This window comes from Psittacula echo, assembly GCF_963264785.1.
Source record: "Psittacula echo genome assembly, chromosome: 1".
In the NCBI taxonomy this organism is placed as follows: domain Eukaryota; kingdom Metazoa; phylum Chordata; class Aves; order Psittaciformes; family Psittacidae; genus Psittacula; species Psittacula echo.
The window spans coordinates 47274889-47563246 of record NC_137735.1 but is presented as its reverse complement, the minus strand read 5'-3'; the positions used below and the strand labels follow the sequence as shown (position 1 = coordinate 47563246).

At 40.5% G+C, this 288358-nt stretch overlaps 2 protein-coding genes across 4 annotated transcripts; both read right to left on the bottom strand.

Moving 5' to 3' along the window:
* Positions 1–131064: 131064 nt before the first annotated feature.
* Positions 131065–246316, bottom strand: DCHS2 (dachsous cadherin-related 2; the record flags this gene model as incomplete). The annotated part of the gene is given in 21 exon segments (XM_080631943.1): positions 131065–131231; positions 131234–133684; positions 136504–136642; positions 140329–140615; positions 142089–142219; positions 145089–145240; positions 146683–146894; positions 149540–149650; positions 155537–156394; positions 157662–157871; positions 158113–158247; positions 163012–163251; positions 164182–165022; positions 166107–166264; positions 171669–171768; positions 172233–172420; positions 173845–174864; positions 176010–176246; positions 190688–190919; positions 196762–196953; positions 244514–246316. Coding segments are annotated over 21 exon segments (9864 nt in total).
* A 20776-nt stretch (positions 246317–267092) lies between these two features.
* On the bottom strand, positions 267093–284257 carry PLRG1 (pleiotropic regulator 1). Of its 3 annotated transcripts, XR_013957667.1 has the most exons (17): positions 284164–284257; positions 282105–282211; positions 281753–281895; positions 280809–280862; positions 280237–280330; positions 279777–279867; positions 279482–279583; positions 276769–276861; positions 276252–276401; positions 276034–276135; positions 275435–275537; positions 274741–274849; positions 273078–273217; positions 271802–271995; positions 270752–270831; positions 269102–269161; positions 267093–267613 (listed from the first exon to the last, which is right to left on the bottom strand). XR_013957667.1 is itself a non-coding variant. In XM_080625579.1 (15 exons), exons 1-15 carry the CDS (start codon positions 284170–284172, stop codon positions 270772–270774), a joined length of 1551 nt encoding a protein of 516 aa, XP_080481705.1. In that variant the 5' UTR covers positions 284173–284257; the 3' UTR covers positions 270627–270771. The 3 variants fall into 3 exon arrangements, 2 of the variants coding, with proteins under 2 accessions (XP_080481705.1, XP_080481706.1); XM_080625579.1 differs by lacking the exons at positions 267093–267613; positions 269102–269161 and having other exon boundaries at positions 270627–270831; XM_080625580.1 differs by lacking the exons at positions 267093–267613; positions 269102–269161; positions 281753–281895 and having other exon boundaries at positions 270627–270831; positions 284164–284196.
* Positions 284258–288358: the final 4101 nt, after the last annotated feature.

The window sequence follows — 288358 nt, the reverse complement described above, 5'->3', positions numbered from 1 at the left end:
AAAAATTAAAACTTAAAACCACCACATAGTATGCAGTCCCATCCTCCATGAGTCAAAACCTATTGGCTGCACAGCCAGCTGGAGGAAAACATTGCTGCATCTTTTCAGAGACATGAGGGCCAATGTAGTTTTAAGGAATACAGAGGATTAACGCATTCTGGAGATCCCTGAAGAAAGTAAGCAAGCATTCATATGTCAGGATAGGACAATGGAGTTTTTTGTAAAGAAAATGTTAATGTATGCTTAAGCCCTTCCAAGGTATCGCACAGGTCACTATTACGTCATTGATGATTTACATTTTCTGCTCTGTATCATTTTATATTCCTGGCTTAGGAAAGCAAGCTAAAGCTAGATAAATGCTGGGTGTGCTCAGACAGTGTACATTCAGCTTCTAATAGCTTAATGACCACTTTCTTCTATCTCGTTTATCATTGTTATTGTGTCTGTTAACAAAAAACTGTTCAGCAGAATCACAGAAGAGACTGCCTAAAGTTTTATTATTGGATTTGTGAGAAAGAAAAGGATGGAACAGAGAGGAATAATTTTAAGAAGTGGGAATAAACAGAGGCTTTTAAATTTAATTCCTGGCTGTCATCATCCTAATTAGCAATGGGTCCATTTGATGTCTCAGTTCAGGGAGTGTGAATAGCACTGCTTTGTGTCTGTCATGGTGATCAATGTCTTTTTCAGTAAAAACCCAGTAACACATACAGAGTCATACGCTAAATCTGTAGAGTATGCAGTCCCAGAGCTATTCTGTGACATTGACCCACTTACATCAGTGGTGATGTCCTCTGTTGGGTTGCTGAAAAAGCAGACTGATAGGGGTTAACAGACGTTAGGGGCATCTGCTGAACCAGAATATTCAAGGAACTGGATAGAAACAATAACCCCATGAATATATATTAAATTAGTAATAGTTGTTTAACTTCTATTTCCTACCCATTTTGGATTGTTCTCATCACAGAAACCAGCTTCTCTGCACATTCCACAATGCAGCAGGAACGGAGGTGCAATAAAATCACAGCTAAGTGCAGCATATTCATCATGTAATATCTCTGATCCTCTCCTGGAACTGGTAAGAGAAATGGAGCATATCCCATTAAATCAAAAATGTGGTTATGCTCCTATTACATGCACAATGAAAGGCAGATTTTAAAGCAAATCAGTAAATTCAGATTAATTTTAGTGGACTTTTTACCAGCCCAAAGTTGAAAATTGTGGCTTTGAGGAATCCGATATCTGCATTTTTATTTCACTTTTAAACAATTCCAAGAATCCCAGTGTTCATTTCTTATATTACAGCAATCTTTCTCAGGAGTATTTTCTCGTGCCATGCAAGCTACAAGGTGACTGGAGTTTCAGAAGTGGATGAAAGGGGGCTTTATCCACCTTTTTTCCTAAAGAAGGCTTTTCTTCAGCTGACCTTGTCTTGAAGAAATATTCAGCTCAGGATTGTTTGTGCTTGTAGAGCACAGCAATCATAATTTATGTGACAACTGACATTAAAATGCTATGCAATATCTTAATATTTTGCTTATTCACTAAATACATTAGTATATAGTTAAATACATAATTGAAAAGTTGCAAGGTCTAGTAGATAATTCTCTGAGAGACAATACAGGATACTGTACACCAATGAGCATTCACTTGATGAGAGTTTTTTGGTGTAGGTTTCATTTGAGAAACGTAGCGCTCAAACAATTGGCAAGTGATGCTGGATATTAGTTGCAGTAAGAAAAAGTTGCAGAATTATCATTTAGAAGGCATCACCAACACATTCTTCTCTTCTGGCATGACCTAGAAGTTACAGTAATTTATGATTCTTGTGAGACTTTCACACTCTGACACTGAATATAATTCCATGCAGTGTTAATGAAAGTCAGTGCTCATGAAGTTACATGGTTATGAAATTATGGAAATACTGAATTATTATTATGGAGTTATGGAATTAATAGCACTTAAGAATAGCATTCCACAAGCAAATAGCTGTAACACTCAGCTCTTACACATTTCAATGTATAGTTGGCATCCATACCCTCTGTTTTCAGAAATAAGTGAGGAATTGGGTAGTCAAGATTCCACCATCTCTCTATAGGAAAGCCAAATAAGATTTTGATTTAGGTGAGTCCTAGTGCAGTAAGCACTGCAGAGTACTGTCTCTCATTGGGTTTAAGGAAGGCTTGTGAATTGTGTTTTTTTTCATCACTCAAGGATAATTACTGAACTTTCTCTGCATGGCTGAAGATGATGTACACAAAAGGGTGTGGGTTTGGATGGGTAGCTAAGATCTTTACTGGTTTCTTTGCATATAAAGGATGCATGCATAGATTTCTATGTTACTGCTGTGTATTCAAACGCAGTGTGCCAGTAACTCTTCCTCAGAAAAGACACAGTTTGGCTTCCTGTACAATCTTTCTTAGGCTTTGACATGTGTGGTTTCACAGAACCGTGCCTAGGTGACACACTGAGGGGCAATATTTTTGTCTGCTTTTGGCAATGGACTTGCTGGAGCTTGGAGATGATGTTGCTGCTGGAGCAGCACTCTTCTGAGAATGGAGTTATGTTTGGTGTGCTGTGTTGTTTTCATCCTACTCTGTGTAGCATAAGCATGCTAATTGTAAGGTATGTGACTCTGGTTGAAGGTGAAGATAAGCCTTGCTGGTTGTTCTTTTTATTTCCTTGTTTGGAAGTAGGGGTGCTGTGTACAGCTGTCAATGGTTCCACTGATATATGCTCCAGTGCATAGTACGTACTCTGAAAGGTTCACTAGAGCTGAAATAAGCTCCTGAAGTTAGCTGCTGTGAACTTGAGGATCCTGCCCTTTCTGCTGCTGCTCAGCAGAGCTGAGTTGGCAGACTGGATGCACCTTTTTTTTTAAGACCAGTAACATTTGGCCTATCTTTGCAAATTATTGTGAAGAAACCCACACTTTAACACTGCAAGATAGTTGCTTCTTATTTTTACTTTGATCTTTGGTGAATTCCGTCACTGCGGCTTAGTCTCACTGTCACTTTTCATAGGGCTGAGGCAAAGTGTGATTTTTCTGTGCAGTCAGAGGAGTTCATGTGATTTACTTTTGCTTGTTATTTCACCAGTTCTACTTAATAAGTTAATCATGATTGAAAATTCAGCAATGAGACACATAGAATATCTTGTTCTCTGTTAAATAGTTCAGCAAATTCATTACTTGCCATCTCACTCAATGTTATGCAGTCCTCTTTTATCAGCTAGTCTTTTCTGTACCAACGCTGTAGATTAGGAAGCCTATTTCACATATGCCACAGCAGTGCTTCAGTTTCAGAAGCAAGAAAAGAAGTTCAGAAAGCCTTTCACATTTGATGCCTAAGAAAGGAAGCAGCCACTGTGTTGACTAACTCCAAACTATAAAGTTGTCGTTTGTAGAGGTTTATGCGATAAACTGTTTTCCTGTGAATTCAGTAGATGACTGTATAACTTCCAGACAGCTTTCCTAACTTTCATCATACATGTTTATAACTTTCTTTTTTTGACATGCTGAATTTTTATGTTAAACTCACCTGAAAAGTCTTGGTCTCAGACCAGTAAGGCAAGGTGGAAAGCAAGAGTGTCTTTAGAGCTTTACTGGGACTTAGTTGTGTTTTCCTTATGAGCCAGAGGATGATCTCTCAGTGTATAAAGGACAAAACAGTGTATAGTCTTAATTTCTGTTGCTGCTCCTTCATTGCAGCACAAACTCATTCCTGGACATTAACATTCTTCCCTCACTCTGCTCAGTGTTGTGGCTAATAACTATTTATGGAACAACCCAAGCTGAATCTTCTGCTTAACTGCTGGTGGCCTTAAAACGAAAGATATATCAGCAAGCTGATGATATCATTGCCTTTGTGCTGGTAAGTATAGTTAGCCATGTACTTTTATAGCTTGGTCAGGAACAGTTTAAAAACTATTTTGGCAGATCTCTGGGTGCCATTATGGACTTACTTAACTCCTTTTCCTGTTTTCAGACCATTTAGTTTTAAATCTCTTATGTGACATTTGTTAAACAGGATATCTGTATCTATAGTGTCAGGGACAAATGAAAATTAGAATAATGAGAGTAGGATAAAAAGTTCTATAATTTTCTGTTCATACATTTTTTTATTGTGGTAATGAAATGCTTAATAGAGTACTCTTCAGCTGGTGAAATGTATCTTGAGATGGTACAATTAGCTCATACTTTAAAAAACTAATTATAATAAAAGGATACATAGTTTTATGACTTGGTAGCAAATTGGCAATATCACCTGCATCCTTAGTGCAGCTAAAATAATGTAACTAATGAGATAATGCAGGATAACGTATGGGAGTAAATAATAAGGTGTTGGCCAGGTGAAGAAATGCTTGAAGTTAAATTGAAAATATAGGTATAGGTCTAATAGCATTACAGTTCTGACTCAGGCTCATGAAAGCATGGAAAGTGAGAGTTAAAGTTGCCTCTCTATGCTTAATATGCTCTGGTACTTTTCCAGCAAATATTTTGTTGTGTGAGCTCTCCTAGTGATTTTGGAACATAAGAAGCATTTTGGACCTCCATAGGGGTTTGACAGTGAATTTTTTCCCCATAGACTGTCTAGCAAGGACAAAAGTCCAGAGAACTGGGAGGGAGAAAAATCTTCAGTTCCATTTTTGGGCTGTTAAACGCAAATAACCTTTCTCTGCAGCCTACCCCCTCGTATTAGGGCATAGCTAAAATATTTTGTTTAAAAATTTGGATTGTGGTTAGAGTTTGAGCAGAAGATCTTCATTTCATGTCCCCAGAAAATGCTTTAGTTGCAGAGAAAGTTTTATCCACCCCTTCTGCATAGGCAGTTAGACAAACCTGTGGTCAAAGCTCTGCTCTTCCTGACCCACGTTAAAAGCTTTCCCCTGACACTGGTAAAATGGGAAGATGAACTCAAGCCTTCTCTATTGTACTGAGCTCTACTTCTCTACTGTACTGGCTGGTACCCTGGTGCTGAGCTATTCTGTCATGATAACATGAAAAATGTGGTTTCCTTCTCCTGTAGGACAAAAGCAACATTCACAGCTTTAAGAGCTGACATAAAATGGCCGGTTGGCACTTTATGTGATAATGGGATTGGAAGATGAAGATTTCAGTCTCAGCACTTACATGCTTCTTGCTTCTTGTGGTATCTGAGCCTCTTGTATATCCCAATGAACTAGTTTTCTAGTTGCCTGTTTTACAAATGAGAATGTGAAAGCAAAAAAATGTGATGCAGAGATGGAAGTTGATTCCTCTTTGTGAAAATACCTCATCCAGTACAATGCTCCCAGGATCTCTCTTCTTGTGGCTACAGACCTTCTGCATACAGCCAAAAGGGTTACTAATTCATCCAGTGTTTCCTTGAGGTTGTCATTTTGTTGCTGCATGCTTTATGTGCCCAGTTTTTCCATTGATATGAATACTAATAAAAGTAAAACCCCAATTCCTTCAGCTGAATCAAGAGTAATTGGTATAAACCAGTCTCTCTGGCATCACTGGCTGTTCTGTGGAGACCGGAGTTGATATCTCTTTAGTTCAGCTTTTAGCTGCACTCTGAAAACAAATTCTTTAATTTTCAATTTTCTTTTTCTTTTTAGGTTGAAACAAAATACCTCTATACTTACCACCAATAGCTCCCAAGACTTAGGGAAAATTAGCAAGGTTATAAAACCTACAGAGTGTGTGTGGTTTGCTGTTGCAGCTGCACTTTAAAGGAAAAGTAATATACTCAGTTGTCCTCCTTAGAAAAGCATCTATAAATTAGCACTCTTTGAAAAGTTCCTGATGCCTAACACAATTTTTATATATTACAGCCAAAATGTGGTCCTCCATATTTAACACTTCAATCAATTTAAGCTGTCTTGCCAAGATCCAATCTCTGCTCCAGTCCTTTCCTTCGTAACATTTTCTGACCTCATCTCTTTCTTCTAAGTGGCTGAGAAATGAGGTACCTTAGAAGTGCGGAGTCCCCACGGTGACCCAGTGCCTTTGCAAAAGTCTCTAAGACCAGCTGGCCATATGACAAAGGTGAGCCTGACCATCTCTGGGTGTACTGTATCCTGCCGGGTTCCCTCGTGGCCTGTGGGGCTGAAGACCATCATGCCTTCAGCAGCGAGGGGGTCATATCCTTCAAAGCGCCTTGGGATGGTTCGTGTTTTCATTGTGAGAGACTGCTAACATTTCTGTTTCTATCCACTTAACGCGCTGGAATAGCTGTTTATCCATCACCCTTCAGCTCAGTGGGGTTAAGGACATACTTCAAAAATGGAGCACATGATGCTTTTTTGCAGTACTAAGAAGAGGAGAAACTTAAATAAGAAGATTTGTGTTAACTCTGTAGCCAAGAGTCTTCCTTAAACACTTTCCTTCCATAATATCTGAGTCAAAATAACATTAATTCTGCTAAATCTTTGAGTTCTTGTTTTTTGTGTATTGACACTAAGATGAAGCAGTTGCAGTCCCCAGAGATGCATATGAGTGAGCTGACTGAAGCAGAGATGTGAGTTGTATTTTGTCCTTCCGTGCCCTGTCCTCTGCCTTTGTTAATCTGCATGTGCAAATTAAACTGAAATTAAAGTCCTAATTTGTCACCATGTTGTGGTGACAGCACACAGGATCAGAACACTTTACAAACACGTAGCACCACATTAACATCAGAAACAGATTCTTCCCCAGAGAGAAGAGAAGATTTTAAAGAATGCAGAAAAATACCACAGGGCTGTAATCCCTCTCACTGCGCAGAAAACAACTGATTGTTGTTGGAACACTTGGAAGGGGAGGTGGGTCCAATAATCTGCAGAACATATGTAGGATATGGCTTTTCCATTGTCAAGAGTGGAGATCAGAAAATTGAAATAAACAACATGGGGGGGAGGGGGAAGGAGGAAAAAAAAAAAAAGAAAAACAAACCAAAAAAAATGGAAAAAGAGAAAAAAAGATTCTGTATGGTAATAATTCAATGTGACTGCCTGGAGAAATGGGCTGCTCTGAGGGGCATCCTTCTAGGTGCAGATGATCTCTGCTAAAGAATTCTGCAGGCTCTGCCATTTTCCTGTGCTGTCTTTACTTGCCATTGCCTGGTTTTGCAGGGGAGTGAGCCAAGGCAGTTCTTGTCCCTTCATGAGATCTCAGAATCGGTGAGGGCCATTTGTGCAGACACTCTGCGGTCCTGATTTAGTAAAGCACTTACTTAAACACATACTTAGGGGATATGCTGAATTGGATGCTGCACTCCTCACTGACGCTCTCTGCATCTTCTGGCTCCCTGAGCGTTTGGCCCTGCTAGTGCTTTAGGATGCTCCTGTGCTGAGAGCTGGGCCCCCAGCCCTTTACAGCTTTGGAGGTGAGGCAGGCATGCTAGCATTGCTTCATCAGGTAGAATCTTTCCTCTGTTATTTTGTGGTGGGAGATGAGCTTGCTGTCCCCATGCTCACCCCAGCAGGTTGGAGCATAGTGTGGCATGTGGGGCCACACCACATTGTCCTGTCCTGCCAGCAGTTCACACAACATGGTCCTCAGCTCCACCGGCATGCTGCGCTCTACCTGCTGGTGGTCTCCAGGACCTGCACTGGTTTGCAGGAGGCTGCGACCCATCCCAATGTCTCCATTCCAGCACTGTCGCTCCCTGCCCAGAGTAACTTCGTGCCACAGAGGGTCTTCCACAGGGCTGTGCCTTCTTTTGGTGGCAGTGACAAAAGGGATGGGAAAATGCTTTATTTCAGTGGCTGTGGTTTAGAGACTTTTTTGCCTTAATGTGATTGCATTTGGGTAGATTGTCTTTCCCTTGAGAAGGGCAAGAATGAGATTTCAAAACCTTTGCAAACATGGCAATTTTAAAGGTTGCTGTCTGGATGAAGGCCTTAGACACCCCTTTTAAACTCCTAAATTCCCTGTCTTTAGGAGCACAAAAGTGATTTAAGACCCTATATCTGAGGGCTTTGGCAGGGGTAAGTTCCGGAGCTCCTAATTCACTTGTCTTTTAAATGAAGGTTTACTCCCTCAGGATCCTTTCAATATGTTACCCTCACTTCTGTATTCAGCTTCAGATGACATCATCTTCAGAAATGTTTGGATTCCCACAGAGGCTGGGTAAGAGGAATTTATTTATTCAGTTCTGCTTTGCTTTGTCAAAGAGACCCCAACCGGGAGAAGCCAGAGGGCCCCATTCTTTATGCTTCACTTAGCCCTAGAGGTGCTCCCGCCGGCAGTAGCGATGCTCTGCAGGGAAGTGCAAACTTGCCAAGCTTTACTTATCTCAACCCAGCATGAGATCCAGCACACTGATAGACGCACGGGTCTGACACGCTTTAGACACCAGCCGGGAGAGATGTATTGCCTAGCAGAAGCAGGACATGTACCCCCTGCATTGCATGTGATTTATGTGTCAGGTCAGCACCCCAGAAGGCTGCTTTGCTGAGATGGGTACTGGGGTGCCAGTCCTTGGAAGCCCTGTCCTTTACATAGCCACAGCTCCTTCATGCATGGGAGCAGAGCAAGATCAGAGCCTGTGGCCATGCTAAAGCCTCTTTGGAGACTGTACTGGCAGTCAAGGTGGAGTTACAGGGGTTCATGCAAGCTCATGAATCAATGGCTGGACTGTGGGTTCACCGTGCCACTGTACTTCTCAGTGTGATTCCCAGGTTTCCCCTAGGACAGCCCGAATTCATGCGGCTGGAGAAGCTGAGCTCAGAGGCTGACACTGTGGCCCACCCCAGCATCCCTTTACAACTGATACTTTAGGTGCCCATAAAGAAGCAGATAAGTAAGTCTTGAATTAACAGGGTTTTTGTGTTTGGACCTTTTCCACTTATGTTGAGGAACTTGGTATGGGGTGGTCTCAGGGCTTTGGCACCTCTGTTAAGATCAGGTGTCAATTTTGGATTTTTGATCAAGTAGTTCTGGGGCAGGGCAGACATACAGGTTTAGGTGCTGCAGCTGCACACTGTTTCCTCGCACAGTGCTGTCATTTGGAAAAAGGAGAGCAGACAGAAAACTATGTCTGAAACCACTCTGAAAATGAACATTTCTGCAAATTCACCTGCAAGCAGCAAACCCCAGCAAGGGCTGCATTTGAGGAATAAATATTTTTCCCTTAAGAGGCTTTAAAAGAAAATGCTCTCTTGAAAGAAAAGAAATCCTAGTTATTCAGCAGGGCATAGCGCAATGTACTCAGCAAAAATAAGAAAGAAAAGAATGAAAGTGTTAGCAGAGCCTTGATTATTGGTGACAGAGGGGCATTAGCCAAGTTATAATGGATTGTCAAACTAGGTTCGTGTTTGTATAACCTCCCAAGTTCCTTGCACTAAGTAAACATCTAACCATCTGGGATTGGAGAGAGGGGGATAACTTTTTGTTTAAAAAAAAAAATGTAAAAATCAGTTAAATTTATGTTTCTGTAACGGAAGAAGTGTTTAAAAGGAAAACATACCTTTCAGAGTGAAGCATGTGTTTTTGTTCTTTACAAGTGCTTGTTTGAGTTCATGTTTGTTAAATGGCTTGTAGTTATTAAATCATGGAGGTTTCCCTTGCTAGCATAAAAACAAGTGTGACTGGAAAATGTGTAGCAGGAAAATAAAACTGCCTTTCACTCATTTGGACTTCACTTGACTTGGTGAGATATTTGTAAACCCTGATTGACTTAAAAGCACATTTCTTTTGGAGAGAAGTACAATTAAGACAGAAATTTTCTAGGAATACACATAGAAGCTGCAGCAGTAACACCATGGCTTACTGTGTCTGCCAAAGGACACAGCCATTCCCAACTGGTGGTGCTTCCTGATGAGGGAAACACAAAACACTTGAGTTTGAAAGCAAGAACAGGTTGGAAAGCAGAGATGGATTTTCTATAGCAAATATAATTTCGTTTTCCAGCCTCCTCCTTGTATATATAAATTCAGTCATTTCTTATGGTTAACACCCCTTGGCTTTGATAGGCACAGTATGTACATCATTAAGATGATGCTGACCTCTTGCCAATGTACTTGTGTGTGAAAATAATTGTGCTGGTTTGTGCCACACTGGGACCTGTGTTGGTCAAAACCCCAGGGGAGTGAATGGATGTACATCAGCCAGCTTGAGGTGTCTTTGGGTCAGGTTGTAATTATGTCTGGCACTAATGAAAAAAGGAATGATACATCTGAGAGGAACTTTTGTGGCTTTGTCCTCCACTGCTCCACAAGGGAACACGAAACAGCACAATTATTTTCACATGCAAGGGCACTGCTGAGAGTACAGAGGCAAGAAAAGGAGGCAGGCACAAACACCAGGATAGAGATTTGGCTTTAGCCCTTCAGTCTCATCAAGGCCTTTTGAGGGCCAAGGGTGACCGTGAATGACTGCAGCATGGCTGGCAGAAATGTTTTACTGAAGATGATTATGCTGATGTCTGCAGATAATATCTTCTTGTGACTGTTGGTTTCATCCAGCTAGCCACCAAGAGATTTTCTTGGGTGTCACTATGCTACTGGATCCATGTAATTCTGAATGGAAAATCCCGCTGGTGGCAGGGTCCAAACATTTTGGTTTGCTATTGTGTATGTGGGCAGATTTACTAAGTTGCAAAATTCAGTACATCATAATCAGTTTCTGGGTCATTAAAGAGACTTGGCAAACTTTTGTTCTACTTGGTAATGTGTTTTCACTGAATCAAGTCAAATTGGAGAGAAAGCCTTGACTTCGAGTGTTCTGATTTATTTCCTCTGGTTTTGGAAGTTATCTTTGTTTTTGTTACACAGAGATAAAAGAAGATCCTGGTGGAACACTGCTCTCATAAAGCAAAAGAAGAAGAAACAAAACATGAAAAAGAAACATTGAAAAACACAGTATGTCAGTAATTTAATTCACATTTTAATTAAACTGCTTCATAAGAAATATATCCTATCTAATTCTGATCCACTAGTAAAAATTGTTTATTCAGCAAGGGTTAACTTTCTCTTGTGCACAAGGATCTAATTCATTTAAATCCCGAGTGAGTTTTGTAGCACACAAATGAAGTGTTATATGGTCTTGCTGGAGCTCTTGGCATTGGCTGAATTTTTCCCATCATAATGTTGACTTCTTAGACACATGCAAAGCCTGTCCACCTTGCTGTGGCTATGCCTGTGTGGCAGAAGGCAGCCTCAGTAAGGACCCTGATGTGGATGGGGCAGCTCAAGTCTCCCTGTAGTGGTCCTCTTAAAAGAGTTTGTGTCTGTAGGGGCTAATCCTACCCATTGGGGAGGATGGTGCATTTTGCTGAGTGGGTGTCCTTACCTGAAGCACTCTGTACTTTCTAAACTCCATGAGGAGTTTACAGCTCTTGCAGACCTGGGGACATTAAGAAAATGCTTGTGAAATTTAAACAAAAGTGAGCATCTTCACAGGCTCCAGGTGAGGTCTTTGGTGACTGCATGTTGCTTTTGGTAGCCACAAGTATATTAAGCCATGGAGTGTTTTAAAATTATGATGATCAAAACTGGTCTTGTACTTCTGCTGTATAGACTGTAGAGATCGAGAGGTAATATTGAGCCCAGGCCTGGTTTTTAACACACGGTTTCTGTAACCAAAGGTGCAAAGTTCATGTTTACATGGAGGATATTGAGTTTTACCCCTATATATGACATAATTACAGAAATGTAAGCAATTATGTAAAGATGTGTGTGCAGGTAGGCTTCCTGTTAGGAAAGTAGGTACTATTCATAAACTTCATCCCGTTGACTGAGAAGAGGAGAGACACTTCTACTTCATATACAAATGCTGGGCTTGTTTTCATTTACCAGAACTTCTTTGTACTCTTCCAGTGGAGTAAAGCAATTGTTGTATGGGTGGAAATATAAACTGCACATCAGAAAAGGCTTTTTTTACAATGTCAAATTAGCATATAAGAGACTCGGTGTGGATGAGGGTCAGACATCCTGTTTGCTTTTCCTCAACTTTTTCTTATCAGTGCTAAATCAGCTTGTTCTGAAACTTCACCAGCATAAGGACTGGAATTATAATCTGGTTTGGAGTATTCTTTTTTTTTGTAAGGGAGTGTTAGTCTTTCCAAAACAGAGAGATTTTTGGGAGGATGGTGGAGCAACACACGTGCTTGTCTCTATGACATTTTTTATTAATCTGCAACCAGGTATTTACAGTGGCTGTGTTTATCAAATATCTACTGGTTGGGAAATTTCTGCCTACGTGGTTGCCATACAGGCATGACAAGTCTTCAAAGATGATGTTAAAAAAAAAAGTTAACAAGTATCCTGGTTTGTGAGATCACTAGAAATACTTTTTTTTGGTCAAGTTTTCAGTTCCTAAAAGCCTACTTAAGAAAATGATTGCTATAAGTTAAATAATTCAGATTAAAAGGATAATTTTTCATGAGAGTTTTAGAGTGGGTCCCATGTTTATTACACAGCCATTTGAATACTCAATAAACTGAAATCAGTCTGAAAACCTATCCAGAAGCTTATTGGGGATTTAATTCTCAGTGGTAACCCTATGTACAGGAAGACAAAGGTAAATGAAAGGGAGTAAATCTTACATGTGATTTTGACCAGACAGTCCTGTGTTTACAGCTAAACACGCATCATAACTTTACTGTCATATGTTTTGTCTTCAGTATTAACTTGAAAGAGTATGAATCAGGCAGAGGTCAAAGACCAAGGTCATTTTCCTGACACAGAATATTTTACTGTAGGACTCATGGACTGCTTATCCTCAGCAGTATGACAGTGTTCTTATTGCCCTTAGGCTGTTGTGTTGTGAAAGGTTGCAGTGCAACATATGCCTCCTGCTTCCTGATTTCCTCATGGGGCAATCCAAAACAGCTTTTCCAAAAAGTCCCTGAGAATTTAAAATGCTCCCTTTTCATAGTCACAGTACTTGGAGATCACTGGTCATCTGTCTCCTTGGTAAACCACTATCCTTCCTCCATTATGGATAAATTATCAGTTTTTAACATAAAAATACTTTGTTACCTGGATTTTAGATTAGGCTGTGGGAAAGAAAAGGGGTGATGCTCTAGAGACAACAAAAAATAAGGAATAGAAAATACTTTGACTTCTGACATTATTCATATTATATGGCAATATTCACATATTTCAACGGTTTGCTGTACAGTGAAAATGAAGTCTCTGTTAAGTGGGCAAATGTTCTTGAGTTATGTAAAGTCAAAACCTGTTAGAAACAAAACCGGTAGCAAGCAGCCTGACAGTAAATTATACTGTTGATGGATGAGGAGGATGCATCTAGTTTTCTGTCTCCGAAAGCTAAACAATGCAAAGAGATATCCATGTAACTGCTTTCTCTGGAAATTATCGGTATTTCACAAAAATATGCTATTTTAGCCACTAAAGACTTGCCTAACCATAGGGTTATCATAGAATTATTCCTATTTTAATTTCAAGTTGTACCTTCTTCTGAAACAGATTTATATGTAGATGCATCTTATTGATTAGAGGTACTTACATCCAGATCCATCACTTTGGTGCTGTCCTGGGTTCAGCAGTAGCAGTCATTTTTTCTCCTTCTTAGCAGCTGTTGCAGCACTGTGTTTTTGACTTTCGGCCTGGGAACAAAGCTAATAACACCGATGTTTAGACTGACCAAGGACTTTGTGAGTCTCATGCTCTGCCAGGGAGGAGGAGAAGCTGGGAGGAACCAGGGACAGGACACCTGACCCAAACTAGCCAAAGAGGTATTCCATACCACAGCACGTCATGCCCAGGATGTAGAACGGAGAGTTACCCAGAAGGGCGAGATCGCTGCGGGGTGAGGGTGAGGTACCGGTTGGTGAGCGGTTGTATTCTCTTCCTTGTTATTTCCTTTATCATTATTATTATTGGTGGTAGCAGTAGTGGTTTGTGTTATACCTTAGTTATTAAACTGTTCTTATCTCAACCCGTGGGAGTTGCATTCTTTTGATTCTCCTCCCTGTCCCTCCAGGAGTGGGGGGAAGAAAGGTGGGGGGGGGAAGTAGACTGCGTGGTTCTAATTTACGGCCTGGGTGCTCTGCATCTCTACACCTGACTTGTAAGCTCCTAGCACTGGGAACAGAAAAAAGAAATGTGTCTTGGAGACCGAAGCTCCTTATCCAGTGAATAAGTAGAAATCGGTGTATAAAACCAGGATAAATTATTGCAAAATCTTGTCCATAAATGCCAGTAACGAAAATTGCAAATAACTATAAATACAAAATATGCAGTAGATGGAAAACAGAGATACTCTATAGGCATATCCAGAAGGCTTAGATTTTGGAGCAGACTTTGTTGGGAAGTAGCCGAATTGCTGTCATTGAGGTCTTTCCAGAAGAGATTAGACAGAATCTAGGAAGGGCAGTCTGGGCACATCAGACAGCAAAGCAGCACATACTTGATGGGATAAAATCACAGAAATATTGTGCTGAAGAGGATTTCAGAAAATTAACTACTTTGGTCCTGCTATGGACGTATTGACAGTTACAATAATGATTGAATCTAGTTATTTTTTGAACACATTGGTATTAGAAATGCATGATCAGTTCAAAATATTTGTGATGTATATGAAGCCAGACTTTGGTATTAGATTTCATTTTGAGCTAAAAGACTAATACACAGTGTGGATGTATCTTCTAGTGTTGGTAGACCCTTTGCTGTACCATGCAGTGTGACTTTTGGCGTCTCTAGATCAAGGAGAATGTTGAATTGCTGACCTATTATGTAAACAAGAAATATTAACATGCACGAAGAAAATTACCAAACTTAGGTCTACAAAAATATAATTGTAAGCTAGACTGTCCTCAGCTAATTGCTTATGGACAAGATGTCACGTTGCATCACTTTTGAAACTGGTGTATTTATTTTTTGGCTGTATGCTTCAGATGAGTTCCACATGTACTCCAGATTTAACAAATTCACCATTGGTATCTTATTATCACTTAAAATTACTTCACAGTTAGGTCAGATCCAGGGTTCTCATTTGTTTTTCGTTGCACGTATCACATTTTAATACAGAGTGTCTTGTGTATATCTCCCCTTCCCATTTTGCAGTTGTGAAACACCCTTGTGGTGAGGATACTTATTACATACATGGAAAAGTAAAGTTAGGAAACTATTTCATGCAATTTTAGCTTCATAACAGTATAATAGCTGGGACTAAGGAGAGCCAGCTCTGCGTGACTAGCCAGTTCTCCACTGCGGGCCATTTTTGAGAACATCTGACAGCATCGTTTTATAATATTTCACTTCTAAGTGGTCTGTCTTCATTATTCGTTGTTTCGAGGGATTCTGCCTTCCTTGAGTGCTATCGTCCCCTCCATCTCTCTTTTCTCTCTGCTGACAAGCTGGAAAGCAGTGTGAGAGGTAGCTCCTTCCAAGTCACAAGTTCCTGGTAGCGTGTGTGAGTCCAGGGGCAAGAAAAGAGGGTCCACAGGCTAGCACAGGCATTTCTGAGATGGAAATTGAAAGGCTTAGTCAAGTACTCTTCACTAAATCTGCTTTTTGACAGAGTATTTAACTTTCAGCTGAACATCTACCTCCAAGAAAACTCTCTGGAAATTGCCAGTATTTAAAAAAACCCAGAACTCCAAAGGACTGACAGAAAAAAAAAGAAAAAAGTTCTGATTTGAATATGTTCTTGTGTTGCATGATGGCTGTTGTAGTTAGGTTGCCGCATGACCCCATTGATGTCTCCAGCTGAAAGCCAGGACTGTGCTGTGGTCCTGCCTGTACACCCCCAAGACAGGCATTGATGAGGGGAGATGAGGTGCACCACAGGAGGAGAAGACTTCAGGGCATCCTTCCTCAGGGAGACCACAGGTTGGCCACAACTGTGCCATGAAGCCCTGGGAGATTTCCAGAGGTGAGTGGGGACCTCTCTCTTCCTTTCCATAAAGTTTACTCCAGTGGGTTTCTCTCTCTTTCAAAGATGCTAGCAAAATTGGAGACTCCCTCCATGCCCACTTGGAGACATCGTTTTTTGGCTCTGCTTGATAACATATGCTAGCCAGGCCTGATATATTTTAATAAACCAATTTAGCCCATGGGTTTTGTATGCTCATTTATTTCTTCTCTCTCTTTTTCTAAATGAAGAGGTGCTGCCTGCTCATTGTTTGGAATCAGAAAGGCTCTTTGAGGACAGATCAAGGGATTAAACTGACCAAGTTTATTTTGTTTGGTCATTAGGACTGTACGGATCATGACACAAAGGTGTATATTACTAATCCAAAAAGAGTGCTTTGTTGCAACGATTGCAACAACAGGAGTTGAGTAAGCTCTGCCAGATGTATTAGTGCATTCATATTTGTACAGTCTTATTTACAACAAGCCACTGTCACAGATAGATTACAGGGCTAGGTGGATGGCCGATCTGGCCCCAGAGGGCATTTTGCATCTCCATATGCTGTTAAAGCCCTCAGAAACCCAGGAACACTCCTGCATGCCTTGTATCAAGGGCATCCTGATGTAAAGGTCTGATGCCATATCTGCTTCAGTGTGCTTCAGCATGGTACTTGAGAACACCATCATGCCGCTGCCAGATTTGGAAGTTCTCATGGGAATACAGTTCACAGACATACCGTTTAGTTTAAATATAAAACATTATGGATGCTGGCTAAAAATATACAATTTTAACCAATGTATTACAGAGATTGTTGTGGAGATTTCCTGCCCTCAGTCTTTCATGAAATCCTTAAGGAAAATAAAAAGAAAGGTTTCCTCAGAGGAGTGATATGAGTTAAAAAACATCCTGCATTTCACCTATTCTTTAGTGGAACTTAATGTATGCATATTAAGAGAGGATATGGCATCATGGGGTATCTTAGAAGGCCAAACCCACAGTGAAAATCTTTTTCAGTACTAACGTGGACACGTGAATCTGGTCGCTCAATGGTTACTTACCAGTTCAGAAATAAGCATGGAAATTGTTTCCAGGTTCAAATTAGACAAAACAATATACACTCTGTGACACACTGAACCTCAATTTTATGGCAAGAACCTCCAGTTTCTTTGGCAGTTCAAAGCAGAGCTCTGCAGTGCACTGAAAACTTTGTGGCAGCTTCATAAGCATTCCCAAACTCTGGAATATACCGAGCAGTGAGCTATTTGATTACACATATTAAGTGTATTGAAATTGTTCCTTGTGTACTGCTTAAATGAGGGTTGATGTGGGGTTTTGGCATGGTGAAGATGGAAGGAGCTTGAGACAGAGAAGGGAGGATCTTCCTTTTACATTCAAGCCAGGACTTGGAAGAGGGTTTTGGGAATTTAATGCTTAGCTGCCTATGGCTTTCCTTGGGAGAAACATAAAATAATCATTAAACTTCCCCTACTTTTCCTATATCTGCTGTGTGCACTTGTTTTGTCTGCTGGGTGATGGAGGAACTTGGGCTATATTGGTTGTAGGAAGCATGGCAGGTGAGGGAGTGCTCTGCAGAAACCTTGGGTTGGCCCAGGCACATCCATTCTAGTCGGATGGAGCATTTCTGGGGACACTACAGCACGTAAGGTAAGACAGTCACTAAACCAGTTTCTGATCAGTCTTTACTGACATAGAGACTCAAAATGACAAATATATTGGAATCTGAAATCAATATCGGAATGTTTTTCCCTTCTCTTTTGGACCAAATGTGGGGTTTGGATGATTACTGCTGCATTGGCCAGTGCAATTCTAGAGCAAAGCAGCTTCACATTTGAGTAAACATTAGGACCTTCCTGTCGCATAACACAATGCCATAAATAGCTTAGCTGAACCCTTTAGATGCACGTTTTGGCATCTGTCACTGGAGAAAAGACTATTTCCAATATTAATATACTTTTTCACCCTGGTTAGAAATGAGGTCAAAAAAATCCCCTCTTTGCCCCTGTCAAATAAGGGAGAAACAAAGATAAAAGTAGTCCAAGTATTACCTCAAACTAAAGAATACTTTGCTTTGTTTTATATTAAGGCTATACTTTGTAAGGTAGACTGTGGGGAAGAAGGTAGTAAGGAGTAACTGTAGAAGTGCAAATGAATGCATTTGCAATGGAAGAGTGGCTGGATAACGTTCATCTCATAACAGTCCAAGATCTGGCAGAGGAAATTACAAGTCTGATAGGAAGGATTTTAAATAATCTATAAACTCAAAGGTAGCACTTTATCATTCTAGGATAATGTCCGTAACACCATCTGTAGAAGGAAGGGAAAAAATATCTGGGAAGGTTGTTAGTGTCACCTTAGTAGCATGCAAGGAATTGAAATGGAAGAGAACAGAGATAGAAAGGCAAATAGAAAATGGAAAAAATAAAAGCAACAGGAGTTTTTCAAAGTTGAATTGTACCAGGTTAGCTGATATTTCTCTATGACAAGATAATTCCTCTTCAAAGGAAGTGAAATGTAGAGATTTAATCTAGCAGGGCTTCAGTGCACTGAGCTGAGTGGGAGACTGAAATTACCTGAGGGAGATGAGGATTTGTAGGCAGACTGTCAAGTGGTAAGGAACAGGTTAAAGAAGAGGCTACAAAGCTGCTGCCTGAAAGGGCAAGGGTTGAGCTGGAGGAAGAGAGCCATGGCATTCCTCCTGCACCATCTGGAAAGTGTTCCAGCTTAATCTTGCCATTTGATAACTTTGTCACCAGAAGTAACAGCACAGTGAAAGCATGGGAATTGTTGTCTGCTGAAGGAAGGATTGAAATATCATCCTGGGGAAAAAGGATAGACCTTCTGGATAGCGGGGCAGAGATGAGACAAAATATAGCAATACAAAAGGCAAGGTGAAGAAGTTAAGACATTGGTACAAATTTCTTTGATAAGCCATCCTAATGTAACTTCTTAGGCTGATTAAAATTTGCTTATGTTATTAAACAGTCTTTAATTAGGTGATCCCAAGCTATTTCTTTTCCATAGTATGTCAACCAAGTTTCATGTAAAGACTCTATGTTGGCTAGAGCTACTCTAGAGGTGCATCAGGCAATTTGTTCTGGGGGATACCTGCTTTTCCTATTGCAGAAGTCAAAAGTATTGTCTGGATGAAGGGTAATGCGGACAGAGAATGGTTAATGCATATGAAGACTCTTGAATATCTACCTCAGGAACAAGAATCTATTTGCCTGTCGTGGCAACACTGCTTGACCCAAACTTTTCAATTTCAGGAAAAAAAATATTATGAGGATTTTTAAAAAATATTTATGAAATTTTGGAAAAAAATGAAATCAGTATTTGGGAATGTTTTGGCAAGAAAGCTTTGGCTGTTCTGTTGCTTGCTAAAAAGATTGTTTAAAAAAAATAATTCAAATTTCCAGATGTTTGGAGAGAGCTTCATAAAAAATGGTAAAAATATTTAAATATGAAAAACACAATAATCTATATGCATACGTGCTGGATCTATATTATATATTTATTACTTTTTAAATCTATAAAATACAATGATAAAATCTTACATGTTTTCAACTCTGCAGTCTCAGCTCTAGTACAGGAGGGATTTAGAAGATACTTGTTTATAAATTGTTGCTCAGGAAGTATTTTCAGATCAGCTTCTTTCTTCGTTGTTCTGCTTTAGATTATCGAGACCTACTTTGCAGTGACTACCACAAGTTAGTATTAGGCTGGGGAATGTGTTTCGAGAAATGGTGTGGTTTGGTGTGACTTGAGGAGCTGGGGGCGGGGGATGTAGGTTTGCTTGCTCTTGTGTTCAGGACATAGCAACAGGGAGAAACGAGATGTAGGACTTGGTTTTTTTTTTCTGTAATCACTGGTGACTCACTTAGTGAAAGTTTTTAGCTTGGGTCACTCTAATTAAACTCACAATTCCAAATTAATGTGTCAGCCTATGTGCGGCATATGTTTCTGAGGCCACAGTCAGCCAATTTATAGTGGCTTTGGGAATAGACACATAAGTTTCAGAAAACAGATTTAGGTGCTGAATGTCAGGCATCTAACTTTGAAGAGAAAAATATCCCTTTTAATGCTTTGCTTTAGTTTCTTGTTAATGTGATATCCCAAGTTGCAAACCAAGATTATCTTGAAGTTTTCCTTTGCCTTTTTCAAGGAAAAATTCTTGCTGGCTTCTAATCAGCAGAGCTTTGGACAGAGCAAGGGCTGAGAATAGAATGATTAAGTCTTGGTAGAAACCTCTCTTGCTTCTTCATGACTTCCAGAACTCCGTTCTAGGTTGCTCAGATGCACCTCCAGCACCAGTAATTGATCATCTGCTGACAGAGAGAGAGTAAAAAGCCATTAGCTTTGTAGGAGCTTTTCCCCCTTGAAATTCCGTTGCTGGTTGACTCTTTTGGAGAGATGATGTTGAAACGGAGAATAAATGCAGTTTCAACATTTTCATATTCTTCACAGTCACTGCCAGGAAAGTGCTCAACTCTTATGCAATAATCGCCTGGACTCTTTTCAGTGTTTGCTGTGGTCGTCACGGCACTGTAATGATCTGAGCTCCATATATCCCTGGTGCTGGATGCAATCCGCTCAGACAGTCTTCTCCCCATAGGGCTGAAACTTCAGAAGCAGTCTCTGAATTGTATTCTCAGAACCCACCCTCCATGGCAGATTGACCAGATGGATGGGGTGGCTATACGTACATATAGCATACATACAGCAGCATACCTACCCCTTAACTGCCCAGCCCGAGTACTGGGTGTGATTGAAAAGGTGAATTTTATAATTCACCTTTTAACCTTTTGGTCTCTGTTTTTGAAGGAAGGCTGCCTTATAATCTATTCCAAAAAGCTGCAGTGATTTTTCTCCTTTCCCCTTCCTGTATCAGATAGTTGTGTTACTGACTTTTCATTCCAGAAGGAGGTGGTGTTGTCTAATGGCTGGAATATTATAACCTTGTCAGCTTGTTTACAGCCCCTCTCTGCTACTGCCCATTTGACCTACAGCACTGGGGCTAAGCTATTTCTATATCATTTTTACTGTCTGTGAGAGAAGGTTAAAACCACCAACCTCATGGGATGTTGTAAAGATTTAATGGCTCAAAAGTACTTTGAAATGATCAGGTAAATGATAGCAAACCAGTGCCCAGACAGTTATTAGAGTTTTCTAAATCTCTTCTGACACAAGATGTCTGTCCACTTTGAATTGTCCCTTCTACATTTAGGTTTGGGTTTTGTTTTTTGTGTGGTTTTTTTTTTTTAGGAGTTAAAGTGTGCTAGTGTGGAGAAACAGGAATAGTTCGTGTAAGCAAAAAACCCCTGAAGATGGAAAGAAATAGTACTTATATGACACAGGAAGAGAATGATTCAGTAATTATTTCTTGGAAAGGAGCATTTGATAGGGAAAGTGGTTAAATTTAAAGGGCAGTCTCCATTACAAAATAATTTCTGAATAACTCGAAGTATTACCAATTTTTCTGCTATTTCAGCCCTATGAGGCAAAATGATCCCAATTACTCAGGCAACAGATTCTTCTTGTAATAAATCCAAGCAATGAAAAGCAAAATCACTTCTCCCTCATTGAAGGTGTACTTCCATCGCTCTTGCCTCTCTCTCTGACCTCAGGGTTGCTACATGGAGATTATAATGAGAATAAGAATGAAACTTGATCCATCTTTTGTCTTCAAACTTGTAGAATTGTGGTACCCAAAGGAGTCAGTACTTTGTGATTTATGAGTCCTCTACTTTGTCATGAAGAAATGTTAAACATCTTTCCTTAATATGTTAGGTATCACGTTATCCAAGTTTGGCTGCTGATTGCAACATGCTCACCCTTTATTCCCTAGAAGAGCAATACCCTTCTGTAACTTCCTACATTGCTATCAGCTTTGCCAGGCTATGCCTTATTTGTATAACTGCAAGTTTTTCCAGTTGTCTGGGTAATTGTGCCACCTGAGGGATATTACCCTGCTTTGTAGCCTGCGGATTCTTTTGAATCATTTCCTATGTTAATAAAATTTTTCATTTTTGTGTTTAAAAAAGGCTCCTCTGCATGGTATGTGCTTCTCTTCTCAGAGGGGTCCCGCACAGCCCTTGACTGCACTTCCATTAACACCAAGAAAAATTCCTCTTCTGCTTGAAAGGGAGTAAGTGGTAAAGTGCTAAAGTGCTGTTGGAGTGTGGGTGATAGCATCAAGCTGCACAGTATATTTAACAGATAATACTGAAAAATGAGGCAAACTTACAAAAAAAAAAAAAACAAAAACAAAAACAAACAAAACAAAACAAAACAAAAAAAAACCAACAAAAAAACCCCAAAACCCCAACAAAAACCAAAAAAGAGAAAGAAAGAAAGAAAGAAAAAAGAGAAAGACAACCCAAAATAATTTAAACTGAAACTTTCTTTCAGCCAATGACAGGACACCAAAGCCAGGAATCAAACAGGTCTGTGCTTTGTTCTGCCTTTTACCCTGAAATCACGTTCCACCCCAACTCAACATTTTAGCCAAGAAGCAAACCAACACATTTCTTAAGAGACAGGGAGTGAAGCTGCAAGTACTTCGTCTGTTTGACTGCAGGGATGATAGGTTACTTGGTTGCCTCAAGGTGCAAAGTTTTTAAGCATTATCTTTACTTTGTCAGCTTTAATTTATAATGCAAAACTGACTGGTAAAAAGAGGGTTTGCTGCTCCATCATGTCGCTGTAAACAAAAACTCATCAGGACAGTACTATACTACTGAATCACAACTTTGCTCTTCCAGGGTGGTTCATTTGAGTCTTATAATGAGAAAGAGACAAATAACTCCAAGGAGCATGGAAGTGGTAAGCTTCTCCTTGCTCCTTCATCTTGTGGAAACATACTTCTGAGTGCATGGTACGTGTCACTTTCTGCAGGAAGGTAAAAAGTCATCTAACTAGTGAGATGAGCTAAAGAGAGCGTATGGGCACTGTGCAGCTTCTCAGCCTGAGCACTGGAGGGAATGATGTGAGCTTGAGCCTTCACAGCGGATTTCTGCAGATTCCTCCTCAAATACAAATCCTACCAGTCAGAAACTGGAGGTCTAAAAAGTCTGCTTTATTTTGCTTACTTTAAATAAAGGGCCTGTTGCTTTTCAAGAGCATGATGTCTTGTCATCCCAGCATGGTAAAACATGCAGATACTTTTCTCTAGGGGATGTAAAAAACTGCAGTGACCCAAAAACCCTGAAGGTAATAAGTCCTCTGAAAATTAAAACATGAAAACAACAGAGTATTACAAATCTCCTTTTTTTTTTAATTGAAGAAAACTCTTTAGGAGCCAGAAGGTGCTGCAGTAGTACTGGAGGATTAGATTTCAGAAATAGAAGTTTTTACAAATTTACAGTAACTTTCAGCATGTGCTTTTGTGCCATTGGAACAGCCATTGATATATGTGTTCTGTTGAGCAGGGATAGGATTATACACATTCTTTAAATTAAGCACATCCTTAACTACTTAGTTAAATTAGGGACTTAGTGGGCTGGATGCAATGAGAAGTACCTCAGATCCAAGGGTGTGCAAACAAGCTGGAGAATTCTAATAAGAAACCTCAATTTAGATTGCAACAGATTAAAATTCCTCTGAAAAAAAGATATGCAAAGAACAAGTTAAAAAGCCAGTGTGGCTTCACAAGGGACTGCTCAAAAATATCTGAGATTAACAAATGAACTCTGGAAATGGAAAACAGAGGTGGCAGCTACACAAGAACATTCTCTAAGTTGCTGCTAGCAGGAAAAAATGAGATTTAAAATCCATAATGAGCTAGAGCTAGGCAAGGCAAAGCAAATCAAGGATGGGGAGGGACATTTACAAGTATTTTTAGTGGAATAATGGGCTAGTACGAAATAGCCTGATAATCACTGAGAGCAGAGTAAGCTAAAACCAACACCCCCCCCCATACACACATTACAGATACTCAAGTTCCTTTTCAAACTATGTTAGCAGGCACATAGGGGTTTCAGATCATAATTATATCTGATAAAGTATCTACTGATTAAAACAGAAGAAAGATGTCTCTAAGCCAAGACTCCTTAAAAATCGGTGAATAGAAGTGTGTGCATCTGGCAGTGTTGAGTGTACTTGTCCAGAACTATCTTCTCCTGGACTTCCCCCTTCCAGCTGTGCCCCTCTGTTTTGAAGCTTGTTGTATTCTACCTTTTAATCACACGAGCCCAGCAAGAAGCACCAGAAGGGCAGAGGAGACCAGGCTCCTGGAGACAGTGCATGTGCATGGTCTTGTTGCTTGCCAGCTGTGCCAAGCGCAGGCAAGCATCACTGGGCAAGCACAAGGTGAGCCTGGGGCAGGGCATCCCTCAGCATCTGCAAGCTGTACCTTTCCAGAGGTTTCAGAAGTTTTCCAGGCATTTTTTGAATAATTAATCCTCAGGCAGATTTGTAAGATGAGAAATTTCAGTTCAGGCAGTTGTAAGCATCTAAAGGCAAGGAATACAAAGAAGAATCAACTGAAGTCAGTAACGGGGCAGTGCCACCAGGCCTACCCATAACTTTGTGTTGGTGAGGCTGTAACGGCTTGCTGAGAGACATTTTCAGGAAAGAAGCTGCTTTAAAGAATTGTTCCGTAGCAAAACATAGAAATCGGCAGAAAGATTGTTGGATTCAAGTAGTACACATTAAAAAAAGGGGTTGAGTGGTATCAATCGGACAGATGTACATACTAGTTTTATGTTTATTTAAAGAAGCAAACAATAGCATCACTAATGCTTTCAGTGGCACCTGATCTGTAGCAACACCAGAAAATTTCTAAACCAATGAGTAAACAAGTTGCGAGCTCCATCTACATAATTTTGTTCCATTAAAATGGTAGAATCACTTAAGTGGGTGAAATACTAGCAAAACCCTCACATACTTTCCAGTCCCAAGTTACAGCGTATCCCTTGTAGCCCTGTTTGCAGTATTTTGTTCGCATGTGGAAAGATTTGTCTCCTTCTCTCTTCAATATATGTGTGCTCTATTTTCTAAAATTTAAAGTGATGTCTCTTAACATGAGATTATTTTTCACGTGAAAGACCAGTGTGCATCAGGTACTGTTAAATAATCGAGAGGTTTCCAGATCAAATTGACAACAGAATGCTTGTGCCTGCTTTGCAGTGGCAAGATCGATGTACCATATGGTAGCCATATTTCTTTATATGATGCCTTCTGCTACACCTTTATGTGTGTAGGCACCCAGGGTGATACATTGTTTACTGATATGTCAAAACTAGTATGAAGCTGGAAAATATTGATACACTTCTAACACTGTGTAACTTATCTATCTCTTAGATACAAGTAAATATTTCAGATATGTAAACTTAAGTAAACAGAGTTACCTTGTAAAATGCCAGTAAATGAGTGAAGTCTGATGCTCTCACCATGAATGTTAATAATAGGAAATGGATGCCTACCAATGTTCGAAGAGCCAGACAGAGCCAGGTTTATAAATGCAGTCTCTACTATGCCGTGAAGCATACTACTTTCCTGGGCTTTCTTTTCAGCATCATCACTCAGTCCTTGCAGGTGAGAAAATGGCAGAAAACAATTTAAGTAGTGTAGGAGTTCACAAATCTGCAGCTGACCGTTGGCAGCATGCAGTGGTGTGGCACAGCAGTGGGGACAGCAGCTCTCGGTCACTCTGCGTTTCAGTCTCGCCCTCCATCTAGTGCGGGTGATGGGTGTATTCAGCTCACATCCCATTACTAGGCAGTAAATGGCTTCTGCTTGTCTTCTGCAGCACTCAGTCATCTGTGTGAAATGCAGTTCCTGGAACCCATCAAACATAACCTTAGGTTTTATACATTGCTGAGAGGTTTATGAGACCATTTGTCTTGAACTGATGACCTGGTACAGAGTGTTTTCTCCAAAAATTAGACAGTATTTCCATAAATACAACTTCTGGTACGAATTTCTGTATTTTGCTATTTATTTGTTCCAGTGAATAATGGAAATAATTTGATATCTCATAAGTGGCACTAAGGAAAATTTCAGTGTCATGAATTAGGATTAATTTTGGGTTTGTTTCACTGAAAATGGTGCTAGCTGGGTTTTACAGACTGCGGATTGTAATTTGAGGCTTTTAGTAGAGTGTTTACACACTCTGTCTGTCTGCCTGTCTGTCTGTCTGTCTATCTATCTCCAGGAACCAAAGCAAAGCTCATTTTGTCATTGTCAATCCCCTTTACTTAATTCTTCATTTCACTTGGATCTGTCCAGGAGACTTCTGGGCTCTCCCCTTGCCATCATACCTAAAGGACTTCAGAAGTCTTATGTAGAATTTATTGAATAATTCCTGAGGGGCAGAGAAGTACAGTTTTCCCAATTATGATTAAGGAACTGAGAGGTTTATGTGGAAATAAATTTGATTCAGGTGCTAAATAGTTTCCAGAGTTGGTCTGAGTGGTTTTAGACTATTGGGACTGCCTGATACGCATGTTGAAAAGCATTGCAAGAAACCTGTATGGGTCTGTAGGTGCTAATGCGTTTTGAAATCCGATACTAAGAAACTCATCCGAGGGCCAAGGTTCAGCACTGCAAACGTTTTTTATTCTTACTTTAACATTTCAACAGACACTGTGATTATATTTGGATTTTTATGTTCTGCTCTTTTGGTTGGTTTTATTTTGCGCCGTCTTAAAAACTGTCAGCTTAGTAAGTAATTAATTCACTCAGCATGAGTGGATTTTACAGTGACATAAGTATCAACAAGGATTTTTCTGCCAAGACTGTGGTTGTTTTAGATGCTCTGTAACTCTCAGGGTGAACCTATCTGTTGCGGCAAACTGAAAAACTGGGTTTGTATGGAAGCATCTAGAAAGTTAGCTTTTTCAGTCATGCTGGGTATTTATAAAGTATATGTCACACAGAAAGACATATTTGTCTTTTGAGAACCATGAACGTGAGTTTATCAGCTTACTTGGTCACACGCTTGTAAGAAGAGTTTGACCTACAGGTTAATGATTTCATAGTTCCTATATGCTCATTGATAGTCCCTCAGGAAAGAGGTGACGTCTTGTACCCTAAGGTAAGAGTGCAGGACTTGCCTAGGAGTAACTGGAAGGTGCACCAGCTTAGAAATAAAGTAGTAATAATATAAAAAAATAAATAAATCAAGGTGATAACATGTTGTTATCCTTATGCTGTCCACATCTTGAGGGCAGTATAAAGAAGCAATCTAAACTGACACCAAACCTGGATGGTTTTTCATAGGAGGAAATGCATATAGTAAGTTTTTTGAGTTGAATTTCTCAGAAAAGAAATTCAATTAAATTCAATTCAAAAGAAAGCAGCACATGAAGATTCTGACATAGGTGTGTTTATTTTATTGATCCAGTTATAAGCATGGTGCAAAACTGTGCTAAAAAGCTGTAGCCGAAATAAATCCTGATATACCTTTCAGGTGCTTTGCTGCTTCCTAGAAAGACAGGACAAGGCCTGCATGGCTGAGTCTCCACAGCAGTGCAGTACGCCAGCACCCTGCTCTCCAACACTTCGAGGGTGTGCGGCCCATTCTGAGTGCAGGTTTCCACTGGCTGCCTGGCACAGCATGGCTAGCGCCCAGTGGGGCTCTGCATGTGGCAGCCAACGATCCCCGCTTCTGGGATTAGCACTGCTTTTTATCCAGGGGCTGGCTCATGGAAAATGCATGACTGGTCCCTCTGGAAGGCTGCCTCTCACAGGCAGGACCAATGGAGCTCATAGGGATGAAGATGCACGGTGTAGATATGTCAAAAGTTAAGGGATTCCTGAAAGCAGCCCAGTTTTCAACAATATGGATATTTATACAAGTAATACAAAACTCTTGGGCTTGCAAAAGCTACTTTTTGAATTAGCTTCATTCACTCTTTTTATTTGTATGCCTCAACAAATAGTTGTTATAAGTGAAGATGTTAACAGAGGTTCTCTGCTTTGCTGATTACAGATTTATGATTTTGAATATCTGTTACAATATTCTCCTGGTTTTCTATTTCTATTTCTGGCTTTTTTGGCTTAGCCCAGTCCAGTCAACTCAGCCTCTCGAGGTAACGCAGGAACTACAGAATATCACCTAACAGCAAGCAAAGAGCTATACAATACCACTGCTGATGATTTTAGCAAGTTTCCATCTCTGAATTCATCAGTCTTCTTGGAAGAAAAGCAACTTTGTCCTGAAAATAAAAGATATGTGTCCACAAAGGGCATAAAATCTTCCTAATATGGCCATTTTAATTTCATTTTTATATTTTTAATAAATGCTCACAGTGTAATAGAGAGTGAATTCCTGGATACTTCGGGCTATAAATGTCTTGGGCAGTCATTCCATGGCAGTGTTACAGAATGGGTTTTTATTAATTTAAAGCCATGCTGGGAAGCATGGGATGTTTACATGCTCAATTCAGATCTTCTGCCCACTTGGAGCCACTGTGTCCTCAGGATAACTTTTTGCCTTCCTGATGTTCCCATCCCTGTGCTGCCCTTCTGCAGGTTCTTCCCCAGACCTTGAGAAGGATGGATGGCTGTCCCCATGGCTGTGGCTGCTTCTGTCTTTCCTGCCTATGGCTGATCCTGGTCTCCAGTAATTGCTTTCAGAAAGGTGTAAGTTGAAAGTTTGTGTGTGTAATCAGGAAACCAAATAGACCAGGTGGAAACAGCCAACCTCAGTTATAATTCAAGCTGAATTTCTTTTACACAAAGAGTTTTTAAATTATGGAGCCATTTCCAAAGTCAGTAACAAAAAGCAGTGCATATCAGTTCAAGGGAAGATAGACAAATTTATGGAAAATGAGGAAATCTGAGATATAGACACTGGCTGGATTTGTGTGGTTGGGAATAGATGCTGAGATATCAATCTGTCTTTACTACTTAGTGTCACAAATGTAGGTTTAGAAGGACCGTTGCTTATGGCTCTGACATACCTATGCTTTAGTAGAAACCAATTGCTTCCATTATGCAGGAACAAAAAATGGAGTGATAAAATCTGACTGTATTGGAAACAAGCTTTCTGTATGAAACTTGTGGTTTGCTGTCCATTTTGTTAGACTTCATTCTGTCTCTACAGCAGGGATTTTTTGGCAGCTCTGGAGATTCTGCATTATGTTTGTACATGTTTTGCCATAGGGTATAACCTCATTTTGTTCCTAGTTTCGACACAAAGGATGGAATAAGTAAATATGAGTGTATTTAAAGTATACACTCACAGATGCGTACCAATATGTGTGCACACACACATATACATGTGTTTAGCAGTAGGCATTTGTGAAAACAGATGGTTCTGTGACACTGCAAGCATCCTACAGACTACCAACAGCAACTTCCTGGTGTGCATAAGCTTGAAGGTTTTTAAAGAGAATCTTCAGAGACTGGAGACAGTTAGATACCATTTTCTGGTATGTTGAGTGTCTGATTAGATTTCCTTCCTCGTTTATTTTAATGCAGCCTACCTTATTCTTTTCCTTTCAAGCCTTACTCTTAGGTGACTATTAATGAAGCAGGACCTCACTTGCTTTGGTCCATCTTTCTTAGGTAAGTTCAAAGCACTGAGGTTTTGGGTGTTTCGATCCACTTCAAGCCAGTCCTCCTGCTGCAAGGAGGACATGGGTGACATGACCCTGGCCAGCAGCAAGCACCACATGGTGCATATGGATGTTACGTTTGAACCCAGACCTCAGGCTTCACGTTGGATGTCAGTGTCATACCTTGAGAACAGAAGGGTTTATGTTAACAGATCTAACTTCAGATAAAGCCATATGCACACAGGATAGTCTGGAGCTCCATGTGGAGAACCAAAGGCACTGATATGTATTTGGAATTTTCATGCAAAATATTATGAAAATAACAAGAAGTATTTCTTGGGGTGACTGTGCATGAGAGTTGGAGAGCTGTTCTTGAGATAGTAAGCCTTTCCTTCCACAGCACCCTTTAAAGGAATGCTTACAAATACTCTTCAGGAATATATATTCAACATAGACCTGCATTTTATTTTTTTCTGTTAACCAGTTATGATTTTTTTTAAGGTAGAGATTATGAAGTCACATTGACAGATTTCTGAACATTGCAATAGCTTTTTTTTTCCATTCAAGACAGTAAAACATGTTACAAGTGCCTTTTTAGTGAAAGAGAAAGCAAGGCCTTCACATCCTGCAACATCTGCTGGGAACATAATCTAAATTGAAAACGTATGCTGTTCTTGTGGGGAGGGAGAGGTCTTTCAGTGACAGGAAGTATCCAAAAAAGTTAATGCTGAAATCAGTAAAAAAAAAATCATGCGTGACAGGAGGAGAATGAACACATAACCTTTCTTTTTTTTCGTGGGGGGGATAAGGCTGGGAGGATGGAGGTGGCCAAAGGCATGGGAGGAAGTGGGATTATCTCTGTATTGACAGAACGATTTATTTTTCTCTGGCAAAAATAGATCTCAGCACATATTCCCACTAGCCTTTTTTTATTTATAAAGATGCAAAACCTAATCTGTCGCCAAGACCCATTATCCCTGCAATTGAGTCAGACAGTATATCTTGCTTATTGAATACTGTGTGTTTTATGAGGACAGAAGGGAAAAGAGATGTTCACTCTTGTAACCTTATGCTGTTTATTAGCATAGTATATTTACCACCACTACCAAAATGAGAGAGCTCATATTTTAGCTGTAGCAAAACTAGGCAAATAAATAACATGTATTAAAAAATAATGAAATTGCCCTGTACCCTGCCACTTGTGAGGAGGTGGGACTGTTCTATGGTGAGGCGCATAGCTCTTCCGAAATGCTTGGTTTTGATGTGCTATGTGATTTGTCTTCACCTTCCCAGGTGGAAAGAGCACTGGTTGGATTGATTGTGCTTGTGCTAAGTTTGAAAACATTTCTTACATGTGCTTTATGTCTTGCCTGAGCTCAAGCATCTCTAAGTACTTCCAATCTCCTCATAAATACACCTTTGTATTCTGCCTAATATATAAACATCACGACCCATGTCTGAGAATGTTGGGAATTTTATTAGGTTCATAAAATTTTAGTTGCGGTCTAGCCCAATGGGTCCAAAATAAATAAACACAGAGAGCAAAAAGAGTAACAATTTCATACCTATTTCTTCTCCTCTCCCTTGAGAGTTTTGCTAGTACCAGTGAAGTACTTGCTGCACTGTTCTCTGTGCTTTGCTATCAAAGTATCTGCAAGCCAGGAAGCAAAAAGCAGATGCAGAGAGGAAAAGTGGGAGAAGTAACTGAAATGGGCCTGTTTGTACCTTTAAGTGATTTCCTTGGTCCCTTTCCACTGTAAGGACTGAGGAAAAAATGTGACTAGTTGCGGATGAGTTGTGACAGCCACAGAGTGAAGTTGCTTGGTTGGGACAGCTTCCTAAGCCTTGTGGTGGAGCATAAGCAGTATGGCAGAATGGAAACCTCACTCAGAGTACAGTGAGATCTAGCTCTTGGTTTTCAGTCTGCAGTGGCTCTTTCTATGGCTCTGGACAGAGAGACAGAGTTGCTCTTCCCTTAGCACACAGCTTATTTTACCTACAGCTAATCAATAATATCAATATAATATAATAATCTTTTGCCTAAGTTATCAATAATATCAACTTTTTTACCTGAGTTATGGGTGAGTGTTATCTTTGCTTCATTATACTCCATAGATATTTCAAGCATCAATCTCTCAGCAGAGCCAACCTGCTGAGGGCATACAAAGTCTGTGTGGAAAGATGTTGTTGTTGTGAGACAAGTCTAAGTGCCATGAAGCCATCGCACCCTTTAAACTGATTCTGTTGTGGTCCTTTGACCTGTCAGAAAAATACAGCCCAGCAGACCTTTTAAAACTGGGGAATCAGCTAGCCAAGTCTCACATGGGAATCAAATTAATGGCTTAGGGCAGTTGCAAAGCTAAATATATGCATTTTTGCATATCTGTAACAGTAGTATGAGAGCCAGAGATGATACTACTTTTGCAGGGAGAACTGGGAGGTAAAACTTTAAAGATCCAGGCCTAAAGAGCTTTTTGTTTGTTTATATGCACTGCAGTCACTCTGTTTCAAAGCTATTGGAAAATTATTTTTGGAATGTAGCAAGTGGCATAATACATGTTACAGATCCTATTCCTAGTTAGCTACGAAGCTTACACTGCATTTGAGGTGGGGATAGAGACAGCTTTTTATTGTTCAAGAATTTATACAAAGGAAAAGACTATTTTAGAGCAGATAACTGTAACTGAGCTACAATTACAAACCAAATAAGACCATGCTATTTTTTTCCCCCCTTTTTCTCAGCTCACAGCTACACAGCTGACACTTGGGTTTGGTTGGAAATTTCTCAGCAAATTAGAATTTTGTTGGAAAACTCCCAACAGCTTTCAGGGTCCAAGATACTAGGGCTATGAAAAGCCTTGGACTTGACAGCCCCTTGCAAGCCCAAAGATGAGCTTCTGTCAGGTACGGCCAGTGGTGGGAGCTGCCAGGCTCTTAACCCTGGGGGAGATGCATCTACAGGGAGGAAGGGGGATGTTTCCATTTGGGCTGAGGGATGATGAATCTTGCCATCCTGCTGGTCGACAACTCTTCTGGAAAAAAGTTGTACAGGACCAGTCTACAGACCAGCTCAAAGAGGGGGATGGATGGACGTGGAACCAAGATGAACGTAGGTGTCTTCCTTCAACAAGGTGTAGGTGTTGGTTAGTGCCTGTCTCACTGCTGTGCACTGGCTGATTTCCACTATCTCATACTCATCCTGCACCCAGGTTTGCATGGGGGGGATGCAGGGCAGAGGTATTGAGTGTGTGTCCTCCTGGGCTCTGTCAGGCATGTGGGTGAGCAGCAGCGAGCTTACTTCACCCTCAGCTCTGCTCCTGGCCAGGAGGAGGTGGAAAGGGAGGGCAAGCAGCCTCTCTTCCCCTCTGCAAACCAGGTGTCCGTGTGGGTCATCAAGGCTGTGACTGTGGGCCCCAGTGAGCTTGTCACCGTCGCTGAAACCTTTTGTATCTCCCTCCCTTTTTCCCCCCTCTTTTTATTATTTTTTGTAATGCAAGTGCAAAAACCCCAAATGACTAACGTTCCTTCCAAGGCAATAACCACAAAACAGAAAATCAAACCCACAGAAATGCTTTCTGTTAAAAATTACTCACATTTCATCAAGCTTTGCTTATACCAAGGTGACACAGCCAAACCCACTGACGGTTCAGCTATGTGGCCTGAGAAATGCAACTGCATTAACAAAGCTGCTCTCAGATGTAGAGCAACACTTTTCATCTTCGTTAAAATACCACACTGCTACTCAATTCCTTGCCTGTCAGCATCCCTTCTCAGTGTCCATTCTGCCTTCCCACTGGAAATTAGGCACATGCTGCCAAGATCCTTACAGTTGTATGAACTAAATGTTCACCCCAGAAATCCTTAGAGATGTGGGAAGAACTGCTGCTTTGCTCTTCCTTTTTCAGAAACCTAACTAAAATCTCACTATTGTGTGAGTTGCTTTTTTCTTTTATTAATAACACCATATTTCATTTCATCCTTCACAGCAACAGTTGCAGGCGGCTGCCCAATACTTGTACTCTTAAAAAGGGAAAACAATGCAGAAAGAGGATGTCCCCAGAGGGAGATCATGCCCTGCCCCAGCTGCTCACACATGCAAGACAGATTTTCTCAAGCACAACAACCATTTAGGAACATGGCTGCTGTTCACGCCCTTGGAAACACCCCTCTTTGCCTTGTAAGTATTTGGAAACTTGGCTTCCACTGCTGTAAGGGTAATTAGGGACTTTTCTGTTTTTGAGCACTGGCATTTCACCTGAATGAGTATATCAATGGTCAGTGATGTGACACATTCAGGGGTGGGACACACATATGTACCCCTATGGGGTAATGAAGTTTGAAGGGAAGGGCCAGTTTCTTCCACTATGTCCTGACTGCAGCTGGAGCTGAAAAGTCTCTGATGGGTGAAGAGTGACTTGCACAGAAAGTGAGCAGGATCTGGCAAGTGGTTTTGCTGTTCTATTTTCAGTAGTTTAGCAAAAAGCAGGCTTGGTAGTCCAGTAGAAAGCTAAGCAGTTAGACACTTGTTCAACATCTGTGTCCCTGGCATATCCTTCTTACTGAAATGGATAATATTTTAGAGCATATAGCTCAAGCGACAGCTGACAAAGGTAATGCTGAGATTATTAGTAACTGCTGCAAGGCTCAAACGAAAATAGTGGCTGGCCACAAAACCCAGAAAATTCTACAAATTCTGCAGATAAGTGGAGGTCACCAGGGTCTATGGGATGCTGGATGTGTGCCTTCAGGACTAGAGACCATATGGTGAGAGTCAGGAAGGTATAAGATGCATATCAGCTCAGCTCTTCCCTGTGGATGAGCCAGTGCTGAACATCTGGAAGCGGAGTGGGTACACAGCTTGGATGCTTTAATACAGTCCTCAGGATCAGCATGCGCCTGATGCTTCTGCATTTTCAGTCTCATCCTTGCCCCCAGCAGACAAAACAACTTGGAGATAATTGACTCTTCCAGTGGTGTAATGAAAGCAACATTCTTCCTTCACAGAAGTGTCTTTATAAAGCAGCCTCTAAAATAAAATGCTTACAGTTATGTCCTATCCCAAAATGTACTATAAACTCCATGAACTAAGCGGCGTATAAGGAGCAGGTTGGATGACTGTATTTTTGCCATTGAATACTTTATATCACCTGCTGTAGCTATGAGAAGAAACTCTAATGGACTGAAAGAAGTTGACCACAGGGTATATAACAAGGACCAAAGGATGTATTAGTGTTGAAAGCAGCAGACTGAGATTCAGGCGAAAGGCTCAGCTGGCGACGGGTCCACAGGCTTCCATTGTGCTTTAGCTCTCCACCTGTGAAACACGGAAGCAGTATGCAGGAGAGTGTACGGATAAGCATATCCTCACAACTTAAGGCTTAATTTAAGGTTTTGGTGAAACAAGCACTGGCATTTATCATAGTTCAAATGATAAAACCTGTCCAAGTAGCACACAGATGCTAAAACGACAGGTATAGTATTTTTGCATATGTAGAAATGTTTTACACCTGTAGGTAAACCACAAACCATCAATAGCTGTCATGTCCCTATCTCAACATGATGAAACTAGAAGTGTAGTTTATCACAGAAGAAACATGTCAAAACCATTGACTGATACTTAATTTTTTGTTTAGTTAGTGATTAGAATCATCAAACTATAGAAAAACACAGATTGGAAAGGATGTTTGGAGGTCGTCTGGTCCAACCCCACGATGAAATCAGAGCTGCCTTCACAATCAGGTGAGGTTGCCCAAGGCCTTGATTGGTGATTTATATCTTTGCAGGAGTGGGGTTGCTGCAGTGTCTCTGGACAATCTGTTCCTGTGTTCAGCTGCCCCATCCATGAAGAACCTTCTTCCTTCTTCCAAGAGACAGGTAAGAAAAGATCTACTTCCTGATTTCCAGAAAAGCTCAGTGTAAGTTGGGCACTTTACTCTTTAGGCACCTTAAAGTGCAGGTAGCTGTACACATACCTGGAGACAAAGGCTTGCTTTCCAAAGCTTGACCTGCTCTAGTCAACTGAGCAATTCCTGAAGGCTGGGAGCAGTATCTGTGCTGATTTTTTCAAATATTTGGTGAAGTTTTTCTTTCCGTTTGTGACTTTTTAATGAAAATTCAGTTCAGATTCATTAGCTGCTTGCTTTGAGGGTTGGGGTTTGGTTTTGGTCGTTTGGTTGGTGAGCTGTTTTTTCATTTGGGGTGGTGAGGTTTTTCTGATTGTGGTGTTTGGTCATAAAACTCACCTGATTTTGCTTTTAACACTGACCGGGGAAAAAAAATCACTTTCACTGTAAGGCCTCACCGTTCATAGACCTGTCACTCTGGCAGTTGTAGTCCTGTGAATAAATTTTTCTGGTAGGACAACATGTGGTGTAATATAGGAGATAGTATATAATAACCATTATAAAGAGGGTACTATGCGAGTAAAAGTAGTAGTTTGCTAGTTTGAGTAGCTGTTACTGACACCTTATTCCAACCTAGCTGTAGCAGGCTGAACAGAAATTGCAGGATCAGAAAATATTCGCATGAAAGACACAAATGAAATGTAACTATGAGCAAAATTTTAGTAGAATTAGTGTGAATGTTAAGTAGCAAATAAATGTTAATACTTATTTTGAATAAGAGCAGATAGTTATGAGCATATCCAGTTGCCTTGTATAGATTAAGATATTTTGTATTACTGCTGAGTATGGTAAAAGTTTGGTATGGCTCATAGATGGTGTTCTTCTGTTCTGAGATTCCTTCATTTTTATCCCTGTCTAGTAGTTTTCATCAGCCTTTCAAGGCAAGTTTCTATGATGTGGACAAAGGATGGCATATAATCTGAGATAAAGATTGATGGGTTTTTCTCCTCATTTGTAAGGGAATGGTGTGCAGTATCACTTTAATGTCTACAAATAGAAGCTCACTTTTACATAAATACAAAGTAATCTTGATAATTCATTGACAAACAGCATCAATTGCCGCTTCTGTCAGCATCAATCATCAGCAAGTTTCTGGATGCTACTTAAGCTGCAACAGCATGGAGGAAAGGAAAGTTTCTTGTGTCATTTTCATTGGCCTTCTATCACAAGTTATGAGTGCATTACTTTGAGGAACTTCATTATGTATAAGGCTGCCAGGTATTTTGGGACTTGATGATTTATGTTTTCTGAAAAATGTAGAGCTTTCAGACAGCTGGGGTGTTTGGAGCTGGAGGAGCTAATGTAGCAGAGAAGGCACTCATTTGGGGAGAAATTTGTGAGAGATATGGTCTGCACATGAAGAAGACAAGCTACTGGCAAAAGAATTTTAATATTATGGACAGCTATATAAAATACCAGATGTGGAGAAGTAGGTTGCCAAAAAAGCCAACAAGATCTCGGTGGGAAGCTTTTGGCATGTCAACTTTAATGATTGAGCAAGATGCCATGAGAAAGGGGAATTTTTTTTCAGGAATCAGAAAATTAGGGATGTGGTTGCTGAAAGCAAGAATTCCAGGAGAGAGAAGGAGGAGAGAAAATTTCAAATAGAGATGTACAATGCATTGCTGGAAAGCTTACACCTTAAAACATTTGAGTAAGGACATTCCAGTTTCGAAGTCATTGTGTTAAGGGTAATAACCTAAGCAAAAGAATCCTGAATAAATGGGAAGTAATTGTGTTGCTCCACTGCATGCTTCAATATTGCTGCCACAGCACAGTGGAGTCCCTGTGGGCAAGGTCTGGGTCAGGAGCTTCTCTTGTGAGCACTTGGTGCTCCTAACTGCTAGGAGTGAGGTAGATATCTCAGCTGTCAGCAGAAGACTGTGATAGCCCTTGTGTTTTACAGACAACTACATTCAGGCATCGCTAGAACAATCAGGATATCTTCTACCAGTGGCAGACCACTAAATGGACATCTTGGCTTATTCATAATTCTCACTAATGAAATACCATAGGAATATTTTTGCTGGGATAACCATGTTGGCTACAAAATGCTGCTTCTTTCTGGAATGAGAGTCCAGTTATTATTGGTATGTTTCTAATGTACTTAAGGCAGTCTCTTTTCCCACACTCTAATATTGCGGTTCTGCATTTTTGGTAGTAGCCAGTCAGATGTGTTATAATTATGAATCAGACATTGGTTTTAAGGCTTGCAGACCTCTCTCATAAAGCTTTAGTTTCCTTAGCCATTTGTAATATTCATACTTCCGTCACATTCGCAAGGTATCTAGACAGGGTACCACCAACTCCCAAGGCTGTGCCAGGCACAGCCCTGTATTATGTCTGCGGATAGTACTTAATTAAGCCCTAAGTAGGGCTTGACAAGTCATTGGCACATGATCCAAGTCTTTCTTATTTATCAGGGGTACAAGTGGTTTGTGGTCAGTCAAAAGTTGAAATTACTCTGGAAGAGCTTTCTTAAGCATTTTTCACATGCTTCTTTTACAATGAGACACTCCTCAGTCTTCAGAGAATGATTTATATCATCAGCGAATGACCAGGAGCAGTATGTAGCAGCCCCGCCGGTCTGACCAGGCTGCAATAGTTCAGTAATCTACAATGCAGTTACAGCAGGCGACTGCAAGTGGTTACGGGAAGGGAGCACTGGTGTGCCTCAGGTAGGGCTTCTGCTCAGTTGAAAACATATTCTCGTATTATGTTCAAATATCAGGTGCTTACATTTTCCAGGAGTTCATTCCAAGGGTGTATTATTGCCATTCATAACCCAGCATTCATTTCATTTTGACGTAGATTCAGGAGCTTGCATTAATTTATTGCATACTTAGGCCAATTTACCTTTTCTCAGTCTTCCCTTATGCCTAGGTTTTGTGCATGTTATCTCAGTAGTTCAGCTAGTTTTGATGTAGCCCAATGTTTATTCCATTTTAGATGCGGATACCAAGTGTCTCTGGAAATCTAGACCAGCTTTTATCATGTTTCACTTCTTAATGGCAATATCCCAGGACTTTGTCTGTACAAGAAACTATCCCTTTCCAGGTGCTGCAGTAGCCTTGTCATTTCCTTTGGAATATATTGGGTGCGGTAGCAATGCCAAAAGGAAGTCTGCGGAAAGATTACCATCCAAAAGGCATAATAAAAGTAGTTAACTTGGCGCCATCTGGGTGTAGAAGCATCTGCCAAAAACCATTTGCGGCATCTAAAAGGGGAAAAAACTTGGGCATTCATCTTGGAAAGATGTTGTCCACTGCGGATAGGACAGTGCTCTCTCAAGCATTTCATTTTGTTGATTTAGGTCAAAGGATATGCTGACTCGTCTGTTTTTGTTAAGGCCTTATAACCGCTGGTAAACACCGTTCAGTGGGTTTGGCTATATCTTCTGTAACACTGACAGGGCTTGGACCGTCTGATCCTGTTCTTTGAGTGTGAAGCACTGAGCTGAGTATGTTGGGACTCTAAACACAATAAGGAGCTGTATTTCTTTGCATAGTGGGGAGATGAACTTAGTGGTTCTCTTTCTTCCAGTGTTTTTGGCTCATTTTCTTTTGGCAGATATGGCAATGTCATTGGCGGATCTTACTGAACAGTAAATTTTTGAACCCATGGGAACAAAAATAGCACCCCATCTGTTCTGTAACATTGCACATTACTACAGGTCTTACTAGCATGTATGTTCATCCTTGAGTTCAAGTGACCCAGTCACTTGTTATTTGTTTTTAATCAGTTCTTTCTCACCTCTCATTTCTGACTGTCCCATGCCTCTCTTTAGGGACTTCCTTCTTGTTTCTCCATCTTCAAACCCAGGAGACTGCTTTCTGTCTATTTTTCGTCCTGCTCCAATCTCTCTGAGAGAACCTTAGCTTTTATTGCCCAACCTACTCCCCTCCATTCCTGCTGGAGTGAGCATCACCACTGTGGTCTCAAGACCTCAGTTCACTAAAGCTCTCCTCTATCTCCCTGGAGATGTCCTTCTTCCACTAGAAGTCTATCCCACTGTCACAATAGCAGAAAATGGAAGTGTGAGAGCTCACAAGGAGTTTTCATTGCTGTCAGCTAATAACTAACCAGGGCATGAGGCTCTCAATTGCGTATGTATTTCTCATTGATTTTCCTGGCAAAGAATTAATTCGTGTTTCAAAAAAAACCCCAAAACTGTAAAATTTCTTCCATTTCCTCCTGTCGATTTACCCTGTGCAGGAAGATGGGTAAGTTGTGAGTGTACACCATTTTGGCTGAGACTTCACAGCCAATAGCATTGCCAAAAGGCAAGAGCTGTCAATCAAAATGTGGGGATTCAAAAAATGAAAGTTGGTATTCATTGTTCTGTATTCTACTTGACCAAAGCAAGTGGTCTGGATTTGGGAAATTATCATGCCCCTTTAAGAAGGTCAGGCTTCAGTCTCATTTTAAAGCACTTAGAATTAAAAATCATTCCTGAAAACTTTGACTTAAGCTGCTGCTGTTATACAAAAGGCATCAAAAACTCACTTTACCCTCAGAACTGAAATTTTCTTCTACCTCCAAGCTCCAGACCTACATCCTGCACACTTTCTTCATATCCTTCTGTTAAGTACTTCTAGTTGGAATTCTTAATGAATAAGGGAGGTAGAAGTTAACCATATTTATGCATGTGTATGTTCTTATCCATACCCTTGATGAGGATTTACATGGCCCAGTACATACATGTATATTCTTGCTAATTATGCCTGTGTGAGCCTACAGCTTTTGTTGCAGAAACCAAGAGAGAGAAACATGAAATTACTGTAGCCAAGTAGGAAATGTAAGATATGGGAATTTCCCTAATGGTGTAAAACATATAGGAATATGATATTAGAAATCACAGGGAAAGCTACAAAATCTCAGCTAAGAGATCTTTTCCTTCTCCTTTTCTTTCTTTTCTTTCTTTTTTTTTTTTTTTTAATGAGGAAAAAAAGAAGGAATAAAAAGTTTGTAGTGACCCCTTTCCATTCCTGAAACTCATGCCCCTCATAGACCACAGAACTCTGCACCACAATAAGCAACTCTGAGTGCAGTATGCTGTAAGTAATTTAAAAGCTACTTTAAGAGAAGTGCATACTTTTCATGCTTTATACATTTCCAAAAACACCAGTCATTCATTTCTGTTTGCCTGTTCTGCACAATTAAAATTGAAAATTGAATGAGCAGAAAGGAATGAATTGAATAATTCTCCTTCTTTCTTTCCTTCTTTCTTTCCTTATTCCTTTTCTTGCTTCCTTCTTTCTTTCTTTCCTTCTTCTTTCCCTCGTTCTCTATCTCTTTCTCTCTTTGTCTCTCCCTTTCTTTCACTTTCCTTCCATTCTTCTGTCCCTTCTCCTGTCTTTGGTCTTTTCATCATAAATGAAACTGAAGATGTCACATCATTCTTATGCCCGGGACTAAATCTGTGCATGTGAACACATAGCTCAATGTTTGGCCAAGGCGGTCACTTGATAAACAATGAAATTTAACCATCTACATCATATGATATACATATCATATCATATACATATACATCATACACCTATGAAATACATGGATGTACATGGATGTTAGGCATGCAGACATAGGATGACTGGAGCTGTCATTTGAGGTTGTTGTCAGGTACCTCTTCCTGGCCTGCCCTGGGACTTTTCACGGAAAGACCTCAGGTGAAAAAGCTTGCCTTTGCTGGAAATCTTGGTGCTGTCCCTCAGGAAGGGATCTCAGGGTGCCTCTGAGCCCCTCTGCCCCTGTGCCTGTAGGCTCTGCGCCTCCCTTCACACCAGTTCATCCTCCATGACCCCAGCACAGTCCTGCTGAAGCTGGTCACCTAGGTCAGTGCCTCCCAGCTACTTCTGTTGGTGGCCCCATGACAGCAAGGACACTGTTGAACACATATGGTGGGAAGTACATGATATTCTTGGCAAGGCAGTTTGAGGAAAAAAGTTTTGTGTGGTCATGAAATCTCAGATGTGGATGGCCTTGAATACTTTTAGACAAGGAAGTGGCTAAGAAAGGCCATAACCATTCAATATGCTTTTATTTCAACCAAACTATTGAGTGTTGAAAACCTTTGAATGTGTGGGAGATCCTCTTGGTAGAGTGTAGCTGCATCATGACTCCTCATAAGAAACCCCCTGGGGACTGGAGATGTGATTAGTTTGCTGTCCGATACCCTTTGATTAGTATTTATGACCAAAATGAGGAGTCATTCTAAAGGAAAACACTTGGGTCTCATTTTGTCACAGTGACAGTTAGGCTTAGTATTTATTGTTGTCGAGGCGTTTGTATTTTCCATATGTTTTTCTCTTTAGCTCTAATGTTAAAGTTTCAAGGGGTCACTGAATTTGGCACACATGCTTTTTCATTTGACTGTGTCTTTGACTATCAGGGGTCAGTAAGCGTTTCTAACTCCTAAAATGGTTTAAAGAGGTACACGTAGGCTCAGATATTTATCTTCAAATATTTGTAACAACAATAATACCAAACAACCAGGAAATCCTTTTTGCATTATTCTTTTCTAGTTAAAGACTGGCTTTGCAGGAACCATGGTCTTCACCCCTGTAAAGAGAGGCAGTACTGGGAAAAGTCGGGTGCAGTTGGAGGTTTTCACCAAGAGGTGGTGCTAACAATTACCACAGTCGGGATAACATCCTTGTAAAATGTCTATAATCTATTTGAAACCAAAATAAAAGGTTTTATGTGGCTATGTGTGCTAGTGCAGTAGTACGGCGTCCTTCTATTTATGAGCTGTGTAATTATATGTTTAGTCCTTTTTCAGTGTAGGAAAGCCGCACTATAATGTGTAATTATAACCTTGGTAAGTGTAGCACCATTAAAGTTAGAACAAGTGGTGTGTGCAGCACAGAAATGATAGGGTGATGACAGAGTGACATGTTATGACCAGCACAGCATAATCAGAAGAGTCTTGTTCCTGCTATTAAAAAGGCTGTTCTCTGTACCAGCTAACTTTTGGTTCCCCAGGAGAAGTGAAATGATGCTCAGCCTCACGGAAGCACTGCTATGCCTGTAGCAGTGACATTTGCTTGACACTTGCCCAGAGGCTATTAAGGACCTAGAGGCGTCAGAGCGTTGGGGATGGCAGAGTCTCAGGAGATCCCGGCAGTCTGTGGGGGCAGCAGCACTGGCCATGACACAGGCAGACCTTGTTGGGGTGTCTGTCCTGGGGGAACTTGTTCAAACCAAGCCCTCCCCAAGCACTGAGCACCCACCTCAGTTTTGGCAGACAGGAGGATGTGCCAGCTGGAGGGCTGTATCAGCAAGTCCCTCCAGTGCACAAAAAGCCTTTTTCACAAGCTGTTTCAGGGCCTTTTTGGGGCTGCAGGTGCAGATGACAGACCCTCTTTGCCCCTCTGTTTTCCCAAAGGAAGGGGAAGTAGAGCAGTAGGTACTCATCAGTGCAGGAGGCTGCGGCATGTGGCATGGCAGGGTGGTGGGGAAGTGGCCTCACTAGGGAGGTGTCTAGGTGCCTTCCTATTGAAATAGATGGAGCTCCGTCTTCCTATAGATGGAGCCTTCCCAACAAAGTTTCCCATAGGTGGAAACAACCAGCAATCTTGTTGTGAAAAGCAGCCTGGGGGGGACACAAACTTTGCCCAAGAAAGCACAAACTTTGATCAACTTTTTTAATGTTGCTGTCAGTGGTGAATCCCAGGCTCATCTCTGAGCAGGGGAATTTACACTCCCCTGGTACCTGTGGGATGCTTTAGCCACATTGGAAGTGTGTACCAATTAGCATCATGGAGGAAATGAAAAATCTCAGTGTGGGTATATGGCATAAACTACACTACAAATTGAATTAAACTCCCTGAAAATCCTGCCAGAGAGGACAGCCTTTTACTGATTAAATCCCAGCCTTGCAAGCACTTTTATATAGGATTGCAGAAGAGAGCTTTAAAATGGTCCTTACGGCGTTTTTAACGGAGGCCAGTCCCAGGGCTGTTTCGGGGTAGCTGGTCCAGTGGTTGTTTTCACTTTGGCAGGAGTACATCGCTAATATGAAAGCTGTTGACAGTCTTCTCAGTGATGCTTTTTTTCCATGTTTGTGTTTTGTATTTTCTGGCTGAGTTAGCCCGTATCCTGTAAACTTTCTTATTGTGCTTCATACTCATTGCAATGACATCTACTGTGGAAGGGAGAGAGAAAGCTTATTAACCGCAGGCTCGCCTCCTGCTGACTGCAGTCGGAGACGGCCTGGGACAGCACTACCAGCAGATGTTTCTGCTTTATAGATCAATGGAAACTTTACAGAGATATTTCTCTCTTCAGTCCAAAAGCGAATGCCAGCAAGTCTGAGATTCAGTAACTTTGCTGGACACCAAGAATTTTATTTGGTTTATTATATTTTTTATACACACACAAACTAGCTACCAGAAAGTTGTCTTTAACATTGCTTTAAATGGCATGTCTTACAGGAATAAAGCTGCTATCCACTCACAGACAGCGGTCTTGCTGCCTTTGCCCGCACATGAAGTGTCAATGTAGGCTAGGGCCCAGCAGATGGGTACAGCACAAGACACAAGTCATCAGATGTCATTGTGGGGTGGTATTTTCTGGTGCTGAGTCTCCAGGGGCTCTGAGAAACAAATCCATATTTCAAAGGATAGAAAAGTGGTATTTTATTCAAACAAAGGGTTGGAAATGTATCTTTCTCTCTGCACATTACCTTCTTGTTCTCTCAAGGAGGGGCTGACTGGCGAAGAAGGGATATGGAGAGGAAGGGAAAGGGAATACTTGATCTATGCCCCCTCATGACTCCCCATGCATGGTAACAAATTACCCCTTTCTCATCACAGCACTCCTGTCTGCTATGGCTTCAGGTGCAGTTGCTCCCATGCTACAATTTCCCTCAGAGCAACTGCAAATAGGAAATAAATATTTTTGCTCTTTCAACCAAGAAAGGTCATCTATGGTTTCGGGTCACCCATGTGAAACCCTCATAATCCTCCAGGACTCCTTTTTCTCTCATACTTTGCTGTTTGTGCAAAAGAAAACAGGCAGCTGAAGGAGCTGCTTCACCTCTATGTGTGTGCGTGTTCGCTGCAAGAGTGGTGGCATCTGTAGGAAACAGACCTTCAAACATCCTGCTCTTGTGTGATAGAGGCAGAGAGCTTTTTGGCTCCACAAATGTCTGCAGGAAACCCTGAATTCAGGGACATGTCTTTCAGTGACAGAAACTTCAGCTATGTTGAAACCTCAACTAATGTTTCAGTGATGGAAACATTGAAAGTCCTGTCAAAAAAGACTTAAATTAGTGAGAGTATTTTTCTGTAGCAGCAAGTAACAAAATAGACTTCCAGTGATTGCCTGACATAAAGGAACTGGAGACTTCCTCTGACCGGATCAGGCCAGATCTGGAGATATTTAATGTTTCTTTAATGTTTAGGGATCTGCGCATTTGGTGGGATATCTGCATGAAGAAACAGCTGTGCGGTCTCTGAGCGTTGTCTTTTCTCAAAGGGCATCTCTCTTTTGAATGTACTGCAGCCTTCCCTTTAGGGAGAACAGAGAGAACCAAGCAGACCTCAGAAGTATGTGCACGGACTGCACAATAACAGAAGTTTCCTATAATTCAGTTGGCATTTCTGTGCTTGGTCAGAAAGTGCTGAAGGCCATGAAGTTTGAGAGAGCAGATTTCTTTTAGTGCCTGGCTTTTAAATGCCCACTATTGTGTAACACAGTGATCAGTTCAACCAGGTTGTCAGAGACTTGCAAATGCACAGTTCCCTACCTTGTCCTTTCCGAGCTAAAATTCATTGTACTAAGGCATTTAAAAAGGATATGAAAAGCTTATAATGTGATTGTTAATCAAAGTGACCATGATCATCCAACTTTCATCTGAGGTTCTGGTTATTCTTGTTCACAGAGAGGACAGCAGCTTCATGAGCACTGAGAAGAAGCAAAAGCATTCACTGCTGTGGGGAGCTCAGGCTGCTGCAGGTAGCCTTTCTGATCAAAAAAGCTGTAGACACACTCCTCATCTTGCTCCTGCAGAAGGTCTGGGTTAAGTACAGTTTCCCATATGGACAGATATCTACATCTTCATCTAATGCCAGTACATGGCAGCAGATTTCAGGATGCCCCATTGTGTTTTATATTTGTCTCCTCCTTATATATTTCTCCATGCACCAGCAAGTCCCTGACAACCCTGAGCTCACTTTCTTATAGCATCAGCAATCTCAATTTCTTGTTTCTTTTTTAAAAAAATATGTCTGCTGCTTGCAACCCATATGTCATCCTTGCTATTTCATAATTTAAAAGTACTACATGTAGATCTGATGACCTCTCTCCCTCCTTTGCCAATAGGTGCTTTATTACGTTGACAGATTCACTCACTGGCCGATTATGCTGGTATAAAGGTGGCCTGCAGCTGTGTGTCTGGGACTTCACTGCTTTCTCTTTCAAGCTCCAGATCACTGCTGCAGTCTGTGGTCAAGTACTTTTACATGATGAGTGCCACAGTGAGTACAGGTAGAGTGCAAAGCAGCCCTTGTTTAGTGTTGCTATCCCCTGCTAATCCTCTAGATTATTGCTCTAGAGGCTGTGTTTTTGACTATGATCTCTCTTCTATGTTTTTATTAGATATCCAAATATTCTCTCTTAATAACAAAAAATATCTCCGCTGTTCCCAGGGCAAGTTTGTCATGCTCTTTTCAGTAACGGTAGTGACATAATGTTCTTTCCAGCTATTACAAACCTCCAGTAGATGAAGACATAAAACCTTTGACACCCAAAAACCATAGTCAAGACCTTGTTCTCTGTTACAACATACTGACATTTTTATTAGCATCCATGAGACATAAACTTGTACTTTTAGAAGGATCTCACCAATACCCTTCATGGAAGAGTCTAAGGGCTTCTCAGCTTTTTACTCACCGTTTTAGTGGCTCAAGGCTGAAATTCTTCAGTGCAGTACTCTGATTAGCTACCTCAGGCATTTTAATACTGCCAGCATCTTATGGTGCTATCTGTACACACTTTCAAGTTCTCAGGCCAAGTAGCTGGATTAAGCATGAATTTCCTTTTCTCGTTCAGTATTTTGAGGGATGCTTGTCCTCCTTGCACCTGTCTCTGCCAGCGTTCCTAGAGTGCAATGGTCTTAGTGCTGGTACCTCTCTGGCCATTTTGCTGGATTCATTTTCTCCTAGGAACATTATTTCTGTTACATACAAAATGTATTTTCAATTTTTCAGCTTTAGGCCAACACTCTGTTTTTTTGGGTTTGGTTTGGGTTTTTTTCTGTCTTGTGCAAAGCCTCCATCCCTGTTATTTTCCTTCTGATTAAAACTTTATTTATGTAAACCTTTGCACACTTTTACACAGTCAAAACCATAATGCATTCATTCAAATCATCAAAACCATTTGACTTCCAATCCACATGGAGAAGAGGTGTCTTCTCCTTTGTTAAATGAGCACAAATGTGTGCTCCATTTGTGTAGTGGTACCTGCCAAAACCTCATATCAAGCACAGCAAAAATATTTGGCATCAACCACCTCTCCAAAGACTTTTCCCCTTGGAGGGTGAAATTCCATTTTTCCATGTTACATTCTTTCAATAATGTACATAAATGAAGCTTTTTAAGGTTTGGCTGCATTTCTCCCCTTCCGCTAAGACTATGCACTTACAGCTCCTTCTGCTCTCTCTCGGTTTCCATGCTTCTCCTTCCTCAATTTGGTAAGACCTACATTTTAGCCATTAACACCCCGTTTCCTGTGGGTTTCCTTGTAATGTTAATGTTACTCTTTCTGGCACTACTCTAATCTAGAGCTTGAACATTCCAAGGAAAGCTTATGATGGATCTGATCTCTTTTTCTAAATGCCAGCTGTCTGCTTGGTTTCTGTTATATACCACAGCAAAGGCATCTCCATGTACAGCTCCTAAGGGATTCAGGCTCTGTGGGCTTCTCTGACCCGAATTTCTTCACATGGGATCTGGGGCTTTCTGGAATGGCCAAAGCATCAAGAGCTTCAGTCTCAGAGTGTGCTGGGATCCCTAAGTGTCCTTCTGTGGGACTTCAGTCCCAAACTGACAGCTTAACAGTAGCTCAGCTATCTGAAAACACAGAGGCATTTGACAAAGCTACAGAGCTGCCAGACACATCTTAAAAAGAAAAGTATGAATTTCAGTACAGGACTGAGCATCTTTGACTGTGCTCCTGGCTCTATCAGTAGCCACCGTTCATCTTTGGATAGGACACTACCTTTACCATGGCTCTGCTGTCTTATCCATAAAATGAAGGCAACAGTTCTTTTTGTAAAGCACTCTGAGACTCAGCAGTAAAGGAGATGTGGCATTGCAGAGATAAGTCAACTGAAATGGCTGTGTTATTTTTGCTGAAGCCTAGAGTTTATCCAAAGCCTGAGCTAACCGAAGCAGTAGTTAGACAACAGGAGAAATAACTGGGTCGACAGCTATATTTATGAACAGCAGCAGGGTCATATTACTCACTGTGAATAATTTATCTGACAAGGACATATAGTTTGCATAATTTTCTCAAAACAATGCTCTGTAAATATTGCAGTCTGCTGAATAATTTGAGATGAGTCAATGGGATCTGGTTAAAATCCAACAACTTTTTGAATTATTGAATTCCTCACTACCAGACACTTACTTGAACAGCACCAGCTGCCAAACGAGTAGGTTCCCACTCACTCCAACTGGAAGTTCCCTTCTCAAAGTGGATTTGAGAACTGGCTCAATATAGTTGACAGAAACCTGGCCCTTCAAGGATCATGGGCTACTTGGCTGCTGTTGCAGACAGTACGCCACCAAGTCTTGCCTGTCACACTAAAACTTGTTTTGAAGAACATGGGCTTGTGGTAAAACCTTGCCTTTTGCTCTGCGTAACCGAGTGACTCTTGGACTGTGTTTTGTGCGATGTTAAAGCTCAAGCATTGCACAGTAACATTTGCTGACATGAACATTTCTGCTCACAATGGACTTCTGTGAGCAGCACAACAGTTCACCTTCATAGAGTATTATTTTAAATTTAACTTATCATCCTTGAAAACTTTAAAACTCTGTGTTTATTCACCCCTGGACCCTCACTGTCTTCTGGTTAAATAAACCTTTGTGGCACGAATAGTGCTCAATAGTATCCGTTTGAATGAAGAGCCTTAATAGTTTCTGAACGTTATTCTTCCATTCATAGTCAGAAAAAACTCCTGTATCTCATGGGGTTAATGACAACCACTCCCCTCTGTCAAATCTTCTCTTTCACCATTTGATTTCACAAGGCGAGCAGGGTCAGTGTACTGAATGGCTGTCTGGTTTCTGTAGGACCTGCTGGAAGTGTCTCAGAAGAGTGCACTCACACAAAGCCAGCTCTCCTACAGAGGCAGCTGTGTCACTGGGAGGCAGGACCTTGCTGAGGGCTGCTGCAAGACGTGGCTCTTGCAGTATTTTGTTTCTTTGGAAGCATCATGTTCCAATGAGAGCAACTGTCTTGTCCACCAAAAGTCCTCCTCATCATGATCAGACCTGTGTTGCGCTCCCTATGCAACAGATTTGAGCAGCTTTCACCTGTCTGGTTGAGCTGCATCGTGCAACCCTCAGAGCTTGGAGCAGGTCCGCCAAATCTTTTCCTTAACATTAATTTCATTATTATTATCTTCCTGCTTGCACTGCCCTTCCAGGCAGTGGGAGAGGCAGTGATACCGCACCTTCCTGGAGAAGGATAGGTTGAATTCTCATGCGTTCCCTTGGTTGAGGGAGTGGGGCCAAGCGGATATTGCAGAAGGAAAAAGAAGCATGGGATGAGGAGGAGACTGAACCTCTTGGGGAAGAAGCAAAGCAGTCAGATAGCAAGAAAAGAAAGGCTGAAAAAAAAGAAAGGAGAAATTAAGCTTTGGAAGAAGAGAGGTGGGGAAACAGCTTCTTAGATGAAACTAGCATTTACTAGGGTAAAGATTGCTTTTTCCTCAGATCTCCCACATGACCCTAGGCTTTAGCTTTGCTGCTCCAAATTTAGATTTTTCTACTATTTATTTTCAATCTCCAAAGTAAATAACAGGACATGGTGTATTATCTGGCATTTGGAGTTAGAGAAGACAAGACCCAGGGGCAATCACTTTTAATGTGCTGCCCCCTCACTTACTCAGACTCACAGTGAAAATGTGGGTATCCAGCCCTGCTGTGGGCATGAAATGCAGTGTCTAAATTCAGCACTGAAATTAGTGCACTTAAGTGAATGCTAACCATGTACCCAGACAAAAGGAATGCATTTGTTTGGTCAGTAAACAACTTTCTACGGGCATTAAAATAATTTGGTTTCTATTTTCTCCCTACTAGGCAGAGTTTATTTAGTCAGTATCAGGACTATCAAAGGCTATGCCATTTTGCTCCTTGTCATGCCCCGTGCTCTGTGTTGCTGGAGCTCTTAGCGGTGCTTCAGGACAGACACAGGCTCAGGGCATGAAAAACCTCAGCTGCACAGGGCATGAAAAACCTCAGCTGCACATGGTCACTGTTTTACTGGCATTGTAACACCCTCAGCAACCAACTCAGAAAGCTTAGAGCTGACTTTGCATTTTTTGGCCTTGATCTCTGGCACTGAAGTTAATTGGGATAATTCAGAGTTCACACCCATCTCCCCAAGGGGTTGATTTAAAAATACATGTAATGTGAGTTTTTAAAATAATTTCTTTTGATTGGAAGTATTTGGAAAAGTTCCTCTCCACTGGTTTTAAAAGGTGTCATTTTTTTATGAATGCTGAGACGTTGATTAATAAAATTCCGAAAGCATTAACTCAATTGAGTGGACTCCAACTTTTCCTTTCTTTATTATTATGATTCGTGAAAATAAATGCAATAAAATAGAAGTCCCAGCAGCTGTGTTAAACTGTATCCTCGGCAGTCTCCTTCCTGATAGCCCTACCATATGTTTTACGGTGCTAGACACAGGGCCATTTGCTCTTTTCTCGGGGGAAGGCCGAGCAAAGCCTTGGCTCAGCACCACAATCCTTTAGCTTGTGGCCCTGTATCTCAGGCACGTTGTACACTAGCCTGTACCCTGGGAAGGGGCTGGGTGGTTTAGTCTCCCTGCTTTTAAGACACCTTAGGAAGGAGCAGGTTTCTGTCTGGCTACCTCTGATTGCCCTCCAGCCTCCCAGGAGCAGCTTACAGGAGATGATGCTCGGGTCCATCCTCTTTACCACATGCCCTGGCATGGCCGTGGGGACTCATTTAGGAGGATGGCAGCTTCAGGCTCTGGCTCTACCCAGTGCCACCTCCCATGCAAGGATGGTCATGGCCACCCAACAATGGGAGACCCATCAGGGGAGATCTCCCTCCCTTGAGGCTGAGCTTCTGATTCTGCTCTTACCAGGTCTGCCATGAAATATGCCCTCTGAATGGAGGTAGAGAGGCTTCAAGCCTTTGTATTTAGGAGGGATGAGGGGGGTGAAGACTGGGGGAAGGCAGAGGCAGGGACTGCTTGGGCTCTCAGCTTCTGGCTGGCCTGCTGTGGAACAATTTATTGCCCTGGCTGCATTTGGGACGCAAACCGCTCAGAATAGCCATCCATCCTACGTGTCCAAGTGAGCTGCCACAGGAGATTCATCTGTAAGCCGACCTACCTTCTTCCTGAGGTTTCTTTCTCCTTTATACTGAAAAGGCTAATATATTGTTCAAATTAAAGCAGGCCTTGGGACCGAAGACAGAGCTGGTTATTGAGTGGAATGGACTGATGAGGAGTGGGTAATATATTTAAAGACTCTGTAGGAGCCACTAGGGATGATATAGTCTGATTTATTTGATTTAGCATAATTTATAGGACACTAGACTATGTTGTGATTGTTTGGGATTTTTATCAGGAAATTTGCATTCAATATTTAAGGATCTCTGGGCAGAAACACTCTCATTCTTATTATGTTGGCTTTAAACATATCATGTACCACGGAAGAATTTATAAGTATATAAAGGGTTTTAATAAATTCAGATGGCAAAAAAAAAAAAAGAGTTTGGAAACTAAGATCAGCAGGGGATGCGGATTCCTGCTTCACCCTCTCCCAAGAGCATGAGTGGACTTCATTAAAAAATAGGCAATGCCTATATCTGCATTAATTCTCCTTTTTTTGTCTTTAGAACAGAGCCAGCCTTGGTGGAATCACTGACATTCAGTGGCTTAGATGGTATAAATAAGCACTGAACCTCTCTGCTTGTGCCCACTAAAAAACACAGATCTGGTCTGTTGTGCACCTTCCTTTCTGAAATGGTCCTTGATATTAAGGCTGGAATTCTGCTTAGTGGAATAGATGATAGTCCAATCTTTTTTATGCTCTAAGCAAGATTTTTCCATCATAAAAAACTTGTGTTTTGTAAGTTAGTCCTCTCGTAATTTCATTCTCTTCAGAGACTGTCTCAAAATAGAGATACCTCAGGAGAAACCAGGGCTGTCAATAGAGTAGAAGTGGCTTCAACACAAGATTGGGTGTCAAAGCACACCATTAGGAGAGACTCAATCTTTTTGTCCTGAAAATTTTAACCTTTTCCATACAGAGAGCAGGAGAGGGGGGCCTTCCCCAGACTGTGCCCTGCTGAGGTACCTCATGATTCACCAAACAACTCAGGAGATGCCAAGATGTAATGTTCATGGAAGGCTCTTGATCTCAAACCTGTGACATGCCATGGTTCCAGCCACTCTGCTGGACCTTTCCATGAATTCACTTATTTGGAGGTTCCACATTTTTTGATGTTTGCATCCCATTAAAGCATAGCAGACTGCAGCCCTTGAGCCTCCAGCCTAAAGGTGTTCAGTTGAGAAAGTTGAATCCCTGGTGATCTGCAAACTGCAACACTATTTAAAACCTTTGTTGACAGTCAAGCACATTGAGTGTTTAAAGTTTTAATAGGCTTAAAGTTAATTCTGGAGTCCACCAACATCTGCATACATCCGTAATTTACGAGCGTCTCTTACTTGGTTGATTTAGTAAATTGTACCTAAGAGTGTTTTTGGAACTTTGGCAGCTCTATTTAGAGTTTCATGATTCATCTGTGCCTTTGCCAATTGCTTCGGTTCTTTTCTTTTTGCTTCATCCTTTTTTTCTTCACCCTTTTTCCCCATTGGAGAACACTCTTCAATACTTAATTCAGGGCTGGGGTTTGGAATGCACTTTATCACACACCTTTTCTGTGCCAAAACCCTTTACACACTCTGTTTAGGACAACTTTCCCCATACTAATGTACTTATTTGTGAAACGGTTTTTAAAGTTGGTGTAGATGGCAGAATGCAAAGCGTGATGGGCCAAGTTCACTTGTGAAGGGGGAGCTTTTCTCCTTTCTCACAGCTTACACCCCTGCCTCATGCAGGCAGGGCTCGTTCTCCTGAAACTTCTCCCTCTTGCAATGCCAGCAGCGCGGGAAGGGCAGCTGCGTGCCGTTTTGAGGAGACAAGTGATAGGCTGGGAGCTGTGGGAGTATCTGTGGATGGGAAGGGACGGGTGGGTGTGCACCATTAGTGGCAGGTCCCCAGGGTACCACTAGGTACCTGACTTCTAGCCAGGGATATTGCTTCGTCTGGGAGGGTCCCATCAAGAAAATAGAGGACAGCTGCCTGGAGGAGGCAGCCGGAGAGCATGGAGGCTTCCAAAAAACCGTCTTTGCCCTGGAGAGCCCTTAGGAGCTGGGTTGGGAGCTGCCAGGCCAGTTCATTGTAAATAGAAGAGTCAGTCTTCTTCGCGTGTATGAACCTTTTAGTTTCTGGCAGCTCTTGTCAAAATAATCCTGTGTTCCTCAAAACATGTGAGCTTTTTTGGGCTCTTGAGAAGGCTGAGTGCCTGACAAACTCAGCGCCTGTCTCTTCAGGCAGCTAGAGGTGGCGGGGGCACAACTGCGATGCTGGCTGCATTGGCGGCTCTCATAACTTCCCTTGTTATTTTTATTGTCTGAGCCTCCAGAGTGCTTTGATTAGGTTGGAATCTTAGCTTTCATATTTATTTATTTTTTCAAAAGCAAGTTCCTAGCCCTTGTGGCTGTGGAAAAAGTAGCTTGAAAACATGCGGTGTGCTTTGGATGTGCTAAAATCAGAACAGGAACAAAGAAAGCCCAGCTGGGACTGCAGGGATGGGGCATGTCTTTTATTAAACTCCGGATTTTCTGTCTTGCAGAAGCTTCAGTCTTGTTGAACTCAAGGTGTCCACGCCACGTGCTGCACTGCTGCTGCCTCACTGCCTCACAGAGGCATTTCACAGAGGCTGGGCTGGTGCAGGCAATGGTCATGCTGGGAACAACTGGTAGCAGAACAAAGAGTTAGAAAAGGAGTTGTTTGCATCTCATAACAAGTCAGCTTGCTTTCACTTCATGTTTCTACCCTAAACCTCATAATAGTGTACTTTCATTGTGTTAGCTTTTGATACCTACAACCTTCTTGTCACACCCTTGCAAGACCCAGTGCAACACTCTCGCTGCAGTTGGCAACTTGGAAAAATTTGCCTTTTTCACCTGAATTTGGCAGCATTAATCTGAAAGCATATTCCCTCTCCCTGAAAGGGAGCAGCTTTCAGCATGTCTCATGGCTGGGCAGTGAAGCAATTAACGTGCAACAGGACGTTCTGAGCTCTAATGAATGAAGGTCTAAGAGCTATGCTGTGAAGAAGTCAGATGCGAGGTATAGAGCCATTAATTGTCAATAGCTTGTGCTCTGCTATCATTCCTATAGCGACATAAGGATGGTTGATAATCTTGTACTTCTGCTGGTTGATTTTACTCAGGCAGATGGCTGACAAAAAGATTTAAACTGAAGTGAGACAGAGTAAGGGGTGGAAAGAGACACAAGGTAGAGCCACTCCCATCTCAAGAAAAAATTACTAACTCACAAACAGTTAATTTGAGCAGGTTTATATTTATCTGTCTGATATATACCTGTCTGACACATGTGGTTGATACAAAGAACTGGTGTCTGCTCTGTCAGTAGAAGTATTTTATTCTTATTAATAACTATTTGCTAACTCTGGCATCTGTAGTCTGCCAGGCACTGTGCAAAACCCAAGGAAAGCGTAGTGTCTCCCCAGAGAGCTTATGCTAATCTGTTCTATTGCAACAATATTTTTTTAAATGCTGTGTATAAATCATTCTTCTAGCAGTATGTAGTATAGAAGTTTACACTTCTCCATTCATGTTTTCATGGCAGACAGATTTGCCACAGTGAAAACACTATGCAGTTCAATCCAGCTATATTTTATGGAGTTTCTTCCAGGCAAACCATTGGAAACCATCGCTGCAGAGAGACCCTTAACACGCAGTTAACTTTGAAATCTGCCTAAGCATCATTAACTTTAATGGCCCTGAGCACATGCTTCCAGCTAAGCATATGCTGAAGTGCTCTCCAGAACGTAGACAGGATTAGGCCCATACAAACCGTTTTGGTGAAATGTGGTATAAATCTTCAGAGAGATCAAAAGCCCCAAGGATTCACCCTTCAATTCAGGCCCATTTTCCAGTCTGAGGTGTATTGAAATCCCCATTGACCCTGAAGGCCTTTAGCGAGGGTGGGCTGTGTTTTGCTGCATGGAGAAGTGCTGCGGTACTGCCCTGCATGTAGGGAAAATGACTCATAAGAGAGTAGATGAGATTGTGATGGCCAATAGTGTAAGATAAAGATTTTAAATAACAACAACCAAAAAAAGACCTTAATTGAGTCTGACTAGAACTAAATCTGTAGTTAAATAAAGGCATATAATGAAATGGAAGCAAGGAAAAAAAAACAACAGAAAAAGAAAATAAAGCAAAAAAAAATTTGTGTGCTAAATAAACTGTATCATCCAGTCTCCAGGGGAAAATAACTGAAAAAAAGATAGTCTTGGAATAACTTTAAAAATGGAATAATGCCTAATGAGGTCCTTAGGGGACTATTTACGTCGACTTCATGAACAGCTTGATTCAAAAGAGAGCTTTGCCCACATTCCGAATTGTGTTCAACTTAGTCTTATTTATTTAACACCTGAAGCTAGCTTGCATCCACTGTTGAAATGCTTATCAAGAAGCACTGGGGATACCTGGTGGTGCCCTTCTGACTTTTGGGGAAGGATAAACCAGCAGATCCATGATAGCACTTGCCTGATGGCAAAGGTCTTTTGGTTCTCTACTGGGTCACAGGCCCAAAATTACCCCATATGTTTGAACCTTTTGTGAGCCTCTGTGGAGTCAGAGGCAGAAAGCCTTCATAATGCAGAGAAATATCTGAGCTAGCCTTTTTCGCCGCAGGAGCACGATGTGGAAAAGGAGGTGCAAAGGACATGATGGGAAGGAGCAAATTTGAGCTCCTAGGTTGGATCACCCTAAATTTCTGAAGAGATACCCCTCACTGTAGGGATTTTTCTATTCCGCTAAAATCACAGAATCATTAGGGTTGGAAGAGACTTCTGGAGATCATTTAGTTCAACCCCAGCTAGGCCAAGGCAGGCCCAGTTAGAGCAGGCTACACAGGAACGCACCCAGATAGGCTTCAAATGTCTCCAGAGAAGGAGCCTCCACATAATTACAGGTAAGACCACTTGGAGAAAAAAAAATGTGCAAGGGCAACTGCATTAATTTCTTGTGAGTCTCTTTAGAGGCAGAAGGCTTCAACAATCAAAGTCCTAGAGTCCCCAAACAGCTACATTAGGAGTGTTCTTTGTTTCTAAGAAAGCTCAGTGAAAGTTGCCTCATTTCTCTTTTTAGAATGTACCATCATAAACATCTTCCAGTCATCAGATTTGGAAATCTTCCAAACATCAGGCAACCATGACATGGCTTTGTAGAGTGTTTTAACTTGTTTGACATGAAGAAGAGTCTGCTCAAACAGCTCTGTTTGTAAAATTATTTACTAAACAATCAAGAAAATAGTTTATTTAGAAGCAATAAATGACAAGATTGAGAACTGGAAACCAGTAAGAAAGAAGGGAGCAATAAAATACTAGGCACCCACATGGCTGTGGCTTGATATATCTTGTCTCAGCTTTTTTTTGATTTTCTCCAAAAGAAGTTGGCAATGACAATAGAAATGCTGTGAACAATGTAACAATGTGATGTACTTGTGCCAAAATGTAAATACAAAGGAAATTTTCTGAAATACTCTGTATCAAATTATCTGCAAGAACCAGAAAAAAAAAGAGTCATATTTTCAGTTCTTTAGAAACACAGAGAAAAATCACATGCAGAGCTTAAAATTTTATCTTTACATAGGTACAAATTCCTTATTAAAAATTTGATCCCAGTTAGAGAAGACCAAATGAATACTTTGGTGATGACGTGATGGATGGGGTACTTTAGTGATGTGTTTCATTATGATCCCAGTAAAATGAATAAAACAAAAAAAAAACTCCAAAACCTGGAACGCTTCACACATCTCTTTCTCAACAACTAAGGATATAACTGAGGATGTATTGACTTTTTAATGAATTTCAAGTTCCACAAATGGGAGCCTTTTAGGATCAAGATATTAGGTGAGCATACAATGTGATATTTTTATAAGGCTGCCAGATATAGTCTTAATGCAAGACGTTACAACCCACTCAGATGAACAATAACTCTGGATTAACACTGGCATAGAGAGCATGTAAGGAGGAGAAAACAGTCTCAAGCCAAAGGTCCACCCTATGTGCTTATATATGAAGCTCAAGAGGCATAAAGACCTTAATCTACCTTTCCTTTCCTAATGCAATCTGTTTGCACAATAAAACCAATGTCTCATTTATATTAAGTTTATTCCCAAGCTAATGTCTCTGGACTCATGGCTTAAGCAGACAGCATGCTGTCCCAGGAAGGCCCAGAGTCATAGCTGTTAAAACTGTTGAGTGCTTCATAAGTTAGGTGGGTGTACTAGACACTCATTTGAACAGACTGTTTTGTTTTCAGAGGGGGTTTGAAAGTTTTACTCTCTAGCATTGCTCCTTCTCTGGCCTATGGCCAAAGTACCAAGCCAGTGTGCAGGCAAAATTGTATTTCACATCAAGATCATGGGCCTTGGTCACTACTCACATATTCTCTTTTGATCTTGTAAGCATATATTGTCATACTGAAACAAATATTTACTGTTTGGTACACAATGCTTTGTAGTCCTCCTGTGGTCTTTGACAAAATTCACTTCACTGCTCATATTTTCCTAGCTGAAAGCTAGTTAAGGAAACAGATGGATGATTGCATGTGTGTGATGTTGAACTGTAGAGGAAAGTCAAACACTCTTTTTCTCCATGTAAATTTGATCTGAGATCAATGGGACTTTGCTTTTAGAAGGTTTTTTCCTAAGTTAACCCAGTGGCTTCCAGTGGGTCAACGACAAGAAGACAAACTAATCTGAAAAGAATATTCTGTTGGTTCTCTCTTCCACACCTAGTCCTTAGTTTTTTCACTGCGACTTTAGTTTTTTAATGGCTGCAATTGTATGAATAATACGCCTAAGTCAGTCCATAAGATTAAGAAAGCATTACACGTAAAGCCTGTACCTGAGTTATTTTTCTTAGTTTCTCAATTATGTTCAACACACTCCCACAGCAAAAGGATATCACAGTATGCTCTGATGGGCAAGTGTAGGAGGCTGTAAATTAAGTGAAATACATTTATTGGGATCCTCCAGTTTAACTTTATAAGAAAGCTGGCTGTCTCAAAATAACCCTCGCTGCCCTTTCTTTTGTTAAGGTCATATAGACAGGGCATCTGGCAGACTCGCGGTCCCAGTGCAAACAATAACATTAACCTTGACCAGCCCAAATACCAGCTGGATCACCTACTTATCTGTAGCAGAAGAAATCAAGCACAATCTCCTAGTTGCTGATAGTTTAAGAACTACATGAAATAGTTCTATTTTCAGTAAATATCAAGGCCAGGCGGAGTGCAAGGCCTCCAGTCCAACCACCCTTTGTGCTAATAAAAGCACATTATCTTTGTAAAGTAAGTCACTATTTCATTGTGAAAAAGGGCATGGCAGTCTGCCCCTAAATGAAAAACTAAAGCCAAATCCCATTTGTTGTGGGTTATTGCTATAATCTCCAACTGACAATGACTGCATTTTATGAATCAATGAACAAATAATAATTTAATTTACAGCATGTCCGGGTCTGTTAAACATCAAAGATGTAATTCATAAATAACATCAGCAATAATTCTGCTGTCAACCAAGGCCATTTCTGCTGCCAGTCCAGGCACAGACTCAGCACTTCAGCTGACAGCTGCTTGCATGCACCAGATAATGCTCAAGCATCTGTCTTTCAGCAAAATGGATGTTCCTCTTTCTGAGGGCAAGGGGACACCTCATTCCCTGCACGCCTGGGAGGAAAGTCTGCCTTCTCTTGGAGAGGGGCAGCCTCTGGAGGCACCTGCACTGTGTTGGTTTGAGGCTTCCAGGGCTTTGAGGTAATGTGGATGTCCCCCCAAGTCCCAGTGCTGTGCCGCTCCTCCTGCTTCACATGGGTGATTACTGGGCTCAGAGATGCTGTTTTTGCATGGCCGCTATAGTAGCCTTTCCACATGTGCCATTGGAGAGCATGCTTCACCGTCCCCAGGATCATCTCCTTGTGGCACAGGATGGACAACTCAGCCAGCAGCAACTGCCTTCTTCCAAGGCGCTGGAAAGCTGGAACACCCTTTTTTAGTTCTTCACCATTTTTGATGCCAAATGTGGCCCCTCTGAACCTAATTCTGTACAACAGCTGTCATGCAGAGTGTGGGAAGCTCAAGGAAATGCTGCGTGTAGATCCTGAGCTGAAGTTAAACTCTCCTTCCTTTCAGGGGACCATGGATCTAGAGAGAAAACTTCAGGATAACCTGCTTGTCCATCAGTGATTTGCACGCTTTTTCTACCTATGTCTCCTCACTTGGACATGTTCTATGCTTGCAGCCCATCGGCTTCAGTCCACCTTCTTCTCCCACTTGCTAGTTCTTGATGGACGTCCCCATCCTTCATCAATCTGAAACTGGTAAGGAGGTTATTGCTTGATTTTTGTTCTTCGTGTTCACGTCTTCTCCAGGGGGAAGAAAATAAAAGGCAACTGGGGAGCACAGGGGACAGAAAAAGACAGTGCTCAGTGTTACTGGGAAAAGTGTGGGAATGGAAGAACCCCTTCTGCTATCAGGGCAGGAGGCTGGGAGACCTTTGCCAACAAACTCTTCCACCACAGCAATGACTCCCAAGTGTCGTGGTCATCTGCAATTGGTGACAGAGATACATCCTGCTCTCAACTTGTCAGCATATAACAGCACTCATAAAGTTGCCTACACCCAAAGTGAATTGGCTCTGTACTGAAAATATCCCATTTTACAACTGGAGACACTGAATACAGGAAATAGGCTGTCAAAAAAGTAACAATCCAACTTATGGCTTGATTGAATGTTTTATCATCTTTAAAAGGCATGACAACTGGTGTGAACTTTTGTATCAGATATCAGAACTCCCTGCTCCAAATACTTCCATGTGACCGGGTTTGGTTAAACAAGGCACTCTTCCTGAATTTAATTAGATAGAAACACAATTTAAGGGCAAATACCACCCCTTCTCATTACCAAGGAAGATGGCCTGGAGCTTTGCTTTGTTCCCAAGAGTATTCCTAGGGCAGCTTTCTGGCTGAGAAAACAATGTGCTACATCCAGGAAAAATATGAAGGCTATATCTGTGCCTAGAAACTGTCACACTGGTATCTTTATAAATTGTACTGATACAGAAACAAAGTGCCTTAATTTAATTATGTGTGTTTTCCTTGGTTAGTGTAAGACGAGTTCTGGGAGGGGATCTGAGGACCTTTTTCCTATCAGACTGTCCTGAGAGGCAGAGACCTCAAAGCAGACCTTGTCTGCAGTGAGAGAGCTCTTCCCACATGCACTGCAGTCATGGCTTGGTTATTTTAGTAACAGCAACAAATTCTGGGTGAGGGAAGGTTATGATTGGGGTTGGGAAATCTATCTGAGAGGAAGACTTTATTCAACAATTTTCTTTCTCTTCCTTCTTTCTTTGTGGGTTCCCTGCAAGCAGGTGGGACCAACCTGGTCACCTGAGCACCGCTTTCTGGGCAGACTTGCATCCCAAGCCTCTTGGAGTACAAGTAGGACGTCCTCCTGCCACAAATCCACAGGAAGAAAGAGCTTGCCCTGGCTCGGAGCTGCTCCATTGGCCAGTGTAGGGGCAGGAGTGCAGGAGGCCCTGTGCTCCAGGGCTGGGAGCCTGTGGCGTCCTCACTGGGGAAAGAGATGAGGCTTTAGTACACAGATAATGATGGTTTCTAACCTTTCTGCAGATCACACAGGGGAGGAAGACTTTTGCAGCTGTGCATCTTAGTATAAGGTGCACCAAGTGCAGAAACACATTTTGAAAGAATACAAGCACTTTCATTTGTATTACCCACTAACAATCTGTCGTGGTTTAAGCCCAGGCTGTACATCAGAACCACGCAGTCTACTCCCCCCCCACCCCCCCAGAGGGATGGGGAGGAGAATAGAAAGAATGTAACTCCCATGGGTTGAGATAAGAACAGTCCAGTAACTAAGGTATAACACAAATCACTACTGCTACCACCAGTAATAATAATGATAAGAGAAATAACAAGGGAAGAGAATACGATACCGCCCGCCGGAAGTGAGCCCGACAGAAAAGAGGACGTGCCCTTCCGGGTAACTCCCAGTTACATCCCCGGGCATGACGTGCTGTGGTATGGAATACCTCTTTGGCTAGTTTGGGTCAGGTATCCTGTCCATGCTTCCTCCCGGCTTCTCCTCCTCCCTGGCAGAGCATGAGACTCACAAAGTCCTTGGTCAGGATAAACATTCTGATCAGCAACTGAAAACATCGGCTTTATCAGTATTATTCCCAGGCCGAAAGTCAAAACCACAGCGCTGCACCAGCTACTAAGAAGAAGAAAAACTGACTGCTGCTGCTGAACCCAGGACACAATCCAACCCCTTTGAATGTCTACAAGTATCCCGGAGTCTGTGGAGAGCTGGTGAACAGCTTGGTAAGAGCTTGCTGATCAAACCTGCTTGGTTGTGATCAGCCACATGGCATATTCCCATGACTGTGGGGTAAAAGCCCTGCACTCTCCTCAAATAGTCTCCAGAATTACCTCCTAGCTTGCAGCTTTAGCAAACACTCTTGCCTCAAGCATATCTCCTATATTTGTAAGTGAAAGGGAACACGGAAGGGACATGGAAGACAGGCTGTGAAAATAATCTGCATCCCTTTTTTAGAGAAGATGAGATGACAGCCTGCAAAGTTTGGGAGAGCTAATGCTGCTGGTGCACTTGAGTGGGAGACATCTGCAGTGAAGGTATGTATGAACTCAAAGCCACAGAAAAACATGTCTGGTGATGTTCTGAATGAAGCATATTGAGAAAGAGGTAGGACAGATCCCCACTATCATACTGAGCATCCTGGGAAATGGGAGTCCCAGGCACTGCAGGTGCAGGGTGGCAGGCACTGAACTCCCAGGCAGAGCTGAATCAAATGGCTGGAGAGAACTGGACAAGAAAACACGGGGCTGGAAGGGTAGCCATCAAATTCCTCTTACTCTTTCTCTGGCACTTGGTTCTTTCTGCAAAATGTTGACAATGTTCCTTAGACAGAAGGAGACTAGAAATGGAAAAAGTAAGAGGATAGGCCGTGGTTATGGCTTATTTTCTTTCCCCGACAGGGGAGTATTGTATAACGGAATTTTGCTTGAATATCAGTTTTATTCTTAAAATAGTTATTATTCTTCATACTGCATATGAAAAAAGAGCTATGTTTTGGGTCTAACATACTCGTTGATAACAGATGGCAAGTGACCTTTTAAAAAAGTAATAAATTAAAAAAGAATTTATTAAATCCATTCTAAATTAATTTATTTTAAACTAAATTAAAATTAAATAAAATGTAGAAGGAGATATGAAAAAAAACCTTTTTTGTGTGTACTGGGGCAAACCAAATATCTGTGGACCCAGGGACTCTGAGTACAAAACGCTTTTGTCTTCTTTCTGGTAAATGAACTAAACAAAGACAGGTGTATTTTGGAGACTGTGAACAGATTCTGATATTGGGTGTAATCTAACACTGCTGGATTGCCATGTTTCCTGGAGTCAGAATGATATCCACTGGCAAACTGAGTGTCTCTCTAAATGAGATGTGTCCACCACATGATGCTAATATAGGATCAAGAGTGGAAATGTATAATGTAACAACCATCCATGTGTCCTAGCGCTCCTGTATCAAAACAAGGCCACTGTGTTTCAAGAAACCTAAAAGCCTGAAAGAGATCTTGTAATTACAAGGCCTGTATGTCTAAAGCCAAAAAACCAAGGAGCAAAATTCCCAGATCAATCTTTCTTTTTTTTTCCCCCTACTTCGGTTTGGTTTTTTAACTTGCATTGGAGCAGAAATACTACCAAAAAGGCATCTCTCAAAGTGATTTCAATACTTCCTGCAGTCCCAAGAAAAGATATATAAACCTGAGAAACATGCTGGAGGAAGGGGACAAAGTAGCCTTGAAAAGCTGGTTATTCATGGGCAGGCTGTGTAGCAGGGGCAATGTGCTTCATTCTGTGCAAGACAAAATGTTTAAGCAGTCCTCTCTTCAAATATATCACCCACATAAAAGACAAGATGTTGCACCTAATTCAGTTTGCATTCATTCTATCCCAGTTGAAAAAACTTCTGGAAATTTAGTGTGAGAACAGTTTCCAAAAATAGGTAAGAAGTGAAGTATTTATGATGGAGATGGCAGCATCCATGGGAAAAGTCAGATGGCCACAGTACTCCTTCATCTTCTCTGTGCCCCAGAAAATTTTGTCTGGTTTTGCTGAGTTTCGAGTGAAAATGGAATTCTCTGGTATTATACGTTTTGTTTTCTTTGGGTCACCTTTCCCTGTATATTACCCCAGGAAAATAAACAAGTGCAAGGAGTTATAGCTTTGATTTTGAGGTGGCTATGTGTGAAATACACTGAGTTAGGAGGGCTATGCTAACCATATGTACTGTTTTATGTATGTTACATAGACAGATGACCATGAACAGGAAAATGCAATCAATCATGCCGGCAGTTTCTTCTCAGCCCTCCTCTCATGTGCCTGCACCAGAAACCATTGATATGCACACATATGTAAACAAAAGTTGGCATATTTCTATTGCTTTTGTATTTTTTCCGGATCCTTCTGTAATACAAGTATAACAATTGCCTGTCATTGTTTTAAGTGGCAATAATCCACTTGTAAGTGGAAAAACTACAACGCAAAAGGTTTTAATTTAAAATCCAACACAGAAAACAGATTATTGTTAAAAAAAACAAAGCTCTGTTATCCAAGAACCCTTTTTTAAATAATTTTCTTGATAAAGTTAGAGGCTAATAGCAGTGACCTTAAACCAAGTTTAATTAGGCACAGTTTGTGTAAACTTCCCTGAAAAGCTTTGCCAGGGTATTTTACTCTTCATCTGTGTGTCACTCTTTGCTAATGCTGTTGGCTATGCCACAGCCCATTTTGTGACGTGGAGCTCCAGGTGAAGTTGCCAGCTTTCCCTCCATAGTGAGATCGTGAAAAAAGGAAGATCCTGAGATATCCTGAAAAAGATACCTGCCTAAGGAAATCCAGAGGCTCTCACAGGAATAATCACCTATTTTAATGCTTTCAAAACAGAAGCTTTAAATGGATCTGCTTCAGCTCTCCCAAAGTCACTTTCTGATGCATCAATCACATATACAATGGTTCAACTAAACTGCACCAAACAAAAGCTATGGACAAATATCCTAAACCCCCTACTAGAATACAATGATCTTGAATCAAGTCTACTTGGCAAGCTTCAGAAATGTCTTGTCTTTCAGGCATTGTGAATGCAGCATTTGTGGAGCTGGTAAGCCATTCAGTGTGCTGGCACATCAGCATACAGATTCTGGAGGTTGAGAGCATCAGTGGAAGGTCAGTTACACAACCGGATGCCTTAAGCAGGGCTGCTAAGTGATTTAAACAAAACCAACAGCATGCCACATTAAAGAGTGAACTATTGTTCATGACAACTCTCTTCCATGGGGCAAAGAAATTAAAGTCTTCCTAGAAACCTCAAAAGAAAAGAAATCAGTGAGCTCCCTTGAAAGACCTCCCTCCTTAAAATTTATGTTACTGGTTTCTGGGGCCAGTTTGAGCTGCTCCACTATTATTAAATGACATTTTTTTACTGGCCACAGTTTCAACCCTTGGGTAGTTGAGGTTGTGCAGCCCTGGGAGTGTTAGCAAGGTAGGTGGTGAGATGCATTTGCCTGCAGGTTATGCACAGTTCTGTGCTGTTGGGGCACCTCTTTGTGAGCTCTTTCCCCTGCTGGCCCATCCACATGGACAACAAGCAGCACCATTGATTGCAGGTGCTTGGTGGCACCATCCTCTTCACTTGATGCATGCACCCACCACATGCATGCCTCTCCTAAACTGAGAGTCCTTTCTTCCTCATTTAGCTGGATTTTCATAAAACAGCCTGTGGCTAAAACAAAAAAGAATGGGCTTTGGGTGTAAAAAGCTAGAGTGCTGACTCCACACCATCTGGTGACTTAACTGCAACCATACAGCACAAGTCCTCTGAGGGAAGAGGTGACTAATAAGCTGCAGAGAGATCCTGAGCTGGTTAGGAAGTAACATTAGATTTCTGCTGTCTTCACTAGTTAATGTGATATGTAAATGAGTAACATATGATATGATTTGAAGCCCTTGCTGTCTGTAAGAAACATATGCCAGTGTAAGTTCTTTGGAGGGGGTGGTTTTCCTAATGAATATGCTCTTTGTTTGAGAATGGCAGTGGAGTCCCAGTTTTCTTCTATCATGTTGTGCAACTTGTCTAAAGCAGCACTTGCTCCAAGGGGTGGAAAATGTTTGAAATTTGAACAGGATTGGCTCTATTAGCCTGAATTTGTACTGTCACACCCTGGCTTCCACAACGCAAGAAATCCTAGCCCCTTCTTCAGCTGCTGGAAATGGACTTTACAGTGTATCTCAAGCCAATAAGAAATCCCTAAATCTGCTGATTTGCACCAAAGCTGAAGTTAGCATAGCAGACATTTGAAAGCAAATTTAAGACAGAAATTCCAGAGACACCATGAGTTGGATTTTCACACTGGACTGAGACACCCAGTCAAGGGGCTTTTTTTGTGACCCAGCTCAGTGTCTCTCAGCTCCTGTGGATTTCTGTGAAGACTAACAAACAGTCAGCATCTTTGCAAATCAGACCCATAGGAAGGTTCTGACTAGAAGCAAAGGACACTACTTTTAGGCATCAAGTTATCAAACCGCTTTATTTAAGCTTTCTGCTGTGTGGCTCATGTTGTTGCAGTGAGAGCTATTGAATACTCAATTAGCTGGGGAGGTTCTCATCGTCTTCCTGCTGACTCCCGATTTTAATGTCTTGTGTCTTCTATTTGTCCATGTGCGTGGCCTTCCTGTGTTTCTTTTATGTGAGGCCTCTGGGGAGGGGCTTTTATTGTCAAAACTGGTAGAAGGAAGAGAGAAATGCAAAGAGACAGAACACAGCCTCCAGTCACGTCTACCTGGAAGAGGATGGATTGAGTTTCATCCTGAATGAGCAAATTTTGAGGAAATCTCAAATTTTCTAGTATTTTCTCAGGCAACTTAATCCCTAATGTCATACTCAAGTAGTTAAGACACAGAATCATACCGCAAATCTTAGCAATCCAGTCAAAACAGCAGACATTTCTGATGATAAAACATTGCAAGAAGGTATTTCCCAGCCAGCTTTAGAGCAAGAATTCTTAGTAAGGATACCTTTGCAACACGATTAAAAGTAAATAAAATTAAAATAAAAATTAACTAAAATCACCCACTGCAGAAGAAGGAGTGGTTTCTACATCTTATATACATTTTTTTTGGTTTAGATTTATTTCATTCAGGTGTACTCCTGGGGAGTAATAACAGCACATCCATGGATTCTCATATTTTTTCAGTGTGCTGTGAAAACATCTGCTACTACTCATCAAACTCCTCTGTGGTTGGTTGTCCCCATTTTACAGGTTGAAGGAATTAAAGAGGCAGGTTTAAAGGACTTGCCCAAGACCACACAGAATCAGATGACAGAGTAGGTATTAGAATCATAATTTCCTGGCTCTATTTCCAATTACTTTGCGCCAAGGAAAGGTCTTTTTTCTAGCGTAACACCTTGGTTATTTGACTTTGCTCTTTCTCTCTCTTTTACTTTTGCTCTATCTCACCTAAAATGTAATTGAAAAAAAAATATCTCCCCTTTAGTGTGCAGCTTTGAATTTAATGTGTGGTGCCAAACAGGTCAAATAAATGTTGTCACCACTCCAGAAAGAACAGGGAGATTTTATTTAGCTGATGTGATGGCATAGGTGTCCTACAAAAACTCTTAGGTTTTTGACAGGGAGGTGACCTCTCAATCTCTGATTAAGCTCACTTGTGTTAATCAGGCTGAACTGCACAGCTTCCCAGGCAGGACAGGTGCAAAGCTGACAAAAACAGCACCCTGAAAAAATAGTATCCAGCTATGGATGTCATCCGAAACACCCACCTCAGTTCCTCATCTTTCTTTTCCTGTAGCTTTCCAGCCAAACATGCCTCTCTATCTGATTTTGGTGACAAATGTGATGGGGTAGGAAAAGGGTTACTGTGTCCTTCTAAATTAAGTCCACAAAGAAGTTATTTCTTTATGGCGCTCCTTTGTGCCATGAAGAAACCTTCTTTCCATACTTTAAAGGTGGTGGCACCTGATTTGTTATAAAGGCTGAAGGATTTGATATTAATGCATCCTCAAGATATATGTTTTTTGTTTGTTTGTTTGTCTAAAGTCAATAATCACTGCTTTTTTATAGATGTCTTTCACTACCTCTGAGGAGTAGTAGTTTTGGAGAAGTAGTTATCATCAGCTCTCAAGATCAGGTATTACTTTATTCTCATAGAATCACGGAATAGTTAGGGTTGGAAAGGACCTTAAGATCATCAAGTTCCAACCCCCCTGCCATGGGCAGGGACACCTCCCACTAAACCATGTCACCCCCCACTAAACCGTGTCACCCAAGGCTCTGTCCAACCTGGCCTTGAACACTGCCAGGGATGGAGCATTTACAAATTCCTTGGGCAACCAAATCCAGTACCTCAACACCCTTACAGTAAAGAACTTCCTCTTTATATCCAATCTAAACTTCCTCTGTTTAAGTTTTAACCCTTTATCCCTTGTCCTGTCACTGCAGTCCCTAACGAAGAGTCCCTCCCCAGCATCCTTGTAGACCCCTTTCAGATACTGGAAGGCTGCTATGAGGTCTCCACGCATCCTTCTCTTCTCCAGGCTGAACAGCCTCAACTTTTTCAACCTATCTTCATACGGGAGGTGCTCCAATCCCCTGATCATCCTCGTGGCCCTCCTCTGCACTTGTTCCAACAGTTCCGTGTCCTTTTATGTTGAGGACACCAGAACTGTACACAATACTCCAAGTGAGGTCTCACGAGAGCAGAGTAAAGGGGGAGTGCCTTGTTAGCTGGAACATCCAGTAATAACTAGAGACTCGTGAATTAGAAGTGACATGACACAGTCTTCTGGAAGTCACTGAAACTTCATTTGTGTGATGTTTTGTAATGCCATTTCAGCATTTTTCTCCTCGCAACAAACACAACAGTTCAGTTCTGGGTTGTGCTGGCAAACAGATGCAGATGGACAATAATCCAAACTAGCTGTGCCACAAAGCTCACATCCAGTGCCTGGATTATCAAGGGTCCGGCCTCAACCGTGCGGTCCAGCCTGTGCAGCACCACCACTGCCTCCTGACTGGGTTGGGTCATGCTAATGAAAAGGTGAGCAGGACTCCACTGTGCCTGGTACTTCTGCCATGAGACACTTGGAGATCTCCTGCTAGCATAGTCAATAGAGGTGCTTCTCAGCTGGTGTTGTGTCAGCCCGGCTCTGAAGTGATTGTGAGTGTGCCCACACTTGCGCTCACCCTTTCTATCCCCTCTGCATTTCATACTCTCATCATTCTCCATCTCCTCAGCATAAGTAGAATCCAGCCATCACAGGGAATATAACTCATGTCTGGAAACGTGTGTGGATTCAGTGCTGATTTTGACAGTGCGGTCCATTTACCTTAACAAAAACAGCTCAACAGAGCAGAGAAACACCCCTGTGGAGGCTGCAGAGATGACATCTCTTGCACTGGGTTAAGTATATTGTACACTTACAGCAGGATCTGGAAAGCTTTGATTGAGTAATTTGTAGGTTAAACATGTTAGCCCATTCTTAAGCTGCCTTAAACCCGGGTTACTGGTTTTCACTGAAATGATGAGCAGCGTTGCAATAGCTGAGTGGCTCAGCAGCACTCTTTCTCATCTGCCTCTGCAGTTGTTCTTGCATGGAAATAAATTTCTTATAGCGAAGAACTCCTTAGTGTTACATTATCTCTGACCACAAAGCTGGACTGCATCATTCTTGTGGAATACAGAAATACAGCATCAGAGACTTTTTAAATTTTAAGCTTCCCAGCAAATGATTACTTAAAAATAGTTTACTGACTCTTTAAAGAGTCATAAATACAGCATAATGGTCTGCTGCCCAAGGAAGTGTATGGGATGTTTCTTGGGGTGGTATTTTTAAACAAGCACTGAAAACGACTAACACCCACCAACATAATGACACCGCTCATGCACGGTATCTATGAGCAATTGCATGAGGACATTAGAACCTGTGTAAAAGATATGAATTGGTGCTTGTCACCATACTAACCTGCAAAGTTTGTGCATACTACTGCTCTTGGAAAAGTGACAAGAACGGGATACAAGAAATTATACAGATAGAGATTTGTCATTGCCACATCCAAACCAGCAGAGAAGTTGTCCATTAGTGATATACTGTAAGAAAAATACGTTTGGTATAACAGAATACATTAGCTCAGCAATACATGTTCAGCAGGAGAGAATTTCAGGTTTATATCTAAGTAAACAAATGGTTACTTATCTTGTGTTGTACCAGGTGGCATGGTGTGTGTCTTGTTCTGCTGCTGCTGTATCATAATCTCTGATACATGTATTAAATGAATGTGGATCAAGCTGTTTTGTTTTCTAATCATGTTTTTTAAGAGGAGTCACTGGGCATAATGGTCTGTTTATAGAATATTCTCAGGTTATATATTTGCCAGAGGTGTACACAGGCAGCAGCAGGGGTATAGTTTGTCTAGAAGCCAACTTTTCACTAAAGAAAAGCTTCATAAATCACTCCCCTGGACTGTCAGTGCTGTTAGCAGCTCCCTCTGGCACTATACAGCTGAAGGGGTTATGTTGAGCACAGCACTCCTCTGCAGCCAGAGGAGTCCGGCTTTCGTTTATTTTTCTTTCCTAATTACCTATAGTGAGGGAAAGCTGGTCCAAGCTGAGGAAACTTTATAAAACACATTGGATGATCAAAAAAACCGTGACAGGCCTCTTCCGTGCCTAACAACCAATTGTGCACAGTAGCCTGCGTCTCTGCTAGAGTCAGCTTGGCATCACTTACTCCTTCCTTAGCATCACGGTAATGAGCATTCCTTGCTGACTTAAAAAAAAAATCAGTGCTTTTGAAAAAGAAACAGTGTGGGTGTCTCGACCCTAAGCCATATAGCTAATGCAGACATATAGACAATGCACAGGAAAGCTTCCCAGTGTCAGATGAGAAGAACATGGGCTGTAAATTCTATGTCCTTAACTTATATCCACACAGATGGTTTTGATTACAGCAGATGTTGTGTGAAAATTAGCTTCAGCTTGTGGCTAAGTGGAGGAGCATTTGTAGAAAGGGGTTCAGGAGGTGAAGGTTATTTTTAAGACTCCCGTACATAAAACTAAATCTTTGTCTATAGCAAGGTGGCATAGTTGATTCAAGGTGCAGATTACATGCACAGAGGGGTAAGGAAAATATTTAGCTTTGCACAACCGCCTCGTAGTGCATTGCTTGTAGATGCGGCATTTCAAATAGCGCCTGCTTAATGTTCTTATCTGCTTCAACCCATTGCTATGCCAGTTGTTGTAGGGCATGAAGAGTTTCTCTGCTGAATATCAGGCAAGGAAATGAAATGAGACTAAAGTGCTCATCTTGCTTATCTTGGATGCTGCAGTTCTTTCCTCTGCCTCTGTGCAAAGGGAAGATAGTGTAGATTGGCCATTTCTCCTAGCTCTGGCGCAGAAAGCCAGGAGAGGTTCATCCCTTCAGGCACAGGTGATGGTAACATTTGCGCTCACTGATGTACAGGACTGCCCTCCCCATGTCCCCAGAGCTATAAGGCCTGATTTAGGTGCGTAAAGGTGCATACATGCTACAGGTGGTATTTCAAGGAGCTGGAGACACCAGGACTTTCCTTACCAGGCACCAGCTGTCAGAGGATCATATGCGTGTTTATGTCTGAGGGTGATGGCGGAAAACTGCCCCCACCACCTCAGCTGCCTTTACCTTTGCCCCCAGATACATCGATCACAGCTGGGATTCAGCCACCTCACCCAGCAAGATGACATGATTGCCCTTGGACTCTCCAGGGCAGGTGATCAGATTCAGAGACACAGCCATCCAAGCTGGCCACTGCTGAGTTTAGTTCTGCCTTTCCCAGAATATGCAGACAGAGCTATCTTCCATTTAATATTTGGTATATATAGACTTTTACAGACTCATTTTCCGTCTTTTGAAACTCCCCAGTTAGCCAGTTCAACTCCACTGTGCTTGAACATTTGCTTTCAATAAGAAAAAATGTTGATTAAATCAGTGGCCTGGCCAAATCTTGTAAGTTTTTTCTGGCAATACCTTTAATGAGTCCCATTTATTAATTTTTTCCCCCTACCTTACTTGTGTAACAAATTTCCAGATATTAACATCAAGAAAGGCAATATTTGGCCTGTCATATGAGAAAAGTAAAAACAAACCAGCACACTTCCTTTTGTAGTTCTGGATCTCATGCTCTCTTAATACCTATGAAAAGACCATTTTGCAAAGTATAAATTTGGAGCCAAGTGCTAAAGTATGCTGGTTTAGATATGATTATGTACAAGCATGTATGTGCTTATATATACACATGTATATTGTAATGTGTACATTGTAATCAAGTGACCACTGACCCATGCAATCTTTTTATTTTTGGCAGGTCTTTACACTTTCTTCCCCCCTCTTCTCTCTCTCTCAGGGATTGTTCTTTAATGTAATTTTGCTAAATTGATGTTCTCTTTGTAGTATTTAAAAAAAAAGAGCCATCATTTCTTAAGCATTCATATATTGTGAGTATATGTTTTGGCTTTGAACTAAAATGACATTTGATTCTGTTTTTTAAATATTATGGCTAGATAAATTAATTACACCAGAAAATCTAGAAGAAACAAAAAATTAAATATTAATAAACATCAGCTGCCACCTCAGTCTAAGCTCACCTATTATGCTTTAAAACCTTATTTTTTCAAGAGGACGTATAATTACAAGAAAGTGGAGGAAGAGACCATTACTGATGCAAATGCCAATGAAACTATCAGACTTAAGCATTTGTCCTGGAAGCATACAGTTCCCAGGGAAGGCAGAAGGGTGAGGGGGTCCCTCCTTGCCCTGCTGGGAGGAGGTCTCTGTGGTTAGCATCTCTGTGGGGCTCATGCTGGACACTGGGCGTGTTGCCCCAGAGGAGGAGGGGGCCACGCCGCGATATTGTGACAGTAAGAAGAGCAGCGTACATTGACCAACAGGCTCCACCTTGGCTCTGGTGGGACCACCCGCCATGCTGAGAAAGTGGTCAGGTTTCCACCACAGCTCTGTCCTTAACTTCCCAGGTAAAGCCAGCAGCAGCGTCAATTAGTTCCACTTCTGGTTCTGGTTTTGTGATATTTGCCTCTGTTAATGGAAACCGGACTCACACTATCAATTTATTTCTCATTCTGTGGGCCACCAGCTGGTAACGATACGATTTTTGTTTACTGCTGACCTTGGCTGGATGTGAAAGAGTGACTTAGATGTAAATGGCTCCATCTCCCATTCCCAGACCCTTGAGCCATTATTTCCTTCTGCCCTTTCAAGCAACACGCTGGTTCTAATAAAATCTACTGCCATCTCTTTGAATATTTATACGATTGAACCATTTAAAAAATCTATTCACATTAGTCTGGTTAGGCAAAAATAGCCCAAAGACAGCACCCACTGCCAACATTTTCTTTGGTTACTGCTACCGAAATTTCCCATTTCATTCTATGGCTGAACTGCAAGACAGTTATTCCGTATTAATAGTGAGTGTAGTGCCATTAAGACTGCCAAGTAACAGTATAGCCAATATAACTCCTACTAACTTTATAAAGACAAATATTAAAGTCATCACTTACTTTGTGGCTGAAACAGGGAAAAAATGCAGGAGCATACCAGATGAGTCTCAGACATTGCACCCTTCGGCACTTGCCCGAAATGCTGTGATGCTGAAAATGCCATCAGTTGCCAAATCCACCTGGTTACGGTGGATCCTGATATTCTGGCTACACAACAGATGTGTGGCTGTGTGTGCTGAAGCTGAAATGCTGTTGTGGGGAAACTGCCTGTGACCGAAGATATGTGAGGGTACATATTCTGGTCTTGTGTCTCCAGACTTTAGCTTATTCCTGTATCTAAAGCTACACTTCAAGCCATATCAGAACCACTTGCTTTTGTGGACTGGCCTATGGCAGTGTCATAGGTTATCCTGACCTTTTAAAATCATATTTCTCTTAAATTTTTCCCATCTGTAGGAAATGGACATTTGGAAAGCTCGTTCTAGTTGCCGATAAAACCAAACGTTGAATTGCAGTTTCCTACAGGACAGAAAGTCTCATGTTCAAGAGGCTCCAGGCAATGCAGTACTATGTGATGCTTAAAGAGGAGCAGGCAAGCTTTTCTCTGGAACTGGCTTCTGAGGTATGGGAGCTGGGCTCTGGGACTGACAGACAGTAGCTTATAGAGTAAGTTGGAGTACTACTCCCTGCTCCCCACTCCCAGATTCCCTAGAAAAGGATAGAAAATCTGTAGTGATTTTCTGGGTTTAGTGTGTCATTTTTCATTAAATATGCTGATGCTTTGGGTGCCCTCCTGAGAAGTGCACAGTACAACCTTTCTAGCAGGATGAATAACAGCCCATTTAACAGAAGGTGGTGCAGCAGCATATTCTGCTGTCTGCTTAGCCTTGGGAAAATGTATCTGCCTAGAAACATGGCCTGAGGCTGGGAGTTCAGGGCATGCAAACATCTTTCTGACACCAAGATGAACCTTTCCTTTATCAGTGTGCATTTTTCGCACATTCAAAGTAGCTCATCATTTCTCAGCTTAAAGAGTTTTCTGCATATTAATTGAAGAAAATGTCTTTTTTTCTCAATTATCTCATGATTAACTTTTACAAAGTGACCATCAGTGCATTGTTGTGTGTACTTTGGCACATACTTCCTTTAAGCTTCGGTAAAACTCACTCACACACATTAACAGTGTACACACAGGCACGAATCACTATTAATCCTTGCTCAGGGGAAGGAGTTTATAGGGTCCCAGCTGTACAGGACTTGATGCTAAGATACAAGGTCTTGATCTTATGGAGCCACCTGCAAGTTTCTGAACCCAAAGGGCTGCCTTTGCTCATCAAGGCAATAAAATATACTCTTGTTCTTCCCGGTGTGAGGGGTTTTGAGAATCACAGTCCCATATGATGTAATGGGTTGCAACACACAGAGTGCAATACTGTCTCCAGCTCCCCCACACCAAGCATGGTAAGTTCCTGCCTGCTGACTCCAAGTGAGCCAGGAGCTGGAAGGAGCCCCTGGGGGGAGAGGGATGGCGAGCTGCAGTGGTCTCCCAACAGTGTGGATGTTGTTGGTGCAAATACATAAAGCTTCCTTGTTTAACTGACAGTGGTTTAACTGGAAAAGGATTCAGACAGCCTGTCCATAAAATGTAGGGGTCTGTGGCTGGAGATAAAGAAGCCAGGTTTGGTCATCCTGCTTGCATGGCAGGATCTGGGGATAACATCCACAGCCACCTCAGCACAAGAGCACAGAGCCTGGAGCAGCACTGCTTAGATAGACAGCCTTCATTCCTCCAAATCCTCCAGTAGGAGGGCATAACCTGCTGGAAGTGGTCACTTCCATCCTTTTTGCTTTTCTCCTCTGTCGGCCCTGAGCAGCATCTTAATGCTTCTCTGATAGCACAAGCTGCCATAAAATTCTAAATGGATGACTGTAAAATTCCCTAGACATAAGGAAACTAATATCTGAATGTAGATTTCAGCCCAGTGGGCACTTTGCCCATATGAATGTCTCTGCAATACACTGATGCATTGGGCTGCTTTGCTTGGACAAGCAAGTATCTATGTTATACAACTGGTAAAATGGGATCCACAATTGTTTTTAAAACACATTCAATAACACGCTGTATTATGAAAAAGTAGCAGTCATATGAAATATCCAGCTCGCTGGTACTAAATTAATACTTCCACTAGACTTTAATAATATTCTAAGGGATGATAACCTCACAGATGCCTTTTCCAAACATTGATTATGAAAAAGCGAAGAACATGAAGGAATGGCCATAAATTGGCAACGACACTCATTAAACCTGTCTCAGAGCAGCTTCTCCATGTCCTGGGACAGGGCAGGTTGTCAGCAGGGAAGCAGCATGGGGGCTCTCTCCTCCCTATCTGTGGCCCAAGGATGGAGCCAGCTAAGATTCAGCAACTGCCTTCTCACTTGCCTACAAGCCCTGAAACAGGGGAAGCAGCACTGGCTCCGTGCACTCCCCATGTACCCTGCCAAAGGAGCCTCAAAGGGAAAATAAGTTTCTCACACAGAAAAGGGTCCAGTTGCAAATTATGCTGTGCATCGGGTGCAGAAATCTGGGAAGCTTTGTAACAGGCAGCCCTCTAGGGCAGGGCTGGTCCAGCTCACAAAGTCCCATTGTGCCCTAAGTGATGGAGCAGGGACAGGGCTGTGCTTCAGCTGATACAGGTCACCTCTCTGGAGTTATTCACTTTAGCTGGTTTTGAAAGATTCTGGAGCTGAAGGATAAGGCATTTTAAAATATAGACCATATATAAATATTTATGTGGAGCTATGTAAGGGGTACTATAAGAGGAATATTTTTTCAGTGAGCATTTGAAAATAAATCTGTGGTTTATGTAGTCTGCAACCCCCCATTATGTTAAATGTCTCAGAGTTTTTTGTATACAGTGACTTCTTCTAAGATAGGATATTAAAAAGAGACTAGTGACACAAATATACTATTCAAAGGAACACATTGTGATTAAAAAAATTCAGAACTCAACTTCCCTAGGTCAAGGAAAATAGTGATGTGCTTATAGTATATATTGTGCTGTTATTGCCACATCTGTAATGGAAAGTTCCTCTTTGTGAAATCCATTAAAGCCAAGCCCATTTGTTTAATGAGTCTTGCTTTCTGGGTCAGAGAAAGATGGGGAGAACTCTGCTCAGCAGAGAGCAATAACATTTCCACAGAGGCAGCAGTTTTTGTAGGGGGAGAAGAAATTAATTTTTAGATAACTGCATCCTTGAAAATGTATGTGTAGGTCATCATGGCCAAAGTAACCTTACAGTTACTTACACCCTAGGGGGAGTTGCTGAAAATACATACTGATAAAGCATTCAAGTAGAAAATGCTGTAGGATGACTTCAACCACCCATGTGGAAATCCTTCTCCATTTCAGAACAGTGAGTATAAAACCTTAGCACTTCAGCCTTTATCACATCCCGCAGTTCTTATTCAGAAAGAGAGGGAGTGGGGAGAGGGGAGATGAAGGAGAATGAAAAATGTGGAGAGAGCCACCAAGAGCTGAGCAGGGTTGGCAGTGGAAGTCACTGGAGGGTCTTCCTCTCTGTTGTCTCTAGTCAGTGTCTTTCTTAAGGAGAAGAGGTACCCTGTATGGATTCTGCTGGAGAAATTGGCTTTATGAATATCTGTAAGGATTCAGTTTGTTCCATAGGGTGATGTTGAAATAATGAGAGGATTCTGCAAGAATTTTCCTTGTGTAAAATATCACCAAAATTTATCTTATTTTGAGAATGCCACTGTTTTCCTTTTCCACTGTGGCTGGTGAGAAATGCTTGTGAAACTATGTGCTGATCAAGAGAGCTTCTCTTTCTCAATCCCTTTGTCAAAGCAAACAAAATAAAGTCTTAAGAGTGGGCTTTTCTTTTTCTTTTGCACAGACATCTCTGGTGGGCAGAACCTGTCTTGGATGCGAGACCATCCTTGGAGCTACCTGCAGGAGTAAGCATCCTACTGCTAGGCTGTGGTACACAGCTATGGGTGGCAAACCCATTCTGAGATGTGCAGTGAAACTGCTCTTTGCCCCTACTGCAAGGCTGCAATAATACTTCAAAAGCACTTTGGGGCACCTCTCCCTTGCCGGGAAAGCAAAACACAGGACTGAATGATAGAATGGATCTTGCAGAGAAGTTGTTCATTGTTCAATAATATCTCAACTGCAGTGGGTGCAATGATAGAGAAAAATGCCAGCTCTTTGGGATTTAGTAGTAGTTCTTCTATTGGTGCCGAATAGTATTGAGTCCTATCATGAACGTTTTCTGGCAAGCAACTCATTACCACAAAGCTAAGATTTCTAAGTGAATGCCTAAGTCACATAATAGTTTTCAGGATGATATCAGAAAGCAGAATCTACATCTGGCAGTGTTATTCTTGCACAGTAAAACTCTGCGAAGTGTTCGGTTAATGCACAAACCCCAACAAAGATGCATTCAGATGAAGGACTCATCTAAAAGCATTAAGTCAGACACACAGTGCCTGGGGATATGCTGGGAAATTATATTTACATTCCTTGACTGCCATTAATTTCAGAAATGTGTTATCCTCTTTTTACCCTTATGGTCACAACACTTCAGAAACAAGTGTGAAACAGCAGATGATTAAGTTTTGCCACTTAAATACTAAAACTCTAGTGTAAGTACTCATCGCTGGAAGGCTGGAAAAGACAGATGGAAGAGAAATACCTACAGAGAAATACATTTCTGCACATTAGATACAATAGAGCCTGAGGCTGGTGGAAATGGTTTGAGTCAGAGAACATGCTTTTTAGATCCCAGCACCTATCTCACTTGTGTCTGTGCAATGGGACTATAAACGACAGAGCTGTATGTAGGAGTCAGGGTGGTTTGGAGGCTTGTGAAAGAGTCTCCCACCTTTTTCTGTATTGCCACATGAGGAAGAAGAGGCTTAAATCTGGACAGCTTTGGCACAGGGTGATGAAGTTGAAGGCACAGCAGCAGAACTGTAGGTAGAGAGGTAAGTTTTTGCTCATGCACCATCGTGGATGGGGCAGACATGGAGACTGCCAGCATTACTGCTGACCCCGGGGAGAGAAGGCTCTCTGGCAGCCTTACCCATAATGCATCCCTCACGGCGACTTGAGACAGCGATTGAAGATGCAACCTACAGAATTAGGTGTTGCATGCTCCTTGCTGGTCCATCTTGAGATGTGTTAGACTGCCTAGAGCGTGACTGGCGTTCAGAGTTGCAAGAAGAAGAGAACAATAAGAAAAAGGCATATATGCCAATTAGTAATAAGGGCTGAACTGCTCTGATCCATAATTCAGTAAAGAACAGCGGTAAATGTATAGGCAAGCAACTGACTTCTAACATCTAAATGCTACAACCTAAAACTAAATACAAATTTGAAGCGATGGTTTGCACTTAATTTCTTTGTAAGTAACTGCTATAACATTTCTTAAAGGCCTTTTATATGACTGAATTTTATTTTAACTGTAATATATAAGGTAAGATTTAATGGCTGGCTTACAAGAACTAATAAGCATCTGAAGGAAGCTATCTTAAAATGTCAATATGAGCCTGGCTGAAAAGAAATGCCTTGTCTGTAGCCATCTGTTACATACTGGAGTTAAACAGACACACAAGTGCTTTTTCCTGGAAGCCATCTGCACAAATATTGATTGAGTAATTTCATAAAATTCCGATTTAGTAATTTACCAGTTGACGAGGTGATAGTGCACAGTGTAGGTCTGAGTTCCCTGGCATTTCTACTGCAGCTAAAACAACATTGATGTGCATTTCTTTCGCCACTAGCATTATTGCAAAAGGAGACACTGGAATCAAGTCCAACATAACCTATTGAGGGAGTCTGTAAAATACTTTCCTATTAACATCAGAATAAAAAATAATGTGGTATTCCAGAAAATTGAATGGCACTTACATTCCATAATCTTCATCAGATCAGCTTGCATGGGGTTTCGCTTTTCCTTCGCCTGGTTTGAGGCTGGTTTGTATTAATTCCATCCAGCTTTATTTTAATTAGTTTAAAATTCTAGGGACTCGAGATTATCACGGTGTTTAAAGGACTGGGTTTCAGCACCCGTCAGCAGTGGCTTTTTCATCCCCCAACTATTTAAGAATTGCAAACTTCTCCTCGTTTCAACTCCCTGCAGACACTGGCCCTGCTGTGGTGACTCATGCCTCTATGACCCCTGGCTGGCAGGCAGCTGCCTGCAGCAAACCGCCGCTGGGCTTTCAGCTGGAGCAGCAAACCACTGCTGGGGAAGCAGCCGCACAGCGTGCCCCCACCGCAATATGTCATTCCACCACCTCTCCCCAGACCCATGAGCCCTGTAGAATGGCTGCAGATAGCGTCCTTGCCCTGCCTCTTGCCATAGAAATTGCTGAACTATCCCACTGTGGATCCATGATATTTTCCATTCTCATCCCTTAGTGCCTTTCAGAAGTGCCACCTTTCTGAGGGGGCATTAAAGACAGTTTTCATTCCATCCTGTTGTCACTGATTCTTTCCTGATATCCACAAGATTTGACCAATTAGAAAATGGATCTAATCTAAGAGTATAGAATCATGGAATCATAGAAACATTTAGGTTGGAAAAGACCTTTAAGATCATTGAGTCCAACTGTAAACCTAACACTGCCACCACTACACCATGACCCTAAGACTAGAAGGTAATTTCTCTCTGCTGGGGTGGTGGGACCTGGGCAGCCCAGGGCACATGGGACTCTGGTCTGTGGTTGTACAGGGTGTTTGCAACCCAGGTAGAACCCTGCAACAACTTCTTAGGCATCAGCACACTTAAGGCTCTTTGACTCAGATTGTAGTGTTAGGAGATAGGGTCTGTCAGTCTCCCACCTCCAGTAGGCACCTCCACTCCTCCCATAGCAAAGGTAGAGGCTTAACCCTGGCAAGCAAGGATTTGTTTTGCATCGTGGCTTTCCTGGTTTGAATGCTTGGGGGTTACAGCTCTAAATACTGACAAAGAACATGTAAGACCTGGCAGGGACAAATCTTCCAATCAGTATGACTGGCCCCCTGGATCTATCCTGAGCGCATGTGATCATCTGTGCACATGGGAGCAGCCACCTGTGGTTTGTGAAACGCTGTTTCAGATACTGTTCCTCCCTTCGGTCCAACATGGGCTGAATCCCATGGGTCACTTCATCACTCATTTATAGACAGTCAGGATAAGAGCAAGGAGACTTGACAATGGGACAAGTAGCATCAGAGAGTTGTGAAGTCCCAAGAGGAGAAAATGTAGGGTAGATGTGACTATCTGTAAAAGCTTGCTACCAAGGGGAGTGAGAGAAACTTATCTCTGTGTCCATTGCAATCAGACACAAAAGGATGGGCTGTCACTTCAGCAGTGGTGACTTAAGAAAAGCATTTTACCAGAAAGGGTAGTGAGTCATGCAATAAATTGCTCAACAAAAGCAATTTTTCAGCCCTCAGCATCAGGGGATTTATAGAAAAGTTAGATGATCCATTAGGCATAGGTAATCCTGCCTAGGATGGGAAAGGGTCTCCAGATGCCCTTCCCAGCTCTCCACCCAGTGGACGCATGTATGTATGTAAGTATGTATGTAATCCCATTGCATCCGGGCCTGTCACCCTTCTTGCACAGGAATGGAAATGTCCATCCTTCTATTGCTGTTAATATAGCTGAATACACATTAAATGAATGCATATGAACATATATGTAGCATATATTTCACAGGCTGGTTATAAAACAGTCTTCTGACTTAGAGCTCCTAAATTGTTCACAAAGAAAACCTCTTAAAAGTATGAAGAGAAAAGAAAACTCACTCGCACATGCTATGGCTCATGCTATCGGCTAGAATAGCACTATTTTTTTAGATTTTAAGGAATAAGGCTCATTACGCTTATGTCACACCATGACTTTGTTTAATAGGAAATAAAATGATGTGAGGAGTAAAATGGGGGAAAAAAACCCTCAAACCCCAAAACAAAACACCCAAAGGATCAATTCAAGTGAAGACTTTGGCAGACATTTTCATTTTATGAATTATTCCAGTGCTGTGCTCATAGCCAAATCTTAGTTGACAGGAAGAAATCCAATCTGCTCTTTATACAAACACCAGAGGAAACTGGAATCTGACCTTGTCTCAGCCCTGTTTCACCATTTGCCTCCTGTGGGAATTTGGAATCAGCCCAGTGTTATCTGTCGAACAATGCTCCTGTGTCGGCTCCCTGGCCCAAGCATCTGAGCAGCGCTCCTTTGGGTAGCAGAGAATAGGGAGCTTATTTTGAGGAGATATGAGCTGTTCTGAAGACAAACATCCTTCCAAATTAAATTAACCGTTAGCCTAGAAATAGAACCGCACAGTCCTCAGCCGAAATGCAGCACTGGAGCCATTCATTCCCCACAAAGATCTCCTCCATGCTGCAGGGCATTTTCTTGGGATGAACCTGGAGTTCCAGTGGTCCACCAGCAGAACTGGGAGGAGGAGCGTTAAGGAGGAAATCTGAACTCATGGGGGTCCTGGGGAGCACACAAGGATGCAATGGGGAAGGGATGAGGTATCAGGATGAGGTATCAGGAGGAAGCTCAAAGTGGATTTGAGGTTCACCCACCTGGAGGGCTGTCAGGGAGCCATGTAAGGGCTGCATTGTTTTTCTAATTAACCACAATATGAAAGCAGAACCCTGGCTGCCAGGAGCAAAGCCTTCTAGGTCCTGCTTATCCCAGGAGCCCTATGCAGAGGCCAAATGTAGCTTTTCCAGACTTTCAGAGCACTTCTATGGCCAGAGTCCTATTTCCACTTCTAATTACTACATTATACAGCCCTTCAGGAAAAATATTTTCATCTCTCAGCCTTGGTGCTGCTCTAAATTTATATTACTGACAACTCTATTCGTATATATTGAAAATCAAAATTATAAGCATCTAAGGTTCAACAAGCCATGAGAAGGCAAATACTTCACTACATTGCTTGACTGTGAAATCATTTAGGTTGGAAAAGACCCTTAAGATCATCAAGTCATCAGTTGTTTCACATAAATTATTTTCAGTAAAATATTTATAAGTAAAAAATCACAACTTTGTTTTTTTTGGGTTAACAGATGGAGTGAAAGGTTCCATTTACCTGCCTTTGTAGGTTTCTTCAGGAACTCTCTGTAGACAGTCACATTGTGATAGCTTTTTCTTTAGCTGAAATTACAAGAGAAAAGAATACAGATACCTGTATCATCATCTTAAAAATTAATAAATGAGAAACCCAGCCCATTTCACAGCAATAATCTTAATATGTGATACGAGGCACACTGCCATTACACCTGACTGGTTAAACATTAGCAGCCACTTCTGACTGACTTTGCTGTTCAAGAGCAAGGAGCTCAAGGTGCAAGGCCCCAGGGGAGAAAGGTGACTCCAGCAGCCAAAGTACCCTGTGTTTTCCAGCAGCTCAGGGTAATCCTGGTTTTACGAGAAATGGTCTTTCAGGAAGTAGATGTCAGTCGGATTCAAAACTCATGGCATTTTGCTCACAGCTTGTCCTATGTAGCCTGTGGAAACTTCCAAGTTTCCGCATGCTCAGCAGGGCAGCTTTGGTCCCCAGCAGATGTTTGCAGCCCTCAAAGGATGAGCAATAGTGCACCATGGCAAATGCTGCCCCAGAACAGTGATTTTCGAGTCCTTTTTTTCAGTTTCCTTCACTGCTACCTCTCCCGCAGGAGGAAGCCTCTGAGGGGAAGATCACTGACTTACGAAAACCTCTTGGGCAAGGCTCAAGAAGTCCTATTCCCACTTGTATTAATGAAGTTATCAGTGGTCCCTCTGCCTCACAGACTCCTTCAGACACCTGGGATTTTACTGTGCATGGAAGATAAGCCCACAACAGCCACTTATGTGTACAGTGCCCCTCCAGCAAACCTTGCCTGGAACCCTGGGAGACATGTCTGTGGTGGAGTGTGATACCTGTCCCTTTGATCCAGTACATGTTTGCCACAGAGCAACCCACCTCTGATCAGACTTTTTACATGCAAGGGACGCTGAATCCACAAAGCAGTAGCTAAAGGCAATGCTCTAATAACTATCATAGCTGCCTTTTAACAGGGCTTAGGTCACCAGGGAACGTGGACTAATTTGCTGTAATTCATTTAATATGTTTAGTCTGAGCAACATAGTTTCAACCCAATAAATTTCTAAGAAATCACTCATCAGTGTTAACTGGGAGAGGGTTATGGCAGTGCCTGAGGTGTCCCCAGCCAGGGGGTGCAGAGCTTTGCTGGCTTCCCCCAGGCAGGGCACAGACTCCTTCAGGGCAGCTCCAGGGTGCTGTCCCCTGCCCTTGCTGATCTCAGAAATGCAGTCTTCACTGCCTTGTCTTTTTTTTTTTTAATTATTTATTATTTTTATTGTATTTATTTTTATAGACATATTTTTAATGGGTTTTTTGGGGTTTTGGGGTTTTGTTGGTTTGGTTTTTTTTTTTTTTTTTTATAATTAACAACTGGAACAATAAATAAGTCAGCAACTTCTGTGCAAATAGGCCAGATCAGTTCAGGTCTTGAAAACCCTGTACAAGGTTCACCTGAGTCATTGCACGACCCTTATATGACCACCTCATGAACCACACACCTATTTGCGCATGAGAGCTTGCTGCTTGTCACCTCCCTCTGAATGCTTCAAATATGAATGCTTCTGAATCCCTCTGAATGCTTCAAATATGGTTGTCGCTGCTTCTGGGTAACCAGAAAGGTTTGGACCCTGGGAGTGGGGAATTTCCTTCTGCAAAGACAGATGAGTTAAGACAGATACAAGATACCATACCCCTGTCTAATTTATTTTGAAGTATGTACATTCCTGAACAAGGATATTAGATGGCAAAAGCAATAAGAACTTAATAGCTCACAGATGATGTGCACACACACGCTTTGCAAACTCCAGCAGACAGCTGTAGCCCAGTTCCCAGCTTATGCCCCTCACTCTTTTCTTTCTTCAAATGTTGCTCAAAGTGTGTAAAAATGCTAAGTCTTACAGCCACTCCCTTCTCCCCTTAGCCTTGGCAACTTTGCAACATGAAATGAAACCCATCTGAAGTATCAGCAAAGCTTTTCTGTTTTTGTTAGGGGTTCTTTTAATTCTAAGTTTCAGATGCCTATTGACAGCAGATGCTCAAGTTAGAAGTCATCAATTGTCTTTATCAGTTAAATGAACTTACTGCTGGGTGGGATCAAAAATAGCCTATTATTATTTTCACATCTCTCACTTTGGTTACAGCATATAAAGCCAGACCCTATTTTTTGTGTCTCAGACACGCAAATTGTCAGCAATGATGTTATGACAGCCTGATCCAGAGTTTTGTCTGCACAGGGTTTACAGAATCAGAGTGATTTTGAAACATTTCTACTGCCTAAAAAAGCTACTTGAAACCTGATTTTACATGTGTTTATATCAGTTTGACATGGGCTTACCTCCACTGAACTCAGTGATGCCCTTTCATTAATTTCAGCCTTTCTGGGAGAGATCAGCTCAGCTCATTAGGTCTGCAGGCACATATGTAAACCTGACAGGCAGCATATAAGTGTACCAAAGCTCTTTTTTTTCCTGTTTTTCCATCCACAATTGTATTCAGAAAGTCTACAAGCAATCACTACCTTGTTCAAACATATGGCAGCAATGGCTAACTTGCTTGCAGATGCCTCCTAATATCTAACCAAGCACTACAGCTGCCTATTCTAGAGCAGGTTCCAAGGACATCCACCTAGCAGAGAGAAACCCCACCTTCCCATTCTCCAGAAGTCCCAGCGATTTCCCACAACTCCCTGAAACAGAGAGGGAGCATACACAAACCTTGTCCTGACTCTACTACTCCCGCAAGACCAGCACTGCTAACACAGAAACAGACAAGCTTCCTTTCCTCCCAACATGCTGGCTCTAATAATCACTTTAATTACAACTTTTTTTAACAAACATCTCTTATTCCACGTCCACAAAAGTAATAATATGTCGAAAAAATCCCAACTAAAATCTCGAAACTTAGTCCTAGTGACACCATTCAGACTGATAGAAGAAAGCATTTGAAAAAGCCCAAACAAAGCAACACCGAAAGTCATGATGCTATACGATGAAAACTGCAAAATACTGTCTCCAGACAAAAGTACTTAGTTTTTAAGAAAACAGCTGTGCCACGTGAGGTGCTGACTATCCTCAGCATCAGAGCAGGTTTCTCTGCCTTGGCCAAGTGTGAAGGTCCAGCTTCTCTCCAGGTCTGAGCAGTAAATGGTATTAAGCAAGGTGACTTCTGAGCAAGTGGAAATTTTGCTTGAGAGGGGACTGCAAGATTTGGGCCAAAGCTTCCATGGCCATTAGCAAATTGCTGTGAAACTGTGCTGTAGGCGAGTAGGAAATTAAAAAGCATTTGGGGTTTCTCACACGCTGATGAACACTGAACATACTACACAAACCCTGTTAAACCCTTCAGCAATGCCTATAAAAGGCCCAATCCTTTCTCTCACTTTCAGTAGACCTTTTCATCTTTGGCTTTGAGTCTTAAAAACCATCCCTGGTCCTGGCATCCCTTGCTGCCAACAGAACTCCAAGGAAAGAACTTCAAGGAGGATCCAAACTTCAGACACAGGTATGTACTTTTGTTCCGATTCGTCTTTTTCTTCATGTTCTTCCAGAAAGTACCTTGTGAAAGGACACCTGGAGTGTTTTCAGAGCAGACATTTCAAAACTTGGAAAAAGTGGACTTTATGCTCAGTGTTGAACAGTTAGAGGTGGAAAAGGTCTGTGCTGCAACATTTTGTAGTAGCCATATTCATTCTGTGTCTGGATATAATTACTTTTACGGGAAGAATATACATGGTTCACATGCTTTCAGCATCTTTGTAAGCTTTGTTCATAGTCTATAAACAAATACAAATCTCCCAACTGGGCTCTGTACATTTTCCTGGCAAAAATCAGAGATCAATATTCCCATTGCCTTCCTCCTTTCAACCAAAAGTATGTTTTGAAAGGGTGAGATTCACCATCCTCAGTGAGCATAAAAGTAAGCTTTTAAAAAGATTGCTGCTCTTTAAAAAAGTAGTATTTCTTAAAAACATGCATGAAATATTTTCCTGTGTTATTTCTTTTGATTTGGTATGTAATCTAGACACAAGCTGTATTTGTCAATCAATATAGAGACTATATAGGCTTAATAACACAGATCTGATTGCACAAGTCTAAGAAGGATGCTCCAGCATGGAAGGGAGCGAATAAATATGGGCTCACAGGTAGAGATTTTTTGGGTCAAAGCTTAAAGCAGCAGTGCCTGGAAATTTGATCAAGAAAAAGGGGTATCATCACCAACCTTGAAATGCAATAACAAGAATCTGACATCGTTGTGCAGTTCATTTTTCATTAAATTCCTCATTTCGTGAGTATCTGGCAGGCTGAAGAGAAACATGGGGATTCTAACCATGGTTTCCACTCATTTATTACGTGTCTTTGCTCAGGTGATGTCTAGAGCTGGATCATTTCTTATGTCCTCAAGAATGGGTGGATCTTACTTGTTGCCAGTAATAATAGGCGGATGGTTTTAGTAGCTCATAAAAATAAGGTCAGGCCTGGGAAGGAATGGTGAAGCAGCCTGACAAATCTTTTGAATAGCAAAATGAACATCAGTTCAAGTACCAGGGAAGTGGCTGTTCTAGATGCTAAAAATGCTGACTTTGTCTTTTATTTGACAGTGACATACATCCAAAATGTTTCCCTGAGACAAAAAAAAATAAAGCAAATTTTAGGCAGAATATTAGGAAAAAACTTCCTAACAGTGAGGTCTGCTACTCAGAAGCATATCCACCCCAGTGAAATGACAGAGGGAAGCCTAATTGCTTGAATCACTTAAAACTGAATTGGAAAAAACATGGGAAAATACACTCTGAATGAGGGACTACCTTCTACTGGCAGATCTCTGATTTCTGGCATTCTTCAAAAAGTCACCACCAGTGTCATTTTGGGAGGGATGGGAGTTCAGGTGCCAATGCTTCAAAACGCCAGATCTGTCACGTCTGAAAGTGGCCGGAAAGCACACAGGCCATGTTTGGTACAAGTGGACTCATCCTGATGTGATCTTGGAAATCTCTCTGAAGCTGAGACCAGCCCTTACACCTGGAAACTTGGCTAAGAGGCAGCATGCAGCATTCATCAGCGTCAACATGCACCACTTACCTCCACCTCAGGTGAGTACCATGTACATGGCATGACAGCACAAAGTTTGGAGCCTCGTGGTCAGAGTTGTTTGAGGATTGGGATGGCTTTTGCTTCTTTTGAAATCCAGGGGTTTTGGCTAAGCTTTGATTTGCTTATAGGCTTTTAAGTCTATCTGGACCTGAAGGACTTGTACAGGTCTTCACCTAATGCATCAGATGATGGCACCTTTCCTGAATTAAAACCTAATGCAGACTGGAGAACCCTCTATTGAAAATGCCCTGCTAGAGCTGCCCTGAACCTTGGACGATCCTGTGTCACCAGAGGGAGGAAGATTCCTGGCTAGCAAAAGGACAAGCTGCCCAGGAACACTGGAAATATGAGAAAGAGCAAAAACTACAAAGGTAATGTGCTTCCTGATGGAAAATTTGGGGTTGGGTGGAGATGCTCAGACTAGGAAGAAAGCACGGACCAACTGTGGGTACTGCCATGGCTGACCTACACAAGCCTGATAGAACAGGAGATGGTTACTGCTGAGGAAAGCAATAGAGCGAGGGAAAAAACCCACATCGAACAAGTCCAGAAACCCTACTGTTAATTTAAGAGAAAGCACTTAAAAACTATGACACCCAATCACATTATTCCTTTTACAGACAAGCTCTATAGCTCATGCAAACCTGGTCCTGCCTGTTCCCCTGCAGAATAAAAATAGGGAATGAGAAAGACAGACACATTCTATTCTGAAGGTTTCAATCAGTTTGGGGACTGACAATCAGTCTGGGGACTCAGCTAGTTTCCAATCTGCTAGTTAGTTCTCTGCACCGTCTCTGTGACCCATCACTGTCACCCCGAATAACGGCACCTTTAGACTGCAGAAAGTGCCTTGGGGTTTTCACTGGTGAAAATGAAGGAAGCACAAAAATATTTTCAATAAGTACTGAAACAAACTTCACATTGCACAGCTGCAGTGTAAGTGCTGTTCCCCAGAGACCCTCTAGAATTTGATTAAGGTATACGGAAACTTGACTCATATTTTATGAACATTCATTTTCATGATACATTTTTAAAGGGACAGCATATATTTCCATCATGTGGAAGAAATGAAGGCTGTTATTTTGACAGGAATAATGTGCTTCTAGCATGCAGCAGTTTTTGACAGCAGCTGAAGAAGCAGCACAGGAGCTGTGGCATTAGCTTCTGTGGGGACTCTCTGGTGGGAGAAGCACCATGAACCACGGTAGAAATTACAGTGATTTCAATTTTTATTTTTAAAAAGAAGAATAATTTGCAGGAGCAGAAGAGCTCTAAAGAGGGAGGACACGGTCTCCCAAGCCACCGTGGGATGTGGCTCCCAGGCTGGTGGACTGATCCTGCACCCCCTAGCAAAAGCCCATCTGAAAAGCTGTGATGCACTCTGGGACAGAAAATCGCATCCAACAGGGGTGTGGTCCCACCTGACTGCCCACAGAAAAGCCTATGGGCTGGCATCTCACCAGCATGGGGGGAAATTGATAAATGGGCAAACACATAAAAGCACATTGGGCTAATTAATAGCAACGGTGTGGAATGCTCAGCAGAGCACATGCTTCTTCAGGCCATACTGCTGTCTGTGAGAACCACCAGTTATGTGCCGCACTGGTCCCAGAAAGCAGGGAACATGCAAAAACTGCCTTCCTGTAGACTCTAACATTTCTGCAGGCTGTAACTGCAAACTCATAGGATGCTGCAGCAACAACAGGCTCTGCCCTGCTCCATACCTGAGACCCAGGGAAGTCAGGAGAGCTACCAGAGATTTACACCACTGGTGAATAAACCCCATTGTTTGCAGAAAGATAGTTATTCTCTGAAAGACACACTTTGCTAAAACATCATTATCGCAGTAGGAACTCTCTCCATCTGTTTTTATGTAAATAATTTCAAAGTGTATGATTTATGTAATGGATTTTGTTTGAATTAGTTTTCACCAGTGAAAGAAGGATAAAGATTTTCTTTTATATTACACAGCTGGTTTTACTTCTTCTTAGCATCCCATACTTTTATTATTTATATACAAATTCCTTTACTGCAAGAGATTTATTACTTATAGTAATCTTGCATGGTGTGAATTTCTTATAGCTCATTCATTTGGTCTTTCATGTGACTAGACTGGAGAGAGAATGAAAATGAGGACATCTAAATCTGGTAAATGTTACGGGGTGGTTTGTCAGGAGTCATGCCTGCTGTCTCTTTCACAGTATTCCAGCATCTTATGTGCATCACTCAAAGAATTAAATAACTAGTTAGTTCAAACACAGCAGCAGAACTGAATGATTTCATACATCAAAATCCCTCAGAGATGTTGAAAATTGTGAGGTTTAAGAGATGAAGACTGTTGTTGTTGCACAGCCAAACCCCTAAACCAACAGGTGCTAATGCAAATAATAAATAACTGCAGGAGCTGTTTTGGAAAATGCACTGATGCTGAACACAAAGTTGCATGGGTCTAACTGAGAGATTGTTTTGAGTACAGCAAAGTTTCGTTAGGCAACAGAAACAACAGCAAATTTGGCTTGATTTCCTGGGTCATTAGGGTCCAGAAGATAGGAGGAAAGGAATTATGTGTGCAACTATAATTTCGTCAATTTTGTCAATTTCAGAATGAAAGATTTTGGTGCTTTTGTTTTGAAGCAACATTACTTCTAGAACTGTTATTTGATTTAGAGAGCTCAACAACATTTTTGCTTCAGTCTTCATTGGTAAGTGCTCCAGCCACACCGCCCATGTCACAGAAGGCAAAGGCAGGGACTGGGAGGATGGAGAACTGTCCACTGTAGGAGAAGATCAGGTTTGAGACCATCTAAGGACCTGAAGGTGCACAAGCCCATGGGACCTGACAGAAGTCATACAAGTTCAACTTGCACCTACTGATGCTTTTCTGTATTACACTAAATTATTGCCCCTCCATCTATAGTGATACCCCCACAAGATTTTATTGCCTGCCTGAACAGTCTATTTGGTATATATCAAAATAATAGCACTTGTAAATTAAGTGTGTGAGGGGCAAAGGGGAAATGTTAAACAAGCGTTGCAGAGCTACAGCAGCAGGGCAGCACCATTTAAAGTGCTTTAGAGATTAAAGAGAGTAAGCAATTTCTAGATACTGCCTGCACTGTTCTCTTTACAAATAAGCAAGAGTAGTGAGACAAACAGCTAGAGAGAGGGTGGCATGACATAGAAAACTGATTTCATTTCAGTCCCAGATCTGGCTGCGCGGGGGATGGATTAAACAGCTTCAAAGAGTGAGGCTGAGGATGACAAACTGATGCTCTCTTGCATAAAGATGAAGCCCACAGAGTATCTCTGCTGGCATTTCACATGTAATGGCAAGGAGGGAATCCTCAACTCAATCCTTGGAAGCCTCCAGACTTTTTGCTGTGTATAACGTCATTGCAGGCCAAGATAAAAACATGTCTCCAAAAACCCTGTCCCTACAGTGTGGTCTGGGGAATAAGATATGGCAGCTTCATCCGATCCCACCCCTACATGTGGAGCACAGGGCCACTGAGCATCATAAGGTGTGCAGCTCCATTTCCACTTTGGTCTACCTCATTTCAGTCTCGGATTGTAAGTGAACAGATTAAACACTATTAACACAGTCCAGACAGAGTAAAAAGTACAGAGATGAGTAAAATACAAGCAATAGCAGAGACAAAGAAGAGATGTAGGAATTATTTCTGGGCAGTGTCTGTTACCTTTGTCTGCTAAAAAGCCTTGTCAGCTATACTGGTTTACTATATAGACACACTGTATGTACCTTCAGTTTTTAATGCTTTTTTCAAAAACATGAGTAGGCAATTATTGATACATTTTATCCTGATTAAAAAAAAAAACCAAAAAAACAAAAGATGGATTGCACTTTTTTCTTTTTTCCTTTTCTTTTTCTTTTTTTTTTTTTTTTTTAAGTGAAAGATGGATTTAAGCTTCCAGTTTCTTTTTGTTTCCTGTACTTGCAGCCTTTAAAAATTGAGTACTTTTACTCTAAAGCAGCCACTGGGGATCAGTGGATAAGCGCATAGGTGGATTTGCCTAAAGAGTTACTGCGCTGTTGCAAGAAGACAAGCATCAAGTTATGTTGGACATAAAACTAGGGAGGTAAGATGACTTTATTAACTTATGGTATATGTTTCATTATTGTATAACTCCCCTGCTTGTGGGGAAGATTTTTAATCTCAGCTTGTATCAGCTGCTGCAGCACAAAGGTGGAAGAAAAAATACACAGGACTCCTGAGGACTCCTTTGAGTTATAAATAAATCAGAGAGTGTCTGTTTTTTAAGAATTAATTTCGTTCCTTGTCTTTCCTCAGTATTGCCACAAGAAATTGTGTTTTTCTCAAACTGTTGTTTTATCCACCATTTGTAACAGTCCTTATAGGTCTGTTTCTATTCTACACACCAGTCATTAGCCATTGTCCGCACATATTTGATAGCTGGTACCCAAAATTTAGTCGGTCCTCACCAGTTGACTCCTCCACCCTCTAAATCATGTGATGTAGAGAGCTCCAAGCTCTAAACTAGAGGGCAGAACGAGCAAGATGCTCCTCAGAACAAGATGATAACTTCGAGTTCTAACCTTTGCAAACCCAAGAGCGAGGCAGCATGGGCTGGAGCACCATCTGCTGGCATCCTCTCTGCTGACTGCTTGCATCCAGGCGCCGCATGTTTCGGTTGCTCCCACACATCCCTGGGCACTACAGATTATTGCCCCTAAGGGACACGGTGGTCAGGGATCCTCTCTCCCACTTCCCCTGGGGGACACTGGCCATTGCAGCTGCAGGAAGGGGAAGGAGTGTCAGCTTCCCCCTCTGCCTAAGGTTGGTAGGAGCCCAGGGGACTGGAAGACCAAGGGTCCGGTCTTGCCACCATACTTCCCAGACATGCACCCACTGGGGATGCCTGGGGTGCACAGCTGGGTGCAGATACACACCCAAGGCACCTCTCACCTGACAGCCCCATAGGGCTGCACATCCCCTACATCCCCAAGACCATGACCCAAGCATGAGGAATCTCGCAGCCATTGCTGGATCTTGCTTCTGCTGGAGGTGAGCATCTCAGCAAAAACAGTCACTTGTTATAGTGTGATCGCTTCCCCAAACACAACATTTTTTGCTTTCTGGGTACCACTAACCTTGCCTGAGGCCATCTCTAAACAGAAGGGAATAGATTTTTGCAAGGTTGATTGGCTGCCAAGAAAATTAAATATGTTTATTTTTTTCTCAGCACGTTACCGTAAGTATTCTCCCTGTAAAGCATCCTTTCACTGTTTGTCTTCTTAGCTGTCAGAGGATATTCACATATGTTCCCTTTCCCCACAAGCTGCTGTAAGCTCAATTTGTGTACGGCTTTCTTGCCACAGGCATTCCACAGAGGACAGAAGGGCCAAGGCAGCTGTGGAGAAATCCTGGCTCACGTGGAGCATCTACAGGCACCAAAAGCAACTTTTTACATGGCCACATTTTACATTTAATAGTCACCAGATCAAATACACAAACACTGGAGAGAGTGCGGAGGAGAGATTAGTAAGAATGATCTCAAAAATCTGACCTCTGAGTAAAGGCCAAACAAATTGAGACTGCTCAGAACACCCTTGAGATGCAAAGACCAAGAAAGGGGAAAGTAACTATCCCATCATCCTGCAAGGAGAAGCAACATGTTCTCTCTGTCCCTAGGAATAGGCCAAGGTGTAGAGGGCTCAGCTTAACTTGAAAAAGGTTCCGATCAGACATTTTGGAGACCTTCCAATAGGACAGGTAGCACAGAACCGTTGTGCATAGAATCTCTATGGCCAGGACCAAGTAAGGCTTTTCTCAAGAATGAGGAAGGTATAGCTGACCTTGTTCCACTGTGCAGAGATAGATCTTGAAATCTTTTTCCAGCTGTGTAAGTCTTAGTTTCCTGAGAGCAAACTCATGTATCCCTGCCACAGTCTTTGAGGAGGAAACACATCTGTCCTCTCAGAGGCACAGCTTGGGTGTCTGGTGAACAAGAGAGAAGCTATGTATGAAGTTATGGAGCAGATGAAAGTGGATATCCAGAATTACAGGCTTCTTACATTACATGCAGAAATTATGCCCAAATTTTACTGTAGCCTCTTAAACATTTTTTCTCCCACTTTGGAGCTGAAGTTCAGTCTTCTCTAGCACAGTCTCATGAATAACGTTAATGAAGATCAGGCCAATGTCTAAGCATGCCCAGTGTCTCCTAACATCTTAGGGCCCAGTTTTATTATTATGCATTATTCCTGTACACATTCTCAACCTTCTAAACTAAGTCTGGTTAGAAAAGCTTAGGGGCTATTTTAGACTCCAACAGGCAGACAGAAAATTTGCCATGTTAACGTAGACAATAAGGACTCTTTGTCTGAGTAAAACTGAGAATTCCCATGATCAACGACTTGATGTAGGAGGAAGGGGAAAGCAAGGATATTTTTAAGGAAAGATAGCCGTCTGAATGCAGGACTAAGTTTCAAATGTTTGTGACTAGCATCAGCGCACTTAATAGAAATCATGCTAATATGCAAATGTTTTCAATTCAGCTACTATCTTCTCATATTTTGTTTGTTTATTTAGTCATGGTGTTAACAGTAAAAATATCCTTTCAGCACAGTGCCTTCAGGGATATTAAAGAAAGTTCCTTTATTATCTCAGGCAGCTCTTGATAATAGCATATGTGTTTTATATAGATGCAGCTGATCAGCAAAAGCATTCCCTCACAAGACATACAAATCCAGCATTTTTCATTTTGCACTCATGCAAATGGTCTAACAGAAAAAGAGGAAGAAAGACACAGGCCAGCAAGCTAGGAAAAATCCTACAGTCAAGCAATTCAAAGAGCCAAATACTCAAGCCTCTTTTAAATCAGGTCCTCCTAACTTGTCTTCTAGATGGCAGTATGTAACTCACACCAACTTATGCCCTCACCTGTTTGGATATAAGTCTAGCAGAAAACTGAATACTTCAGCTTTGGATTTCACTCTGCCTGCTGAATCTCATGTATCCTTCAAACATATCTCTGGCCGAGGGTTAAATTTTAGTTTGCATTTTAAAGCACATTTGGTGGTGAGTGAAAAACCCAGGGAGAAAAGAAACATTGCTATAACCACATTTTTAAAAACGTAGACTATTTGAAACTGCCCTGAATGCCATAGAAGTAGATTAACCCAGCCAGTGAAGTAGATGAATATGCTACATGAGGCTGATTTGCTCATACACTTCACATAATTCATTGTACAATGCTATCGATATGTGTAAGAAAAATAAATGGTAGGGAGTTTCTTTCAAGTCTATTACATACATCCATGTGTGGATGTATACAAGCAAAATGTGGATGAACTCAGTAATCACCAAGTTGGCAGCATGAGAAAGCTTCTTTGTTATGACTACTCAATTTAGGGACATTTTCTTCTGGATAAGGAAAGTCTCTGATGATGAATAATTTCTTGATTTTCTCATCAGGCTGTTTGTTATACATTTCAGTACTATTAAAGAAGACCAAGTTTTGTAAAAAGAAAATCACTCTATCTTACTATTATTTGTATCCTGCCAATATACAGGGTAGACAGCTGACCCCTGAGTGGACAAAAGCACTGAGTGTAAAATTTGTTACAGAAACTTATGCCTTGAGATAGCATTAGTCTCCTATTTGTCTGGCCTGAATCAACACTGCAATGAAAACAAATCAAAGTCTTTAGAGGCCACAAATTCTCTCTGCTGTGTTGATGAAACTTTTAATTACAAAATGAGTGAAGCTAGTTAAAACCACGTCGATTGCGCTGCCCTGACACAATTACAGTCATTGCAGGAACATACCTTTCTGCTAGCTCTCTCCCCTTTCTCTCAGGCTTACTGCTCCAAAAACGTGGAAGAACAGAATTTTGAAACTCCAGAAAACGCAATTTGCATCACTGTTTTTGTGATGCCATTGTTAATGGCCAAGATCAATAAACTGTTTAAGTGTGTTGGTATGCTTTGCTGGCTGCACACAAGTATGAAACAAATCCAGTTCCTGGTGTAGCCTTGTGAACTGGAGAAACTGAGTGTATTGGAAGAAATTCATATCCACTCACTGGAAAAGTGGGGAGTTTATCCCTGCAAGCAACACTTAGAAATTTGCTAGCTGTTGAATGAGATCAGTACATTAAATGGATCACATTCATTTTCGGTGTGATTATGTCATCCTCAGAAATACGTTGAGCTCTACATGTCTTAAATTCCAGATGTTACACTTGGTCCTGTAATTTTTCTGCATGATTTTGTAACAGCAGTGTCCATCGGTGAACTCAGCTTCAAGTATGCGAAAACTGTGAGTCTTAAATTCATAATTCACAAAAATAAAACATTGCAGAAATGTGAAATAAATATGTGCAAATAAAAATATCCCCTAAGAGGCGCTGCATAGATTTTAAGGGAGTTACACCAAAAAAGGTTTTTGGACAATTATTTGATACAAACAGTCATTAAATGCTAAAGTGACCCATACTTCTACATGAGTTCTCATAGAAATGTCTATTATGCTGTATTTCCATGCTGCACAGCCGAACAAAGAGAGATGACATGTAGTGTACTGTATTATACATTAGCAAAGCAAGACATTGGCTGTATTAGGCAAAGGGAAGGCAAAGCCGCAATTATTTTTCAGTCAGCTAAATCCATTTTTCTGTTTCTGAAATAAGACAGCAGGACAAGCCCTAAGAAGCCCAGGCACCTGATAAAATATGGTGCTGAGAATCTAATCCAATAACAATGGCCACATTTCTACAGGTATAACCGACAAGGCTCCCAACAAGACAAGGCTACACCAACAGTAGTAAATTAAGCAGTGCCAGAAAACACATTGTTGTTGTAGTCCCTACCTGTTCTCCTAAACAGTTTCTAGGCATGGTGGGGAAAGATTGCTATCTCCACATTGTGCTTGGTGGGCCTATATTTATCAGTATGTACTTTCCAAGGGATGTGTACTTCTTTCTTTAACTGCTCCCATAACTCTTTTTGTCACTGTAGCAAATAGTTTGATGAAAAAAAGCCTTAATCTAAAGAAAAGGATCTTCTTAGGGGTTCCTCCCCTGTACACTGCAGTCTTGTCTTGTGGATACACTTGGAACAGTGAAATTCTCTGAAATAAAGGACAGAGAGTTGGCATTCATCAGTGCATCCAGCACTCCCACCCTCTTCCCCATGGAACTTGTCAGCTTTCTTCAACAGGTTTTTACAGAAGCCGAGGAGTGAAAGATGCATGTTTTGATCCAACAGGAGCTGTGGCTGTGTCCACTTACCCCAGCAGCACTTGGCAGCCGTGTGTGAGGGGCCGAGAGTGGACAGAAATGCTGCAGCCGCTCCTGTGGTGAGCAGACAGTGCCTATTGCTATTGACGTATGTTTCTGGGATGAGTCAATGCCCTGGGAATGCGTTCCCCTTAGAGCCACTCAGGCTCCCGGGGTTCTGCTTGTACTGCCCTCTGCTAGGGAGTCAGAAGACAGCGGAGGCAGGAGTAGCTGTCGAGAGCTTCGCTATCTTCAGTGCAAGGCTAAGGACCGCAGCACCAGGATGAAACCACCTCCAATTGCTATATCTGATTACCTGCTTGCTCACACAAGTCACTCCAAGAAGTCAAAAGGCAGCACAATAAACACAGCCAAGAATCAGACCAAACACGATTGAGATCTCTCTAAGCCTTAGTCATACAAGTAGCTCACAAAAGAGTTTCTTGCAACTCCAGCCTTGTACCATCAGTGTTTGCTTTTGTTTTGCTCCCCCATGTACATTGGCTGTGAATGGCTTTGCATTTGCCCTTAAAACCAATCAGCACAAATTGAAGGTATCTCAGCCACTTGCTGAAGTCCAAACAACCATCTAAATTACATGGTGAGGGCTTAGCTATCTCTGCATCCCCAGCTGAGTTGTGCTATTCAGTCTTGGCACCTTCCCAAGCACAGAAACACTAAATTCAGCTGAAAGGCCCCATCAGGCTGAGAAAAAACCAAAACCACTACCCACTCTTGTCTGCATGGATTTGTCTTGCTGGCCTCCACTGGTTTCTTTTCATGTTTAATCACAGCTGTAAAGACTATCTGTTTATCTAGCTAAGAACTTAAGTAATAGACTGGATGTGCTTAATGATGTGGGTGTAGGTGTATTGCTCCGGACACTCTCTGTCAGATAGATGTTTGGCTTTCAGTAAAGCCTATTGGGCCACTGGGTTTTTTACAACCCAGACCCTGTTACACAACTAAACACAGAGTTAATGGCATTCAATGAAGGAAGCCAAGCTTTGCTGTTCCCACACTAGTCCCTGGTTGCACAGGACCCCCTTTCACTCCAGTGTTACAGGGCAGCAGCTGAATCTCCTTAAGCTTTGCTGGAGGCTGCCCATGGGAACAGCCTCTGAGCAGTGCTAGAGAGACCTCCAGGGAGCGCCAGTTTAGGGGGGACAGACAGAAGCCACCTGGACCTGTCCTCAGGGTATACTCAGCCTGAGCATCACAGCTGTGCGGTCAACCTCTGCCAAACCTCAGTGCTCTGTCCCCAGCGTGACGCTGCCAGTGAAGTAAAACCAGTCACATCACATAAAGTCCAGGAAAATCATGTAGGAATCAAATGCTGGGGGTTTATTCACCTTTAAAAGTAATTCAAGGTTAAGTCTCCTCAGTGTCCTTTTGTATCAGTCAGATATAATAGGCATTTTCCTAAGATCACCTTGATTTTTTCCTAGGAATTATGTATTTATAGATATATACGCCATATATATCTATCATATATATATGTCATATATATATATACATATTTTTCATATTTGATAGGCTGACAGCTATAAGTAGTTGAATTTAATTAAGGTACCCAAGTTCCTGGCTCTTCACATCTACACCTGTTTCATGCTTATTATGTTCTGGATATCTTCACAAGCCTCATTTGGGATTCTGCATGTCATAGTGCTCTTTCCCATGTTTCTCTGGTCCCACTGACAGTGCCTACACATTGAGGTTCATAGGACCTTTCTTCTTAGGAACACATGTAAATCCTGTTGATGGGTTTGGGTTTGGTTTTTTTCAAAGTCCATATTTCTGTGTTATCTGAAATTCATAACTGGTTTCAAATCTAAAATATCGTTTGAATGTGCAGTTTATTTCTACTGAATTAACAGTTTGCCACATCTGAAGGCCCTTGCAACCTCTGTTAAATCGTGGCTTACCTGAGACTCTGTTTTTCCAATGGTACTACACAGGAAAGAAGTACCCACTGCAGCTGGCAACTACATGAAGCTTGCTCTAGTATTTTTGTGGTGAATCTTGGGGCCAGCCCATCATGTAAATCCACACTCCTTTGTTGGTGCTGTTTTGTAGGAACCTGGTACCATTAGTGTCTTCCTAAGTCCAACAAAACAGCTCATCAGTGGGGAACCCACTGGCCCTGCTTTGCAAATGAAAGGCTCATCATGAAGTCTTTCAATATCAGCAGGCTATTTAAAAATGGAATTTGTGGCACTCTGCAAGAGACTTCTGTAATTTCAATTAGGCTTTCTTTGGAATGGGCTATCTGAGAAAAGAACAGTTTTGGAAAATAAAGGCTTTATCTACTTATTAGCAAGTCAATAAAAGCCATGAAGACTCCAAACTTCTGCTTTGGCTTTGTGTGCTTTAACAGGCCAAACAACCTAGCTTCATTTGAAACTGGTTTCAAATTACTTGCAGATGGCTGGATGTAGATGAAAGACTACATAAAGGTGTTCCTTATTCTATTCTCTACTCCCTAGACTATTGGGCTATGTGCTGACACTTGGATGCTTGTTTTACAATATCATTTGACATGTGGGATTTATGTGTCAAAATTTCATTTAAAGCCAAGAAAATGTCAACTAGCAAGTACAGAGAAGCAGCAAAAGACTGTGCTTTTCAAGACAGAAGTCAGCGAGTCAGACACTGCCAAGTCTTAACCCTGTACCAAGCACACACAGACAAGAATTTGACCCAACTGCCAGCAAACTAAGATTCCTTTGGTGTGTTCTGCTGAGATTCCATTACTGCCTTTATCATTAAGAAAATAATGTAATAAAATGAAACCTTTTCCCTGAATGCATTAATAAAGATAACTTGTTGGTCAAGCTCCAAAACCACTGGAGCCACATTTAATTTACTGTTTTTATGGATTTAGGATTTGGTTTGCTGCTATGTTCAGTCCACTGCAACAATATAATGGGAAATTGTAATGGCATGTTTAAAAGAAGGGGTTCATAATCTATCACTGAAGCTTTGAAATGTCTTGTGCAGACATCCACAATTAAATGCTGCCAAAAATGGGCATTTCATATGATTTCACCACAGCTCACCAAAAGCGAAAAGGGGAAAGATCCAAATAATCATCAATACAGCTTTTTGTGCTAGTCACCTTAAAACTGTTTGGGGAAGAGAGCTGCTAGAACAACTTTTAAGGGCTTGCAATACTACTCTGCTGGTCCTCATATTAACAGTGTCTGTGTGTTACTTCATAAGATATCAGATGGCATATCACTTTATTTCCAGTCAATAAAAATAATAATGAGTTGTGTGAATGTCTTTCTGATACTTCAGTTGCTCAGAAAGGTGCTGATCTTCTGTCTGTGCATAGTTCAGGTGGTGGAGGCTTTGCCATGACCAACGCATAAGGCACTGAGAAAACCAGAGCACCTGTGGAGCACAGGACCATGGGCTTATCACATCACTACAGGGATAAAGGTGGTATGAAAGCCCTGCATCCATCAATGTCCACGTGAGAGCCCTGCTTCTTAACAGGCTGACTCTGCAGCCCCTGTGTTGAGCAGAAACTGCTCCAGCAGCTGCAGTCACTTGGGCTTGCTGTTGCCTTGTGATACAGGAAAACCAGGAAATTGAGTATTGGCTTATTTGAAATGTCCCTTACCTGTAAAGGAGATCATTCTTCAGAGTGATGTATTAAGGCAAAACGCCAGTCTGAAGGATCAGACATAAATTGGCACAGCTTCAGCTCACAGGCAAAAGATGGGTTCAAGCTATCCTCCAAATGCCACTTGTGTTTCTCCTCCTTCCTCCCCAGGCACCCTGAACCTCTTTCTCGTGCTTGCGCTTTAGAAGATGACAGCAGGAGCTTGTTCTCTGCACTGCTGAGCAGTCCTCCATGATAACATGATGTGATCCAGCCCCGGCTGAAAACAAATAAAAGCTCCTGACAGAAAGTGAACAGGAATCCCACCTGATTCCTTTGGATTTGTTTTAAGATTGTAGATTTTGGTAAAGAGTGTCTGACAAATCCTGTCGAAGAGTCCTAGGAAATGTGCCCATCTCTTCACTTTTGAGCAAGGAAGGAAGGAATTTGCCATTTTAATTTTACCATCAGGATTGACTAAATCTTTGTAAGTCATGCTGGATAAAGGCATTCTTCAACCCAGGTGAAACCTTATTTAGAAAATTCATCTTGTACAGAGACTTGCTCTAGCTGCAGAATTAAACAAACACGGGTTTTATTTGTGTTGAGGAGTTTCCATTTGTGCAGCTTTTGCCAGGAGACTGAAGAGGCCTGTGATGTGTAATTTACTGCTCAGTGATTTTAGAGATGAATATTTGGATTCTCATTGATATTTGATTTTTATTGCTCATTTTGTTATGGGGAGGTTTCCACATGCTGCTTTACATAAACTTGGTCTGGTTTCTTGTTGTGTCCTCAGGATACAGCATGTCTTTCTTCACTAAGAGTTTAGAAACATGCTCTGGGTTTGGGTTTAATTATCTAATAACTCCTTGCTGAAGGTAAATTCTTTATTGTTGGGATTTCTGTCAGTGGTTTTGGGACTCCTCACCCTTGCAGACCTGACAAGCAAGGCTCCCCCCAGCAGCTGCAGCAGAAACTGGGCATGGGGAACTCTGCCCACATCCACACTTCTGCATGTCCTAAATCCTGAAACCTGCAGTTTTGCCAGCATGGGCCCACCATGACCAGTGAGCAATTGGTGAGACCCCAAACAGCCTGATCACACCAGCGCCCTTTCTTCCAGCTCACCTTTATCACTGCATGGATGCTGTGAGATCCACCTCAACCAAAGTGTCTTTTAGGAAGCGCTAATTGGTGAAAGTCCACAAAAAGTCCTGACAGACCTGAAGTAGGGCTCAGATCAAGTTTAGAAGGTTAAATCCAAACCACTAATCCTGACAGCAGGCAGCTGACCTACCAAGAAGCACTGGGACCTGGATGCCCCATTGACAAAGGCTGAGCATGGTCCTTCTGCCCACACCAGAAGCTGCCCCAATCCTTGAGGCTTAAGCCTGGTCAAGGCCCACTAACAAGACCCTCTTAGAGGGTCACTGCAGTAGGTATCCAAAGGCATGCCTAATAGGTGTTGTCAGAATAGGATTTTCACAAAATACAGCAGCAATGCTCATGACATTGGAGGACAGAGAGAGGGTGGACAGAGAGGGAGGTGATACTCCTTTTAGACAAAAGCCAAGTGGCTGTAACGCTCTAATGAATAAGCAAATCCACTTCACTTCCTCCTCCCCATGGAGGGCTTACAGCTCACCAGGTTCCCCTGACTGTTTCACATAGGTGCCTAATCAAACAAACCGTTCATGAAATAAGAGCTGACTGAGCAATATTTCAAATCCTGAAACTCTACGTACAATAGAAGTTGTTTTAAAATTACTTGCCAAATTAGCTCAAGCAAGCCAGAAGCACTAACTCATAGCCAAAGCACTCAGTGCAAGTTTGAAAGTTGAAATAAAACTTTCAAGGGCTCTTGAAAGAACAGGAGATGAGGGAAATGGCATTCACATTTATTACAGAAATGTAATTCATAATCCCAGCAGTGGGAACGCTAATGCCTTTTGATTGATTACTGTGGTTTCTTTGTGAAAGCAAAAAGATCTCAGGACCTCAGAACACTACAAAGGGCAAATGAATGCCCTGTAATCATGGCTATGATGCAGGAAAGCAGTCAGGTATATACCGAAACTGAAGTACCTGCTTAAGTGCCTTGCTGCATAAGGTTGTGTTTAAGTCGATGAGTTTTTTCCTGCAGCAACCTGTATCTTGCCTTGTTCTTGCATTCTGTTTCTGCTTCATTTGATTTTAAGAAGAATAGCTTTCCAGATATGGCTAAAAACATTTTAAAATATTTATCAGTAATGTTTCTTATCTGCCACTAATAAAGCATACAAGAACTGCCTTTGAAAATAAACACTGACTTCAGTATGTCTTCTAGCATTCCATATGAAAAGAGCGTGTCTTCCAACACACCTCTGAACACCCCTCTTGACACCAGATATTTTCACCCAGTAGTGACCTCCCTCACCTTCTTGCACATTGGCTTGTAGTGTGGAAAGGCTGTGGCAGGCAGAAATACTTGTCCTGTTCGGTGGGTATTCCACCACAGCATATGAACCATGTCCTGTTTGTTGCTCTGTTTATAGAAAGTGAGGTTTATTTCCTGTCTGACACACACAAATAGCACTGAAGGCCAAACAGACATCCAGAAAAGTCTGGGCTACAATGTAATTGCATTGCATCCCTCACTGATCCTCCTCATGAGTACCTGGTGCAGCACACATGGTTCTTTAGGCCATCATCCAGCAAAGCACTTTAAGCCCTCCCTTAAGTACATGATTAATCCCATGGATGTCTACAACAAATAATATGCTTCCTCTCACTGCCTCTGAAGTGGATAGGGAAGAGGAGAGATCAGATTTTATCAAATCCATGCATTTATATATGTATGTATATATATAAAATAGATAAAATAGTATTTTATGTCCACATGTTGGGCGGTTTATCATTGATAAATACTGGAATTCTTAGAAATGGGTAACTTGGCACTGAGCGTATTCCTCTCAGAGAACTAGATGTTCCCTAGACCTGAGGTTTTAAACTTACACCATCCTTCAGCCAGTCTTGTACAAGAAATACAGCAATTTTTAATTCGATGGGAAAATGCCTGAATGGGTTTTCCTTCAAGTTTCAAATATGGGAAGTATGTGCTATTGCTGTTTTGGAGGGAAGGACTTATAAGCACCTGCAACTAAAGTCTTCAAAAGCAAATGCCATGCAGAAATATAAACAGAGAGGTTTCAGTGTCATTTCACTGGGCATCAGCAGTAAAGCAAACTGTGACCAGTCAGATAAAACTATAAAGTTTGTATTAGTGTATCATGATTCCTGTAAATTTCTCCTATGAATAAGCATGTTTCAAATTATAGACTGGCAACTTATTTCTACTGGCTCCACTCTTGTCACTTCAGCTACACCTCCACCCTGGGGATCACAACAGGGGGTTATTGCCTGCATCTGACAGCTGCCCCCGGAATAATGATAAAAAAAAAAAAACCCAAACCAGAAAAAGGGGAGAAAAAAAGAGAGAAAGGAATATAATTGCTAAAACATGGGCTGTACTCAGAAATTGCCTTTTTTCCCCAAGTAATATACTTTGGAATCTCAAGTAAATGGAGTGTATAATTCTTTGTGAAATGGACACAGAATTAAAACAGAAACAAATATTCAGAAACACAAACTGGCACATGCACACATATGCATATACGTCTGTATTTCACGCAGTCACACACAGACACTATGATTCCTTTTATCCAGTTAATTGTATGTCTTCCCCTAATATCTTACTTTCTGTACTTTCAAAGCCTTATTTGTTAATTAAAAACACCTTTTTTTTTTTTTCTAATTTTTCTTTAACGACAAAGCCACAGCAGATTTGTGGTAGGCTTCTGGAGTGCAATTACTCAATTCCACAGCACCAGTCCCTTTTCTTTTTGGATGGTAGTCACAGACTCCAGATGCCAATGTACTGAGGCTGATTTTTTCCATCAGCAACATCTAGCTATTTGGCAGGCCGCTCTAGCATTTTTTCTGGCTGCCTCAGAGCGGTTAAATGGCAGTGCTCTGCATATATTGCCTGGGAAACTGATTTACCTGGGTGGTATTTTAATCAATGTTTTGACTTCTCCATGCATTTTATGCAAAGGATTCCTACTAATAAACATGTCTGATCATTAGATTTCCTCAAAGATACGCTCTTACTTGCAGTCAAAGTCCTGTGCTTAAATGTTCTTTTGCGATTCACAGGCTTTTGCGGTCACAAATCCAGGGTACAAGGATTCCTGCACCTCTGTATTGAGGGGCAGTGGAGGCCATGCAACTAATTCTCCTCAATTCACCAGCCAACCTGAGAGAGACAGAAGGGAAATTGTTGCAGACTGACCCCAATTTCAAATTGCATTTGTTTGTTTCATTGTCAGAATACTTCCCTTCTCAATGGCACTTCCAGTTGGCTAAAATATCCTACAAAATTTTTAGAAACTAATTTTCAGGTAAAAACCTATCAAAATTCTATTATTTTTTCCTAATTTGCTTATCAAATGTTGAAAAAATATGAGTGGCTTTTTCAGTTTTTCCTTCTTTTTATTCGGACCAGAAGCATTAATGGAAGCATTCAGGGAGTTTTACATGAATTTACAAGAAAATGTATTTGCCTTGAAGCTTCATGTTTTTTATCCATAACAAGTCATTAACTTCATATTATAGCAGAAAGCTGATATAAAAATAGAAGTTTGGTGTTAACTTAATATATATATATGTGTGTGTAAAACATCATAAATACATACATATACAACTATACGTACATGCAAGCTATGTTGAACTATAGTGCATCTACATGCTATGTAGAACCATTCTATGATTCTATCAGGTGCCCAACATCCATTGTTTACTTGAAAATATATAATGCCTGAGTTGAATGACATAAAATTGGACCTCAGTAGAGGCAAGTAAAGGGCACGGTTCAGTCAGAACAAGTGCAAGGCTGCAAGGAGAATAAAGGCTCTTTGGTGCTCATGTGGCACTAGATGGCCAGGACGGACTCTGGGACACTTAGGTTAGATACCAAGAAAAAAGGTCTCACAATGTAGCTAGTTAAACACTGTCCAAGCCTGCCTGTGGAGGGTGGAGATACTCAAGATCAGACCCAAGAAGTGCCTGTTGAAAAACGTTTGGGTCCAGTTAATGTTGTAGGATGACAGCCCAACCTCTCACAGCTCTGAGAACCTAGAATTCCAGGCTTGCTTTCCTGGAGGCCCTCACCTCTTTCACTGGAATTTGTTTCCCTTGCAAGTGAGAGACAACAGGCCATTGCTTACGTCCCCTATATCAAATCATCAGGCACTTACAATCAAAACATCAGGCACTTTCCAGGGAATGATGAACAGTGGTCTCTCCTCATATGAAGTCAACAATGTGCTGCTGTTCAGCTGAAACGCTGGATGTCTTTCCTGTGAGCTGAATCACAATGATTAAGCCTTCGGCTGGTTTGTATATTAAATCTTCCCATTGTAATTAGGGGTTCGGGAGGAGAGCTGTTTTCTTTGGAACAAGAAGGGTGTCATTTTCATTTTTTCCCTTCGGCGCTCCCTCCTTTTGGAAAAGACCCCCATGGAGCTGGAACGTGGATAATTTGGTTTTGCATCAGGAAAAGCACAGTGCATCCTCTGGAAGACAAGGCATTTCTGGTCTGCAGGGTACACGCTTCAGGTCAGGCAGGGAGCCGTGGGGCAATGGTGGCTCTCCCACTGCCCATGATGGGAAGCACTGTCCTTTTCACTGTCTGCACACTGCTCTGAGCATACAGCAGGCCTCCTATCCACCCCTGCAGAAGCAGGTATTTTTGTATATCTGTGCTGTGAGGGTGCAGAAAGTGCCAGGAAAAAGCACCAATAACCTGGTGGTAATGTGCTCTCAGACCCCTCTGCATGCCCCCAGAGTGACGGCACTGCTGGGTCGGCTTTACACTCTGATGGGCTTTTTCCACACGAGTAATAGGTTCTTCATGCCAGGACTTTTCCTCCTGTGCATTTTCCCTGCTATCCCAGGTGGTTTCAGGGCCTTGTGAAGGCTGTCAGGGCCTTCACAAGAACTGTTGCTACCTCCCCTAGAGCCGGTGACAAGCTACATGAATGAGCACAAGATCATTTTGTCTCATTCCTGTGCCTGGTGCCTTTCTCCTCCCCACTGCAAACCACAGCCTTACATGGAGCTAGGGAGTGGAGGTGAAGCATTAAAAGACATTCTGCTCTGTGACAGTGAAAAAAATATAGCAAGCAATCATAATTTGTGGAAAGTAGCAAACAATCATTTTTTGTAGGACTGAGTGCATCAGAATGACAAGCTTTCTCTGAAGCAAGATTTCATAACCATCCTTGACATGGCAGCATATGATGTCCATCTTCTCACCAACATACCACAGTAGGAAATAAGCTGATGACTGGAACAATCTGATTTTAAATAACAGAGGGCAGGTCCTCTTCAGTATGAGTTGAAAAATCTCCCTTTTGCCTTCATCGGTGATTTAATTGGATGCGTTGGACTGTGCTCAAGTGTCACCAAACCACCTGCCGGTTGGTGCCTCCCTGCTGCAGGTGGAGCCCATGAAGAAAGCTGACAGGGCTCCCGCTGGGTAAGAACAGGCTGCTCCCTCCATTTATCAGTTTCACAAGAAGTCTGCCAACAGCTATGGGTACCTGTGTGTTCCCGTAAATTTGTCTCTGCTACCAACTATGACTTCTCCTTATGGTGTGAAAAAAGCATCATTTTCTTCTCTAACAGCAGAATTTAAGAAACTCCATCCCTGTGTCAAATGCGATACTGCAAAATTCTATATCATTCATTAACAATAGTATAGCACTTGCAGCCTGACCTCCACAGCTGCTTATCAATCTCCATTTCTAGTTAACTCAGCTGGGTCTCCTCATTCTCCAGTGCCATTGGCTCAGTTGCATTGTCTTACAAAAGATAGATTTACAGTTGGAGACCCAAGGGCTAAACTGTGTAGGGTATGAGACCAAGACAAAGGTATGGAGGCCTAAAGAAGTAACAGTTTGATATCAGCTGTTACCTTGTGCTGGCATTCTTGAGTCATTCAGAAATGTAAATTGCACATTCACGTTCTGTTGACGTTGCTGCTTGCCCCATGAAATGTTTCTTCTTGGCCAGTGACAAGTCTGATTCTGGAACATAAATCCCAGTGCTGTTTTATCACCAAATGCTGCCACATGGAAGATAAAACTTGCTGCTCTCCCTGTTTTGCTGTCAGCCCTTTCTCCCCCAGCAGCTTGTCACATGCCATTCCCAGATTATACAGCTTTCACCTACCCAGTGGTGGATGCCTGGCTGCTGTGATTTTGCATGCTCACAACTGTAGGCCATGGGGAAGACTCAGTGCCATTTACCCCACTGATGCAGCTGATGATCACCCTGTTGCAAAGCCTGCTGGTGGGCCACCGGGAATAACAAGATCAAGGTCTTATGGTGAGCAGCAACACTGACAATGTGACACTGTCTAGTAATTTTCAAACTTGAGGCTACAGCTTCTTGTGTTCTTAGCCAGTAACTGTTGGACAACTGCCTTTGTACCAGCTCATCTCCGACACCGCAGGGCTTCTTCTTTCCAAGAGTGGCAGCACCAGAAAGGAAATAGGAAGAAATCAGAAAGAGCAGTGTGACAGGCTTTGCTTGAGGGTGGCAGTGCCTCATCCTTCACTTTTACTTCTTCATCTGTCACAGATATCAGTAGGCTACGGCTTCCCAGACTCCTGTGAGATCAAGCTCCAAACAGGAGAGACCAGCTGAAGGTCCTTAAGTGAGGGAGAGAAATCAATTAACATGATAAATGGGTTGTAGCAGCTGGAGGTGAAGATAAACAGCCAGTGAGCTCTCCTACAGCATGCAGCAACAGTCCATGTGAAGCAGCTGTAGTTGGGAGGGTGTTTTCAGCCACATGAAGTATCCACGGCAAGCAGAGACAATGTCCACCACCAGACAAGTGTGGTGCCAGGAGCATCTCCTGGCCGACTCACAAGCTTCTGAAAGCATGGCCTTGAGGAGGTTATACTGAAGAGAACATACTGAGTTTTGTGTACTTGCACAGCTGGATGCTTAGAAAGTAGTCAGAAAGAAAAAGTGGTGGTGAAGACTTTTTTCCCCTTTAGTAATTCTGCTGCTTTTCTGAAGATTTTTTAAAATCATTTTTATGAATGAAAGTGGGTAAAATTACAAAATAATAGCACTGAGCATATCACATCTTACGTGTTCAACATGAGAGGCTCCACAAGCACCAGATCTTCAGAAAGCATCAAGCAGTAATCTTCTGAAAATGAATCCTAAGTTATATTTAAGATACCTACATTTGGTATAAGCATACAAGAAATTTGACCCTAAAAACCCCAGTATATTTTCAAAAATGTTTCTATAACGCATTCAACTGTAATTTTGATGTAGCAATAATTAATCAGTGTAGTTCTGCTGGATATTTGTACATATAGTCATTGACAAAATTGTTACTTTCTTACCTTTCATTAAACTAATGTTAACATTCAATCACTTGCATAGAACAAGTTTAGTTAGTATTTCAGGTATGAAATAATATTTCAGCTTGTTTTTATACTACCCCTCCATGCTTATCTCCTGTACTTTCTGTCTAGCAGAAGATCTGATACACAGCACTGTTTCAGTATCAAGGAAAATATTACATCTGCAGTGGTTTTTCACTACTCAATGAGAAAAATAGGCCTTGCCAGATACGAATAGTGGCCATATGTTAGATCATGGAGTTTCAATGTGCTTGTTTAATTTGCAATCATACACAAACTTAACAGTAAACAACCTCAGCAAATAATGAGCATTTGATGTAGAACATTTTTTACTAGGGACAACAAGCATGAAAGTCAAGATGAATACATTGCTTTAATTTCATGGACAATGTGAATTAGAAACAGGCTGCATACATTCTGTTTTAACTTAGAGAATAAAACGTTTTCATTGTCTAAAAAACCAGATTTATTTTCAATCACACTCAAACCCTACCTTTTTCTCCCAGTGATTTCCCAAAAATTTTCACAAGCAGGGAGTAGCTGTCTTAAATATGGCCAATTAATTTTGTTACTTAATTGGATGTGAGACAGCAAACCAACTCTCTTGCTATTATTTGATAGCTACAGAAAAGATGCAATGGATCACCTCAGACAGCTCAGATCAATCTTTTTGTTTTTAACATGCATTTTGAAAACACAACTTAGCAAGTGATTGATGCGAGGAAAATTCACTACAGTCTCCTTCTGTCATATTGGCTAGAAATGTCTATATTTAACTCCTAACAGACTGATTTCAGTGTGCAGTTTCTCATATGCGCCAGTTCCAGCTCATATCTAAAGGTCCCTAAAGGACGGTACCGTGGGAATGACATTTCATGGCATTTTCAGAGATAAGAAAGAAGAAGGTAGAAGCCTCACTTACTCCTGCTGTCACATCTGACAGTTGAGTGACTTCAAGTCTCTTCTTGTCCCCCTGCTCCTCCCTCTCATGCAGGAGAGAGCAAGGAGCACCACCACGCTCCTTGCTTAGTGACTGCTCAGTGCCAGCCTAAGAAGCCTCTCTGTGCCCAACACTAAAGCAATTGCACCAGCAGATAAAATGAGAGTGCAAGAACAGATGCAAAATCCACTGAGATGAGCCAAATCAGCTCAAGCCTGCAAAGTAGCAACTACTTTCATAGAATAAGAAAGAAAAGTCTGCAGCATAAGTACCCACACAGATCTAAAACACTCATGGGAAAGAATACTACAGCTCAGTAAAGCCAGGGGAGAAAAGCCCACTGGGAAGAGTGCAGGAGAAGTGGGGAAGGGCCGCTCCAAAAGAAAAAACAAGCACAAGAATGAGAAGCAAATCCTGGAAAAAGAGGAAAAAAGACAAAGAACAGAGGGTGGGAAATAAATAAAGCCAGAAACATAGCAAGGATTATAAAACATTTTTATGTAAACATTAGTAAAGAGCTCATAAGACTGGTAAAATATTATTTATTAACTCACAGCCTGCGCATTTTATGGTGCCCGCCTGATTGGCAGGTGCACAAGCCCAGTTCTTTCAGAGAAAACTCACTTTTCAGGTGTGCTGCTGCATCTGGAGGAAGGTCTTCTGTAGTTGTCTTAATGTGGATTTTTGCCTACATCCACAGGCTGTGATTTTGCTCAGAATTCCCCCATTGGTTTGCCGATGACACCAAGCTGTGTGGTTCGGTTGATACGCTGGAGGGAAGGGATGCCATCCAGAGGGACCTGGACACGCTTGTGAGGTGGGCTGATGCCAACCTTATGAAGTTTAACCATGACAAGTGCAAGGTCCTACACCTGGGTCGGAGCAATGCCAGGCACAGCTACAGGTTGGGCAGAGAAGAGATTCAGAGCAGCCCTGTGGAGAAGGACTTGGGGGTGTTGGTCAATGAGAAAATGAACATGAGCTGGCAGTGTGCACTCGCAGTGCTCAAGTGCGCTGCCGATGTTCAAGGCCAGGTTGGATAGAGCCTTGGGTGACATGGTTTAGTGTGAGGTGTTCCTGCCCATGGCAGGGGGGTTGGAACTAGATGATCTTAAGGTCCTTTCCAATCCTAACTATTCTACGATTCTATAACACAAAACTACTATTGCTACCACAAATAGTAATAATGATAAGGGAAATAACAAGGGAAGAGAATACAACCGCTCACCACCCGCCACCCAATACCCAGCCCGACCCGAGCAGTGATCTAGCCCTTCTGGGTAACTGCCCCCAGTTTATATACTGGGCATGATGTGCTGTGGTATGGAATACCTCTTTGGCTAGTTTGGGTCAGGTGTCCTGTCTCTACTCCCTCCCGACTTCCCCTCCTCTGTGGCAGAGCATGAGACTCAGAAAGTCCTTGGTCAGAGTAAACATTACTGAGCAGCAACTAAAAACATCGGTGTTATCAGCACTGTTCCCAGGGTGAAAGTCAAAAACAAAGCACTGCACCAGCTGCTAAGAAGGAGAAAAATGACTGCTACTGCTGAACCCAGGACACATGTACAGATAGATAGACAGATGGCTGTGCAGTTTTCTCCAGGAGCTATTATATTATTTACTAACATTGTCCCACATGCAGTGAATTGAGCACAGCAGAGATTAATAGCTACTTAAACAAAACTGCACTTTGTGGTGAACTGGCTAATATCATGCCTCCTGCCTGAGAAGTGACATGTAAAGCATTGTATGAGTACAATAAAACCCCAAAGGCTAAATATGAAGTGGATAACATTTAATGATAAAAGATAAGTTGTTGAGTTATGTCTGACTGAACTAAATGCATTCTATTTCTGCTATAGTCCATTCTAGCAGGGGGATTACGCTATGGGACTACCGCAGGGCACTGATAATACCAGTTTAAAACAAGAACGTAGCTTTTGCAGTAAATGTAAACTAACTGACAGGAACTTCATTCACCTCTGCCCCCTCTGAGGGGCAGGGATTTTTCTTGGGCACCGACAGTTACTCTTTCATTTGCCTGGGTACATATCCTTGGCATGCATGATCAGATTTATTGGCTTCATCTATTCTTTCAAGGAAAGAATGAAATACCTTTCCTCACTTTATACTTTGCAATTGACCTAAACTTATGGTTCTGAATACGCTTTCCTCCATGCCCAAGGAACAATCTATCAGGCATTCTAAAGAAGTCTTGAGTGGGGCAGGTGGGAGGTGGGTGGTCAACCCCATGGCATGACCGGCCACAACAGCTGTACTTTCTCAGAGACCGGACATTTCTGCAAGGTTTCTTACACCACGCTGATGTGTACAACTCCTGCTTGTTTTTCACTAATGCTGTAGAAAATCCTTCTGAAAACACTCAATACCTTCCAGGCTTGCCTCCAATTTGCAAATGCTGTACACATCTGTGTGTTTGTCATCTGGAGGTGAGGGAAAGGCATTGCAAAGACCCCTTTGGCAATGTCAGGATGTTATTTATGCCACTTAACATGGGCTTCCCACAAATAAAGACACTAAGCCTTTAGCAGCGTAGCCACAGATGACTTCTTTCTGTAAAGTTTATGACTATAAAAAGCTTTAAAGTGTTTGTTAGTGTCTGCAGTGCATAAACTGCTGATCTAATGCTTTAGGTTTTAAATCAAGTTGACACGTGTATCAGTCTTAGTAATTCATTTGCGGTTGCACAGAAATATTCCCAAACATACACGTCACCCAAAACACTTCACTCTGAATGCCATGAAGAAAGAAAGGCCTTTTCCCAAACAGTGCAAAATTAAATGGTGAAATGTGTCACCCTTATCTTATGGAAACCAGAAGTTTAAAGGTATTAAAAGAGAGATTAGGGCAATTAATAGAAAACAAGTTAGCACAATGGCTCTCAAAGACAAATTGGCCCATACAGCTTGCAGCTTACCATGTGTCATGGCAGATGCCAGGCCCCTGGTGCACCATACTGTGCTGGTTTTGGTACTCTTCTCCCAGGCATCTGCTGTTGGCCACTGCTGGGGCAAGACATGGGATGGTTCCTATGATCTTCTTCACCTCCCTTAGGAACTGTGGATACAGCAAATCTTCCTGCAGCTGCCTCTGGAGCAAAGTTATGACACTCTGGGATGAGACCACCAAGGTGTTTGAGCTATGTTCTTGAGAACAAATGCCCTTTGCTCTTTCTTCTGGTGGTATGTGTTCCAGCTCCAGTACCATCACACAGTAAGATTGGTTTAAATGCGCACATGGGTGCAAAGAAAATGAGAGTCTTTGCAAAGTCAAATATTACCACAGCCCTTCCATTCTGGGACTATTGATGAATGTTTACGCTCACAGCACTGAGTCTTCATTAGCAGAAGCTGTCATTTTTTCATCTGAGATCACTTAGCTGAAGTGTTTTGCCAGTAAATTTCTGGCACCCTTCTTTGCAAGGAATGCCAGACAGCAAACTGCTCACTAGCTGCTGCATCTAGACTTTCAAAAAATTGACAATTCCATTTTGTTCATTTTCACAAAGACATTGATGAACCTGGCAGTTCCCTAAGAGATGCCTCTGTGCTCAAACTGAAGCCACATCTGAAGAAACAGCAAACTGGAGATGCAGTATTTCTTTTTGCTCTTCCTTCTTAATCTAAATACCTACAGTGTGAAGTGCCACATATTGGACTCTACCTTTCTCTCTCTGTGTATAATAAAAATGAAATGTATTTCCAAAGATGACATTTTTATTGTGAAATAAACTGCTGCTTTTTAAAATACTGTTTTAATTTCCTCTGCATTTTTCCAAACTCTTCTCAGCCTACCCAAACTAACTTTGAGTTTTCTAATGATGTCCATCATTAAAAAATAAATAAATCTGAGCACACATTGTTTAAATTACTAAAATCCACCAGGGCCTTTCTACAATCTCTGACTTGTTTCTTTTTTGAGGAAAATCTGGTTGAGAAGAGCTGGAGTGAGGAAGCAACTGAAAGGAGACAGTCAGTTTTGCAAATGGCGATTCAGAAGGCAGGAAAGATGGAGGTTTTGACGTGCTTCCTCAAGGCATCCACTCTATGCTTGCCTGATCCCTTCCAGGCCCTTGTACCTGAGCCATCACACAATGCAGTTGGGTGTGCCAGTCTGCAATGTCACAGCTGTGCTGGTGGCATGCAAACTGATATTCAACCTTTTAATGCAGCTGGGACTTGACTGATCAACATGATGGAAGACTGGGAATACCCTAACCCATCATCCAGAACTAAGAGCCAGCTGAAGGACTTCAGCCCAATGTTCTTGCCACATGGAGAAGGCAAGCAGCCACATGCTGTAATCCTAAACAACCTTATCAAGGGTCATATATCTAAATATCCTATTAGACTCCATGGCAAAAAACAAAGAATATGTAGAAATCTTGCAGATCAGTAGATGTGCGCTGAGATTTGAAAACTAGACCACTTGAATTAAACTGCCAAACTTCGTAAGCTGGGGCAGGGAGAAAACTTTAGCCTTAAAACTCTTTATTATCATATCTAAGCTCTTGCTCACATTTTTTATCAACTAGAGCAGATATACTCAAGAGGCAATATCATTCTCTGATGGGTCTTTACGTAGTTTTGCATAACAGATAGATGATTTTACTTGGCTTGCTTAATGCTCTGTTGACTAAAGAAGGGTGACATTCCTCTGGAAGAAATGCTTTTCCTCTAAAAACCATTTATTTGAGACAACCAAAATTCTTTGCGATTTGTCTGGTATTTTTTGGCCAAAAATAATTAAACCTTCAAACATTTCAGAACACTTCAGTTTTGGTTTGTTATTAACTTGAACTGGTTTGCTTCCTGCTTTACTAAGGACTTTTTAAAATAAAGAATACTTTTATTCAGCTCTCAGTTAAATCCATTCTTGGTGGTGGTGATGATTTTACAAAAACTTAATTCATTGAACCTTCTTCACCCTTTACTCCAGTTTTGGGGGTTGTCTACCAAAACCAAAAGCTTATTGTCTTAGCATGTCTGCCATTCAGGCAGTCAGGGATAACTATTGGTCCTTCTTACTGCGATTCAGAAATGCCTTCCCAGGGAGACTTGCTTCTGCAAAGCATTAACACTCCCTAATCCAGCTGATCAACAAGTGGAGAGCTCATAGGCAAAGTAGCAATGCTCAAAATGTTCAGGGAGCTTATGATCACTGCATGGCACTACGCTCCAAACCTAGGTGCACAATTTCCTAGTTTTTTCTAGAGTTGGGTCTATTTTTACCTATGTGAGAACTTGTGCCTAGAGGTTCTTTTATTTCATTAAATATCTCACAAAGGAAGTTGTACTTCTTAATGCCCTCTTGGCTCTACTTCTCATGCCAGAAGCAGCAGCCTCTCACTTGTGAAACGGGGTCATGCTGTTGCCTCCTTCTAGAGCTTCAGTGTTTTAAAGTCAGCAGTTACCTTGGAGGTAAAGGCCCTAATCAGCAGTTTAGAAGGTCAGGCTCATTCTCAGAAGGCCTTTCTCATCTAACCAAATCTGGATTTATTTGGTGCTCAGCAATAGAACTTCAGCAGAGGAAAATCAGTGTCATTTAACAATGCTGTTATCAGTCTCACTGTTCACTTCTAAACCCAACCCACATTCAACATATTGTTGAATAATGGCTGCCAGGAAAGGAGAGCTTGCACAGCAGTCACTGTTCGAAGTACAAACATTAAAAAGTCCCCACACCACCTAATATCTCCTTGATTTTAGATGCCATGCTGAAGGCTCAGTTCAGCTTTTTAGCCAGAGGATTGTACAGGGACCTGGAATTATTATTAATATTAGCACCATGATTCCCAGTGCATTCCTTGGATTGCAGAGTACTATGACAAATGCGGCCAGCATTGCACCAGGACAGAATGCCATACCAGAGCAGAAAGTATCTGTGCCCTTTTCGCTGTAACACATTCCCTGACTAGTTTTCATTCACCAGTCTCTAGGTTAACTGCAACTTATGTTTTCAGGCCATTGATAAAAGGCAGGAAATTGTATTGGTCCAAGATCTGATCTTGTTCATTTCCCTGATGAGGTCATATGGATTTTGCACTCTTTTTACATCAAAAGTAAAATATAGTGGGGAAAAAAGCCCCCAAATAAAACAGTAGGAACCTCACATCAGCACAACAATCATTAGCAAGTAAACCCACAGCCTTAGCACAGCTCTATCAAATTTAACTGGTAAATTCTCTTTTCCCTCACCTTAAGTCTGTCTCAGCCTTTGCAAACTGGCGTTATGTATTTTATTGCTGCTAAGTTCCCTCTTAAGTGACACCTCAGCCTTTCCAGCATTTTGTTCAGTTAGGCTGACAAGTGCATGGTGATTATCCAACTGCCTCCATTTAAACACTGACTTACTATTTACTTCTATATGAGTTCCCCAGGGTGTGCGAGACCACCACATTTAAAAACCAGCCCCTTCTCAGGTAGCTCATTACAAACTCCTATGATCTAATTATCGAGACCTGTGGCTTAACCTACTTGACTACTGAGTTAGTGGAAGGCATTTCAGCATCAACCAGCATAAAAGCATTGCCTGCTTGCCTATTCCACCTGTCATCTCCAGTATTTGCCTGAGAGGAACCTCAGTGCTAAATCCTTCTGCTTAGCTTTATCTGCTGTGGCTGACCCAGTGGGATTAACAGCTTGAGTCATTCAACAGCAAAGCCAGCTACAAACCCAAGAACCAAGCCCCAGATCCTCGTCTCCACACAGCCACAAGACAGCAAGACCTTTCTCCAACCATCCTGAGGAGGAGCTCACCAAGAACAAACTCAGCATGTCTGTCTAACTGACACTGACAGCAGCTGCAGCGAGAGGGCTAAGCCTGGGCTTCTTTCATAGAACTCGGGACAAAACAGTAAACATTCCATCTTCTCACAGGAAGCTTCTCTTCATGCTGCTATTGTTTTGTTCACCCAAGTTTGAGCGTACTGGATCAAAGGTTCATTTAAACCAGCAAATCTAGTTTTTCCAGAATACGTTCCCAGGCTCCAGCCAGTTGCGGCTGAAGGATTCCCTGAGCCAGAAGCAAAGTCTTTCTAGTAAGACCCCTGGGCTGACTTTTATTCCACAAACTTTAGCAGGAACTTTTTAAACTTTGCATACAAACACAAGCATATATATGTGGCACGTTTTTGTTGCTACAGATACACTAGTTTAGAGGAGACTATGTATCGTTGATAAGCAAAACGATTATTAGACTAGCTGCTTGATAGGGGCCAAATGGTTACATAAGCAAAATGAATACAATTAAAAGCCCATTTTTCTCACAACCACAGTCTTCTGAATCACTCATTGTTCAGGCTGAAGTTTTCCATGCCTAAAGAGAGGGGTTTTTTTCTTATCCCCTTAAAGTCAAAGCAAAAACCCTGCAACCATTTTTAGGTTATGGGAGAGTGATTCTAACCAAACTTTTTCCAGAAGAACTACAGTAAAAACAGATGAAATCTGAAACTTGGCCATGACTGAGTAATCAATGAAAATTAGTGCTCTTGCATGCTTTGAAATGAATTGGCTTTAATTTAGCAAAGTTGTGGCTTTTTAAAAACAGTGTGCCATATACTTACAGCTGAGATGCTGTCTACAGGTGGACATACTGAGGAGTCAGTGAGCACACATGCTGATTTCATAGAGATCCCTGTGTTGTTGCAGAACCTGCAGCTCACTGAAGTCACCCTGTATAAAAGTAATTCTTTTTTATGGGTATGATGTTAAAAAGATTATCATCCAGGGCTTGCTTTCATAAGATCTGAGCCAACCCAGCCCTTGAACTTCCTCTAACCTCCACCAGGTGTGAGAGGGCCCTGTGCATCCTCAGACTGAGGGAATAAGGTAGGAGAGGTAAAAAGGAAGGAATCAATAAACCAACAAGAAGGAATCAATAAACCAAGAGCACTACTGAGTCTGAAAGGATCAGCTTCTCACTCTTTCTTTCTGGGAAGAAAATCCTTGCAGTAGCTCACCTTTACACAGGAAGAGTCCTTTCTCAGAAAACCCAGTGTCAGGAACTTCCCTGAGATATAAACTGTGGCGATTAGGACACCTTAAGATATGCCTTACCTCATAACTCTTGCTTCTTGGACAAGTGCTTTGACTCATTTGCAGCCAGGGAACAGGATGACTCCCGGGTGAACAGGGGCAATTGGAGATTCCTGCTCTTCTCTGTGAAGTCTGTGGGACACTGGCAGTGGCTGGGTCATCTTCTGAGCCTGACCAGTTTCTTTAGGAAGTTAACAAAGTTAAACAGCTGACTGCTTCCTGCGACATTCCCAGAGGCACCCCTTGCCTCTGTAAAGAATTCACTGAGTAAAATTTAAACTAGGCAAGAACCTTATAAGGGCCAAATGTGTAGAAAACTGATAGGTCAGTGAACATGTCAAGCTACTTGAACTTCCCCCTCAGAGTTTCAGAGTGAATGTTTCCCTTAATAGTGGCCATATTTGATTATTTTTTGGTTGTTCTTGAAACAACACAAGAAATTATGCAAGATAACATCCAGCAAAGCAACAAACAAAACCCAGAGTTCTCCGGAAACATTTCCTTATGCCTAGGCACTACCTATTTGCACACCTTTACATGAATGAACAGTTCTCACAGTGTCTGAAAGGTTTCATTTCTGTCACTAACTTTCAAAGAAATTCTTACGAAGCAATTTCCGATGCGTCAATTTATAGCTCTTTAAAATAAGATTCCTCTTCTGGGAATCATTTCCTTGGATAACTAATTAAAAGAGCAAGCCTTTTTTTTTGGACAAATCTTATAAATGCTAGAATAAAGAAAGATAACACCATTCTGACTCATCGGAAATTGCTATTGTGCTTTTTTCCTATTTTAAGCTCTTTATAGCATTTGGGTGATGCATGACAGATTACTACCTTGAATTTATGTACCACCAGGAAACGCTGTTACTCAGCATGCAATGTTGAAACACAGAACTCTAGAAGTTATTTAGATGATTTACACTTATTGTACATGGTTTTCGTTTGGGTTTTTTTTTTCAGATGCTTATCTGTTCTTCTCATTTAATATATTTATCTATTTTGTCCTTCATCAAAGTATATAATGCCCTTTGAGAAAAGGAAGTGCCAAAAAGGTTGGCCATAGAAGATTATGCAAGAACATGATGCTAGAATCACTTTTAATATACAAAACACTATAATGGATGACCTGTGGCAGGGTTAGGTATGAAGAAAATAAATTTTCTTAAATTCTGTACAATGTTCGGTTTTCACTGCATTACAAGTTTCAACCCTTTCGCAAAGATGCAGCTACAACTAAATAAAACCTGTTAACATAAATCCAAAGATAAACAATCCATGACAATGCCTATTTCTTTCAAAATGAAGAATTACTTTCAATATTAATTTTAGCAGTACTCCAGATTGAAGTATAATAAGCATCTGAATCAAAATAAGCAACTTATGTGTTCTTTCCCAAACATAAAAAAAAAATATTTTAATGTTGGGTTAATCAACCTTTAATTGCCACTGTAGGAAGGACTGGAATATATGAAGCATCTCAGCTTAGACAAGTAAAAACCAAGTCAGACCCAAGGAGAGAGTCAGCTTTGAAATCCTTTGGCAATGTAATATAGTTGTTTCTGTTAGAAACCCTAAATTATCTTTTCTTTTATGGGCTCCCAATCCCACTAGTTGAGTTCCTAATTTTTGTCACTTGCCATTAAAAGACTTTGATCATGTGCTAAATGGTTTTACAGTAAATGGATAGGACTGCAAGTAGCAAGATACAGAATAAAGAATTCATCCTCAAGAGTCTCTTATTTTGATGGGTTGCCTTTGATCCCACAAAGACCGGATTACAACTTTAAAGTTCATCCTAGCAGTGGGTGGATCACATCAGGAACCGACCAGAGAACAAAGCACATTCCAAAGACAGAAATTGCAGAACCTGGCTTAAAAGTCCTAGCTGCAATTCAGGAACTTCACCAAAAAAAGAAACCTGAAAATTGTGCCAAGCCATCTGACAACCACAGAATTTGGGAGGGCATTCAGCTCACTTCCTTTTCTATCTGTTTGTCCAGCCTCCAGCTTTCCCCTTCAAGATCACCAGGTTTGTTCTTCAGCATAACAATATCAAAGTTATTTATTGCATTGTATTCTGTTCTGCCTGTACCTTGTGCAAATGACAGGAACTATTTAACATTTATGGGAATGTAGCAGAGAAAAGAACCTGGCCCTCCATTCCTTAGGGCAGCTTAAATATTGAGGATGCTTTTACAGTGTTAAAATACTTAAAAACTGAGGAATCGAAGATGAAAAAGTGAGAAAAACATTCAAAATGTCCACAATAAAATGAAGAGAAGGAAATAAAAGAAATTAAAGATTTGTTTTTCCTTCAGTGAAAGTCAGCAAGGAATTCTTGAAATTTTTCAAACTACATTTTGCTACATCTTCTAGATCTAAATGTGAATCTGCACAGGATTTAAGCACATGCTTCCAAAGGTATTTCAATCACTGGCAATTGCCATAGCTCCCACAGGAAGGCTACCTCTTTTCTTCTCATTTCTCTACATCTTCTACAGTGTCTTCATTGAAGTTGTTTCTGACTTACAAATTTGGTTTCTGAGCAGCAAGTTTTGCAAAAATCATAAAGCATTACGTTTATTGCAGAGGAAAGCATAAAATGATGTAATTTTCATGTTGTGAGCACCCTTCCATGCATCTAAGATAACTGCCCTGTGTCAGAATCCCACTGAAGCCCCAAGGGAGAATTGGAATCAACTGAATTATTCGAATCATAAAATCAACTAGGTTGGAAAAGACCTTTAAGATCATAAAGATCAATCCCTGATGTCTAAGTTACAGTTTTTATACTTACAGATATTGAAAAGCAGGAAACCTCATGGATAACGCCAAGAACTGGAAAACATGTTACAGACAAGAAAAAGGGTAGGACATTTCTCTCCTGCATCTCATCACATAAACTGGTCCCTGGCTTGAAAGCTGCTTGGGGAAGGGAATTGTTTGCATTCTGTTTGTATTGCAGCACTCTTGACTAGAAGCAATACCCATAGGAAAAAACAGTTAATTAAACCACCAACAATCCATTTGCAACAACAACAAAGCCTGTTGTGAAAATTCCTGGGAAAGAGACACTACTGTTGTATTTGGGGAATTTCCTCCAAAATTTCCACAGAAAACCATCCGGATTTTAGGCTCTAATACATAACATCCAGTGACTGATTCAGCCTTTGAGCCATAGATGACATTCTGCAGACTTTCAGCAACCAGGAACTTGGGATTCAGCTATGGCAGTTTCATTTTCACAGAGAACTGAGGCCCTAATCCCTGTGAGCAGGGTGCCACTATCCCCAAGTTGACTTTTCTCACCCCTAAGAAACTATGAATCTCCCCCTTGGAATTAGCCTGCTCCAGATAAAAGCTACCGATAAGCTTAATGAACCTCCTAGGCTGCAAACAGGAGACTTCGTTTCATTAAAAACCCAGGAAGAAATTCCTACCTGTCTATGGTTAAAAAGCAAATCTCTGTTTGTGGCTGATCACAAGATATTCCACTTTAAGAAGTGTGTCAAAATTTCTGCAAATCAATTTTAGAGGTTTCTAAATGCACTATTTATAAGTTCCTTTCCTCTCCCAAAATTCTTAACAGTAGGAATTGTAGCATTAATGGAGCTTGGCTTTACAGGCAGAGACAGAAATAGCAACAATAAAACTTTAAAACTTACTAAAATATTTTATGAATAAGTTGCTGTAGAATATCGGGCATCCACAGAGCACACGGTGGTGTCAAATACTCTAAAGGCCTTATTGCTGCTTCTTGGAGATGACCTACATAATTCACTAACAGCATCTTCACTCAGAAATAGTGCACCTTTCCAAATACATGCTGCAAAACCTTTTCAGACCATGTTCCAAAAATGTTACAATCTTTATATATCCCATATACATCTTTCTTATTTTTACATCTCTAAAATCAGTGAGATGATTCGGTAATGCAACATTTAATAAATAAATGTGCTTGCAGTCATTTTAATACAGCTCCCCAGCTTGAGTTCAATTCCCAAAACAATTTTTGGCAGGAAGAGATACCAGGGAAGGAGGGAGAGGAAAAAGAGGCAGGAAAACAGAGAAGGAAGGAGAGGTAGATTTGTGCAATTGGAAGCTTAAATTAAATGTGCCTGCTTTTGAATTTTCATAAAGTATTTATTATATGTGATCATCTCTATTATGTTTCAAAATATCTTGATGAAAATTCAAACAAAACATTTTGAAATTTTGAATCCCTGGGCAAAATCTGATACAACTCTATTGTTCCAAAATTCACATCAACAAACGGCAGTTCTAGATAGCCTAATGTATTAAGCAGAGCTCTGTGAGTTATGGTGTCTTTAAGAGTACTGAGGTCCTTGCCAGTACTCACGATTCTGGACACCACCATCTCAGCACATTCTCTTTTGTATTTGCATTCATGTTTTATGCAACTTCTTTGAATGATAGTATTTTCTTTCTCTGTGCAAATCAAGTCAAATTCTTTTTTCAAATACAACCTTGTGAAGTGCTATTAATTAAAAAGCGGTCAATACCTCTTTCTGGTTTGTACTACTGAAGAAACATAAAGAAGCTTCACCCTTTTTAGGAACAACAAGCATTACCCAGTTCATTAATAAGTGGAGGGAATGACAATGTTACTAAGGTCAGAAAAGACATAAGAGGATGAATATGGCTAAATTAACAGCAAGGGTATTCTGCATTCAAGAATCAAGTAAGAACTGGCTGCAAATGCTTCAGGTATACAAATGCTAAGTTGCAATAATTTTTGGTAGTAAAAAAATACTGGAATAACAATTTATTTCAAGATGCTGAAAAGTAAGTTCTGATGACAGCCACAAAAATTGCTCAGGGACTAGAGAAAATGACTCATGGTGTGACAGTAGAAAAGGTCAATATTTTTAGTAAGTAAAAAAAGAGATCAAAATAGATTTGGTTACAGTGAGCAATCATATTAGAAATTCAGGTGCTCCTTAATCTAGAGCAGAACAAGGTATTATATGAACCAACATCTGGACAATGAAGTTTGACAAATTCATATCGGAAATTAATCCATATTCCCTTTTACAAACTGATGAAGATCTCTTCCAGTTAGGCTTGTTTCTGTCACTGGCTCTATTGGAAAATATTACACAAGCCAGAAAAATCTATTTGTAAAAAACAATCCAGAAAAATCTGTTTTTATCAATGACCTTGTTCCAGGTCTGCTTTTCCCTTTTTAAAGGTCACCCTTTGCTCCTGCTCTAGCACTGCACTATTCATCTAACTGGCAATATGCTCTGCAATAAATGTATAATGTTGGAATTCTAGAATTAACTGTTATTTGGAATTGTGTCAATGCTTTTCTGAAACTCAAATACAAAAATTCCATTGAATTTATCTATGAAGTTATCTTCTCAAAGATTGCAGGATTTGGGCACATGACCTACCTACACTGAAACTCATGCACAATGTGATTGCATCTTTGCATAGTGATTTTTCTTCAAAGCTGATTCTAATCCAAGAGAAGTTATGTGAATCACTTTATTTTCCCCTTCTTTACTAAGGGGAACTCCATCACGATTTTCTAGTAGCATACTCTCCTCCCTTACTTGATGAAATAATTTAAATGTCATGCCATATCATGGGCATGTTAATTCCACACACGCATACTTTTTCAGTGTCTTAGGACAAGGACTATTTTCACTTTGTGTGTGGTCTGTCTTCCTTCCCTGCCCTTACTATTAGGTCTGTCTTGTCATTCATCCCATGGTCAACATCGCCACTAGCTTTACTGCAAATTAAGGTTAAAAATGCTTTCATTTGAGCCAGGAGAGTTTATTTTTAACCTCCATTACATTTTTCATGGGTCCCACTTCTTTCCTTCCTTTTTACAAGCAAAGAAGCCTTGTCAGTTAGTTGTAATTTTTTTAAAATCTATTCACTGAGTTTTTGCAATCCTTACACTTTGTCCCCTTTAAAACAGAAAAGCTCCTTACTGGACAGTCCATGCCCTGTTTTCTTTTATCTGGATAATCTTTGCTATCCAGGCAGTTCCAGCTAATGTTCACATCTTTGGCTTGATAAAATTCTAAACTTCCTCAGCATTCAGATTACTGTGTCCCAGTGTCTTCACCTCTATATTCATGAGTTTCCTCTTTGAAGTAAGTAATCCTAGCATTTAGCTTACATGATGCAGTAGGGAATATGATTAAAGCTATTTTGGGTAGTGTAGCTATGTCAGTGTGATGTTCCACTTGAGCTAATATACTTTGAATCTGTTAGCCAGAGCAAAGCATGTGGCAGTACAGCTTTAGATATTTAAATCAGCCCATTCAGAACTAATATGGTTCTCTTTGCTGGCTACATAATGTTGCATAGACATAGTTCTTAGTTACAGACCTATTTCTTCCTCTTATTGGAACTTTTTTAATTTAAACAAAACTAACTTTTGATTACAGATATAATCCTGTTTTCTACAAGGAAACATCCCAGCAATACAATCACAGAAAATTCTATGTGTATGTATATACCCGTGTCTAAACCAAACTTAGGGACAACAGCCAGCTCTGTAATCAACCAAACCTGAAAAGAGTTCTTTGTCTACCTTCTGTCAAAGTGACAGTAATCCAGATCAGCTTTATTTTTTGCTGTCCCTTCCCATTTTTCTACACATTAGTAATATATGGTGCTACCACATCACATTTTGCATTTAGTTCTGCTCTCCCTGGACAGCCCACATTTTTTTTGATAATTGTGTTCCAGTTGTAATTATTATGCTTGATTTCATATCCTGCATGAGCAGTTGAAGTTTCACTGTACTGCAAAGTATGGTGTTTGAGAAACAGAGGAACCTCAGTTGTGTCCAACCTCATTCGATATCAGATCTGACCTTTCATCACTCACTGCATCATCTACGTGATCACTATTCTTGGTGGTAACACTTCTTTCTTACCATAACAGACTTACAGAATAATTTAGGTCAGAAAGGACCTCTTGAAATCTGTAATGCTACCTCCTGCTCAAAGCCATGCAAGCTTCAAAGATATCAATTTGATCAGGGTACCGTTTAGTTTTGCAAACCTCCAAACCTTTGGTCCATTCACCTTGCCTCTGTGATTCCTTTCTCCCTTATCCCCTCCCCAACTCACCTGGTTCTTCTCTTCCATGTAATAGATCCAGGCTTGAGAAATTATATGTGTATTCCTTGACTTTCTCCACACTGTCTTCCCTGATTCTTTTCTACTTCTTGACAGACCGGCAGTACTCTACTGAAGGTCAACTAAGCTGCAAGGTCTTGAAGCTTCCATCTCTCATGAATATCCTTGATGGACTCTTAACAGACAGTTTCTTTTGTTGAGAGACCACAGGTGAGCAAAAGAAGATTTTTTTATTCCTCAGAGGTTGTTTCTCCATGTCAGGTCTTTAACATGTAACTGTCCTTGGCAGGCAGCACAACTCTGGTCTTCTGGACCAGCTGAGCCAACAAGTACTCAGTTCTTAACAGGCAGACCTCACTAACAGAGATCTGCTCCATGTCTGTATGTATCTTTGTTCTGCCTTTCAACTGCAGTTTATCCCATCTTCTCTGTCATAGACTTTCACGCATCACCCTCTTTGTTCACTGCTGAGACTCACAACATCTCTGCTTAGGAGACACACAGAGCAGATAAAGCACACACATTTCAGAAGCATGCAATCAGCAGTCACTGGAAGGACTGTGGCTCAGATTATTCATAATTTATTTTCCTTTTAGGAAAATACCGCCACATCTGTCTTATATATATATATATATATTTTTTTTTTTTTTTTTTTTTATTAAGCAGCACAGTGGATAATAGGTTCTGTGGTGTTCTACCACTCCCCACTCTTGCCACAAAGCATTGCTGATTCTGCCACAGGATACAATACTAGGCACTCTTGTTCATACATGTGAGCATTATCACTGCTATAAAAGAGAAGACCTGTAATAAAGGACTAGCAGCTTTACACACCCCAAAGCACTATCTAGTAGTCTTGACCATCACAAGATCTTCCTAAGCAGTTAATGTCTCAAGCAAGTGGATGAACTGGACAAGCTTTTTACTCAGTCTCATTTTTTAAAACTCAGTTATCGAGATGTCCTCTTTGCTTCACCATTTCATCTTTACACTACTTGCAGTAACCAAATTTCCTTGCTGCTTTTTGTTTCTATAGTATAAACATCACTACTTAGCTAAATTTAAGTCACAAAATACCTCATTTATTTAATGTTCATTTAACATTCATTTAATAGGAAACATTCACATCCTGTTCACACCTTAACTGATTAGGGATCAGAATCCCATATTTTCAGTTACTAAAACTAAGTTATGAGACATATATGAGGGATTGAAATGGTGGCCACTGGAACATTTTAGCTAGATATGGGAAAATCTGGAGGATATGTGAGTTCAAACATATCATTGATCAAGTACAACGTATGATATTCAGCAACAAAGTTATATGTAGTTTCCCGTAACTGTGCTGCCAGCAAACAGATTATGCCGCTGAAACTTACTCATTCTACCCAGTGAATGTGGGATCAGCCAGTGGCACAGGATGTTCCATTAGTGCGACAGAAGCCAAAATTCAAAGTGCAAAAGCTATATGATTGTGGAGTTAAGCTTAAAATTGAAAAAAACACATGCACACGCACCTGAGAAAAAACCCACAACCTCCCTCCCCAAACCCAAACAAACCCCCAAACCCCAACCACTCAACAAACCCCAAACCCTTCCTGGCTACCTTAATGTTAACAGTTATGAAGATCATTCTGAAATGAGTGCTACCCAGCACTTGACCTCAGGTGAAGTGCTTGCAAGACAAGTAGTGAAATCCCTGTCTGAAGGCATGATTACTCTATGCATTCAGTAAAAGCAGTAGCAAATCAAGCAGCAGACTGTAGTTTACATAAAAGTAGAACGAGGAAACAGTAAGTGACCTTTCCCTTACAGACCTTCTCAGACCTTTCTAAAAGTCACTCCAAAATAAGCATATAAAGCAATGCTTGCATCAATCACTGTGAAGCATAGAGGAACCTCCCCTCTAAATCCCACTTCCCCCACCACCCCATGCTGGTTCTACTCTCTTTTCCAGGCTCTTGATTTCCCTTCTTTTAATGCTCCTTCCTGCTGGTTTACAGCCCTGCACACTGGGGAGCCAGCTTTCTGCTGCCAGTGACTCTTGTTACAGTACCAGGGAGGCACACATGTTGTCCATTTCTTCCAGGTGCATATTTTATTCAAGCCCCACTGAAATAAGTGGAAGAAGTCTTGGGGTGTTGGATCAGAACCCGGTATTTTCAAACCTTTTGAAATTAAATGAACCCTACAGTTTGTTAAAAGGGAGATGCTGGAAATGAGTCCACACCCAGCTAGATGGGGCTTGAGACAGGAATTTCTGAGGTCAATGCAAGCAAGCTTGACTTGCTACTCATTTCTTCTGGTTCTGGCATCAGTAACACCATTTTAGAACTCTTTCAGATTACCCACTTGAAAGTTTTCAACGAAACACTGTAGGCATATATAAGCAACAGCAAGGCATTCCTCCTTGTTGGGATAGTGAGTGAATATCATCTGCCCCATCCATTCACAAATGCCACCTTTACATAATAGCTACTGTTGGCTGACCAGCTCTCACAATCAACAGCTCAACTTCTATTTCCTGAGTTTCTGGGAGCTTTTCATAGGCAATTAACATGCAGTTTTAGGGAAGGTGGCCAGGATTGTGCTAAATACGCTAAAAAGAAAGCTAAACATAAGGTTATATTCAAGCAGATAAAGTGACATGGATGTGGCTGACAGTTTTAATGCGGCTTTTAGTGTGGCAATCCTTTCTTTTTTGAACAGGATATTCAAGAAATCTGAGTTTTCTAATTATAATGAGATTTTCAGCTGAAGTTTTGAATACCATGGTGGATCACTTCAGTCCTTTACCATGACAGCTGCATTTTCAGGCATGTGGTCTGGCATCTGATGCTTCATTCAGGACAAGACTTGTTTGGGTCAGTCAAACATTTATACAATAATGAGGCAGCAATTTTTATTTTTGTGACCATCATCAGTTAAAGGATTTGGTATTTTCTACATTGCTCAAGTAACTCAAACCTGTCAGAAACAGAACCATTTTTCAATTCTACCCTACCCTTACGTCTCTCTGTATTCCTTACAGATGCTTTTCTATTACAGTACATTTTACACATTTTAGAAGAAAAGCATCTGACATTTTATGAGGAATAGCTCTAGCACCAATGTAAAGCACAGGTCTAAATAAGTAAGTTTTAGATCCTCCTTTTTCCTAAACTTTTAAAAAATGTTGTATGTACTTATGGTGGAATTTTCAAAGTCACAAAGGGGATCTAGATGCCAGACTCCAGCTCCTCTTACGAGATCTGAACATCCAAATCCATATACATAATGAATATACATTAGGGTTTGTATACTTGCTAGTGAACAGCTAGCAGAGCAACAGCTGTATAACACCCAAAAGTATACTCAATTTGATTCTGCAACACCTTAGTTATTTCAACCAGGTCATTTACAGGGAACTATGCCACATAACACCATAGTAAGTTGATTCTGTTGTGCCAGATACTAAGAGCAAGAAGCTGTAAAGCCATTTCATTTGCAAAGTAAGCCAAACACTAAATATAAACCTCCCACCAGGGTATATTCAATTACAAAGTGGCAACCGCCTCCTACTCCAATTAGCGTTTTTACAGGATTTTAAGGAACACCACCCTTCACTCTCAGCCAGCCAGTGCCAGTTCTCTCTCTGTAAGGATTCCTCTGTGTCCTTCACCCTCAGAGGGGTGGTTTTCAAAGAGCAATGTAGCCAGCATGCACTGGGAGGAGGTCTAATCCCAGTGGCCCTGCACACCTACGATGGCCAACTGGATTGCCAACTGACCTTTGACTCCACGAAGTGTAGAAGGCCATACAGGCACAATCATCAGTCTGATATTCTAGTAACATTATAGGCTTATAGGTGTCCCAAAGAGAAAAGTTAGACATAGTTCTTCAGGAAACTACATGCAGTTAAAGAAAACAAGTGAAATACAGCACAGAGAATCGATGGCAACCAAATGTAAATGATAATAGGAATATGGTGGTGCCATAGACTTAGCAGTGATGATTCATTTTTATCTAAAACTTCTTTAGGAACAGACAATTCCTGACTATAGATGAAGATAAAATACAAACTAATTTGGACTTGTGTAGGGAACTAGCATTTTTAGTATCATTCTAGGAAATAAGTATACATATTTTTATAATCTGTAAATTATGGATTCCCTGAAAATATAAAGGTTTTTCCTCTTTGTACAGGAATCTGCTTGAACATCAATTTAATGATTACTACTGGTAGATGGAATTTTTATATCCATTTGGTAGTGATTTACACCAGTGTTTTCAAGGCTGCCAACAAGCAAATCCAGAAGGCAGGCAGCCAAAATTCCAGAAGAGACAACTGTCTTTTATTTTATAGCTTATGCATTTTGAGCTTAATATGATTTTCCACTAACAAGTTCTGTACCTTCTCCAAAGTGCTAAAACTGGTGTGCAGCATTACAAAGTAACACAGCCTCTTCGAGGCAGGCTAATATTAAACTCGTGGTAAATTATAGAAGTTATACTGTTAGCTTAGGGAAAAAAAACATTAAGGTTAAAAAAACTACACGATTTATTGCAGACACTTGTTTAAATGGTCACATTTTTAAGCTTGACTATATATGAAATAACAATATATTGTCTAAGCATCCTTTCTCATTTGATACAGAATGAACAAATACATAAGAGACAAGGAAAAGATTTCTGTAACGCTTAAAAGGAGCACAAGGTATGCATTGGTTATGTCATGCGCTTGATAAATAGAATGCAAATAATATCTAATATTTTCAAAAAGACATTGAAGACAAGCTGCATTTGAAGGAGCAAAGAAGTTACAAAGAGAAACAGGGTTTTCTCACTTTTCAAGCAGAGCTATAGGAAGTGGGCACACATTAGCACGGTGAGTTCCAAATCTTGTGCTAATGTGATGACTGAATGCCTTCTAATGCTAATAGTATTTCATTTGCAACAGCAATATTAGTGAGGAAAATGTTACTTATCCATTAGCCTAGATTCTATGCATGAAATGAGGCCCTAGCTGCCACTTCACATCTATCACTGTGAATGACCAAACACAGTTTTCCTGTGTAAAGCATTTACTCTTCCACCAATCACCCATTGGAAAGATGACCCCTATCAGGACAGCTTGCATCATTGCTCCTCTGGGCAATAGCTACCACTTGACCATTAGCACCTGAAACTAAAATCAGATTAGCTAAGTTGTTGACTATATAGAAAAGGTAGTTCTGTATGCCATGTGTGCCTCCTGAAACTGTAACTGCACAGAACTGAGCACCACAAAGAACACCTCTCATTCTATTAGAAATTACTTTACAAGTTATGCCAACAGGCTGTAGACTGCATCATGTTAACAGATGGAGAATAATGTTCATTCTGAAACAATGGCCTTAAACTGATATTCCACATTCATATAAAAACTGAGAATGACTCCTCCTCTTTGCTTTCCTCTTCCTGGCATGGGGTTTTGTCTGACTATAAAACTTATCACACTGTCTCCTTTCTTAGTAATATTTGTCTATCCTGAAGAGTTTCTAACTTATGTCTTGTTCCATACTCCACGGCAGTAAAAAGAACAAATGTCAGCTTTAAAAGAAGCACTTTGGCAGAGCAGTATGGATCCTAACACGATAGGATAGTGCAGGTGTAGCCTTAGAAACAGGACCTTATTCAAAGACAGGTCATGAGCCCGCAGTCTGCAAATCTTGACGTGTATGACTGAGGAAATGACAAAAACCACTGCACACACGATGCTGATAGCACAGGATCACTCAGTCTAACAGCACTGTATGCTTTTCCTCCACCTGCTATGACCTGTATAATATACACCTCTGTACACATCCAACTTATAACAGATTCCCGGGCAACAATTAGACCCTTCCTTATAGACCAATTTTAATACATATGATGCAAAAGACTTTCATATACACTGAAGAGAAACAAGAGTTCCTTTAGATGCATTTTCTGTGTATTTTATTGATCTGATACAATATACAAGCATACACAGCAGTATAGGCATGTGCATGTGTCTGGATATACAAACATACACAAATTGCCATATGTATGATACATACAACAAACAAGGCCAGATTATCTGGTCTTGCAGAGATATGCCCAGCACAGGACCGAAACCAAGGGTAGAGGCATAGAGGCCCTTCAGAATTGTAACATTGTCTATTCCCACAGATGCCTGGGGACCAGGACAACTTCTGTAATAGGACAGACAGTAGGTTTCTATTTTAGATCTAGTAACAGAGAAAATGGCTGCTTTTACCTTTTATCTGTTTTCCAAGGGTGATCCATTATTATTCAGATACACATTACTTGCCAGCTTTACACCAGGAGATAAACAAAATATCCACAAAACTGCTAAGTGGGATTCCTCAGCACAAAGACAGCTTAGAAAACCCACTGGGGAGCCATGGCAGATGATGAAACTGTACCAAGCCGAACAGGCTGTTGTGACCCAGGGGCTGAGATGTGGAAAGCCTGGGCAAACACTTGAGAAAGAGCTCAGAAGGAATCCTCACTTTATTCTTTGCCCATCCCCAATCCTGCTGTACTTACACATGCCTCTAGTACCCTCTTCCAGTACCACCACAGAGGTGGTCATAACCCACCAGCATGCTAATAAGGTTTTTCCACAGAAAAGAATTGCTAGTAGTTATTGATATATTTTATAAGAAAAACAGTAAAATTGGTCAAGTTGGTTATCAGGCAACTGGCTGCGTGATTTACCACAGGTTTTTGGAGCTGAAAGAGGAGAAGCTTCATGGCCTCACAGTGAATTCTGGGAAGAACAAGATGGATAGTTACCAAGTTTGCAGCTATTTTATATTTTAACCTTTTCAGCTCATGAAAACAAAAATAATACTGTTGATATAGCTCTGACTGGCATATTTTGCTTTTTAAACAGTAACAAAATACATTTTAAGCCTTATTTTTTTTACCATAATCCACTGTCAGTTAATAACCTAGACCTGAATTTTTTCCTCTGTTGCAAGTTCATGGCTTCGATCGATAAGACACATTCCTATCATTTTCCCATCAGACATTACTGGAGAAGCAGTAGGTGTCTGCATGGTAAGTAAAGAGAGAGAAGGAGAAAAACTTGGAGTCATGGTTGGTGGAGGGTATCCAAGATAAGGGGAGTATGAGGGTATTTTTTAAACACTTGTCCTGATACTATATTTGGCATTCGTGGTGGCACTGTCCTTATGCCAGGCTGAGCTACTGATGTTATCAAGGGAGGAGGGAAAACAAGAGATGTCTTCTCCTTAGGAAAGCTATGAGTGTGCACGTCTTCATCTTTCAGTTTTGAAATATCATTAAACACTGACGCAAGATGTTGAAATCTGGGTTCCCAGCTGAGCACATAATCCCAGTTATAACCACTTCCAGGACTCTCATCACAGGTGCCAAGAGCTGCAAGTGAATCATACCCAGAGTCCTGCCTATCTGACATTAAGACATACTCTCTTGTGAGGTCTGTTATTATGTCTTTCTCTTTTATTCCAACTTTCTTATATGTTGGGGATGACATTTTACGTGCATAGGCTGTGTCACAGGCTTCTTCTCTGCCCCCTCTTTTAATGGCCTTCATGCTCTCCGTGCTTTGTATGGTAGCCACAACAGCTGCTTCTCCAGACTGACAGGAGAGCTGATCAGACTCTCTTGGGATCCCCGAGTCTGGTACCCGTGAGCCACACTCACTCAGTGCTGAGCCGTCACTCATTCTGCAAGGATGCTCATTGATCTGTTTGATTTCCTCATCCTCTGTTGTCTCTCCTCCAGCAGAACCATGGCCACTGGAGTCTGAATGCCTGCAGGGGACATTATCATCCTCTCCCTCTCCAATTCCTGCTAGGCTCAGCCATTCTGCTATGGCACCCATGGGAAGCATACTGCTCTCGGTACTATGGATTTTCTGGCAGTCCTTATCTTTGCAGGCTAAATTCACATCAGTAGCTGAGGAGCATGATGCTTCTTTTTTCACACAAGAGTTCAGCAGATCTTTCCGCTTACATCTCATAATAAGTGCAGACAGACTGACTGCAAGCAGTAGCAACACTATCAAGAAGGCCGAAATGCTAATGGTTAGGTTGTAGGCTGACACTACCGGGTAACTCTGAGGAGAATTGGAAACATTTACCAAAACAGTACATACTGTGAACTTGGACTCAGTTTTGGGGCTATGAGCTCTTACCAACAATTCCAGGGTATCATCATTCCTTTTGCTGCCATTTTTCTTCCTGTGAACAGTCTGAGTCAAATAAATATTACCACTGGTTTTATTCACTGAAAAGAATGGAGAAGTTTTTAGCAGAGAGTAAGTAACAACTCCATCCAGTCCACCATCACTGTCCAATGCTGTCACCCTGCCAAGCAACTGGCCTGCTTCGTTCTTCTCAGGGAGATTAAAGAAATACTGATCTTGTGTAAACACTGGGTCAAATTCATCCCTCCCCTCAATATCTACCTGAACTGTAATGGTAGCCAGTGAGTCACCTTTGTCTTTTGCTTGGATTATGAGACAGTACCTATTCTTACTTTCATAGTCAAACATTTGCTTTGTATGAATATCTCCTGTCAAAGGATCAATGAAGAACATATCATGGTCTCTGGGAGCTTCACGATGAGCCAAACACGATGACCGGATGGAGTAGGTAAGGTGTCCATAGGAGCCTTTATCAAAATCCAGTGCATTAACAGAGCACACAAAAGAAAAGGTAGGCAGATTTTCACTGACAGTGCAGCTCAGGCTGGGAAACAAAAACAGTGGGGTGTAATCATTGTCATCTAGGACACTAATAAGGACAACAGAAAAAGCCACATTTTTTACATCAGCTCCTCCATCTGTGGCTTGTATTATCAGAGTGAATTTTATGGTATCCTCATAATCCAGAGTTTTCATCAAATCCACTGATCCTGTTTTCCCATCTAAGCGAAAATGTCCCCTGTCATTTCCAGAGATGATAGTGTAAGTGACCTCTGCATTAGTGCCTGCATCGCAGTCATTTGCTGAGACTTCAGTGATGTGACTACCTACAGAGATGCTTTCTTTAATATGAATATGGTATTCTGGGCTGCTAAATACTGGAGGATTATCATTAACATCCAGGACAGTTATTAGCACAATAGCAGTTGAATTCAAGGAGGGTGTTCCATGATCAGAGGCAAGGAGGACCAAACGGTGAGAAGACGACATTTCCCTGTCAAGAACACTGATCAAAACAAGACTGCCAACAAGTTTGTAGGATGTTTCTGACTCCATGACACTTGTTTCCACAGTGAATAAATTCTTGTCATTGCCACCAATAATAGAGTATTCAACATACATGTTTTCATGTGTCCAGTCATTGTCAATGACTGAAAACATGAGGACACTTTCTCCAACTGAGGCATTCTCACTCACACTGAGATTGTACAGAACCTTTGTGAACTGAGGGGCATGGGTATTTACATCTTCTACATGCACTTCTACAGAGGTAACTGCACTCAGAGCCGGACTGCCACCATCTGTGGCTTCTATCAGGAGCTGAATAATGGAAATCTTTCCCAGTTGTGGCACTGGTCCCGTAGCAAACACTGAACCTGAAAATAAAACAAAATTAATAAAAGCCAACACTTCACACTCACCAAGGCAAGTAAATGTGATTCCAAAAGCTGCATCTATTTAATCATACTTGAAAATGACTCAACTATAATGTCTGCACACCCCAAAGTAATTCTCTTGCATTCAAAGAGTACTGGGTCAATGGCTCAATGTCTGGGTACAAAACAGTGATGAGTGGTGTCCCCCAGGGTGTCTGTATTGGGACCAGTACTGTTTAATATTTTCATCAGTGACAGGAACAGTGGGATCAGGTGCACCTCAGCAAGCTTGCCGATGACATAAAGCTATGTGGTGCAGTTGACACTCCCAAGGGACAGGATGCCATCCAGAGGGGCCTAGACAAACATAAGAAGTGGGCCCATGTGAACCTCATGAAGTTCAACAAGCCCAAGGTCCTGCATGTGTGTTGGGACAACCCCCCAGTATCAGTACAGGCTGTGGGATTGAGAGCATCCCTGTGGAAAAGGACTTGAGGGTACTGCTGGATGAAAAATGGATATGAGCTGACAATGTGCACTCACAGCCCAGAAAGCTGCATCATGAGAAGCATGGCCAGCGGGTCAAATGAGGTCAAGGAAGGTGATTCTACCCCTCTACTCCACTCTGGTGAGACCCCAACTGGAATACTGTGTCCAGCTCTGGAGTCCTCAGCACAGAAAATACTCATTGGATGTGGTCCAGATGAGGACCACAAAAATCATTAGAGGGCTGAAGCACCTCTCCTATGAAGTCAGGCTGAGACAGCTAGAGCTGTTCAGCCTGGAGAAGAGAAGGCTCTGGGGAGACTTTTGACGGAACACTGGAACAGGCTGCCCAGGGAGGTTGTGGAGTCTCCTTCTCTGGAGACATTCAAAACCCACCTGGACACATTCCTGTGTAACCTTATCTAGGTGCTCCTGCTCTGGCAGGGGGATTGGACTAGATGACCTTTTGAGGTCCCTTCCAATCTCTAACATACTGTGATACTGTGATACTGTGAGACTTTATAGCAGCCTCTCAATACTGAAGGGGGCTTACAAGCAAGATGGGGACAGACTTTGGCAAGACTTGTTACAATAGGACAAGAGGTAATGTTTTTAAACTACAAAAGGGTATTTTCATACTAGATATAAATAAGGAATCTTTTACAATGAGGGTGGTGAAAGAGTGGAACAGGTTGCCCACAGAACTTGTGAACATCACATTCGTGGAAACATTCAAGGTTAGATTGAATGGGGCTCTGAGCAACCTGATCTAGTTGAAGCTGTCCCTGCTTATTGCAGTGGGTTGCATTAGGCGATCTTTAAAAGTCCCTTCCAATCCAAGCTATTCAATGATTCTATGAATCATAGCTTATGCTATAAAGCCAAGTCCTACCCACAATGATGCAGTATCAAACACACATACTGCATTTAGATCAGCAAAAATTTCTCTTCCTAGTAACAGACTGAACATGCAGAATACATAAAATAAAAACTAAAACAAAGCTAAGGAAATAGGGGTTCCTTATTAGAAGCAGCTATGCTGTGCAAGTTCATTACTGAAGGTCATTAGTTCTTCTGTTTTACTTGCAGCCCAGTAAGAGCCTTATGGGCTTGTTTGTTATTTAGATAGGTTTGCCAATAAGTTATGTAAACATGTTTCATTCAAATTGCTTATCTGAACATGGGGGTTGGATGACCTTGAAGGGTCCCTTCCAACCCAAACCGTTAAATGACTCTGTGCTCATAAGCCATCTATTTCTACTTCACCCTTCACGGTGTATAGCTAAGCACCAGAGATGACAATTTTCTGATTGCAGTGGAAAACAGCCACTAGCAAAACATAAAGACAGGTTACAGAATAAAAAAAATGGGTAAAAAATAAAACTGTTTTAACTGGGTGAAACATTTGTATTTCAGTGTTTGCAGTCAACATCACTCAACAAACACCGCATTCAAAAATTCACCTCATGTAAACACGTAGGAAAAGCAAATAAGAGATAAGAACTTGCTCACTGAACGAACAGTTGCACATAATTTTTGCAGCATCTAGTAATCTCTGAGGCTGATATTCCCAAAAATCTTATGTTCATATACATATAAAGAGACACGCATTATTCCTTCTCCCAGAATGCTATGGTATTAGGCCAGAAAATTCAAACTGCTAAATCTCGTAACTATTGAAGAAAAAATTATGTACTTTGGAGAGAGTGTTCTCAATTTAGAAAAATTTTAAATTCCATTTAAGATTAGAAGATAACATAAGCTCTGTAAAGATGCAATATTAAAAACATACTGTCCAAGCAGTAGAGAAGCTCCATTATGTGTTAATATATAAGTTCATTAATATTATTAGTGATAATATATATAATATAATATTTATATATATATAAATATTATATAATAAATTAATAATATTATCTATATATAATATAATATTATTATTATAAAGTTATTAATATATAAGTTCAACTTACAGTGAAAAAATAGGAAGTATGAACTTAAATTGAATGTAATCTAATATATGAGCTGAAATGTTATGAATCAATGCAAAACATACAGCAACTTTTCTATCAAAGCGCATCAGAAGAATAACACCTACAGGATGTTGTGGCTGGTTGCCTTGTGCATGGTTCAGGGACAAACTGAGAACTCCAGCCTTCAATGCAATCAGTTCTTCAGTGATAATGGCAGATTTAGCCAAAACATATGGTGGATTTTTGCCTCCAAAGATTTCCAGAACACAAGTGATCACTGGCAACAGATGAGGAAGTACAATAGGACTGTTCAATTTACGTTGAAAAAGCCGAAGTAATAAACCATGCTTACAGACTCACCATTCTTGTGATCAATGGAAAATCCCTCAGAGGAAGAGAGGATTTTGTAGGAAATCACTCCATTTTGCTCCGAATCCTTATCCACAGCAGAGACTGTCAGAACAGTGGCATCCATAGAAATGAGCTCTGACAAGCTCACCTGACATATAAAGCAAAATTATAGTTTTGATAGAGTTTAATAAAAGATTTTGAACATAAAAAAAAAAAGAGCATTTTCTTTCACTTGGATCTCATTAGGAAAAAAAAGACAACAAAACAAACCCAAACACAGTTCTCAGGTTTGAAAAAAATTAATCTATCTGTTTTCTTCTGGGATAAAACTTGGAAAAGTTGAGATACTGAAAATGGTGCATACAATACAGCCAAATTTTATAGTAAACTTTAACCAGTAGTAAAATCCATCTAGTTCATTATGACAATGAGTTCAGAGAATCACTGAATCTCTTTTTTGAATAATAGGCTAATGGAAAGAATACCTACAATAGACTGGAACTAAAATTGGCTTTACTCCCTGCTTGTAGAATCACCTTGATTGTTGTACACAGAATACATCTGCAGTCACCATCCCTAGTACATGATTGACCATTACAAAAAACAACATGCATACCCTGAAAATTCCAGCAGATAAAAGCACTTAATCATCACTGGATTATTCCTAGAATTTAGTTTTTCAAAATGCTCCCTTTTTTTCTTCATATAATCTAAAAAAAACCAACAAAATCCTTTCCCTTCTTAAGAGTTTCCATTATTTGAAATCTAGATACTGTACTTTCGTGTCTGAAGTTTCCTTCCATTTTATAAATCCAGTTTCAAATGAACAGTATGATACAGCAGCTACCTTTGTCATAATTTCAAGTGTTAGTTTAAATAATTTTAACAGAGAAAGTCTATGTATATAATAGCCATAAACATATATGAAAGAATATATGAAAAGTATAAATATTAAAACACTTGAAAGGACAACAAAAGGGTAAAAATTACAGGATGATGAATAGGGAATTATACGTACCATCGACCAAAAAGAAGCAGTGTATCTTACCCCCCAAGCAACACATCAAAACATAAGGATTGTGGGGAGAGAAGCTCAGCTGTTTATGTTAGCATGGTCAATAGAGCTGCACTGTTTTGCATCAGTTAATAACCCTGCCTTCAATGTCTGCTCTGATCTACAGAAAAATTCCTAGCACTTGCACAAGCACGTACTTGTCTAAACTATTGTCCAAAATCAGACACAGATGGGGGTGAGGAAAACTCAAGGCAAGGTCTAAAAATCACTTGAGCAATAATAGTGCTTCTTTTTGGTTTTTTTTTCCAGAACTTAGACTTATGAGTTTAAGTGGGCAATTTACACAAATCCTGACAATTCAGGCACCTGAAAGTTTCACAGGTGCCTACAGTCTGCCCTATACTTAGATAAGTGACTAAACTGCTGTGCCTGCACATGCTCAGAGGTTGAAATTTCTTTACTAAGACAAATGTTTAGACTTATTTCTTGACTAAATCTGTCTGAGATTTATAAATGAAGCATTACTAAATCCACCACTTCTGTGGTGCCTCATATTTTTGGCTCTGAGCACATCTACCACACACAGAAAGCACCAAGTCAAGCAAGCAGCTCAGTTCACACAATCGCAGAACAGCTGAGGCTGGCAGGCACCTCTGGGGAGCATCTTTTCCAGCACTTACTCAGAGCAGGGTCATTAGAGCAGGGTGCCCACGACCATGTATAGTTGAGTTTTGAATACCTCCAGGGATGGAGAATCCACAAACTCTCTGGGCAACCTGTACCAGTGCTTAGTCACTGTCAGAGCTCAAGGGAAAGATAAAAGTTTTCCCAGATGTTTGAATGGAATATCCTGTACGTCCGTTTGTGTTCACTGCCTCTTGTCCTGCCACTGAACACCACACAGGAGAGTCTGGCTCTGTCTTCTTTACTCCCCCCACTAGTATCTACACACATTGGTAAGATCATCCCCGACCCTTCTATTTTCTAAGCTGAATTATCCATGTTCTAGACTCTCTAGGGCCTGAGCCTAAGCTGCAGGGCTTAGCTCCACACAAGTCCTAAGGAAACAACTCCTTTGGCAGCCTCACCTTTCCTATGGAGCCTAACTTCACCCGAGCTTCAGATTTTGTCTGTCTCCTATCCTTAACTGTAATTCCAAGCTGTTACATGTGCTGAGACTTAACCCAAGCCCCATAGCCTTAGGGCTGATGAAGTCAGGGCAAAATCCTTTTAGCAGCCTACCCTTCAGAGCTTTGTAGGATATCATGCTTGCTTCGGCAGCACCTATTCTAAAATTGGAATGACACAGATTAGCATGGTTCTTGTGCAAGGACAACACCCAAATTCATGAAGCATGTCATATATTTCATTTTTTCAGGGGTCTGGGGGTCCTTGTTGACAGCAGGCTCAGTATGAGTCAGCACTGTGCCCTGGCAGCCAAGGGCACAGTGCACCCTGCCAAACTGCACAAGCCAAACTGCACCCTGGGGTGCATCAAACACAGTATAACCAGCTGGTCAACAGACATGATTATCCCACTCTATTCAGTATTGGTGTGGCCTCACCTTAAATACTGTGTGCAGTTCTGGGCCCCACAGTATAAGGATGTGAAGCTGGTGAAAGGTCTGGAAGGCATGTCCTATGAGCAGCAGCTAAGGACTTTGGGCTTGTCTAGTTTGGAGACAAGGAGGATGAGGGGTGACCTCATCACTCTCTACAGCTTCCTGAGGAAGGCACATGGAGAGGGAGGTGCTGAATCTGTTTTGCCTGTGATCCACTGACAGGACGCGTGGGGATGGTTCAAAGTTGCACTAGGAGAAGCTGAGGCTGGACATTAGGAAGCATTTCTTTACCAAGAGGGTGGTCAAGCACTGTTATAGGCTTCCTAGAGAGGCAGTCAATGCCCCAAGCCTGCCAGTGTTTAAAAGGCATTTGGACAATGACCTTAACAACATGCTTTAATTTTTGGTCATCCCTGAATTGGTCAGGCAGCTGGACTAGATGATCGCTGTAGGTTCCTTCCAACTAAATATTCTATTCTGGTCTAGTCTATCCTTTTCCTATTCTATTCATGCTGCAATTCCCTTAATTGTCTTAGTGGCCCATAGTTGTCCATGTCACTAAATCAGATTTGTTTCAAAACAGTGTTGGACAACGACTTCTACAACAGTCTAGCATTTCAAATGCTTGTCCAGAAGTCTAAAAGCTGAGCCTTGTACCCTTCTCAGTCTAGTAGCCAATGCTGGGGAGGTCAAAACTCATATGCCTCACTCTTTGGATGAGTGCCATTGTGATGAGGCAGGGTTACATATTACAAACTATATGTGCATAATCTACCACGGGCATTTGCTACACCTCTGTGAAGCTGTCTAACTGAAATGGCAGAAATTCATGCCATAGTAATGGGGCCAGAATAAATGTACCAACTTGTTTACCATTGCCTCAGAAGAGGGAATTCTGAGCACCGGACCCTGTTCTCCAAACTGGTTTAAATTGTCTCTAGTAACTTCTAGTAATGAATGAGTGGTGATGGAGTACAGCTAGCATTCACACCACTTTCCTTCTGAAGTCAGAAACCACAAACATGAAAACTGAACAATTCCCTCAGTCCTTTTAGCAGAATTCCCAGGAAGGGGTTGGCGTTTCCCAGAAGAGCTCTGCTCTGTTTCTGCTCAGTAATAGTTTGCAGAGACCTTTCTCCTCAGTGTTCAAATGCATTTATAAGAAAACATAAACAAGACAAATATAAGCACTCCTACTATTTATCATCATATAAAGACAGACATCACATATTTGGTGTCCATTTGCCATGCTCCCACCTGATATGAATCCTGAGTGAACACTGGTGGGTTATCATTGACGTCCAAAACAAGGATGGTAAGTTCTGCTTCTGTTTGATGCACAGAATCTGAAACTATAATTCTCAGCTTATACACAGCAGTTTCTTCAAAATCTAATGGTTCCACCACTGTGATAACACCAGTGTGTTGATCCATGGCAAATTTCATTCCAGGACTATTATCATAAATAAAACCAAACTGAAGTGCTGGCCTCGAGTCCGCATCATTTGCTGACACCCGAGTCACTATAAAACCAGGTAGGGCATCTGAAACAACAATTTTCAGAGTAAGTCATAGCTAAAAGATGACGTTACAGTTTCTGAAGATTTTGCCAATTTTGTAATATTGAATCTTTGATATATGTAATCTTTCTGTATTAGCTTTTGGTGTATTTTGACTTTGTGTTTTAGAGTAACAGCAATATCCAGAAATGCTATGGAAACAGCAGTGGATTTCTTCAAATACATCTACTTTATCTCAATTTTAATTCAGGTCTTCTTCAGACTTTCGCAGATCCAGTGTAGCCATAACCAGCAACAGGCACTTGCATGGTCTTCCACAAGCATTTAGGTGATGTTAATTTATTGAACAGTGTTACAAACTTCCACAAGAATATTTAACTGGGGCCTCAGAGTCTCCTGGTCTGTGTAGAACCAGTGAATGCAATTCTTGAGCTTTTCCAAAGGAGAAAGCTGCCAGAGAGAAATGAGACCTCCAGTGAACCTATGTGGCACAAAAATTTTAGGAGCTCAAGGTATAGTCTTGGCTGAGAAACTGGATACAGACACCTTTTGTCGTGTGCCAAATTGACAGTACTAGGGATTGCAAACTGAACCTATTAGTGATCGTCTAAGAAACCCTGGAGCTAACAGAAACTGAACCATTTCTAATTTGAATGCCTGGGGCATTAAGCCTAAAACATGCTGTGCAATGTCCTACAGTGAGCATTCTTAAACAGAATACAAAAACCTGAATAAGTAGCCAATGGTTTAGAGTTGCCGTGCATCCATGACTCCCATACTTGTCATTACTTGTCATTGGGAGCTGAATTTAGGAAAGGCTAAAAAATATCAATAGAAAGATAGCCTTGATATCTTTTGTTAGCAGGAGTACTGGAATTTCAGCACCTAAATCTTTATAGAATTTCTGTGGTATATCTTAATGTATCACACGTATAATGCCTGTATTTAAAAATACTGGGCTTAAGACTCAAGGTCTGCAAAAGTTGAGCTACTGTCACACAACATACCAGATGTACGAGATGGGAACTCAGGAGGTGCTGGGTCCCCCTCTTTATGATCATCAACTGGATCAAGCTATATAACATTTTAATACTCCATTCAAATTTACAGAAATTATTTCTTTCATGACAATGAAGTTCAAAATGTCTAGTTTCTAGCAATGCTGGGTTTAACACCAAGTATTTTTATTGGAGAAAAGCAGAAACTGAAGACATCTGAAGAATATGACACAGAAGTCCAAAAAGAACAGATTACAGACATATTTTTGCAGAGTTTGTTTCCCTCTTTCTGAATTACCTATGGTTTTGTTCCAAACAATTCTTAAATACAATGTCTGAAGATTAAGAATAATGCCTCTGAGAACAAAAGCAGATATTTTGGTATCAATACGATCCATTATGCTTTTTACTACAGCTGCTTGGTTACACCAATCACTAAAAGCACTATCATCAGAGAAATCCCAGTCCTAACAAAACTTAGCTGTACTATCACCCTTACCTTCTGGGACCTCCACTTCACTTAGTGGTTGGAAAACTGGAGCATTGTCATTAACATCCAACACTTGTACCTGTACAATAGTTGTAGCAGAAAGTCTGGGGTTTCCTTTATCAGCAGCTTGCACAACCAACCTACAATTATAGGAAGCAGTAATTTTCACTACTGGTCAGAAATCACTGAATTATTCACTGATGCTATAAGCAGGGGAAAATTTACAAAACAAAAGGTTAGCCCTTTTTGCCTCTCATTGCAGCTCTTTAATTCCATCTTTCTGTGAGGTTGACTGTCTAGAGCTTTTTTTTTTTTCTTGCAGGAAAAATGTCCAGAAGATTATAGGTGGCAAGACCATGACAAAATAATACAAAGAAAAGAAAGTATTAATTTATATTCGTTTCACCCAATTTCATACCAAATGAAATAAACAAGCTATCAAGACCCCTTCAAATAAGACATATTTCTTCAGACTGTAATTCAGAGCAGGAATTGAAACTTTAGTACTAAATTGTCCTCTGGAGGAACCTGACTGTCATCATTACTTATAAAGGGACAAAAGGAATGTGAAAATTGGGTAACATGAAAACATGTAAAGTAATACTCAGCCAAAACGCCTGCAGAGATACAGAACAGTCCCCTTTTAAATTAAAAAATATAAGCAATAAAGTGAAAAAACAGGATACATACACCATTTGACAATTGCACAGTTCTCACTGATTTTAGTGGGACCACAATCTCACTGTCACATTGTGAGAGTTTGCCTGTACACTTCCATTTTACACCTGCATAAGGATGGGTTGTAGATTCTCTTAACAACCTTAAAATTTCCACAAACAGTGGAGCAAAAAAAGACGGTTAGTAATGACTGATAAATTTAGGTAAAAGGATGCTTACTCTCTGTGGGAACTATCCTCTGAACAGCAAAGAGAAAATGTGTATTGTAAGCAGGAATTTGTTGGAAGACCACTCTTCAGTATTAAAAATCATCCAGAAGGGAATTAAAAATTAAATCTAGCTCAACAGGCTCAATAAGTGGGCTAAACAAACCCCCAAACCAACCACCCAGCTATGCAAAAGGATATACAAGTCAGAGCTTGGCATCTTAATTAAGTATTTTGTGTACTAGCAAATGCCTGTATGTTGTATCACATTTTCTGTGTCTTTCTGCAAATATTCTGAATGCTTTGTATCTTCCTCTTTCCTCTAATTCAGTTTCTGTTTAAAGTGTCAAATAGATGTTACATCCTACATGTTCACAGGACAATACGGAATACCAAGGCAGTTACTTAAGTGGATTGCAGCACTTCCATTCCTGAATCACACTAGCTGTTGTTTGGTGTTTCCTCGTGGTTTCTGATGCCAACTGAACACATAACTCAAATTGCAGGCTACTATTCAAACAATGACCATGCATAAGTCCGTATAGAAAGTGTATTTTTTGTAGAATGAATATTGGTAAGGTATACATATGGAAATATTTTACTGAAAAAAATCACTTTCTAAGGTTTCGGGAAAAAACCCTCATAAAAACATCTCAGCCAAGGCATTAAAATTAAGGTTCTGTCAACACTTTCCTTATAACTCCTATATAAGGGACATAGAATTTATGGAGATGAAAATGTTCAATTTAGATAAAATAAACAACTCCTTGCAAGTCTGAAACATTTTTGTTTCATAACATTTTGAAATTAAACAGGAAAACGGTTTTGAAAGTTTCTGTTGCTGTTCACATTTCACCTAACAGTGTACAGATTAATAACAAATTAATAAAGAGAAGGAATATAAAGCTTAGAATTCCTTGAACAAACTGTCAATTTAAAAGGCTAGAATTCCAACCTAAACACTGAAATACATCAGGCACTCAGTTAAAGACAGATAGGAGAATTATTATGCTTACAAGTCCAATGTTTCACCAACAGTAAACATCCTTCCTTGAAAGATTTATTACAGGCATTCTTTTAAAGTACTGGTTACAAATAAAATTTATTACACTATTTAAATGACTAAAAATCAGAATGGATGCTTTTGAGTCAGTGAAAAACTGAAGAAATAAACTCCAAATGAAGTGTTCTGTATATCAAGTTAAAACAAAGTATTTCCTTTAGGACACTATTGTCAAATTACACTGATATTTAAAAAATCCCAACATATTCTGTTGAGCTTTTGATGTGGTTTTAGAAAAGTTATTCTGGTTCCTAAGAATTCCGATTGGATGTTTAAAACCTTGTGAGTCCAGAGGATAGGAAACCTTGCGAATACTTTAACTGATGCCACAACCACATGGAAAGAAAAAAAAGAAGGTAATTTCTACAGACACATACACAGAAATCTACTTTTTATATAAACTGCAGTAGATAAAAATATGAGTATGAATCCACATACTCATATTTTCTCTTCAAGGCATGATTTATTTGCTTCCTAATTCCAATTATGGCATGACCTGTACAGAAAAATTGCCATGTTCACTTGATCATATTTACTCAGAGTTTCTTGGAAACAGGAAAACCCCTAATACTTAGTACAAGACAGCTTCTAGATGGAAAGAGCTTTCAGAAGCATCTTTATCAGATTATGGAGAAGAAAGTTGGAACTATATTCTAATTAAAGAACAGAACATGTGTGTCTATTTATTGCATTCACTTTAACTGTTTTCCCTGTGTTTTTGCATATTTAAAAAAAAAGGTTCCAGACAGAGAATAGCTGTACAATTCTTAATCAACTAAAATCCAGTAACCGTGATCATTCCTATAGTGAATCATCACACTCACTTATATCAGTAACTGTTTCCATTGAGATTAAACAAGACCTTATTTCTTCCCCTAAATTTAAGAAGTATGCAAGAATTCATCATAGAAATGAGCAGCTTTAGTGCTGTTCTCAATGCTGTTTGGCTTGCACGCAGGATTTGTGGGTAACAGATATCAACAGAAAACTATAAAATATGTAACATAAGCAATCTCAAACTGAACCAAAAAATATATTTTTATAAGAACCTTGCATACAAACCTGTAAGACGAAGTGTTTTCATGATCTAGGACCGTATTAGTTGCTAAAATCCCTCGTGCTGAATCGATTAGAAATGCTGCATTTTCATTACCAGATAAAATTGAGTATTCAGTTTCTCCATTCAGCCCACTGTCAAGGTCAGTTGCAAATACCTGTTTGGGAGCAAAACTGAGATTTAATTCAAAATGGCAGAATGCAATTTCAGAAAGAAAACCCCTTTACTAAAGTCATGTATTTCTGGTTACTTTTGACTGCACAGATTTAAACAAATAATCATACTGGTCCCCAACATGAGTGTCATGTGAGGTCACAAAAATCTGCTCGTGATAGGAAGCACACGAATTTTTTCCCTGAGCAATCTGAAATTCAACTACGTAAAGCACTAGGGTTGAACATAATAATTGGAAACTGCTTATATTACTAACAAGCCCTTAAAGTATTACTGCTATACTAATAGAAAAAGGATAAAATAATTAGATGAAGTTTCCAGATACCTTTCATGGAATAGTTCATTAATTACTTTTTAAAATACAAACCAGAAAATGAAAAAAGGGCAGAGGCAAGCTACAAAACCAGCAGAATACGTAACATTCAGCAACAGTGAACAGGTTTCTCAAAGACTCCTCTGGCTGTTTGAAGAGCCGTCTTCACATTTTTCTGGTTGCTGAACAAGCATTATAATCAGCACAGGATCCAAACCATAGCAGAGGCAACAAGACAGACTGAATAAAGGAAATAGAATGTATTCTGTCATAAAATTTTGACTACACATCTGTGTTGACTGCTTTTTGATTTTTCTCCATTCCTGGACATATGTTTCTCTAAATACAATGTCCATCAGTTTCTAATCACTTCGCCCTGGAGGCATTTGTAGCTTTCCATTTATTTATTCTCTAGAGGAGGAATATCTTTAGTACCTAACATGACCCTCACTGTGACCTGACTTGCAATGCAAGAACATGAACTGAAGAAATAATGCGTTCTTCTAGTTCAACTGATGTCTTCTTTTGCTCTAACATGGCCAGCTGGAAACACTTTCAGAGAATAGATCCATTCAGAGGAAGAAATGTTTACACATTTAAATTGAGACAAGCTGCTCTTTAGGCATCAAGTTTTAAATTGAACACTTGGGCTGACTCTACTGTTCTGATGAGTTGAAAGTATTCTTTTTATTGCTATAGACCTTTCAGTAGATGCCTTAATGCAAGACCCAGCCTTATATTATAACCAGAACCACAGCTTTGAATGGTGTTTTTCAACTACTTGAAGAGAAAAACAGAAAATTAAAAACCAAAAAACCAAAAAAACACAACAACAACAACAAAAAATTTCAAGTCCAGCTGCACAACTATTAAGAAGATAAGAATTATATAAAAAATTATCTTTCAACTTAAATAAATCGAAATGTGGTCTAGAAAAAAAAAAATAATATTTTAGATATTTAATCAAAGTAGTAGCAACACCAAGAACCACACTTTCAGTTTTTAAGAGACAGTGATCCAGAACAGACTTATCAGGATTGTAATCATGAACAGATCAACCAAACTTCTTTTTAGCTACAGCACTGGGCTTGAGAAGGTGTATTTCCACTTACCTGTATGATGTCTGTTTTAGGACTTTGGCCTTCCCATACTGATGCTCTGTAATAGCTTTGCTCAAATTTAGGTACATTGTCATTCACATCTTGTATCAAAACTGTCACTCCACAGAGTGCTGAGTTTAAGCTATTTTCAGCCAAAACTGACAAATGTATTTTATTCTTAACTTCATAATCAAGAAACTTTGGCTCTTTTACTGTGATTGCACCTGGTTTATTAAAACAAAAAATAGAATAAAAAGGGAGATGTGATATATGTATTCAGGAAAAACCATGCACAAATGAAGTTATGGAGTACCTAACATATATGGTCTCCTTTACTGAACACATGACCAAATTTCAGCAAGCTCCCTTCCCACCATGTTGTTCTTCTTCTATGTAACATCACCCCACATGCTAATTACTGTACAAGTCTTGGATAGTGGATTTTTTGCTGAACAACTACCACATTGGCAATTTCCTAAAACAAAGCTGATTTACTTGTAGAGGAATAGACAGGAAGAAAGTGGCTGCATGATGTGTGCTTCTTGACATGTGACAGTGAGCCAGCTATGCCTCTTGAGTGATTCTTGTCCTTCATCTGAGAGTGGCTACATCCAACCCTCCATCTATATCCAAATTGGGCAACAGCTGTATCAATTTCCGCAATGTCTTTGAAAATCCATGGGCATTATTTTGATGTTCTAGGTAATACAGTAATGCACTCAAAATTCATCATTACCTCTAAACATCAAATATAGTTATTTGTATGTTAATTTCATTAGAATTGAAATTCAGGTTTGCATAGATTTTTCAATAATAATGCCATAAATATCTATATCCCAAGCTGTGATAGCAGAAGAACTCATCTACTGTGGCTCTCCAAGCTAGTGCTTTTTAGTTTTTGTTTTCTATGATAAGAAGCAATTATTGGCTACTCCTTATGGATCTGTCCAGTGTTCAAGAATTGCATCTTGAACATAAAGATTTCAAAGCTCTCAGGTACAACAAAGCTCTCCTCAGTATAACACTTAAAAATTATTTTATTCTATATACAGAAAAAGTAAAATAGACAGTGATAGAAGGAATACACTTCAAGATGACAGAGAGTAACTGGCAGATGATAGTGTAGAGTGGAGCAAATAACCAAGTTTGAGTTATACCACCTAGGAGGAACAAGTGAAAGAACCAGAGTTGCTCATTCTAGAGAAGTGCACATAAAAAAGAAACAGGGTAGCAGTCTCCAAATATCTAAAGACTAGGGGTTTTTTGTCTTTGTCTTACGTCTACTATTACTAGGTTAAGAAGTATTAAGTTTAAATAATTTCAACAAGCATTCAGATAAGTATGAATAAAAACTTTCCAACTGCTAAGACAGACTACTGAGGGGGTTTGCAGAATTTGTCTTTGGATCGCTTCCTACTATACTTTATATGATTCTACAATATAATGAATCCTCCTAGAATGGGAGAAAATCTCCAAAGTGCAGTTAATTAACATCAGTGCTTATAAAGATAAGTAGAGCAGACCTTTGGGTATTAAAAATACCTAACACAGAAACGGCATCAATATAGCTCAAAATATGTCTGCTGTAGAAACAATGGCTAGAGTTATTGGTGTCATAATTAATGCTTTTAAAATGTCCTGAAAGGCTGCACTTCAATTAACATTTTCTAAAAAACAAAAGAAAGAAACCAGAAGAAACCACAATGGCTCAAATTTCTCAAAAGAAGACTTATGACATGCACTGCTATAGAAATTCCGCTATTGTTTGTGAAGAGAGTGCTTCTGAGACTCTTAGATACATCATGTAACCACTTTTCAGCCTGGCTTGGTAAAAATAAAGGAAAATCCCATTTGAGAATCACTTTCTTGAGGATAAACTTATCTCAGTCTTTTAAGATTAATCTTAAAGATGTGCTTTAAAATTAATCTTTCTGACTTTATTTCAGTGAAAGAAAGACTTAGAGATCAAGTGTATGCACTTTAAGTGCCCTTCATCTAAACAAACCAAACCAATTTTAACTGTCCATCAGCATCAAACATGCTAGCTTTACAGGAGTAAAGCCACTTGATACCTGCAGACATCAGAATAATCAGAGACTAAAGCCTCCAGGAAGTCAGGGAGAAAGCCAATTGCTAAGAGTACAAACTATTTACACTATTTCTGAGGAAAACTGTTTACATTGTCTATGCAATCTCAGAAAGACTACAGCTATTCAGAAGGCAAATTCTTTTGTTGCAGATGTTTAGAAGATGAGAGGCAACCAGAGTAGCTATGCTCTCTTACATGCCTTAGATAAAAGCATGTAAATACACATGGGGAATGTGCTGCTCTCCTGCCATCCAAATTTCCTGACTGAAGAGCAGGTGAAGCAGATCTGCTGCAGAATGCAAATACAATTGCAAAAAAAGAAAGCACAAAATCGACTTTCAGACTTGTCAAGGTTTGCCTGAAACAAATAGCATCAAACTCAGCAAGGGTCCAATGCTTCTTATCTTAAGAGTGTTTTGAAGGATTATGTTTATTGAGTTTTTGGGCAGCTTGATGATGAGAAACAAAGTGGCATCTCAGCCTCGGATCACAAACCAGTAGTTTATCAACTCCCAGCATCTGGTGATCAATAGTTAATCAGAACTGAGTGTTTTAAACAGGTACACTGGTGTTCAACTTCTTTCCACATCGAGTTTACACTACTGCAGGTCTCTCCTGTAGTAAAACATTCCTGGTTTTACTAATGATTTATTCATTGTAACAGGACAGTTATACTCTTAAGGCATGTACCCCCTGCTCTTGCAGTAGGAGCTTGCTTTATTTTAGAGACTAAGCTACACACAGACACTTGAAGAAAAATATGCATTTATAAAAATGTACCTGTAATGGGGTGTATGGAAAATACGCTTTCCTTGTCACTGAAGATGCTGTATTTTATGCTTTCTCCTGTCAATTTGCGTTCATATGCTTTTATGGTTAGAAGCGATGTACCTATGAAAGCAATGCAACATTTTCATCATGTCCACTTTAGAAGGTTTTATTCTAATTTTGTATTACTGTGATTAATAGCAGGTGCACAGCCAAACATCTGTGTATTAGGTGAGATGGTTCTTCATGAATTAAAATAGTAGACAATAACAACAACTCTTCTATGAGTTTCAGGGCATTACAATTTCATAGACAGGGCACTGCCTATTCCTCCTTGCCCAGTAAATTACTCATCTGATCACAATTTCATCACCTGTCTAAATAAAATGATGAGTTTTAACTTCTCCTAACTGCAAAGATTTCCTAATTTTTCACACTACATGAATTATGACTTACCTGAGATCCTATGTATTCCTTTTATTCAGGTTATGCCATTTGTGGTCACTTAAATCCCACTTTTTCATTAATTCTTTTAAGAAAACTAGTCCTTTCTTCTTTTGTGCAGCATAGGAATGCATGATACCCCTGAATCACCATAAAAAGTTTATTTTCACTCATTTATGTGAATTCTATTGGGATTTCTAAACAATATTATAAATTAAATATTCTTTTCAATTAGCCATCTTTTAACAGAGGGAATCAAGAGATGAAACTACATGCATAATTATGTGTCAATTCAAGCAGAATCCAAATTCCATGAAAAGAGCGATAATTTAATATAGAATACAAGAGACATGAAATAAAAATCCTGTTTGAAATGGGATTAGAGGAAAAATGGGGAACAGAATACATTATCTTGTTTTAACAGAAATGCATCAAGTTTAAAAACCAAGATTTCCAAATAATTATTCCTTTCAAGTGAGTTACGAACTTTTTTAGCAGATATGACAACTTCTTTTAATGGATTTTAATTATGTAATTTAATTGTAATTGATTCCGTGCAACTGTGATGGAGTGAGGCTACTGTGCAACCTGAACTCTTCCAAACAGCATCACAGATAACTAGCTATTTTGTTATATTACAAAGGGCATGCTGTTCACGCTCAGTGTCCTGCATGTCAGAGGCAAGGACCTGTATCTTTAGTGTAAAAATGAGAGGGAGGAAACATTGCTGTTACAATTATCTATCTGCTATCCTTTCTTTTTTTTAGCATTGTTACTAATTTTTAAACACAGGAAATTTTGGTTTGTCACTTGCTCCCAAAATCTGACTATCAAAAGCAAAACCCTGCCACTTTTAACAGATGTAATTTTCTGTACTAGTCAGTATGTTTGTAAGCTATTTATAAAAATAAGTTCTGGAAGTAAAATAACCACACAATGGGTAAAGACTGCACTGTTGCTTTTTTTCTTTTTTTTTTTTAGGAACTAAAATAGGGAGTTGTAGGATGAATTTTCATTGCCAAGGAACTTTGATGTACTACAAGAGCCTGCAAGCACAATCATTCATAGCATCCTCAGAGCAGACTTTAAGATAAGAAAAAGGTTCAACTTTTGAAAAACATCACTATTTATCTTCTAATGCTTTCAACAGTCCTTCTGTTTGTTTGCTTGTGTGTTTAAGAACAAAACCTACCAGAAGTAAAGGAAGCAGCATCGTATCTTCTTGAATTCCTGTTTTTCAGGGTTTAGGTTAATAAACTGTTGCTTTAAGTCTTCAAACCCTAATCCTTTATGTTTCCTATTTTTCACATAGTTAAAATTGTTTACAATTCTTTTTGGCAGAGAACAAACTTCTCTGATTCTGATACTTTTCACAGAAAATTACTCCTTCAAATAGTGAATTTTATAGTTCATTGTCAAAAAAATATGACCCACCTGTGAGGTTTGTTGTGTTACCTATTGTAACACAAACAGGTCCCACACCAGTAAATAGCAAAAGGTAGTACCCATCTGATGAAGCTCACAATTTCAAATACACATGATTCAAATACTGCTTCAGGTAGAGGTCACAAAATATAACACTTAACCTGGAGAAAATTAAGACGAAAGTAGCTTTCTGGCTGTAAAGAAACAGCACGATGTGTATGAGATCAACACTGAAGCTAGTGCAAAGAAGGAGGTAGATCAGGATCATAGAAGAATGCAGAATGGCTTGAAACACTATGTAATTGACTTCTGAATTAGTTAAAAATGTTAAAGGAAGTGAAGAGTGATTTAAAATCTTTATCTTCAGGTTTTTTGGTTGTTTCCTTTTTTCAGTTCAATCACAGACAACCTAACTGCATTTGAAAGTACCTCAAACTGCTTTAAATAGCCTCACACCAACCTCTGCATTATGCCCACCTACTTGAAACTGAAGCATAGCAGCACAGACAGTATTTGCCTACCTGGCCAAGTACTGGCCATGGTGTTAGGCCATAACATATACACTAGAACTGAGCTAATGTATCACTATATCATTGTTTTCCTTCTCTCTTCAGTACCAATTATGGTAGTCTCTTTTCTCCTCCTCTGCCATCTAACCCCCTTTCATCCTTGTCATTATTTCTTGAAACCCCTTAATTGCTTATGAAAGGAAAAGCTAACTGAGCACAAAGAGTAAGAGATTAATTACAGAGAGGCTATATATTCGATATCTAATAGAAAAAAAATAGAGGAGTTAACAAGTTTTACTAGTGAATTTGTCTCCAGTGAAGCACAAGACCATTCAAGTAAAAGCTTGGAGAATAATAAAGGTTTCTTACCCTCTGGAGACTGCAGTGACTTGATTATTTATTGACTGGCTTCTAAGCACTTGTTGTACTGCAGTTTATAATATGTAAAGACATTAAATGTTCAATAATAAACAAAAAGTAGAAGAATGGGGTTTTCTGAAGGTCAAACTTGGAGGTCAAACACTTAAATTAAAATATGACCACAAGGACCAGCTCCTAAGGCACTCATGCAGTTGATGAGTTCAGACTAAATTAAGACCAGTTGACGAGTCCAGACTAAATTAAGACTAAGGACCCTTGGCTCTGGCTTTTGTTGATTATACTATTCAGATTTTTGATTATTTTAAAAATAAACTTTCTACTTTAACTCTATTAGTTAAGGTAGAAAAATAAAATTAGGAGAAAAAGTCACATTTATTAATACCAGGTCTACAAATAATCAGTGCACAATGTAAATCTCCCTGGACTAAATACACTGGTACCATTCATATTTATAGGGGTCCCAGGATCACATATATTCTATAAGCTAACTTCTATGAGAGTTTTAATTATAATCACACTTTTTCCCCTGAAATGTAAAATATTTGATGTTTATTTACGCTTATATAAATAAGAAAGTACTAAAAAAACAGCCAAAAAATTATTAGTGTTTAGTAAAATCTCTCATACTCTAAAAAGCATTTTATCTTCTTAACAAATAAACTTTTATTAAATAGACAAACTAATATTTTGGGATGAAACCTTCTTGTTTAGCTTGCAGCTTTGCTCAATTTCTTTTAATCAAAACATCTTAAATCAGGTATTATTTATATTTTCTACAGATTGAATGTGACAATATGTGCCTATGGCATTCTGATACCACAGTTCCTTGGGGCATCTTATAATTCCAGGGTGGATTCTCTAGCCTGACCTCAGATTTTATCTACACTTAGGAAAATTTAGGATCAGATCAGTTTATCTATTGCCATAAAGCCCTGATTTTAATTTTCTTTCTTTAAACCTAACAAAACCTATCTTCCCTCTTACTATTTTTCCTTAACTAGAACAAAATTTTAATGCAGGATTAATGCAGGTTAATCCCATCTCTCCTGAAAAGACTGAAACACCAGGACCTTGACTTTACTTTGCTGGGAAGCCTGACAAACAGGTTCTCAGGATATTTTCTGAACATACAAGCTGCTGCAGCAAGGGAGAGACAAAATTGAGAGCCTGGAGCTCACCGATGGAGCACCCTGGTTTCTCTGCTTCCCAGACATCTAGGATGGAGGGCCCCATACATCACCACAATTGACTCTCCATGGGTTTTATCAATGAAAAGGCAGAAGATGATAGATTTAACATACATTGCTGTGGCATCCAAACTGTAGCTTCTGGAAGCAGCAACTCCCCCAGGGCAGAATCTCATTTGCAAAGTGACACACAAGTGAACACTGTACAGGGCTGACTCTAGCAAAACAGGGCTTTGAGGCCTTGGGTTGTTGGTTATTTACACTCACAAAAAAAAAAAATCAGTTTTATGGTGTCAAAACTACCTGTAAATTGTGGTCAAATTAATGGAATAAAAGCAATTTTTTTTAAAATTGCAGGACAAATATGTTAAGGGATTTTCTTTTAATTTTGTTTCCGCATTTGTAATAGAAGCAATAAATGAAGCACACTAAAGAATTTATCCTGCAGGTTCCCTACTCAGAGGGTTCAGCATAGAGTGAAAGGGAAATAAATACTCCTCCGCCTAAGAAGACCTGAACCTACACCTTTCATATTTCAGTAGAGTGTTTTAACCACCCGTGTACTGCATGCTCTACTCTTCCCTGTTGGAAGCCTTCTGCTTTTTCCAAAATCCCACATTTTCTGACAAACAGGGAAAGAGCTAGAAGGATGCTCTAGTTCGGTGCTTTGATTGCTCACCGCAACTTTTTCAAGATAGCCTGAAAGCAAAATATTTCATCTATGGTTAAAAAAAAAAAAAAAAAGGTCATGGAATTAAAAAAAAAATCAAACCCCACCTTATTGCCTATTTTTGATGTGTTAATTGAAACATCAGTAATACTCACAGCATTATCTTTACCTTAAAATACACTGATGAAAATTAGGCTTTTAGTCCCAAACAGGCACAGAGGAAGGAATAGCTGAGTAACCACAGCAGTAATTACTGCAACAGCAGTCTTCACCTTTCATCCTTTTTTCTGTTTGTAATAATCTAAGAATATTGATTGGTTTTTCAAATTTATTAACATATTTCTTTTTTACGGGTTCCTAATCGAATATGTAGGTTATTAGTCAAGATCTAAGAATTCACTAGTCTCACAATAGCCTTAGGATATAAAAGAATATCGCTTTAGTTTTACTGAGGGAAATTTGAACTATAAAGAGGATAAATGACTTTTTCAAGGTCAGACTTATGAGGCAGTGTTTGAATCAAGAATACAGCGCAGGTCAGATCTCTAAATACTTCTGGTCAATTGTACAGTGGAATTTGTGGGCAGAAAAATGTGAAAGGGGCTCCTTTCTGCCTTTATTAGGATGAAGCAGGAAAAGGTACTTACCGTATATAACTGGCATGAGATACAACTACTAATAGTCTCAGAATGATAAAAAGTAGAGCAGTAATTCTTATTACTATATGGAGCAAAAATAAGTCTGTAAGCATCTTGTGATTGAAGCTGGTTTGTCTACAGGTAGCTTTCAACAGTGCAGACTCTACTTAGAGGTACACTGTAGAACCTGTCCAAGTTACAATGTTCCACAGCCTCCAAATTCCTCCTCCCTTCACCCCTCATATTCCCCATTCTCTTACTTTTGGAAAGTCCAGATTTTCAGTAAGGTTTTACAGTATCTCTGCGAGCTACTACCACTTATGAAGGGTTTTGCAAAACCATGAAATGTCATGTTGGAACTGGTAAACACCACTCATCTCATCTGAGCTTGTGTGCATTGAGAAGTGAAATGACAAGGTCACTAAAGTAATTTTGCTAAAAGAGTGAACCCACTGATGCTCAGGGCATCCCAGGCTGAGGAGTGGAAACGCACCACCTTTGACAAGGGAGCTTCTGTTTATTGTGAGCATTGCTGCTGTATGTGGGCAGCAAACTCAGGCGCTAAACAATGCCTCCAACTTCTTTTTCATGCTTGTGCACTGGAAAAGGGCAGACAGGTATTTGCTACATCCAAATTAACTTTTCCCCGCTGCTTCACAGGGAAAAGGCTTCCCTATACTATTCATTACAATTATGATTCCAAAATGAGGGGAGATGGGCAACTTCAAGAACACAAATTGGGATCTGATGCCCACCTGCTGCACTGTTCTCAGGCATGCTTGCTTCATACAGGCTATGGCTGAACGAAATCTCCTCCTTTTGTTCTTCTGTAAAGATAATGACCATAGCTGTGGCTGTTCGAGGTGAGACACCTTGATCCGAAGCCATCACTACCAGCTGGGTACTGAAGTCCTTGGAAGCCAAGGGCTCCTGAAGAATAATGTCACCGGTTTTCATGTCGATTTGAAATACGGTTTCTGCTATCATCAAACTAAAAACAACAGCTCCATTTGACCCCAGATCCATGTCTTCTGCTCTCACAGTGGCTACTGTCTCATTCACAGGGGTTTCAGCAGGCACAAAGGACCTGATAGGATTCTGCAAGAAAATGGGATCGTTGTCATTGACATCATCAACGTGCACCACAACACTGACAGTGGTGCTTCTTGGCAAATGTGTGCTACAGTCACTTGCCACAGCCCTAAATGTATACTGGGATTTGGTCTCCCGATCCAATGCCTTCATAGTAACTATAGACCCAGTTACACTGTCAATAGCAAATGCTCCAAAGGTGTCATCAATGAGGGAATATGTAACTTCACCATTCAGGCCATCATCTTCATCAGAAGCAGAGAGGTGCAGGATGGCTGAGCCTTCCTCTAGGTCTTCTCTCACGGAGATTTGATACTGGGTCTTTGCAAACAATGGGTTGTGGTCATTTTCATCCAAGACTGTTAGATAGAGCTGTGCAGTGGAGCTTCTTGAGGGACTCCCTAGGTCACGGCATTCAATTACAAGAGTGAAGCTGCTGACGTCTTCTCTGTCTAAGCTACGAGTGACAAGCAGTTTTCCTGAAGTGACATTTACTGTGAAGTATTCTCCAACATTTCCACCTTTCAAACACATTAAAAACAAACTGGTCACAAACAATTGCTTTTGAAAAAAGAATCCCTTGTGAACACTGCTATGTTAATTGCAATAACATGATGCAATTGCTCATACAGCTGGTGCGCTCATGTGCCTTTCACATTTTTTATTCCTCTTATATGAATTAAAACCTGCATTTCATTTAAATCAGTGGGTGGCAATGACAGCAAATACAGAATGTCATATCATTTTGCAGAATGGCTATTTTGCCAGATGCGTATCTTTTTATAAGGTGTGCTGCTTTGAGAAAAACCTCCTGCGACTACGCTGCCACATAAAGTGACCTCTTCCCAACCTTAGTTACAAATTCCAGAAACCTATAAAGCATTGCTGACAGTTGTAATTACTTGCTCTTTGTTCTCTTCTACAAACCTGTCTCTTGGAAGTGAATAGTTGTGCAAGATCTTGATTTGGGGGGCGTGGGAGAAGGAGGTAAATAGAAATAATAATATAAAATAAACTATATTTATTCAAGTATAAATAAATATAATAAAGCAGTCAACAGAAAAGTCAGGGTGTTTGGTAACAGTGAATGGCATACCTACTTTATAATACGTAGAAAGACAATTAAGGATCACAAAAGATTGTGAAATTAAACCCAAGAAAACATAAAGGAATTTATAACTGTTTCTTCAAAGAAAAATGTGTTGGCTATTACCACAGTAGCTATTTGCCTACATTTGAGATACTGTTGAGGGCCACAAACCAAAGTAAGTGCAGCAAACGTGTATTTGTGCAAAGATATTACAGGAGGCCTTGAATAGCTGTGGAGCTTACATTGGCACAGTAGACATGGGAAGAGCTTGACAATACGAAACCCAAGTATGACATTACTAATTGCTCGGTGAAAGCAGCTCTCATGAAATAAAACAGATAAAACTAATAAAATTAGATTATTGTACTCATTTGCAAGGACATATGACATTTAGAAATTCCACAACTATAACAAATGGACAAAATTATGCCCTCATGATTAATGACTCCTTCCAGCATTTGGTAGTCTTTTTGGTTTTCTTTTCTGTAGTATTTCAAATCCAGAAAGCAGACTGAAAGTATGCCTGGCAAGTGCTTATTAATGCTAACAAAGGGGTGAAGAATCTTTTTTTTCTTCCACATAAAATAAGCATATGGACAAGATGGGAGCTAGGGAGGCCTGGTAAAATCTGAATCTTGGATACTGCTGTTTATATACTTCCTGATTTATGCTAACAAAAATGATGGAGTATAACTTACCAATTATTTTGTATCTTAGAGCTCCATTATTGCCATCATCCATATCTACAGCCCGCATAATGTAAATGACAGAAGGCTCTTGATTCTCTGGAATACAAATCTCAGAGGTGGGTAGAAGAAATGTGGGAGAGTGATCGTTTTCATCCAGCACTGTGCAGATAACTGTTACTGTGCTCGAAAGCAATGGGTTTCCACTATCTCGAACCAAAACTAAGATAAATAAAAAGAAAGCAAATTTTATACAGTGGTTGCAGGTTCAGCAAGAGATGTTCCTTAATAATAGCAGATTAGGAGAGCTCTTTGTGCTATGCAAAAAGTGCTCTTCTGTACCTGAAAATCTTACCACTTCCATCTAATTCAGATGGCATGAAAAAGGGTAATGATGATAGTAACACCACACCCATCCTCACTTCTCATTTTAAAGGCACTCATAGACATTTCACACTGTTACCTTTAATATGGAAAACCTCCTGGGTTTCCCTGTCCAGTGATGCAGCTGTTACGAGTTCTCCACTGTCTGAGTTCATCTTGAAATTCTCATAATCAGGTCCTGGTAAGATTTCATATTGAAGCAGGGAATTCAATCCTTAAAAGCAGAATGGAAGTCTTAGTAGAACACAGCCACACATTCAGGCCTACAGATTTGTCTCTTTTTTTCTTCTCCTCCCAGGGAAATGGGTTAATGATGATCTTATTTTTAATACAGTAACTGCTTCTTCATTAGCACACAAGATACAAATTCAAAATCTGGTTCTTCAAAATCTTTGTCCAGATGCTGCTTTGTGCCTAGCTTTTCCAGCTACTCAAAGTGACCCCAACAACATTTCTAGGCACTCAGGGCACACCTTCCAACAAGCTGACATATTAACATGACACAAGAGAGCATAAACTTAGTGGAATCTATACATTTGTCTTCTGCTTTCCCAAAGTAGTTAGTTTATTTCTCAACAGGATGTCAGGCAGAGTATTGAGCTGCTCTGGTTCTCCACTTAACTTCACTCGGAGCCAACGCAAGTATTTCTATACAGTACAACACTGAATAGTATAAACATTCCGAAAAAACATCCACTTCTTGGCATGACCACCAGTTCTAAGCATTCATTATACTGAGCAGGCAGGTGTCTAAGCCCCACCAGGTCTCACAGGCTAGCCAGCTCCTAGCTGTCTTCAACAGAAAAGCCAATTTGGTGTGCTATGGGAATGTTCATCTCAGACCTTTTAGCCTGCTCCCACTTGTAGCGGTCTCTGAAATAATACTGCTTGGGTTTATAAAGTCATGCAGGATTTCCAGAAGGGAAGGCTTAAATAGTTCCTTCCGTCCAAGTTTTTCTGAATGCCAATTTCATTCATTTCTTAATCATACCTACCATTTGTACATAGCACAGGGATATTAGCTTTCCTGTCTTTCTCTAGGAAATAGGCTAAAACTGTACAGGCTTTTGAAAACCTCTCTTTCAAAGTTGCCTGAATTGAACAAGAAATATGATTCTACATTCTTACTTATTATGGTTATGAAATAATTTCTTTCATATTTCTTCTAGTTTCAACACCCTCCTGAGGAAAGTACAATGTCATCTCCATCACACTTAGGATATTATTAATTTTAGTGAGTTTAATCCTACATTATACTTGAAGGGCTTGTACTATTGTGCTTTTTATTTTTCTTTCAAATTTTTCTACGTTTCATTCAATCATTCTGTGTTTTCCCAACCAACAATCAGTCTTTTAGTAGGGCAGGGACAGTTGGTGCACCTGGAAAACTACACCACTTCTAGTCATGGGAAATGTGCTATTCAGTCAAACACTGTCTGCCTGTTCTCTGCTGCAGTCAAAACCAGGACAATCAGCGCTGGAATTGGTGGAGAAATACCAGCATGAGAGAAGAAACAGAGCCTACAGTTTTTAACATCCATGATTTCCTTTGTTTGTCTTTGAATAGCTTTGCTAAATAGTTGACAACACTACTCAAAATTTGATTAAGAGAATTACTACTGTAAATGCATTTGCACCTAAATGAAGTCAAGGGAAGGATATACTCATACAATACACAGCAGAAGGAAAAATGAGTTACAGAAATCCTTCCAGCTTTCCAGCAGGAAGGAGAAAAATCACAGCAGTAACGACAATCAAGGAGAATGTCTTGAAAGTTTCAGGTTACCAACTAACACTCCCTGATCTGCCCATACTGGATACCATTCAATTATTTTGATAAACATATTTACAACTCTGCCTGCATTTATCTATTCTTAATCACCAATATGCTACAGATGGGGGAAAAAAGGACACATGACATTGTAAAGCTGATATTAACTACTAGCCTTTGGTCTGCTGCAACTGAACTGCTTCCACCCAGCACCTTCACTGGCAGATTTCACAATGGCCATTATTTACAGACAGTGCCAAAAAACACATAGGTGCCATTCAAGTTGACTATTCACACGCCGCTGAAATTAAACTTTTAACCCTCCAAGGACACAGATATGTGACACCTTAATTAGATTTCTCTACCAAGCACTTACTGCCTTCTTTCTCATATTCAGCTGTTAGGAGCTTACACCTAGCAGCAGGAGAAAGCTGCACACCCTGCCCAAGAGAGGAGCATGACAACTCTATGCATTCATATAACACGGCACAACATCTGACAAGTCTGCACTTGATCCACCCTGTTGGTAAATGATTCAGTAATGCTAGTCACATTTGGGGGGCTAAAATTACACACTGAAATGAGAAACCAACAATTCTTATCCTGCATAACAAACTGGAAGAGGAGCTAAGCCCCTTCCTTGCAGGATCCCTTTCCTGCAGGCAAAATGGCAGGGTGGATGCACGGTGTCTGAGCAGCAGCCAGAGAAAAGCTTCAGCCCCTTTCCTGTTCCCTCGCCACAGCACCAGCAGCCTCTGTGCTCCCACAGCTTCTCAGAAGCAGCAGCTGTGGCATTACATTTTGCCAAGACCAGTGAAGAAGCAATGGGAGTAAGGTCTCCCCTGTCCCAAATCTAGGCTCAAGTCTCATAATACGAGTGTTGTTAAGAACATGCTAATCTATTAATCTGACCAAGACAAAATGTCTAGTGAATGGCAGCTTGCCCTGTCCCATAACTCTAAGTCAACAGTCCCTTTTAACGTTCTGAGACTTTCCTCCCAAGGTTCCAGACATAACTACTAAACCACAGAGGTCCACATCAGCTTAAAAGCAGACCTTGACAAATGCTAGTTCAGTCCATTCAGAGCTTCTGCAAAGACGTATCTCGAGACAACCCCCTGAACTATATTTAATACGCTGCAGGTATCTTTGTTTTCCCATGCATTTTTTTCCCCACCATTTACCTGTATTGCACAGCGATAGCACAAGGCTGATATTGTCAGTAAAAATGATTCCTCCCTGTGGTCAGTCAAGGAACATATGAAGTAAAAAACCCAGAAAGATCTGTGATAGCAGGAAAGTCATCCACCGAAACTATGCAAACATTACTGGGATGTGAACTGCAATTTAAAGAGCAAATAAAGTAAAAAATATGATGGAAAAAAAAATACAGACCACCATGAGAGGAGCCATCTCATTCAAAAATTCAGTTCCAAAAATATAAGAAAAGTGAGTAGCAATGTACTTATATGACACCTACCTAAATCCTATTTTCTTACCTTATGAGCATCACTTCAGCATTTGTTTAGAACTATGCGGTTACATGCACACGACAGGGGCCAAATCAGGCAAATGTGAACGAAAAAAGAGCCAACAGAAGGACTGTGGTTACTGAAAAATGTATTTAGAAAAAGGCAGGAAGGAGCCATCAGCCACAACAGTGCTGCACCCCAGAGCGTCTACGCAGGCAGGCGCACACTGTGCCACCCAGTACACTTGGAATGCCCTTCCTCTCCACCCAGCCAAGCCAGCCCTGCGACCTCCTCCTAGCGGCTGCCTAGATCTCCCTCTGCTGTATTTCCCATAGGATGTGCAATAAATAAATATAACGGACCGAGAAAGGAGGCAGAGGAAATAAAGCAAATTCCTACTTATTTTCTCTATTATCTTGCAAATTTTTACTTCAAACACTTTTTTTTTTTTTAATATATATATAGTGTGATCCACAAAAGAAAGAAAATACTTGGAAGAGCAAGGTCCAGAGGTAGACTGTAATGCTGCGCAGCTGTCACAAGGATTTTCATTGAAGAGCACTCCTCCCACATTCCCAATTTCCACATACTTTACATACTTGTGGGGAAACGTCTCTTCTGCACAGCACCTCCACTGAGCTCACATCAGCCTTTTGTAATCAATACATACTCTACATTAAAATGACAAATGTTACTGAATACAGAAAACTATTTTCCTAACAAGATCTGTTGTTTTACCTATTTCTTGGGTAGCACAACTGTAAACAATTATAAAGATGTGCAGAAAGTGAACACATAGCAAAAAGAAAGTAATTCACAGAGCTGAGACCACCTTTGGGCCCGCTGCAGCAGTACTGTAATATTTAATTATCTTTCCAGATTTTATCTTTCCTGCAAACCACAGACTCCATGTAACTGCTTCATGTTACACCAACTGTACGTGCCGTGCATGGTATTACTTAAGATAAGAGTCTCTCCAGCACATAGACTACCTGTAACATCATCTGCATTTTAGATATTTTGAAAGAGCAGGTAGTTGTAGAACTGGAGGGATTTTTTTCTTGCTTTGCAAAGACGCTCTCATGTTCAGCCATTACCTGTGATTCAAACAGCATATGAACCACCTCTTCTTACTCGTCTATTCTGCATATGTTTGAAAAGCAGTGCATTAACATTATTATGTATGTAAAATCCTATTTGAAATCCAGAGTGGTTCCACGATCCCCGGCACAGCGCAACTAGCTGGAAAATCTTGGATGACAGTGCCCCTCTCTGGTCAGAAAAGATTAGTGCATATTTGCGGGGTCTCTTACAAAACCTGAATTCGTCTCGCGAACCGTTTTATAACTACACAAAATGTTCTGATTGAGAGCAACAAAACGCTCAAATATTAACTTTAACTGAGCTGAGCATTGCTTGCTGATTTATAACCAGAGCACGCCGGCTACCTTCACATGAAAGGTATAGCACACTGAGTTACTCTGCATCAAGCAAGCGTGCATTTTATGTTTAATTTACCAGTCAGAGCTGAAACTACCCCAGTGTGCAAGTTAGAATACCCCCAAGACCTGAATAAAGGTTGAGGGTCTGAACCAAAAGCCATGTTTTGAGACTCAAAACTGATACATACCTTGGTTAAATCACAACAGCTGTATGCACAAGCAGAACAGGCAGCAAGATTTGATAGGTGTACTATGGTCCACAATGAAATTAATAGCAAAAGGACAGAAATTACCTGCATCTCTGTCCACAGCTTCCACCTTTATGACAAACTGCCCTGGATCCTGGTTTTCACGAACTGCAGTCTCGTAAAGTTGCTTCAGAAATATCGGGGTCTCATCATTAACATCAACAACAATGATGGTTAGAACTTGTGTGGCAGAAAGAGCTGGGCTGCCATCATCAAGAGCCATGACTGTCAAATTGTAGAACTCCTGAGTCTCACGGTCCAGAAATTGGGCTGTAGTTAAGAGTCCTATTATAAAGAAAGAAGTGATTTATAAAGTATTCTGAAGGTATTAAAAAAGTATTCTGATCCAGGTTAGGATCCCAGCTGTTCCAGCACTCACAGCTTCAATGGTAGCATCACTGTGCATGCCGTGCCACTGCAGCAAGGCTTCCAGACTTTGAAGTCAATCATTACATGTGATTAGGCTGACAATTTGCCCAGAAATGCTCATTTTGACGTCAAGGGAAACTCAGATTCATAGAACATTCAAGTGAAGATCAGAGATTCCTTTTTATTTAACTTTGGTCTCAACTTTTTAGCTTTAACTTACATATTTGTCTTCTTTAGCACGTAAGTTATGCAATTAGGAGCTGTACAAATCAGCGTCAGCTATATCCCCCTAATGTATTCAAAACCAGAGTAAGAACCAGAAAATACTGCATCCATTAGGGCGAGATCTGCATTTGCACGCAGATGGTATAATAGTTGCACAATTCATTCAGGAGTGAGAAAATTTCAGAGGGCTGATGAAATTCATCAGCTGCCACCAAGCATGTTCCACTACAGTGTAATGCACACTCCTTGATCTTGACTTTGCCTTTCCTTGTGTGTATGTATAGCAACATATGTGCGCATCATGCAAAAATGAGGATGAAGCATTTCACTGCACACACTTTCTTTCCACATTCCTTAATGTGCTATTTGGAAGATGCTCCAGTACATCTACAAAACACAGTAACAGTGTCATGTGGAAATTTTTGAGCTGAGCATCATCGAGCTTGACTACTGCACATAGTACTGCCATGCTTGTGTGGCTCTCTGCCCAAGGTTATCACCCCTGAGGACAGTAAGTACCATCAAAATGTGGTATTTCATGCACATTGCATTGTATGCACTCCCAAATATTACCATGAGAAGCACAAGACAAGAAACTCCAGAGAACAGAAGTTACAGTACCTGTGATTTTATCCAATACAAATGCTTTGTTTTCATTGCCTGAAACAATGTGATATGTAACTTGTCCATTTCTTCCCTCATCAGGATCCTTTGCAATTATGTGGTGCACAAGGAAGCCCACTTCCACATCCTCCATGACATAGGAAAGAGGTGAAGATGTAAAACCGGGACTGTTGTCATTGGTATCTAAAATAACAATTTTCACAGCCAGAGAATCAAGCCTGCGATCACTCAGGTTTATTGCCTGGTCTGTCGCAGACACTGTAAGGACTACAGAGTGAATAATCTCCCTGTCTATTGCAAAAGCTGTGGTCAAGGTGCCGTACAAAGGGTGAATATGAAATAGATTTTCATCCATGTTACTAATTTCTAAGGAATACTGTATTTTGCTGTTCAGAAAACTGCCATCTCCATCTTTTGCATTGAATGTGTAAACCAGAGTACCAATAGGTACATTTTCCTCTATGCCAATCACTACAAAGTCATCTTGAAAAAAAGGAGAATGATCATTCTGATCTTCTACATCAATACTTAGGAAAACAGTGTTATTCTGTGGAGGACTATTGTTATAATCCTTTATAATAACTTGCAAAAGGAAATGCGAAGCTGTTTCATAGTCAAGTTCCTTGGAAAGAAAAAGGTCTCCTGTCAAGCTGTCTATTTCAAAATGAACATCATCATCATCTCTAGCAATACTGAAATGCAGTTTCCCGTTGGCAGTTAGATGATTATCAGGCCACTTCAGAGCATTCAACACTTGCGCAGGTCTAAAATTTTCAGGTATGACAAGGTGCTTGAAATCTTGAGAGAAGGCAGATCTCCCATTGGGAAGTGGGATTACCTACAACAAAAGCACAAAGGCTGCAATACTTTCCCATTGTTATTACAAATAGTATAATTATTTCTTTTTCCTTAATAGTTTACTATTTGTGACTATATTTATCCTAAGTATGCCTCAAAGCCAGAAAACAAACTCGACATGCTCCACAGAAGTTCAAATTGTCCTTGGCCAGCCATTCCATAACTCTGTTTTTCATTCCTGCATTAAAAGAAGGAACAAGACTCTCTCACCCCCTGAATAACAGGGTCTGAAGACAAGATGACTTGAATATTGCTATCTCTGCCCCTACTCTGAAGCACTTCAGTTGCATTTGACAGAGGACAGCCTGAAAGGGATAGATGTGACAAAGAAAGCACGGTAGTTATGCAGTTTGCCAAACAGAGAGAGCTGGGGATTTTTGAGGGTTGTTTGTATCATTACAGGGTTTCACTCATTACAGATTGCTGCGGTGTTCCAAGTTAATGCTTTAAAATTAAAGAATCTCTTCCACTGTGGGAACTGCATTTGCTCTGTCTTGACTGAAGCTTTTTTTTTTCTTTTCCCAAGCTATCCAAAACTAACCAACTTTTGGGTGACATGAAAATAGCAGCCTCAGTGACATTCAACCTCTCATAAAGGAGTGCACAGGCATCCTGGACAAAGCAGCCTCACTACAGCTCAATGAACAGCAGGTGACTGGCTGTGGAAAGAGTACATGCTGGATTTCACACTCCCACGAAGAGCAGCCCTGTATAAACCAGCACAAAAGAATGAGCTATCCTTCTACCGGGTTACAGAGACAGAGTATTTTCCTTCTCTTTTCCAGTGTTCACAATGACCTCCTACTAAAGCACAAACATCATTTACTTGCAAGACAATCCAGAATGCTGTTGTGCATTCTTAACAAATCAAAATGAGTCAGCCCTCTCATTTTCTCCCTCAACAGAAAAATAGCTAAACTACCATGAGACAAGGTGCTTGTAATTTTTAACTTCTTCCTTTCTTCAGCTTTTTTCCCTAGCTTCTCCCCCCAAATTTTTGTTTTATTTTCAAAAAAACTAAGTATCTAACATAACTCTTCAATCTGTACAGCATAAATAAGTACCTGAACATAAACAGCAGCATGTCCTTGAAGCGAAGGCATCCCCTGGTCCGTGGCTGTGACCATCATTCTGTAGTCTGACCTCTCAGCATGTGACAGAGAGCGGGTTGTTCTTAACTCCCCACTGACAGCATCAATCTGGAAGTATCCTTTATCCTGTTCTAGGGGATAAAATGGGTATGAGTTACTGCAGATCTCTTCAGCTTGCCTCTATAGTGCTGAACACTGCAATTAACAGTAAGAAAGAGAAGGACACAGAGGAAAGGGAACCTGTTGCACTCATGGTAACTCTTTGTGGCTCATCTGGTTCACCTTTCTTCCTTCAAGTAAATAGTTATTATATAACACTCAGGATTTAGAGAGTTACAGAGAGAAACACTATGGAGTACTAAAGCAACTGTTCAGTTTTATACCATTGTTATTCATATCAGTGAGATCAGCAGCCACCTCAGGATTGGTACTCCGACTTCCAACATAAGTTGGCAGGCAGGGCCAGAATAAAAACTAAGTCTTAGTCTCTGCATTGGCATGAATGGTCAAGTAAGTAATACTGGGCATACAGCTGGCTCACGTCCCTCGTAGACTATGGGTCAGAAAAGAGCCCTAGCCACCTCTAAGACACCATAACTGCAAGGATGCCACCTGCCCTGCCTGTGCTCTGAACCGGGAGGTAACTGGTGGTAGCTAAAATCTTACAGTACATTGTTGCAGAGCAGCTTGCGAATTTCGGAAATTATGCTTACATCCTTCATCAAAGACTGGCTGCATGCTAATAACAAGCAACTTCTAATTAAAATTACTACTTGCAGGTACATCATATTATAGTTATGCTAGAGTTGCAAAGAAAAATTCTACCATAGAAGAGTAAATAGCTCTTTGTGACTTAGAATCATAGAATTGTTTAGGTTGGAACAGATCATTGAGTCCAACCTCAAACCTAACACTACCAAGTCTACCTTTAAACCATGTCCCAAAGTGCCACATCTACACGTCTTTTAAATGCCTCCAGGGATGGTGACTCAATCACTTCCCTGGGCAGCCTGTTCCAGTGCTTGACAACCCTTTACACAAAGAAATGTTTCTTAATATCCAATCTAAACCTCCCCTGGCAGAAATTGAGGCCATTTCCTCTCATCCTATCACTTGTTACTGGGGAAAGAGACTGACTCCCATCTCCCCCATTTTCAAGAAATGCAACACAAATTACTCTCCAATTTTTAGTGAAATGGGAAAGTATCTATTACCGGGTATACCTTACCAGAAACTGAGAAAATGGAATTTGTCATTACTACTTCTCTCTTAGAACACTATGCAAACACCCTTTTGTTATGTGGAGTTTTAATAAGGTGTGCTAGTGGGTTAAAGTCATGCAGCATAACAGCTGCAATTCTAATAAGCAGCTGTGGTAAAAATAAATTCAGTGCAGATGTAGTACACAAAACATCCATAAAGAACTTTATTTCCATAGGCACCTAAGTGAGCATGAAGCTGTTTATGTTCTCCAAATCTGCACATGCAAATTAGTTAGCTGCATATACAGATGTTGGTTTTTGTAGACAACCACCTCACCTGCAGCTGGAAAATATCTGCACCTGTACAATTCGAAAACAATACTGAGCATGCCAGCTACAAAACACGGGTTTCACAATCAACAAATAGGAGGGTTTTTTCAAATATTGTTCTGCTATTTTTGACTAACTATAGGTTCCTAATGCTCCATGAGTCCCTTCTGGGTTGACTCTTGCAGTCTGGAATGTAACAGGGAAATTGCTGACAAAGGAAATAATATGTAGACACAATCATATTGGATGAGACAGTCCGGCACTCTGCATTTTTCATGATAGTTTTGAAATATTAATGGTGCTATATTACTGTTTTCATAAATAGCTTTTGGTTACTTTCCTGGTTTGGGTCCCAACAGTATGTCTACATTCACAGATACGTTATTCTGTTCCATATAGAGTTTCACAGCACAAAATCCCAGCTAAGCAAAAGGCAGAGGAGATATGAAAAACAGAACACATAATGTGAATTGCATGCATAGAATTTTAACATTTTGCTAAAACTGATATTTAAAATAACCAACAGGGAGAACTAACAAGAACAAGAAAACAGTTCACAGATGACTATTCCCTTCATTTTTCTACCAAAATGAAGCTGCAGTTACCAAACTGAACCAAAAATAAAAAATAACTTAAAAACATAATAATCAGAGAACAAAAACATTCCCAGTATGCAATTGCAATCTGAGCATGAGGCTATGAGGATTCATCCTTGTTTCAGGAGTGACAAGGCTAGTCAGTACCTCTTAGCATAAAGACTAATACTTGTTTTGTTGTTTCATGTAGTAGAACAGAGCTAGAACTTCTAAATGGTTGAAGCTTATATGACAGCAAAAAGGAACGGTCAGAACCTACTTTTCTGAATAAAAGACAGCTGGTCAGGAATTACCAATAGTGTTATTTACCAGAGTCCACAACTCCATTAAAATTCTAATACTGCATGAAACAGTCAGTTTTGTGCATATTTTGGTGGCAACGAAAGTGACAGAAAAATCTGATAATGCTGGAACGAGATACTGCGTAAAACCAGAGCTCCTTGGGACTTCCACTGTGAAAGCATTTGCCGTTTTCTTCTTTTTTTTTGTCTGGCACTGCACTAAGGAGCTATGTCTCCCAAAGAGCTTGAACACCATGGGGCTGCTGCAGAAACACAGCCTTTTGCAAGTCTAGGAATGCTCTCTGCATGCTGCTTGCAAATCATCCTGGAGAATAAGTACTTGTCCACTGACATACGTTCAACACTTGTCAATTTTTGTGTGTTAGTAAGGCAAACAAGGCTTCTCCTAGCACTCTGGCAGTCAAGTACTAATGTATGAACAGAATTGGTCCAAATAAAACTGTAAAAGCCTCTACTTTGCCAGTGCCAGTCTTAACATACAAAGCAATAGTTTATGACACACTACAAATACAGAATGTTTTTTGTTATAAATGCTACAGTACAAGCTATTGAGAGTCATAACGAAGGCCAGACAAATCACTTTGCAATTGGCAGCGTCACTAAGGAATAATACGCATAGCTGGGATTCACCTCCCTCTGAATTCAGTTACTCTTTCAGTGATAACACAAAAGTGGAGGTATGGCCACTGATCATGCATTCCCATACACACGAATGTCTAAGGAGGATTTGGTTTAATTTTCTGGCAAGAGGGAGGGGCACTTTGAAGGAAACACTTTTTCTGTGAATGCTAAAATTCATCTGTTGTGGAAATCTCAGAGTTCTTTCACAGATTTTTTCCTTATGTCATTTGCTGGCATCAGTCATCAGCCCTCCTGCATAGCTTGATCTATTGCTGCTATCTTGGCATTTCTTTAAGGTCTCAAGAACATTAAGAATTACAGAGTGACTCTTACAAGCTTAACAGCTGACACTGATGCTCACAGCTCTTAGTCTTGTGGCAGTGCCTCAACTGTTGAAAAGAGCGCTGGGCTGCATGCAGTCCTCCAATTAACCTGCTGTCTCTGTGTTTAACAAATAAGGCTGTAAATCAGATCATATTTCTTCTTCATATATTAGTACTGAACAATGTCCCAGAACTTGAAAATACTATTTTAAATATAAACCAGGCAAGAACTTCACCATGAAACACAAGACCAGATGTTAAAGGCTGTGAGCCAACTCACAACAACAACAACAAAAATTAGTATCAGAGAAACTCAGCTGTTTCTGGATTTGTTTATCAGGAAAATATCTCATTCCAAGGCTGGGAGGGCTCTTCTAGTGGGGTTTTTTTGCTGCTGTTTTTATCCTTTTGTTCTTTCTAGAGACAGCATTTACAAGACCAGTCGTATTTTGTGTTGCTAGTCATTTTTATAATTTGAACTCTTACTTACTCCCCTCTGGGGCTCTACAGTGAAGCCAGTAAAAAACATCCAATGTGCTGTTTGAAGAAAGGGGATATAGTTAGATATACAGACAGGCAGAGACCCCTGAAGAACACTTCCCGTGTTGCCTGGCCACCATCCTTCAAACAAAGGATTGCACACTACTCATTCCCTTTTTCTTAAGGGGGATCATTTTGTGCAAAATATTGTTATTCACAATGCAGAAATGTGTAATTCTCTCCAGTTCTCTCTGGAAGAGGCAGTCACTTGTATCCAAATTAAGGGAATAATAGCACAGCCATAAACTGATCCTACAGTATTTTATTATCTAAATATTTTCAACTGCAAAATTTTCAATAGAGTTGTTAAATGTCTCAAATTTTAAGCATCTCGTGTTGGAAGACAGCAGAGTTAGCTCCCTGGCCCTTGTGGATTTGAATCTTAAAGTCCTTCCATTACTCCACAGAAGTCAAAAGGGTACATAAATATGCAGTATAACATAATCCATGGGATTCTTTTGGTAATTTCAGCCTTGGCAAGAAGAGACTACAGATACCCTTGCTCTTTAAGAGTGAGGAGTAATGTAGCTTTGCAGTATTTTGTTCTTTACCCTGCAGTGACAAATAACAGTAATGAGTTTAAACCAACTGAGCCCACAATTGAGCTCTGCCTACACGGAAAAGAACACTTGAGGAAATGCACTGAGTGGATGGAAATACTGGAAATGCTTTTTTGCTCTGATGAAACAGTATACTTTGTGAGCAAATTACCACAGACTACAAACACCAAGCCTAAAAGGTATTGATTACATTAAGCTGGTAAATAGAGCAGGTACCGAAATAAAATAAACAGTTCTGTTCTTGGCACCTCTTGCTGTCTTGAACCAATAGTGAAGCAGGGCAGAAGTAACAGACATGTTTTCCTCATTGGTTGCAGATGGAGATCTCTTGTGTAAAACTGTAGCAAGTGGTATGTGGCAAAACCAGAGATCACATCTATACCTCTTACCAGCATTAATGCCCCAGTCCCACTAATGTTCTAATTTAGGACTGCTCTGTTATCGATTCCACTGCACACAAAACTGGATACCACAGCTTACCTCAGAAGTGAACCAATATATGCAGCAATTACAGGGAAAACTATTGAGGAGAAGTGTTTTTAAGTGGCCACACTATGTCAGGCTAACACAGTGCTAAACAAAGGGTGAAACATGAGCTAAAAACCACAAGCCTCATTGTTTGCCCAGATTATCTGCTGATCCTTCCGATCCCTGTCTCAGACTGTCATGAACCATTCTTTTAGCAGGAAAATTGTCAATTGGTCATGGGAAAAGGGAGATTGTTTTTCCTTTAAGATGTTAACAACTGAAATACTAAACTGCACAGTACAAGATCATGGCCCTAATCTTTTCTAAGTGCTCTCTGGCCAGCTGGCAATCAAGCAATCAAACCCCAGGGAAGATGGAGCAGAGAGAAAAGGGAGAAAAGGTAACTGCTTGTACCTCTTTAAATACTTCGTGAGCCATATGATGTCCTGATTCCTATTTACAGAGCCACATTTATTCAAACAGACACAAAACAGACATAGCATCCTGTATGTATACATGGCACCTCTAAAACTCCAGTTTTAAAACTCTACTTCAATGTACCTTTTCTTATGGATAACACTTTAAATTCTTACCTGACCCTATTGAATATAACACAACACCGCTGTTTCCAGAATCAGGGTCTTTTGCGAAGACAGTGGTAATAAGTGTTCCTGGTGGCTGACCTTCCAAAACCTGTCATCAAGCAGTTTATAAATAATTTGGAAATACACACGGATAACAGTGAGTCTTAAAATAAATTCCTTGCCATAACACAAGAGTTTAGCTGTTGCTCTGTTTTCCATTTCATTAATATTTACAGTAATACAAAGAGCATTTCAGGAAGTGGTTAAATAACACAGCTCTAGCAATCTACAGTCTGCATATATTGCTAATTCAAAAGCCTTTAGTTCAGCAGACTCAGAGGTCAGAAATTAAAATTCTAACGCACACCTAAATAAAATTACATGTATATATCCGCTACATCTAACAGTATCAAATCTTTTGTAATCATTTTGTAATCATTAATTCATATTTTGAAATTTCCAAATATATCCGAATCTCAATGCAGGATTTCTGTTTCAGAGCACGGGGGATTTGGGCTCCTGCCACAGGGTGGTGCTCGGAGCAAGGCAGCGCATCCCGCCTGCAACACCCACCTTCAGGCGCAGCCCCTGTCCCAGCGCCGTCTGAGGGAAGAAGGGACTGTTGTCGTTGAGGTCCCTCACGGTGATGTATACGGCTGCTGTGGCACTGAGCCGCGGTGACCCGTGGTCGGTCACTAGCACGGTCAGCTGGTGGTGAGCTTGTTTTTCACGATCCAGTGCAACCCAGTTTATGATTTCACCTGATGAACAAACAAAATGAAGAAGAAAGGGAGTTGGGTATTTACTATATGCTAGCAGTCATCTTACTACGTGCAATTACATACTTAAGTTAACATGAAACAATGATAAATGTCTTCTGATATATCTTACTGCTGCCATTAAAACCTCAGCATTCCAAGCTCCATTCCACAGAAGCATCCTGTCAGTCAGTTTGCCCTTCTACTTTAGCACCATATTACTTTCTTTACTGCACAGTGGATGCCCCGGAGCAAAGGTATAAAACAGTACAAAACACCATGCTGACCTTCCAAAGAAATTCATCTGGCCTTTTTTCACCACACTTCAGGGCAGACCATATATCAGCACAGGGTTTTAACTGCTGACAAATGGCCTTTATTATGCCCCCAGGTTAGGAAGCTGTAAACACAATGTCTCTATACTAATCAGGAACCCTTATGACTCCTATATGTTCTAGAAAACCCAGTGAAAAAATCTGACCCAAACATCTTTCCATTTGCTCAGCCATCCTCAATATAGCTGTAGATTTGTGGTTGACCACAGTCCTTCACACAGATAACCATGTATTATTTTAAGATCTTTCAGATTAACTCCTAGTACTCTATTTGCCTTTAAGCTTCCATAAACATACTCAACAGGAACTTGCTTTGAAAGGGCAATTTTATTTTGAGATTCATACGGAGAAATTCTGGGAAAGCCTATTCCCCCCCCAAGGACAGGACATCTGCGAACAGGAATTTTAAATGGCATATCTTTGCTTGCTATGCATCATTTTGCTAAACAGGATTATTTACAGTGCCGGTGTTCCTTACAGGATTCCCTTCCTTTGGGCTCTCCATGCTGTGGTCAGTGGTGTTGAGCCATATGGACATAGTACCTATTACTAAGACATTTGGGATTCACTGCAGGGTACACCCTGTGCTCTGAAAAAATTTTCTCAGTCAATTTGATTTCTGCGGTGCCATGTACAACATGAACTTGGCTTTGAGGTAACTTATAGAACTTTCTGCAACTTTTAAATCACTGTAACTGTCAAATGTCACAGTTACCATTACAGTTATTTATGGCTGATTTGTACTTTTCAACTGTACTTGATCACAGGCAATTAAGTTCCTCATAAGAACTACTAAAGCTGTAACTCAAAACTCCTTCTTTTAATTTGTTACAGTCAAACACTAAAACTTACGACCAAGTCACCAGAATGGAGTAATGAAAAAATCAAATCCTAAGGGTTAGTTCATTACTCATGAACATGTATTAGATTTATTTCATTCCCCAAATTGTGAAGCTCTGAGTTAGGATATTCACACACCAACCCAAGAGATTCACAGCAGTTCCTGAAAGCTTTACACTTTACTTCAATTCCCTTAGGGAAGACTGCTTTCCAAAAGCATTATTAAGCAGATCACAAATCATAAAATGCTACCTGTGTTGGAATTCATCTTGAAATACTTTCCATCAGATACAAGGAAGTAGGAAAGTTGTCCATTTCTTCCCGAGTCTTTGTCAACAGCTGTAATGGTGCCAACCACACCCCTAGGAACTGGATTTTCCTCCATTTCAAAGAAGTAGCTCTCACGCGTAAACACAGGAGGATTATCGTTTTCATCCAGGACATTAACCATTACCGATGTACTTGCATTTTGCCTGAGGTTTTCATCCTCAGAGGTGCTCACCAGGGCTCTAAAACTTAGTATCTGTGTACATTCATAGTTCAAATGTTTCCGAAGATAAAGCCAACCAGTATCAGAGTTGATTCCAAATGCAATAGAATCTGTGCTAGGCTCTAACGAATATGTCAGCTTGGAGGTAACACTGTGTAGATCAAGTGAGTGGGCTTTAACCTGAAGGATTCTGGCACCTGGAGAGGTAGCTTCACTGATTTCTACTTGATATACCAAGTTTTGAAAAACCAAAGTAGGGCCCATCTTCTGCTCTTCAATAATCACTGTCAACATCAGGAAAGAAGTCAGAGGAGGACTTCCACAGTCTTCAGCTGCTATATGCAGAGTATATTCCTGCTGCTTATCTGCAAACACTGTCCTGGTGAGGTTTACCACTCCAAGGCTTGGATCAATGCTAAATGGATTTGACTGCTTGCCTGAAATACTATATTTGATAGCCCCATTTAAGCCACTGTCTTTGTCTTCTGCATGAGCAATGTAGACAGCAGTGCCAGGAGGCTGGGTATTTGAAATAGTTACCTTATCAGATCTGGTAAGAAATACTGGGTGGTTGTCATTAATATCAATTACAGATATGTTGACCTGGGTGCTACTGTAGACAGGGGAGTTACCCAGCTGTGACTGAACGGTGAGCACTGCAACAGACTGAGTTTCATGGTCGAGCTGTTTTTGGGTGCGGATGACACCAAAATGGGGGTCAATAGAGAATCTTCCATGTGGATCACCAGAGGAAATTCTGTAAGAAACCACTTCTAAAGAATCTAGAAAGAGAAATAACAACAAAAAAAGTAAAAAAAAAAAAAAAAGAAAGAGATAACATTAATATTGGTAAGAACATCTGTAAAGAATGCATGATGTTAAATTCAGTGGAATAAATACAAGTTACACAGATGTTTAACTTCTTTGGCCTTTTTATGTTTCCTTCTTCCTGTTGCTGGAGCTCTTCAGTGAAATATGACTGTATATAGTTTGTCCATTTATGTAGCATTTGATTTTCATCTCATTGGTATGATAAAACTCTATAGAGAAAATAGTATGATAGCCTCTTGGTTTTCTCCGATCTAAAATATAGAAAGTAACCCATTAGTCTTATGGGATTAATTTCACTACACACTTCACTATAGGACTATAGGAAGGAATGAAACAGCTGGCAGTTCTCTGAGCAAACTTAATTTTACTGAACTTACTGTTCATGGAAAACCATTGCTATTACCCTTATACATCAGATACTACCTAAAGCAAAAGCTGTTTAAAGGTTCAGGCTTATTACCAAGGCCTCTCTGCAGATGCTACCTCACCCTGAGGACAGTGGTCAATGCACTGTCCTTCCAAAAAGAAGAAAATTAGTGAGAAGGACCTGACTAATCAAACTTACATAAAACCTCTGCCTCTACCACCTTACATGTATAGATCCATCATTAAGTTGGTATGTGGACTTATGGTTCCCACTGTTCTGCACAGGAAACAAACATATATGGCTGTCAGGATTCTCTGAAACTTCTGAATACTTTCTAATCATGAGTATTGCTCTGAGATTTTTCTTGCATGGCTAATGATTTAACAGAAGCCACACCATCATACAGATCCTTCCTGACACTTTCACAACACGCTCCCAGTCTCCCCACTTGCAATTATAGAAATCCAACTGGAAGAAAATGGAGGCAGTTGCCAATCACCATGAACCACCAAGGAGAGTACCATGAATCTCAATCTGTTCAAAAGGGCCTCCTGATACAGCAGCAATTACACCAGTTGCTGTAAATATCAACAGTAAATATTATTTAATGCTTCACAGCCTGAATGAATAACATGAAAGTCTAAAAAAAATTATCTGCAGGTATTTACAGTTAATGGTCACAGAAAAAAATGAACTTCAATGTAATCTCTGACTGAGCGTGCAACTTACTTGGAGGCTCTCTGGCCTTTACAGTGCCAACTGAGCTGTCTTCAGGTGCATCTTCAGGAACAGAAAACGCATACCGGGATCTCTCAAATATGGCAGGGGCCAAAGTAGTCTGAAGGACGTTTACTGTGATGTCTGCATTGGTGGCAGAGGGAAGGCCACCCCCATCCCGTGCAGAAACAGCCAGGAAGAGCACAGAACGTGTCAGGTGGCCAAGAGCTGAGGTCAGGTAAACAGTTCCTGAAAGCACACAGAAATAAAAGAGCAATGAAATAAGTTAAAATTCAGCAGGCTGACAAAAGTTTCAACATGAACCTCTACCCTTAGAGAAGGCCAGACAATGGGCACTTTTTGTACGGCTTCTGGGAAGCAATCACTTGCTGTCTGATCACAAGTTTCTCATAAAATACCCTTAATAGTGAATCCTAACGTCTGTCGAATTTGCAAGCTGCTAACAATTACATTTTATATAAACTATAAGAGATAAGTAATTATTTGAAAATACAATGCTCTGTCCAGAAATACAGCACTTTGGATGTCCCTTCCTCAAGATAAATACATTTTTTCATCCTTTAACTGCAATGAATGAGACTAGCTGTCTCCAAGTACATTCTCTTCTGACTGCTAAAATAAGTCTTCAGTAATATTAGATAATTATGCCCAATTTTCAAATACTGTCCATATAACTCCAGAAACCCACATCTATTATTACCTAAGATGGTAGTATGAGTAGAAAGAATGAACATGGCAGGAATCCTGCCTGTCCCATTCTTCTTCTACGAGTAAAAATTGCATGAACTTCAAAGAAAGCTTTGAGTGAAGACTTTTGAGTGAAGACTTCAGCCTCAGCAATGAGAATTATATTCAAACCACAGGTCTCTATGGGATGTTCATAACAGTCCACAACAATTATCTAAAACTGATACTTGTTAATTGTTCTGTGACAGTCATTCACTGTCCTTTGCAAGCAAATTAAGGATTTATAAATGAAGATACAAACCCACAAATAAATCATTAGCCTTCATAGCACTACAAAAGGTCTGGTCCAGGTGAAGTAAACATAACTAGTTATGAATTTAGGGGTAAACACTAGGTCAAAGGGCAATACAGCAGATCACAGTATGTTTGTTATTTCATAAATGGTATAACTAAATTATAATCTAAATTATAAATTAATTTATAATTAAGTATTACAAATTATAACATGAGGCACACAGCTGAAGACCAGGTGTTTACAGCCAGGTAAAAGACGGAATAAGGAAATGTAATTATGCCCTAGAGAGCATTAATATTGGTTTATCTTATCCATTCCAGCATCTTCCCTATCACTCACCAGAAGGAAGAACACTTGCACATTATTTGAGGTGGGAAAAATCCATCAATATTCTTTGGTGGTCATAAATTTTGCAGTACAAAGAACTATTTGTAAAGTAAGGTTTTGAACACGAAAATTAAGATCAGTGGTGACCAAATGTAAGAAAATTCTCAGCAATGACTGAGTTTAACTGAATACACACTAAATACTAAAATTGCAGTATGCTAAGTAGTAAAATCACAGTAAACTCAAGTGGTTCAATAGAGACAATTTCTACATACCAACAGGTATTTTTAAGAAATCACCTAGTCTTTTTCCTACAGTTCATACAGTTTTGCAGACACTGGTGAAGACACAAAACTTCTAGCAGCTCAGTAAAACCCAACCTTTAAACTTTGAACTACCTTTGTAATTTCCTGGCTCCTGAGACAGGTTTAGTAGGAATGCTGTTTGGTATTCAAGTCAGACATTTTATTGTCCTATTTGTCAGACAGGGTAAAAATTTGATTTAACTCAAAAGTACCTTAGGAGAATCAGTGCATTATTCAACTACAATACATCTTCTCAAAATTTTGGTGAAGCCACAACACTAATTTGCTACAATACATTCTTAAGCAGGATAATGGAGAATATATAAAATCCTTATAAATATTCAAATATGCATGTGGCATACTTTCCAATTACACTGCCAGGACATTATGATAACAAACTGTGTCTTGACATCCTTAAAATGCATTCAAAGGGTCTTCTGGATGAAGGAAGAATACTTTCCACTAACAACAAATGTCTCATTCCAGTGTGACAAACCACAGTAAAAAAACAACAGAGCTACAGATGGATGCAGAATTCATTGCTGATCCAGCTCCTATGCCAATAACTGATGCACTTCCAAGACTCAACCTTATTTTGGCCTTTTTTTAATATTTTATTTTTTGTCTTTTGATGATTGGGTTTTACAGTTAGTTAGACATATACTTTGGCATTTCCTGAGGTAATCTGGGCAACAGTAGCTTGAAGTAAAAAGGGTTTTAACATTTTCTTTTCCAGAGGTTAAACATATAAACATGGAATTCAAACACTGTTGCTGTCAAATCAAGTGAAACCAATCAAATGGATTGTATTTTACTAACTTGACTAATTGGGCATTTTTCTATTAACAAGGCAAAAAATATCTCATTCCCATTTTGGATACTTCAAGATGTGAAGAGTGGGAAATCTTCTACGGAAAAGCATCATGTTGGAATTCTTACTCTCAAAGCAGTTAACTAACAACTTCAGAATACCCCTTAGCAAAGAGGGGAGCAAATAGTGCTCCATTCCAGGAACCCTGATGACCTGGTGGAACAGACGTATTTCAGAATCAAGATTCCTTCTCTGCTCATCTAGACATATTACAGCACAGCCCATGCCAGATCAGCTAAGAAAGGAGACACGGAAAAAACTGGTAAAAGATTCATTCTTTTTCTGTGTCCTAGGGAGGAAAGGGAATAGTCAAGTACATCTCACCAACTCAGCCCTCTCTTGCATGATCAGGGATGCCCTAAGAACAGTGGCAGATGCCAGTAAAAAGTACCTGTCTTCCATATGGTTCTTTCCAGCCTCAAAACTGTAGTAGGCAGGAGATTTTATAACCCAGTTTGACTTTTAATTATATATATCCTGTTTCTTTCAGCATTTGTAGGACTGCGCACTAGCTTTGTATCTGGCAATATATAACCTATACAGACATTTGAGACACCTCTACCGTATGCTGAGGAACATGACACATTAGGCTCTATTATGGCACTATATGACAGGAAAGAAGCTGTAGAACTAAGCAGCATCTGGGATCCCACTTTCTACGTGGTTAGGTAAAAATGTCAGACTATGACTAAAATGAACAGCCATGACTGCTTGGGTCCAAAGTAGCTGCCAGTATACCTCAGAGCAGGCTGGCTAGGTCTATTTGATCTGCTGAAGTACAGTGTAGGAGACCCCCAGTACTACATTGCAAAGGCAGGAACAGAGGGCTAACCGCAAGAAGCATGGGGCAGGAACTAGCTGTGCAAGTCACACACTTGGTGTGCAAAAACTTGAGGTATGCCTTGCTAAATAAAAGGCTGAAGATGAGTCACAGTTTTTCTTTCTTTCCTGTTCTGTAATTAAGAAAATACAGTGTCTTATTATTGTTATTACCATGGTCATTTGCAGCCTGCAATCTGTGGCTTCAGGAAATTTAAATGACAATTAGGTTGCTGTGGTACAGAATATATTCTTCCATTATGAACAACAGTTCATACAACAGTTTCTAGAAATGCTGACAATGTAAAGGGAATAATGAGATGGCTCCTCTGTGAGGAACGTTTTACCAAGACCAAAGCTCTCAGCAGGAGACCACACAGACACAAGCGTGGTTCCACTTTAAGAAGTCACTGTGTGAAAAATGCCACTTCCTTTCTTATAGCTTGTCTCCCCATATATATATATATGGACAGTCTTATCTGCTGCCTTTAATAACATTTAATTCCCTTTTTCAAAATCTATGGTTTATATTACTGCAGTGCCTTGAAGATGTAATTTCAAGTAATTTCTCATTGCGCACAAGAGAGCTGGAATCACTTGTGCTTCACAGGTGAACAATCATATAATTACATACCAGACAAAGCATTAACATCCAGCCTCATTTGCACCTTGGCAATCTCATTTTCTTGACTAGATCTGCATTCGTATAACTAACTGCAGATTCCAATCTTTACAAATAAAAAACATGACACAGAGACTGCCCATCATGATTCACATACACATTTTAGATCGAATCTGCAATGCTTGTTGAAACTGCCACTGCAGGCCTTGCTCCAGGGCAGGTTAGCTCAGCACAGCCATGCTGGAATTTACAGATGTTTTGCTGCAGAACAATCTGTGCTCACTGGCTAGCATAAATCATTACAACGGTTTCAGGGATTCAGTGTACGGTGAGAGCTAGTACTAATAAAGGGCAAAATCATTACTGCCTAATCTTTGATCTCCTTCATGCTTTCTCACTCACTGTTACATGCTACTGTACTAACTTCCAAGAAGCTCTTGCTCTCCACTTTGTACCTATTAACAATGAAAGATAAAACAAGCCAATGCTTGTGCAGAACATGCAAACGCATTAGTGAAAGACAGGATTCTGCAGCACCTGCCATCTCCCGGTAATTCTGATGGGATTTGTTGTTCTTATTTTTGTGGAAATGCACCCTACTCCACAGGTGGGTCAGCTGCTAAGGGCTGTTTCTCAAGAGTTACGAACAGGAGACAGGTGTACACATCTAATGATTCTCTTAAAATATATATCTGATCATCTTCATGATCTTGTGTTCAGTCCTACCATTACAACGGCATCTATCACCAAAGTAGGTTCACTCACCAAAAGCACTTTTTGTACAGCAGACATAATGCTGGTTATCTCAATAGGATTTCTGCACATAACCTCTAGCTGACCAATTTGAAAACCTGTTTTTCCACAGGGTCCTCATGTAAGCAAAGCAAAAACCAGACCTACATTTATAGCTATTTGTAGGTAAACAAAACGTTTTCCACTAGTCAAGCACTGCAGAGGCAAAGATAAAAATCAGGACACACTAACTTCAGGACACTGGATTGCATAGAAATGTGTTCTTGCTTAAAAAGCTTCCAATATTTTCTCATTGTTCATGAAATAAGAAGGCAATTCAGAACAAAGCAAGAAGAACAAAATCAGCAACTATCAACAGTGTCCCCTAAGACCACGAAACTGAACACCCTAACAACTTTAAATAACATCAGTGTTTCTTCACCAAATATCTTAGGATGGGTCAGCTGACATGACCTGACACAGCTCAGACAGTAAGCAGATGGCAAAAGGTAGGCACAGTTCATCACCGCAATTCACCTTCAAAGCTGGCCGCTGGACCTGCTGTTTAATACTGCATATCTGAGAGCTGCATGCAGTTAGGAGGTGTAGACTTTGCATGAACATTAAAACCAGCATTGTTCTAGGGAAGAAACGACAGTGTTTCTACTTGACATATCTGACTCATTGCCTACACTCTAATCTTAGGTTGCCATGTAGGTTCCTGTTTTAGCTATTTACCCGTATTTAAAATGCACCTTTTTAAGTGAAGTTGCATTCTTGAAGGTAACCATAACAACACTCTGCCAAATGCACTGTTTGAAGGGCTGATTTAATAACTGTCAGGGGAAAGGAAAGAATTAATGAGGAATTACGTTCTTATTTACAGTCTAGCTGCTGTAATACACACAGCTTCAGCTCATAACAAAAAGCTTTAAAAAGCTTAATCTTGATGGCATAAACACTGTTTTGCATTTCAGTGAATAAGAGGACCATTTCAAGTCCAAAAGTATTCGGCATTTGAATGTTTTTCTAGTAATTTAATGATTCAACTGGTATCGATCTCTTGTCTACATTTGTATTTTACAAAAGCCTCATACCTTGCACCAGGGATGCTTTTGATAGTGGCCCATCGCTAGCAGATTTCTCTGCTAAACTCAGTTTTCATCTTAGAAAAGGAAACATAAATAAAAGAGCTTAGTGTCTATAATCAATACTATATAAAGATATCGTATTTAAGCACAAGACTTTGCTTAGCATATGAAAGTCTGTTCGAGAGTAATTCATCCAAATCTCACCAGGTTGGTAATCTGCAATATAAGGAACCAGTACCTGGATCTGTAAGCTAATGTACAATTTTAACACTCCGCTCTCTACTGTTAGAACATTTTTTATTATTTTAAATACTACAGGTTAGAGATAACTTTTGTGAGCGAAGAAATATTCATCAACACACAAAATATTAATTTCTAATTAAGGCAACTCCATTATTCACAAGCAGAATATCCACCTGAGCATCAGCCTCTCATGTTGAATGGTTTTGTATTATCATAGAATCATAGATGGTTAGGGTTGGAAAGGACCTTAAGGTCATCAAGTTCCAGCCCCCCTGCCATGGGCAGGGACACCTCACACTAAACCAGGTCACCAAAGGCCTCATCCAACCTGTCCTTGAACACCGCCAGGGATGGAGCATTCACAACTTCCCTGGGCAACCCCTTCCAGTGCCTCAGCACCCTAACAGTAGAGAACTTCTTCCTTATATCTAATCCAAACTTCCCTTGGTTTAGTTTATACCCATTACCCAAGACTAGGTTGGACACGGCTTTGAGCAACCTGCCTGCCTTTGGCAGAGAGATTGGGACTAGGTGGTCTTTAAGGTCCCTTCCAACCCAGACCCTTTTATCAACTCAACTGGGTCTTCCTGGTCACCACAACAATTGTTAAACTGAGGGATTTCAGTTTCTCGCTTACTTTGTAAACCTATTGCTTCATTTCCTTTATTTTTAACATTCAAGACAAATTAAATATTTTGCTTGATCCTCTTCCTCCCATTTTAAATTTCAACATAAAATCACCTCAGACTCTGAATGAATTTGTATTTGCTACATATCCTTCAGAATACTGTCAAATCTAACAGCTTCCCAAAAACTAATTTTCCACAGTACATATTTAAAGAAACCTGGAGATGCTGAACCAACTGATTGTCATACTAATCCATTGTTGTCTCATTATTTCAGCCTACCATAAAACTCACAGGACAGGACTAGGGTTTGGTGGAGTTTTTTTGCTTAGTAGAATGCTAATGTTAGTACAACAGAGGTTTTATGGCTCACCATAGGACATCAAAATTAAAACTTAATACAGAAAAAACAAGTATTACTTTGATGTAGCTTCCTCTATATTGCCTATTACATGTTTAAATAATTCTTCCCTAACAAAAAAAAAACAACACACCACCCAAAATGCTAATTTGTCAGTAAAGCAGCATATAACCAAAGAAACATAATTTGTGTTTCCTTTTGTTTTGTTTCCTTTAATCTGACATAATAGTAATGCAGAGCATGTTTGCTGTCTGACTGCATACAAAGAGAATGCTTCCACATAAAACATGAGTTTCAAAAAATCCCCCACCAAAAATCAAAGCATGCACCAATAAGTGGGCATGACTCTGGTCTGCTGAACTGCTGTATTTTCAAAGACAAAGGCAGAGCTTTCATTACACAATCTACACTGCCGCAGCATCCCACTAGGTCACCTTTGCTTGCTTAGCTTATTGAAGTTTTCCCAAAACATCTTTTTAACCAAGGACCTTTTCAATCAAGCTGCCAGCCTGCAGATCCAAAAATAGCTCAGTGCACAATTCAACTGCCAATGTAACTGGAAATGCTGTTTCTTTGAAGGCACAGTACCAAAAGATGCACGTTTCCAGCACAGATACAGAATGAAGCCTAATATAAGACCAGCAAGATATATTTGCTGTTCTTATATTAAGAGCATCACAAAACAGATGCTCATCTTAATCCTCATGAATTGATCTTCTGCCACTCCCTATTACATTCATTTTAACAGTCCAACAGTGTGAAGGCATTTTGCCAAGGCTGTCTGCTCTCTTTGTGTGACCTGCCGCTTTATTCTTTTCTTTATGTTAACTGAGAACATGAAGTACATTAAATACATCTGTATTTGAGACTCATATAGTCTCCATCCAAGGAAAGTGTTGATTGTCTGAACTTTACTGTACAAACCTCACATTACTCGTCTCCTACAAAAGGGGAGGTTTGGGCATTTTTTTTTTTTTGCTTGTTTCCATTTTTCTTGTTAGCAGCCCACATCATCTGTGCAATGCCAAAGGAGTTCACTCTCTGTCTCATCTGGTGTGTTCCTGTGTTCCTGAGATCTGACATTGACTATAAGAAAAGGGGGTGAGCTAGAGTATTTTTGTAAATAATTTGCACTGTATCATGTACAATGAAACTCAAGTACACGTGTCACCACACTATTGTATGGTTGAGTTTTTGGCACATAGCTTGTAGGAATTCTTCTCTTTGTAGGTGGTCAATTCTATTGGATTTTCTTCATAAAAGGAAAAGGAGATGCATACATTAAGAGCTGGCACTATGGGTGTTTTTTCATGCTGTTCCCCTACACAACTTACTTTCAGGGCCAAAATCTGCACTCCAGCACTTAATACAGCAAATTTTGTGTGCTTCAAGGAGAACATTCTGTTTCCTGTATTCTTTATGTTAGGTTTTTCATTAGATGAGATCTCAGTGAAGGTAAATGCCCACAAATTACTCAGCTGAGACCACTAATTTTTCCTTCGTGACTTAACTCAAACAAAATCCTTCAAAGGTGAAAACTTAGTGAGTGAAACCAATGTCTCAGACATATTCCCCTGATTTGCAGCATTCTGAATATGCTATCCATTTCATATGAAAGATCAGAAATACAGTAATTGAAGAAACTGCATTTTTTTTAAAAAAACGGCCTCAAAACATTAAAAAATAAAACACTCTTAATTTTAAATGTTATTTATGCAAACCTCTTCATATGTTTAGCAAATGTAGTACATGCTGTATGAAAATGTCAAAAATAGTTTAAAAATAAACTATTTTTTCCTACAATACTATACAAGAACATCATAAATCATCATAAAAATTGCCTTGTTTTCTTTAGAAAGGATGCATCCCCATTTTACTTTGATGCACATTACAATCTGCTATATATTACGTTCTATAATACATGGAATTAAGCAAAGTTTGGAATTAAGCAAAGTTTGGATTTTTTTTTTTTTCCCAAGAAGAAATTTTGGTATTTCAGCTTTTGTTTTCAACCTGTATTGTACTAAAAAAAGACAAAACTTTATCATGCATGGAAAATCTCCTAAGATATGACTGCTAAACAACATTTCTATTTTCTTCAATATAACAAAACTTGTCAACATCTTTAACTAGAATGAATCTATTCTGGTGCTCTGAACCAAAATGTTTATTTTAAGTCAGTTTGACATTAAATCACATTTACATATGGTGCCACAGTGCAGTAATGGAAGCAGTACAGTACTAAACTGCACGCTGCCAAAGCAAGAAAAACGTATCAATGGAACGACTGTTCTGCACAAGCTCTACACTTAATCTGTCTTTTTATATCCATTGTCAGACACTGTTAAAGATGAGATGCTGGACTTAAATCTGTGTTTTGGCTAATTATGTTAATAATTCTGATATTCTTAAATTTGTATGTCCGTCAGATATATTCCTCACTTCATTTTTCTCCAATGGACTAAGCTCCTAGACTGCTCTATATCTCTTACAGGACATTTTAGTTGCATGATACCGTATGCTATTTGGTTAAAAAGAAATCAGTATGCATCTTAAAGGAAATAAATTATTTTTTAGCAAGTTAAAGTTTCCTCAGGGGGATGTTCATTTTGTAGAAAAAGCTGTACTTCTGTGTCAAAAATATTTTTCTAATGCTAAAAATGCTAATTTTTTTTTTAATTAAAAATTTAATGCATTGAAAATGCTCTTGCTAAACCAGCTCTTGTAACAAGGCTTGTCTGTTGTACTCAATATGTATTTTTTGGTATAAAAAAGTAACAGATGTATTATGACAAAAGGTTGATCCAAGTATCTTCAAGTCACTAGAAGGATCTCCAAATTCCTGTACTGGGTTTGTGTAGGTTTTGGTAGTAGGGGACTGGCTTCTATGAGAAGCTGCCTGAAGCTTCCTTCATATGCAGTACAGCCAATGCCAGACAGCTCCAAGACAGACCTGATGCTGGCCAAGGCCAAGTAGTAAGTCAAGTGGTAATGGATATAAACTAAACCAGGGGAAGTTTAGATTAGATATAAGGAAGAAGTTCTTTACTGTGAGGGTGGTGAGGCACTGGATCAGGTTGCCCAAAGAAGTGGTAAACGCTCCATCCCTGGCAGTGTTCAAGGCCAGGTTGGACAGAGTCTTGGGTGACACGGTTTAGTGTGAGGTGCCCCTGCCCATGGCAGCGGGGTTGGAACTTGATGATCTTAAGGTCCTTTCCAACCATAACCTTTCTATGATTCTAAGCTAAGCCTGGAAAGAAGGGAAGGGTGGGAAAAAGATGTTTTTAAGATCTGGTTTTATTTCTCATTATCCTACTCTGATTTAATTGGTAATAAACTAAATCAATCTCTTCGAGTTGAGTCTGTTTGTCTGTGAAGTGAATGATCTCTCTCTGTCCCCATCCTGACCCATGAGCCTTTCATTATAATTTTTCTCTCCTGGTCTGCTGAGGAGAAGAGTGATAGAGCAGCTTTGGTGGGCACCTGGTGTCCAGCCACAGTCAACCCACCATGCTCAAAGGAACATTCTCATTAAAATACAAAGAAGGAAGGGTATAGCATTTAATTTAGATAGGATTCACAGAAACACAAGCCTAAATATCTTACATAGTCAAAAGAAACAGAGAAGCTAAATTAAAGGCTTATACTGCTGTAACACGCACTATGTGAATGCTACCTTCTCCACATCGTTTTCATACAAGGTTTAAATCAACAACACCTTCAAACAAACATAAACCAATGGCTCCTGCCTTTTACTTAGCCTTCAGAGGAATTTCCTCTGCACACAGTGGCTAGCTAGGGGACTTGCTCTAAGAATATGAAGCAGACCATTTACCTGAAGACTGACACATGAAGTCACACTGGCCTAAAATAATTTTCAAAGACTATTATTAGTTTTGTGGAGGTAAAACAGCTTCCTTGAACCAGGGCTACAATAAGATAATAACCATCTTTTTTATCCAGCTCTCATGAAGGCCTTCATTAAGATAAATGTAAAAACGAATTATATGCCTTTGGGTGAAGGAAAATATTAATGCCTGTAACATAATAAAAGTTTATAAATTCAGCTGTTAATCCCAAATTCTTAAAGTTAGGCACTGCATAGGTTTTCTGCCACACTTGTGACTGTATCCTGTGACCTACATTTTTAATTACCTGCTGAGCCATAACTATAAATAGTTATAAAAATCTGTCTTTCAGATAGCTTTTTAGGTAACAACGGGAAAATAAACAAACATAGCTCAAACAGTTTCTTAGCCAGAACAGCTCTTCAACTTGCTCTGTTCTAATCAATTCATGAGTGCTGTTCATAGATCATGCATGGATCAGATATCTACAAAAGGAAACATAACGAAGCCAAGATGTTGTTTACACCAACACTAGAAACAAACGATAGCAAGAGTCACGAACTAGCAGAGGAACTGGTTTAGTTTCCTATCCATACATTTTTCTAGTTACACAGTTCTTAAAGTGGTTTTTCTTGTGGACAGTCAATCATTAATCAAATTAAAAAGACTTCATTTCAATTTTTTTTCTCAAGGGAAAATGCAATAAATGTTATTTACTTGTACAAGTGAATATAAAAATAATAAATGCATGATATGAAAGCTAAAATAGCAAACAAATATTACTAATAAAGACTTGTTTAGAATTCAAAACACTTTTAAATGGAATATTTATTTGCTTTATGAAAGGCTCTTTCTTCCCACTCCCACTGAATTTATCTATATACGATATCTACATCACAGGGCTTGAAACAAAAGATGCAGCCCCTTCAAGGAGCCTGAACGTGGCTTGACCTCATAATATTTCTGTATCAAAAGTACCACTGATATATTCTGTACAGTCAGTGCTTGACCAGCTGATATATCCTGTACTTTGAACTTAGTTCACCTTGCAAAGCTAAAAGCTTTCTTGCTACATCCATACAATTGCTTTAACAAAACAAATGCCAGAAGCAAGCCACAGCAGTGAAAAATTTGTGTTCAGTTTTTTACTTTTTTATCCATTTCTCTTTTAAAAATTAAAATGTTAATGAGGCAAAAAAGTGAATTATAAGTGCAGAACTCCAAAAACACCCACAAAGAAAACTACAGTGACACAAGTCTTCAAATCCACAACCTGGATGCCATAAAATAGAAATTACATACGCCATGGAGTACAGCATCAACTTGCATATGATTTTAATGTATCATAGTGTAATGTGACAAACAGTTAGCTACTGATTGATTTATATCTCATAATACTGAAAATGTCTCTGTCCACTTCTATGTATAATGCTAAGTGCTATAGAGAACATAAGTCAAAAAAGACCGATGCACTGGATTTCATTGCTCGTTTCTAAATGCTCTATCAGTGAGAAAAATTAATCGTTTAAAAAATAAAACTTAGCAGTAAGGCAAGTTCATGGAAGACTCCAACACCATCATGTCCTTTTAGGTCCTGTAATAATGAAAAAGCAGATAAACCACAATATGTCATAATGCAAACAAACCCCCCCTGCAGAACACATCAGTAACAAACTGCACATCCACAAGATCAGAAAACCAAAGACAAAAGCTGTAATATGATCTTATTTAGCTTATGGGTTTGGGGATCCGTGTCCTGAAGAATTCCTGTTGCTTGTCATTCTTGTTCGTTGTCCTGTGTTCACAAAATGCAGCCCACATAATTAGATAAAGTTCCTCACATAACCTTCAGATTGGAGACACCTTTAAATTAGGCCATATATCAGAGCATATGAAGACAGCTTTAGCACAACAAAAACTGGGAAATGCCACTGTCGTAGCATGAAGTAAGGAGGAAGAGCTCAAAATCTCTGTTCCATAAGAGCGAGACACTTGTTTCACCTCACTATGAATACTGAACTGGTTTTGCAGCTATTTAACCCACAAAGATGGCAGAACTTCTGTGTGACAAATAGGCAGTTTTAATGTTTATAACGTGTATTTTTCTAAGAGTTAAAAATCACTCTGCTCACCAGTGACTGAGCATAAGCACTACTGCAGGTAGATGCGGAAGAATATAAAAGGAAACAGTGTATTCTTCAGAAAAAAATCCTCCACACCATTAATATTAATAAGTTAAAAAAAATAGACACAGTCTGACCTCATGAATTACCCCGGAGATCTGAATAAATGCAATCAGATTCCAAGCACTATGATGTCGGGAATAGTCTCTGACCTAAATGCTCTTCTCATCACGAACTGTCAGCAGTAATGACCTCAAGCAACTTCACCCTGAATTTGGCCTGCCTTTGATAAAATACCATGATTGATCCACAGATGATAGTAACTTATAAACGTATATGGTCTTCATGATTAAGCATGACATTTTTTCCTATACAAAGTGTCAAAACTGGAAAAAAAGGCCATAAGGTCACAGTCTGAGGAAGAAGCCTTTGAAAAGAGAGGACTGATGCAAAGCCAGCACTGCCAGCATGACCCACAGGGGCTTTCTTTGACAAGTCTGCTGGGGCAGTTTTAAAATGACCAGTTAAATGCCTGTGGAGATCCAGATCCCTAATTATTGATTGACCTATATATTTTTGGCATCAGTTATGCCCCTGAGAATCTGATTTGACAAGTAGTTAAAAGTCCACAATTAAGTAACTTCTGAAATAGCCAAGACAAGCAGAGCAACTTCCTAAGAAGATTAGTTTCTTCTGTTCATCAGAATATTTTGGGGACCATGTAAGAAAGTGAAAATAGACACCATTTTGAAAGAATAGAGCCTTCCAACATTTCGTATGCCAAACAGCTAATACATACACAAGTACTACAGCCCTAAAAATTCTTAAAACATATAAAATAATCCCCTGTACCATTACCATCACAAAGGAAAACCACTGATCAGGACACATTCATATGGAAAGGCTGGCTCTCAAGTAAAATGGTAGCTGCAGTTTAGATACCCCCTCTCTGAAAGACGTGGTGGACATTTGCAAATACACTGCTCATGTTCTTTCTAGCTGATCTTGATAACTATCTTAAGGTTAGAAAGCAGACTACAGAGGCTGCTTTGTGGCCATGGGAAAAATAATTCAATCTGTGAGATTCACCTGTCTTCAAAAACATTCACCCAGATTTGCTTTTGCCATAGTTGTTTTCTCGCTCTCTTCATCACTCCTTCATAGAACTTCTCCAGACACCGGAAGGACAAAGGGTCACATTATGAAGCAAAACACAGAAAAAGATATTTACAAAGCTAATCACTGAGTCAAGCAGGGAGGCAGCTGGACATTATTACTGTGAGCAGAAAGGGGACTTATTCCAGTACAGTGGGGGGAAAGAAGATTATGACAGAAACAGAGATGAAAGGAAAAGCATCTTGAAAGGTCTTCCATTGCTCTTCAAGAGTAAGACCTAAACACTTCAGGAATTCAAATGTTATTGCAAAAAAGTAAATTTTTTATTATTTCTTACAATTATGAATACATTTACTGCTGAAAATAGAAGATAAGTGGCATACTGCTTGGTCTGTGTTGTAATGGCATGTACTATGTTTCCCATTCTCCTGTTTGTTTCAGTGAATGAAGTTAAACCTAAAGCCTCCAACTTCCTCTAGAATTATTTTCCATTAGGATGTAAGTTTCAACTATATGACGTGACTCCAAAAAAAAAAGCATCATCAAGGAAGAGATACATGCTGTATATTTATAGACTTCCTGAATCGTAGACTCATACAATACCTGTGGATGCATCCACTGTGAAAAAAGAAGAAAATTCTCCCGGGACCAGTTCGTACATGACAGCACCATATATTCCCGAATCTCTGTCTGTAGCAACAACATTGATGATCTCTGTTCCTGGCTGTGTGTGACTGCTGATGCTTGTTACATAGACAGCTTGTTCAAAAACAGGACGATTATCATTAATATCTTCTATCTCAATGCGAACAAAAGCCTGGGCACTCAGCCCACCCTGTTGGATAAATCAGATGAGATAAAACAAAAAAAACAAGGTCAATTTTAAAAGTGTACACAATAAGATGATGCACATCTGGCTTCAGCCCATCATTAGCAACAGAACATGCTACAATACTAAGCAATGAAAATGTCTGTTAAAAACAACTTCTGGTATTTATAATACCCCAAAATACTACATTTAGGCAAGCTAAATGCTCAGAACAACTCCAGTGGGCTGACAGACTACACTAAATTCAAATTCTTATATTTTGAGGCCTGAACACAAAGTTATTTTTGTTAATATTAATGAGCAGCACACATGTCAAACCCTTACTAGTCTGACTTCACTTGTTTTTATTGTAGTCACCTACACATCGCTTATTCTTTCACAGATAAAAGTCAGGGCTTTCTGCCCAAGAAACACATGCCCCTCAGGTGATTGTGGTCCTCCAGTAAAGTGGGAATAACTTCTATCTTTAAGTCTTTCTGATTTAAAAGCATGAGCATCATGACAGCAAATATGAGGCATTTTCAACTGTTGGTTGGGAACACAGAGAGAGCAGAACAGCCAAAAGCTGATCTGTCAGGCTCCTGCCTGCAAGAGCTAGCCTCAAGTTACCACCCTGGCACGTTCAAGCAGTACTGCTCACACAATGTGTGTGTCTATACATATATGTTTATTTCCTTACACTAAGTGTGTGCATATATATTTCTCTCTATATGCACATATGCTTGTCTATATACCCACATTCATTTTGTGTACACAGAGACAAAACAAATACCAAATTCACCTAAAGTACATAGCTGAAACCAGTTTGTTAATGTAAAATTCATAACTGATTCCATAAAATTATTTCCAGCACATTTGTGATTTCACAGGGAAAGAGATCTCACCACCACACTTTCTAGGGGGCCTGGCTCAACTTCCATGCTCTTGTTTCTTTTCCTTACACAAAGAGCTGGGAAAACAGCAAGGCCTTGGTCACAGCTTCAGCACTGTATCTCTTTACAGTCTCAGCCCAGCCACTGAGCTGCTCTCCACACAGCTAAAGCTCCTACTAAAGATGCCCACCAAGAGCACACTAAAATACCACCTGGGCAGCCACAAGGATGATACTTACCTTTGGTCTGCAGTGAAACCGGAGAAACGAGGAGCAACTCCAAGTTGGCTTATCAAACTATGCTACAGCAAAATCACAGTTTGCCATGGCAAAGCACTGAAACAGCAATTTACTTCTCAGAGGCACTACCTCATACTCCCTCCATCAGTTTCAAAGGTCTGGTATTTCCAAGGTTATTTTACAGCCATAACTACCAACATTTTTAGAAGAAATCAGCTCCATTGTGGCACAGCTAATGTAGTGGGGCACTGACATGTACAACGGAGGCACAAAACTGCACATGTATATATAGCCTGCACGTGCTGCATGCAGTACATTAAGATACAGATGGAGGAAGAATCCTGTGTTCTTCAAAGTCACGCTGAGCATGCTGTACTCATGCCAATTAGTCAGTTACAGAAATCGCTGACACAGATTGGATGTTGGTGTGTACACATAACAAGTTATGCTGAGCTAGCCCAAACTTAATTTTGCAGTCACAGGAGTTATGATATGAGAAGAATAACTAGGCTGCATATTTCTTCAATCTAATTGTTCATATCAGTTATTTTCAAAGCTGACCTTCAGGAAACTATCCAACGATTCAGATGGACGCTACTCCTTTAGACTTGCTTTATAAACATGACAATCCTCCCCAAAACTACTTTTGAGGGTTTCGTTATTACGTCCTCAGGTTCAGACTTACTTTGGGGCTAAAAATACTATCAGCATTCTCTTCCACATTTCCATGCGGATTTTTGTTTTGTTCTGGTTTGGGTTTTTTATTCCATATAGTCATATTTTATCTGCTGGGTGGCAGTGACATGCCCATGAAGGCTCAAGTATATGGAAAATTAAGATGATCCTGTGCATCACATATCTGTGCTTCAACTGCAAACTAAGAGTTTTCCCAGATCCTCCTGGCATGCTTCCATGCATGTGAGCAGAGCTCACCCTGCTGCGGAGGCATCCAGCAGCCAGGACACGTGCCTGGGGACCAGGGCTACCTTCAGCTTCAGAACTACTGAAACAGCCATAAAATCCTGAACCCTGCACTAATATGGAGATGTGCAGACATAGCAGGCTCACGGCCAACACATCAACCCCACTTCATTGTAAGTCCCTTACCCAATACCTTGATTTCCACAGGAAGGAAATCCCTGCACAGGAGCTAAGGGGTGGGAGTGAGGGAGTGCTTTGTTAACTGCCAGAGTGGCTCCACAGCATTTTTAAGGGAACAGGGGCAAGGAAGAAGTGAGGTCAAGAGTATAAAGCTTCTAAAAAGATGGTTGGAACAGCATGAAACCAATTTGCAAAAGCTCATGAGAATTTGTGTTAAACTGCCTCTTCCAAGTTTCATTATGCTACACAGACATTAAAAAAACAAACCAAATCAAACAAACCCCACCTACCATTCACCAGCCAATTTGTATTTATCCTATGAGTTACGCAAAGACTGCAAAGTCTTCAGAAATTGATTAATTCTAAGTGTATGGGGGGAACCAAATCTCTCAGAAGACAGACCAAATTCTATTATGGAGACAGAACATCCTTTCCTGAAGCAGCAGCGTATTCCCTCACATGAGTCAAATATAGTATTAAAATGGGAAGAACGCCCTGAATGTGTTCTGCAGTTTTTGGAACTTCTTGCCCCACTGATGGAAACGGTTGGTACACTGGCACACGTACTGTGTTACGTACAGAGGTGTTTGTTGCTGGCATTGGTCCATAACTGGCAGAAGAAGCTCTCATAGGCTTAGGTCATCTAATTTTGCCCAGCCTGTGAAAAAAACCTGTGTGCGGCAGCTCCCAGAGGCAAGGTGGAACTCTCCTGATCACTCCTTACTGTTCACCAGCATCAAGATTGTGCAATTCAGATTTTGGCTTTGAAGGCCAGACAAGTGTTGTCTGTAAGCAGGTAGTATAGTATAGATGCTCCTAGACAGAATATATATTAGCATTATTCCAATTAAACTTCTCTAGATTATGACAGATTCACACCTGCAGTCTACTTTTTATTTGGTTGAAAGAAAAAGAGAGGTGATGGGCATCATAAAAAAATGCAAATGAATAAACAAGATGATTGAATTATGCACAATACATAGCAATAAAACTTGCTGCCACCCAGCAGCAAAAATATGTTGTTAAAAAAAAGTTTCCTATATGAAAATGAATTCACATTAAGCCTCACTAAGACAGAAATACATAAAATAAGCATAAAAGGAAGCATGAATTTATGTATGTCATGGTTTGGAGACCCCCAAACAAATAGGGAAGAACACACAATGAAGTGCCCATTTCAGTCATGTTGTGAAGGCAAACAAAAGAAGCCGAACAGAGGACTTAGAACACACAAGACCTAATTTGAACATATTCAAGAACAAAATAAGTACTGCATTTGTCCTCCATAGTGCTTTCAAAACATGCAAACACTTTTACTGCAATCCCTGGTTTTCTATATTTTCCTTTCACAGGTCTTTATTTCACAGTACATCTGATCTAAACCCCTGTCAACCGCTTGTGGAGGTTCCCCAAGCAATGTACCTTCTTCTGACTGTTTTTTCCAGAGAAAGCAAGCAAAATTACAACTTTAACATCTTTACAAGAAATTTTCGGCTGACTGTAAATTCAAAAACTCCCCAAATACCAAGTGAAACTCCTTCTGATCTGTCACAAGTGCACCAGGGTGCAGTTTGAATGTTGGGTCTCCCAGGCTGAGGTGGCATGTGGATCACCAAAGGGTCACCCTCCCTACTGGAACAGCTCTCAGTCTGCCACAGTTCAGAGAGCCAAGGAGAAGGCTAGATGCAGAAGCTGTGGGATTCAGTGCAAACACCCTTCTATAAACCTAGCCACATAATTTATTTTCATATAAAAGCATTTCAAGGAGGAACACTAAATATGCACGTAAAGTGACTTTAGGACCAAAACTGGTGCTGCCAACTGAAAAGGCTAATGCTAATATTATCATCAGTTGTATCCCACTTAATCACTGAGGGTGCTCCCACAAGCTCTCATTGGGATGTTTATTTTACACCAGTTTAACAGAATCTTGCCTCTCCGTGGGCTCTTGTGTGCAATTTTAGTTCTCCCATTACACTTTCTATACAATGCATAAAAGACATGACTGACAAGTTCCAAAACCATGTAATGGAGTAGGCATGAACAGGTGGAGGAAACTGACAGTTTTGCTGTAAGAGAAACTGAGCACCACCTGGAAAACACTTCCTTTTCCTCCTCATTTCTAATTAACTTCATTATTTAGTTTCCTTTCCATCTCTCCCCCCTGCTTTGTCAACAGTGACCCTTCAACTCGTCCTCTGTCTTTTCCATACACATTTCTCCCCTGATCATAGAATCTAATTTGAACCCACCACCTAACTTCTTTAACCCATCAAAATCAGCACGGGAATGCCAGGAGGCAAAATATCTCACTAAAATACCTACTAAAGGTGGAAAGTGGCTCTACAGAAATTCAGATATATTGAAAATTTTGGAAAGCTAATACTGAATTTAGGTGCTTTGGTATTTAAGTGTCAGATAAGCAAATTTTTAGAAAGAAATCAATGGGATCTATGAAGTACTGACTTCCAATAAAAGATTAAGTCCTGCCTGTCACAAACAAGGCAACTGAAAATTGAACCCCTCTCCCTATTATTGAGCTGCTGAAAACACAAGGTCTCTAAATGAAGATAAATGACAGATCAGTTTATAAAATAAATACTCTATAGTATTTAATGCGTATACGATTTAATACGCATTGGCTGTTTTTCTTTGGTTTTTGACATAACATTTATCTCTAGAGCAATAATTTAACCAAAAACTGCACCAAGCTTTCTTCATGTGAACCTCTTTTCTTTCACATTTTCAAAATAATTTTCTGTCCCAGACCAGATATCTTAGAAACTTGTCAGAATTTGACTGCATTTTCCAGCTCTCACACAGCCTTTATTAATAAGACTAATCTGGATATTCCAGATACATGTACGTGTTCGTCATGTTAATACAGCTTCAAAACATGTGGATGAGAGAAAAAATGAAGGGATCAAGTATAGCAGAATACATAATTTTCTGTTGTCATACACTGTAATACTGTTTTACTCTTCAAGGCTTCAGTATCTGTACTAAGGTGTATGCTACAAAATTTTGCCTAGAAAGGAATTTTGAAGACAAAAATCACAAATTAGAGAAATTCTAAAATGGTCACATAGACTTACTTCTACTGTAAAGATTACAGACATGTCTGTACCATGAATACCTACTTCCAAGCACCAGATCTTGTAAAGTCGGAAAACTCAGACACGCCATTGCAGGTAGGCTGCACTCAGCCACAGCAGCAGCAATGGCACCAGCTAGCTAGAAAGGACAAGGAATTTATCCAGGAGAATCACTGGCAGCCATGCAGCTCTAGGACAAGACACTGGTTTATTACTGCTGCAGTCATCTTGAAAGCAGAGGGCAGAGATTACCTGGAGCCCACCAGTCCTGAGAAGGGGAGAAAAATCCACACATCCTAGAAATGGTTTTCAACAACTTGTTTAGAAGTAAATGTGGATTTCACAGCCAATTTTCTCAATTTGGGTAGATAAAAATTTATGGTTCACTAAGTATCACTTTCTGTCCTCTGCAACGATGAGAAATTTTATTCAAATTCACGCAACGTTCACATACTCATTACATTCTCATTTGAAAGTATACAGTCCATCCAAATTTGCAAATGCATTCACAAGTCTGGCAGTGTGGAAAGGTTAAACTTACCCCATCTGTAGCTTTTACTAAGAGATCATAAGTGGTTGGATCTCCTTCTCTGTCAATGTCTTGAGAAACACAGATCTGACCAGTACGTGGGTCAATCTGGAAGGCTTTGGATTTCTCATAATAATGAAATCCATCATAAAGGAAATACTCAATTTCACCAAACCGGTCGGCATCTGCATCTGTTGCCTTGACCTGCAGGTTAACAAGAGAGATAAAAAATGAATACAGTGAAACCATTACTCATTCATTTAAAAAATCACAGATACTTTGTTTTAAAGTTACCTGTTTGTGTTATAAATGTGCATACACAAAAGAAATACAAACACACTGCTACCTCAGCTGTCTGCAGTTTACAAAATAATGAGTCAGCTACTGACAGCATATTTATTGCAACAAGCACACAAGATCGATTAGACCTGTCTGTAACATGATTTGTTTATCTGTCAATAATTATCTGTCAAGTGAACTTCCCATGACTGGAAAAGCCCCACATATTAAACCATATCAGGAGGCCATACCTTAAGCTACTTTCCCTTCACATTATTTCTACCTGTGGAGGTACATCTTACAAAAACCATGTCACACTTAGGTCAGAAAAGTGCTGCGGGACATTCTTACCTTTCTTATTCTTTCTAAAAGACTTAACTTAGTTTTCATTTGAAAGAGGGCTTGGTGGCACAGTGATCCATACAAGTTAAGGACTGGAGGGGGTGTTTTAATTTTCAGTCATCTCTCCAAGGAGCCTTCTACCAACACAGCTAAACGTGACTGTTACATATATGCACAGAACAAAGCAAGAGATGCACAGACTGGAGCAAGTCCCTGTGAGAGACAATTACCTTGCCAGCATAGGCTTGCATGTAGCTGTATCTGCTGACTAACAAACAAGCCTAACACCTTTTCTTTTCAGCTATACTAAGTACATCCATAAAGCAGCATAAATTCTGCTATAAATCCCAAACAAGACATGAAAACTCAGAGTCACTTTCAAGATGCTGCATCGCCTTCCTTCAGCTGAGTTTTGAAGGACTCATACAGCGTTACATGAACAATACGAGGTCATGCTCTTTAACTGAATAAGGCACTGACTACTCTAGAAAGTACAAAACCCCAACAATATAAAACCATCAAGTGATTATAAATTTTACTACAGAACTTACCCAAAAGATTTTTTTCTAACACAAATATTTTTCTTTTTACATTCATGGGGGGAAACAGAAATCAACATACCTCTTAGATAGCTTAATAAATGTTTACCATAGCAATACATCTTGCCAATACCATACATATGTGCCCTGCATGAGGAGAGGCTGAGATTTGGGCTTGTTCAGGCTGGAGAAGGTTTGGGATGAGGGATTTGATAAGTGCCCTCCTATGCCCCAGAGGAGATTATCAAAAAGACAACACTAGGCTCTGTCCTCAGGGACTGTCTGTCTGCAGGGCAGGAGATGAGGAAACAGTGGTCACAAGTTTAAGCTGCAGAGGTACCAGCTAGACCTAAGGCAATATTTACTGTGAAGATGATTCAGCACTAGAAAAGGCTCCCTGCGCAGAGAGGCTGGGGTCTCCATCCTTGGAGTTCTGAAACCAAAGGTAACACAACCCTGACCAGCCAGGGTTGTGGCAAAGACCTCCTGCTGACCCCTACATCCCCAGCAGGGCCAAGGAATAAAATGCTGCCCAGCTGCATTAGCACTGCAACACAACAGTGCTGCTTCACCAGCCACCAAAAGTCAAGTCAGCAGGATGTTTGAGTGTGAAACTTGCTCTTTGGCCAAGGGGTGGATTGGTTAAATACGTACTTGACAAACAGAATAGTTATGTATATTGTGCCCTCACTTTTATTGCTCTAAGATCTCTGATAACAAAACATTTTGTGCTGAGTTTGGCTCTTCTCTCGCATGTTCTATGATGAAAGCTTTCATTTACATTTGCAAACAACTTGGAAGAAAATAATTTATAAAAATATGCATATATTAAGAGAAACAGTATTTTTAGTTCTGTAATTTGGAGATACTTAAAGGCTTTCTCCTTCTCGGTTTTATTTTCTACTTATTCTTTGATGATAAATCCTGTGTTTTTTCCATCAGCCTACTTGTACAAAGTACTGAAGTACAATGCCTTAAGAGAGCTTTGGAAACCTTACTGCCACAAAGCCCAAGAGTTGAACCGCCAGGAGTTCACAGAGGAGACCTGTGCCAGCCATCGCATGCACATAGTCTGGTAAGGCAAGACTCACAGCTATCTACCACGGACAGGGCAAAGGTAGAGGTCTGCACATGACTGCCCATACAGATTAGCATCTGGCATGGTTTTAGGCATGGTTTCAAAAAAGACCAAGCAGGACAGGCCAGGGACTATTGCTAGCAATAAGTTTGGATGAGGTCATCTTGTTTTGGGATGTAAATTAATTTAGCTACACGGACACAAGCTGTTCCTGGTCATATGGTCTTAGTGCCCCAGAACATCCTTTGTCTGCTTCTCCTACTAGTACAAACATGGACTTAAAGAGCAGTCAGTGCCTTCATCGCACACTTGCTTTTTTGCCCACAGAGGAATTGTTTTGGCACCAAGATACTGAACAGGGACTGAATTAAAACCAAATGAATGAAACATGCCTTGGAAGTCTGAAAATCATAGAAGTGGGAAAAGGGAAACCATGTAAAAAGTGCCAAGGCAAATTATAAAGCTAAATCTTACTCTAGACTAGTTACTTCAGTCAGAATTTAAAAATGACAGCTAGCCCAAAAGATGCACATGTTATTTCAATTATTTTTTTGCTTGTTGTGGTTTACTATTTGTTTATTTTTAAGCACCCTGTGGACTTCTCCACTTCTGCATGGGATGCTTAAGATTTGCTGTGTTTCAGAAGAGGTATCATTGGGACTGTAATTGCAGCACATAGTCCAATGCTTCCTTCCCCCATGAAAAAAATGTCTTCTCATAGCACTGAGGGCCATTATAGCAGAGTTGCTGCTGCTGCAAATAGAAAGCTCCTCCAGGGGAGCCCTGAGCTTACAGAGCTCTTCATGTCCCTTTCACACCATTGCAGCATGCATCCCATGGCTTCAGCACAGTGTGAAACATGCAGCCACTACTGACACCAGTCCAACCACTTGTTCTGGGTAAGTCAAAGGCAGAACTCACGCTCAAGTTCAGCGGAACAAAGATTTGGCCCTAAAAATAGCTGTATACAAATCAAGTCTACAACACACTTATTTCACCAGCCTTGTACTTTGTTATTTCTATCATAAAAAATAATAAACCATAAATCTGGTGTGCTCTTGGTACTCTGCCACTTGGACCTTAAAAAGTATTGCAATTTATTTCTCATGTATGAAATATAATGTGGGTGACAATACTGAAAGGTTCTTTCTCCCTGTGCCTGCACATGTTTACGTATGCTAACATTTACATCTGCAACTGAGCATGACTGATTAATTACAGGTGTGAAATTCAAGGGTATTGTTAGAAGTTTAGGCCATCAACTTGTTTTATTTCTTGTCAATTACGCAGTGCCCAGACATTGAACAGCACATGCAAAGGCATAATGAATAACAAATTTAAATAACAATGCTATAGTTCAAAGCAATACAAATTTGAGGGTCTAATTGTGTTCAACTTCAACTACTTTAATCACCTCTCAGGCAGCAGAACAAAGTGGCATCAATTTTCGCATTATAAAAATATGATCTTTCTCCCTGTAAAAGTCCTTCACATCCGTTCAATTTCCACCAACTTAATAGTCCTTTTTTAATCACTCATCATGCAACCTTTGATCTGAAGAGGGAAGAATCTGGAATTAAAAGTGAATGAAAAGTTTACAGTAGCAGACAGAGCTGATGTTGAATGGCACTACACTTGAGGTCAGGGGAACAATTAACTGTTATCATTGAATCACACAATCATTTAGGTGGAAAAGACCCTCAAGATCATCAAAGCTGTTTTAGAAGGTGAAAATGTGTAACAAATTCAAGTTTTCTGATACAGCTAAGAGACCAAGTCATCACAGATTTTAGAAATTACAGCACACAGTAGTCACTGTCCAGAACACATCAGGTAATCACAGCATACTGCAAGAAGTACCAAGCCTACAGAGCATTACAGTAGTTAAATGCCAAAGAGCTGTGAATTATAGCAGTTCAAACAGGAGGAAATGAAGGAAGAAGCAGGAATTTTCACAGTGGATTAATCAAGGGTGTTGTATGTCAGCAACATCACAGAGGTGATAGAGCTGAAAGGACTTATATGCCTTGGAGATGTGGGAGGCAAGAGAGCACCAAATCTGTAACACCTCTTTTCTGACAGGCTGAATATGAGATTGAGATCTAGGACAAAAGAAAGTGGGTAAAAGAGAGGGCTATGCTCACAGGACCTTTCTCATTCTTTCAATATGCTAAGTTGAAGATTATATTATTAAAGAGTGTAAACTTAGGAATAAGTAACTACAGGACAAAGTATTTCCCAAAGAATCATTTTTAAAAGCCAACAAAAGTAACGGTATGGCTAGCTACTGGCTGGACTTCTGTCATGCTTTTGGTAGCCTACATCCTTTAGACAGTTTTTACACTGTCTAGACTGCAAATTCATTAGAGAAAAGAAAGTTTCTTCTGTCCTGCTGACACCACCAATAAAGTAGTAAATGGTCAGAATGCAGACATGCTCCCAGGAGAAGGAAAAAGGGGGACCTAGAGAAATCCCATGGAAAACAATTGAAAAAAAAGCTGATCCATCTATGTGATGCTCAAACAGACCAGCCCATGAGAAGAATAAATGGTAGAAACTGGTAGACACCAAAGGTTGTAAGAAGATAAGGAGAGAAAGAAAATTAGTGCTGGAAGTGCAGAAATAACCTTCCATTTGCATATGGCAAAAGGGGCTGATCTCAGAGAAAAGAAAATAAAGGGAATCACTGTATAATTAAGGATAATTAACATCACCTAAATGTACATTTAATCCTATAATACCTGTACAGGTTTGAATGGTGAACAAAATGCTGACAATACACTTAAAATAGGAGGGGACAGAAATACATTTTTTCAGTGCTATGCTAAGGAAGGAGAGACTTTAGAGCTTGTAGAAAGCAAACATTTGGCAGATGTTCAGCTGGTTCCCTTCACTTCGGCAGAACAATGACAACTCAGCAATGGGCAATATGTCCTCATATTTTACATGCATGAAACAGTGTTACCAATAAATGATTAGTAAACAAGATCATAAAGAATTATATCAGCTCCTAAAGCCCAGATTCCCTTAAAATGGTTTAGCGTTTAAAACAAAGTCATTCCCCCTCCCTTTTAAATTTATTTTTCATTTCCACTGTTTAAAAGTCCTCAAGCATATATTGAACTGGGTCACTTCAGTATCAACAGATTAAAATAAAGTTCCTGTCTACAGATTTTACTTTCTTTCCTTTATTTTCTAGGCATTGTTTCCTGGTTTATATTAGCTGAGCATATGCTGAAGAGCCGAGCAAATATTTTGTATTATATGCAAAATGGAGAGAACACTTGCGCACACAAAACCACATCAGAAAAAACAATCTTATTAACTGTGCAGATCAAAAATTAAGGATCTATAGACAGACCATTTCTAGGATTTAGAGTATGCAGCCTGAAAGATGACTGCTCTGCAATGCTGAATTTCACATGTGAGTGACCAGAATTAATTTTATGGCTTTCAGCTAGACAGCATAAAAGTAGGCTATGATGGGAAAGAGCAGTTTGCCGAATAACTGATGACAGTGGTCATCTCAGATAGCAATTAAATGAGACTAAAAAAAAATATTAGACCAATTTTTTATGACTTAAGAATTGCTCCCATAACACATTTTTGTCAAGTTTACTCCACTTAATTTCAGCTAACCAATATGCAGCTTTTATAGCTCATAAAATCTGTTTGGAGGGACTCAGTGTCAGAGCGTAAGACAGACTTCTATTTTGTGCATAAAAAGTGTGTTTAATTCTGTCAGTTGTACCAATAACATGAAAAACAAGTTAATCTCCAGCACTCAGTTTCAAAGAAAATTGGAATGCAAGGTAAACAAAAAGCATACTCCTCTACTCCAAAATATTCATCATCAGAATGAAAGAAAGGACAAAATACATGGATGAAGACATAGGGAAACTATCAGGCAACTGAAAGGAGACTGTTCAATGATAGAGTTACGTTGCTGATGAACAGTGTAAGCATAGTCCTGCCTGCAGACATGACTAACACAAAATCCAACATCCTTCCAATCAAAGGGTCAAAGGACAGCAGGCCTGTTCATGGCAATACAGTAATGCCCGATCGCAGACCCTTACCAGATAAGCACTGCAATTTCACATGCAGCCAATTCAAACACAACCTGAATGGCTAACAACCATATTGTGGAATTATCTGCTATGCCAGATCTTCGTGCCAAGTCCATGGCCACAGGGAAGGAGGGGAACAACCTGCTTTTGTGGCATGCTGTCAGTAAAATGAGACTGCAGAAATACCAACAGTAAAACTACTGGTAATCAATATTCCTCAAGAGTCATCCAGGTGCAACTGCACCTGTGAGATTAGCACATGAGCAGCCAGAACACACATCATCAGATGTCTTCAATTTAGCGTCCTCACTTATAACCCTGGTTGGCAAGAAAATAGTATATAAAATACAGTCCAAATGATCTTGACCTCATAGCTTCCTGAGGCAGTAAGGACTACTCATTAGGGACTGCAGTGACAGGACAAGGGGTAACGGGTTCAAACTTAAACAGGGGAAGTTTAGATTGGATATAAGGAAGAAATTCTTTACTGAGAGGGTGCTGAGGCACTGGAATGGGTTGCCCAGGAAGGTTGTGAATGCTCCATCCCTGGCGGTGTTCAAGGACAGGTTGGATGAGGCCTTGGATGACACGGTTTAGTGTGAGGTGTCCCTGCCCATGGCAGGGGGGTTGGAACTAGATGATCTTAAGGTCCTTTCCAACCCTAACTATTCTATGATTCTATGATTCTAATAATGCCAACACCAAACCTGAAGACTTTAATAAATACATTACGTCTCTGGATTATTATTTGTCTGTCTCAATATGTATCCTCAGTCATCATCTCCCTTGTATGGGAGGTTTAATGTACAGAAACAGGAATAAAGCCTCAGAACTACTTGCTGAAGTCCTAAGGGCATAAGCTTTGACTTCAACAACAGGAACTGTTTGTCTGAGGACTTAACAGCCTGTACTTGAAAGACAACTTGCACTGACAACACAAAAAGCCCCACTCCTCATCCTCAAACTGGGCCCCATCTAGAAAGCCACAAGCCAAAATAATAATTGGAATTTAAGCTGAACGTTCAACTGGCATTGTTGATTGCTTTGCCAACCACTACAGGTACCGCATACTCCAGAAAACAAACAGTAAAATTGACTGCACTCATCTTTGCTCTGATGCAAAATATCTCCACTTTACTAATGTTAATCTTTCTGCATTCTTTTCATCTACTATAGCATGGAGACTACTACAGCTGAACCACTGACACTAAGCACAACACATACACGACCTAAATAACCTCGCCTGCAGCAGAAGCTGACTTCCCCAGGTCACTCCAGAATTGTTGTCAGTTTTCCAAAGGTGTTCATAACCTTTTCAGTCAAGTCCCACCTACATCTGAACAGCCTTTAAAGTGAAAGTACAGAAGCTTAAACTCAAGAAGAAAAAGAGGGTGGACATACTCTGTACTCAGTGACAAGAATGTGCAACGTGCGATTCACTGTAACCTCAAGTAAGCATCACATTTTTCAATTAGGATACGGCTTTTGGTTTTGGCCTTTCAAACAGTTATTAAATGGTTCAGCAAATGCATTTTGTGTGCTACCTGCTTTTTTATTTTTGCATGTGGGTGGCCCATTAGTTGCACAGAAATTCCCAATAAACTACAAGGTTTTAAAATGAGGTAAGAATAATCTCATTTGACATATGAATCTCTTATAAAAGATCCCACTGATTTTTATCTTTTTAATAACACATTGATTTTTTTTTAACATTCTGTATCTTCCCTGAGACAAGTAACTGAAAGTAAACATATTTTACTTGATGAATGATTATGATATTTTAGCTTTTAGCCTTCTCTGAGCTTCTAAGTATATAACTGATGACAATAAACAAACCTGCCAACAGAAATATTGACGTATCTTTGATTTACTGCTTTCAGTTAGTCTCCAAAAAGAAAGAAAGATTAAAATCACCAAAGGAGAAAACAGCATTAGTATATTACAGCATTATGCTTTCATTCTGGAAACCAGACATCATCCAGCAAGCCAAGCCCAGATCCAGGAAGAACTGGCCAATTCAGTCTTCATAGTAATCTGTAATTCCTGCTCTGATGCTATCCAGAGCCTGAATTCTCTCCTATTTAACCAAAAAGTTCCTGACATGCCTTCAGTTTTGTTGCTATGCCTCCTGCAAAACAGCACGAGCAGCTAAATCCCCTTGATGATAGCCAGGATCCAGAAGTGTGGGAGGCAGGTCCAATCTGGAAGGCATGTCCTTATCACTCCTAACACACCAACAGGATCTGGACCACTACAAAATAACTAACAGTTGTTGATGTCTGAGCGCATAGCAAGCAGCAATGCTGCTGAGGCCTACTTATACGGTAGAGCAGTGGTTAAAAAATGTGTCTTGGGAGCAGGAAGCTTAGGTTCCAGCATCAAAAATGTCTACTAAAAGGACCAATTACTCTGTCAGTCTATTTGGTCCACATTGCCTTCCTTCTTACCATGCAAATATAACCAAGTAGAGCAGCATTTGTTTTTACTGCCTACATAAACCAGAAGAACAGAAATTAAAAGAGAACATATTTTTGAAGAAGGAAAACTGATTTTTGTAGCAACTAGCAAATATTTGCAGGACTAAAGCTTTGTTTAATCATCAAAGTTAAGACCCTACTTTTTAGTAAAAGCAGCTCCATCCATTCATTAATAGTACTCATATACCCTGCTATAATTTTAAATTTTATAACATCCTACAACCTTGCAATGCACTGTGAATAGTTTAAGTACAAATCCATTTTTTTTCATTAACTTGAGTAAGCTACAGAGCTCCAAGACTGAATATCTCTGCCAAGCAAGAGCAGAGCACAAAAATTTCCCTATTCTGTGCTAATTGCACAAAGCAAGGAGTCATGGGTTTAATAATCTAAAATGTCTATCTCACAAAGGAATATTTGGTATAGAACATGTTATTTTCATGATCTTGCAGTGGCACGGATTTAAGACAGGCTCAAACTGCACACATATACATGTTCATGTAAACATTTTCCAAGCTCCCAAACCAATTTTTATCTGCTAATTCCTGCTCATGAACTACAATGCTCCAACCAGTGCTTCTGGCTAGACTGATACAACTATTTATGGAACCACATTGTGAACAAGATGTCTAAGAGCACAGCTTAATCCCTCCATTTAAAGAAAGAGAATACAGAATAAAACCCAAGAAGTTATTTGCCTATAGTCACATTACCTAAATAAATTATTTTCTTAGTTTACTCCAGGGTCAGACTAGCAAGGATCAATGAACAGCCAGGGTACAAATCTCTTAAATTGATTTTGCTGTCAGAGTAAAAAGGTTTGTTAATCACCTTTATATTAAACAAAGATGATGGGTGGGCTGCCTAAATTGGCACTTACAAATACACTCGTAAATTGCTGCACTTGTTGGGTAAATGTGGTGGCTTAACATAGGGGAAAGGGTAGTATGGCAAGCCAACTGTGACCGGAGAAGCAACCTTTGAGTTATCATTACCAGCCCAAAGAGCCTTAGCAGGTTACCTCAGAGACTGTGCAGCTTGCACAAGCCCAGAGAAGGCTTCAGAGAGGGTCCACCGAGAGCCTAATCCCTCCTCTTCCTGTATTACAGCTGTGGCTATTCTATGCATTGCACCTGGGTGTTTGCTGAAGCAGTGAGTTGGCTGGTCATCACCTTTCCATAAATCAGGAGGGAGTCCTCCTCAAAAAAATCCCAAAACAAGCAAGTTGATCAAAGCTAAACAAGTTCTTTTGCATTCTTTGCGACATCAGATTTTGACCTACTATTTCAGCTTATTTATTTCCTCAATTAGTGGTGGGCTTCCTTTTAGCCATACTTCTTTTACAAGTATTTGTCCTTTTGACCGCTGCCTGAACCAGTGTGTTAAGTGACAATGGATTTGTTTACTTTACCTACTCTCACCCACACACACTTGTAAAGCAGGTATTTTTATTACATCCATTAAAAATCTGATTTTGTAATGACTGTAGCCCATGGTACTAATGTAGGTCAGATAACAGCAATATCATTATCATCATCCTGTTTGTCTCATTTTGTTTTGATCAGCAAGGTAAGGTTCAACAGCACTAGTTGAAGACAGGCTTTTCAGGTCACATCAGCACAGTTAGGCAAAGGTTCCTATCACTTTGCACCTCTAACACTCAGAATCTGAATGCTCATTCAAACAGTCAAATATTAACAAATATGAAATGCCTTCCAGTCTTTAGACACTGCTCATTTACATGCTGCAGTACTTTCAGTTATTCCTGTAGAAGTTGCGTCCCTAAGCATTAAAAAGAATAAACTCTCTCCTAAGGGAAACATACATTTTGAGTGACTGGAGTCTTATAAATCATAGCCAATTTATATTTGGAACTAAGCAGATAAGGGCTCTCTTAGTTCACTTCTGCCTTTATGGAAAATTTAAAACATGGCCAAACTCACAGCTTGAATAATCATATAATTTGAAAAAAAAAAAAAAATTTGTATTTTGTTCATCGCAGACAGAAATATTAGCATTATCTCCTAATAACTGGTGCAGAAATGAAGCCTGACACAAAGTGTAGAGACATTTCTCCCCTCCTTCCTTCTAAATGAACTTTTCATATACACACAAATTTTGTTTTCTTACTCTCCAACACTACATGTCTACATTTCTAGCTATATTTCCCCTATAGAGTCTCCACTCACAATTTAGAGGCTAGCAGACTACAGTGTGCAAAAATAAGCAATCATCAGAAAGATCAAAAGACACAGAACATGCAAGATCTTAACCTCAACTGCACGACATGAAGCAATACCTGGGATACTGTCTAACAAAAGCATAAGTCTTTAGTACTTTATTTGATCTGAAATACAAAACCCACTGAGTGCACAATAAATGTGTGTAACTAAACAAGCAATTTTTTCAATTCAAGTTAGCTATAAATTTTACAAATATAATTTAGATGGCCCAGTTTTGGATATGTGGAGGTGGCAGAGCCACCCCCAAAAATTTAAAGAATATCACCTATAAGCCATGATGTCTAAGCAATGATATGCAGAAGCACCACAAAGTCACCACCACTCGACAGTTAACACAAGCTGTTCTAAAAATACTCCCAATATCTAAACCAGAGCTTTCCATAAATTACTTCCTGTTCCTAAACTACAAATCCTAATTAGGATTATGAGAATTGCACTTACGTGTACAACGAAAACTCCATTCAGTGAAGAGTAAGCAAAAATTACCCAATACATATCATGCCAACTAAGCCATACATATCAATAATTAAAACCCTTTTAAATGCTACAGATCTTCAAATGAACCCAGTAACACCACTAACTATACCATCTCAGAATTATGTGGCTAGAAGTACCTCCATCCCCTTTCTGACCAGGCTAGATGTCTGAATGACATGAGGTGCACCAACCTTCCTTCTCCCTCGATCCATCTCTGTTCATACAGCTTCCGTGCACAACCCCAATTACATGATGACCACGAAACCAGCATATCATATGCATGCAAGTCAGGATACACAGCCAGATAGTGCATTACATGCTTGTTTCATTTGACAGTATGATGGATGCACCTTTATCGTATGGGAACCCAGGAGCAGACTCTCCTGCTTCACAGCTGAGAAGTTGAGAATTGCTGAGTTACAGAAGTTTGCATGCCAGAAGAGTCCAGAGCCAACTAACAGTCAAATCAAAGAGGAAGGGGAGAGAATAACAGTACTATAGCCACGAACCTGCAGCACAAGTGGATCACGGCCCATCACATCTGATGTATTATAAACTCCATATACTCTATACAGCAATACCTTTAGCTGCATGCGTTGAGAGCTTTTAAATAGCATGATCTAATACCTGAAGAACCTTAAGCCTTTGCAAAATACATCGCATAACAAAAGGAACATCATACATGGGTGTAGCTTAAGCACATCTACAAGCACAGAATGAGGCTGAGTTTTATAGTAAAACATCCAAGGAAAGCTCACTGTGTACTAGCAGCAAATTTTAATTAGTAAAAGCAACAGATGGATTAAGTTCCAGGAAGGAAATGAGAAGGGCTGACAGGGTATAAATTGGCCACATCAGTGATACAGACGGAAGCATCACTTTTTTTCTGATAAGGAATTCTCCCATAAACAGGACACTGGAGTCCACAGTTCCTACACTTCTTGCAGAGCGTTAGAGCTCTTTTGAAGTGGGAGATGATGAAAATCAGATGGCTAGGTCCATTTGCTCAGCTCCAGAATTCTCTGAAGTCTTTTGTTTTCTCTTAGGAAAAGGAAATACTGTGTTCTGGGGACTTGTTCTGAACATGTTGGATGTAACCCTTTCAGTGATCAAAACAGTTAACTGGAATGAATTTCAGCTTCAGTGATCAGAAGATGGTGCTGGCAAGTAGAGGCATTCTTCAGTATCTGCTCAGCAGAAACAAAAATTGAAAACATAGCAACCCCAAAAAGAAGTGTATGTCCAACTTTGTGTATGCAGAATTTGTGCATCCATATGTTTAGGAAGGATTGAGGCCTCCCTGGATATTCAGACAGTGTGTCTCTAATACTAAATCACTTTATCACATGTGCTACTTTTAGACAGTCCATTCCCTATTTCCTCATTACATTTTACTCAAACTAATGTACGAGGCCATTTGTAGCACGGTATTTAAACTATAAACAGATCAGATAATCTTATTAAGCCAAAAGCATCCCAGCAGTTTTGTCACATCTATGTGCTAAATTTGTAGCTGTAATTTTCATTGTTGTGTAATGTTCCTCCATTTTCTGGAGAAGCTAGAAAGACACATTAGAATAGGGAACTGCTGAATATAGAGATTCTGCTCTCAAGTGCTTCCATCTCTCATGTGTATTAGTGTTACCTGTCCATGATGTTAGTTAGTCTCGGCTGCCTTTATTTGAGCTTTTCACCATCTGGCCGAAAAAATAAGTTTGTTTTTCCCAGTCACTGCCATGTCATTCCATTCCTAGCTCTGGTCCCACCCTTCCCATATCTCCACAGAGAGGGGCAGCTCCCCCTCAGCAGCAGCTATAGCGCAAACACATAGCAACACATAGTCTTTTCATTTAACTTTTTAAACAAACAGTTTCTTAAAGAGACCTGGCTCCTGTTAAACTACACAAATGGGAATCACAGCAGCTAAGATTTCACAACAGAGCTATTATAATTCAGCCACACAAGAGACACTAGAGAGCATTCAGTAGAGAGATGGGGATATCTGGGCTACAGTATGTGCTCTTTCCACTTTGCACCACTGGTTTCCACTTCACTTGTAAATACACCAGCAGATTTTATTCTCAAGATCTTGTTCCACTGCACAGAATCAGAGCTTGTTTTCTAGTTTATCCTGCCACATTAAAACCTCATTTATTTCTTCCCCAGCCTTCCTTCTTTCCCAAGTGAAACTGTAGCTTTTGAAGGAATATTATAAAGATATAAAACTTCCAGACTGTAGCAGAACGACTGAGTCTTTAGTCCAGGACCTTGCTCCCAAACAATGGCCAGTGCCAGAGCCTGATGATTGAGATGCAAGAACCCCACAATCAGTAAAACTACTCTGTACCTCTCTCCCTTCTTCTCCTTCTTCCTCTCCCTGAAAGGATTCAACATAATAGTTAAATAGGCTAATAACCAAGACAAGTCATGGCTACAAATTCCCTACTCAGTAAGAATTTTATCTCATTTTTTTCAATTTATGCCTTTTCAATTTAATGGAATATTTCATGCTGTTAGACAAGGAATGAAAAGCTCCTGATATCTACTCTGAACTATTCATTATTTCATAATTACTCTAATGTGCCCCTTTGTTAATTTTCAGGCCAAGAGAAACAATACTATTTTTTCCTTTCTATTCCCATTTCTCAAATGAGAAACATTTGACATTAAGTCACAGCTTGCACTGTGAAGCTGGGCAAATGGATCTGCAGATGCCCATCATTCAGCACTAGAAAAGCCCCATCCCCTTGACCGAGTATGAAGCTGGCATTGGTCAGCACTGTAGTAAAGGAAAACCTTAGCCTCTGACAATGTCCTAGAAAATGGTGGAGCAGTGCCAGTAAAGATCTTTCTCCACTAATCCTTGGTGTCCATTGATGCTTCTGTCCACAGGAATTGAGGTCTCTTGAGGTAGTGGGAACACTGGTGATGACTAATAACTAATCATTACTAATGATCACTTACACATGAAAGGTGAAAAGGCATGAGGTGGTCTCTTAAAATTTACCCCAATAAGTGTGCCAGAGTCCTCCACCAAGAAGGAACATGGAGCTGGTTGATCCGTCTTCTTCAGACCTTTATCATCATGGGAGCTGCCATCAAAACACACCACCATGGTATACCTCCACAACAAATTCTGACATGGAGATTGACTTCACCATAAAGTATTGAACTTGCTTACTTGGCAGATGTTTCAAATTTGGAAATATACCACTTCCTGTAATGCTAGATGCGTTCAGTATGCAGAAGTAAAGGTAGGCTGCAATAATGATGCACAGAGCAGGACTGAAATCAGCTGATAGAAAGGCTAAAGAATACAAACAGACAATAGGGAATAATGGAAGAACATGTGGCCTAAGCTGTGGAGGTATGGTTAGCAAGCAAAGGTCATGTTCCCATGTCTGAGCTTAATTAAGCACAGATTCTGTGAAAGTGAGAAAAAACACCAGTTGTGTACAGTTGCCAGCAGTGGAAAAACCCTGGAAGTTAACCAATAGAGATAGAAGACCAGCCGGCCAACCTTGTAGCTAAAAATTGTCTGTGAACTAGGAGCAGAGACCTTGAGAGGAGGATGTGTATATGAGCAGGGAAATCACCGAAATGCACCTGGAATGTACCCAATGCTGTATATGCCAACCAATCACTACGGGAAGCTGTGTGTACGTGGCAGTTTGACACTATATATACCCATTATTTGAGCACAATAAACGGATCACTTTTATCAATCATATTGATTGTGCATGTGTTCCCTCCGTGCGCGATGACACTAAGCAAGCACCTGTGCAGCTCAAATTAACTCTAGCAGAGAAGTGATGGGCAGTGGAAGGGGAGAAATGCAGTTGGAGGAAACACAGTGCAAAAGTTAAAATTAAAAATAGACATTTTTAAAACACCAGGTGGGGGAGTGGAGAGAGGAGATGGGACAAACAACAACAAAACAAAAACCCATCAAGGAACCGGACTTTGCAGAGAGAGGTGAAAACTAAGAATAAAAAGAGAGGAGAGCAATCTGAGCAGGATTTTTAAATGTGACTCTTCTTATGAGGTGTTAAAAAAGACACTTCAACTATTTATGAAAGAATTAATTATGCTGATAGCGATGGGGTTTGGTGGGAAAGCACTGGCTCTACCACAGAGTAAGTGTAGTCCATCTGGCCCACCAGCTCTTCTACACATACAGTTAGAGAAGCCCGCACACTTTAGCAGTCAACTGCCGTGTTTTGCAGACAGTTTTTTGTGACAGGAAACAGAAACACGATCCCCACATAGCCACCATGCTCTGTGCACCATTAAGACTCACAATTCTGCCATTTGAGCTGCTTTCACATCTGTAATCTAACGCTCCAGCAGTCCTGCCTGAACATACATCTGGTAGTGTCATGCACCAGGAGCACAGGTGGGATGACATAAAATCAGTGTGCTTTGAAGTGAATGCAGAATGGATTGGAAGTGTATCTACAAATAATTGAATACAGTGACCATGTCAGTAGCTGCCAAAGCTCATGAACAGTGAGCTGTCTTTAATAATTCTTGGTAGAGCTACTTTACCATTAACATACACTCATAAGTAGCCTACATGAAAAAAAGAGACTGACAGGGCTGTCACACAGCAGAGGATGTTTGCCAAGTACTTGATTACAGTAATTACCTGCTAGGCTGTGCAATACGCTCCAAAATATTTGTAAGCAAGGTAAAGAGATTTATAGGAAAAAAAGAAACCAAACAATAAAAATTATACTTTTTGTTCCTATGAAGAGGCAAAACTTTCTTTGAAGTTACAATGCATTCTCCATCTGCCAGAGATGCGATCTCCACAGACACTGTAAGATAGAACAGTAAGATTTACAATTATTTTCTCTCAGTACTGACAATTTAAAATGGTTTTTCTCTGTCTCAAACTGTCCATAGGAACTGTACTATTCTTTACTCAGAAAAAATTGCCTTTTTATCATTTATCACCTCCTATTATCAGGAGAAAATATCAGGAAAATAATCGCTTCATACATGCACTGCTACTGCTACTATACTTGCAATACAAAATCCAAGCTGATAAATAAGGCTATGACACAAGAGGGGTGGGAACGACTGGTGACCCAAAAATCGCTGCATGCAGTGCGCTAGTGCTGTCACTGAGAGTTGCACAGCCAGTGTTGCAAACCTTTACTCTGTGGCTAACTGTGGAGAAGCAAACTGAATCCTGCAGAGGAGGAGTGGGTGAAAGGGAGAAGGCTATGAGACATGAGATCATGATATTGGCATTGGACAAGTGACAGAAGAACCAAGAGATGTTGTGAAGGGTCTTTCAAGGTTAGTTATGTTTAACTAACCAATTTATCTCCTTTAGCTTTACTGGAAATGGCTTAAGTAGTTTGCTAGAGTTGATGCTTCCATCAACTGATGGAGTCAGCTTCCATCAGCTGTAATTGTGTGTTCCCACCACAACTAGGAGAAAGCTCTAGGTGCTTCCTAGCCTCAGCTAGAGACCAAAGAAAGGACATAAAGAAAACTCTAGAAACTCTCTGAAGAAAAAAAAAAAATCCACCAAAACGATTTCTAAAGCCATGAGACAGGATAGGACAGAAAAACTGTTTAAGGTAGGAGTTTTTTTCCATCAATTCAAAAAAAGGTCAGGAAAGAAGTTACAAAATTCCACTATAAAATGAATATAAAATTATACTACAGAGATAAAAATTATAAAATAACATGGTAGTTTCTGTGCTAAAGACAAAACCCCACAGCAACATTGTCATGAATTCCTATTGCTCTATAACACAAGGAATCACGAGTTTAGTAACACTGTCACAGTAGCACACAAAGGCATTTGCAAAATGTATGTCAAAATCCATTTCCCAGCATAGGCAGCATTCTCTATTACAGCATGAAATCCTGAGGGACTGATTTGAACTGACCATGAATGCACTCCAACACATTTTGAAACTAACCCCACTGTCACCACCTGTGGGTTCCAGACAAAAGAAAAGCCCTTTATGCAGGCCAGCATGCAGAAAAAGTTCTCTCTCTCAGCATTATATTCCTCCAATAAAGTGTTTGCTTTCTGTCCTGCCATTTAATCTGTAACATCCACAACATGACTACTAGTTGCTCTACCTTCCCTCCAGTCTCAATGACTCCTTGAATTACAGGAGAATTGCATCTTCAGTGTTTCAAAATGCTTAAACTAAATAAGCTTATCACAAATAAGCACTCTGATACCATTTCTCATTTATGGAATTAATAAAAACATATTTAATACCAAATTCAAAGTGAACTGTGCCATGGCATATTTACCCTCCTTTAATAATCTTTCCCCTTGCAAAGAATTCTACTCTATTTTAATATGCTAGCAATAGACTGGGAAATTTCAGACAAATTATCATTAGCTTTATAATGTCATCACCTTGGCATTTAAAGGAAAAGGAATGCTGACTCTATGCCCTTTTTCAAGGCTCATTTCACACCTAGTATAGAAAATAACATCACTCCACAGCACTAGTAGCAGTGATAAAATGTGAGCAGTCATGCTGGCATGCATTCATCTGATATCCATGCCCAAATCAATAGCACCAAGATAACTTTCCCAAAGACAATGAAAATAAATACTAAATATTGACAATGTTTTGCAAAATAAACGGTTAAAGACAAATTATGGGAAGCCTGTAACAACCAGGTGTTTTGGACTGCAACTTCATGACAGCCCTCTGCTTACAGGCAGCTGCAAGCAGGCGCGACTGCTGCTATGGGTGATAACACTATAGATAAAGAGCCCTGCCCACAGCTCAGATTACCAATGCCCAAATTTGGAATGCAACAGGGGAAAAAAAATGCATTTCAGGAATTAAACAAGGTGTAGGATTCATGCATTAAGTGTAAAAACTCCCCCTGTAAAAGTCAATTCTATCATTATTTATTTCTGGACTTCATCAATAAAAGCAAAGAGGTTATGCCAATACCAAATGGGACAATTTCATGACTGACATGATGTCTCTTGCAAAATACAGTGGTTAAAAGCCTCTTCAAAGCAAACAAAATTAGGACTGAACTCAGCAGAAAAATTAAATCCTTAATGAATACCTGATCATCACATACGCATGTCTGTCACCACGAAAACAAACTCATCAATTCAGAAAGCAAGAATTACATGACAGCAAATTACACAACTCAAAAGATCAAGTGTAGAAAAGCACAGTCATTAGTGCACAAATCTTGTGATGAATGAATTTGCAGTATGTCTGCCTGCTTTAGTTTACATGCAGCTCCTCAGCAGTCTTGAGGAATTCGTACTACTACTACAAAGATCATCTGCCTTCATCCATGGGCATATTGCACACTGATAAGACACCTTGGTAATCTTGACAAGCTTCTCATCTTCAAATGTGTTACTTACTGCAGTTAGGCAAGTAAGCTGTTTCTGCTGATTTGCAGGTAATAAGCATCTACAAGTTTGACCTTTGAAGCAGTGGAAATAAGAAAAAGCTGCAGTGAGATACAACTTACTGCTTGCTTAGTGCCAAGACGACAAAGTTGTGCAGTGAAACAGCATTTTTCTACAACACTTTCAAGTATGAATAGTACTAAAGCCTCTCTCTTGCATGCAAACCCAGTTCATGTGGTCTTCATCTCTGTACAAAGCTGCAGCAGCTGTCTCACATTAACATACTTAAGCACATAAATACAGCTACAATATAGATGTAAAATTATAAATGTTGAATTAATTTTAAGCTAGTATATAGTTGATATAAGCCCTTTTCTTCAGCGAGCATCAGAATCCCATAAATCTCAGCTACTGCTGAGGTCTCAGTTCTTATTTTCTTTGGCTGGGCAATATCTAAACAGATATATTTTTTCTCTTTTGGGGGCTTTAATCACTCAGTAAAGTAACTATTATTATTTTGTCTATTGGATTAACCTGTCCACAATTACATACTACTTTTATCTAATTTAAAAGGTCACACAGCAGTCACTTTGTGTGCGACCAGATAATGTCATGTGAAAAGCTGCATTTGGACCTTTTAATGTAAACAAGTGTAATAAGACTTCATGAATTTTGTGATAAACTCTCAGATATTTCCATAGGATACATTTGGTTCCCATAAAGCCCCAAACCAACAGCACTGGCAAAATGAAACCCCTTCTCTCCTCTGACAGGATAAGTTCCTGTTGATGTGAATAAGCACCAACCACAAAGAAACACACTTTTAGTACAAAGATTTCACTATCTGTACATGTTTGGATTTTCTGGTTTTTTTGCTTGCCTGCCAAAAGGAGCAGCTTCTTTCACAGTAGTTTCTGTGATAAAGACAAACGAAGCAGTAGTAACCAGGGCAAGACATTCAGTCTCATTCCTGAAGGCTAAGGAATAAAGAGTAAGAATATTCCTTAGTCACATGCTACAGAGCTGTTCCTAATAATCAGGGTTTGTAGGATAAGGACAAACAAATTCTTCACTGTTTTTCAATTATGATATATTCCCTTTTAAAACTCTTATGAGAAGGGTCTCCTTTGAAGCACACCGTATTTGGCTCTCCATTTATTCAACTCCTCTATTTATTTACCATCTGTAACATAACGTCCCAACTGCTGAGGAAGACAAATAAGAGACTTGACAAGAATTGCCTCCAAGTTCATGCAGGAACTGCCAAGAAGCGGAATTCCTCCCGACTGGGGATGTTACTGCCATAAACACCTCACAGGGGTTATGGAGATTACACTGAGCTGGTTTCAGAGCTCTTCTCAGAAAATCCTAAAACGTCCTGCTCTTCCTCTCCACAAAACCACTGGGGAAAATTCAATATAATGGCTTATGTACTGGGATGTATGCTATGTATGCTAACATCCCTCTCTGCTATCAAACATTAGAGTTATTTCCTAGGTATCCAAGACATAAATAAGATTTGCACGTGGATACTAGACAGCTGGCTGAACCCTAGCATTCCTAAACTGGCTCTGGTGAAAAAGAAGAGTTGTTAAAAAAATTTATCACCATTCAAGTATCACCAGCATCAAATATAATCTCCCTGCAGAACATTAGATAACCTATTTTAATATTCATCTGAATTCATCATCCTTCCCAAACACTCACAAGGCCAGAGCAGCTCAGAGGGTCCCATTCCTGTCACTGTTGGACTTAAACACAATGATCACAAGTTTTTTCACCTTTAGGCCTCACCACTTCAAATGGAGCAGATAACTGAACACACTACGACTTCAAGGCTCCAACCAGACTGAAAGACAAGGCCACAGTCACTCACCACATCTCCTCTTACTTTGTCTTCCTTTGGCTAACTCTCCATTAAATAACAGGTCAAACTCAACACTCCAATCCTCACCTTTAGAACTCTTCAGTGGAAATGACTTACCTACAGGAGAAACTGCTTTTCTAAAGTGACAGAACCATCAGTTTCAAGTTACATGTTCAAATGCTTTTTTCCACAATGGACGCAAAAAATTCAGAGACCATTTCCATAAGGGATGAGGACAACAAAAAGCTTAGCTTTATCAAAACAGAAAGCAAAACCCCTTTCCTTAAACTACTTATCTGACAAAACCAACTAAACCAAAATCCTCCTCCCTCCCCAAGTAAGCAGCATGTGGTCAGCACCATCAAAAGAAAGGAGAAAGAAACAAATCTGTGTTCTCTTAGGCAACCAAGCACCATGGCCAAAGGCACCACTAGTTTCTGAAAGAGACAGACATGCAAGACTTTCCCTTGAACAAAATTAAATTCCTTCCAGATGATTACAGAAATTCCCTTCTCAACAAAGCAATGAACACTGAAGTAGCCGTCCAAGCGGGAAGGATCTACAGCTGTGATTCAATCAGGTCCTACAATGCAAGGCTGAAGGCTCCCAGAAGCACTGGGAGATTCTGGAGAGTCTGAGGGACGCTCAGGGGTAACACAAGAACATAAACAAGGAGAGGGAAAGGAAAAAACAGAATTGGAGAATTACAGCCAAAGAAAGAATTACTGTTATTTGGGGTCTAAAGAAAAAGATGTTGCTAACATCTGTTATCACAGTATCACAGTATGTTAGAGACTGGAAGGGACCTCAAAAGATCATCTAGTCCAATCCCCCTGCCAGAGCAGGAACACCTAGATAAGGTTACATAGGAATGTGTCCAGGCGGCTTTTGAATGTCTCCAGAGAAGGAGACTCCACAACCCCCCTGGGCAGCCTGTTCCAATGTTCCGTTACCCTCACTGAGAAATTTCTTCTCAAGTTTAAGTGGAACTTCTTGTGTTCCCGTTTGTATCCATTACCCCTTGTCCTATCATTGTTTGCCACTGAGAAGAGCCTGGCTCCATCCTCGTGACACTCCCCCTTTATACGTTTATATACACTCATAAGGTCACCCCTCAGTCTCCAATTCTCCAAACTGTAGAGACCCAGCTCCCTCAGCCTTTCCTCATAAGGGAGATGCTCCACTCCCTTAATCATCTTAGTTGCCCTGCGCTGGACTCTCTCCAGCAGGTCCCTGTCCCTCTTGAACTGAGGGGCCCAGAACTGGACACAATATTCCAGATGCGGTCTCACCAGGTGTCCTGGGTTCAGCAGCAGCAGTCATTTTTTTCTCCTTCTTAGTAGCTGGTGCAGTGCTGTGGTTTTGACTTTCGGCCTGGGAATAATACTGATAAAGCCGATGTTTTCAGTTGCTGGTCAGAATGTTTACCCTGACCAAGGACTTTGTGAGTCTCATGCTCTACCAGGGAGGAGGGGAAGCCGGGAGGAAGCAGAGACAGGACACCTGACCCAAACTAGCCAAAGAGGTATTCCATACCACAGCATGTCATGCCCAGGATGTAGAACTGAGAGTCCCCGGAAGGGCTGGATCACTGCGGGGTGGGGGTAAGGTACCGGTTGGTGAGCAGTTGTATTCTCTTCCTTGTTATTTCCTTTATCATTATTATTATTGGTGGTAGCAGTAGTGATTTGTGTTATACCTTAGTTATTAAACTGTTCTTATCTCAACCCATGGGAGTTACATTCTTTTGATTCTCCTCCCCATCCCTCCAGGAGCGGAGGGAAGGAAGGTGGGGGGGGGAGTAGAAAGTGCGTGGTTCTAATTTACGGCCTGGGCTTAAACCACGACACCAGGGCAGAGTAGAGAGGAAGGAGGACCTCTCTCGACCTACTGACCACCCCCCTTCTAATACACCCTAGGATGCCATTGGCCTTCTTGGCCACAAGGGCACAGTGCTGGCTCATGGTCATCCTGCCATCCACTAGGACCCTCAGGTCCCTCTCCCCTACACTACTCTCTAACAGGTCATTCCCCAACCTATACTGGAACCTGGGGTTGTTCCTGCCCAGATGCAAGACTCTACACTTTCCCTTGTTATATTTCATCAAGTTTCTCCCTGCCCAACTCTCCAGCCTGTCCAGGTCCTGCTGGATAGCAGCACAGCCTTCTGGTGTGTCAGCCACTCCTCCCAGCTTAGTGTCATCAGCAAACTTGCTGATAGTACACTCAATTCCCTCATCTAAATCGTTGATGAATATATTAAATAATACTGGTCCCAGTACTGACCCTTGAGGCACTCCACTAGATACAGGCCTCCAACTAGACTCCACCCCATAGACTACAACTCTCTGGCTTCTCTCCTTCAGCCAGTTTGCAGTCCACCTCACTACCTGATCATCCAGGCCACACTTCCTCAGTTTAGCTATGAGGATGCTGTGGGAGACTGTGTCAAATGCTTTGCTGAAGTCAAGGTAGACCACGTCCACCGCTCTGCCATCATCCATCCACAATGTTATTTCCTCATAAAAGGCTATGAGGTTGGTCAAGCATGACGTCCCCTTGGTAAAGCCATGTTGACTGCCCCTCATAACCCTCTTATCCTTGATATACCTTAAGATGGCACCAAGGATAAGGTGTTCCATCAGTTTCCCAGAGATGGAAGTGAGGCTGACCAGTCTATAGTTACCTGGGTCCTCCTTCTTGCCCTTTTTGAAGACTGGAGTGACATTTGCTTTCCTCCAGTCCTCAGGCACCTCTCCCGTTTCCCAAGACTTGGTAAAGATGATGGAGAGTAGTCTAGCAATGATTTCCGCCAGTTCCCTCAGCACCCGCGAGTGCATCCCATCTGGACCCATGGATTTATGGATGTCCAGATTGTTCAACTGGTCTCTAACCCATTCCTCATCGACTAAGGCAAACTGCTCCGTTGACCTGACTTCATCTGAGGTCTCAGGGGTACAGGGCTGTTCAGGACTGCCTCTGGCAGAGTAGACAGAGACAAAGAAGGCATTCAGTAACTCTGCTATCTCTGTATCTTCTGCCACCAGGAAGACAAAAAAGAAAGGAAAAAGAAGGAAATCTGACATAATGTTGAGGAGTTGGAAGAGAATTCTCACATTTTCAACACTTTACCCTACTCTGTCTGCCTATGTCATGTATTCTTACTGACAGACATAAAAAAATCCCTTGATTATTTTGAAACCACATTGAACATAGTTGATACGAAGATCTTACAGCTGATTAAGACATACTTCACTACACAGAAGGTAAGAAGTGCATCTTTTCAATTGGGCCATTTCAACAAGCTAAGCATTTATGTAACTACTAAATCAAAATTTCACAAGGATGTATTAGAAAAACAATATTTTTATAGTATCATTATTCAATATGCTTAGGAAAAATGGAGATTTTTTTCTTACACTAACAAAACCCCAGTACATTGACAAGTTTTATAAATTAGACTTTATGTGCTCCTTCTCTGGTCATTAATATCACACAATAATGCCTTATTTTACACTTCAATAACTTCTTTGTGTATGTCATCTGGCAGGGCCAAGCTTCCAGTCCAAGAGTCTGAAAAGGGAGGTGGCACCAGAGCTCTGTCATGCTCCATGAAGAGTTTCTACTCCTGAGAAGAAGCAGGTCAGCTACACTGGCTTCTTTTGTCCCAGAAGATAAAGCTTACACAATTCTTTCCTTCCTGTAACTGCATCTGTCACACATCCAGCGCCTTGTGGAGTTTTCTTTCCTCCAAGAAAGCCATAACTGCTTTTGTCATGTCGCTTCAACTACAAAGGTGCTTGTGAAAACAAGTCTACTCGCATCTATATATCTATCCAACCTCTACAGTCAGAGCTGAGGATAAGCAGCCATGAAAACAGCCATCACCCAGGCACAGAGAATAACATCCAGGCAAGTGGAAGGAATGAGAGTATTTTCAAGCAGTCAGGTTTCTTGCTGCCTACGGATGCAAGCCTTGTGGAAGCATGTGAGCCTTCTCAGAATAAACTAAAAGCAGCTGTTAGATTTCTCATTCTCCTGTGAGCCCTGATTTCACAGTAAGGAGTCAGTATCCTGTTTTACAAATAAAAGTGTGTGGTTGGTTTCTTTTTCACAACAGGACCTGATCTGTTGGTTCTGGAGCTGCTCAGATGAAGGCAGTTGGATACACTACAGCTGCTCAGCTCCGGAAGAGAGTAACAAAATGCTGCCCACAGTCATTCTGAAGGCATAAAATGTGTGGCTTTAAATTTGTTTTAGGACAGTAGTTGACAAACTATCTGTGAAATGTGTAGGAACTGTACACAGCTGGGGTGGAATTTTTCTGCAGTAAAGAAATTTGGGAAATTTGACAGTCACTGTCAACTAAAATAACCTCACGAGGTTTTTCAATTACTGCTGAAAATCCTGCTATCAAAGAATTCAAGCTTTGATTCTTGAGTTAAAAGTCCTTGGACTCAGACAGCGAAATCCAGCTGCTCATATATATGCATCTAAAGACAAGCTGCAATGAATCAGAAAGTTCATTCAAAGTAACTTTCTTCACAATATCACAGAAATACAGACAAAAAAAAAATCACAATAGCAAGTAGAAAACCTCGGAAAGGTCATCCACAATTATAAGGAATTTATATTATAATACTAATGAAAATAGTGCCATCAAGTTCCAGAAACAAATAGAAATCTAAATAGCAGAGAGAAGGACTTTGAATTTTGCACTTTTTCATGGCTAGGACCACTGTAGTCAATGACACAGCTTAAGTTGCTATACAAGTACACTATCCAAAGCTAGATCTAAATAAGCAGGAACAGTAGTATTATTACAGACATCAGAGAACAGAGAGTGAAAAAATTAAAACTGGTCTTCCTGTTTACACTTACATGCTAGATGACTATGTAACTACAGGTACTTAAATGTATTGGTAAAGCCCTGGGTACCATATATTTTCAAGGCCTTAAGACACGACTAGACTGCAAGAGAGATTTCTTTTAGTCTAAGACTTTGGACATCATTGTCCAAGAAGGATAATCAACAGTTTTGAAAGAAGACACTTGCTCTTTTCAACTCAGACAGTACTAAAAGGGAAAATGAAGAATGACAGCAGGAAGAGGAGCAAATGGCTGAGAAACCATCCCTGAATGCTTATTTTCACGCCACTTTTCTCAATTAAGGCTTTCAACTTCAGTGGACAAGGAATTCAGAAATAGGACTATATACTAAACTCCACAATTACTGAACTAGAAGTGAAGACTCATAATGACCAGGAATACAGGAGAAAATGTACCTTTTGATATAAAAGTATAACAACACAGACAAGAACTACTGAAGTATGATGGTTAACAGACTAAGCTTTGATGTTCAGAAAAGCTTGCTGATACATGTCAGCAGTTCTCTGCAGGAATGAAACAGACTGACCACTATCTTGGGTAAGACTGGGACTTACCAACCACACTGCAGAAAGAGACAAAGTTAAAAAAAAGGTCTTTGGTTGCATAGTTGACTTAATTGACTTAATTAGAAAAAGACGAACTCTGCCACACACCAAAAATACATGACAGGACTCAATGTTCTGCATTTGTCACATTGATGTTACTAAATGCTCCTGACTGTTAAAGCATGAAAATGCAAATGTTGCTGACAAACATAAAAGCTTCTTCAATAATCTACTGCCATCTGTATTATTAAAAGCACATTTTTCATATAAGCAAGTTTCTGAGCAGCAGACAGAACAAGTCGCCATCCTGGCTCATGCTATGAAAAATTTTAAGATAATTCTATTGAGCTGATGAATACTATAATTATAATGCAAAAGTTTCACATGATCAATTAGAAAGAAACCCAACGCAACTAAAAATACACAAGAAACAAGATTAGGTTTTGTAGTTTGTATAGACGACTGGGAGCAAAGAACCTTCCCTCCCATTCCAATTTAAGCACTATCAATTATCCCGCTCACTGCTCAGAAACACTAGTTTATCTGAAAACACAACTGCAGAAAAGCCTTGGTAAGCTGGATACACTCCATGCTCTGTATTGCTGGGTTTAGAGGCCCAAAGCTTTGCATGAATCTAGATATGGGTCAGAGCTGGACCCTGGCATAGGTAGGAGTGGGAAAGGTAAACTAATTGTTATTTTTAATTCCCTTTATTACAAAATCAGTGCCAGAGAAAAAAAAAAAAAGTGTACCTTTTTGCACAATTTTTACAGAAAATATCAATGTCTAAAATTCACCAAAAGATCTGTTTTAATTATCTGCTGGACTTCCAGAAGATTTCTAGGTAGTACCTCTACTAAGATGTAAAAAATCCTAACTTTTTGCTGTGCAGGCTCCCCACAACCTGGTATTTATAGTTAAAGATGACTTTCAAATCAAATAATAAAGCTTGTGAACAGCAGAATACTTGACCACTTCTATGTGGTAGCAGGGTAACTATAATTCATTGTCCTAGTGATCTCAATAGCCTAACCTGGGGATTTTAAATCGGGCATGCACTTACCACATCTCAGTATCTTGAAAATACTTTCCAGGCACTATCAAAATAGCAAAAGACAAAAATAAAACAAAAAGACATCTACTACTAACTTATTAAACCCATCCATTTCTAACCACAGGGAACAGCAACATGAATTCTGGTTGAGTTCACTAAAATACAATCCTTATCAAAGTCTCAGTCTGTGAGACTTACAAATACCTTAAGTTACTGAAGTTTTTTCCTATATGCAGCTAACAAAACAAAATGTTGTGATCAACAGACATTCAGGACACTATCTAAACTTACTAAGGTTTTAATTGCAATACACAGGTTTAAGTTTCCAGTAATCCATTTTTCCTGCTCACAACACATACTAACCAAAGAAAGACTAACATATTACACAAGGGTCAGTGGTACTCCACTAAATGGCTATCAAAGGCAATGAGCACATTAAATGCTGAACAGGTGAAATTTCTACAGAATGGGAATGAATACATTAATAATCTCTCCTGAGGAATTGTATGTTAGGCAATTAACTGCCTAAAGTGTTACACTACATCCCACTACAGTGAATGCAGCTGAGGCTTTCCCCTTTGTTAACACCTGTACAAAGCAATTAAGCTCCAAAGTAACTCATTACCATTCCCAGCAAGTACTCCTGCAGAAGCATTCCTGAAGACTCACTTTTATGCCATTTTTACAACTTCAGTGCAGGTCCTTCCCAAGTCTCCTCTGCTTTATATTTAACTCATTAATTCAAGATAATTAAGTCCGGCTTTCAGTATCAAAGAGACCTCTGGGGGAAATAAACCAACAGCAATGCCAGAGTGGGAGTGAAAACAAAGAAAACTGAAAATTCATGGCAACCTCTCCTTCCTGAAAGAGAACCTTGCCTTAGTTTCCAGGACTTTTCTTTCTCTTTTGACTTTCTTTTCTTATGTCTCATTTCTGCGGGATGAATTCCATGTTCTGGTTTTCTTATCATCAGTTCCCTGGGAAACATCCTGGTATGCTACAGCATCTCACCAGAATAATATCAGTGATTAAGAACACCTTCAAGACTATAAATGTTTTCCAAGCACACATCTGCATCTGTGATTGTGGAAAATACAGTCTGAATTGTGACTATTTTGAGTAATCAGGAAAAGCCTTCGCTTATAGATATCACACACCTCCTTCCAGAAAATGGGAAAGGGAAGCTTGATTTCTGCCTCAGGCCCTATATGAGTGAATTAACAGCTGAGACAAAAATGAGAGAACATTTACTTTGTTAATTTCTTTGCTTTCCTTGAAGAATCAAAAAAACTTGCTTTTTTGCCAAAGAATGTCAATGTTTCATTCTGCCTGCAACACCTTGTTAATTTCATATTTAATTTGAAATAGGAAAAAGCAATAAATTTCAGATTCATTCTGATTGAAAGCCTGTACTCATTTTTCAGCTCAGACAAGGCATGATAAGATCTGAAGCACTGAGTCAGAACAAGTGTGATAAAAGAGCTATCAGAAGCCAAACCTCTGGGGATGTGACCCAGAGAAGATATCAATAACAGCTTAATCTTGCTACTACTTATTCTGTGCTGCTAGTCGAAATGTCAAAACCATATTGATGATCCAAAAAATTCACTATTCTGACTGATGGTGCTAGAGTTACTGAAAATTGATAAATTATCCCAAAACACATAGCCTGAAAAACAAATTAATGATGGCTCTACCAAATTAATGTTTGTATTTGAAGTTTTTGACTAATTTATCACATAAAGATTATCCATATTATCAATGCTGTAGCTAGAAGAGATTAATATCCTTACAGCCTACTAACTCGCTGAAGACATAAAATCCTCCTGGAATTGTCACAAACACACACCATGTTCCTAATATCTAAATCTGTGTACTACATTACAGTTTGCAAGAAGGTCTACAACGACTATACACATGAGGAGGACATTCCAGCAAGCTGAATAACTCTAGAGGAGTTACACGCGAAGAAGTATTCCTGAAGTTCACTTTTTAAACGAGAGTATCCAAATTACTAGAGCTTAATTTATGCTTCTCTACCTGACTGAAGCCCATCTTTATTATCTTTTAAAGAAGTAACACTACCACTTTATTTTTATTTTTTCAAAAGGATATGACAAGAATCTTGAATGGACAAATTACTGTATACTTGGTAAAAAGCACACAGATATCTAAACAGAAGAAATTGTTCTAGATATATATGGTATTGAAAGGGACTATCAGTTTAACATCTAGCTCTGGAAACAGGCCTTTTTACAGCAAGAAACAAAAATAGGCCAGCCTGCCTATCACTTTATCAGCATGTCCCCTTCTATGATTTGAGACAAAAAATATGTACTACCTTACAGGAAATCTCTTCCTTAAATTCTCCTTCTCCCTGAAGAATTTGTTTTTAGATGACAGTTCCACAATGGAAATTTGTATGGAACAGAAGTCTCATATACCTACGCTCTTACATTATTGCGTTTTAAACAACCGGAAAATACTGAGCACACAAACTGCCTGTAACTGCAACTCTCTCCCAAACATGCTGCTGCAACCAATGCTCAGTCCCTGCTTCACAGCTAGGAGGCTATTCCTGTAGATCAGTCTGGAGACCAGCATATGTAACACTAATCATATGTAGCTTCACCTCATTACAAAACTATTTGCACAAATCCTTAACTTTGTAACACAACTGTTCTATTTGTAACACAACTTTGACAGCGTTCAATTACATACAAAAGGAAAACTGACACATTGTTTTGCTTTGAAAGCTTAAGTGAATTTCTGGCAGTTTGTAGAGCTCCACTTCAACCCTATCAACCATGTGAAACTTGCACAACAGCATTCATCCCCAAACTAAAATGCTTTCTTTTCTGCTTTCAAGTATTTTAAGCACAGTAATCACAAAACATTTGCAACACTACCCACACAAACCTAAACACTCTGCAGGACTCTTTTCATTCCCCTTGGCTCTCGCCATCTTTCTCTTCTGAATACCAAGTCATGATAAAGACAAAATACCTTTTTTTTTTTCCTGGCTGATGGCAGCTTAGTATTCCAGTCTCATCTCTGTCTCTATTAGTCTGCCTCCCTCTCATACTTTACAACTGGTTTTATCATCCATCAATACTTTAATGACTTGAGTATTCTTCTTTCCTCCCATTTGGTACATGCAACAGCAAACTTATCAACAAAAGTAGGCTGAATTACAGCCATCAAAGATCTCATACTCAGAAACTTCACAGATGCAAGAGGAATAGAACTATGATGATTATTCTCCCCAATCACAGTTCCTATTTCTTGCTTTTTAGGAATGCATCTTATTTAATTTAATAATTATTACCTCTAAAAGGGATTACAGATATTCTAAATATTCAGAAGTCCTGAATTTTCTAGAGCATTTTTAAAAATAGGACGAGGAACATGACAAATGACTGTATGACTCTTGAGGCTCTCTGAAGGCTTCATTAACAATTCCACACAAGAAAAGCAGTTTTAGTACTGCACAGCGAGAATATCCAGGAATCTTCACTGTAAATGACCCATGAGCTTTGTCTGACGTTTGGAAATTGTTTTATAAATATTGTTTATTCATTGAGTAACTCTCATACACACCATTTCCAGCCACACCACTCCAACCAGACAGAATAGCTGGCCATTAAGAATAACTACGGCTTCATTGGGTGAGGCTGATGAAAGCCAGAAATGAGTTTTCTCCTGCTTGTCCACAAGGAGAAAGTGGAGAGACCAGAGGATATCTAAACAAGGAATATTCACTGAGAGTGGATAAAACACGAGCTTAAAAAGACTTGAAAGAAGAGCCTTCACAGGGGGCAATCTCAGTAATTTTCTGAGAGAAGAAAGAAGATGAGTGCTTAGTTGGAGACACGTAACATTCGCTGAGAACAAAATGTGAGAAAAGCTTTGTTAAGAAGAGCTGGAAGGTGCAGAAGCCAAGAGGAGCTGGGTTGAATCCCAACAATCACTTGGAAGATTTATGGTGTCTCCAGAAGGTACTCAGAGACCCCACAGAGGTTCAGATTCCAGGGGCTTAAAGAATGAATGGCCTAACAAAATAAATCCCTAACACATCAGCCAGCAAAATATCCTACCAGAGGAGGAACTCTACTTGCAACCCCAGTTAACCTGTATGTTATGAAAAAAACTCCACAAAAACCCAAAAACACAGAATGAATTCACATGCAAGCCTGTAAGCCAAGAGAAACAGAGATGGTTGGTCCTCAGAGCAAGAAGATGAAATTTTAACAGCTGCTAAGTGCTGTTAAGGGCTCAGAGGCAATGTTGTTCAGTGTTGTTTTTTTTTTTCCCAAGAATCACATGGAATAAAGCTGAGTATCTGCCATAGGGCTCCTCAGCTCCACGGTTACACTTAAAGATAGACAGAATTATAATGTTCTTGGAGAAGGAATATCACCAGGAATCATTTATTTATGAGGAGCTTTAACTTCTCAGAGACTCACCAATCAATGAAAGTAATAAAGCTATTTGACATGAATACTTCAGACCATATAACTTTAACTTAAATTAAATGACAAATACAAATAAATACAAAGAATAAAAAAACCAGAATAAACAACAGTTAGTCTGCATTTCAGTATTTTAAAGTGATAAATATATAATGCTAAAAATGAACAGTTAACAAAGACTGTAAATAAAAAAGGGGGGTTGGAAACGAAAGAAGTCTGGGGCTTCAGTCAATCATGATAAAGATATATAGGTGTTCATGAACAGAAGAAAAGCAGAAATGGGTGTGCTGAGAAGGTAGCACACTGTTAAAATTGGAGTACCTTCCTCACTTCTTCCATCAGCAATGATAGTTGCCATCATAACAATACAGGAATGGAAGTTATGCAGCTTAAAGTTAAAACTCAAACACCATTCAAAGTGGGAGGAATAAACCTAGAACTATTAAAGAACTGACAAAGAAAACTGCAAGTTTGCAGCCACAACCACTCTAGACCTTAACAAAACCATCTGTCTTGAAAACATAAAATGAAGGGACTACATTTAGAAAAGGAGAACAACTGAATGTGGACACTACAATCCTGGCAGCCTGACCTAAACAGATACAAAATAAAGAGAAGACAGAAAAGAACATAAAACATTTTGCAAAGTACCAGAGTACCCTTTCAACAATGGATATTTCTAGACACACAAGTCAGTCAATCTGGATTTAGTAAAGCGAACAATATAAATGACATTTCTTTACATTTTATTTAGTAGACAATGCAGCTACTAGTAAAAAAATCATACGGGTAAAGGTAAAGAAGAAATTAAAACATGCCTAGGGAAGTAACAAATAGGTTGATTGTATTGATAACCAGTTTGTTAAGTCTATCCATTAACCAGAAAAAAATAACATAAGCACTTCAACGAACATTCACCAGTTCTTGAAACTAGGCAGCACTGTCGATGTAGCAGATCCAGAAGATCTTTATATAGAAAAGCTAGAAGACTGAAGTAATAAATATAGAATGACAAAATATGCAATTACATACAAACAAAGTAGTATTTTTTCTGCAATCTGGGAATGTATTCCTTGGAAACTGAAGAGGATAAAAAAAAAAAAAGAAATACATGGGTGACTGAATCAAAGTGATCCAGCCTAAAACAAAGACAAATGCAAACTGATTTAGGTGAGATATTACCAGCTAAGTATTACCATTCCTGTGCAAACTGAGCACAAATGATGCAGCAGAGAGGTCCAGTAGTCCAGCTAGAGCCAGAGACTTGATGAAAACACCTGCCTGCCTGCCCATGTGTTTTAGAAGGTGCAGCAGTTCTGCTTTGCTTCCTAGAGATGTGGTGTTTGCAAGGGGAGGTGCAGTCACTGGGAGCCCTCGAGGATGGCATTACTGAGATTTGTACCTGGTAATGCCCAGCAATATTTCTAACTTTCATCCACACTTTCTAGGAAAAACAACCACAGTTTAGTGCATGCTCACAGGCCTAAAACATGGCTTCCATTATGAGCAACTAGTAAGAATAATGCCATAGCAAAAAATCAGTCTTAAAAAGCAAGCTCTAAGTTGCCTCCAGTAAGATACAACACACAACAGAAATATGCCAGGAAACACAAACATTTTTCAACATGGCATTTCAACAACAGCTTCAGAAACCGCAGGACAACTTGTGTCCCATGACCACAGGATTTTGCAAATGTATTACATGTTCTGGTCTAACTCCCAAATATTGGCTTGGGTTCTCCCTTCAGACAAACATTTCTGACAATTAAAAGCAGTCAGCCTTTCAAAAAGTGTGTTTCGACTGTCAGATCCTTCGCCCCCCCCCCGCCCCCCCCAGATTACAGGCACAAATGGAGATTAAAATTAAACCAAAAAAAAAAAAAAAAAAAGGAGGACAGTAATTACTGATTAGTTCCATGAAATTCAAACCTTACTTCTTGAACTGTGAATTACAAACCTAAGAGATTTGGGGCTTTTTCAATGGAAAGGGAACACAAAAGCAGCCTTGTATCAGAGCAAAATCATTGTAAGGCTGCAGCACTGCCAAAATTCTTGCTAAAAACATCAACTTCAAAGACACTAAAAAAAGAAAAGCAGAAACAAATTCCAAAATATGGAGTTTTACTTTATAGTAACAGAAGAGAGCAAACAAAAAAACAAGAGAGGCCAAATATATGAGGTTTGCCTTCCTTTTTTCTTCTTAAAACCAGCGTGAAATGCTCTTAGATCCTTTAGAAAGTACACAAATGTAAGTCTAAGGGAAAAAGAATTTTCCAAGTTGTGACTTTGTTATCAAATTAAACTTGTGGTGGAAATAACGACTATAGTATTACTACGGATGGCAGCACATATTGTTTTAAAATACGTTACATTAAAAAGTTCTGTGCTCTGGGAAAGCAGGTCACATTTGTATTGGAGTTTATTTCATTCCCTTGCTCCTACAGCATCATGCGCACCTCTCTTCCCCTCAGAAACCCACAGACACACATTAAATTAGTTGGGATTTTCAAAATCCAGAGAACGTGAAAGCCCCTCAGAGAACAAGTCATGGCTGATTTCATTGCAGCTTAGGTTCCTAAGCTCCCTGCACACTTGTGCAACAAAAGCTTGTCTGAAAAGACCCTCCCAGTTCCCCACTGCCTCACTTTGCAGCCATCAACTGGTGTGATGTTGTTGTATAGCACTCTTATAGATCTACACAAAGCAGAAAGCAGGCAGGAATTACAGGTTTGGTCATTTTTAAAATCCAGCATTACTGAATCTTGTATTCCAAGTTAAATAGCCAATCTTCAATTTAGGCAACTTTTGGCCCATCCTAATTTTGCACCCTGAGCTGGAGACTGGATCCTGATGGGGCTCCAAACATCAACTGACCCTTGTTACTAAGGGTGCTAAAAGGCTACCCCACAGCCACACTAGAGTAGCTACAAGGGGGAGCACAGCATCCCCCAAGAAATCTGAAGTCCTCTCAGTGATTTCATTTCTCAAAGTGCTGTAAAATGAAATTCCAGTCGATGTTTTCATGAGCCAGGGTACACACACGAAACACTCAAAACAGGAACCAACCTGCTGAAAACTGAGCAAGCACTGAGGTGGCACATTCAGGTCACTGCTCCCCTTTCCCCCAGTATCACTGCAAATTTTAAGGTTTAAATTCTGTGTTGATATATTCTTGAGAATGTTTCTAATATTTTCTAATAGTACAGCAAAAAAAAAATCTATACAGCATGCACTTATGATACAATGTACAACATCAGCATTAACAAAGGGATAATCCTTGCCTCAAAGAGCTTATTCACCTCCATTCCAAAGCATCTTAAGACAACTGAAAATCTTTTCAGCACAATGGACATGTTTTATTGAGTCCATGCCCACGTAAGTGAACATCATTCCTACAGAAATCTTATTAAGCACCATACTGATAAAAGTACCAAACTGAAACGCATCTCTAAAATTAGCTAATTAAAAATGTTGGGATTTCTTACAGAATCAAACTGGGTAAATATCCAAGGCAATAGCCTATCAAAAGAATAATAATGTATCCCTAAGTAAAAATAATGAGGTGCCTATGCATCTACGGAGAATGTTTAGTACCTAACTCCATTTGTGTACGGAAGCAGAGATAACTGTGACTAACAACAGTCTAAGAGAAAACACAGTTTTGTACAAACAACAGGTCTATTATCAATGCCGCCACACCACAGAAGGACACCTGGGAGAAAATGCTTTGTAAGTCACTACTCTGGTATGCCTGCACATAAGTTCAGAATTCAAAGCACCAACAAAACATAGCAGGAAAAACTGAATATGTAGTAAAAAATTGTATTTATTGGGGTTTTACACATTTGAAAACAAAAGGTCACATAGAAGGTAATGTACCAGAGGCTGACTGCAGCAACTTCCAGCAACTACTCTGACTGGTAAGACACATCAGCTCCTTGGACTGCATTAAACCATATGTGTTTGTTTATAACTGTTAAAAAATCAGGGCATACACAAGTTGTTTCGCATATGTTTAGTCAGGCATTAGTTAAAAAATTGCCCTTCCTGTTACCCCTTTCCCAGTACCAGATGTAGGCACAAGCTAGTGGAAGTGGAGCAGACATAAACATGACAACCTAATTCTCTGCATGAGGGAGGTAGCTGGGGACAGGGAGGGGGCAGGGCAGACAAAAACACTTTACACAAGGTCAGTGCAGGGGATTGAGACATCTGTCAAGGCTGGAAGGTAGTACATTTGCTTTTATTACAGCAAATACTGTGGGTACTGCAACAGTTTTATGCTTAAAGCACTGCAGCCTGTGAGCACAAGTAAATAGGCATGACAGTATCCTGACTTTTATTTTAAGTCATATCCAGCAGGAAATGGAGCTAGTAAAGTCTGGCATAAATGTAATGCTTGTTTTCATTTAGTGCAAAGGAGAGGAAGAGACAGAACCTAAAGCTGCCTCTCTAATGCTGTACTTTCAGTTACAGAACAAAAACCTTTGTTCTGTACAATAGTGTTTCTAAACAAAGCACTATTTCAAAGTCTATAGATTTGACCCATTTAAAGTGACCAGCGTATCAATGGAAGTGAAGGAAGTAAGGAAGTAAGGAAATAGGCACAAGAAGAGACTGCAACAAAAGCATTGTCCCTTAAACCCTGTGTGGCTAACTCTCACTGTCAGATGAGAGAGGCTTTGAGTTGCAACTGTCAAGTTTACCCACATAAAAAAAGCCTAGCTAAAATTTTCTTTACAATACTTGATTTAAATGGGACTAAGTGAGGAATGGGAACTGACTTCATCCACAGCACAATTTCATCAGTAATCATCCTACTTTCACACATAGTTCCTGCACCTACCCTGAAAACCATAACCAAGTGTCTGGGTTCAGCAGTAGCAGTCATTTTTCTCCTTCTTAGTAGCTGGTACAGTGCTGTGTTTTTGACTTTCAGCCTGGGAACAGTGCTGATAACACCGATGTTTTTAGTTGCTGCTCAGTAATGTTTAGTCTGACCAAGGACTTTGTGAGTCTCATGCTCTGCCAGAGAGGAGGGGAAGCCGGGAGGAAGCAGAGACAGGACACCTGACCCAAAATTGCCAAAGAGGTATTCCATACCACAGCACGTCATGCCCAGTATATAAACTGGGGGCAGTAACCCAGAAGGGCTAGATCACTGCTGGGTCAGCAGGTGGTGAGTGGTTGTATTCTCTTCCTTGTTATTTCCCTTATCATCATTATTATTGGTGGTAGCAGTAGTGATTTGTGTTATACCTTAGTTATTAAACTGTTCTTATCTCAACCCGTGGGAGTTGCATTCTTTCGATTCTCCTCCCCATCCCTCCAGGAGTGGGGGGAGGAAGGGGAGGGGGTGAGCAAATGGCTGCGTGGTTTCTGAGTGACAGGCTGGGCTTAAACCACAACGCCAAGTAATTATCAAGAGGACTCAGCAGACAGTTTGCATCCAAGCATGGCCAGCCAGCACACAGATCTTTACAAACATCCTCTCTGCATTAGCAGTTACTGTAAATGCTGATAGTTACTACATTTGGCCATGTATGTGACAGAATACAACAGTTCAATCTGCTGCACATTTTATATATATATATATATAAAATTATACATGCAAATTTATACATGACAGCAGTTCAGTACAAAAAGGTCAGAAATAGCTGCACAACTTCTGTTGCAATGCTAAATATACCACTGCTGGCCATGCTCTCCAGGCATGATGTAAATCCCTCATAATTCAACATTGAACAGAGAAGAATGATTTCACCTAAGTGCCAATGCTCCTGATTTTGTACAACTTCTTACAGAAGAGTCTCATAGAGCTTAGAACCGATTGAATGAACTGTGATTTGTAAGTAGTATCTTGAAAATTACTTCTCCCAAAACAAATGCCTTTTTACACAGATTAGTAAACTTTCTTCATAGACTGAGAGCTAGGATACTATTTTCAATTAATTCTATAAAATGTGAACTTTCTGCTGCTGTATCACCTTTGCAAACAAAGCTTAATTTTCTGTTTTCACCAGTGGCACATTTCAGCATTTGGCATTCAAGAGTTGCTGCTGTCCAAATGCTATTTTTTTATTTTTCAGCTAACAAGAATGAATACTGGAAATGAGGTGGAGAAGTGATACAACAAATGCGTGAAATCATTAGTAGTCAGGACTGATCACTCTTCTTTCTTCAGGTTCAAAGCAAAAGGTCAATTCGTCATGGAGCAGGTGCCTGATCAGCACACCCCTTGACACAGTACGTTGTGGCTGATGATACTTGAGAAAAGCTGAGGGCTAGGTATGTTTTCACTGAAAAAAAAAAAAAAATCATTTGGGGTTGCAAATCATAGAATAGTTAGGGTTGGAAAGGACCTTGAGATCATCAAGTTCCAACCCCCCTGCCATGGGCAGGGACACCTCACACTAAACCATGCCACCCAAGGCCTCATTCAACCTGGTGCTGAACACCGCCAGGGATGGAGCATTCACAACTTCCGCAGGCAACCCATTCCAGTGCCTCACCACCCTAACAGTAAAGAATTTCTTCCTTATATCCAATCTAAACTTCCCCTGTTTAAGTTTGAAACCATTACCTCTTGTCCTATCACTACAGTCCCTGATGAAGAGTCCCTCCCCAGCATCCTTGTAGGCCCCCTTCAGATCCTGGAAGGCTGCTAGGAGGTCTCCACGCAGCCTTCTCTTCTCCAGGCTGAACAGCCCCAACTTTCTCAGCCTGTCTTCATACAGGAGGTGCTCCAGTCCCCTGATCATCCTCGTGGCCCTCCTCTGCACTTGTTCCAACAGTTCCATGTCCTTTTTATGTTGAGGACACCAGAACTGCACACAATATTCCAAGTGAGGTCTCATGAGAGCAGAGTAGAGGGGCAGGATCACCTCCTTCGACCTGCTGGTCACGCTGCTTTTGATGCAGCCCAGGATACGGTTGGCTTTCTGGGCTGTGAGCGCACACTGCAGCCGGCTCATGTTCATTTTTTCATCGACTAACACCCCCAAGTCCCTCTCTGCAGGGCTGCTCTGAATCTCTTCTCTGCCCAACCTGTAGCTGTGCCCGGGATTGCTCCAACCCAGGTGTAGAACCTTGCACTTGACATGGTTAAACTTCATAAGGTTGGCATCAGCCTACCTCACAAGCGTGTCAAGGTCCCTCTGGATGGCATCCCTTCCCTCCAGTGTATCAACCGAACCACACAGCTTGGTGTCATGGGCAAACTTGCTGAGGGCGCACTCAATCCCACTGTCCATGTCACCAACAAAGATGTTGAACAAGACCGGTCCCAACACCGATCCCTGAGGGACACCACTCGTTACCAGTCTCCAGCCGGACATCGAGCCATTGACCACAACTCTTTGCGTGCGGCCATCCAGCCAGTTCTTTATCCACCGAGTGGTCCACTCATCAAATTGATGTCTCTCCAATTTAGAGACAAGGATGTCATGTGGGACAGTGTCGAAATCTTTGCACAAGTCCAGGTAGATGACGTCAACTGCTCTGCCCCTGTCCATCAGTTCTGTAGACCCATCATAGAAGGCCACCAAATTGGTCAGGCAGGACTTCCTCTTAGTGAAGCCATGCTGGCTGTCACCAAGCACCTTGTTGTTTTTCATGTGCCTTAGCATGCCTTTGTCCTGGTTTAGCAGTAGCAGTTATTTTTTCTACTTCTTAGTAGCTGGTGCAGTGCTGTGGTTTTGACTTTCGGCCTGGGAATAATACTGATAAAGGCGATGTTTTCAGTTAATGGTCAGAATGTTTACCCTGACCAAGGACTTTGTGAGTCTCATGCTCTGCCAGGGAGGAGGAGAAGCCGGGAGGAAGCAGAGACAGGACACCTGACCCAAACTAGCCAAAGAGGTATTCCATACCACAGCATGTCATGCCCAGGATGTAGAACTGAGAGTGCCGGAAGGGCTAGAACGCTGTGGGGTGGGGGCAAGGTACCGGTCGGTGAGCAGTTGTATTCTCTTCCTTGTTATTTCCTTTATCATTATTTTTATTGGTGGTAGCAGTAGTGATTTGTGTTATACCTTAGTTATTAAACTGTTCTTATCTCAACCCGTGGGAGTTGCATTCTTTCAATTCTCCTCCCTGTCCCTCCAGGAGCGGAGGGAAGAAAGGTGGGGGGGGAAGTAGACTGCGTGGTTCTGATTTACGGCCTGGGCTTAAACCACAACAGCCTTCCAGGACAATCTGCTCCAAGACTTTGCCAGGCACGGAGGTGACACTGACTGGTCTGTAATTCCCTGGATCATCCATTTTCCCTTTCTTGAAAATGGGGGTTATATTTCCCTTTTTCCAGTCATTGGGAACTTCACCTGACTGCCATGATTGTTCAAATATGATGGACAAAATACATAGACCCTGTCATGCTTGGGGTGTCCTTCAGCTGAAAACAGCTTAACACCAAGAATCCATGAGGGAAAGACTTACGTGTTTGCCCTGTTCTTACACTCATCTGCATACAGTGTTAGCAACTATGAGAAAAAAGATATGGGAGTAGGAGGGATATTGGTGTGATACAATACATACAAAGGCTTTTGGATTTGGATAGTCAGTTTGACAGACAGCCCCAGTCTGTCACTGCTCACTACAGCAGTGTTCTTATTACTTACTGTTTTGCACTGAATGTGGAGTAAGGGTTGCTCAGACAAACTCTATCATTAATGCACTGCACAAGTTTTCCAAGCTATCTACAGGCACATTGAAGCCCATAAAGCTCCTGATGTGGTTCTAAACCAAATTCATGCATTTTAAAAGAGAAATGAAGAATGTGTAAATCATTGATGTTTTTTCAGCATGCAATTAGAAGTTTGTTTTCAAGAATGAATCAAGCAGTGACGTAAAATAAAAGGGCTCATTCTGCAGCATGTCAATCTGATTGCACAGTAGGCTGGAACTTAAAAGATTCCTAACTCATCTGTTTCCCAACGCTTTAAAGACTTCCAGGAAAGACTAAGTATTCTGCTGACCTAGCAATTTATGAAAATCTATACATATGATAAACTGACATTAATATTTGATAAAGGAACAGACAGGCTGTACCCAGCCATTTACAACTTATAATACACTTGAACAAATCACTAATAAGACAAGTGCTGAAGTCAGCAGTTTTTATATAAAGGTGAACACCAGCAAAACCACTGCATTTCTGAATTGGAATGTTTCCATCTGAAAGGGTCATTCACAATCATTACTCCAAAAGGTCAGTGGCTATAAAGGAACATTTGCTGGACACATAACTGAATTTGTTATGCTGCATAAAATTCTACAAACTTAGCAGCCAAAGGTATTCAAGGACTCTGTTTCCCGCTTGTCTTTCAGCTTATATTCTAACACAGAGATATAAAGCACATAATTAAGACTATTTATATCATTACTCCTCTTCCATTACTCCAAAGCTAGGGATACATCTGATTTCTCTAACAATACCTTTATCATGCATGTCTCTTTTCTCATCATGGCTACAGATCAAAGTATACACAGAATTTCAGACTCAGTCACGCACAAGCCTTCAAACTTTCCCTCTTTACAGACCCAGCTTGCTGACATCAATTAAAAGACTTCTCTTAGAACTGGGAAAAAAGGTCATTTTCTGCAGTAATTTTAAAAACGTTTTTGTTCTCAAACTTTCACATAATTTTTAATTGTCAAATAAAAAACAAATGTTTCCATGTCAATGTTTTTGATGTTTCCATGTTTCATGTGTTCTCTAAGTGGTGGGCTTAGTTAGCAAACAGCTGTACATTCGGTACACGGACAAGGAGGAATTACTTACCTCCAGAGATCTGGGTTTTTTTCCAGGTGTTGAATACTGAAAATTTAACACTTGCCATGTTTAAGAGTAACTACAAACTAAGAGCAGCAAAAGTCAAAGGCTTCCACCTCCCACTTCTCACATCCTTTCACTTTCAGGATCAGAGTTTTTACATCTGCAAGCATCCATTCAGTGTTGGATGCTGGTACTGAAAGGATTGCATCAAAGAACAGACTCACTCTTAGAAACATTGCAATTATTAAATGTAAGGGTTTGCCTATTGTTAAAAACCTAGCAGGGCACCATAATTAGTATTCTTAAGCAAAAGAATATGTAGAAATTCCATTCATGCAAAGCTACTTAAAAATAATTATTAAAATAGTATATTTCATTTTCTGATTTTTTCAATTTTTGCCCTGTCCTGCAATCAGCAGCTACTGCACACATTCAAAGAGACATTTATTTATCTCTGAGCCCAGACCATCTGCACTTCCAAAACTACATATTAACAGACTGCAAAAAGTTGTGCACAGCTATAACAAGCAATTTTATAGCCACAAAGGTATTAGAATCTACTGAGAATCTACTGAATGGCTTCCGGAGTGGAAAGGGAAATTTGTTGTGAATTTAGAAAGCAATAATTGTTACAAGATTATAAATGTATACATATACCTAACAGATAAATGACGACATGTTAACTGCTTTCAGACTCAGTAAGATAATAACATGAATTGGATGAACAAATAAATAACTTTGCATTATAGTTACAGGTTAAGTGATAAATTTCTTTGCTGTAACTGTAGTTCAGCCTCGTGTTTGGTCTTACTGTTGTCAATTGCATTGGCTTTAAACCACAGTAGCATTCTAAGTCAACAAACAAAATGTGTCTTTTTCTGCAGCTGACTTCTTTAAATCAGATGCAGTGAACATTAGACCTGGAAATGTCAAGCCAACAGAGGAATGGATAGATTGATCTCTTCTGGCTTCTTGTCTTAATTCTAAGTAGGATGAGTTGGATTTTATAGCTTTTTATAACTTACATGAACCTAGTTTCCTGGCTTCATTTCTGATTTCAGAAATTGCAGTGTGGACTAAATGATCCAGTATCATAACCATCAGAGAAAAAACTATCCTTTTAGCTCCTGGCTTCAACTTTCAGTGAGAGAAAAGGAAGAAAAATGCAGTCTCCAACCAACGCTGCTTCCTGCTCAGCAGCTCAGTAACAAATGAGTCTCTGAGTCTCTATCCCTCACAGTAGGGACATCAGTATTAGCAGGATCCTCCATCACGTTTTATCCTCTTAGTTTCCTTTTTACTTCTGCAGAAGGCAGAGAAAAATTCGGAAAATATGGATGTTAAAATGTCTTACTTAGAACACTCTCATGCTGCAAGTACCTCTTGGAAATATGCATTTCAGGTAAGAATGAAGAACTTCTCTCAAATATGCTAAGCACTTATGAAGTCCTCAGAACCCATGCATCCTTCTTACATATGTTATACCTTTAAATATTATCTTCTAAACCCACACAGGTCTGTTATTCCATGATTTCTGATATACGTAAGTTAGCTTTAAGAGCTTTAAACAAAATGTTTCTTTGCTGGCATTGCATTTACAAACCCCTCACAATCTCAGCATCAGAAAGTCTGTGATTTTAAAATAAAAGGAACTGAGGAGCTCTAACCAGTGAGTTAAAACAGCCTCCTTAATGGACCTGAAAAGTGCAAGTTATCTTAACAGTGAAATGTATATGGGTCTTTATCATTTGACAGATAACATATGCTTTTCCACTTCCTCTGCTCTGTCAGAGATGACTCTAAAGCAAATAAAAATGTATTTTCTAATAAACCATAAAATAAATTTAGTAAAAAACTGCAGACATGACTGTCACTAATTCATGACAATTAGTGTTCTCTTCCAAGATGCAGTTACAGGTAAACAAGTTGTTATAGTTTTCATAAGAACACATGCGGAGGATACAGTGAACAACATTTATGCCACAGAGTACCTTACATGCTACAGCATACCCCAGCAGTGGAAGTAAGTTTAACCTACAAGCCCCAGACAGATATAGGAGTACTATGCTGTATAACACAAAATAGACACCTTCATTAAGTCAAAAATCTGAGTTCAGCTGAGAGCTGCCTCAGTCACCCAATCTCTAACTATGAACTCTGCATAGCCCAATAAGGGAGAAAAATTCTTTTATGCAGGAATCCCTGGAGGATACGAAACAGAATGGGGTTTCACCCCATCAAGGTGAAAGGTGCCACACAAGGAAAGCTGGTGCCAACCTGCTGTGCTGAATTATTTCTCTTTATGTCAAGTTTTAGCCTGCTGCATTGGGGAGGTGGGGGGAGGGAGGAGGAGAGGAGGATAGAAATACAATATATTGCTGCTTCAGCTACAATACTGAAAATCCTGACAAACCTGGCAAGTCAATACTATAATTTGCAGACATATTGTACAGTGAGTATTAAGCAGCACTGCTATCACCAAAAAAAGCTTGAAAATAAAATCTGTAATCAGAATTCAATCTATGTTAGCAAGAAGTTTCTATAGAAGAGCTTTATTCCTTAATTTACTCATAGGATTAAGGGAATGGCTCAGAAGAGAGACACTGTCACACTCATCACTCTTAGGTCATAGAGGTGCAATCATCACAGAGGTATGTGATCATCATCATATGCTAAATGCACCTGGATTTCCCAAGCTGACAGCAAGGAGTGCAGAAATAGGACATAACTGTCACCATCAATCAACAGTCCACAGGCATTTGTAATCATGTTGGTCCTTGAGAATGTGGTGAAAGGTGTAGTAAGAAAAACAGAGGAAAGCCCAAGGTGCTCTCATACATTCCTCCATCTTATTGCCTTTTTAGGTCATGCTGAAGATCTTCAGGAAACAGATACATACTATGATGAAAGTTTGTTATAATAATTGAATAAGTAATGTCATCCGTAAGGCCAATGACCACTCAAAACCAACATACAGTATCTCTTACATGAAGAAACAGGGTGTTGATGTATCTGCAAAAATCAAAGCATTACTAAAACATCTGCTAACATCACATCACACAGAGTGCTTCTGCTGCTTCCACTTTAGTTACTGCAAATTGCCTTGGTCTACGATTTCTCTCCAGCTGTGTTCATCTTTTCCTCCCTGTGCCTGTATCTTTTTTTCATTTGCTGCTTTTTAATCCTCCCACCAGTAAAGCCTAAATCTTAAGAAAGGTGTGTCTGTAAAGACCAGCAATAAACCACAAGTTTAGCATCCAAAGATGGACAAAAACGTGAAAAATGCTCTCGGTGTCTTCAAAAATCTGCTTATGTGTTTCACACCTGTGCTCTAGTTTCTAATGTTCGATAACCCATTACTTTCCCATTGATTTTCCCTTTTCTTCATTTAGACTTTCTCCGATTTGTCTGCTCAGGTTTCTGATCTCCACCTGCGTTATTTTCCCCACTAATGCAATTATTATATTGCCACATTTCTTCCTTATATTAGCTGATCCAAACAAATTACACTTATTTTTTTCAAGATGCAGATTCTCACTTACTGGTCAATCTGCGCCGGAAAGAAGAGCTTTTGTCAACACAGAAAAGTACATGTATATGCCTGGAATAAAGTAGTATTTCCAGAAGTGCCGAAAACTATGTCCCATAAATGCACAGTTAGTGCTCCTCATCAGTGAATTCCTACAGATTAGGAGAAACCGGTAAAAGACAGACAAATGCATATCGATCCACTTCACAAATCTAGCCCTATATGGGGAGGGGGGGGGGGGGGAGGTGGAGGTAAACTGAATAATAATCACAGCAGGGGTAAAAGATTTCCCAGAAGGAAAGAAATCTATTATAAACATGCAGTCAAGAGCATGACTGAATAAACTGTGGCTAGGCAGAGCTACATCAAAAGCACTACGACAGAAAGCTCTAGACACACCATCTATGAAGCATTGGTTTGTCATCAGCTGGTCCCCGAGCAAAGGTTATTCATGAACAAGACCCCAGTGATGCACTAGTGCAAAGAGTCCCTCCACTTATGGAAGGGAAAGACTGAAAGCTTTAGAATACATCCAGCTACTATAACTGCAATCCAAACACTGACCAGAGCAGAAGCGTTTATCACAAATGTGTGATAACAACCTCAGACCTCTTCCGACACCCTCCAGGTTGTGGAGCAGAGGAAGCTAAGAGACATGAGTAGCCTCCTTTGGTGTCTTGGTTCATTTCCAGTTCTCTAGGAGCATCATTAACACAGTCCATGATTAGCTCCCGTCCACGCTAGCTTTTAAGTTCAAGAGCACAGTTAGAGACAGGACTCATACCACAGACCCTGAATATGACTTGGCAGGACCAAAACTTATTCTCTTCATTCTTATCACTAGCTGCAGCTCCTGACGCCACACAAATGAAAACACCTGCTTCATGATAGCTTTTCTTGCTTACAGTGAGAGCAATCAACCATTGGAATAATCTCTCCAGGGAAGTGGGCATTATCCAGGTGGATTCCCCAACACTGGACACTTTTAAATGCAGCTGGACAGCATGATGGGATATCTAGTTTAGGTCACGCTTTGCGTAGAAAGATTGGACCAGATGATCCTCAAGGTCCCTTCCAACCTGGCATGTGATCCTATTATAGGTTTAAATCTTAAAAGGTGGGTTTGTTTAAAACTTAAGCCTACTATATCATGCAGTATAAAACCTGGATATCACTCTGATGATCCAGGATTAACCTGCAAGTAGAAACACCAGCTTCCTTCCCTGTCAGTCCATGGGGTGCTCATTCACTCTTTGTCTACACGTCTCCAGTTCATTTTTTGTTCACCTTTGGCCTTAATTCATTCAGCCACCAGGACCTAACTATTTCTTTCTACTCTCTAAACAGGATTACAGCAGCACAGTGACACTTTCAAAACCCAGTACATCGTCGATGATATCCATAGTTTATGACACCTTTAACCTGATAGAAAATCCGCATTATTAGTGTATCAAAACCTACAAGAAAAAGTAAAGCCACAGTCACGGTTTATTTTCTTTAAAATGCTCTAGGAATCCTTCAGGATGCTTCCATCTGATTAAATCACAAGCAAAAGAAATCACTATTCACCAACCCCAGCCGTGCATTAGGCTGCGGCAGTGCACCCCCATGGCTTCCATCCTGCTGCATTTCAGCACCACGGACACTCACGCCTGCGCACGTTTACACCCACACCACCGTGATCTAAAACAAATTAAGCTGGCCACCCAGAGATAAAGAGAGAAAGAATTTTCTTCAAAAGCACTGAGAAAACACAGTGCAGCCCTCCCGAGGTCTCGTTAAACATGCTTCTCCCCCAGATCCATGTAAATTTCTGCACAAACTCTGAAACACTGGCACCTCCACCTAGGATCAACTGCTGGGAATTTGCTACTGGTGGAAAAGACTTTGCTCAGTTTACAGGTATAAATTCCAAAATGCCCTCACAAGGTAAAAGCAACAGGGCTATCTGGCAACTCCTGGCCCTGCAAAGCCTCTATTCAACTGCACCTGCAAAGAATAAAGGGGTTTTTTAATGTACAAGTAGGAAGTCTTTCTATTAATCAATTTCTGTGAAGGCGGAGTGAATTGATTCTCTTTATCAATAAGTTCTTCACTGTGTGGGTGGTGAGGCACTGGCACAGGTTGCTCAGAGAAGTTGTGGATGCCCCACCGCTGCAAGTTGTCAAAGCCAGGTTGGACTGGGCTTTAAGAAACCTGGTCGACTGGAAGGTGTCCTTGACCATGGCAGGGGGGTTGGAACCAGGTGATTTTTAAGATCCCTTCCAACTCTAAGCATTCGATGATTCTATGATTAGCAGAAAGCTCTGGAAATACTGCAAAGTCCCAGAAGCACTTGAAATTTAGGAAGAAGAAATCCCAACCAACCAAACAAAAAACCCCATCCAGGTCCCTCTGTGTTAACTTGCTTGGCCTCCTCCCTCTTCCTATGTGGATCACACTGACCCTCAGAGGTGGATCTTACTGGTTTTGCTCCGAGGACTATCTCAGGTCCTCAAACCCTGAGGAGCACAGGAGTTTAACTCCCTGGGGCAGCCAACACTTGAGTCCCTCTGAAGACCCGAGTTTCTTTGCCACTACCCGCTCTACAAGTTTTCCGGGATACGGAACACGGTTTTAGCGGCACTTCCGGAGGTTACAGCCCTGCAAGAGCAGCAACCGACTGCGCGCATCGACTGCGCTCACCAGCCCGCACCACACGAAGGCTCCGTGCCACCCCGCCGCGTCATCCTGCCGGGCCCGGGGCGGAGCTCACCTGGAGGAGGCAGCGGCCGGGCGCGGCGTGTTCGGGCAGCCGCCCGCGGTAGACCTGGCGCTCGAAGCGCGGCTCGTTGTCGTTGGCGTCCTCGACCTGGACGCTGAGGCGGCAGGCGGCGGCGCGCTGCGGATGCCCGCCGTCCCGCGCCACCACGCGCAGCTCCAGCGCCGCCTGCCGCTCCCGGTCCAGGCGGGCGCGCGTGCTGACGGCGCCGCTCCGCGCGTCGATGCGCAGCAGGGCCAGCGCGGCTGGGTCCCCCTCCAGCGCGTACCGCACCTCCGCGTTGGGCGAGCCCGGCTCGTCCGCGTCCGAAGCGCTGAGGCGCAGCACGGCGGTGCCGGGAGAGGCGGCTTCGGAGACGGCGGCTCGGTAGTGGGGCTGCGGGAAAGCGGGCGCCTCGTCGTTGAGGTCGGCGACGCGCAGCAGCAGCGGCTCCTCGGCGGAGAGCGGCGGCGCGCCGCCGTCCGTGGCCACCAGTCGCAGCTCGTACAGGTCGCGGCTCTCGCGGTCCAGCGGCCCCGCCACGCAGAGGAAGAAGATGCCTACGCCCGACGGCCGCAGCGCGAAGGCCCCGTCGCCGCCCAGCAGGGCCAGCGCGATGCCCCCGCCGCCCTCTTCCTCACCCTCCTCGTCCGCGTCCGAGACGGAGACGCGGGCCACATAGTCGCCAGGGCGCGCCCCCTCGGAGACCCACGGGCCGCCGCTCTCGGTGAGGTAGAGCAGGCGGATAACAGGGCGGTTATCGTTCACGTCCAACACGGACACGGAGACGAGCGCGCTGGAGACCTCGGGCTGGGCACCGCCGTCCCGTGCCTCCACGACCAGGCGGTGCAGAGACCGCGCCTCGCGGTCCAGAGGGCGGCGGAGGCGCAGCACGCCGCTGCGCTCCTCCACCGCGAAGTAGCCGTCGGGGTCGCTCTGCCGGCGGTTGATAGAGTAGCGCACCTCGCCGTTGGGGCCCAGGTCGGAGTCGGTGGCCCGCAGGCGGCAAACGGAGGTTCCCGGCGGCGCGTCTTCCCGCAGCCGCGCCCAATACTCGCTGCGGCTGAAGGCGGGTGCATTATCGTTCTCGTCCAGCACCCGCACCGAAACCCGCAGGCGGCCACGGCGCCGCGGGCTGCCTCCGTCCCACGCCTCCACCACCAACCGGTGCGCGTCCGCCCGCTCGCGGTCCAGCCGCCGCAGCAGCACCAGCTCCAGCGGTTCCGGCCGCCCGTAGCGCAGCTGGAAGAGCGGCGGCTCCCCCGCCGCGCTGCCTTCCTCCAGCAGCGCATAGCCCTGCGTACCGAAGCGGCCGGCGTCGGGGTCGCGGGCTGCCGGGAGGCGGAAGGCGGTGCCGGGCGGGCTGAGCTCGGAGATGTTGAGCTGCAGGTAGTCCCGCGGGAAGCGCGGCTGGTGGTCGTTCACGTCGGTGACCGCAATCTCCACCTGCACCACCTCGCCGTGCAGAGTAGCCGCCGCGAAGCTGTAACGCGCCCGCCGCTCCCGGTCCAGCCGCCGCGCCGTGCGGATAACGCCCGTCTCCGGCTGGACGTGGAAGTCCGCTAGTACCGCCGACTCGCCGCTCCCCTCCGACAGCAAGAACCCGCCCGGCGGCCCCGCGCCCGGCGGCAGCCCCGCGCGGATGTCCCCCACCAGCGTCTCGGCCGGCAGCCCCTCGTCCACCGCCAGGCTGAGGTTGTACACCGGCGCCGTACCGCCGCACGCCGCGCACAGCCACAGCGGCACCAGCAGCGCCAGCGCCCGCCCCGTCGGGGGACCGCCGCCCCGGCACCTGCAGCCCCGCTGCCGCCGCGCCATGCCTCGCCGCTAAGCCGGCATCGCGGGCAGTCCGCGCCGCCCCGCTCCCCGCGGCCGGGCAGGTGGCTTCGCCCTGCTGCAGCGCTAGGAAATCCCGCACGCCGCTGCTGGTGCCGGAAAGGACAAGCCTGTGCGAGGAGGCGGGGAGGGCGGCTCCCACCGCTACCGCCCGGCGCAGCCCCCGCCCCGCCGCCTCCCGCTGCGCTGCCGGGACCTCGCCCGTCCCGCCCCTTCCCCGCGCCGGAGCTGGCGACCCCACGCGTGGACGTGTCGCGCAGCGTTTGGAAGACTCGGAGGAGTCTTCGCCGATGTTGATTCCTCGGAGAATCAGCTGCTGAGGGTGGGAAAGCGGTGGCCAGCGCAGGTGGCATGCCTCATGAAGGTGGGGACTTTTAAGTGGGACAGAAATGTGTGAGGATTAACGGGGATGCCCAATTGAGCAAGGAATTTTCTCACCTTAACGTGGTCCTCGTTTTCCATGTAAAAGCTTGCTTGCTAGCCTAGCATTAGGTCAGTAAATAGTGCTTGGTATGGCAGGGAAGCATTTACTATAAATAAGCTTTAAGCAGAAACTCCATCAGCTTCAGGAAGACCAGAATTTCTTTCCTTTTTCACTATTCCTGACTCCCATATCTAATTGGGAATGGTCTGAGGATGAATTATTGTTTCTTCAGTGACAGTGAGAATATACAGCATCGTATAAATGCTAAGTACCAACCATCCATCTTTCCGTGAAAGCTAAGTATGGTGCTTCAGCATTTACCAGTCTCTTGCTGTTCCCACTGGTCCTTTGCCAAACTTAATTTCACCTTTATGGCAAAAATCTGGCAGTTGGTCATAGAAAAGTAAATTCATCCTAGGACAGACAAGGAAAATCAAGGCAAAGACAATAATGTAGCAGCAGAAGTTGCTGTAGCTTGGTCCTCTCTTACAAAGGGGCACTAGTGTAGTACTAGTAGTACTAGTGTAGGTGCAGCTAGTTTGCTGTTTGCCATTTTTCAAGTCATGGAAGATCTACCCAAGTCCCACTGCCAGAGCACTGGTTCCACCGAGGAGGGGACAAAGCCACTGTAACAGTCCTTGATGTATCCACACAGGGGAGAAGTATTTTTTCCAACACTGTTGGGACCCAAGAATTCCATGGATCCAAGTAAGAGGGAGAATTGGGTCCTAAAGTAAGGCTTAAGCCTTAAGTAAGTCTTAGCGCATGTGTGTGCCTGCATGCACAGGAGAGGAGACACACAAGATCTTATCCACTGTATCTGACTTGCCTCCCTTATAAGACAGACAGGGCTGAGCAAAAGATAGGTTTTGTAAAACCTTCTTAGACACATTCTGAGAAAGTCTCTGTATATTTATATACTATGATAATTACCAGCATAGAAGCAAGAAGAAAACACTGAAGACCTTGCCAGTTTCATTCATATTCATTGAGAAAACACATGGATCCTCCCCAAGTCACAGATGTTCAGCATGAAAATGCCTGAATTCCATTGAATCACAGCAAGTTTGGAAAAACAGCCATGTCCCATGCAGCCCATGCAGTCACTAAGAAAACATGTGAATCATGTTCAATCAGGCACATTCACTGGAACACTAAGCAAAACCTTCTGTTGCCAAGGTCAGGCAGTGCCTAAAGAGCAAAGTTCTGTATTCAGATACAGCATGCATGGAGATAGTGAGGAAAAAGTAAGACGAATGCAGTTATCTGTGATTCTGGCAGTACTCGTGTGTTTTGTGAGACCAGGATGCTTTAGCAGTTTTATAACAAGTGAAGTCAAAAGCACTGCCCAGCTACAAGATGTTTCCAGAAATACCACATCTATGGGACACTATAGATGTTCTGTCTACTGTGCGTGTGAGCCTTGCCTTGTAAGTGTTCTTCCACCTTCTTTGTTTTTCTGCCTTCTCTGAGCCTTTTCTTCTTTCTGTTGTTCCCTTCTTAAGCTTTTTCACTCCCTCTCTTTTGCCATGTTCATAACCTCATTTCTTCCACAAACCGCAACCAGAAGTTTCTAAATCTTGAGGAGATGTTTGCGGTCTCCTTTATATATTTAGCTACCCCTGCTGTTGCCTTTTTTCTCTGTGACATGGTGACCTACACAAAAAAGACAAGTGGCATCACGTAAGACTTGGAGGGAAGCTGCCACAATGACATTATCCCAAAGGCAGCAAGGGTGCAAAGTTCTAGTGCGCTAGCTACCTCCTTGCATCCTTAAGCAGTCTCTTTCTTAGTGAAGACACTTGCTAACTCCTCAGATCTACCAAGTCTTTTAGTGTAAAAAAGTGGACAGCACAACCTTGTTTGAAGGAAAGGGACGTGTGTTAGAGTGTGCTAAATGCCTGTGCACACCAGCTTAGATGGGATCATCTGTGAGCCAGCATGCTTAGTCAGATAGCAGTCACCATTACTTCTCCCATCCCTTTCCTAAAGATGGCCACGTCTGACTTAGTAGGCAGGTGAACCGCATGTGAATCCACTTTCAAACCACTGAAGTTTCCAGCCCTTCCTCTTTGCTCTGCTCCATGTGCAAAGCAGCGAACTGATGCTCCCAGAGCAGCTCTGAATGCCAGTTCAGCTGTCCTTGTGGCACAGACCGTCCTTGTGGCACAGACCCAACCTCTAGGAAAGGAGAAAGGAAGGAAACTGGAAGGCGATAACTGCATCATCTGATCAATTTTAATCATCCCATATTTGTAAATCAATATTTTCTGTAGCTTGATCCTCCCTGGATTAACAGGAAATTCTTTTTCCTTTAAGGAGAATTAAACTGTAGGAAACTAAAGCTGTGGTACAATTCTAGCGCACAAAAAATCACTGAAACAGAGATAGTGTTGTTCTAACCATGAAGGTGCATCATTATTACGGTTAATTCTACCTACAAACATTGCCTTGCCCACGCAACAGCTGTGGCAGCTTAAGATGTGACCTTCCCACACTGAAGACAGAGATGGCTGAGGTGGTAAAGCAGCATGACTGCTTCCTTCTTCTGCAGCTCCCTGGCTCACTGCACATCGTCTTCAGCAGCAGCAGCAGCAGTTCAAGCCAAACCAGCTGACTCGGGTTTGACGCAGGGTGGGAGCGTGACAGGATGCATTCCAGCACTCATCGGATGGGTGGTAGCAGCCAGCTGAGGGCAGAGAGTGGCTGAACTGCTCCAGACAGAGCTGAAGCAAATAACATGAAATAAAAAATAAGTCTTTCCATGAAGTTATTTCCTGTGCTGTTTGAAGGCAGTATGGGCTCAGCTGCTGGTTACCGCCTTTCAGCCAGCAGGCACCACGCTTCCATTTCTGCCTACCAGGTGGTGTTCCCTGATCTTCCTTGGGTTTACTTTAAAGGTCAAAGATTAGTTTAAGCAACACTGGAACAATTATTTCTGTTAACCCCAGTGATTTTTTTTTTTCCCCGTGCTGGATTACAGAGATCCCGTATAAATCAGTTTTCTGGCAAAACTGTGGGGTGAGGAAACACTAATATCTTCAACTGTTGCAGCTGGATCTAAGAACGGATGTCTGCCCACAGCCTTACTGGTTGGGGTCACAACATTTATTCAGCCTGGAATACATGATGTATGGAGAAAGCGTTAACTTTGCAGAGCATCAGGTGTTTCATTATTTATAGCTCCCCAGGCACACGTATATTGATTTCAGCAACACCTCTTTGAAGGAGTGTCAGCTGCACAAAAGATTTGCTGGTGACCAAATGAAGCCTGGTCACAGTTGCTATAATAGAAAGCTATGTGTAGGACTGGTTTCCTTATAGACGCAGTGAGATGTAGTTAAGAGGTTTTTTGTTTGGTTTTGTTTGGTTTTTCTGGTAGCCATCCCTTCACTCTTGATCACAAACTAATTTGCAGAACTCATTTTGCTGTGGAGCAGATGCTTGGCCTTCACTGATGAAGAATCATGTTATTGCCAGAATCTGGCTGGAAATAATGTACTGAGTCTGTCCTCAAAGGTAGGAAAGACTTCCAGGAAAGACTGGTTTGAGAGTTATGAAGCTATAGGACAGGTAGTAATAATGGCTTCTTTTTCCTTTTGTTCTGGATGTATTTTGGATGCCTTTGCCCCTCCTGTGGAGTGGATGTTGCTGCTGCCTTCTGTGGCTAATCATTTCAGAATTTGTCGCTCAGATATAACTGCCTAAGTAGGGCTACCCAGATCAATACTTTCAGATTAACCTTATTTCTAGTTCGCTTATCTCATATGCTATCACCCAGGCCTAATCATCTGTCCTGATGTTGTGCTTCCGCCTTATGGATCTTCATTAGCCTCTTTGCCGTCAATTCTGTTCAGCTTCAAATTGAGTGTCACATCACTTGTCCGGATCACTACTCAAATATATTTGTATCTGCCTGGAAAATTTGAATATGTTCTTCAACTCATACCATTTTAATTCCACTATCCCCTGCAGGTTGAAGACATTTCTTGTTATGCATAAAACAAAACTGATACCTTTTTATTAATAAAGTTTCTAGAAAATTTGAAATAAAATAAAAAAATAAATACTAACAGAATTTAATTAGATACTACTAGATAAGATAGGGCTTTTGAGCTACCTTGATTAGTGGAAGGTGTCCCTGCCCATGGCAGAGGGTTTGGAACTAGATGAGCTTTAAAGCCCCTTCCAACCCAAACCATTCTATTTATACTTTACACTTTAGTGTGGGGTGTCCCTGCCCATGGCAGGGGAATTGGAACTAGATGATCTTAAGGTCCTTTCCAACCCTAATTATTCTATGATTCTATAATAGGTGTGCATTCAGATTTTGGCATTCTAACCATTTTTTAATATATATCTACATTTAGTTTGTGAACTTAGCCACGGATCTTACTACTCTAGCAATGGGATTTATACAAAAGTAGAAGACCCTATTTTCGATTGTTGTTGACTTCCTCGTGATTTGCAATCTATATCACTATTCACATATTGTGAATTTATCTTTAAAACATAAGGAAGACTTCTTTCTTTTGCTGTCTATCATTCTGACAAGCTGATGCAGATTTGAAACAATCCCTTTAGGACAGCAAATGGTTCACGCTTTTCGGACAGAAATAAACACACAAGAACTTTCCACTACATGGGTTACAATCACATAAAGCTGTCTTTTGCCATCTGCTTGCCACCACTGAATCCAGAGCTTAGTGGTCTCTCTACAGCTCAGAGGTGAGGTCCAGAAAGCTTGATAAAACATAATCCCAGGTTGAATTTAATACTCCCTTAATAAAATACCTCCCTTGACTACTGTGTTGAGTTTTCACACGAAATGTATAAAATTATCTATATGATCAACTCTTCTCACACAGTAATAGATCACAACTTGCAATCACATCCAGTAGTTAAATTCTATGTGCATATAAGAACAGATGTGAGAAACAAAACAGGACCAAATTCTGTTATCTGATATATTTGTCTGAACTGCAGATGATACCAAAAGTATGCAGTGACCAGATACAGTTGCAGGAGCTCTAAATCCACAGATAATTTTCATCCAGATGCAGCCTCTTAACTCAGGGATGCAGCATTAGGAAAGTTATTCTGCATCTACAGAATATGATACCATGGCGTTTCCTACACTTCCAAAATCTTTCTTTCTAAACTTTGAAGCTTTGCAAAACAAGAGTTGGCTGAGAGCAAGCAAAACAAAATGATTACAACCATATCTGAATACATAAGAAATCATCCAGTAGAGGGTTGATCTGAATTCACTCTTCCCAGATTTCCCCTCAGGGATGTCAGTTAGCTGATGTTAACATTGCCGAACACTGTGCAAAGCACTGCTGGTGCCAGCAAGCCAAAATACAGTGGCTGGAAGCTGAAAGCCTGTTAAAAGAGCTCAAGCTGCAAACAAGATGCAAATAGCAAGAACAATCGCAATGGCATGACTTGGGATAGAATGCATTTTCTGTCACTTGCGATCTTTAAAATAAGGCAAAAAGGCATGTTCTGTTTCAGCCACAAATGACAGGGCTTTAGGCAGGAATTACAAGTAGAACGAAGTCAGGCTATATGATTACACTGTTCCTTTCTGGCTTTCACATCCATGAAAATCCAGTTTCCCCGGGCAGCTGCCCTCATCACGGAAGAGTAGCCCACACAGCAGGCTTAAGATCTGGAAACCTGCTGCTATCACTTCATCAGTCAAAGTCCCTGCTGAGGGCTCAAGCTTGTGGCACTGAGAAGAGAGAGGGTCTACACATAAAGCTGGATCTTAATAGGCTAAGCCACTATGCCTAAGTAATTATTTAAAATAGCTGTAAATCAGAAAATGGCTTTGCTTTTCAAAGTAAAATATACTGTAATTCACATGTGAATTAAGGCCCCCGGCTATTTTCTTCTTCTCTCACATGCACACAAATTCTAAAAGCAACTAATTCACCAGCAGTTTTTGAGCCTTTCCACTCCTTTTCCAGATGATAATTTCATAAGGAGTTTGGATACCTGAGTCTTGGCTCCCATGCTCCAACTGACGCTACTACAATTACGATCCTAAAAGGTTCTCCTGTTTTCTTAGAGAGCCTGTTAAGACAAGGCTATAAATACATAAGAACAAAGCACTCCTCCTTGTCCCAGTGCACAAGTGCCCTGACCTGCTGATTTTCAGGGCACACGTATTATGCAATACTATGCCTTTCTTCAGTGAGGTGTCAGCTGGAGGTGCAGCTGGACAGGGTGAAACCACATAGAAGCCATAGGGGAGCAGATGCTTGCATTACCTCCCATAGCAGGTTTGTTTTTGTTGGCAGCTGGCAGTAAACTGCTGCTGGCTAATTCTACTCATTTAATTTCAGTAAGTGGTAGTGGAGCACCTAGCAGCTTTCAGATAGGCACCCGTTTTTACTATGTGTGAAAACACATTTGTGCAGATCCTAACTAATGGATCCTATTTTCTTGAAAGTAAGCCAAATTGAGTGCTGGAGACAGAAGTTGATTGCCTATTTTAATTTAGGAAGTACAAGCTGTATCTAAAAGCAGTTCTGCCAGCTTCCTCCAGCCACTCCATGTCTGCAGGGGGAAACCTTATTTTTACAGTGTTCTCACTGAATTATCCAATGTCCTCATCCTTTTTTACAGAGTTTATCTTTACAGAATCTTTATGGGGCTGGGAAAGTCCATTACCACCATTCCACAGACGACCACACACAGATATTAAGTTATGTGTCCATAGGGTACATTTTGCATCCTACAATGGACAGAGTCCTTCGGTAATTCCAACCTTGCTCTTCAGCTGGAGATGTCATAGCACCACCCTCAGGTCCCCAGCCTGAAATAACAGACCAAAGGGGAGAGTTATATGCCAGAAAAGCCCCAACTATTTCACCATCATAATCCCTAGAGCCAAACTAGTGTCTTAGAGCATCAGGTGTTTCATTATTTATAGTTCCCCAGGCACATATGTGTTGATTTCAGCAACACCTCTTTGAAGGACTCTCAGCTGAACAAAAGATTTGCTAGGCAGGTGAACAGCACATGAATACATTGGGGTGAAGAGCTCCATGCTGCACACTAGCTCAGTTTGTGTGCACTCCCATAGGGAGTCAGCAATGCAAGAGATACCCCTCCTGAATCCTTCAGGCTTGTTTTTTGCTGCTTGCTTTCCCCAACCTGCTCTACTGTATTTGAACTGCTGACCTTTTTTCCCCCATGTGCTCAAGCATAAAATAACACAGGCTTTTACCAGTTTCAGCTATGTATCTTCCGCTCTGGTAGCTGGAATGCCAACTATGAGATGCTTGAGATCAGTGTCACAGCAGTGGTTTTACAGTTTCAGACACTGAGATTGCACTGTTACCCAAAGCAGATTGTTTCCCAACATAGAACTGCCAATGAAATCTCTTTTTAAGTGTCTTTTCATTACTCCTAGTCATATTCCTGGATATTCACCTTTGTTACCTTTAACTGCTTATGGGTTGCAATGCTTTCAGGTATCGTTCAGCAGTAAATACAGAAATCAGTGTTTGTTTTTCAGAATGAACTCAGCCAAAAAAGGATAGGAAGGAGAAGCTTCTCAAACCTTTAAGTGAGGCTTAATATAAACTTCTGTCATACATTTATAGGGAAAAGGAACACTGCTGGGTATTTGTAAAAGGAAAGTAGGTCTTCTAATCCCTATACACAGATACCTTAGAATGTGGCTACTACAGGAACAAGAAAGTATCACAGGAAGACTAAATTCATACAGCTAATTTTAGGCAAGAACTGTCTGTACGCCTAGCTCACTATTTCAATTGCACTTGCCACGTGTCTGTGCCTGGCTTGATCCCATTGTTCCCAAATTCCTGCATCAAAGGCTTTACAACTGCTTTTTTCAGAATAACACAAAATGCATCCCTTTGCTGAAAAATGCCATCAGGAAAATGAGGCCAGATTCCTAAACCCGCTGGTCGCAGGAGGTGTCTTGGGGCTAGTGCAGCTGGGGACAGGCCCTCCCAAAGCTGGGTTTCCCCCAGGTGTCCATCGTACTCTAAAACTGGGCAGTCACACTTTTCGGATCGGAAGACTGCACCTATTTTTAAATACATTCTTCGTAACAAAACTTACAGTCTTGTTTAGTAGACCAAGGGAAAGAATCATTGCTGTGCTTTTCAGATTTTGCTAGGAAGAAAGATATAACAGTCTTAAAAGGAATTGTATGGTGTTTAGGTATAGAAATGGATGAGCACTGGACTATACTCTGCTGGAAGCAGACCTCAGGCACAGGGAGGAACATGTTTATACCAGCAACCCCAGTGTTGCTCACAACTAGAAGGAAAAAACCAGCAATGAGAAAGGCATAAAATATCCCATTGAATTTGAATGCTATCATCCCTGTGCAGCACAGTAATTACTTGGCTGACAATTCAGAGTACAGAGAAATTGGGCACTCTGCTGACTTTGGGTGGCGTCCAGGGCATCGTTTTCCATTCACAAAAACCAGAGAAAGATCATTTCTGCAGCTGGACTCTGGGCTGGCCCCTAAGAGGGGACCTTCCTCAGGGATGCCACGGCCACCCCAGGGCCCTTGCTCTGCAAGGGAAGAGCTGCTGATGGAATGACACATATGGACTCCCTGATGACGTGCAGGATGAGGGAAACCAGGCCCCATGCTGTGCCCACCTAGCATGGGACTCAATCTGCTTTTCAGCTTCCAAGCCTTGATCACCATGTCCCTGTCCACCGCATCCCTACATCTGCCCACCACGTCTCCAATGAACATGGGCAAGACTCTTGAACCACCACACAAGCTCAAATAGTTATGCAGGGCAAAATGGTTTTGCCCCCCCAGTAAAATCCGTATGTTTTATCTCTGCCTCCATCTTCAGCTTATTGGTGCATGGTGGCGAGGAAAGGGGAGGAAACCATCTGGCAGTGGGACTTGCTGGGGGCTTACAGAATTTTTCTAGATCTGGGAGCAGTTCACAACTTCCTCATGATGCTAAGGAAAACAACACTCATGAAAGTGCTCCTGCGAGGCTCAATATAGGGTCTCTCTCAGGCTCAACTCTCAGCTTACACCCATAGAAAAAACCACATTGCCAGCATGAGCTCATGACATGGTGATCTCTCTCTGAACGCTCATTTTGGCTTACACTTTTGGAACAGGCTGTTTTCTCTGTAGCTCAGTTGTGCGATATTTCACCTCACTCTTCATCAAGAGCCAGGAGGGGTCCGTATTGCGATGGAATCTAAAAAATAACAGCAGTTTTAATTTAATGTGCATTTCTTTTATGAGAGGCCTTTTGAAATGACAGGATTTTTATTTTCATACACAAAGACATTCTCTGTGAGGGGAAGAGTTCAGGTCTGCCTTTACTCTTTTTCCTCTGTCATGAAAGAGCTGCTTTCAGTAGTTGACAGAGGCTGTCAGGATTTCACTGCACTAAACAGATTGTTGACAGCTGATGGGAAGGTAAACTGAATTAATCTACGCTGAAATAACAGTTTGTACTTTGAAAGTGGTGTTCATTTGTGAGTCCTAAAGCTCTCTACAGATGTGAATGGATGAATGAAGCTTTACAGCGATCTTGTCAGAGGCGTAAGCAGAGCATGCACATTTGATTCTCAAGCACAGAAGGCACCTGAGTTGTCCAAGGTTAGACTGAATGCACCTGATCCAAAATCTACTGAAATCAGTGCAAGTTTTTCTGTGATTTCAAGGCATTCTGAGCTAAAACCTAAACTAGTGACAGAAATAGAAAATAATTCATGACCCTCAAACCTCTATTCTAATTGCTATTTTAGGCTACTTTCCTTCCTTCTGTTTTAGAGCAGACTTAAACCAGAACATCAGCCAAACCATGATAATTTATTATAACACAATGTGATATAAGAGAACTTGTGGTAAAGCTTTCCAGAAAATTTCACATTGCAAGGGCAAATAACAGTACTTTGTGGCCAAGATAATCTTTACAGGAAATCAGAATGGGTTGAAATACCCTCATGGGCTTCTTTGCTTGATCACTAAAGCACTTATTTGAAATGCTTTATTTACTACAATAATTTCATGTCATTACTGCCTAGATTAATTGCCCGACAGAAGTATAGCACAAGTACCACCTAGAAGTCAGGACTCAATAGTGTACCAGGGAAATGAAAAACCCAGACCACTCAGAATTGCACACTGTTAGTCTAATAACAGATGTCTTCCTCAATGAGCAATTAAATCTTCTTGATAATTTTAAAGACACTTTCTTAACTACATAAATAACAGCTATGTAATCCTAACTGTGGGATCAATTTGGAAATACAGATTGCTCCCAGTTACGTGGAGGTAAATTATTGTGGTTGGGAATTAATCATACCACAGGTATGGAAGACACCCCAGTTGCTCTGAAAAAACAAGCTTATTTACTTGCTTATGGTAGCACTCAAACAGCCTTACTCCTTCCACACCTGAGCTGGGCAACATGGACTTGTCAGCGAAGGCTAGGGACCTCTGCACTCTGCAGTCATCAGCGTTTTCCTCCTACCGGTTGTTTGTAATACCTTCTCACACTCTGATTTACTTAGGCTTTATATTAGCTGTAGTTTTATTTTCTCTGGGTGGCCACTTCCTACTTCACTGGATATTTAAACCAATTGCTGTTACAATAATAGAGGATTCCTCCAACTGCCTGCTAACAAGAGTCTCGCAACAGAAAATAGCACGACATTAGCTTCAGCCTTTTCCTCTCCTCTAAACTTCAAACCACTTAATTCACCCCACTCAAGGCATTCTGACCAAGAAGAGAAAGCACGTTTCCAAGTCAAAGATCTTGAACAGAAAATGACTCTCCAGCTACCCCTTTTCTCTCTCACATTAGCAGCTTTCCAGGCCGAGGGCCAGCACTAGCTGGTGGCTGGGCCAGGAAGGGACAAGCTCCCTTGGACTGCTGGAGCTTGCTGGGCCAAAACTAACATGTTCAAACCAAGGCAAGAGGTGGCCAAAGTAGACTGTGGAGCACAGGCTCACAGGGGGATAAAACCGGCTCATAATCTCCATGGGTATTGCTTTCTGATCCGATGGAAGATGCATCTTTGTAAGGAGCATGTTGAACAAACCCGCAGCTGGGAGGCAAAGGCCTGGATGAAATGGCAAGGTCTGTTTCCAAAAGGATTCATCAGAATCAATCCTGGCCAGGCAACAAACAAAAACAACAGAAAATATTTGTCCTGGCTACTAACATGGTTCTGAGTATTTAGAAATCCAGCCAGAACAAGACTGGAAACCCAACCAGGCCTTTGGATCATAGACTTGGAACAACCTGAGACAGACTTGCTCAAAGGGCAAGATACTCTCTTTGCTTTCTCCTCATGTTACAACCCCCATCCAGACAACATCACCTCAGCCCCTTCAGATCTGGTTTCAGACATTTTCTTGCCATCTGTGCTCCTTTCTCAGGTAACCTCTGTGTAACTCTGCCATTAATGGATTGTACAAAAGAGAGATAAAAGATAAAGTACGTATTGTTAATGTAGTAAAGGCTCTCCCATCCACATTTCTTTCTGAGAACTCACAGACCCATATAATAAGCCACAAGTGAAGATTGCTCCCCCCAAGGTAGAGAAGAGCAGTCCTCATATATTCTCTACAGGAATTGTTTTAGTTCATTCATGAATTATCATAACATATAAAAACATACGTAAAAAGTATCAGGTGAAATTCTGGCCTGACTGAAGTCAATGGCAAATCTCCCATCTACTCCACAGGGACTAGACTTTTTCCACTAAGTTCCAAAATAAACCTTTTTTGCGTACATTTCCTTGGATATGCGTAATGCCTATAAGGCAGATGCTCTGTATTTGCTCAACAGCTAAAGAAAGTTGTTCTTTTCTCCCAAAACACGAAAATACACTTGGAACAATTGCTTCAGAAAATGATACCAAATTGTCAGAGTTTGTACTGTCTAATCTGGGTTTGGCATAGCCAAGTGAACCCACTGGCTGCTAGCCCTGCTGCTAATAGTGTGCAGCAGCGCAGTTTAAGACCCGTCCTTCACTTTTCTGCCCGTACATGTCTCCATGTCCAATTTCAAACACAATCAATCATGAAACAAGGAACAAACAGTGAAGTGGAATGTTTAAGGACATGGAAACGCATTGAAGCACCTCTCAATGAGTACAAGGGCAATTACCCACACACCAGGGAGAGTAAGCTGAGCAGAGAAAAGTATTCAGAGAAGATGCATAACCATCACAGCAGTGGCACACAACCTACCTCCCGCTGCCCTCTGCCACTCCTCTGCAATGATTGCTGCCCCACAGTCACAGAACCAAGACCCAGGTCAGCATTTCAACTCCAGTTCACACTCCCATGAGTTAACCTTAAGTACCTCAATTTGTATTAACACATGGGGCAGCAAATTGCAACTGCTGGGACGGAGGCAGGCCCCTGCTGCCAGCTGCCTTAGGCCAGGGCACCACGGCCAGCCAGGTACAGGGTGATGACCCAGGGACTGCAACCCATTCTTATGTACACCCCAACATAAGCAGCAATATGGGGTACCTGAGGATATCAAACTGTTGCAGATAACAGGTAAGCAACTCCCCAGGAGGAGAGAGATCTTTGGAAAAATAAGTGTCTCTTGGGGAAGGAGAAAACATTAAGATTCTCTCTTGGGAGGCTTTGATTTCCTACTAAATTGGTGTTCTGTGAACTCTTGCCTGGCTTTCCCCCGCACATCAATTCAGGTATTAAAAAGCCTCAACAGAGCTCTGGGAGACGCAATTCTCTCTTCAAAACATAGATCTAACACAGCCATTTGATGCAGGGAGTTTTTGTATGCCCAAGTTCAGAAACCACTTAATGTTATTTGACCTTCCTGTTAGAAAGACAAAACACTCGTGCTGATATCCCAGCCTGGGGATTTTTCCCTCTTTGAAGAAACATACGGAAAAGGCAAAGGCACAAAAATAAGAAAATGGTTCAAAGTGGTGTTTTAAACAGGTGTTTAGACAGAACAAATATTGATCCTATGATTTATCACTTTCTGAGCTGGGGAAGGACATGAAAGAAAGAAGCAGCACGTTAATGCTGTTAGAACATTTTAAAAGGAATGAAAACGTCCCATCTCAGCATGCCTAGATTACCCTCTCTGTCTGCCTCACCTCAATTAGCATTAACTGATTGTAACTGAATATACTTTGAGAAAGGAAACCACTCAGTATGGTAGAAATCAACTCCCCTGGTATTGCTAGTACAGCTTCAAGGCACAAACATAACTGCAGAATTTGCTGCAAAGGGCTTATGACCAGAAGCACTAGCAGAGAAAAACATCATAGAAAATGCAGCCATGAGGGCAATGTAACTTTTTTATTTCTCCATAGGTGTATGTTGGGTGGATTTATTGACCTTTGGGTTATGAGGCAAGGCTTATCTGTTGGCTTAAATCTTTGCAAGGGGAGAAAAAAGGAAAAATTAAGGATTTGATGGAGGAAGCTTTACAGTATGAAATTTGGAAGGCTTGATCCTATGGTTCTACTGGTGGTGGGTTTATAGGACACAAAGAGCATATGAAAGATCTCACTTCAGCATTATTTCTCAATACTCTAGCGCACTCTTTCTTAATCTTTTTTTCCCCTACTTCCTTTTAAAGGAAGCAAAACCCCTGAACAGATATGGAACACGTAGAGGTAGACGGAAAGTGAGTCAGGCAGCCAGCTGAGACAGGTATTTAAAGTAATGCTGCTACTTAACCACACCATGCTCTTTTCGCTTGTCATCATCTTGTCCTTGGTACCTCCAGTGTCCTGTTCCCAGCACACAGGTCAGCTGGGCTCTCCCTGACATGGGCAGACAGCTGGAGTTTGTGTGTGCAGCACAATGTACATGGAAACACATTAAACTCAGTGTGTGGGTGAGCAAGGCTGGCTCAAAGAAAAGGAGTGAAACAAAGGAAAAATAGGAAAATGAGTGAAGAGCATGAGGAAAATAGAGCAAACAGTCTTCCAACGATTTATCAGGCCATTGAACGAGTGTGTTATTTTTTCACTTAAAAAGCAATATTTAAGAATAACAAGAAAGAAACTCATCATTTTAACTGAGGCAACTAATGGGAAACAAATGCATGGCTCCAATGAGCCAGATAGGGAGAAAACGCCAATGAAGAGATTTTGGCAAGGCAAAGACCACTTCAGAGCAGAGCATATACAAGCAACTCTTCCTCTCCTCCTCCCATTATGAGATGCAGCAGCAAGGATTGCCACACACACACAATGCAACTCACAGCATTGCTGTCTTGATGCTTCATGTAAAACGAGATGAAAAGAACATGAAATAGGAGCTGCAAACTTAGCTTCCCAAATTTTATGTGTTCAGGAATGTGCATATGCTTTAGTTCTCTTGCTTAATGTCCATCATGCAACATAGATGGTTAAGTTGTGAAGCACACTTGGTCTGGCATAAAGATCTCACATTGTTAATAACAAGGGAGATAAGGCTGAGCTTTCTGAGTGGAAGCCTATCTCCCCCACCAAGTCTGGCAGCACAGGCCACAGCAGTGCCCTTATGGATCTAGCATGCATTTTAGTGGCCTACTGCCTCTTTCCCAGAGAAGACAGGGAATGGATGAGGCAGCAGCAAACAGCCTGAACAGCTGGGCATGCTTGCAAATAGCTGACACTGCACTGCCAAAGCTGCTGTCACTGCCATTCATCCCTAGGAAAGGGAGGCAAGAGGTGGAACACGTATGGAGAGCACAGGTGGGACCTACCTCTGTACCTATGAGGAAACCTCCAAACTGGGACATGGCCCCCAGGGCTGATAGGACTACATCACCCTGAGTCCAGTGGGAAACATTTTATGGGCTTTTTAACAGCAAAAATATATCAGCACTAGCATCTTGGATCAGAGGCCTAGATCAAAACCATCCAAGCAACCACAGGAGATAGTGCAATTTGTGAGGAACAAGCTTTACAAGTAACTATAGTCATACAGTCCTATCATCATAGCTGTAGGAGCAGGAACCCATTCTGCCATGCTCAGTTACTGCTCAGGCTGCATGGTTGCTAGGGACAATGATTGCTGTAGTGAAGCAGTGAGCAAAGCCAGCTATGTTTTATATTCATCTGTACAGTTTCTTTTCGCTAAACCATGTTGATCTCACCAAACAAAATCTAGAAATCCAATGGAGTGAATCAGTGATGCTGCCCAGTCCCATTTCAAAGACGAAATTAAAAAGAAGATAAACTCTTTGGAGAAAAGCGTATGAAAATGTAACTCCACACTCAGTGCTCATTGTGGTAAATGATAGATCACCAGCATTATTTTTATCCTTGTGATGCTTTCAGACAAGAGAAAGCTGGAGATCCCTTTCTCATCTCTAAGTATCAAAGCGGAAAAAAAAAATTCATTCCCTGTTTTCCCTGTAATACACTCGCCTTCATGATGGTCTCTGATGCACATGAAGGAAATAACAGATTACTCTTTTGTTGTGCTCATGAACAAGTAAGAGGCAAAGAAGCTTTGGGTATGACTGGAGGAAGGGGCAGAGCTCTGGGTTGGGAGCAGAGGCTTGTGGCTGGATTTCTGCTCACCACCTCCCTGGGACAGGCAGGCTGAAGATGAGGAAGGAGGAAAGCAAAATTTCACTCTGCTGCGCTGGTACCCTTATCAGCCTTGGCACACGGCAAAATTACAGCAGCCTAAGGAAATCTGAAAGCACTGAAAGTGCCTTCTAAGAGCTGAGACATCAAACGCATTTTTGCAAGAGGCTTAGCTGACTGTATCTACTTTATATCTGCTTATCAACAGAAAAAAAGGGAAGCTAAAACTTTTTAATCTTTCCCAGGTAAAGTCTCAGAGAACTTTACTTTTACCCTCTCTTGCTTAATACTGATTCGGTTCCCATTCCATTAAGGAAGAGAAATTACTTTACATGAACTGCATGTGAGAAAGTGCAGGAAAACCTTTCAACAAAAACCATGGGAGACAAAAGATGAAAGAGGATGAGGTTTCCTGTTCTTGGCAAAGCGTATCCTCCGTACGGGAATGTTTCTAAATTCCACCACATATTCCTCTCATCCTGTCTACACCAGAGAAACACACAAAGTTAAAAAAAGTGTGAACTGATACGTCTTAAAACTGGGACAGCATGAAAGCATGCTATTGCCCTGAGGTATGAGTTACAACAGCTGTGTTATTTTAACATGTGCTGGCTCCTGGTGGTTAATTGTAAGGTGTCCCCCACAGATAATCACCAGTTTTGTTTTTCACATGCAAGGTTCGCCTCTCCACACAGATATCAGTTTCAAATGAACTGCCTCACTATAAACAGGGTGTAAAGCATACATTTACAGAACAGCACACAGACATTTATACTCCGGCCATTCCATTTCTAAACACGCACACACACACACACACCCCACCACCCCTTCTGACATTCAGGCTTTTCTCTTTTTTGGAGATGTGGATTCTAAGGAGCAGAAAGTTCTTCCATTTCCTAATTGTGACCATAATTGATAGTGGCTTCTTGGCTGTTGTTTTCTAATAGTAAGAGTTATTGCGAGCCTTACATGTCCTGGGATATTCTGGTGCCCACAATCTTAAGACCATTTTGAAATTCAGTCCATAATTTAGAGACCTGTATTACCTGCAACACTAGGTCTTTTTACTACACTATTCATAGCAACTATTTATGGTGTTTAAGAAATGACGAGCACTTTGTGAAACAGAGAAAAGCTAGACACTGTCCCCTCACAAGGAGGACAGCCTTTCACTAGCAGAGATTTGGGCATTTCTCCACCTCATCTTCCCCCACTCAGCTTAACCAATAAAAAGCATTTGCTGGGACAGTCTCAGCTCAGTCAGCCTGAACTTATCCTAGAGTAAGCTGAGACCAATAAACTGGAACTGAGCACGATGCTGAGCAGAACAAGAGGCTAAAGAGAAGAAGCCTACAGACATGATTTACTTGAACATCTTCTGACTTTGGTTTAGGTTTCCATGGCATGCGTCTCATTCAGTCTTAGCTTTTACCATTTGCCTTTATTCTGCCAAGAATGTGAAAATTGTCAAATTTTGCTAGGAAAACCAGTGTGAGGCGTTGCTAGCAACCACTGGCATATGTTATACACAGTGTGCTGTATCAATAGAAGGATCCCTCGAGAAAAATCAAGTGGGGTGAGAAGAACTGGGAGGATAGAGGGACAACAGTCATCTCTTGACATCAGGTTGTGTATCAGGAGAGAAAATAAGATTTTATCCAGTCAATATTTTCCCCATCTCCAAGAACAACTTCTCACAAAATATTCCCAACCACATAGCTCAGTCTCCATGGTTGATACAGTGAGGCAGAGCCATGTGGAAACCTGGAAGAGCAATCCATAGCACTGCACACTGCAACTGGACAGTGTGAAGCTCTCCAGAACAGCTGAGGATCTTGCAGGCTCCATGGGGATGCTGTTGATGGAAGAAGGCCAGAATAAGCTTGGGTAAAGGAATAAAAGGAGTTACCAGGTCATAATTAATCAGGCTGGAGATACAGGCTACAGATAGCTTCCAATTTCTTAGCAGTGTTTTCCCCATTAAAGGCTACATTCACCTTAAAAAACAAAAATCAAGTAGAAATTGAAACCTGTGGGAGAGAACACAACACTACAAAACACACTGCCATAGACCACAGGGCTATGTTACTACAAAGCATCTGGAACTTTTCTTCAGCGTGCAAAAGTCTGAAACACATTGTGCTGTTTTAAGCACAGTCATCCCATTTTAATGGCTGGAGAAAAACTGCATCATTGACCTGGCAACTGCATGTACCTACACAGCTAAAGCTGGAGAAACAACAGAAGCAGTTTTCTTTCCCCTTATGTGATTAAAGGACATTTAAAAGCTCACCTACAAATTAAGAAATAAATTAACAAAATAGACTTGCTCAGGAAGGGAAACACACTGCATTTCACTACATTCATTTTAATTAGAAGCAAGCATTTTTATCTATTTCATTTAGCTACCATGATGACTCCAAGTTGCTAGTTACTTTTGAATTTCCTGTTACACATTGATTTTGAGCAACATGGAATAATAAAACTCCTTCACTGGGATTTTCAGTTCCAAAATAGAACAAAGCCATTAACAGAACTGATTGATCCCTGTAGGTTTGCACTGCCAAGCTTTCTTTGAAAGAAGCATGTTCATTACCATGTTTCATGGGAAGAAAATAAATTGAATGAGCAGGAAAGAATTAATATACTTTGAGATGAAATTTGATTCATCTGGCAGCTGAAGCCATGTTCAAATTTTTGTATGGAATTTTTCTATTCATACTCTATATTGCTGCTTTATTGAGAGCAGATCTCTAGTTGTCAATGCAGGAAGCTTGCTTGTCAAGGGGATTTACTTGGAAATAGTTAAGTCATGTTACAATTCATAGTGTCTTTTCCTATTTAAGAAAAGCACTGCTGGATGCAGCACAAAAGTTTTTCTGATTGCATACACTACGCCCTTATTTATCACATGATAGTCTCCCAACAGCAATGCATCCTGTCAGCATGATACCTCCATGGCTATAAAGTCACGTCTCATTCTAAAGCACACCACTGGCATGTCAGAAAAGCAAACTCAAGTGTTGTAAGGCAATCCTTACACTCAATCAGCTGTGAAAATCAGTCTCACCATATTTTAAGCTATTCACAATGCAAACTTTGGCTTCACTCTTCACGCTTTACTCTTTGGTCTTGTTTAGAATTGCACTTGCGAGTGTTTCCTTTATAAAAATCCCATTGCTACAGCAAAACCCTCCAGACTCCTCACTGCATTGCTCTGCAATTTTTCATGTGCCACAGAATTTTCTAAGGTATCTTGTAAGTTATACTTCAGAGCACGAGGGTACTGGACCATGCAGATACATGCAGTGCCAGCACTTCTCAGAAATGCATTTGCAAGTTGCTGTCAAATGAATTTGCATTCAGGTGCTCACGTTTTCACTTTCACCACTGCCTGCACCCACACTAGCACACTATTTTCTCCCATTCTTTCATTTATACCCATGCAGCATTCATCTAATCCAGAAATATCTCCTTTCCTCCAGCCTCCCAGGTAAATGCAGCATGTTTTCAAATACTTTCTTTCAGATGTCATAGCTCTGGTCTCCTCTAGTCCTAGTTTTTCCACTGTCCTTTTCACCTCCCCGAGAGATTTCCATTAATTACAGCTCTTTCTTATCGGGTCTCTAGGAGGTCTCTCTCTTCTCCGGGCGTAGCCCTTGGTATCTGTAATTCATACTGATCTTGCATTGATTCTTCCTTGCTCTGGAGGGCTTAACCCTTCAGCCCTCCTCTTAGCAATGCATCAGCTGAAAAAAACCCAACCCAAACCCACAAACATTTGCAGCATCCAAAAGCTCAAGAGTTGTTACTGCAGCAGGAGTAAAGGTGATGTGTCTTACAGGGACACTTACTCTTCCTAAAAATAAAGTAAAAAAGTTCGATCAGAAACAAGTGTTTCACGTACATTACCTGCATTTCTCAAGCACAAGTGCAAGGTGTGGTTTTTTTTTAAAGAAAATAAAAATCCCAGCACCATAGAGTTTTTCCAAGCCTGTGCAAACTTAAGATTTCTCTTTTTCAACTGTAGTTTTCTTGTCAGTGATTTCAGTCTTCCTTACCTGGAGACAAACAATTAGCTCAGTTATTGTGTGTACTGTTGAGGTCTAATTTGCACGAAAGTGCCCCAATTAATCCATGCTTCAGATACACATTTGAGGCTTGTGTACTTATTATATTCAAAGCAAAAACCTAAAGAAAGGCTATTAAAAGCCTGGTGATAACATGCACCTAAGGAAGTTAACATGTTACTGACTTCAAAGTTCAAAACTAAACCTTACAAAGCTAATACTACAGTTTCAATGCAAGCAGCAATAGGAAAATAGTTAACACCTAAGGGCTGACCCTGCAAATCCCTAAAGTCAAAATCATTGAAAAGATTTTCAAGAGAACATTTTGAAAAAAGCAAGTCCACACCTAGCAATTTCACAGTTCCCATATAAAGCAAATCCCATGGAGTTTTCCACACATCTTTAAAAATACCCAAGCATTGCTTCACAGGAATTTGTAAATACATACTAATTAATGACAAAATTATGCTGATTAGATCATTTTACCAGAAAACATCTCAAGTAATCTCCAACATCAAAATTTGTGAGTGTTTGTTTGACTTGAAAAATGCTGATACTTTTCTTGGAAGGATCATCTTTAGACGGGGATGGCCATGCATTTTTTATTCAACATCTTTTTGCCAGTTTTCAGACAATTTCTGTCCTACTAAGCCAGAAAGCTGCTTTTTAGCTGCTGTCATTAAAGCAGCATCAGATGGAGTTTCCAGAAGTGACAAGATGTACCCAAATGACCACCAGCGAAATCCAGCTCCCTGCCTGCCAAGTTTTCAAACCACAGACAAAAAAAGAAGTCAAGAAGCGTTTCTCCCTCTTCATGCAGTCTCCAAGCTCATTTTAGCTGTTTGCCTGCTTTCAAAGGAATGAAGTGATTCACCACCTGCATATTCTGCTTATGGAACAGCTTCCACAGAAAGTCATATTTACACTAGTTTCAAGTCCTGCTAATCTAGTATTAAATTTTAAAGAAGAAGACTGCAAGTTGACGTTTTTCAGCTGATCAGGCTTACTGGCATTTATCAGTTTCCAAATCCTCACCATTTCTTTGGTATACTAATAATTTTGAAGCCTCACCTAAAAAAGAATGATGCATCTTGTGCACAAATCAAAACCCTGCACCTTGTGCGGATACTTACGTACATGACTCATTTGGACTTGATGGTTTCTCCAACTCGCTTGAGGAAAACAACAAAACCAAAACCAAAGCACTCCACTGAGTGAAATCTTGACTTGGGAAAAAAAAAAAAAAAATCAATGCTAAGCTCCCATTGATTTCACTGCAACAAAATTTTCAGTTATGTGCCACAGACAGAAATACCCCTTTGTTCCCCATAAACACATCAAAATTAAACATGATAGAGAAAAATTAATGAATACTGCATTTGTTTCGCTAATCCTTTCATGAAGATAGGAAGTTCTGCATAAAACAGCTGTCAATACTCTCTCCATTACACCTGATCTGCAAGAGTATTTGTTACTGTACTATGGGAAACAGTCCATTTCAATCCTAAATAACTTTAACTTTCAATACACAGTTATTTTCTGTTCTTCTAGCTACAAAAACCCAAATAGAAGAAAAAGACATCATATTGTATTGAAGGCTTTATTGATGGCTAAATTGCTGTCACTTAAATCTGGCATAGCACTTTCAATTTTTATCTAACAGGACTAAAAAGAAACTGGCTATTAAAGATTTACTTCTGTAGGTCTTTAAGGTGCCAAACACATACTCTTCTGCAAAATTTTCATGCTGCCAGCAAATGGCAGCATTCTAGCTCCATAGTTTACATTGTATGCTTCAGTATACAGCAAAGAGTGATCTTAGAAACTCTCAATTTTACCAGTTACACTTTTTGAATTATGTTACAAACAAAAAACCATTTTCTTCTCTGCAATTATGTACAGTATACAACAAAACTCAGGGTTTGTGGCAGAAATGTGTATGATTTAATCATATACAGAAGATGACATAAAATTTTATGAAATAAATTACAACTGTTTTCTGAGATTAGGCTCCTATTAACTGACATTAAAGTGTGACATTTTCCAGAATCATGGACAATACATCCAATGGACCAGACCCTCCTATTTTGCTTTACCTTGTGACTTACATGGACAAATCTAATGTCACCGTGTATCCTATGCAAACAGATATACGTGTATAAATTCACTAGAGGCATACTTTGCGCTAGAGAAGCACTTAAATGAAATCCAATAATTTTGACGTGTCATGAATACTACATATGTGATGCTATTCACATTACTGTCAAGTGGAAGAAAAACACTCCTGGGATGGGAAATGAACATGCAAATCAAATGTTAAAGAATACAATTAAAAAAAAAAAAAAAAAGAGACAGACATTTAGAACTGGGACAGCATATTACAGAACCAAAAAGGAGAAGTGTCATTCTAAATAATAGTGAGTAGCCTTTTTTGCAAACCAAGTATTTACCCAGGGCACAGGTTCTGCAGGAGACTTTCTGATCAGTCTTCAAAGTGATAATGGAATAAATGTAGTTTTTAAAGGAGAGGAGATGTGCTGGAACTTTAAGCCAAAATCTCTGATTTCCCCTTCCTGACTCCAAATTGTCACAAGAAATAGACACTAAAAAAAACCTCCAACAAAACACCCCCCCAAAACCCCAAACCAAAAAAACTTCACAACAATCCCACCCCTTTTCAAGTGCATTATTCCTCTCCACTCTGGTTACCTTCAAGGGATTTCACTGTGAGCAAGAAACTTCTGTGTAATGCCAGTAATTCATCGATTTCTGGAATGAAGCATTAGCAGTAATACAAAATACATCTAAGTCACAATCTGTGTTTTCCCGTTATGTTAGTTAAAATTATAACAGCTGTAATAAAGATCTACAAAAAATCAAATTATCAAAATAAAAGATGTTTAATCCAACTTGTAAATACCAAATACTCCCCTCTCTCTTTTGTAAAGATGCTTCAGACAATAGCTGTCAACCAAATATCAGGTATTCAAGCAGTATGGACTCCCTTAAAATGATACTGTCAAACATTCAAATTATAAGTACAAGACTTCCTGAGTACCACAAAAAAGACAAAAATTCTCGTAATTTAATCAACACTTGGTTTTACTAGCTTTTTGTAAGTTACATTGCAAATAACTGTCATTTCTCTAACATAAGTTCTAGGCTTGAAAAAGGTCAGGCTGACAGAGAACAGAAATAATTATTGTGAACTGCTTGCAATCAATGCTGCGGCCACAGAAAAATTCTCAGCACCTACCCAGCATGAAACTTGCCACTGCACCTATTAAAATTGCTAGCAAAGTTGCCAACAACTGAATGGCTTGATGTCTTAAACACTTTTCTCCCCCATGATGAGAAAGTGCTTTAGAGCACCCCATACATCACAGAAAAGTTGCAGCATGGAGGCTTTTATGTTTACTGCGTGTTACGTGATTGTTTGTAAACACAATGGAAGATCTGTCCCTTCAGGAGTACAAATATCTTTCAGAAATGTTTATTTTAAATTCCTTCAGAAGATCACGGGGAGACAGCAACATGTAAAATTAAGGCTGGAATGACTTAAGAGCTTTTCCTCTTAGACCTCAGTTTTAAAGGTTAACTGTACTCTAATGTCATATATACTTTAGATAACTGAAAAAACAAACAGGTGGTTTACAAAGAAAGTCAACTGATCCTAACACTATGGTGATGGTGAACAGTATGATTTGACAGTGGTCCTTCCTATAGGAGGTCCACTCTGAAATGAAGTAAGATGAGTAGTTACATATGAAAGCTTTCCTAAGGAAAGAAACTTTGAAGATCTATTTCATTCAATAATACAGCACTGGCAATGCTCAGTGGCTGCGTTTATAAAGTAAACTACATCATTATTATACTGTCCTGCTCCCTTCTTGATTACAGTTACTCTGTAATTTAGTATATATACCGTTCCATTGCAGTATACAATTAGCATATGTACAGTAAGCTATACTGGTCTAAAATCTAAAAGTGTCAATCAAGAAATTCCCAGTACATGGCTTCTATGCATGAACTTGCAATTAACTTCTGGAGTCAAGCAAGGGTCTTTCAGAAAACCTGGCTCATCAAAATATTTTTAGACCTACACTCAGTAGATTCATACAAAAAAGTAAACACCTGCACATCTATCCTTTTCATGAACTATACATGCTCCACAAAGAGTAAGTTAACAGCTGCAACAGGTTTGCTGGGATCACACCAAAAAAAAGACAAAAGGGAAGAGAAATAAAATTTATTATAAAACATGTTGAAATAGCAATGACTTAGCTGACTTCCTGCTCTGCTGTTCTAGGCAGAACAAAATGTGACTGAATGCTCTCAGGAAAGCCAAAACAAAATTACAGTGTAAGTATCCTGCTGCACTAAAATCGCTTTCTCTTGATAATTTCTGGCTTCCAGCTGACAGGATGAGTTTCTTCAGTCTAAAGGGAAAAAAGAAAAATCTCATAAGGTTTTTTTTTTTTAAGACAAAATTCACCTGTAATTAGGGTTTAGTTTAAAATGTTACTCACACAGCATATATACTGTATGACATACGTAACATTGTAATTACCTAATCTACTATAGAATTAATTTACCCATATGGAACTTTATATCATCCCAATGTCTGAAATACATGACAAAACTTATTCTGTGGGGGTTTTTTTGCAACAAGGACAAAAATCAGGTTGCCAGTGGCATTTCAGAACAACACTGTAGTGATCAAAGCATAAGAACACAAATTCCAGAGACAGTCCTTCCAGCGATATTAACATCAGTACTGCCTGATGCCACAGAGTCTACATTCTGCCCAGTCACAAAATGGATAAAATATTCCTTATTCCTTCAGACCTAAGAGTTGTTCCAAGTCTAATTCAATGCAAAAATCCTAAGGTTTAATGAAAATCCTTATATCCTTTATATCGAAGACATGCGCTGATAAACTATACAATAATCTATTGTCTTATCCATTAGTAAATGGATCTGGATTTGAGAATAACAGCTTAAAAATAGACTATTTACTCTGAATTCTAAAATCTGCCTAAGCAAATGACTAATCTAAATCATGTGCAGAAGTACAATAAATCTTTCAAACGTAATCTTTTTGCAAATTCCCATGTTTTAATCAATACAACCACACACAGTCCCCTACTGGCTTTAAAACGCATTATGCATCATTGTATCAAGATTTCTTCAAACCTCATCACAAAGGACTTCTGCAGAAGAGTTGACAGGCCTGACACTTATTTGTACTATACCATATAATAAAAAATTAGGAGTGCAGAAACTAGCTACTGTCGTCTTTTAATATTATTGAAACATACTGCTTCCAAACTTCAATAAAATTGTTTACACAAGTTTGTGCATGTCTCTTATCGATCTGCGTAACATTAAAAAGCCAGTTTGACATACCGCAGTATCATCTTCTTTGTATACTTTGATGGTCTTATCAGCTTCAGCAGTTAGCAGTCTGCTCTCTGACTGGTCAAAAACACAAGCAAATATTCCTGATTCACTGTCCAAAGAGCCTGGCTGCACAGCTGCATGTACTCTCTGGAAATTGTATCCAGTTCTCCAGTCCCAAAGATGCATTGTACCATTGTCAGCTAAAACAAAGAAACAGTATTTTTTAACCAGTTAATTTCTATTAGTTTTCTAAAAACAGTATCATGAACAAGTAATTAATACATCAGGAATACATCAGCTATAACATTCATGTAGAATAGCTCAGTAGAGCTTACAAGGTTTCCTATTTTCTACTGGTTTCCTTCTTAGTTAAGAAAGGCTGATCTTGTTTAAGGCTGATAGAAGCTTCCTCAGAATGTCATCCAGTTTTGTATTAGATAACCCAGAGAGATGACACACTACATCACATGGCAACTGAAGCAAGGTGCTTTGGAAGCACAGCAAGGACTGGCATTCTCAGTATCAAGCTCCACTAAAGTTGAACAGACATCATCCTGTCAAACAGATTACAGATATTAAGGAGTCGGTAATGGGAAATAGCTTACTGTTTGCAGAGGTTCTATTTCAAATCCAGTTCAAACCACTGCCAGTATTACTGCTACTGGCATCAGCTACAGGGTATTCATAGCAATCTGAACTCTGCATTCACAAGGATGCATTCACAAAGCAATTTTTCAGTTACAAAAAAACACCTCTCCTCCCAAAGCATTATCTAGCCAAAACAGATCTATTAAAAAATGTTCCACAGCTACCAGCTAGAAAAAAAAACCAAAACCAAGAAGGGTGTTTTTACAGTTCCTAAGGTAACCTCAACTTATTTTAATTCAGCATCAACTTATTTATACATACTTGAAAACATAATCAGGGTAAATTGACTTACTATCAGCTATCTTCCAACTCCTGCTTAGCACATTTCCATCTTACTCCACATCCCTAGCCTACAGGACATACTGTATCTAATGGGACCAAGAGGGACCAAATGCATTTCCATGGTGTAGCTTCATTGTTACTTTCTTTATTCTCTGATTACAAACACATAAATGTTTTTTGTACTTATCATGCGAACTCAGCCCAAGTGGCCCTACTGACTATGAAGTTGCAAGCTGTAGCAGGTTTATAGGCCCAGATAAAGGACATCTCAGCTAGCATCTTTGTCTAAGGACCTCCAGCCATTGTAGAGGAGTGTAAAGGGGAAATACAAACACTTATTTCTCATTTTTACCTCCTGAGACCAGAACACCGTCGGAATTTACAGCCAGTGTGTTGATAATAGCATTGTGACCAGACAGGTTCTGAATGAAATTTCCATCTGGGAATTTCCACTGCTTAATATTATCTGGAGAACCAGATGCAAATGTGTAACTGAAAGACAATAAGCACAGTACGTTAAAGTTCAAAACAGCTGTAGGTATAGCAGACATCCTTCACTGAAACTGCTGTCAAATGCTAGCTTCAAAGTTACTTAATACTAAAACTGCTTTTCTGACATTTTTACTTCACATAAAATGAAGCAAATTTATGACATCATGAATTACCTATATCTGTTTTCTTTCTGTTCCATAAACTACATAAAATTTATAAATCCTATGCCAGATAGAGTGTTAATATGCCAACAAATATTAAAAATGCACACTAAGTTCTTCTCAATTGTTATTCTGGCAAATTTTCAGGTTTAAGTGCACCATCAGCAAAGGTACCAGAGGAAAAAAAAGCAGCAAACCCCAAACAAAAAACCCCACTATTGGTTAGTCATTCAAAACTATACAACCAAAGATAAAGAACTGCAAAAAAGAGAACTATGAAAGAAAACTTGTTTTACTGAGTTACCCTAAAACAAGCAATCCCCTCATTTTAACACATGCAAGAAGTTACAAGGTTATTTGGGTAGCACATACAAAATCCTGTAGGAATATTTTCAATTGACACAATGTCTAAGCCATTTGCTGTCTATTTAATATACCCTTCAATTAAAAAAAAATAACTAGGAAAAAAACTAGACCCTTTAAAAAAAAAAGAAATGCTGAAATATAAAAAAATACTAGGCTGACAGTTGCTATAGCTTGATGAAAACAGTTCAAGTTTAGTTTCAAAGAGGTACAACTGATGAATCTGAAACCAGGTTATTTTTCAGAATGTAAGTAAAATTAGGGTTTTTCTCTGGCACAGTTAACAGGCATAGCATAAGACCGTCACAATTTTTAAGACACAGAGATTGGTCAGAATTTATTCATATTAAAGATTCTGAACTTCTGCACTGACAGAATTTTTTAAAATATTAGAGGTGAAGAAGTATTATAGTTCTATGCGAATTCCTTTTCTGCATTGTTTTAATGTGTATTTATCCAAACAAGCAACTGCTGATGCATCAAAATATAGCATCTAAATTGAGAACACTTCCAACAACACCTGCTTCAAAGACTAAGTACAAGAAGTTTCTTTTTAAGATCAATTAGACTGAAATGTTTTGTGCAGAGAACCACGTATTCAAAACCCCCACTTTGTATTAATCCCTGTCTTCTTTAGCATTATCCACACGTGCAACATTCTACAAATCGACTTCACTTTCTGCTAACAATCATTCAGTTACATCTTTATCATTAGCCTTACTGTGTCACTGATTTCAATGACTTCAAAGGCACATACATAAGAAATTCTGTGGGATGTAACACATTCTCAGGATTGCTAATGTACACCAATGCCTGGGGAGCACGATCAGTGTAGTAAAAGGTATTTGAGAACTGATATACGTACTTTTTACAGCATTCTAAGCTCACTAGTTTTTCACATTATTATGCCCTACCATTCTAAATCATCACTCACATTGGCTTTCTGTCACCACACAATGTTCTGAACTGTGAAAGTGTGAAAGAATGAGGAAAACTTACTGTCTTGGGTGTAGCACTACTGCTCTAACAGATTTCTTGTGATTTGTTAAAGTAACACGTGTTTTTCCTGCCACTAAATCCCAGAGCCGTATGGTAGTATCATGACTGCCTACAATGAAAATAAGAAGTAGTAGAAACCATCATATTGATTCTATCATCATTATTACTTTGATAAGGTAGCCAAAACTTTATATGCAAAAAAGACAAAAATACTATGCTTATTACACAAATATGCTATTAAATGCCTCTCCAGATGAGGAAGATGCTGGGTTGTAATTGTCTTTTTACACAGTTTGAAATTTAACAGCTAAGCTACACAGCAAAGCCAAATTTTTACGCAATGGGAAAGAAGATAAACAATATTTAACCATGGTACTGGACACTTCTTAACTGAATTTGGGAGAACTGTGATATATCACAGCGAAGGCAAGTCTCAATTCATAGTACAACAGAAAATGTAAACACCAGAAACAAAGTGCAGAAAAATATTCAAGCAGTGTACATCTATATTTGCTTAGACATACCATTAACAGTATGAAATAACCACGGCATTGACTATTTTCAACAGAAAACTAATAAGAGAAACTAAGTAAATTAACAAGGATTGCATTATGAACCACACATAATTAATGAACACATACCATAATTATTAGGTTTTTCAATCATGTTACTTGTGAAGCCACACCCACCATACCTGTAATAATTTGTGGTTCTGCAGCTTGGCACTTCACTGTCGCTACTGCATTTGTGTGTCCTGATAGTGTGTGCACACTGGCTTTTGTCCTTACATCCCAGATCTATGAATTCATAGTTAGTATGTCAGAGGTCAGTAAGAGGTGCACATTCAATGTATCTTAGGCACTGTCATTGATTACATGAATTCCTTGCCATAGTTCTAGAGATTAAACAGTATTTAGGTTGTATTTTTAAATCCAACAGTTCATCACACATTTGCTTTAGCTGGAAAATTGCAAGGGGAGCAGGAAGCCTGCCACTGAATTTCTAGACATACAAATAACTTGAAGTCACCTTAAAGCCATACTACCCTTCTAAATACTAAGAAATCCTACATACACACTATGAGGTCTATCCACTAAATTAAGAAATAAAACCTTATCTTGAAGTGACACTGCATTTTTGTGTATTCAAGCTTGAGTTTTATGAACAATGGAAGACAAAGCTAAAATAAATCATCTTAGTATTTTCATCTTGATTTCATGCTAACTTTTACAAATGGAAGATGCTGAAACACTGACATACCAAGATATTAAAAAGTAACAATGCTGTACTTACTCGTGCTGTTGAATCTCTGCTACACGTTACCAGTACATCTATTGTTGGATGCAGGTCTAAACCATACACAGCACTGAGATGACCATGGTAATGCCTAATAACCTAGATGAGTACAAAAAATGCATACACATGAACTTGATATTGGAAAGAATTTTCTAAATGCTTTGATTTTCATATTTGACACCACCAATTAATACAAATTAAAGAAACTAGCTTACCTTATTGTATTCAAGATCCCAGCATTTCACTTGTTTGTCTTCTCCACAAGAAAAGAGGTATGGACTTCTTGCACTTACTATCACCCCTCGCACAGTACTGATGTGTCCCGTCAAAGACAATTTCAATTTGCCACTAGCAAGGTCCCAGATCTGCACCAAAATAGGGATTTTGAGGTAGACAGGTAAAAGCTACCCAGTAACACTCTGGGTAAACAGCCCAGATGTACGTCATCCTGCTGCACTGTAAATCAAAACTTACAGTAACATAGACATTTGCCCTCCAGCTACTACCATGTAATAAATGAAATCTCAAGAAGTAGTAGTACTCCACAAATCCTTTATGACTAGGTTATAAATTAAAAAAACCTGTTTTGCAGTTAATTATTCTGCAAGCAGTTATGCTACAAGGAGTTGCAAGAGTTGTTTCCAAGGGCTGAAGATATTTTTAAATAACAAGACAACAAAAAACTAACACCCCCCACACCACCTTTGTCAGTGATTTCTTCCAGCCTCTTACCTTTATGGTTCTGTCAGCAGAGCCAGTAACAAACCACTGATTTCCTGGTTCTACTGCAATACATCTCACCCAGCCCAGGTGACCACTGATAACCTTTAGAAAGAATAATTTTTTCTTTTTAAATCAGAAATAATACATGTACATCTGCCAATATAACTTTAATTTCTCAACACTGGAATTCGTTCATACTCACCAGGAAATGTATACTCCCACAAAAGTCAAATTTAAAATTAGATCTGAAGAGAGCTTGATTTCTACTTTAGTTAAATGAAGAAACTACCAAAAATTCAGAAGTCATGTAGACTTTGGGAACTTGCAATACAGAAAGACCCTGTTCCTATATGCAACTTTTTCAAATCCCTTGACAGTCCATAATGCTGTGGCTCAACACTTGAGGCTTTGCAGATAAAGACTGGACTTAAGCACAAGTTCCTTTTGCTGCTTCATATCACTTACACAAAAATGAAGAACAATTATTGGCTATTAAATCATGTTGCCATATAAGAACTTCTTAAAGCATACCACCACCTCCTTTTCCCCAAATAAGGGGTAATATGTCAAACTTTCTGGTAACAAAATGCTGGAGACAGATCTCATAAGGAAAGCTCTACCAACACAGGGCTTGTTTACAGCAGCCTGTCTCTTTAATTTCTCTGAAGTCAAACAGATAAACATCAAACCCCGTATTTGGTTTCATTGGATGTTGTATTTCATGTACTGTTACACAGTTTATTTTAAAAAAATCTAAAACAACAAAAGTCCTTAGATAGAAATACTTTGGAAAGCTAAAGTGGATTCTTCTGACCAGATACGACCACAGCCACATTTGAGATAGCTGTCTAGATTTCTTCCTAGTCTAGAAACAGGCATTTCCAGGGGAGAAATCTAAGAAATAGTTTATCTGACCTATTTGAGGTCCTTACCTTTCACAAGCTTAGGGAGATCAGTTGAAATGCAACAGACAAGATGAAACCCACATTTAACATTCTAGATATGCTTTATTTCTGAAAAAGCTTTTCATGCTGAGCAAGGATTTTGACAGCAAGCTTCCACTAAAACTGTTTATATGTAGAATTAATACAGTGACTTGAATTGTATCACAGTATGCCAGAGATTGGAAGGGACCTCAAAAGATCATCTAGTCCAATCTCCCTGCCGGAGCAGGAACACCTAGATAAGGTTACATAGGAATGTGTCCAGGCGGGTTTTGAATGTCTCCAGAGAAGGAGAATCCACAACCTCCCTGGGCAGCCTGTTCCAGTGTTCCGTCACCCTCACTGAGAAGAAGTTTCTTCTCAAGTTTAAGTGGAACCTCTTGTGTTCCAGTTTGTACCCATTACCCCTTGTCCTATCATTGTTTGCCACTGAGAAGAGCCTGGCTCCATCCTCGTGACACTCCCCCTTTATATGTTTATATACACTAATAAGATCACCCCTCAGTCTCCAATTCTCCAAACTATAGAGACCCAGCTCCCTCAGTCTTTCCTCATAAGGGAGATGCTCCACTCCCTTAATCATCTTAGTTGCTCTGCGCTGGACTCTCTCCAGCAGGTATTTACAGTCTCTCTGAAAAGGAAGTGTTCCTTAACAAGTACGCATTTTTCACTTATTTACCTTAAATCTTTCATGGGTTTATTTTGGTGCCATTTTTTTCAAATGGCATTTGCTTTGATTTTTATGGAGAGCACATTCCACTACTATCACATTTAGAAAACCTAGGTATTCCTTTGAGCTGAAGTGTTTTTTTCAAAAAGACTAATCTCAAAAAGTAATTTAAGATTCATGACTAATGCAGCACTCAGGACTCTTCTGAAGATCTAAATGCCGACATATGGTGCTACATTCAGATGAACATTGCTAATGCAGTTCTGAGACCAGAGCATAAGATTTTTCAGTGTCAGGAAAGCCTAACATTCATAATGTTGACCCTCTCTTAGACAAAATATGAAATTGCTTGAATTTCATAGTAAGAATCAGACCCTTAAGAAAAAAAGGTACATGCTCAAACAGATGCACCTGAAAAGTTAAAAAGATCTGAACAAATAGACATGCTTAGAGATTTTTCTCTTCAACTCGGCTCCTTTGCCATACTTATCACCAAAATGTTTGAAGATGGCATCAGATTTGGGGGAAATGGCTAAGAAAATTAAAAGGCAAATTAGAGTAATTAAAAAAACAAGACTAGAAGTCAAGCAATCTAAATCACAGAGATAATTTGTAATTTAAGTATTCAGCTCTTATCCCCATTTTCGTATCAAGTAAAAGAAGTCTGGCTGACTCAGTGACTGCCTTTAAGTGTTTCTGGAGACAATTTTATTGCATTAACAGTATTTTTTGAACACGTTATTAGTTTCAAATTTTGCACCTCGCCTTTGAGTTCCTCTATCAAAGAATCAGACTAGAAAAAACAAACTCTGTAACAAATTTAGAAAAAACAAACTCTGTAACAAATTTATCACAATACAGCTACACCTACGTAAGCATAAGGGTAAGATTCACAATGTTCACAAAATAATTTACCATAAAGAATGATGTTTGTAATCTAACCTGTTTGTTATTTAAGGAAGTGTACATATGCAACCTAGTTGTGATCACTTTTCATTTGATTTAATTTTTGTGAATGAGAAGGAAAATTATGCTTTGAGGTCTTCATAGAACATAAAATACTCATTTACTTTTATGTGCATGTTCATATCACACATTTGTAACTTACTCTGTACAATTTCCAAGGTGGATGCCACTGAGGTTTGGGCATGGTTGGAGCCTTCTTTGCCATTAATGCAGAATTTTTGTTTCCACCAGCTTCCACCATAGCCTGTAAGTTAGAAGGAAGGTTACTCTTAAGTTTTACAACTTATCTCCTTACCTAGAACCTAAACCCTTCTTGCTGTGACATCTCAACACTGATTAAGTTTAGTCAAGTCAGGAGATCTCCACAAAACACACAAATGTATCCAGAAGCAACCTGGTGGACACTACATACTTTTCACATTAGATGTGCAACTCACCACAGACATCCCAGGAGGCTGTGAACGCTCAGATATTCCAGCATGCCTGTAAATATCACCCACACCAGCAGCTGTCCGACTTGCTTCCAACCTAGGTTGAATGAAAACGATTGATGAATTGGAATCAACTTTCTTTTACTAAACAATAAGTTATCGCAGGGCTACATCCAGTTGAGCGTTGTACACCTCAAAGAATGGAAACTCCACAACCTCTCTGGGCAACCTGTTCCTGTGACTGACCACCTAAAGGTAAAAGACACCCAAAAACAAAGCCTCATTTTTTATTTTCCATGTAAACAGTAGTGCACAGAAAAATGACGCCTGACCACACTGGAAGTAGGTTCTTTAATCATTTCATAAATGAGATCATACAAAACACTCAAAGCAGCTCCTATCCTGACTTCAGCATTTTGCCTTGAAATCCCCGTAGAAAAGTGCTAATGAAGTAACACATCAGTACCTGGATTGAGAAGCAGGAAGTGCCACAGCTAAGGATTGTGCTGCAGATTCACTAGGCATCCTCTGTACCTTAGTATCTGCTGTCAGAGCCACACCTTGAAAAAGTAAAACAGTAGTGACAATTAGCAATGGCCAACGTAACAACACAGAAACATGACCCTTCCAAGCACAGACAAAACCAAATGACAAATTATTAGACCCTAATGTCTCTTTCTCAGGGAAAAGTCTTCCAGAGAAAGGGGACCACAATATCAAAGAGGAGATTTCTAAAACATTTTTGTCATAATGTTACCACAGAAGGTGAAATCTCCTAGAAATGAATGACCACCTCACAGCAAGCTTATATTCACTGAGGCTCAGTGAGAAGACACAGCATCTGTACCTAAATCCTCCTCCTTCCTATCAGTCACAAAACTATCTGCATCAATACCATGAAAGTCTTAAATTGCATTTCCCACTACTATGAGACACGGATTCACAGCAAGAGGAAGACTGCTCCTGCTAGGATGGAGGATACTGTGTTGTTACGGGAAGCCAAAAAACCCAGGCACACACTCAAAGAATTTTACTTACCAGGCCCGGGTGGGTATGGATGTGTGCCAGTTATCAAATACTCAAGTTCTTGTCCTGAAGAGCAACAAAATGTTGTATTAATAATTACATTTCATACTGCACTGCAAATGATGTACTCAAACAGGAAATAGAGCAAAACAGCAGCAAAAGAAACTAACAATCACTTCTAGTGTACTACACAAACATTTTTTAATTTTAATTTCATTTGTTCCAATTATCTCTGTTTTCTAAAACTCAATAGTAAAAAAAAAAAAAATCAAAAAATTTTTAAAATGGTGAGGATACCCGTTATCAAGAGGGACTCTCAAGAGAAAAATCTTCATACTGTCAAAGATGCCTTTTGTAGTAGCTATCATAGAAAACGATTCAAGTACACAAATAGCACTGGTGTCTGAAATGTAAGGTAATAAAGACAACTGCTTGTCTGTGGTATCAGAAAAGAAAAAGGTTTTTCTTTTTCTTTAAAGATTTTTCATTATCTCTCAACATATTTCAGACTACTCCCAAATAAAGTACCTTGAGAAAAAAGCAACAACAGAAATCTTAACTAAAATAAGGTGGCATTTGGCACTCTTTAGAAGAGAAGTTTCCATATGGGATCTACTTATTACATACAGATTTTATATATAACCAAACATAGATGAAAAAAGCCTACAGATTTAATATAATTTTCTGGTTTCATAGTTGCAGAGCTAAAGGAAGCAGGAAAAAATGTTACAAAACAAAATAAAAACCAAACCAAAACAAACCCCAACCAAATAAACACATCCTTGACCATCATGAACATGTAAAAAGAAGAAAGACATTACTCATCTTTCTAACACCCAAGTACAGCTTACACTAATCCATTCCAATGGATTAACACTGGACTGCATTCTTTGGATTTTACATCAGTGAGGCTGTTACAAAAGAAAGGATAAATATACTCTTAAGAGCAAACTAACCTTGATTTCCAGAGTACTGTTTGTGTCCGTAAGGATCCCTGGTGTTTGGACCTCCTTTCTCTCTCAAGTTTTCTTTAAGAGTAGGCATGTGTAATACTGAGCCATACTCCGTACGTAACTTGACTGCCATCTTTACTTTGTGACTGTTGGGAGAGTAAAGCATATCCCTGAATAAACCCTGATTTTTGTTGTTACTAAGTTTTGAAATATCTGAGAGATTTTATACAACTTACTTTATGGTATTTTTCTTCCCTCAAGACTACTTTGTTAACTCTACAGAAGCTTCTGAACTTCTGACTTGGATGGAGCAATCACTAACACAGGTTAAAACTTGACTGACTGCAGTACTTACCTTTCGTCATCTAACGGGATAGGCTTGGCATTATCAGCTACAAACATATCATGAGTCCTCTTCAAAGATCTGAACACAAGTGTGTGCACAGAATGCTTTTGGACTTCCTAACAGGAAAGAAAAGAATATTTAAATACATTTGATTATAATTGCATGAAAAACTGAAACATAAGATTAAACCCAGTAGCAATTTCCAGACTTCACTCCCATTAGATAACATAGCACTGTTTAGTTCACAGAAAACACTACTCTTCACAGAATCACAGAATCCCGAGGGTTGGAAGGGACCTCAAAAGATCATCTAGTCCAACCCCCCTGCAAGAGCAGGGTAACCTACAATACATCACACAGGAACTTGTCCAGCCGGGCCTTGAATATCTCCAATGTAGGAGACTCCACAACCCCCCTGGAAAACCTCTTGTTGAAAACCAGAAAATTATGCTTATCTGTTAATTGTTGTAATTTAGTGTTTACTCAAAATAACGATCCCTTTCTTGGAAACTGCCAAAAGCTTTGATCAGGCTTTCTGCACTGGTATCTACAAGACAACTCCATGAGTGTACAAGCTTTTTCCCCTCCTCCTTTCACATTCTGTTTTTGTAAGTAGGCAATAAAGTAACGAACTCTGAAAACACTTCTGTGAGTTTTATTTCACTACCACCAGAAAAAGAACAAGAGCAATCACCAGTTTCTGTGACACTTTACATAAGCACGGCAGTTTACTAAGAGAAAACTTGGGGTAAAACCTGACAAAACTTGTTTTCCTTTTATAATTTTTATTAGTTACTATGAGCAAAACATACTTACAATTCCCATCCAGGAGCAAACAAGCAGAGTTAAAAAGCTATTAACTTATAGATGCTTTTTACTTATTAACAGCACAAGTAATTTCTTATTAATATTTTCCTCCCAATGGAAAAAAAACCACCACCACATTGTAAATCTGACCCTGCTTGCTTAGGTACAAAGACAAAACTGTTCGCATGACTGCACGTTCTGTATGTCACACAAAAAACGGCAACAAATGGGAAGCTACATGAATAACTTCTGGCACTGCCCAGCCTTCCATCCTTTACACAAGTGCTTTCCCTATTTAGTTATCTGTAGGTTTTGTTTTCCTGCCTTCGAAGTTGTTTGTCCGCTTACCAACCCATTTTGCAGTGGCTATTAGCTTCCTAACTAAGTAGCACCTACACAAAGTTTTCTGCTCTGGCTCAATACTTTTCTACAAGCTCCAGGTATTAAATAGGAGAAGAAAATTCAAACCAAAACATTTACAGTAGGATTAGGACTTTTATACATCTGAAGAAAGAGGTTAGAATAATAGCAGCTAATTACTATTCAACAACAGCAACTGTTGAAAGCAACATGAGTAGTAGGTAACACAACACCTCCCCAGTAGAGAAAAAGCATTTACAAATATTTCCTGACAAATACCCTTCTGTAAAAAGCCCGGCTAGTGTTACATACAGCAGCAATGTCTGCATCTTCTTACATGCTCCTGACAACATTACTTGCTTTTAGAAGTGCATGATGTTCACTCCACAGTAACTATTCCAAGGCCTGTAAAAACAGTGGCTTTCTCCATAGTTTCACTTCCAAGCCCTCACAGGCCGGATTCCGTTTCTTTAGCTAGCTGACAAAGCCAGTAAGTCACTGGAGGCTGGGAATCACAACACCATCTCCCAGATCCCAGCACAAATACCGCATCAGGCGTAAGTCTTTCAAACCAAAACTGCTGCATGCTGCTTACTCCCGCCCCAGATCCGCACCCTGCAGCCTTCACACCGGTGCCCCACTCGCTGTCCCCGCGGCAGAGTGGGCAGGGGCTGGGAAGGCAGAGGGACCGCCGTGGTCTATCACCACAGCGGCGTTTTCGCACCGACGTCGAAGTGGGGGTGCGCTGAGGTGCTCGGTGGTCCCCGCCGGCTTCCTCCCCCATCACAGGCCCAAGCCGCCCCGACAGCGCTCCCTAGTCCCTCCCGGCGCGCCTCAACGGCAAGGCACGGACGACACAAGGTGCCCAATGGAGGGAATCGAAGCCCCTCCCGCCCCTCACCTCCACCATGGCGCCGAGGAGCTCCTATCACCACCACCACCACACTCCCAGACCGCTATGGAGACACTTCCGGCACCTGCCCCGCACCGCAACGGAAGTGACGCACCGCGAAGGCGCAGGCACAGGCTCGCGCTCGAGGGGCGGAGCAGATAAAGGCTCGGGGGCGGGACCGTATGGGGGTGGATTTTACGGCACTCGTTGGGTGCCTTAGGTCGTGGGTTCGAGACCCGCAGGGGCTGTGCGGTCCCGCGGATGCGTGGAGCAGGGGCGGCGAGAGGACTGCAGTGAGGGGTTCCGTCCAGGAGAGAGCAATGTTCAGCTTTGTGAAAGGCACCTGGAGTTTCATAAACCAGGGTGGTGAAGTCGGTGCCGTTTATGCAACGGTTCCCCGCGCTGAGGGGTTGGGTGCCCTCTGGTCAGCCTGGTTTTACAGAAATCTTTGGCCTTTGCCGTTGTTTTGGGTCGTGCAGCTACAGCTTTTAGGTGTCATGTTCATTGTGGGTTCCCAGGGTTAAATTCAGTTCAGGGAACTACACAGCATTTGAGGGATGCGGCAAATAGTCCCAGACCTGAAATGCAACCTCAAAACAGAGCAAAGGGGATGCCAGCTATTATACCTGGCATTTTGGAGAAAGTATCTTTACTGTAGGTCTACAGGATCTCCTTTTAGTGAAGACTGAAGCTCACTAATAATCTGGCAATCCCTACACCTAATGGCATGTATGCTATGTAAGTGCCTGTAGTTCTTTTCCAAATGTACCTGGATACTCCATTTGATTTTTCATTTGCCTTCATAGGCAGAATAACCAAATGCGTATGTGCAAATTGGCATCTACTTTCTTCACATACACTCACTTGCTCTTAAACTTAGGAAGCCTTAACCTCCCAAACGAGAGCTGGAATTTGGCAAACACGTCTTCTGCAACCCTACCATCACATTGCTTTTCTTTACCACTATACCTGCCATTTACTACATTTGTGTGCCTGAGCTGTGAGCAGTTTGCAAACTGATTTGGTTTAAATGTAATCCAGTGCAACACCACTCAGCTCAAACCTGTGCTCTTGATTAGCCACAGGATGGAATTAACCTGAGATTATTTCTGGCACACGAACTGCCTGCTTGACATAATGATAATCTCTTCTCTTTTTTGGAGTTGGTGGTCATTTCTGGTGGTGGCACTGATGGTTTGTATTTAGTTATTTAAGATACAGTGACAGCTAGACATGTGCCTCAAATGGCTTTGACTCCCAGTTCCTGGTCTGGGGTTGAGGTGTGGGAGAGGTGTCAGTTATGTTGTGCCACTAACAGCAGAGGAGCATTGCCAGTTCAGTTTCAAGACAAGCCAATCAGGTTTCGCGTTTAATAAGAGGACCTATTTTGGTAGTCTCCCTGGTGATCCCTGTTAGGTTTTGGAGCCTTGGGTAAAGGCCAGCACAGCACCTTGAGGAGGAGGAGCATCATCTGTCAAGTCTTAAAGTGCAAACTCCACAGGGTGGTGTGTCAAAATGGGGCAAGTCTGTTGCATCCTCCTGGGCTGGTGAGGCTGGACCGAAGATACACAAGGTTTAAAAGGAGATTTTGGGGACAGGGGATTTCAAACAGGTTTGTTGGTTTTTAAGTTTAGACAGAGTAGTCTGTGCCTGTTGATTGGTCAGTGGATTTGACATGTGGAAATGGTGTAAGGGCTAATCTTGTTTCCTTTCTATTGTCTGTTGAAAGAAATCAGGCTTATTTTTACTGCCTTTTTAAAGGAAACTAAATTTGAAATACAGACTCTTGTAGCAGTCCAAAAAAAAAAAAAAAATTATCCATTTATATTTTCCAAGAAATTTCTCTCCTATGTGCTGTTTATTGCTATTATTGCTAGTGTGCACATGGCCCTGTAGTTGCTCTCGGGTTTTTTTTACAAATAAACATTCCCCTCATAAATTTATAATCTCAGCTTATTTCCTGGTGTCCTTGGAAAGCTTTAGAAAATCAGGGGACAACTTAATCTCTATAATAATTTAATTTTTTGACAGAAGATGTAGTCCAAGGTGAAATTTAGCCCCAGAACTTCAATAAATTAATGTCAGCAGTATCAATTAGGATATGCACTTTATTAGGTTTTTTCATTATATGTCTTCTTGCATGCCAGCTGCAGTTGCCAGCTGTAATTCTGGAAATAATAAACTATATAATTTTTTATAAATTGCTACTTAGAAGAAGGTGACTAGTAAGTTGCATGTGCTTTTAGTGCTTTTTTAAGTTCAAAGTGAGCAGCCCCACTCATTAATGTTTAAGAACTTGTTTGCTTCCAGAACATGAATAAAGCATTAATTCTCATTTGTGAAAAACCTTTGAAGTAATATTTGTTACTGGTAAAAGCAAGAAACGGGGATGTTCATCTCAGCAGAGACCAACATCTAAGTTTACAGTATTCTTTTCATAGTATGACACTATGACACTACACTATTTGAACTAGTTGTTCAAAAGGACATTTCTAAATGAACCGCTACTTTAAAGTTTAATTTAGTCAACACTACATCTCATCGTGGCACAAGAAGGTTCTGTTCCCCCACCCCAAGAACACCTCAGAAGGCACATTCAGCTCTGAAAAGCTGTGATCCAGTGACCATGACTTGCCTGACAGGGGTTTGTGTAAAGAGGGTTCCACTGCTGCCAGACACGTCGGCACAACAAACACAAGGGGCAGCAAGCAAATAGTAATTCCTCCAAACATACACATACGCCTCTGCCAGTAAGTGCCTTTTCAGTACAAAAATACTGTACAAAGGGATGTCCTGGAACACCATCAGGTCCATGTTGTATTATTGCAGTTCCTAATAGCAGGTGTGTTGTGGTAGCACTGCCACGTTAACTCTGGGAACAGCTTCTCATTAACCACATGAGTTGGAGGAGGGCATATGAAGGAATAAAGATTAGGTGTCCTGTTTTGAAGAGAAAGCCTTTTTGATATTTTTAGAAGAAATTTAAGCCATGGCTATGGTTGTTAATAAGGCTTCATTCAGTCCTTAGAAAGTGTCAACCAAACTGTATTTGGTTGCAAGCATGAGAGAAAAATCACATCTCATAACCAGCATGCTAATGTAGATTAAATTCTGTTGCCAAAATGTTTTTCTGTATACACGTTTGCCAGTGTAGGTTACTCCGCATGCAGTTCAAATTTGGACCATTTTTTGCTGATAAAACTCTCCAGGCAAAATCTTTGCAGTGTAGACAAGGCCTCAGCTCACCAGCTGGGCAGTTGTAGGATCCCTGCACTGTGGCATCTGCTCCTTTGACACAAACCAGATGTGGTATGACACGTGTATTGTTCACAGTAAATCCCCAGAGAGACACAACTGCCCAACTCTCTTGGGGAAACCAAAGAAAAGTCCTGGAGCTGGGAGGGTCAAAGGACAAGTTTCAAAGAGGAAATCCCATCTGAAGGCAGATGAAGCCTGGGAAGTCCCCGTCTCGGACTCTACATCAAGCCTGGGGGCTTCTGTGCTGTGACAGGGGTCATCTGGTCCCTGACATTCTCTGCACAGGCACAGCCATGCTTCTTCATAGAGGGGTGAAGCGTACTTAATGCCTGAAGAAGGACACCATAAGTTACTGCAGAACATGGCTATGGGTTCAGAATAGATTTAGGACATATATCATACATTTAATTAAGTTTTGTTTGGACTGAGCCAGGATAATTTAGTAGCAAGTATCTAGGTCAGGACTAGTGAGACCTTCTTTTAGTTCTGCTGTACTGCAAGCTACCCCTAATCCAGCATTGCTATGTCCCTTCCTTATATGTAAGATGAGGGTGACAGAACTTCCCTCAGAGATACCTGGGGGGAAGACTGCATTTAAGGTTGGGACATGCCCAGAATCAGTGATAATATCTTGGAAATTGTATGTTAATGATGTCAGTTTTGGCTTTAGGCAGAATTCTTTAATGCCTGAGAGGAGAAGTTTGTGTTCTTCCAAATCTAAGTGTTGATGTCCTCCTGCAAGGGATCAAATTCAGTGGAGTTAGAGCTCCTTGAGCCACAGCTGATGTTGGTCCAAGCTGTTTAATAGTTAAACCGGTCAGGTTAAATAGTTTTCATATTTCAGGAATCTCCGTAGTTTACAAGAATTCTGACAACAGCACAAATACAGGAAAAAGGCCTAAACCAAGTAATTTTAGCTGCTCTCATCTTTACGTACCATAAAATC

Excerpts from the sequence above, each read along its gene's own strand:
- PLRG1 (XM_080625579.1), bottom strand. Across the intron at positions 276,862-279,481 it reads CACCTTGGAAATTGTACAGA|GTTATCAGTGGTCACCTGGG; the intron begins GTAAGTTACAAA and ends TTCTTTCTAAAG. Across the intron at positions 276,402-276,768 it reads CTGCTGACAGAACCATAAAG|ATCTGGGACCTTGCTAGTGG; the intron begins GTAAGAGGCTGG and ends ATTTTGGTGCAG.